Raw genomic sequence first — 267,637 nt, forward strand, 5'->3', positions numbered from 1 at the left:
AAGACAGTGGAGGGCGCGTGTGGTCAGGGCTGAGGCTCGGGCAGCGGGCAGCGGGCGGGCTGAGTGCAGTAGGTGGGACAGGTACCTACAAGCGAACAAGACGGCGGGGGAGGGCAACGGCAAGCGAGACGGGCGCGAGGCTTGCAATCAATGCATCTACTCGGAGACGCTGCGTCGTGGCCGGGTGGTTACAGATACATACAAGCGGGGAAAGCCGGCGATTGAAATGCGATTTGGCGTGGGTGTACCCAGGCGAAGGCAAGGTACGGGGGTGAATGGATTTGTTGGGTTTTTTTGGTGGTGACAGAAGGCTAGGGAGAAGCTGCGTACTGGTAGGTAGCGTGCTTGCAGATCCCAACTTGCGACCTCCTTGATAACAAACAGACAGAGCCACGGCATGCATGCATCCATCTACCAAGTACACATAGACCAAGTACATACGCAGCATGCATGTGGATTACTTGCAGCCCACACGAGGCCCTGGTCATGACGCAACTGCAGATTTGTCCATTACCATCCGTTACGCTAGTAGCCTCCATGCTCAAAGCCTTTGCTCTAGTACGCCATGTAGCCCACAAGAGAAACAACCACTTTGCCTGCGTACGATGTGAACGCGCCCTTCTCTACCACCTTGAGAAGTTGCCTAGTAGAACACGCGCCGGTCCTCCCTTGGGCTGAGAAGTAAAACACTTAGGCATCAAAATCTGCGCCATCACCTGCCAACCCAAATCCCGTCGCCATGACCGGCACTCGTGATGCCGCTCTCGGTAGCAGTCCACGTGACCTGCGATGACGTTTGCGGGAACGGCCGGCGCTTAGAGACGACTTTGGACTCGACTCCCAAGAGCGCCTCATGCCCATGTCGCCGTGTCCTAATTCACTTACTGATTGATGGAAATAACCTAGCGCCTGTGTGCAAAGCCTCTCCCTGGATACATATGCATCTCAATCGCATCGGACGAAGCAGTCATATGTATGCACAGGGTCCAGTCACGTGATACAGCATCACTCTGATCCAGAACTACGAGAAACAAACTCCGCCCCTGAGCCCTGAAAATAGTCATATTCTAACCATATAACAGTACTGTGATAGAGTTAAGGCATCTATAACATCACGTAAGCCCGCTCAAACAATAAAGCCTAGCGCGCACCACACGCATTTCTCATCATGCACAGAGACGAGTACAAAGACATTAACATTCCATGTTTCTCAAATCTTCGAATCATCGTCCTTGTGAAATTCAACCCTCACTGGAAAAACAAGGACTTTACTGTTGAGTACTTACAAGACCCACAGCTATTCTCAAGTATCGTGACAAGCCAAGAACACTCAATGAGATTCCTGCCTTGAGGTGATCCAGATAGCGTTTGAGGCACCGGCTTACTGGGCCAACACACCCAAGTATACATCTTCCGAAGAACTCTAGCGCTTACCTCATATGGGATATCGAGTCGCTGTGTGCGTGGATTCGCGGCCTTGCACCCGATAGCATGCCGAACAACAAGGGCCGTGTGCCTCCGTAAAAGCTAAGTGAAGAGAAGGTCAAATCCGATGCATGAAGAGTAAGCGTATCGCTACACAAGGAAGCCACCATCATGGGAGGACTATATATAACAAGAATCAATCCTATTCGGGTTAGGGTAGTAAATAAGACATTGCAGTGGAATGATTTCAGATCATTGAGGAGAAAATGATATCTTTGTTAATTATGTTTTCAGATCAATTCATAAGGTGGTTGAATGGATAGCCTGTCCTATTTTGGCTAGGCCTATATAGTTCTTGGCGCTCTGTTGGTTGGCTGGCGTGCCCGGATCCCTACAACCATCATTCGCCGTCTGCCTGCGCTCCTCCCCACTTGCCAGTGCCTCTCATATGCATGTGCCTTTGTCTTCGCAATTACATGCACAATAACCCAAGACTCTAGCTTCTCTGCCCCAATCACCTCAGGGATCACATCACCATGAACCGGTTGTTCGGAGCAAAGAGCAACGCGCCCAAACCAACGCTTAGCAGCGCCATATCCAATGTACGACAGGCGCATTTCCATGCATTCGCCACGTACTAACAATGTCAGGTCGACACACGGATAGAAAGCATCGATGTCAAGCTCGCCAAACTGAATGCCGAACTAAGCACCTATCAGCAGAAGCTCGCCAAAATGCGAGACGGACCCGGCAAGACGGCCATCAAGCAGAAAGCCCTCAAAGTCCTGCAGCAGCGGAAACAGTATGAAGCGCAACGCGACCAACTGCAAGCGCAGTCATGGAACATGGAACAAGCCGGCATGATGCAAGATAATCTAAAGAATAACATGACCACCATCGACGCCATGAAGACGACGACCAAGGAACTGAGGAAGCAGTACGGCAAGATCAACATTGATCAGATTGACAAACTTCAAGACGAAATGGCAGACCTCATGGACATGGGAAACGATATACAAGACGCTATAAGCCGCAGCTACGATGTACCAGAGGATGTGGACGAGTCGGAACTGGATGCCGAGTTGGAAGCCTTGGGCGACGAAGTCGACTTTGAGGGTATTGGAGAATCCTCCGGTGTACCCAACTTTATGCTGGACGAGACCGCACCACCACAATTTATCGATGAAGCGCCTACAACTGGTGGAAAAGTCAAGGAAGCTGCGGGCTGATGAGACGGCCATGTCGAGACGCCTGTCTTGCTGCCACCGGTTCAGGGCCGTCGCAGAGACTTTTTTGGTTTCATACTATGCATACAACTCCCCTGGCCTTTCTTCTTCGCGTCGCCAGTACGATCAGTCACACTTGAGATCCAATCGGCGGTTACAGCCTGTCGCTGCTGTGTTTTGTTTTACCCGGAAGATACCCCCACAACGTCGATTCGGAGAGTAGATTACCTCATACCCTTTTGAGCTTTTGTCATGTTGGCGAGCAACCAAGCATACTTACATCTTGCCATGTCATGGACAGACTGCCAAACATTTCAAGTCGAATACGAGAGCGAAACAGAGTGCTGTGGTTACTTATCGATATTCTCACATTTGGCAGTTGTATGCATTGCATCAATGAGACTGTTGAATTCTAGTCTATCCTACGCGCCATGTATGCTGTGAATAGATGATCTAGTATATGTATGAACTGCTATCAGCAGTGGGGTATTGCGTCATTTACTTTACGAAGGAACTCCCAGAGAACCCCAAACATATGGCTTAACAGCCAACTACCAGCTAGCCAGCTGTTTGCATCTGTCGAAGCCACCCCGTAGCTGCCTCTCCGGCTTCACAACCTTACCCTGCAACACCGTATACTTGATGATATTCTCACAATCCTCTGGCTTCACACGCGCAAGCCATATACACTGCGCAGCCTCCCCCCTCCCCTCTGCCTCCTGCTCCTTATTCGCATCCAACACAACCTCCCTGCCCTCTTCATCCTCCAGTTTCAAATCCGCAAGTTGCTTCTCCGTGCCATTCGCATGACTTGCCCGCGACACAACCGACGAATGCCGATAAATCATCACATTCGCCGAGAACTTGTGGCCACCAACGTGACTGATAAAATATATCCCTACACCCCCCGGTCGCTCATCGTGTAAATCACGGTACAACCCCATGGGCCTAAGTAACCGCTCAAACTCCTTACGCAGCAATGGCGCAGACTGTCCGCAGCGCGCATCTCTTGTTTTCTGGCTGCACATCAGAATAAGGTATTTGTGCGGACATGGCCGCGCTTTGAGTTGTGGCGTTGTGTCTGGGAGCGACGGTGGTATCGCGGCGGGTTCGGGTGTGGATGGGGATCCGGAAGAAGACTCATCCGGGGATGTGGAGGAAGGTAGCGCAGCGGTGTGCGGGCGCAACGGCGTGCTGTTTGTTGGGCCTGGGTTGACGAAGCGCGTGATGAGGTCGGGGACGTTTGCGGGTGTTACGTTGTCTATGAATTGCCAGGAGGGGAGGAGTAGGACCATGGAGCTGTGGTCTGAGTGGTCTGGGATGGGGATGTTGGAGGCGGATAGCATGAGTTTCTGAGGGGGGAAGTTAGGGGACTTGCATGCGCGGGTTTTCTTTTCATGGTTTCTGGGATATCTCTCTTTGGGCATTGGGAAAACTTACGCCGTTGCTGGGCTTTACGGTTCCTCTGTCGACGGCCTCCATGATACTGCCTTTTTCGTCGGCGACATCGCGCACCCAGTCTGTCTTCCCCGTTGCAACAAGCAAATGCGTGTTGAACCCCTTCACATGACCGAACAACTCCTCAGTCTCATCGATTTCGAATTTGCGAGGATACTTGACGCTGCAACTGGCACAGTCATGCAAACAGTCGTCGCCATCAATCGCCGGGTTGGTAGTCGGGAACAAATCCTCCGTCTTCTTGACTTTGGTAAACTCGTCGCTGTCCTTGCTGACGGAGACTTCGGACGACGACGACAGCGCTGAGCCCAGCTTGTAGGAGAGATTTCGTAGCATGGCAGGGACCCTGTATGCGTTGATCGGGCGGTGGGGGGGTTTTGAGGGTGCCATTTGAGACATTTATATCAGATTTGTAGATTAGATCGCCAAGAACCCCGGGATGTGGGCACACTCACCCCGGCTTCGAGTAAACCCCGGCGTTATGAGTGACGAGTGGGGGTGGATGAAGGCCGGAGTAAGTCTTATGCCTTGTTTTACAAACCACGGAATCAAGGCAATTGCTTACGGATCCTCTTGTTTTCTATTCCGTTCTTATGGCGGCCAGCCTTTTTATGTTTCGCTGCCTGGCTCGGTCAATCGGACTTTGGGCACGGTACTAGGTTGTTGGGCGAGTCAGCAGACGAAGCAGAGACCACCACACCTCGGAGCAAGACAGCTCGCTCACTCGGACATCGCCTCTTCTCCGAGTCTTTTGAGCCACCCCTTCTCTCTCGGCTCCACATTACCCCAACAATTTGAGAAAAGCCTATGTCTAGTTGCCGGTGTCACACCAATGATACAAGTCCCGCCTTACCGCTTTATTGCTTTATCGCGTGTGTCGGGGTGTAGAAGCTCCCGATTCGCGAGATGAAACTGAAGATGCTCAACGGCGCGCCTAGGCGTGAACATCTGGATTTCAGCGACGGCTGTCTGTTACCTGCTGATAAGTGCAATGGTTTCAGTGTTCCTGCAAGATGCGAGACGCCGCCTGTAGATTCTACGCCTGCGATGAAGTGGCGCTGCCTTGCGAAGAAGGATGCGCGACTCCAATCAGAATGGCAGCACCCTTACCTCCCTGGGTCTATGTTGGGAAGCCATATGGCAGATGTATCGCTTCCTGAAGTAGTTCGGTTTCAATCATTTGCACAAGAAGACACAACGGCGCTTGATGCCACTGTCAGTTTTAACGACCCAACATTCCATACTGATGGCTTGATTGAGCATTCGCTCGTCTTCCACGACACACTATTGTCATCTCAGGTGGCTCCGGGGGAGGGGCCTGACTCTACTATCAACTCCTCCTCATTCCTTTCCACATCTTTCGAAACCACCACGTCGGATTATAGTAGTCCCAACAAGGCTGATCAATACACCACAATTCATGTCCCACTCAAGCTGAGTATAACGCCACTTGCCTCGCTCCCTAGCGCACAGCAACTACGAGCAATATACCCTCAGACACCAACCCCAAACTTCATCTGCGTCGTAACTTCAAACCCAGAGAAGCGCGAAGTCTTTGTCCGCAAAGGCGGTTACAAGATGGATCTCTGGGAAATCATAGTAGCAGACGACTCTTTCTCCGGTTTCAAAATCGCCTTCTGGATGCGTCCGAACCTAGACTCAAAAAACGAGCGTACACGTTTTCAGAAGTTGCTTCTTGACGCCCTACAAGCTACCAAGGTTGGCGATATCATTCTGTTGACAAACGTTGCTCTCACATCATTCCGCGACACAGTCTTTGGCCAGTCTTTGAACCCGGCAATTGCACGCGCTCGGACAGATATTCATGTCTTGATGAAAAGTAATGGTATTTCAGCGACACAGCCTGGTAAACTCCCAGCGCCAATTCAGGAAGCGTTTACAAGAGTCAGGAAATGGGCAAGAATGCATATCGCTTCTGATAGCGGAGGCTCGCGGAAGAGGAAGGGTAGTGCACCGAAACAGGACGATTTCGCTAAACGAGCTTTTGGGACGAGAGACCTGGATGACTCGATGCCTCCAGATACCATGGACAGTTTCTAGGAAGATATTTCTTTTTTGATCTTTTGCGAGTCGAGTGCTGTACTTGAGAGCCCTACTATATATACATAATTTTGAAAGTTACGGCACCTGATTACATAGAGCGGTTTGTTTTGAATTAATGGCTATCCTCCTGCACTTATTCGTTCTTGAAAGACCTGTTTATTTACTGCTTTATTCTATGTATACTCAAATGTGATTATAACTACTGAACATTTTTCACCTCAGATAATACTCAGGTCTGCAACTAGCGTGCCATCAAATACCTCTTTTTTCAACCAGCGCACTAAACCAACACGTCGGTATATCTCACCTGACGCTGCTCGCAGCAAAGCGAGCCCCATTCTTAGGTTGAGATCTTTCCAGCTTTCCTGGCTATATGGAGAAACATGTTTTTCATATGGATGGTAAGGCATTGGAACAGAAGAATAATATGGCTCAGAGCGAATGCTCAAGACATATACAGATCGCACAAATCGAAAGTCATCAACTATATCTGGATAAAATGCTCCAATTGTGATGCCATCTGCCGAAATAAGTCGTCGAATTTCTCCAGAGATATCCTCGATCAGCTGCGTGCCAACTTGGAGTTCAGTAATGTTGCCGCGCATTCGTAGTGCGGCATCCGAAGGGGTACCAAAACTATTAAGCGCTGTTGCTAATTGGTCGTAAGAATCCGTAATCTCGAAGTTCCCGTAACCGCTGTCGAAGGAACCGCGTACGTCATAGCAGGGGTCGATTCTTTGACACTCATAGCTGATCTCTCCATCGATGGAAGCCCATGACCAACCTGGTGCTCTGTACATCTGTGGACGATGAGGCAAAAAAGCGGTGAATTGGCTAACACGCTGGTTTCGGTCACGGCTGTAGGCTGGCACGGTTCTCCAAAGAAGTGCTGATGGTAGGTGATTTGACCAGATGCCGGTGAGATACTTTCCAGGATTTTGTTCCTCGGAGAATCTTGAGGCCAGGCCTGCTAAAGCAGGTAGTTTATCGGTTTCCTTCGTTAGATTCCTTAAAGAGTAATCTTCAACTAATTTGAACCAGTGATGACGTTGAAAGGCTGGACCATCAGAGGTGAAGTCTTCTTCTTGATGGAGCATTAGCGGTAAGCGGACGAAATCATCGTGTTGCCGTGTCATCTCGTGCCACGGAAGCTCCGATGAACCCTTCATAGTACGGCATTGCCAAAGCAGTTGGCCCTGACCAAAGTTGATACACCTCAATGAGAGGTCTCTTTCTTGTAGTGTCCACGCTCTAGTGCGTAACGGATTGGATCCACAACCCTCGTGTTCCTCATCCCAGTAAACTGGCGAGTCTTCTAGAATTCTGATGCGTTGAGAACCGAAATTAAAGTCTTGGTATCGCGATAGCTTTGGCATTTCTGGACCCCTTGTTCTGGTCCTGCAGCCCTGAGTACTGTCTGCAGAGCTGAGTGCAGCCAGAGTGACATATGATCCACCATAAATAGAAGCCATAGCGGCTGCTTCCTGTGACCAATCATCTTTATCGTCTTGAATAATGCATAAAGAATCTATCCAAAGGTATCTCTGGTCCAGATCCCGACAGATCTTAACAGCATCCTGAAACGTCACCGAGAGATCTTTGAACTGGATACGCAGCATTCTGTCACTTAAGGTGGCTTTGCTTGTGCAGATTGGGCGGTGGTTGACTGGGCCCCAACAATGGCTAAGGGTGACGTATCTCGCTGTGGTCGGAACACTTTGCCAGTCTACTAGTCTAATGTCGTTCGAATTCGAAAAGGCTCTAACATCGAGGAGACGTTTCGGAGATCCTTTACTAGCAATCTGCTTGCACTTGGGGTGTTTGGTCACGCAATTAGACAGCCAAGTTCGCATGAGCGTCAATTCATCCCAAGGCCTATCCAACTCAGCAAGTGGAAGTTCTATCTCTATTAGCGGGTCGTAACTAGTTGTGCTCTCGTAAATCTGAGACTCACTCCATTCAGGCGGTACGCGATAGAAGAATGTATGTGAAACATCGTCGTTGCCGATAAAGAGCTTAAAAGCCTGTTCGGGGTCAACCATTGCTCTTCTCAAGTTCATGTCTTGGGTGTACAAGAACTCTTCTGGATAGTACGACAGGTCAGCGTTGGCCATAAGAATGGTGCAGAAGGGACATCCCCACGATGCACAATGTCTTGCTTGAGCGACGGAAGTCAGAGTGATAAGATGGCTATAATCATTGTCGTATCTGGTTGAGAAAAAGTCCCCTGAAATCTTTTGGAATGTCTTGCACGATGGCTGCGGCATATTGAAGGAATGCGCAATAAGAGCTGTACTTGGTATCTTCGAGACACTCTCTCCGCGATACACAGTTCGTCCGCTACTAGTAAGCGCCCGTCTCTTAGAACCACGGCGACGTATGTGCAGAATATATGAACACCAGAGCGCTTTAAAAAGCGTCGCATAGGCTATGGTCGACGATATCGAGGTCACAACGAAAGGGTATAACGGCCGCGAGGTATAGTGGAGCTTCTTGTCGTTCGTGAGTAGGACTACTACTATAGTTAGCGTCTGCCTAGGCCTTGATTGTGCTGCTTAGAAACTTACTAGTAGTAGGCGAATAGTAGAATGTAGTGCTCACAGAGCCAATAACATTGCCCGCTTATAAGTCCGTGTTCGTGGTGCAGAAGGATATTATGGAGGTCATAATGGTGGCAGCATCCAAGGCTGTAACAGTAGTGGTTCTTGCTAAAGTTGCAGGCCTATCTAGTATACCAACAACATCCTAGCAGCGCCAAGTCCATAGACGTGGCGCTAGACATGTTAGCATGCAACTTTAAAATCATCAGTCTAGTTCCTGCATTCATGGTATAACCAAGCGTAGCTAGAAACCGCTATACCCGTCCGGCGAATGGTTATTGTATTTGAGGATCATTTGGAGTTCTCACCCAGTCGCCCACGACATGATTCCAAGTATTGCTCGCATCTACTCATCGATTTCGAGAGGAAGCCCAGTCAACTACACAACATGGACACTAGCGAATCTTACCTGCATATCGCGGCAATTCACTTTAACATAAACCTTATGGCTTAAGTTAACTATCTGTTTGGCGTAAAGCTTATCAAAATATTTTTCTCGGAAAAGAATGGCAGGCCACACTCTAACCTGCCGTGATCGGGTATCAAGAATAAAGACTTTAACAGAAACCTTATATTTAAGAGAGGTTTACTATCTATATCTATAAGTGGCTTCACCGGTCGCTAAATTGTTCGATCAAGGTGCCCCTTGCATGTACAGCTTTCACATGCCTTCTCTCTTAGTCTCCAGAACAGTCTCGTACTCGCTAGGTACTGACTGACTGAATTCTTGCAGAATGGCAGCGAATTGCGGATTCATCTTCCAACCAGCTCCACCCATATCCACATAAGAGTTCAAGACATCTTCGTACCTCTTGGCTGTCAGAATAGCCCAAGCACGGATATTCTGTCCATGGGAAAGGATAAAGCCAATTCGATGATTGGTGAGTGTACTGAATTCGCCCTTTGGACAGTTGATGTATTTGCTCTCATCCGGCCCCTTCACCTCAATAACATCAATGTCGTTAATACCATCAACGTCGTCAACATCGTCAAGCGGGTTATCTTCCAAGCCAAAGAGCTTCGCAATACCATAAACGTAGTCGACATAGTCGACCTCTTTAACACGGCCAAGCGGGTCTTTTCCCAACATAGGTCCAAAGTACTGCGATGTCTCCAACCAGTCAACAGCTTTCGCAATATTGTTTGTGCCACAGCGTGCGATAAGTGTGGTAAGCCAATGCGTTGGGTGTTCGAAATAACCTCGCAGAGAACCTTTAGGAATGCGTTCGCTCCTGCCCCTAGGACCGTTAATCAAGTCCTGCATGTACTCGAAACGTTGGATTACGCTATTAAGAGCGCGGAGTATATCTGAGCTCATGGCGCTGCGAAGATTGATCCTCATGATGCACTCCATCGATAAAAACCTATGTTTAACCATCTCATGCCACACCAGTATAAAGCGCTCCTGCATCTGAAACCGCCATCTTATACCATCTAAAATAAGCTTAACGGATTCCAATTGCTCCTGTTTAGTAGAATCTCTAGACAAAGTATTACCTGGGACTGAAAGGAATCCGTTGTCTCTCGGGCTAGAATAAGACAGCACAGTGCAAGCTCTGTGGAAGTAGAAGATAACACTGTGCACCGGCACACTACAAGCATCATTTCGATTCATATATTCAACATTACAATGGTATTCCTACTACTCATATCAAATATTTGTCCACTTCCATGGACAACGCCAACCAAACATCAGAGTCTTTTTTTATCCCAATTCTCTTCGATACACTTGTCAAATCACTGAACTTTTCTCAAATCCTGGTCGTCACTTTTTTCTTCTTTAAGTATTTGTCATCACTGTTCTAACTGCCGCTCAGATGATTCATACTCCAACTCCCCACCTGCCTTCAACCCCGCGGTGAACACGCCCCTCTGGATGTGAAACACCGCATCGCTAACTTCCCTCTCTTCCTCCCTGCTAAAGACAAGCTGCGGGGTGCTAAAGATGTAGTCTTTGAGGCTCTTGAGCTGGTTGATGATGCTGCGTGGGGTGAGGATGACACGTTCGGCAAAAGAGCGCGAAGGGGTCTTAAGTTGGGCAGCTTGCTGCGAAGAGGAGCGTGTGAGATGGCGTGATGTTTCGGGTTCAAGTGGGAATGAGGGCTGTGGCTGGATTGTAGCTACGGTAGTGTCGGCGGCGGAGTGGTCCATGGATGCCTCGATAGAGTGATCGGCCGTCGGTGAGGTCTGATTGGAAGAGCGTGACTGCGGGCGTGGCGAGACTTGGATGTGGCTCAAACGTTTCGTCTGGCTGGATGGTATCTCCTCCTTGGCTTCACTGACATCTTGATGGTCATTCCGCCTTGCTCGCTTGGGTGCTGGTGTCTCGACTACCGCCATGTCCTGTGAGTTTTCGACCTGGTTCAGAGTCGAGTGCGATCGGCGCAGGTTCATTTTGCGATTGCTTTGAGGAGATGCTAAGTCGGCATCAGACATGGCGTTGCTGCTCATCGACTTGCGTTTCCTTCCGCGCGTCTTCTTGGGTGTTGGAGAAGCGGCCACAACAATGTTGTCGAGCATACTTGTACCGTTGGGCTCCACTGAATCCTGCTTTTGCAACTTTTCGTCTTGAGCTTCTGCTGGGGCCTTCTGTGCTTTGCTCTCTTTCCTTCCAGGGGGATGTCGGGGTTTCTTTGTGCTTGGAGGGAGAGGAGGAATACCAGAAGAGTGCCTGGTAGAGCGGCGGAGCGAGTTGGGTGTGTCTTGTGAAGAAGGTGCAGCAAAAGAGTCGTCCACTTTATTTGTGCTGGTTGTTTCGGCTTGGGAACTTTTACGTGAAGTACGCCGGGTGGAAGCGCGAGTAGGCGTTTGTGTGTTTTCCACCTCAGCATAACTGCCGACTCGGTCACCATCTCTGATAGACAGCTGCTGATGGGAGGCAGCGTCTACAAAGTCATTCTGGGACTCGGACGCTGGTACCTCTGTTCCATCTGTCGCAGGCTCATCGTGTGCTTGCATGTCAGCGTCGATTTGAGCAGTCAGTTCAAGGTCTATGGTTGAGCTAGGATACTCAGACATTATACTGTCCGAAGCGAGACCTGCGTTTGCTTGCGGATTTTCGTGATGGGCCACGGCTTCAAGTAAAGCTTCCTCGTCAATGGTGGTTCCTTCGTCGAAAGAGGTAGAAAAGGTACTCTCTGGCTGTCGGTATTCGAAACTGGATCCAACGAGAACAGCACTATTGTTTGTGTCGACCTCCAACTGTGTTGTTTTACGGAAGTCAGGCGGTGAAGACCTTGGTTCGTCATCCGCAGCGTACCGAATGCTCCTTACGGCAGTGGGTGTCGCTACATCTGTATCCTCACTGACGACATTTTGAATGCTCTTGCGGGTATGTGGGGTAGGCGAGTATCCGAGATAGGCGTCCATCGGTCCCATCGCTGCAAGAGTCTTCAGTGGAGTGGCTTGAACACTGTGGTCTGGCAAATCATCTGCAGTCAAGGCATCTGAGTCAATCTCCATAGGCAAGGGCACTTCGTCCGGTCGAGGTGAGAGAGCACTGATGTTCGCGAATAAGCCAGTCGAGTGTCTCTGACGATCAATCATCTCCTTTTGGTGCTCGGTCAATAGTTGAGACTCTTGGTCAAATGGATTTGACGGCGATGAAACGATGGGTTCGAACTGGATCTGCGAGTTATCATGTCGCAGACGAGCTTTGGGTGTGCCCCTTGCAGGCGTCCTTCTCGACGCTGACTTTGGAACTGCTGGAGATCTTGACGCTGACCTTCGTGTTGATTTTGAGATTTTGAAAGGTGAGTCCTTCACCCGGGGACTCTTGAACAGTCGTTTGATATCGTCAGTGCTGGTGTCAGACTCATAGAATGAAGGCTGATGTGTCTGTTCCGAGGTTAGCTGGAGTACGTTGAACATCAGATGGGCACCTACGGCATCCTCCTTTCGAACTTCCAATGAGGGCAACGAAAGATCCACACTGCCACGCAGACGACGCAAAGCTTGTTCAAGATTAGCAGGATATTGTAGACTATCCTCTTTTCCAAAAGTGCTGTTCCAGGTCTCGATGGAGATGTTGACGATACTTCGTCGCCTACTAACAAAGCCTGCAGTGATCAAGGTTTCCAGGTGGAGCAAAGTCTGGCTATCCTTCCTTGGTAACCTCTCAATAGCCTTGCTCACTTCTTGCCACATTCTGACAACCTCACGGTGAAGATTCTTCAGCGGTTCGTCTCTGCTCTGCATCTTTTCTTCAGGGTCTTCAATCCAAACTGTAATCCAGACTTGCGTCTTGCGGAGATACACGGCAAGTTGAGAGGTTGGGCAGTGCTGGATTGACATGGCTAGAGCAGATAGGAAGTCCTTCCTTGACTCAACATCGTCTCTGTCGAGATCCCGGTATGCAGCCGTGCTGACGGCGGCAACGGCTCCATATAGATGAACGTAGGGATCGAAATCTGCATTACGTCCAGTGAATTGATTTGAAGGCCACAGGTTTTGTCGGCCCTGATCTAGTAGTTTGCGACTCATCTGCTTAGGAAGATTGCGGAGCAATATGCTCGCATATGGGAGGCAAGAAGACTGTTCTTCTTCGGGTACGCGCTTCACCACAAATTCGGATACTTTTTCGATGACGCCTAGGATGAGTGCGCCCTCTCCAGCTTCTCGTCGGGCCGTGTCGATAAGGGTTGACAACACCTCATACCCACAAGGTTTGTTCATCAATGAGTCGGCTCCCAAGCCCAGGACTTCAACAACAGTGTCGTACTCCTTCCCAAGCGGACCAAGGACACGTTCGTTGGATGCGACTACGGACTCTTTCAGTGTTGCATTCAACAAGCTGGTGATTTGAGCCCAAAAACTTGACGACACGGCACCCTTGAGTGAACCACCAACAGTTGCAGCGCAGTCCCGCAAAAGCTCCAACTTCCCTAGTCGAGTATTCTGAGCTGCAAAACAAGGCTTAATGATGACTTCCATGACACGGAGTCGAACAGGATCAGCAAGTTTGCCTTCTGATTGAGTAACCAACAGGTCAATCAGATAGAGAAGTGGCGATGTACGCGTACTGTGACTTCGTGACCTGTGGGATGGTGTTGATGCGACCTCGAATTCGTTCTTGTCGTTGCGACTAAGGCTCTTGTCCGCAAACTGGAAAGGTCCCATCTTCTGGATAACAGTCTCTATCAGGAAGCAGAACTTATCTGCCCATATATCCTCCTTTTTCTGCGGTACCGCCAACTTTGCAGTGTGTCGATCCCAGATTCGGCGCAACAAATTGATAATCTGCGCCATAGCATCTTTCGTCTCCGTAGAAGCCATAATCTCCTTGCTACTTGCTTCGACCAGTGAGCTGATGAGTGAGAGCCACATTGCCTTGACGGGCTCGTCCTCGGGGTCTTTGGTTTCGGTCAAGAGAGTGGCATCCAACAAAGTTTCAACAAATCGAAGTACCCGGGCGATTGATTTCCGAACCCATCTTGGATCAACTAGAGGCAGCTCACCACGTTGGATCATATACTGTGGCCTGAGATCCAGTGCTCGACATTCATTCCATGGTTTCCGGGAGCCACCTAACAGAGCAGACACTAACCGACATGCAGGGAGGGCATGTTGGCCTGGGGCTGAATGAATCAATGGATTCCACACAGAAGCCACGAATTCATTCCAATATCGGTCAAGCTGTGCAAAAGAAACTGTGGGGCGAAGCCCGTAGTATAACAGTGTGAAGTAGCCAGACGAGATTGGAGCTCGTTCAGGCTTCTTGGCGGATGTGCTCCGTTGCAGCGCATGTAGTGCAATGCTCAGGAACATCTTTGACCACGCCTCGGTTGTATTTGGTCCTAGATTGACAGAATAGAGGAGGAAGCAGAAAGCCACGTTTGAGTGAATCCTGACCTGTTCCTTTTCAGAAGAGACGCAAGATTGAAAAACTTCGAGCCATTCCTTCATTGCGGTAAACATGTCGCCGTTCAATGAGTCCTTCAGTAGACCTGTGACTGCAGCCCAGATTTGAGGCACCGATACAGCGTGATCTCCATCCAGCATCCGACCCAACTCTTTTGTAAAGACGCCCGCGATAGTCCCGCCATCGCTTTTGGTACGGTTAAGCACAGCCAGTACGGATCTGGCGACGTTCCGGTCGTGGCCAATGGATTTTGCGGCCGTCACAGTAGTATCGAGAGCACTCTGGCTGATATCTTTTGAAGTTGACACCAGAGCTTTGAGTGTGAATGTAAACCATCTCTCAGTATATTTGATCATAACATCTGGTCGTTGCTGGATAAACTTTCGATATATGCGTATTCTGTAGGCTTGTACAGCATTTCCGGAAACACGTTCATGGATGGTGTCGAGCGCGTCCAAAGCTTTCTCAACACGGGTTACAGTCACAATCTTGGGCCGGAAGTTTTGCTGCATGAGAACAGCAAGGTGGACGTTGACGACAGTCTTGGGTATACTGTTATCACTAGCCATGCGAATGATGCGCTCAATGATAAAGGTGCAAAAGTCGTCGTCCATGGTGGATAGGAGGTCCGGGATGCGGAACAGAGCCATGAGCAGCTTCATTGCTTGTCCAACTAGTTGCGAGTCCAGTCCTGTGCCAGTCATACTAGGAGCCTGAGAGTCGCGGCGAATGAATTGGGTCAGCAGGGACATCTTTTGCTTGAGAGCCTGTTCATCTGGAATCTTGTCGTAAGCCTGCATAGTCCTCTCCAGCGACTTGTATGCATCCAGGCGCGACGACCGCTCTGATGAAGCAAGCAGCTTCACAATAGACTCGAGCATCTCGGCGAAGGACTTGAACTTGTGTGCGGCAACCGCGTCGTCTGCGGGTGGAGGCGTAGGGGTGCCGTCGGAGGGCTTGAGGATTGACTTGAGCGGCTTGGTGAGGCGGGTTTGGGGCAGTGGGCGGAGCGGCGAGCTACGTGTGGGGGTCCAGGAGTGTGCGAGGGCTTTGTTGGTGATGTTGCCGCATGTCTGCAATTCAAAGTTGACTCTCTTCCTCGCGCTGGCCGCGCTCGAGGGGACGTCGATGTCGGATGAAGGCGACTTTTCTGGCGTGTTTGGCGCCTTTACGACTTTGACCCTGGGCGCGACAGGCTGCTCTCCAAAGGGATCCTCGAGAAACTGCAGCGTCTCGTCGACGCCAGTGTCTTCCTGGTCTTTGGGTGGTGTTGGCGGGCGAACAGAAAGGGCATCGAATTTGGACAAGACCATGGCTATGCTGGAAACAACTGGCAACGAGAGAGACAGAGAGAGAGAAAGCAAAAAAGAAACCGAGACCGCATTCACATGGCCGTCCCCGTGCGCGCGATGAAAAGTATAGAGCAAGTGGTCGTGTCGGGAGGGATCGACTGGCCCCGGTTCGAGATGCAAAGGCTGGTGTTGGCGACGCGTCTAGGCGGGACGCGCCCGCGTAAAGTGGCAGAAGTGCCCCATTCACCGGGAGACGGACCCTCGAGCCAACGACCGCCCCCTGCTAAACACCAGACGCACGTGAGGACGCTGGTTGTGCCTCGCGTGCACTTGTCTGTCCCTGGTTTGGATCGTCTAATTAGTTATTCTTAGTTAGTTGGTTACGGTCCCTCAGTAGCCATGATTATTAGTCGGTCGCATTGATGTCCCTGGCGGGGCTTCCCGCCCTGGACCTTTTATGCTACCCGCCGGTTCATCTTCGAGCATTCACCCCGCGCCTCAATCGCCATGTTGTCGCAAAGGACAGGAAAAGGTGTGTAGCGCTCCAACAGGAAGCCGAGTGCTGTTGCGCCTGGCCCTTGCTAATCAATTGTTTTGCTAGCGAAACTTGACGACGTCACTCGCATTCTCGCCGAGCTCAAGACCGACCTCGATGCAAACAAACTCTCCATCGAGCGTACGATTCTCCACAGCGAATGGGAAACAACACCACTTACCGAGTAGACAGAAAGAAGAAATCTGCTCGAGCAGCTCAAGGTGCATGGACGCTCAGTCGACAATTCTGACCCCATATTTACCCAAGATGTACACTGTCCAACCCCGTCCGTTATCAACAGTATAATGACCGCGACAGGGCCTCCGAACATTAGGACAATATGCATTCCAAGGAAGCACTACTCCGGCATCGCAAGAGGCCCTTCGATGCATAGCCAACGCATTGCTACTCCAGCCCAAAACGCGCCAGGTCCTAGTCGACCTGGGCCATGGCCCGCACGCAGCAGAAAAGCTAAAGGCAAGATATAGGCCGCGTATTCACTGTACAACACCTTACTGACTCCCGTGAAGAGCGACAGTGTTGACGATGAATTCCTTGCCGCGCGCGTGCTTTTCCTCATGACCTACGATGCGCAACTCGACTACACACAGCTTGTGCGCGAGAACCAACTTGCAGAGAGTATCAATGCCGCCATAGAACGGCACGCAAAACGATACTCGGCTACATCACGCCAGCCCATGGAGCTCATGGCACTATCCGAGACACTCAAACTCGTCTTCAACATCATCCACTTCCACAAAGACCTGAGCCCCGAGTTCTCGAAGTCGATACCCAATGTTTTTAAAATCCTCGTCTTGAGTGGCACCGTCCAGCCACCCCTCGCAGCTCCTGCAAGAGAACTCGTCAATGCGCTCTTACACTTGGACTTGGAAGACGAAGAGGGTAAAAAAGCAGTCTTTCCAGCAGACGACCCCAAACGCAATGCCGAGCACCTAATCAAAACCCTTGACAAGGCCATCATCGCCTACCCGCCCAAAGACCTAGACGACACCATAACCCCTCTCCTGACCCTCATCCGCCGCGTCTACGAACTCGCCCCAGAAGAAGTTGAGAAGACAATGGAAAAATTGATCCTACCTACAACCGAAGAACGCGACCGCCCCCTCGGAAAATCAGACACTCTCCCCTCGCGCCTCCTCAATCTATCTACTTCCGCCCACACCTCTACCCTTCGCGGCTCCATCTCCTCCATGCTCTTCGAACTTTCGCACAAGGACCCCGCTACTTTCGTTCACAACGTCGGATACGGCTTCGCATCCGGATACCTCATGTCAAACAACATCCAGATGCCCGAGGAAGTCATCAAATCCAATGCACCCCAGGATATTGCGAACGCGATCCCGATCAATCCTATTACGGGTCAGAGATTGGACAAGGAAGAGCAGGTGCCGCAGGAGCCGATGACGCAAGAGGAGAAAGAGAGAGAGGCAGAGCGGCTGTTTGTGCTGTTTGAAAGGTATGTTGATATTTTCTCTTGTTCTTGCTTGTATAGAACATTTGCTAATGATGAGTTACAGACTCAAGGCTACGGGCGTTATGAATGTACAGAATCCAGTTGAGGAGGCGTATCGCTCAGGGCGTATAGAGGAGTTACCCGATGATGAGGATTAAGTCAACCATGCACTCGTGAATTGAGGGTGTGAAGAAATATATTATGATTATCATGAGACGATATATCCCTATTTGGCCTGTGCTTCCTGCTCATGAGAGGCTACACTGAGAATGAGAATGTGACGGTTTCCGCATAACGATGTAGTCTTTGAAAATACTTTTTGGAAAAAAAAGATGCCTCCTGCCTAACCTAGGCTTTTTGTTCCCCGTCATAAATTGGTAGTGAATATGTGTCCTCCCTTCGTCTTTGATTGCCCTAGATATGTCCGTCAAAATGGCAGAAAGCTGCTGATGTGCTGTGTCCCTCGTATAAATTCTGAACAGCAAAAATAAGTCAATCGAACCCCTTGCAATTCTAATCCTGCCAGTTCAGCTGCCGTATGCCTGGAAAGTCGTCCTTGCGCCGAACATCTGCTACTGGCGCAGGGATCTCGATACTGGGCAGATACCCAGTTCCGCCATCATTGCTATACTCGTCCAACCAGATTAGTCCTGCAAGCCGTCGGAGCGCCATGGTAACAAAGCCGCCAAGGTAAATATTGAGCCGGCAAATGGGATATGCGCTGAGCCACAATAGAAGTAGCATACCCGTAACCTTTTGCCACGGTGACATGTTGTTGAGGATAGCGAGCGGATTGAAGGCTTCGGTATCGTGCGTATGTGACGATGGTGATGCAAGCCAATGCAAGGTGCCGCTTGTGTAGAAGAGGAAAGCCCAACTGCATGCGCCGACAGTGTATATAGCGAGTCTTACATTAAGCTTGAAGAGGACAAAGAAAGTGAAGATGATGCCAGTTGTAGCTACTAATCTGTGTATAAGCGATTTGACAAGCGTTGGCATGGCGCTGAGGAATGCAAAGCCCTCAGCAATGTGTTTAGTTTGCGACTCAAAGATATCAAGTCGCTGGGCAATGTTGTCGACTTTGGAGAGAGAGCGGTCGGCGGCTTGATTTGTCTTGTTGATGGTGTCTTGGGTGACACCCATGTGGTTTGATAGGACCTCGTAGCTGCGCACCTGTGCCTCATGATTGAATTGTAGACTAGACAGAGCACCTTCGTGGTATTGCTGCAGTTGATCGGTGAAATGCTTAGCAAGCTGTGAGCTCTCCAATATCAAGTTTTGCGAAAACTCTTGCATTCTCTCATGTATCTGATCAATCTCTTTGCTCTGACTGGTGGCCAGCGCTGTTATGAGGGTTGAGATCGAAGACTCCATGAAGGCATTGAATTTCTCGTCTATCGCCTCTACTGTTGCAACTGCTGTCGTCCGAACCGCTTGGATGTCTTCTCTGAGCTCTTGATGCGAGTTTCGTGCTTCCTCGGCGTACTGTGTCTGTTCGCGGATCAGAGACTCGTATTTTGCTGTTGTTTTGTGCATATGTTCAGTCACACCACCGACAACCTTGGTCAGGTTTTTGAAAACTTCCAAGTGGTTTTCTCGCTCAATGGCGTCTCTGCTTGCCTGACACATGACAATTGCATTCTGACGGGCATTGCTAAAAGACGTCCAGTACTGAGGCATCGATTGAAGGCTCTTGAGGCATTGCATATACTGGTATTCCTTGAAATCAGGGTAGCACAGTTTGCCTTCAGATACCACTGCTGGTTGAGCATGCCACCAGCTGCCGCCTTTATCACAATACTTAGCAGCTGGAACAAGTATGTCGCAATGTGGCGGCGCAACTGGATTGATTGGTTGAGCACTTTGTAGTTCGCAAACAGCTAGCTTGGCTGCGTATTCTATTTTGACTTTATCAAGATATGCCTCCGGTCGACTTTTCGTAAACTCTGGCGCATGCTCCAGTAGTTTGCATTCGTTCATCAGGTGCGAAGCGGCCATCTGGGTGCATGTGGGTGCATTCTGCATGGACGATACGATTCCAAGAGCTTGCGTGATTACCTTTTGGTTCCTGGATGTTGTGTGTCGGAACAGTGAATCGACATCGATAGTAGGTACTGCGTCTGCTAGCGGAGAGTGATAGTGGGCAAGTGACCATGGAAGAAAGAAAATGCCCAAGATCAACAACTTTGCGATAGTGACCCTGATCCAAAGATTAAGAAACTGCTTTTGTTGTCGGGTAGTCATAGTAGTGGAAATGATGGCAAAACCGTGAGCGAAACAATGCACGACCGAAGTAGAAGGAACGGGAGAAAGGAAGAGGGCGAAGCACAGATTATACCACGAACGACTCTAGTGGCGTACTCAGTTGCCCTCTATATAGTGATAGAAGATCAGCGGTCGGTGTACCAAAGTATCGAGATTTTCTGTGATGTCTGGGTGAGAGCAAATCTGTAGCGGGAGGCCTTTGGTCAGTGAGAGAGCGAGCAGCTTTGGTCAGTATATGGAACCACGTGGTTCAAGCAACTGTCAGCATCGACTGTTGTAATGCGCAGCATTTTTTGCAGAAGACAAATGCGAGTTTTCTGGTGTTCCCAGATGGGATGAGAAGAGGAAGGTGCTGGCGAGCGAGCCAATCAGACCCGCCGATGACGCGCTATCACGAGACATGAGGATTAGATGAGTCAGCAATAAGTTGCGGTTTCCCGAAATTCTCGCGGGAGTTATTACCAGCAGTAATACAAGATGTTCGCCCCAGTCCGACAACGGTGTGCCCGAAGCCTTGCAAAGGCACCAATTCAACCCGCCGACGCGATCCCGACTTTTCTATTACCCACATTCTCGAGACCATCACGGCAAAGGACCTTTACCAGCACCGCACCATGTCAGTCCAAGATCGGCTCTGCGCCGCTCTCGATACCCCAGGGCGTCACCTTCAAGGTGAACGCACCTTCAGCAAAAGATAAGGGATCACGTATACAGGCTATGTCTACAGTACATATCAAAGGACCGCTTGGTGAACTTTCTATGGACATCCCTCCATACATCAATATCAACCAGGATGCGAGCCCGAATGGCCCTACACTCTCCATTGAGGATGCGACAGATGCGAAACAAAGAGCCATGTGGGGTACGAGTGCGGAATGTTTCCAAACTCCCTCAATTGCTAATGTGTGAACAGGTACCACTCGCGCATACCTCCAAAATCACATTCTTGGTGTGAGTGAAGGCCATAGCGCTATTCTCCGCTTCGTCGGTGTTGGATTCCGTGCCTCGGTCGAAGATAGCGCAACAACTGTCAATTCAGAATACCCCGGTCAAAAGTTTATCAATCTGAAGGTCGGATACTCTCACCCAGTCGAGCTGGGCATACCCAAGGGCGTTACCGCAAGCACACCGCAGCCGACTCGCTTACTACTAGAGGGTCCTGAGAAAGAGGTGGTTATGCAGTTTGCAGCAGAGATAAGGAATTGGAGAAAACCTGAACCTTACAAGGGCAAGGGCATCTTTGTCAACGGAGAGACGATTAAGCTCAAGAACAAAAGAGTTGGAGGCAAATAAGTGGGACCTTCGACTGTATATGTATATTATATGTACTGTGGCTGCACTGGATTATGGCTGTCCGGCACTAATGGAGCCTCGCCGCTGCTTATACAATATGTGGGAGAATACATGCAACCTCTTCGCCAGTCGCGAATCGACTTCGCCAAATCTTCTAGCCATTTTTTGTCATGGGCTCTGCTATCATCTGCTTTGGGCGAGGCAACCTAGGACGATCCAGAAATTTCGTTGTATGGCCTCAAGATCAAGTTCAGGTGATACCGAGAAATCCAGAAGCATTGCTAACACGCTGTTCATCTTGACGTTGAGGTAAACATACAAAGAGTTAATATCACAGATTGAAGGATCATTCCTGAAGCTAAATGCGATTCATGTTACCCCAGTCGTGTTGAGGGTAATCTCCGAGAATGAACAAGCATCTTTCGGCCGAATTTCACGAGATCGATTTGTTTCAGCTATTGTGGGATTGGTGGGCCAGGGGATGGTGTGGAATGCCTGATCAATAAGGAGACACTAGTACTAGATTGGTGTTCGCCAACAGTAACCTTGGCGACTTATTTTGTGAGTAACCGTCTCTTTCACAACTGGCAGAATTGTACAGTGGTTGCCCATCATCGTGATGGACAATATCCTTCAAGGTCAGCAGGGTCACCGCCCGCGAGGATAGCTGAAAGTTCTGAACCAATCCGGTATATCCAGCTTCGAAATTGGTATGTTTACCAGTATTTCTGTTCATCAAGAATAACTCGTTGTGTCATACCCGAATTCTGAATGACTATAGCTAGTTGCTCTAGGGTTACAAGTCCTATCAGCTGTGGAGATGCACGCGCTTATTGCTTTCATTCAATCAACTGTTACCGATTTTCTTACCGTGATCTTGCCGGCCCCATTATTCTCTATCAGATCCTCCTTACTTCCTTCACTAGAACGGCCAGAGATTTCCGTCTTTGTTGGTAATCCGTACAGCTCCTCTGAGTGTTTCTCAGCGTTTGCCCTTCTGCTGTCCGATGTTTTGATATAACCGCGACTGTTGTATGCGTATGATGGAGTGTTGCTGGAGACGGACTTCGCTTTTCGATATAGCCCTGGACCACAGCCGACGATAATAGCAACAGACGATTCGACTATGCTCCACAACGCGAGCCATGTCCCGACCGGCGTTGTTCTTTTTGGGCCGATAGTTGTGCCGACCTGAATCACACGCACGATACTGGCAATGACGACCAGGAGACCCAGCCCAAACAGCATGCATATTTGCAACTTGCGCATCATGGGTATACTGAGATTTTTTATAACACCAATTGGAAGGATCATGACTAAAAAAGACGATTAGCACTACCTAAGACTATTGAGAGCAGAGTGAGCTTACTCATGAGATCTGTTGTGAGGTCGGCTGTGAAGCCTGCCCAAAAACTGATCAAGGGCCGGCGAGCATCATCAGCGCCACACCCATCTTGATCAAACCAGGATGAAGGGCTTGGTCCGCAAGCTGTGATATGCAAGACAATCACTACAACCAGAGACTAGTTTCCCGTGTCAATTTATGACCGACAAGGTGCACATCAAGGAGGATTGAAACTTACAATCATACAGTAACTTAGGACTGCCCACCAACAGTTTTCATACGACTTGATACCAGCCATGATTCTCTTGTAGAAGGCCAATAGAGAGAATTTGATGCTCCATAGCGTGAACCATAGTCCGGGGTTGGTGAAGAAGAATGTCTTTTGCGCGTGGAGCTCGTCTTCGGCGAGGCTGGGATAAGGGGCAAGTCTTCCTTCTTGCACGTCCAGGATCCTAAATAGAACACCCACTTTGCTGATGTATACGGACGTTACTGTCATGAACAATAGGTAGCCGAAGAATAACCATACTTCGTCCCACTGCACGATGGTATTCCTGTCGACGCGCAGCACAACTCGTGAGCAGATCGTAATGGTCGTGACGACCATGAGGCCAATGGCGGCGCCTCGAAGGGTATCTTCTGTGCATCCAGATCCAGGCATTATCGAGACTTGTCATGTACCATGGAACAGAAAAAATAAATCAACGAGAAACCCGCTGATGAGAAAGAGGCCGAAAAGCTTGCACACGAGGCGCGATCAAGAGGGGGAGCACCATCATGTAGCACCTGGGTTAGACCTTGGGAACTTCCAGGGGCATGTAAGTAAAGGCCGCTGGAATCCAAGCTTTTCAGCCTCTTGCTGGGGGGCATTGCGTTATCCCCCGCACGTATATGGCCAAGCACTATTGTCATTGGAATAGGCGGTACAAGCGTTGCTCATAAGGCAAGGTGCGCGACCACTATTCGTGCGGAAGACAACTAGTCCGAATGCCCAGGTTACATGCCAAGAAATCAGATAATGTAACGCCATTCTATCGCGGTATCCCAGTTACCAAGTACTAAACAAGCCCAAGATCTTACATATTTTACATGTAGCGAGATTAAGTGGCGGATTAGTCCGGGAAGATACGAAGACGTATATAAGACACGGATCTCACGAGGGAACATTGTCGCGCGACCGTTGAACACAGAGCTGGGAGACTGGGCACTCTCGAGAGAGGCCTTGTTCATGGTCCAAGGATCATGATAGGCGATACAGCCCCGAAGCATGGAGTTAGATACCTGTATATATCCGACACGGTCTAACATCCTAGCCAAGATATCCCATTTCCCCCGAGCTGAATCCTTCTTGCTGCACAGCCATGAGTCGATGCACCTTTGTCAGTAAGTAAGTGTGTAGCAGTCTGGGCCCCCTTCTCCACCCCTTCATGCTAGAGAGTTTGTAATACAAATACAGTTATCGCACTAGCGGATGCGGGCCAATGGCGGGGCGAGAAACCCCCACATGCGGCTAGTAGCCCCCTTGTGCCTGTCTCATCATCAACCCAGAACAGAGTCCTTTGAACCACAGCGCCGCGTATCACCTTCGTATCGAAAGCACCTACAAATTTCGTGCGTATGCAAGAAAGGATTCTTCTCTCGTCCCATTGTGGGGGGGAGGCAAGTGGACTTTCTGATATGCCCCCCTAATATATGCGAGTGTGCATGGCACTGCTTGCTCGATTTTCTATCGTCAAACGGACTACTTACAAGCTCCACTCGCAACGAGAACGCTTCGTTGAGGATGCTTACCCCATAATTAAGGCAGCCTTTCTTTCTACTAACAAAGGTACGATTATGCAATGTTAAAACGGATAACAGACCACGATCTAGCCGTGCCGTGCCGCGTTCATGGTCATCGCGTTACTCCATTAAGCTTCCGAACCTAATCGGCTCTACATAAGCACCCGGCTCGAGGCGAGTAAGATCTTTGAGTCTTCATACTCCGTCAATCTTCGGCGTTCCTAGCCGACGCAGTAGGATACCTCGGCATCACCTGCTTATCTCCAGTCGGCCGCGCGGTCTTTCGTCTTGGCAGTCTTCACATCTCTTGTGGCATCGCAGACGTTTGACCCTCCCAAGTTCGATGTCACGCATTCAATTCGGATCGCAGACATCAGTTCCACCCGCTCGACCCGCTCGAACGCATGCACGAGGATCAAACCACTGGATTTCCATATAAGGCAGGTTACCTTGCGTTCGCGTCTCGGTTCTGATCCCGGATTTCTGCCGAAGTGGTGCCATATCGCATCTACCGATACAAGCCTTTCGGTTCTTCTGCAGTTCTAGTACTGGCGCCTTGATCATGACTCTCGCATTATCCATTTATTATCAAGCGTGGTAGACACGGTGCTCTATTAGGCGCCGCCAAGATCAAAGGGGCATCACTATGTCATTCGAGAATCGGAAGGGTATCAAGGGGGTGGATGAAAAGAATACGACCACTGTATAGCCGGACGACAACCGGGCAGCGGTCTTATAGCGTGATCTAGAACTGTAGAAATTATGACGACTAGACCAATTCAATGTTGCTACTTTCGAAGTGGGGCATCTAGTTTGTCCGCAAAGAGGATTCTACGCAGTAAGCTGACCTCTTCGCAGATCGTTATAACAAGCGGTACCAGCGTCACAGCAAGCCCCACGTAACCCCCACATTCACATTGGCCACTACGCAGCGGCTACAGCAACAACTTTGGTATCGTGACTAGTTTCACCCTCGAGACGAATCGTCTTCCCTTAAACTGGACATAGTATGAGATATACATGCACACAACGAAGATGTCTTACCCAGCATAATCAAATCCTGACCCGATCTCACATCGAACTCATCACAAGATTGCAAGACAGGGACCCAAATCATCTTTCTAACCGCTAATACAATCTCACATTTAGACAGCTTTGATACGGCGCCTCATCTGGAATGAATCCCCTACCATTCTCGACAATCTCTGCTATCCCGAAAATCCTCACAGCTGCGCCGTAACAAACGTCTTTAGCTTCCGCAAAATCTTCTTTATTATCATCGTTAAATCCTCGTACAAGATTTTCCAACGCAAAATTACCATCTATTTCAACGTAATCTGACACTACCTTTCCATAGGCTTAAGGTATTTACAATGGGGCATCAGACTTTGTCTTTAGAATTTCTCGCCATGCACTAGATGTCACGGCCGTGACGGCCACCAAAAGGGGACAGGGTATCAAAAAAGTATAGTACGAGTGTTGCTATCTCGGAACTGTGGGAGGTGAGGCTAAGTACAGAATCCCTGTCACGGTGCAGGTTCACGGGCAGAGAAGGCGGGCACGTGTACAGGTTCTATTGCTACAGCTAATCAACAGGCTCTCACTACAGGTAGTATAGAGTAGAAGATAGAACGTAGCTTAAAGAGCTCTCTAGACTATAGTACTATAGTTTTATAGAATCTAAGTACTTAGGCCTATACCTAGATTCTTCTAGTAGCCAATTAGGAGGCTGCGTGCTAGCTGCCTCGCTAGCGCTGTAGCCCTAATAGCTACCCGGGGGATTCCAGCCTCGCTGGCACCTGGAAGCTGTCGGTCCGCTATTATGTCAGCTAGCGCCGTGACGTTCAGACGATAGCTGCACAACCTAGAAGCTATCGTTTAAACGTCGTTTGGGCGTGCGCGGAGGATTTGGGTGCTTAAGGTAGCACTCGGATTTTCGCGAGTAGACTGAGATTCTATTAAGGAGCTAACTATCTAAAGGGCGTTTAGCCTATTACACTGCGCTCTAGAGAGCAATCGCGAGGTAAATAAGAGGTTGTATTTAATAGAGAGCTAAGCTCCTTACTACGCGGTTATCTATATATAAGCTATTACGGCGATAGCTAATATAATAGTAGACTAGTGTTATGGCGCTAGCTGACATAATAGCGGACCGGCAGCTTCCAGGTGCCAGCGAGGCTGGAATCCCCCGGGTAGCCGTTAGGGCTATAGCACCAGCGAGGTAGCTAGCGTGCGGCCTCCTAATTAGGCCGGCAGAATCTAGGCGTAGGCTTAAGCGTCTAGATTCTATAAAACTATAGCACCGTAGTCTAGAGAGCTCTTCGAGCTATATCCTATCTTCTACTCTATACTACCTATAGTGTCACATGTATATGCTATTCAGCTCCAGATACTGCCAATGCAGTATACTGTACCTTTTTGGGCACGTGATGGCCTAGGTGGAGCTGAGCCAGGTATCGTCACATATAGTGAGAGCCTATTAATTAGCTGTAGCAATAGAACCTGTGCCCGTGCCCGCCTTCTCTGCCCGTAACCCGCACCGTGACAACTAGCAGCTTCTAGGTATAAGAGGCTGGAATTCCCCGGGTGGCTGTTAGGGCTATAGCGGTGAGGGCTAGGTGCACGAGGCAGTTTGGATGTGTCCTAGATTTGGAAGAATTTAAATTCTTTGAACTATTGCAACTCAACCACCGCGTTGACGCCGCATTCGGATGAGAATGTTTCCACACTTGCAGCTCATGACTGTTGAAGTGATGTGGCGCAGTGGGTTTGCTGGCTTGTGCATCGTGAATGGCTACTGTTATCTTGCACTCACCCATGGTTCTAGTCCCTCGCCCACAGTTCTTGTCACCCTCACCCACCCAAAAAAGCGTTTGCTGCCTTGTGTATCACAAATGAGCACCGTTATCTTGCACTCACCCATGGTTCTAGTCCCTCGCCCACAGTTCTTGTCATCCTCACCGATAGTTCTCACTGCAGTTGCAAAAACCTTTTGCCGCCTCAGACCCAAAAAGCGTTTGCTGGCTAGTATATCACTAAGTGCCACCGTTACCTTGCATTCAGTCCTTACTTCTCATACCTTCCATCCCCGTACACCTTCCATCCCCGTACACCTTCCATCCCCGTACACCTTCCATCCCCTCGCACTCTCTTCTCCCACCTTTTCTACCCGCACCCTCTCTTCTCACACTTCTCCGAGCTCCAACACGCACAATGGCCCACCTATTTGGCGAGCCAGTCCCATACGACGCTGAGCAGAGTCAGCGCATAAAGAAAAGAAGGTATCTCTCACGCTCAGATGAAGAAATTCAAGACGAGATGGACAAGGGAGGGTTAAGCTACCGTGCTGGATGGCCAAATCTACCGCCTTTACCCGTCGATACTATCTTCACAGATGCATTCAAGTTAGTTCCAGATGCCAGCAAGAGAATCCAAGACGCGGTTGATATCCTAGAGACTCAAGGTGTCTCCAATGGAGTACGGGGCTTCGCCTTTAGGGTTCCTCGCGATGCACCAGACGATGACGATCTTTCTCCGTACCTGACCCTCCTCTGTCCCATCGACATGCGCAAAAGCTCGAATATCGTTGTGCACGCTATCACCAGAATCCGATCGGAATTCAAGAAGCACGAAGCTGCGCAGGTTATTCAGATCGAGTTTATTGATTATCGTGCCCTCGACTCTCTCCGCAACTTCCCTATCCATCACAATGACTCAGACATTGCCAAGAAATGGGAAGGAGTGGTATTGCCGGTCATCCTTGAGCTGTTGAAAGAACATGAGTGGCTCTCCCTAGAAATGTTACGCCGCGGTCTAGACGATACTCCCAAAGAATGCCCTCCAACCGTCGTGATCACAACTCCAACTGCGCGCGACTCAAAATGGGCTACGACCATCAAGCCAGCAATCACAAAAGCCATTAAAAAGATCGACCGTGACTTCGAAGTCGAAATCCTCTGTGGCGTGTCACTTCTGGCTGGCAAAAGGAAATACGAGCCCTCAGACTTGGTTGATGGGAGGGCATACGAAAAGGTCGTTCGTATGGGCTCTTCTATTGGCATTTCCGGCGACCCAGATGGCTGCAGCACTCTGGGAGGAGCTGTGACCCTTGAGGGTGGCATCAAGTGCGGTATTACCAACTGGCACTGTGTCAGGGACGACAGGCTTGACCAAGGTATGACTTCATCCAGCCTCATCGATATTCAAACTAACTTCAATGCAGTTGTTTCACGGACAAAAGACAAAACTCTGAGTTGCGGCAACAAGACATTGAGCAACGTCCCTCAACGCATCCTGTCTCCTTCGACGTTTGACCATCACAGTCGCCAAGCTCAGCTGAACGCAGCGATCAAGATCTTTGCAACCAGTGTTGCTCCGGGACATGCCGTTTACGAAGATTTGAAGAAAAAGGATGAATGGAGACTAAATGAGGAGGCACAAGCGGATCGCTACCTTGGTCAAGTCTATGCAGGTTCAGGCCGCAGGACCATTGCAGCCCCCAAGTATGCGACAGACTTCAAGACAGGTAAATCCAAGGGCAAGCAATGCCAAGAGCCTCAATACAACTGGATTTCAGACTGGGCTTTGATACACATCGACAACATCAAGCAACGCGATGTCGTCAACCAGTTACCTGAAACCGTGACCGGAAAAGTATTGCCGCTGGTGCATGATATGATCTGCAATCAATGGTCGACTTTCAATGTCAACCGAGAGCGAATTACCGTTGCCAAGTTTGGACGCAGTACACATCAGACCCGGGCAGTTATCAACTCTACTATTGTCCTCATCGACCCTAGCGTAGATGCGCAGATCTCTAAAGTCTATGGTTTCACTGACAAGTATCGTGGAGCATGCTATGAGGTAGTCAAAGCCAAGGTGAAAGATCCAGAATTCCTCGACTTGGGCGACTCTGGCAGCATATTGTTGCATTCAGAGTCTGGCACACAGCTTGGGTTGCTGTTTGGCATGGGCAGCACTGGAAACGCCTACTTCATTCCCATGGGTCTTGTGATTCAGGACATTGAAAATGTCACGGGAAAAAAGGTCGTGGAACCTGCTTTTGTTAGTAAGTGGTACTCTATATAGATGACACAGTATAGAGCTAACGCGTTATATAGGGCCGGAAATAGTAGGGTTAGCTCCGTACCAACAGGCAGAATAGTTTGGCCAGCATTCTTGTCTCTGCCAATCATCACTATGTGAGGTTGTACTGAAGGGTGAGAAGGAGGTCGAGCAGGACAAGGAGCAGAACAAAGAAACTAGGGATGCATTCATGCCAGCATCACATTGATGGCTTTTGATTTCTATTTTGTGATTGCATTGATTCAACCTGCATCAAATAGGTGTACAGTAATGAATGATTAACTGCTTGCTACTCAAACAAATGTTTCGCGCAGAGTAAGGAGAGTGCAGACAAAGGTGGAGGTTGCCTGTATTTTCTATAGTGAAACTCATTGCTCGATACAAGCTAGACCGGTTTAATTGTCAAAAGATATGTGAACCGCAGTTCAGTTTCCTTATTCTTTTTCGTCTTCTATTGCAAGATAGTCACTGTTGGGGCAGATGACAGTAAGATGGCAGCATCCAATGTCACATGCATATATAGAAGATGATGAAGTTCCCAAAAGAAAATAATTCTCACGATTCTAATGCCGGAACCTCATAAATGGGGGAGCAAAAATGCTTTGATAGCACTAGCAACAGAAGCTAACATACCCCACCCAGTTCCTTCTGCCCAACCGGCCAGCTAGCTAGTCCGTACTTCTCCATCCTCTCTCACCTCTCTGCCCCCACTTTTACACTGGAAAAAATAAAACAAGAAACCGTCACAAACGCCAATCATGCTCATAACTCGTGACCAAATCGCATAAGAAAAGAACGCAGACCCCACAAAGGAAACCAACGCAAACTACTGCAGCAGCGGATCGCGGAAATGCTTCTGGTGGTTATTCCTCCGCTCGTTGCCAGCTTGATATCTGTTCCTCGCACGCTGCTCCTTCTGGCGGTCTCGCTTCTCTACAGATTCGACTTCCTTCTTCTTCGCGTCCGTCACGCCCGTCATGCCGTGCAGCCCGTTGTTGCGGGATGAGATAAGTTGGCGCTTGACGTCATGGCCACGACCGCGGAGTTGGACTTGCTGGTCGGCACCGTCCATGTTGGTGTCGCCGTCTTGGTCTTCGGGTGCGGGGAGGGCGCCGGGAATAGCGCGGCGCTGGGCTTCCTCCATACGCTCGGCTACGCCAGGGTAGTTGCGGAGATTCTGGCGGTAGTACTTGTTGAGAGATCGGTGGCCGGCGGTGCGGCCGGAAGGCAGATGCAGCTCGTAGTCGTCGTAGTAGACGGCCTGGGGTGTGTGGTGAGCATGCGAATGGAAGCCATCTGCTGCGCGATGCGGACGCGGGTCGGTATGGCTATGGTGCTTGGACTTGCTGAGGGACTTGTGGCGGTGGCTGCGGTCGATGGGGACAGCTGTGATCTCATCGGTGGGCACGCTCGAAACGGTGCTGTCGGTTTCCCAGCCCTCGTCTTCTTCAGCATTGCTAGACATGGCAGCATCGTCTTCGGTGGTCGTCTTGGTCTCACGTCTCGCTCCAAGCTTGATTCCACCTCCTGTGGTTGACGAAGAATCGTCTGAATCCTCAGCCTCCTGTTCCCTCTCGTTGAAGTCGGCGGCGTCTGGGTATGAACTTCGGAAGTCGTAGAACTCGCCGATCTCAACAAGCTCTAGCTCAGTTTCGAAGGCAATCATGCAGTGACCGCGGTCGCGCATGTGTGTTTGGATGCCAGAGGCAGTGTGGAGGACCTTGTGGCACTTCAAGCATTCGTGGTAGACATGCACCTTCTCATGCAGGTACTTAATCAGCTCTTCCGGTTGGACAAGGAATTCCTTCTCAGGTATGAACATGCCGTGGAATCGACTCATGTGCGTGACGTTAAGTTGAAAACTGGGAGACTTGTAGTTGCAGAACAGGCAGTCAAGTAGAGGATCAGCAGCAGGCTTGGTAGAGGCGGCGACTGAGCTCTTGTCGTCTTGGGCTCCAGCGGACTCTTCTGACGCGGGAGCTTCACCGTTGAGAGTAGTCTTCTTTACAACATGAGCGAGATCAGATATTTCAGTATCCGCATCGCCATTGATAGTAGCCTCGGACTCGGCCATGGACTCTCCGAGAGAAAAGGCAGAGCTAACCATAGAACCGGTCACGGAGGCGGCATCATCCAAGTGCGCACCCTTTGCCGATTTTGCCACATTCATACGGTGCTTTTGGCTGTTGAGATGATTGTTATAGGCATTCTCGCTAAAGTATGTTTTCTGGCATGCGGAGCACGACTTTTCAAATGAAGCCTTGGCGGCAGTGGCGGCAGCGCTGGCTTTGTTGGCAAGGACCTTCTCGGTGAAGATTTCGGAGGACAGAGGCGGGAGGGAGGCAACGCGGCGCTTCAGGTTGTAGCGATGCCAGTCGGTTTGCATATGCGCCCGCTGCAACTCGCTGGACCGGAAGGCGACCTGACATGTGTTGCAGGTAAAAGGGTGCGTGGACTGGATATTCGCCTGGGTAGGCACTTGCGACGCCATATCTGCTGCTGTTTTCGAGGATTTGGGCGTGGTTGCAGTCAGAGGGGTGGAGGGAGGCGAGATGAGAGGGGAGAAATAAAAGGCGATTAATAGGTGGGGGTAAGTGTGGGAAACGGTAGCGCGGTTGGGTCAGGCCTTTATGACTGGCCGGGGGGCAAAATTCTCTAACCGGATGATACGGCGCTGATTAATGGGTACCAGAGGCAGTGTTTGAGATGCAGACACTGCAGGCAATGCTGGTCACGGCGGAGCTGGTGGAAAGGGCGCAGCGACGGGGGATGCGGCGAATATTGAAGTGGACGGCCATGACATCAGCTGTGGCGCCAAGCCGCGGGCACATGGCATCCCTGCAGCGGGTGAGAGCCGCATGGCAAGAGCGACCAACCCACTGGCCGCTACTCAGCCCTATGGCCTGTCGAGAACTGCTTGTCTGAGATGAGACGCTCAGTACGTGACCGCTCCAGCGCGCCATGACATTCACCAAAGCACTGCTGGCCACCGTCTTCACTCCCCTTTCGCGCTTAGATGGTTGCAGCTGCCGATGACATGGCCATGTCACAAGCAACCGAGCACCCACGCGTCTCTCCGCGCACCCTCTCCCCTCCAACCTTATCCTCCACGGCGATGCTGGGAGAACCGCCAAGGCGTCCGTCACGTGCCCTAGACAGCACCCGATTGATCAATGTTGTAGAGGTGCAAGACCCTCGTCGGGTGTTGGAATGCTCCCAGACGGAGCGCCAGCGCCAGTTCCAGCACCTTGTGCGGCAGTAAGTCCCCCTCGGCTCGTGCACCTTGGGACAATGCGCTGACCACGACAGCTACCTATCCCAGATCCTCTACGGCTGTAAGAGCCCCTACTGCACTACCCCCACTTGCCTCTCGTCCCACAAGCGCAATGCCTCCAAGCCCCACCGTCCTCCTACACACCTTACTGCCACCGCCCTTGCCCACTATCTTGCCAGTCAAGACGACCCCCAGAGAGGGCTGTGTCCTCATGACCTCAACATAGCGCCGTCTTCATTTGAACTGGGCGATAGCTCAGTACAGTTGACACATGGTTTGGACAAGGAATCTATCGCGCATGCTTCATCAGAGCAGCAAGTACGTCAGTATGGAGATAAACGTATTGGGACTGGCCAAGGGGACACGCATGTCCGTCACCAACCTCAACAAGAGCAGGTTAGCACTGTGAGCGAGCTCATGCGCAGGCAACAGGTTAGGAAGGACCCAAAGGCGCTTGGTCAGAATTTGTACGACAGTCTCGCCATGATATATTCCTATACCAAACAAATACCCACTTCCGCCTCCATACTTGCTTCTCTACATCCCTCCCATGACGCCTCTCCCCAAAATGAACACAGCTCCAGGACAAACGGGCATGATAGGAACACCAGTCTGGAGTTGACGCCTTCCATCGAACATATCAGTTTAGCACATGTGAATGCCAAGCCCCACACGCAATGTGAACATTCACAAATGGCTTCTGACAAGGCAGGAACGGGCGCGCCAGCTGCTCAAGTTGTTCACAATGGCCGGTATATTCACAGGATACCTTACCACCCTCTTAATAACAAAGCACGAAGCCAATCCCACACAAATACAGAAAGCACTCCATCCGACGCAGCGACAACTGCAACCATGCTATCCATCTCAAAGTCCGGTAGAAAAAGTTTCACGATTGGAGGAGCGAACCCATTCATTACGAATGATATAAGAAAAACTCCAAAGGCACTAGAGAATCCTAAAGGAGATTCTGCAAGCTCGGACCGAACGGATAACAGTATACCTGTCTTGTCTAGCCTGAGCTGCAGCATTCTAGATGAACTCAAAGAAGACATACGCCCTCGTGGAGACAAAAGATCTGCGGACTTCAATCATCTCGTAGACTTCGATGGCCATCGTCCGAACCGACGAACAAAGCCCATTATTAATCGATCATTGTTTTACACACTAAGCGACCCTGAAACGTTGCTCTCATCTTTCCGTGAGAGCAGCGCAGCCTTCAAGGACTCGCCGCTTCCACATCTTGACTCGCATCGATTGGTCATCTCTTTCCGAGACTGGAGCCGCCGAAATGGTGCCCTCATTTTCGATAGCTTGTACTTGTCACTAGAAGCCCTGTTTGCGCCGCCTCCCGAACTCACCCTTCACAAAAGCCCTCGTCTGAGACCATCAATCAAGAGTGCCCCTGCGAACAGTCTGTCGGGGCAAGCAAAAAGCAACGGTAAATCAGACACTCCGCCACGCTACCTCAGTACTGAAGAAGCTGCTCATGTTGTCATGATATGCATACATGCTTTGACCTCATCGGTGCGGAGAGGTCGGCCGCAGACGTGGGCACAAATCCGAAAGTTGCGATCATGGGGTATCATTGTACCCCATGCGTTCCCTGATACCGGTACTTTCACAGACCCGCACATGGACATTATTGATGAGCTCGAATATGAGCCCGCATTACGCCTTGCAAGTCGCTTGTGTCGCGCAATTGGAACGCGGTGTTGCTTTGAACACATCCTCCACAGTCTGAGCGATGACGATGGAGAATCTCAAACTACTGATCAGTCACTTCTGGATGTTGTCATAGATCACCTGGAAATAGTCGAGCGTGTTGCATTGGTAAACAAGCGCAGACTCAATCGTGATCAGGACAGTGAGAGTGATCCGGGTTGGACTGTGACAGCCACATTTGTAGAGTGGCTGCGAACCGTCATAATCAAAGAATGGGATAGCAAGGCTGAGATCAACAAATGGACCAGTGTTGGCACTGCCGTGATCATGCTGGATAAACTTCGTAAGCCACCGATATCCAGTCCATAGGACAAGCTAACATTCCCAGATTCGAAACACCCGTCTCTTAACTTGCGCCCCAAAATGTTCGAAATGCCTATCCTGAACGAGCGCCTTAATGCGGTGAGTGAGCCTGCTGCATTCGTGGCATGGAAGGAAAAGCCAAACACCCTTCACGTTTTACAGTATACTTGTCTATTCTCCGCTCAACATCTGGTCGCATACTTTCGCACAATCAACTTCTCAGAGATGATGAAGCACTATGACCACACCATGCGCACTCAACAGATGCAAGCATCACTCAAGATGTTTCTTCGAGAACCTTATTGGTGGGTCATTAAGAGTCGCCTGAAAGTTACCCTTAGTGAATACCTCGTCTTGGATGTCAGTCGAGAAGATCCACTAAAAGACACGCTTGATCAATTGTGGGGCCAGGACAAAAGAATGCTTCTCAAGCCGCTCAAAGTAAAGATGGGCCACGGTGAAGGAGAAATTGGTGTCGATCATGGCGGAGTAACATATGAGTTCTTCCGCGTAATCCTGAGTGAGGCATTTAAGCCTCAGCATGGTAAGTAGCTGCGGGCCTTTGTGCATTGAGGCATAACCTAACTTTACAAGGCATGTTCACAATCGACCCGCAAACGAGAATGACCTGGTTTCAGCCCAAGAGTCTCGAACCGCTGTGGAAATTTGAGATGTTGGGTATCTTGTTTAGCCTTGCTGTATACAACGGCATTACGCTTCCAGTTACATTCCCGTTGGCCTTTTACGAATATCTCCAAACTAACGGCAGTCCACCTTATATCCATGCTGTCGAGCAAGACGCCTTGGAATACATCAGAGACGGCTGGCCAGGCTTAGCAGACAGCTTCGAAGAACTACTATCTTGGAGCGACGGCGATGTCGAAGACATCTTCACGCGCGAATACGTCTTCAGCTACGAAGTCTACGGCCAGCGCATCGACCACAACCTTCATCACCCATTCAACAACTCAAGTCCCACTGAAGAACCGGACATGGTAACCAATGAAAACCGCACCCAATACGTCCGCGACTATATCCGCGCCCTAACCCACGATTCAGTCGCCTCTCAACTTCATTCCTTCCTCAAAGGCTTCCTCTCCTGCATCAAACCCAAAAGCCTCCACCTCTTCACCCCCACAACCCTCCGCGCCCTCGTCGAAGGAACCCAGCACATCTCCATCGCCGACCTCAAACGCTGCGCAAAATACGAAGAAGGATACAGCGCTACAAGCCCCACCATCCAAACTTTCTGGGACATTGTCGAGAAATACAGCCAAGAGGATTGTAGACACCTACTCGAGTTCGTCACTGCGTCGGACCGTGTGCCGGTCACTGGGTACGAGAGTATTACGTTCCATATTGCAAGGATAGGCGGGGCGCCGCATGCGCTGCCCAGTAGCTCGACGTGCTTTGGCAAGTTGTATTTGCCTGAGTATAGGGATAGGGGGGTTATGGAGGGGAAGATGTTGTTGGCTATTCGGAGTTCGAAGGGGTTTGGGCTTGTGTAAGGTGTGCATGGAAGTTTATGCGGTATTGGGTTTTGTTGTTTGGGGATTGGGGATAGAATGGATGGGGGTGGTATCAATATTTCATGCGTATGTATAGATTGTTTTGAAAATAAAAAGAGGGGGGTTAGGGCGGGTAGGGAGTTTCAATGGTATTTTTTTGTACATGCTGGTAGTTGGAATGGGTTTTGTAATGGAGAAGTTGGTGGTACTTGCGGCTTCTCGTTATAATCATGATGATGCATTGTGGTCTACATTTGTAGGCAGAGTCCGAAGTTCGATTATGTTACTGTCCACTTCTATAGTTGCATGAATACCCGCACTGCTGAGGTAGCATAGCGACATTGATCACGTCATGTGTCACGGGCGGCTCCGGCGTGCATTATATGGGGGAAAGTTATATTTCAGCTATTAAATACGACCAGATCTAAAAGTCCCAGCAGAAACGTCTATGTGAAAGCCATGTAACATCACGTGTCATGTCGAAAGGGCCCACTGTGTGCATCTGGTTTTGACCAGTGCCATATCAAAGGATCTCCAGATTGTTCTAGATCATATAATACATATCTTCTATACACAATCTAACTGTTGAATATTCTCACTTTGCTCTTGCAATCCGAACCCTTCGCGTCGATGGAATGACTCCTACCGCAGAATTCACTAGAGAACGAGCCCTGGACCGCCGCGCAGCTTGTGCAAGACGATATCGCGCTCAGCGCCTATAAATTGTGTTTATGGCCAGTCTCAATGCCAAATCAATAATTGCCTTCACTTATGTACCACTATTGACCGCTGATATGATAAATATCACATTATCATGTTCATTGAATAGCAGATGTTGGGTAGGGGCTTGGAAACTACACCCTTGCAGCTTACGCTAGCTATCAAAGAGGCCAAGTTTGCGTGTAGCGAATCGAAGTGCCGCCTAGATTTCCTCAGCAGAGATGTAGCTATACTGCTAATTGTGACGCACTCAGATATAGTTGGAATGTATGAAGAGGTGAACTTTGATCTCACTGCTATGAGAAACAATCACAAGAGTAAGCTGGAAGAGCTGAAATTGACGGGGCCAGCTGAGATATCAGAATTGGATACATTTTTAGCCTCAGATCACTTACTCCATCTCCGTGTTCTTCGAATGAACAGTTGCTGGGGCACACGCCGTGCTAACTCTTCAAACAAGGTACAGTAGTTAACCAAGAAAGCTTCAGGGAAGCCTCTTGACATGAATCTGTACCAACTGTCATAGGCAATATTAGGGGGACGCACGGGAGCGATTTTGGTGTTATGGATATCATGAGCTAGCTAACCTGTGATTTGAAAAGTCCCCGGGTATGTCTATCTAGCTTATGTCACGTGATGACTATCCATCCCTTCGGTCACTGAGAACTTCGCAAAGGAATCAATTTCAACACTGAGCTTTTCTTTATCCATCCTTAATACATTTGAGATCTAGAGGTAGAGACTTTGATTTAAACGATGCAATATGTTGTGCAAGGCAGTGGCTGAGAAGGCTGAGCTGAGCTGCTGCCGTGGGGCAGTGCTATGTCGGTGCCTAGACCACCCTTCAACCACCGAATTCAGCCTGCTCATAGAAACACCATCGCCCTTATACCAAAGTCCATACACCCTAAAGCGTCTTTTATCGTTTATTGGTATTTTCTAGAAGGCCTCGCCCAGGGAATGTTCGATGGCTCAAAATCAGTCCCAATTCGACGACCTTGAAGAATTGGAAAGGCATATAGCTGAGATTGTTCGCACCGGACGCACAAAATACCAGGAAAGACTATTCAAAGGTATCTCTGGTTCTTCTAATATGAGAAGTTTCTAATGTCACCACCCGACAGATGTAATAGAGCGAACAGTCATTTGGTGTCGCCGTGCACTCATCCTCACTGATCCCCTTATCACCCGTCGGGACATAATCGCTACAAAAGGTCGAATATCGCCTAGCCCATTCGAATGGGTAATAAAAGACGATCGCTACCGTAAATGGCTGGATAGTGGTAAGAAACGCGATAGGGACAGAGGCTCACAGCTGCTATGGATCTCAGGCACTCTGAGCACGGACACGACAACGCTATCTGTCTTTCTAACAGAGGAGCTAGAGAAACATACTGCGGTAGCAGAAAACGCGGAATTGGTATTCTTCTTCTGCAACAGAAGCAACACATATACGCTTATGCTCTACGGACTTATAAGCCAAATTGTCACTAAACGCCCAGAGCTATGTCAGCACCTATATGGCGACTTGGAACGATTGAATAAAATTCAGGAAAACCTCGAAGCAGCCCAAAGATCTGAAGGAACTTTTGAAGAAACCCCGGAAATGTCTGCATTTATGTTGGAAATATTTTGTACGCTTATCAGAGCACCAGGACTAGGTACAATGTTCTGCGTGATTGAAGGATTTGGCGATTATGACAGGTCTGGCAGCGTGTACAGGGCGATTATGGACTATTTCAACGACAGATATCTTCCGCGGCGGCTTGCGGGTAATTTCATGCTGCTAATTGTCAGCCGCACTCTTTCCCATCTGCCGCACCACTGTACAGAAATACGATTGTACTCTAAGCAAGCAGTCGAGGACACCGAAAAGCTGCTTCCAGAGCATGAGACGGAATACACCAGCAGTTGTGATGGCAGCGACGAAGAAGTAGAACATCCTTATTCGCTATCTCAAAGGATAGATTCTCATCACAAACAGCGCGGTGCCAGATTTGCTCAAAAAAGCTTTTTTCAGAGCCATATGCGGAGTCGCCATGCAGAGAGTAGTAGCAGGCTAGCACCCTATATTTGTTCAATTTGCAGCAATAGCTTTGCGAGGAGAACAGATCATCTTAGACACATGCTAAATGCACACAACCACACAAAGTCGATTATATATGGAACCAAGCGGCAGGAGCTATCTTCCCAACCCCGAGATGATACGAACAACAATCTGAAGGTGTCAGACGATGATTTCGATCTAGCATCTCCTACATCTCGAATAGAATCGATTTTGTCATTAGCGTCCATGAGCTCCACAGCGACCGGCAAGCAACAAGAGGACGAGGGCAGGGACGAGGAAGAGAACGAAGCGGAGGAGAGCAAGGATGATGAAAGGCAAAAGGTACACTCATTGAATCGGATGCCTGATCTTGTGCCTGAAGTGTATTTACCCATGGAATCCGGAGAAGCATTCATCGAGAAGCGATATCATCGGACGCTTTTTAGTCGAATTCAAGTGGCACTCGACAACTTGTTCATTGCAGCAGGTTTTTTGGAGCCGCCTCTAGAGCCTGGGATGGTTCGTGTGAGATGGAGATGCGTAAGTTCATACCGCAGGTGGGTGCAGATTTACAAGCGATTACTGATCAAATATCAGAGGTGCGGAGAAAGCTTCTTCGGTGACGTAATCGAGTACCGTCACAATGGTATACATGAACTCACAGACAGGATGAGCCGTTCCACAGGTGCTAGTATCACTGTAGCTTCGTATAGCAAGACATCTAAAAACCAAAATTGGAACTTCAAATTCCCTGCTTGGGCAAGGCGGGGTACTGGTACTTCTTCGGCTAAAGCAACGACCCCTAACTCTGGAGGGGGCTTACCGCAGTACAACGCTCCCCATCGTTCTGCTCCTTTAACCTCCTCAGCGCCGGCTACAAATACATCAACAAATTCAACCCCTAGGCTACATCTTCTAGCCTGCGCGCACCGGACTGAACGGCGAAAGTGCCTTTTACAAGATCCCATCGATTCTGTATCCACAGATCGAGCACTGTTCTGCTTCATGAAGCAGCAAATACGGTGCAATAATAGTCGTTTCCGAAGTATCCTAGCAATGAGAAGTATACAAGGAATGTTCTTTGTCAAGGTAAGTCTTGAATGAGCAGCTTGACGAGAAAGACAAATTTTGAGAAATACAAGTTTCGCCTTCGTATGGGCAACAACGTCGAGGTACGAGACCATAATCCTTGCTGCACCTCAATGAATCCAGCCATTTGTGAGTGCATACCTCCAGCACCAAAGGTCGAACCATCTCAGGACGCTGAATATCGCTGTTCACCACCGGGACCTCTCGCAATATGGCCCCCAGTTTTGTCACAAGACTTAATGCATATGCTTTCCTCGCCACAATGCATCCATGAAGATGAGACATGGGTTCTTGACCAGCTACCGAAAAGAACGGCTGGGGAACTCCAAGCATGCGTAGGAAAACCCGCAGAAGGCTGGGGCATATACTATAAAGAAGGGATTGACTTCGACATGATTATTGGCGTAGTGTTCGCTGTTTTTCTATTGGGCAGCCTTCTTTTCGGTATTCTATGGACTGTGCTAAAGAGGGATATTCAGGGTGCCTTTGGGGTTAGCGCCTATGTGGTAACTGCGATCAGCGTCTTTGTAACATGGGTTGCGACTCGTGCGAAGAATCTTGGGTAGCTTTTACACGCAACGTTGCATCTTTTTGAGTGTGAAAATTGAGGATGTATCGGGCAAGCATAGGGAACAGGTATGGAAAGATTATGCAACTTCGCTTTTTCCGAAGGTAGAGAATCAATCCTTGGGCTGTGTTATATCCAATCATATTTGATACGCATTCTGAACTTCAATCCCCTAGCCAGCCCTTCACTATATTTGATGATACATGCTCAAATTTTATTGAGAAATGTGACTATGCTACTAATCTATGATCTTTGGTATCACAATACACGAGATCCACCGCTTGCTATTATGTCTAGTTTCTTTTCCTTCTTTTTTCTTAACTCCTAGAATATCTTCGTATAGATAGCTCTAATAGATTGGAATTAATTTAAAATGAGTAGATTTGATTTTTTGTCTGGTCTTCGAGCTCGTTCTTCGGTTAGTTTTCGGCTGGTTTTAGACCTCGTTTTTCGGCTGGTTAGGCTGGCGGAGATCTTGGTATTTGTCACCTAACCAAATGCTTTCTGAAAATAGAGATCTTTAAATGCTTTGTACAATGCATTTCGCGTTGCTTATGCCGCATTGTTGCTCGTACAAAACACAAAACTGGAACTCTACCGAGCCATCACCAGAAATCTAATTTCACTCACTCAGTATCATGGCCACTCTTAACTATACCGAATATGTCACCTTCTCGGCCTCTCGAGCCGATTGCAATCGTCGGAATGGGTACGTCCTCGTAACGACGTTTTTTCTTATCAGTGACTAATTTTCTATGTAGCATGCAGGTTACCAGGAGATGTTAACAGCCCCGAAGATTTCTGGGGTCTCTTGATTGACGGTCGAGATGGCTATTCTGACTTTCCTTACACGAGACTAAACATTTATGCATGGTTTGATCAAGACGCCGCCCGTTCAGGATCTTTTGTCAGCAAAGGAGGATTTTTCCTAGAGGATGATCTCGACAGCTTCGACAATGATTTCTTCAAGATCTCAGCTGTTGAGGCTTCTACCATGGATCCTGCTCAAAAGCAAATGCTCGAGGTCGCCTATGAAGCTTGTGAAAGAGCTGGAGTGTCATTGGCCCATTGACGACAATCGCTATCGAATTCATTCACTGAACGATCCGGAAAGGAGTACGCCGGCTGGTATTTCTAAGATCCAGGCGGCCATTGAGCACTGACGATGTGTTCATTGATGGCCTTACGGCTGCGGGTATTTCTGTAACTTGCGTTCATGGATCTGCAGCAAACATCAATGACGTTCATCACGCCATGTCTTCTCGTATTTGTGGAATTATCGAGCTCACTGGGCTCCACAGTCCAGAAGGTCCTGACGAGAAAACAGCCTACAGCGAGGATGATAGAAAAGTGACAGAAAGGGCCAATGTTCTCGCTAATCTCCATTTTGTCAGTCTAGAGAAAGGCTACGAGCTCGATTTCTTTTCCATTATAACTTCAACGCCACCAACCTCTCAAATCATAGATATGTCTTACAGCCTTGCTGAAAATAAGTTCTATTGGTCGAGGGTCCAACAAGGCATGCCCTGCACGCGGATTCACATTGGCACCCATTTTACTGCCGAACAAACACTCGAACTTCTTTGTACCGCATTCATAACCCCCTCACCACCAGGCAAATATTTCCAGGGGCCAATTTATGCTCTATCAGAGGGAGAGGAGTCACAAGAGAGTGAAGAAAGCTCATGCGATGGCTTAGGAGATGCTCGTCAGTACGTCTTCCTCAACCATCACAAAGCCACAAAGCGAAGGTTAGCCTCGGCAAAAGAGAACCAGACAACCGTACGTGCCCGGGTAGAGGGCCAAAACGTCGAGGAAATTGTTGCCGCGCGCTTAAGCAAGTTGTTGTGGATTCCCTTGGAGAAAGTACGAACGGACGTGAGCCTGAGCTCCATGGGAATTGATAGCATGATAGCAAGCGAATTCCGCATGTGGCTACAGCAGGCTCTCAATATCTCAGTCATTATGTTGGAGCTATTGTCCCAGTAGATGACAGTTCAAAAGCTGGTAACTCAATGAAGCTCTTGAGGACTGGAGAGGGCGCGATTGTCGACTACATGCTAGACATTAGCTCGTGAAATCTTTTGCTGCGCCTTTCGACTCTTGAAGATATTGTTAATTCTTTGTTGGCTGCTGGTAGTCACGAACCTTTTGGTCAAAATTAGGCCGAATTTTAATAAATATAATATGATTTCCATCCCTGTGTCACACCAAGCCCTCTTCGAAGTTCCTGAGTTGGTGCGAGGCTGCTTCCACGTTTTGTACAATGCCAAAGCCAATAATAGTCTTTCAGAGGACAATACCTTAAACTTTGATGATACTAGCTCTATGGTGGGTATCCATACCTCATCAATAGCAGTCATAGCTTCTGATAGCCAATCAAAGCTGAAATCCGGGCCGCCCTGCTGTCCGGAGTGGGCCATCAGCATGCCTTGTGTCAGGGCAGTTGGCTAGACCCTCCTGTCCTTTAAGATCTTTGGTGAAAATCATAACCTTCTTGCCTGGTATAAGAAGGGCAACTTACCTCCGGATCATGTTATTGAAGTCTTTGAGAATAGCTGGACAGCAGATGAGCTTAACCCAAAAGTGGTTAGGGGCGCTTTAACAAGAATACAAGAGTACGCAATGTTAAAGTCCATCGGTTGCTTATTCTTGACGGTTATGAGAGCTACAATTCGCTTAAATTTCACTGATACTGAGAAGACTTAAAGATTGTCGTTCCCTGCAAGCCTTTACCATTCTACTATCTAAACAAGTCTACTAAAGCCATATATAAGCGCGATATACTGCTTGCCATTAACTGTTTTGAGTTTTCTTTCTGTCTTTTTTTTTCCATAATTTCCTCACTGTTTCCGTAAAAGATGGCTCCAAAATATAGAGATAGAGTAAAGTTGAGCGGACTTCACTCCTTCCCAACCTATGCATCCAAAATCCAGATCCCATAAATTCTCAACCACCTGTGGCAATTCAACAATCGCTAGAGTCTCGCTATAATCAGATCCGATGTATACCAAGCGTTCTATCATCCCCAAACCTTGTTAGTATCCAGAATTTGCCAGCAGTCTCCATATGTGGTCAACATCCCGCAGATTCTCAGCCCAAAAAACCAAACTCATTAGTCAAATCACAACGCCTTGAAGTCAAACTCTTGCCTCTCTCTATCCCCCACCTCCTCAAACCGTCGGACAAGGCACCTCAATAAAATCCCACACAATCCCTTCGGAATTCCAATCCCTAATCTTAACCCTCTGCCTCACCACACCCCCCGTCTCCTGCGAACAAACTCCCATCGGCAAAAGCTTGTTCTCGACAAGCACCAACAACACATAGCCGCCCTCGGGCCGCTTCCTCACACATATATACTCCCAGTCATTATGCTTGTCGACAGCGCACCGGATCCAGCCGCGACTATCATACCCCATGTACCGCGCGGAAACCGGGTCGCGGAAGCCCAGCCATCCCCTTCTTTCGACGCAGCGCCAGCGGAAGGTGCCGAAGCCGCCGGGTTTGTCGAGGATAATTTCGCCGTCGAGGAAGGTGATTACTTGGCCTGTGTCGTGGGAGCGGATGATGAATGTGCGGCCGGGCCAGGGGATTGAGGATTGGAAACTTTCCCATTTTTGCTGATCCTTGGAGGTGATGGGGTTTGAGTTTGTTGTTGGAGGGGTGCAGATGGGGGATGTTGTGCAGATGGTGGGGGAGGTGCAAACTGTTGATGTTTCCGAGTCGACGTTGTCGAAGATGATAGGGTAGGCTTGGGCCATTTTGTAGTCTACTACGTACTATCCGGTGGTTCTGGGTTGATGTTGTGTTGACTTGATGAAAGGACTGTGGTACTACTGGTAACTTTTCACGCGCAAAGGTTTACCTTTTCGCGTGCGTAGTCACACGACAGCGTGAGAAGTTACTGCTTTTGTTGAATCTGTTTACCTGAACATGCGACACGCATTTATTGGCTATTGCAAGAAGAACGATCAAAGTGTTCGTCCTAAGCGCCAAGCCTACCCATGTTAACGTGGCGCACCCACATTGGTTCGTAGGCTGCAGACTACCGTCCACGTTGTGTTTGTGGCGAAGAAAAGAGGGGCCTCTAGCAGAAACGAATTCAAAGGTGGAATGATGAGAACTCCTCAAGTGGTTAATCCTGGGGTCATAAGCTGAAGGGATACCCTATCAGAAGCGCGAAATCGGGTTCGGTTTCCAAAGGGCGGGACCACTACTGTACGGGGACGCACATCAAGTACACGTACAGCTCTCATTAGTGTCATTACTTTCTATTTTAGGATTCAAAAGGCTTCCTCGCATTCAAAGACAGCGCCTTACATTTGCTCATAAACCATCGTACATAACTAACTCTAAATACTCGAAACAACAACGACTATCCGGAACACACAATCATTCAATTGCCCTTGCCTTCATCGTACAAATTTCGCATTACAAACAACCAAATTAAACATGTCTTGAACTCAGATTACTACACTCACGTCCCCCCAATCTCTGGATCCGGTGTCAACCACGCACGTTCGATATTAACCCTATACGTTGGATGTCTCCGTGCTGCCGTCGGCCCCTTTGTCCTCTTAAACCCGCTATTCCTAAGACTCTGCCGTCTCTGATACCTAGCCATAACAGGTCCTTGTCGCAAGTCTCGCGGCAAAAAATTAGGATTGATTCGGACGCCCGAGCAAGCCATGCAATATGTAATATACTCCTGTACACTTGGTCGTTTTGGTTTATTACCGCAAGGACACATGCGGCCAATACCTTGAGCCCGACGTTTGAGGATGGTAGCAGCGGAGACGCGCGTGGAGCGTCCGATGTCCTGGTTAACATAAAGCCGGGTTCCTTTTATGACGGGCTGGGTGCAGCTGTGGAGGACGTCTTCGGTCATCTGGAAGGGTCTGAAACAAAACTCAGAGAAGAGCACGTCGCGACAGGCATGGCAACAGTCGTTTGCAGGAGTATCAACTGTCCATATTTCGCACATGCAAAGGTTTTGAAGGCCATTTGGTAAAGGCCATTGTCGTATAAACGGACTCGACCGGGCATTCGTGGGGCCTGCTGTTCCTTGACGTAACCAGTATAATTCTACTTCGTCATAGATGCAACTGCGACAAAGCTGGCTACGGATGCCGCTTGCAAGATTAACATTGGAATAACTATTGATGAGTGCACGCTTGTCTGGAAACAAAGGATGCCCTTCATGCTGTCGGCAATTACCGCAAGTCCGAGTTCGATCTTCACCGGCGTGAACACCATCATTGACGTAAGAATTTGGTGTTGGTATATTCACGGCCGCCAATCCCGGGCAGACTTGCTGAGTATCGGCATCGCACTGAACAAGTCCTTCTGGAGCGGGAGCTCCAAGACAATGTAAGAAATCAGAGCAATGCCAATCGTCCGTGTCACCAGGTACAATATCCTGTTGCACAGCTCCAGGCGGCGTAGAGCTAGGCTCCTGGGATGTTGTTGTACCTGCACTCGATGTCTCCTCAATAATAGTTGGCAATGGCGAATTGTTCATTTTGGGGTTAGTGATTGGATATTCCTTTGGGGTTCAGCTTGAAAATCACTATATTCTAAATGGAGATGCTTTCTGTGTTCAGCATGCGTAATATGTATTGAGAAGTGACAAAAGGTAATTTAAATTCAGAGAAAGATGTCCCTTTGTGAAAGAGCTGTCAAAGGGATTTCTGACAATGCCTTTGTGCAGGATGGATGGCAACACTAATCGAGGTTCTAATGATCGAGTAACAAACACGGATTTATCGAGGAAGCTGGAACAAAGACTCCTCCGTACAATGACAGGCCTATATTTATCTCTTACAGTGAATCTAGCATCAGCACCGGACTAAACGTTCATTCATCAACAACTTCTACTATGTCGCCGAATTCTTCAAGAAGCCATGGCTCTAGATCTTTGAAAGCATCGGGAACTATCTTCTCCTCTGGTGAGACTGGGCAGGCAGTCTCGTCAACAGCTTTTTCCAAGTGCTCCGAGAGTTCTTTGGTAGTTGATGATTGCTGGTATTTCTTCAACTGTGCAAGGGTAAGGCCACTCTTTCCGGGGGCTTGCTTGCCGGTCTTGTTATCGTCGATAAAGTTCACCGCCGCATCTGGAAATGTGCGTTTGATTCTCGTAGTACTTATGAGTCTGTCGGGGTGAGAGCCTTGTCTCTCCGCTGGCGACTCATGGGATTGATAGTGGCCTTCAGCATAAGCAGTCCTTGGCAAAACATTGTTTGTGAATCCCTTGGCGTCTGCGATTTTATCGCCTTTCAAATGCCGCGCCTCTTCCGAGCTTTCTTTGTTTGCGCAGTGGAGAAAACCCTTCACACCTTTCATTGAATCAAACTCGCCTTCATTGTTGCCTTGCAGGCTATGCGAATCAGCTAGGCCAACCAGTACGTCTCCGAGTAGTGAGTCATCATCATAGAACGTTTCCGACTCTGGAGAGATACCTAAGGCAATCGCCTCGCAATCTACAAGATCATGGTACTCTGTTTGGGTATTGCAGTCGGATAGCACACTGGGTTGTTGTGGAGGATCAAGAAAATCAAGAGCATCGTCAAACTGGATGTTGCCGTAGTCGCTTGAATCAAGGAGTGGTTCTGTGACTAAAGGTTCCGAGGATGAGACTTTGCCTGCATCACCCTGGTGATAGTAGTGCCTTGGCTTCATATGCGAAATCGATTGAGTTGCAGAAGATAGATTGCTACCCTTCGTACTCTTCTGAATCTCGCTTTGTGCCCCCAGGTCATCTAGAGCTCGGTCCATTTTGTTCCTCCTTTCTTGCTGAGTAAGATCCAACTCTTCAATTTCGATCGAAGCTTTTCTTTTAGGTGCTGCAAGCTGGAGCATAGTTTGAGTTGTTTTGACTTTTGGAGTCGGGAGTTTCTGTTGCGACTGCATTTGGGGCTCGCCTAGCTGAGAGAGCTTGGCCATAAGCTTCTTCTTTGGCGGCTTGTCCATTCCGTTTTTACAACACAAGTGCTTGCACGCTTCGCGGTCTTTGCAGGGGTGGTTACAAGCCCATCTACCATTTGCAAGCTGCACTGGATCCTGAGCAGTGCCCTTAACGACAGCTTCGGGCAGCGCTTTAAGGCTTAGGATCTTTCCAACATCCTGTTTATTGTTCGAACTAGCGTTGGAGTGGTTGCGCTCAACTTTCTCTGCGAGCGGATCGGGATATGCATCGATATTGTCGAATGTGAGGTCTCCACAAGCAGCTTGCACGAGTGTATCATCGTCGAGTCCGTCATCACCGAAATCATCACCGGTATTAGACGCTTTCCAACTTTCTTTCGCATTCTCCGTGCGTCGCTTTGACATATTGGACTGATTTGGGGCCGATGAATCTAAGCCAGAAGATTTCAAGATTGGATGCATGGATGAGGGTATCTGAGGTCTCAAAGTGACGCTGCGCATACTGCCAGCTTCAAAAGATCAGATAACAGCACTGTGGAAACGAACACGTACACACCTATACCATCACACATGACATGACAGTTGATGAATTGGTCGTAACTGGTTAGGAGAACCGGAACGGAAAGACTTTGGCCAGTACCAAGTTTAGAACCACTAGAATAGGGTAAGTATCATATAGGCTGAGCGGAGCCTCATACAAACCTGATGCGGGCAAAGTGTATCTTGCGTCCATCTGATGCTTCCACCAAAAGGCAAACGTAGATGAGCTTGTTGTTGAAGCGCAGTGGTGGGCGCTCATTCATGAAGCCAATGTCTGCCTTGATCTGCATTTTGACTCCTTCCAAAGTTTTAACAATCTTTGCAACCGTTAGCAGGTCCATCAACAACTACAAGGACTTGTCTTACCGTGGAAGGCTGTTCTTGAAGCGAAACACGAAGCTTTGGAAAGCACTTGATCTTCTCAAGAATCTGCAGGCCATAAGGTGGGTTTCTTCCAACCACAGCTTCGATCCTATGTGGTTCGCAACCCTCGAGATCTTCTATGGATTTGATACCCGCATTGACAAGCTTTCTTACAGCAACCACGCCTAGAGTCTCAATCTGCTTCATTTGGAGCGGGCTGTCGTCCCAAGCCTTTGCGCCAAAACTTCGCTCGAGCATCAAAGCACTGTGAATACTAACAGCGTCGCCCAGCACGATTTGGCAGTCAATAATGCATCGAATGAGACTGCCTATGTTTCTGAACACCATCATCATTTCTGTTGCGTACTGTGATCTGTGTTTGGCCATGTCGCCGTCCCATGAGATATCAGCAGACCCCAGGACAGATTGGATCATGAGCGAAATCTTCTGCGCTGGGAGATCCAAATTCACGGGAATAGTCCAGCGGATTGATGGTGATTTGTTCAACATTTTGTAGAATGTCTTCTCGCCCTGGCGGAAACGTATGTTAGAGTATTCCTTAGCTTGTGCAATAGCCGAGAGCTGAGTTTCTGTTAGTTGGTCACATAAGACGGGTCAGGGCTATGAGTGACTCACAATCTCAGAGGGTGAGGACTTTGCCTCGAGTCCCGTGAACAACTTCATTGTCTCAAAATGAATGTAGTACCGTGACATAGCATGTCCAAACTCGGTGCATGTGAAACGCTCTTCGCTAGAGACTAGATTGCTCTGTTGCAGGAGGTTGACATCGTGAAAACAGATATCATCCACTTGCTCTTCAATACTCTGCCCGGTTCTGGACCCCTCAAGTTTGTAATACGCGGGGTTCTGCTGGAGTCGAACAAAGAGAAAGGTACCTTTGAGCCATCTTCTTGCCGAGGGCAAATCATAAATTGTTCCAAGGCCTATTTCAGCATTCATGTGATCGATCAAGTTAAGGTGAAGCTTGCTTTCTATAAGTTCTTCACCAGTAACCATCTTTTCGTATCTTCGGACCTTTGTTTGGCGCGTCATGATGACAGCTACAGCAGTGTCGTCAAACTGCGGGCGGCCCGCGCGACCAAGCATCTGCATCATCTCTAAATCGGAGTATTCCTGATGTCCTGCTGGCCCCCAAGCCATTGTGTTCTTGACGATTACAAGATGGCAAGGCAGATTGACTCCAACAGCGAGTGTAGAGGTACAACAAATGACACTGATCTCGCCGGCGATGAAGGATCTCTCAATTTGCATCCGATCTTCTATGTCGAGACCAGCATGATGGAAGGCGACACCTGAAGCGACTGTATCCCTAAGGTCTTTATTCAAAAGGCGGATGTGTTTTGATGGTGCTGTCCAGAAGCGATCACTGTCCATCCTTGAAGACCACCAGCTTGCGATCAGCTTCGCCGTTTGAAGCGTGGAGTTTCTGGTAGCGCAAAACACCATTATCGGTTTACCTTCAGAGTAAGTAGCTATGACATCGGTTATCTTGCTATCAAGCACTTTCTCAAATCCAAATTCGTTGTTGGCATTGGACATGTAGCCGCAAACATGCTTTCGCAGTTTCACTGGTCGGAATTCTTCGCCAAAACTCTCGTTCGCAGCCGGGGTGTTTGGGTCTATTGGGCTTTTGCCAAGCCAAGTTGCGATGTCATTGAAGTTAGGTACTGTGGCTGACAGTGCCACAAAGCGAACATTTGTTCCAATAGACTTCATGCGAGACACGACTGCCTCAAGGGTAGCGCCACGGTCCTCTTTGAGTATGTGGACTTCATCAATGAGAAAAACTCTGATGAGTCTCATCAGCTTTTCGTGATCTCTCCACTTTCTAGTCACACTATCCCATTTCTCAGGCGTCGTAATGATTATGTTGGCGGATTGGACATGTCGGAGGTCCGATATATCGCTATCGCCAGTGAGCTCGGCACACTTTAGGCCAATCTTGTTGAACTTTGTTTCCCAGTCACGTTGTCTTTCTGAGCACAAAGCCTTGGTAGGAGCCTGATAGACAATCTTGTATTGACCAGTTGAATTGGTAGCAAATGCTCGGCATATGCCAAGCTCGAGGATCACTGTTTTACCACTTCCTGTTGGAGATGCAAGAACAAAGTTGTTATCAGAACGGAAGACCGTATCGAAACACTTGGACTGTACTGCATTGAACGTTGGGTAAGGGAATATTGTCCGAAGCCGATCTGGCAAAGTTGCGACCGGGACGAGACGGATGCCCTGGCACACGGGAGGAGCATGCGGTGCAGTCACGAGAGCTTCTGGTAATTCGCTGATATCTTGTCCCCGATGACAAGGAGATTCTTGGGCTCCATCCGGATTCAGGGACGGCAGTTCTCCAAGGACATGTTCTTGACATTTGGGAGACACAATTTGTTCATGATATTGCTGATATCCGTGTGCTTCAAGCCCTATGGTGTGCCGTCGGGTATCCCTGGACGTCTGGGTCCCTGAGCCGCATTTCGCAGTGGAGGCGCTGGCATGCTCTATGCGGCGCTGGCTTACTTTGAATGCTGGGCTGGAGGACTGGCCAATTTGAGGGTCGGAACTCGAATCTTGGAATTGTGCAGAATTGTAGGCAAATCGACCTCGCATACAATTAGCACGGTCAATATGTGTAGGCAATGTATGCTTACCCTGATCTCGATTTATATAGTTACCACGGCCACCATACGAGGGTTGTGATGGAGCGGGCGCAAACGACAATCTTCCATTACCGTGCGTGACTTGCGGCAGCCGATCTGGATACGACTGCTGAAGCAGTCTCTCATCTAAAAAATATTAGTCCTCTAGTTCTAGACATCCACAATAATACGAGTACCGAAAGAATCGAGCTGAGATCCTTGGCCGTTGGCATGGTCGTCTTCAACGGTGTCGTACATGGGGTCATCATATCGGGTCATACGATAGCGATCTCGGGGAGCAGTCAGACGGGCCGGCTGCTTGATTTGGGGTTGAAGGATGTTGTAATGCGATACACGTCGCGGGCTACCCGGCTGTTCTTGGTGATAGAAGCGCTCACCCATTCTGACTGCAGAGATCACTGATAGATCCGTTTGGAACGAAGCAATAGAGGTGAAGGTATGCGTTGAAGTTGCCGGGAGTTGTTGGAATAGTGTGTCAGGTGAGAAAAGTGGTTGTGAAAGTAGAAGGCACCATGGAGGAAGCTGCGACTACCGGAACTAGACAGCATACATAAAACATCTCGACTCCCGCGAGCTGACCAAAGTCACTTGTTGTATACTGTGCTGCTGCGATGAAACCATGTTCTCGCAATGCTGCCTATATGTTGTTGTACAGATTGGCCGTGTCGCATTTGGTCAGGCGTGAGTAAAATATGAGGCCGTACTAAACAGGCAGCGGTCTGTGTAAGTCATCTCGCCAATTGAAGTCACTAAACATCACGAATACTCCTATCTTTGTGTCATACAGAGCCTTTTTGTTCCGTCTCATACATGTCTATAAAATCTATGTTACTCAGTCTTCAAGCTTCTCGTTTGTGGGAGTGTCGTTCTATCGTCGGCGATCCAGGTGACGGCTTGTGAGGCCTGTCAAAACTTGGCGGACTGGGTGGTACATTGTCGTACCCACGGTCTTCGTAAGGCCGCTCAACCGTAGTCTTCTGGAAATCGGCAATCTTCACTGACGATTGCTGCATCCCCCGCTCTGGTTTTGTGTAAAGATAGGTCGCAAATAAGACGATACATGTTCCTAGGAAAAACTGCAATTCGTCAGTATCGATCAACCAGCATTCCGCGACCAACTTACTGATTGCGTCACCTTGAAGTCGAAAAAGTAAACGCTAGCAATGCAGCTGAGAAGGATGGAGATGGAGGTCGCAAAATTCTTGGCAATGTTGTCGGCATAGTTTATGACCAGTGCGACAATTACACCACCAGCTGCCTGGAACCCGATGGCAGTCCACACCACCCAGTTGTAGCCAACGAAGAACCCAGTCTTTGCTATGATCTCTCCATCCTTCCAAATCACACCTAAGAATAGTGACGGAAACAGCGACCAGAAGGAAAGTTGGCAGTTGCGCACCCACAATGTTGTAGTTTTGCCACTTGTCGAGTCCTTCAGAATCTTTTCAAACAACACTCCTGCTAGGCCGGACAGTGCGCAGGAGATCAGAACAGCGAAGAGCCCCACCCGTCTATCCATATGCGGTACTTGCGACGCGCGATCTTCGTGAATGCCCTCGTAAGATCCAGATCGCTTCGCCATTCGTGCTGCGACGTTGTTGCCAAGACCGTGAAGCTGTTCAAGGGTCTTTGTCCAGGGTGTGGATCCTGTTGCTGGTGCGTCTGGTTGCGATAATGCTTGGGGTACTTGTATAATGGATACACCGACAATGAGCAGCAGCAGAGAGAGCCACTTTCGTGCCGAAAGTGTTCTTCCTAATAACAGGACGCTGAAGATGGCTGTCGTCAGAATCTTGAGCTGATAAGTGACCTGGAACGTAGCTGCATCCAAGTTGCTGACAGCCAAGTATTGAAGATTATTTTGTATAGTGTATATGACGGCGGGCACGGCAAGCTTCCAGCTTTCATTGGTGAATATAGCGGTCGTCAAGGTGCGCGAGAGCGTTGCGATAGTGGTATTCGACGGAAGCAATTTTGACATCTCGTACATTGCCTATTGAATTGTCAGCGCATGACCCAACGCCTGATTTCTCTAGAGGCATTCGTACCATGGTCAAGCTAATGGCCAGCTTGATCACTTCATTCAAGAAGACGCTTGTGCTTGTGTGGTATCTTTGTCCTCCCGCCAAAGGCATGATTCTCGAGTAATGCATGATCTGGTTCGCGTCAGTCATGGCATGGGCATAATTCCATACAACACCAATTTCCATGCCTCTGTTCAGTCCGGCTAAGGTTGTTGTTCGGATTGTGGGATGGTCATACCAGAATGAGGGCCGAGTTCTGGACTGTCAACTGCGCAGCCGTTAGCTTACCTTTGACATGTACAGTTAAGCCGCATGTCTAGTTACCGTGACCAGAGAGAGGTGCTTCATCGACACCCCGCCCAGCGTTCCGGATGCAGTTCTCACCACCATGGTGTCTTCCCAGGTGCGCGGTCTCTTCCTGAAATTCTGAGGGCAGCACAGTACATGAGTAGTGAGCGTGGGTTATAGTAGTATGCGAAAGAGCGACAAAAGGAAAGTAAGTTCCTAGGACCTGGAACTGGCGCTGGTCGAAAGCATCTGGACTGCCTCCAGCCGCATATTTCCGCGCCGAGTCTCCTAACTCCACGCGCTATTGCAGGCGATACGACAGGGGCTGCCCTAGCGCCGATCGTTGCTTGGCGGTCTTGCATCTGAGTGGAGGCTGCATCCATACCGTTAGCTTGCCCTTCTCTGTTGACATGGCGAACGACGCGAATTTGTTAGGAAGAACATCACGGCTGCTATCATCGGGTAATAGCCTCTCTTTCTTGTTGTGCAGCGCTCCTCTCCGCATCCTCGGACCGACATACATCCCAATACGAAGAACACGATATGCTGACGTTTCTTTTTCTGGACTACAATACCAAAATGATTGGATCATTACGACATGTGCAAGAAGAATATTCATGATTAGGGACTCCGTGATATGATATGCTTTGCTATTCTAGTCATGTAATTAATGTGTGCCGCTTGACTCAATTGTCCTTTAGACGTAATTGCGATATATAGTATACCCTGAACAGTATGTGAGTTGAGGCTTCCCCTAGATACCTGCCACTTGTAGAATGCAGACCCAAAAACAACACGTTTACTTAATCCCCCAAAGCCAAAGAAAGTACAAAGCGCTCTACTGTATGTGCCGGCGAAAGGTCCGGTGCCTAGTTCTTAAAGAGGAAGGTCAACGGCCAGGTAACGCTAAAAATACAACCAAGTGATGAGATTAGACCTCTTCATACATGGGTGTAGACTGGAAAATACTGCTTGAAAGACGCATTTGAGAGGATAAAACATTATTGGAGTAAGCTGCAAGGTGAAGTTCTGATCGCAGCCTACTCCCTAACTTCGGTGGGTGCCTAGAATTCTTATGGAACTCCAACATGTCGATAAACCCGTTAGAATTCCAATATAGAACTTTATCATTAAAGGGTCAGAGGATGAAACGTGTTTTGTCATCAATCTCGTAAGCGAGTGTCAATTACCCTCATAAATGCCAAGGACGGCATGGTTGCAGTTGGGTAGCACACACACTTCACTCTCCACGAATGTATTCACCACTCAACACCTCCCGCAAAGAGATACGATTACTGCATATCCACCCCGCTGCTTGGAACGATGGCATCGAATGTTATATGGAAACCGTATCCTTGAAAGACGACCCCAAGTTTCAAGCCATCTCATACGTATGGGGCGACACAACGAATAAACTATCCATCACGGTCAACGGACAAGAGTTGGCGGTAACTCAGAACGTAGTCACTGGCCTCCAAAGACTCCGCGCTACAGGAGAGACCCTGGCCCTCTGGCTCGATGCAGTGTGCATCAATCAGTCGGATATTCAGGAGCGGTCCGAGCAAGTACAGTGCATGAGGGAGATATACAGTTCCGCCGACGAAGTTTTCATCTGGCTAGGTTACGGTCGCGACTCGCATTCCCCCTCGGAGCAGCCAGACATTGTCCGATGGACTGGTGACAACAGAGATTTGGAAATCGTCGACTCGTATTTCAAGCAAGGAACATTACAGAATGGCTCAAATGACGAGGGCAACGAAACCGAAGATGTAGTCGGCCTCTTCGTCTACATGAAACTTCGAGCTATGGACAAACACGTGCATGAAATACCCTTTTTTGATGTTCAAGGAGGTAAACTACAAGCCGGACACACATGGCTAGCCATCATTCAGGCTATGCACACTCTGAGCAGTCATCCTTGGTGGACACGGATTTGGGTCGTCCAAGAAACAATACTCGCTCGGAAAGGCACCGTCTTGTACGGCAAAATTACTGTACCCTGGACTCTGGTTGCGGAATCCACCCGCGCTGCTGCACGCCACATTCATTGTTGTGGTGATCTGCACCAGGCACGAGGGGGTCGCGAACTGCGCGCCATTGTCGAATTGAGAAAGGCCAGGTATGACGATTTGGAGTGGCTAAGGGCTGCAAGAGCACAAAACAAAAAATTAAGCCTATACCAGGTCATGAGTCGGACATACTCGCGCAACGCAACAGATGTCCGCGACGAAGTGTTTGGGGTACTGGGATTGGTCACTGACTGGCTTGGTCAGCCGCCTTTGATTCCTGACTACGATTTGTCTCCGAGCGAAGTCTTTATGCGCGTAGTCACCAAGCATATCGAGAGCACTCTTTCCTTGCATATACTGATGGGCACAACTCGGACTGGTATACCTGATGTACCATCGTGGGTCACGCAAAGGGGTCGTGCTTCGCAGAGTTCTAGCTCAGCAACTGGCTATAGAATCAACCGCGCAGTGCTATTTTCCGCAGCGGGTGGCCGCCCAGCCAGCGTCAGACGAGCGGATAATGTCTTGATTGCAGACGCTTTTGAGCCACCCCTCATCATTTCACAAGTGGGCTCAACTTTGCCAGGAAACCATGATTGGCACAAACTAATATTTTGCATCACATCGTGGCGCCACATGGCGCGACCGGAAACTCCAACGGACCACACTCTTGGCTCAAAAAACCCGCAATACGAGGCATTCTGGCGTACAATTACCAACGATTCATGGCAACCACAACGCATGAATTCAGTTGACATACTTTCTGCCCAACTCGACTTCAGTGGGGAGGTGTTCACTGCATACCGGCGATTTGGCGACACCGATGTCAGCCGTATAGCAGAGGGCTTCTGGGACTGGGCTCAATCCCAAGCAAAAGGCGACTTGAAGAAAAGCGAAGAACATACTAGCAGTATGGGCGAGATCAAAGCGTTTTACCATTCTCTTTTGGGCGCAACACTGGACCGGCGATTTTTCCTTGCTAGTAATGGCTGCATGGGAATGGGTCCGCCTGAGATGCAGCCCGGCGATAGTATTATTATCTTTCTGGGAAGCACAGTACCATTTTGTATTCGGGCAATTCAAGATGCGCCGGATGGTCACTACACGATTGTTGGTGACGCATATGTGCATGGCTTAATGGACGGGGAAGGTATTCCGAACGGCTCTGAAGAGAAAATTGTTCAAATACATATCCACTGAACGGACCTGCTACGAATCAAGTATTTAGAAGCTTTGTAATTTATAAAAAGATGGTACGCACGGTTCGACACAAAAGGGCGCCAAGGGCCTTGAGGACCAAATGCGATGTCCTGCTGTGTTGTCCAGACTTAGTACATGGATGTTTCAGACCAAATGTTCCATACATAATACATCAATATTATTGAGTTGCAGCATGAGGACTCAGTAAAGTATTTCTAGACTGATCTAGGGTCTAGGCGGGTGCGAGGCCAAGATGTCAAGCACTTCTTAGCGTTGGCTTGCTGAACTATGACGCAATTGGAAACTTCCCACCTCACGTCACTCAAGAAATTCATTCTAACTTTTTTTTGCGTCTCCGCCTATATCCATCTACATATGAAAAATTTAAAAAATATTACGATCAAATTTTAGTAAAAAATGAAAAATAGACAGACAACATATGTTCCTCCAAACGTGGTGAAGAAGGAAAGCACAAAGGCGTCAACCGAACCCTGCAGACGCGTTCATATGCCATCCGCGCCCCGCGGACACCTAGCGTTTTCCCAAACTGCGAGAGATTGGTCTTTTCATCAGCCTAGCAATTTCGATCATCTTTCGATCCCGTAGCGTCGGCAACTGGCAAGCGCCGACGCGAATGCGACGTTGGAGCGCCTCTACCACTCACACGTTAACATGACATCACCACTTTCGCTCTCGACTATTGCGCGACCGACGCGTTGCCAAAATACGAGTGCCAACACGGACTTGGACAAGCAACTTGGCGCTGTAATTGATGTTCTGTCTGTGTTGTTCTTATACCTTCTCTCCGGATCCCCCTGAAATCGGTCAAACTTTTGCGGATTGTTTCCCGAATTCTATGTTAGCCATCGAGGTTGACATTTGACACTTGACATTTGACCATTGTGTAGTGGGGATCCATTCCTGCTGTCCTTATGCTACGAGCGTTTAATTAATTATCCGTTTCTGGGCTACGAGAACCGTCGTAATGGCTTCAAACGATGGCCTCCCAACTCCATCACATATTCCCGGTGGTTGGGTAGAGACGCCTGCAGGTACTATTCGACATGAATCATACATTGGGTCACGACAGCAAAACGAGAGTGACTCGGCCACTCCAGGCGCCACCGAATCAAGGAATACCCAGAGTACCTTCATTTCCAACGCCTTGCACACCACCAGCCAGAGCTTCTACGGGAAAGACAATCCAGAACCATCATCAGAATCCAGTGACTCAACTGTAGTGCCATCGCCTGGTCTGGCAGCGCAGAATGCAACACATGCGAATTCAAGTCAAGGAGGGCTCAATGGGAACACAGATTCGCAGCATCCTAGCTCCACCAATGGCTATTTACAGACAGCAGCCTCAGGACCACCCATGGAAGAGCAAGTCGTACTCGAAGACGACTCATCCGACTCCGAACACGAAGGTTCATCCGAAAAGCATTCACAAAAAGACAAGCGACCAGGTCTACAATCAAGAAACTCCAAACCAATGACCGAAGATGACCTTTTCCGCGTATTATCTCGGCGAAAAACAAGCCAGAGCAACGGGCTCAGCAAAACGAATACGGGCGCGACTGGCCACAGCGCCGAAGAAGAAGACGAAATCAACAAACTAATGTCAAAGATGTTCGGGCGTACACGACAAGAAGCATCGGAAGAAGAGAAGACGAGGCACCAGGGCGTTATTTTCAAACACTTGACAGTAAAGGGTATGGGCATCGGCGCTGCACTCCAACCAAGCGTCGGCTCCCTGTTCCTCGACCCCGTACGCTTCGTCAAGAACCTCTTCACCAAAGGCCCAAGGAAAGCTGCAGGCAAGCCTCCCGTACGAACGCTTCTCGACGACTTTTCCGGCTGCATACGACCTGGTGAAATGATACTTGTTCTGGGGTACGTTTCTCCCCTTATCATAAGACCAGCATGCATGTGCTAATAGATACAGACGCCCCGGCGCCGGCTGCTCAACCTTCCTCAAGATAATCGGCAACCAACGCTACGGCTTCGAAGAGATCACGGGAGATGTAACGTACGGCGGCACAGACGCGGACGAGATGAGCAAGAAGTACCGCAGCGAGGTGCTGTACAACCCCGAAGACGATCTGCATTATGCGACGCTGAAGGTCAAGGATACGCTGAAGTTTGCGTTGAAGACTCGGACACCGGGGAAGGAATCGAGGAAAGAGGGGGAAAGTAGGAAGGATTATGTGAATGAGTTTTTGAGGGTGGTGACGAAGTTGTTTTGGATTGAGCATACGCTTGGGACGAAGGTGGGCAATGAGGTACGTATTCATCGCACGAAAGCTGATGAGACTTTTGACTGACTTTCTATGTTTGTTGCTGTAGCTCATACGCGGTGTATCCGGCGGCGAAAAAAAACGCGTCTCCATTGCCGAAGCCATGGTGACAAAAGCATCCGTTCAATGCTGGGACAACAGCACCCGCGGCCTCGACGCCAGCACCGCCCTCGAGTACGTTCAGAGTCTGCGTTCTCTGACAAACATGGCGCAAGTCTCTACTGCTGTCGCCCTCTATCAAGCGGGCGAGTCCCTCTACCAACTTTTCGATAAAGTACTGCTCATCCACGAAGGCCGATGCTGCTACTTTGGCCCAACGGAAAAAGCAGAATCCTACTTCAAGAATCTTGGTTTCGAAAAGCCAGAACGATGGACCACGAGCGATTTCCTGACCTCCGTCACTGACGACCACGAGCGCCAGATCAAGCAGGGCTGGGAAGACCGCATCCCGCGTACAGGCGCGGCCTTTGGGGAAGCCTTCGCTGCCAGCGAGCAAGCCTCCGACAATCTCGCTGAGATCCAAGAATTTGAAAGAGAAACCACGCGCCAGGCGGAAGAAAGGCGCAAAGCGCAGACCAAAGCGACCAAGAAGAAGAACTTTACCATTTCATTTCCTGCGCAGGTCATGGCGTGTACGAAGCGCCAGTTCCTCGTCATGATTGGGGATCCGCAGTCTCTGGTTGGTAAATGGGGTGGTATCCTCTTCCAAGCCTTGATCGTCGGGTCGCTGTTTTATAACCTGCCCAACACAGCTGCGGGTGTTTTCCCACGCGGTGGTGTCATTTTCTTCATGCTACTCTTCAATGCGCTGCTCGCTCTGGCGGAACTCACGGCAGCGTTTGAATCTCGTCCGATTCTGCTGAAGCACAAGAGTTTTTCGTTTTACCGACCTGCGGCGTATGCAATTGCGCAGACGGTCATTGATGTGCCGCTCGTACTCATCCAAGTGGTGATTTTCGATATCGTCGTGTATTTCATGGCCAATCTTTCGCGGACGGCTTCGCAGTTTTTTATCTCACTGCTTTTCCTCTGGATCATCACCATGACGATGTATGCGTTCTTCCGTGCTATCGGCGCGTTGGTGGGGTCTCTGGATGTCGCGACGCGGATTACGGGTGTTGCGATCCAGGCACTGGTCGTGTATACGGGATACTTGATTCCGCCTGCGAAGATGCATCCGTGGTTCTCATGGCTGCGCTGGATCAATCCTATTCAGTATGGGTTTGAAGGGTTGCTGGCAAACGAGTTCTACAACTTGGACATCCAGTGTGTGCCTCCGTTTATCGCGCCACAGGTTCCGGGTGCTGAGGAGCAGTATCAAGCCTGTGCTATTCAGGGCAATAGACCCGGGTCTCTCACTGTGGCTGGCTCGGATTACATTGAGGCGGCGTTTGGGTACTCTCGATCTCATCTGTGGCGCAACTTTGGATTCATCTGCGCGTTCTTCATTTTCTTTGTGGCGCTCACGGCTTTGGGTATGGAGATGCAGAAGCCGAACAAAGGCGGCGGTGCAGTCACCATCTACAAGCGTGGCCAGGTTCCAAAGACGATTGAAAAGGAGATGGAGACTAAGACATTGCCCAAGGATGAGGAAGCTGGAAATGGCGAGCCGGTCACGGAAAAACACTCTACTAACGACAATGGCGAATCTGATGCGACAGCTGGAGGCGTCGCAAAGAACGAGACTATCTTCACATTCCAGGACATCACTTACACGATTCCGTATGAGAAGGGTGAACGGACACTGTTAAAGGGAGTCCAAGGCTATGTCAAGCCCGGCAAGCTTACAGCGCTGATGGGAGCCTCTGGCGCGGGAAAAACGACCTTGCTGAACACGCTTGCCCAACGAATCAACTTTGGCGTTGTACGCGGAGATTTCCTGGTGGATGGTAAACCGCTTCCCGCCTCTTTCCAACGCTCAACTGGCTTCGCAGAGCAGATGGATGTGCACGAGTCAACGGCGACAGTACGCGAGGCACTGCGCTTCTCTGCCAAACTGCGGCAACCAAAGGAGGTGCCGATTGAGGAGAAGTACGAGTATGTGGAGAAGATTATTGATCTGCTTGAGATGCGCGACATTGCTGGTGCGGCTATTGGTGTTACTGGATCGGGATTGAATCAAGAGCAGAGGAAACGGTTGACGATTGGTGTGGAACTTGCGAGCAAACCCGAGCTACTCATGTTTCTTGATGAACCCACGTCCGGCCTTGACTCTGGCGCTGCATTCAACATTGTTCGATTCTTGCGCAAGCTCGCTGATGCAGGACAAGCCATTCTCTGCACGATCCACCAGCCCAGCGCTGTGCTCTTTGAGCACTTTGATCAGCTTCTGCTTCTCAAGTCTGGCGGTCGCACAGTTTACTTTGGTGAGCTGGGCCACGACTCGCAGAATCTCATCAAGTACCTTGAAAGCAACGGCGCGGACAAGTGTCCACCTCATACAAACCCAGCTGAGTACATGCTCGAAGCCATTGGTGCAGGAAATCCCGACTACAAGGGACAAGACTGGGGCGATGTGTGGGAGCGGTCCCGCGAGAATGAGAGTCTGACCAAGGAAATCCAAGACATCACTGCTAACAGGCGAAATGCATCGAAGAATGAAGAAGCACGCGACGACCGGGAGTACGCGATGCCATACACACAGCAATGGCTTACCGTTGTCAAGCGCAACTTTGTGGCCATCTGGCGAGATCCGCCCTATGTGCAAGGAATGGTGATGCTACACATCATCACCGGACTCTTCAACGGCTTCACATTCTGGGACCTCGGTCAGAGCCAAATCGACATGCAGTCACGGCTATTTTCGGTGTTCATGACGCTGACGATTGCACCGCCGCTAATTCAGCAGTTGCAGCCTCGGTTCATCAACATTCGGGGCATCTACAATGCACGAGAGGGCAGCGCTAAGATTTACTCTTGGACGGCCATGGTGTGGGGTACGATACTGAGCGAGTTGCCGTATCGTATTGTTTCGGGAACGATTTACTGGTGCTGTTGGTACTTTCCGCCTGGGTTCCCGCGGGACACGTACACGGCTGCGAGCGTGTGGCTATTTGTGATGCTGTTTGAGGTATTTTACCTGGGATTCGGACAAGCGATTGCGTCGTTTTCGCCAAACGAACTGCTGGCATCGCTGCTTGTGCCGCTGTTCTTCACCTTTATTGTCTCTTTCTGCGGCGTTGTTGTTCCGTATGCGGGACTGCCGACGTTCTGGCAGAGCTGGATGTACTGGTTGACACCGTTCAAGTACCTCTTGGAAGGATTCCTGGCGCTGCTGGTACAGGGTCAGGAGATTCGATGCGCCACCAACGAGCTTGCTATTTTCCCGCCGCCGCCTGGGCAGGATTGCCAGAGCTATGCTGGGCAGTTTGCGCAGCAATCGGGCGGCTACGTGGAGGTGCAGCCTAACGGGGATTGTGGCTTCTGTCAGTATGCAACGGGAGAAGCGTTTGCTGCGTCATTTAATGTGTTTCCGCGGTATATTTGGAGAGATTTTGGTAAGTGAGGATTGGCTTTTTTTGATTGTGATGCATGCTAACATTGGGCACACAGGCATTATGTGGGCATACATCTTCTTCAACTTTGCAGTCGTGTTTGTGTGTACTTGGCTGTATCTTGGGGGACTGCGGCAGATAAAGGATAAATTTAGCGCATCGGCACGCAAGCAGAAGAAGGAAGCACGACGGGAGAAGGCGAGGACGGAAAAGGGAGATGCGGCATGAGGGTGAAGGGGTAGCAGCGGCGTATGGTTGAGAGAGTCGTGTGTCGTGTGTCGTGTGTGGTTGTTGTTTGAGTGGGACCTCGGGAAAAGTCGTAGCGCACCCGCGGCCGGAACGTGCAAGGCTGGGCCTGCTAGGCGTTGCTGGGCATGAGCGCTGGGTATGCATTTTCCCCGCAAAACACTTTGTGGGCTTCTAGAGCAGCCCACGGCTCACTGTCCTCCATCACGCGCCGTACCTGTTAGTCATGATAACCAGGCCAATACTGCAAAATCCATGATCCCTACTGCGCACGTCATGCATGCTGGCCGCTGTCAGTTGTCTGCCAGCTGGCTTTGGGCTTGCCGAGGGCTATTTTTTTCTTCGCATCCAAAGTCAAAAAAAGAAAAGTAAAATGAGATTTGCGGGATTATCAGCAGCCTGTGAAAGGGCTACTCGGCACTTGACACGACACGAGCAAGTGGAAAGGCGGATGGGCCTTGTCCAAATGCCTCAGCTTTTCCGAAGGGGGCGACCAGCGCCCCCATCCGTCCGAGAGCGGTGATTTGTTGCAATGGGGACAATCGTTGCTGGCAGCCCAAACGGCCTTCCATCATCGTGCAGGGGGTTGGTGCATCCAGCGTCGCCCGCAAACCGCACACGAGCTGATATCGGAACAGACATGAGACGAAGGGGTTTTGGTTTGGGCCTGCTTGCACCGCCTCGCATGTGCAAACCATGTCCAGGCACTGTACTGTACACCGCCACTACTACCGACCGCGGTGCCATGTGCTATTTCACTCTACTCGACTCGACTCTATACTATACATACTAGTAGTAGTAGTAGTAGTAGTAGTAGTAGTAATAGTAGTACTAGTAGTACTATGGTACTTGTAATGCATCCATCACTAGCACTGGCACGACGACAACTGCCGGATAGCCTCCGACGGCTGTGAGCAGAGAGGCAGCAGCTGTGGCTGTATCCATGGCGAACCGTGGTTCTCCCCGATTTGAAGACGCCAGACGCCAAAAAAGTCCATGTAATCATCGCAAGAATGCGGGAGCCATGACGACAGGCAGTGCCGCCTTTCCGCTTTGGGGCGGGGTGTGAATGTGGGGTAAATGCATCTCAGCCCGGCCAGGGCCAATGCCAGCCGCTGTATTTGCTCTACTGCGTCTGCCTGCTCGTCTGCCCGCCCCGTTGCCGTCACGAGGGGCTTGCTGGTACGGCGACGGTGTCGTCTGCCACAGCCATGACACAACCGTGACCGCACACGACTGTTTGTTCCGTCCCATCCAGCTCGACCAGAGTAGCAAGCAGCGCAACACGAGCATCCCCCATGCCGCTGCTCAGCCCCAGCCGCTTCAGCCATCCAGCTGGAGCCCGTCGTTCCACTTGCCGAGTGCCTTTTCCGAGCATTTCCACCTCGCCAGCCCTGCTCCGCGTTATTTTCGTCCCTCGTGAGCCGACGGGCGCTGCCAGCATCCAAGCACCAGCCCCCAGCCAATCACCGTCCCTTGCGCTAGCCCGTCCCCGGCCCTCGACTGCCAGACGCAGCACCAGCAGCGTCGTCGTCAGAACATCTTCGTCAACTATTAAAAGGACTCAATTCCCCATTATCCAGACTGCAATCCAACCCACTTTGACACAAGACTTTGCCCGTCATCAGGTGTCCAAACAACAGCTTTCCCATTTCCATTCCTCCCCCGTCTCCCCGATTCTCCCCATTCTAAACTTCAACATGGTTTCCCAATCCGTAAACAAGACCAACCTCCACCCTTCTGGTGTTCTGTGAGTTTGGCCCCTTTGTTTTTTACATCAATTGGTTTTCGACCAAGAATTATCATGGCTGACTGTTTTTTTCTTCTTTCAGCCCAAGCAAAGGACACACCGAGATTGAAGAGTCGCTCCACGACAAGGCACACATTGACTATGACCGCGTAGCCATTGTAAGTTTTTTTTTCCACCACCAAATATATTTCCACAGCATTCCAGTACTAATCGCATCCCATCAGATTGCCAACCCTTCAGTCGCTGCTCTCTACGAAGATGCCCTCGTATACGAGACCGGTTCCGCAATCACAGCATCAGGCGCTCTCTCGGCATACTCAGGAGCCAAGACTGGCCGCTCACCCTCGGATAAGCGCATCGTCGAGGAAGACTCGTCGAAAAACGATGTCTGGTGGGGCCCTGTCAACAAGCCAATGAAGACTGACGTAAGTCCTTTTCTCCGCACCCCATGTCTGGTCATTACCTTTGCCCAAAAATCGCGCGAATACGTAAAAATGCAAGCATTGGCTTGTGAAGATCAACGTCAAAACGTCATGCACGCTAGGCGCATATCCGAGGAACTTCGCATCCTTGCACGTGGCGCATGTCTGGGGTTCTCGGCTTGCCCCACATTCTCCCGATCGATGCACTCTCCTTTGGGAATACCATCACGTGCTCTTCTCCATACATGATCATGCATTGCATACTGACTCGGCTACCAGGTCTGGCGAATCAACCGTGAGCGTGCTATCGACTACCTCAACACCCGCAACCGCATCTACGTCGTCGACGGTTTTGCCGGCTGGGATGAGCGCTACAGGATACGCGTCCGCGTCGTCTGCGCTCGTGCCTACCATGCTCTCTTCATGCGCAACATGTTGATCCGCCCTTCACGGGAAGAGCTTGAGCACTTCAAGCCCGACTACACCATCTACAATGCCGGTGCTTTCCCTGCCAACAGGTATACCAGCGGCATGACCTCCTCGACCTCTGTTGCCCTCAACTTTGCGGACAAGGAGATGGTTATCCTCGGTACCGAGTACGCCGGAGAAATGAAGAAGGGCATCTTCACTGTCCTCTACTACGAGATGCCCGTCAAGCACAATGTTCTCACTCTCCATTCCTCTGCCAACGAGGGTCAGGATGGTGACGTTACTGTTTTCTTCGGTCTGTCCGGAACTGGAAAGACCACTCTCTCTGCCGACCCTAAGCGTGCCTTGATCGGTGATGACGAGCACTGCTGGTCTGACACTGGTATCTTCAACATTGAGGGTGGCTGCTACGCCAAGTGCATTGGTCTCTCTGCCGAGAAGGAGCCCGATATTTTCGGTGCCATCCGCTTCGGCTCCATTCTCGAGAACGTTGTCTTTGACCCCGTCACCCGTGTTGTAGACTACGACGACGACACCCTGACCGAGAACACCCGCTGCGCCTACCCCATCGAGTACATTGAGAACACCAAGATTCCCTGCATCTCCAACCAGCACCCCAAGAACATTGTCCTCCTTACCTGCGACGCCCGCGGTGTCCTTCCTCCCATCTCCAAGCTGAACCCCGAGCAAACAATGTACCACTTCATCTCCGGTTACACCTCCAAGATGGCCGGTACCGAACAAGGTATCACCGAGCCCCAGGCCACCTTCTCCACCTGCTTCGCCCAACCCTTCCTTGCCCTACATCCCATGCGCTACGCCAAGATGCTCGCCGAGAAGATCCAACAACACAACGCCAACGCCTGGCTCCTCAACACCGGCTGGGTCGGTGCCGGTGCCACCACCGGCGGCAAGCGCTGCAGTCTCCGCTTCACCCGCGCCATCCTCGACGCCATCCACAACGGCGAACTTGCCAACGCCGAATACGAAAACTACGAGGTCTTCAACCTCCAGGTCCCCAAGAAGTGCACTGGTGTCCCCGACGACCTACTCAACCCCCGCAACAGCTGGAACGGCACTGCCAGTCTCCAAGATGAGGTTGAGAAGCTCGGAAGGCTCTTCATGGAGAACTTTAAGAAGTATGAGGATGAAGCTACCAAGGAGGTTATTGAGAGTGGTCCACATGTATGCTGCTGCCCCAAGCACTAAGCTAAGTTCGGGCTTTCTGCTTTTTTGATTCTTTCTTGATTTTCTTACGACTTTTTTTACAGATTGTCTAGCGAATCCCCCTTTTTTTGGTTGTTGTTGTTTTCCTTTAGGACGATAGATGTCCCTTTTTTTTTCTTCTGTTTTCTCATTTGGTTTTTGGATATAGGGATGATTTGATGGAAGGGGGGGGGGAAAAATACCACCATAGAGGCGGATGTGCGAGAGATGAAAGATGAACGATGGATTTGCTATGAGCATTTTCTTTTTTTTAAATCTTTTTAGTGGGGGTAATTGGATGGGGGGATGTGGAGAAATGGAAAATTCATTATGATTATGGTTCATTCGTATGACTTTTTTTTTTGCGTGATTTGGAAGTGACGAATGGCGTGACTATAAAAGTTTTTCGCATTTGTATCAAAACATAAGGAATACAAATTGTTAAGTGTGTAAAATCGAACATGGTATCTTTTTTTTTATTTAAGAAAACAACAGTCTACTTTCTCCTATCGCTCCTCAATCACGCATTGTAATCTTCACTAGTATGTTTATTTCCAGTAAACTGATTTGTCCCCTATAATCCCATACTGATCTATCCCCATACATGTCCGCATCTGTCCCCCGCTCATCTCAAAACAACCCACACCCCCTCAATCACAATTCATTCGGCGCCCCCTTGACCAATTTAAACCCACCAGGCTGCAAATACTGAAATACCTGCTTGGGATCATACTTGCGCGATATCCGTACCAATCTCTCTTTATTCTCTTTTCCATAACTTGCAATCGGGTCCTGGAATTCTGACGCGTAGTTCAAATACACAAAGTCGTTGTCTAGATTTCTTCTCTGAGCCTCGGCCTTGATGAGCTGGATTGTATTCGCAATGACGGCGTGGAATTTTGGTTCGTCGCCGGGTTTGGTCCAGGCGGCGTTGAAGTTTAGGATGAAGTAGGGACCGTGGAAGGGATCGATGCCGAGGGCGTTTCCGCCGTTCTTTTGCATGGCTTTGATTGCTCTTTCGGTGATGGGCTGGATGGCCATGATGAGTAGGATCTTTTCAACATCGGCGATGGTGGCTTCTTGGGTGTAGAATGTTTCAATTATGAATTCGAGGAGTTGTCTATCCATTTTCAGACTGATTCCCCACCATGTTTGGTAGGCGCCTGGTCCGGGAGCTCCTTCGTTGAGAAGATTAGCCATGCCTGACATTTGGCGAAGACCAGTGGTGTCTTGGATGGCGGGGATGTTGTTCCAGCTAGAAAAGACTGAGGCATTGGCAATTGGTTTGGCGTAGTGCAGGTTTGCGAAGGCGACTTTGCCGATGCCCGGGGCGCTGGCGAACGTCTGGTGACATTAGCACCATACGTCAAGGCAGTGGTAAGCATGTACACTTACAACAATCTGTGCAGCATCTTCATCCTTTACTGATCCCGTTACGGTGAATTCGTGAATCGCGTCGAGAACAGCAGGAAAAGAGTTTTCCAAGTAGACGCGCTGACCTCCCCACATGTCGCTCAGCGGGAAAGTATCTAGTTTGAAATTTGTCACAATTCCAAAGTTGTTACCTCCACCTCTTAACGCCCAATATAGATCAGGGTAGGACGACGCGCTGACATCAATGGGAATGCCCGAGGCAGTAACCAGCTCGAAACTTGCTACATTGTCACATGCCCACCCACGCTTGCTGGCGAAATGGGAAATACCGCCTCCGAGAAGGAGACCAGGTACACCTACAGGTGCCATCTTAACTAACCGTTAGCAAGAAAACAACGCAGAAAATAACTGTATAAACTTACTCGACCTCCTGCAACACTAAGCCCATCTTTCTCAATCGCAGTATACACATCTATCCAGCGAAGCCCGGGCCCAATATCCGCACTCTGCTTATCCGCCGCTACTGCTACTTTCCTAAAATTTTCCATGGAAATCGTAATACCATCTTCAATACTAGAAGCTCCAGCCCACGCTGCATGGCCACCGCCCTTCACCGCAAAGGGACACTGGTACAATCTTGAGATGAGAACTACAGTAGACACATCTAGCGTCGACTTGGGCTTAAACACGCATGAGGGACGAAGTGCGCCTTGTTGAGCAGACCAATATGAGCTTGTGAAGTTGTTGTATGCAGTTGCGTTTTCAGGTAAAACTTGGTCGGGGCTGAGAAGTATGGATAAGGCTGTACACTTGGAGGTTTCTTAGCGTTTGGTAAATTTCTTTCAAAGTATGAGGATAACTTACCGCATGTGAACATTGCGCGGCTGAAGATCGCGAGGTGAGTATAGAATCAGACTCTGGGATTTCCGAAACATCAACGCCAAGTTTTTCGAGAGCTGCAGTGACGTTGAAATCTTGGGGCTCGAAGATGGTGTTACTGTCTTGTGCGGTTGCCCTTGCGGCAAAGGCTCCCAAGGGGAGGAGGCTCCTGACTCTCATGTTGGACGTGAGTTGAGAAGATTACAAAGGGATTAGCAAATCCTCTTGTTCATTCCAAAGGCAGGCGGTGAATTGGAGGACAAAAGGTTTCAACGCTGGGTGCTCCTGGCATAAAGTGTTGACCTGCGAGGCGAATACACTCCATATGCAGGTCCCTCAGGACAAATGAGATTCGGCTGCATGTGCGATTGATTGGTGGATCGACGCTGCTGTATGAGGAAGGTGGATAGATGCTGCATGTGGCGTGGTCGCAGGATGGGTCTAGAAGAAGTCAAGTGCACAACCCCGGTGCGTGCCGTTCCTGGCCTGTTCTAGCGGGGTTGAGTGACGCCTCGGAGGACTGAACACAATCGCTGGTTGTAATACAACGTTAGCTGACATGTTAGGCAAGGGATGGAACTAGGTCTATTGGTTAGAAGAATACAACCTACGAAATGGGAATACGAAAGGGATGACAGTGATGAACGATATTAACTTGTGGCAAAATCCCAGGTGTGTGTGTGTGTGCAAAGAACAAAATCCATTCATCTTCGAGGCATATCACGAGATCTCAAATACTAGTAAAATTCTGCCTATGCAGCTAGGGAAGTCTGGAGGACCACTGTGATAGATTGGAAAATGCATTCGCAGCTAGTTTCAGCAGTCATTTACTACAACATATTAGTTAATCACCCACAACTAACAATACAACGCGCAAATCAATCCCACACCATAGCGCGAGCCACAATTATACCGTGCCACAAAGCAGCATTTACCACCGCGTTAATCGCCTCCTCCAGCGCTTCCGCGGATATTACTCCAATGAAAGTTAGCACCCGAACCACACCCCCAGTCCAACCTGATACCAACAGCTTCCCCATATCCCCATATCCCTAGACTCAAGATACAAAACTACATCCTATACCGAACCCTTCTTGCCATTCCACCAACACTGGCCCCATCAAACAAGGTCAGCCCATCGCCATGGCATCCAGCGAACTGCACGACGTCGTCTGGACCAAGACGAAGCCACCAGATGCGCCCAGTAGATCCCGCCTCGACGGCGTTAACATCGCCATGCTCACCCTTGCTTCCTTCATCTTCGCCACTCGCACTGTTCTTCGGATCGGTGGGAAAAAGGCAACGGAGGCGCAGGATATCCTTAGTTATATGGCGTACGTGTGCTACGTGCTCATGGTAGTCATGTATCTGCAGGAAAACGATCCTTTGTATCGTGCTGAGAGTATGCTGAGAGGGGAGAGACCGGCGTATCAGGGAATTTGTGAGTGTTTTGTTATGTCTCTTTTCACTTAGTTGGATGGGGTGCGACTGACGTGTGGGCTTGGCTGTAGTACATGATGCGGGGATGGTGTATAGGTGGATGACGGCTGGGCAACTCTTGTTTTATGCAAGTCTTACCTTGGCGAAACTCTCGCTGTTAGCGTTTTACCAGCATCTAGTGAGTAAGGCGGGTCCCAGGTATGTTATCATCTGGTGGGCTGTTTTAGGATTTTGCGTCTTGGTGAGTATTATGACCGGATCACTCTCACTAGAAGTTCATTCATAACGACGCAGTCTTTTATCGGGAGCTCGTTGACTACGATCCTCTTGTGCGACGATCAAAGGGCAAAGTATAACCAAGGCATGTGTGCCAAGCCGCACGAACAGAGGCGCGCCCAGTTCAGCTTGTGGTTTGCGTATGCGGTGGATGTAGCAACTGATCTTGCAGGTACCGACCTCTCCTTTCTCTGGCATTCTTTGCTAAACTGATGCTCCAAAGTCATGTTTCTTCCATTCCGAATAACTTGGAACCTTCGTCTTCCAGGAATTCAGAAGGCTGGTATTTTTGTACTTTTTGGCAGCGGCTGGATATGCATTGTAAGTGAGCAAAAGTCGAGTTTGTGGAGCACAGTCCAACTAACTTTGTAATCCAATATTAGCTGTTCGCAACTCTCCGTGTTGTCCAAGTCAGTACAAACAACGGCATCCCAAAAATACCCGATCCGAAGTGGCTACAAATGTGGACCATTATTGAGACGTCAATGGGTGAGCACTGATATCCACTTGGTTCAATGGGATCGGTGATCTGACAGAACACGTATAGCTGTGATAATTGGATGTGGTCCCGCTTTCAATGCGCTTTGCCCCCGATATCGTGCCCAGAACGCACGAAGACGCTCAATTAATTTAGAAGATATCAAAGAGCCTGATTTAGCAACTAGGTCCAATGGAGAAACTAGTCAAATATAATGGTCCAGCACTGTTACTGCAGCTGTAGCTCGATATTTTGAGTAGCCTCAAGAGGGGTTTTCGTGCCCGAAGAAATGCATTCCAATTAGCTGTAAGAACCTCTACTCTTATTAACTGCAGCCGTACTAAGATATTAGGAATCTCTGACTTCGACTAGCATCAAACTACGTGACGAATACCGGAATCTCGACTAGATCGCCTCCTTCTGCTATGGCTAATGAGGACTGCATGTGGAGCCTGTAGCACTACAGGCGAACCAACCCCAAACTTATCACATCATGAGAAATACCAGGATCGTAAGAAAACTCATCGTCAAGGATATTCATAAAATGCTCAAAGGAGGCTTGGGGCTTGACCATCGCGTTACTTTCTTAACCCAACCATGCCTCAAATCAAGGCACCAGCGTTCATCACAACCTCTTCCTTCCGGCGCCGAGCCTCGAGCTTCTTTTCCCTTTGTTCATAATAGGCCTCTCTCGCCAGTCTATGTTCTTCTTTCTTAACTTCGTATTCTGCCTTTCGTCGCTCGTATTCCCGCTGTTGCTTCTTCTCAGTCTTGATATCGTGTTTGATCTTCTTATGCTCAGTCGAGGAAATGTGCCATGGCTTGGCCAGTACGTTTTGCTTGAAAGCAGCGGTTTCTGCCCATGCGCGTGCCTCTTCGTCTGTTGTTGTGACGAGTGAAACTCGTTTCAATTCCAGCTGCTTTATGCCTCTAAACTCTGATATGGTGCATTTCGCTTTAAGGACGGATCCAATGTCCAAGGGTTGCTTGTCTACCGTGACGTCAAAGACGCCAAGCCGACTGACGACTTCAACATTTTCAATTTCCGTGGGTGAGGAAGTGTCGACGGGATTCTTCTCTGCTGGGATCTCCCGCACAATCTTCAGCTCGATAATGGCTCCGCTTCCGTCATCAATGGTGAGGACTGTATATTTGAGGTTGATATCATCGATGGCTACAACAACGCCGACTATGCGAACATATCGAATAGGATGATTATGGTAGAAGTAGATGCGCTGTCCTGCGGATATTTCAGCGACAGTTGGGTGTTATAAGATAGTGGCGGCTATCACCTTCAAAGTCCTTCTCAGACCGGAGAGCATGCACATCGGCAACAGTGAGCTTCACCCATGTATTGAAGGTGGGAGATGCACCAAAGCAATAAGCGGGATACAGTCGATAGAGGCGCGTCGGCCGGAGCGTTGACATGTCATGTTGTGGTGACGATGCCCAAGGTGGGATGGAAGCGAGGCTCACGCGACGCGCACAGAGGCACGCCCCGTTTACGCTATCATGTGATTCTCTCGAGTCGAGGGGCTAAACTTGTTTAGTAACCCCACCTTACCGGATGATCCGCGCACATGGGCTTCACCATACCTAGCCATGCATGCGCCTCACTATGCCACACCATCCGACACTGCCGCTCCCAAGGCCGAGGCTTGCGCAGACTTGCAGGGAGCAATCCAGGCTTTTTCGTATCGCAAAAGAGTCAGCTTTGGGCCCTGGGTACCCTCTTCCTGCCACGCAGTTTACTCCTTGTAGATGTTGGGCGGCAAGCATGATTCAGGATCCACCCGACCACGACAGAACCAGCGCACCTCAACACCGCCGTTTCGTCGTCCACCGCAAAAAAAGCAATGAACTCGGCCCACTGAATATTGTGCTAGACCCGCGATGCAGTCAGGGCTGCCGATGATGCGCGTCCCCACCAGGCGCCGGCATGATGCTGTCTTCCGCGACCAGTTAGCTCCATATGCAGCAAGCTTCGGAGCTATCCCAGCTCTTTGTAGAGCTTCCAAGGCCATAGTCCGCCCAGTTCATAAGCAAGGTAGCAGCCCTGGGTTGCGCGCCCGACTGACTGTTGGCTCCCAATCCTCTTCTCTTCTCGAGTCCCGGCTTTTTCGAGTCGCAATACTAACCCGACCATTTTACAGCAAATCGCATAGTCGCTTCGTTGTTGTGAGGACTCGTTAATTCCGTCTCATCCTCTTGTCAGCCTCTGCCCTCACTAGTTAGCACAATGCGATTCCTTACGCCATGGAGCCTGTTCTTGTCGTCGCTGACGGTCTGTACTGCGGAGCCGATCGCAAAACCAGAAGCTGTACCGCAGCAGTACACGAATAATGCGCCTTTCTCTGGCGCGGTGTATATTGTGAATCCAGAGGGACAGCAAGTTGTCGCACAAGATCAGAATTGGTGTCCGTCGTCCGCCTCAGTAAGCTGTAGTAATGTCAACCACCCTAGTTGGTAAGTAGTAGAAGAAGCATGTGCAAAAGTGGTCCCTTTTGCTGATCAGGACCAGGTGTTGCCCGTCAAATTACCAATGCGCCGTTCCCGCCAACTCCAACGGATTGATTGGCTGCTGTCCAAACGGAAACCAGTGTGGAGGAGCCGTCAACGTCGCGCAAATCACTACTGTGACGGTATACCCTCAGCAGCAAACAGTCTACGCTGTGCCACCACAGACCACGGCGTACCACCAACCAAACCCTGCGCAAGGCGGCTTCTGTGCCACCATCACTATGAACGGGCCGGATCTACCACGAGCTGAACAGGGCTCATGTGGCACAATCTTGATCGTTGCCGGAGCACCAAGCTTGAAGGTGCTGAGCGCGGGTGCGGGCATCGTTGCATTCTTCATGCACTTTGCGCTAGGGAGAATGTTCAACGGAGCATAATCAAATAGACAGTAACCGCGATTACGATTTTACGAATTACGAATACATGTACTTCGATCATAGGTTACCCATCTTTGCATCTTCCTCATCATCCTTTGGTACCTTGATCAAAAGAGGTACCGAAACAGCATTCAGATGCCGGAAAGCCTATCAAAAAGTTGTCAGCAAGTCTAATTCATGTTAATAAACTTCTTCAATCAAAAAAACTCACATTCGCAATCGCATTCTCCGGCAACTTCCCATTCCACTTATCCTCAAGCTTCTCAATCTTGCCCTCGCTATCCAAATAAATCACAACCTCACTCTGAATAATCTGCTCCTTGCCAATCCCCTTGACCACATATCTCGTCTTGAGATCCATCAGAATAGGGTTCCCCGCATCTTTGACCTGGTGCTCCAACCGCTCGATCTCCGAAAACGCGGCTTTGAGTCCGTACCACTGTGCGGCGTACTTGCCGCGGCCCTGGGCAATGGTAAGAGGATCCACAAAGGTGGCGTCGTCGCGCCACAGCGACAGTTTGCGTAACGAAGGGCGGCCCGCGAAGAGGTCTAGCACCGAGCGTACGACTGTTTGCTGCGAGTCGCTAAGGGTGACGCCAGGTGCGGTTTGCACGTCCTTGGTCTCAATGTTGATGTTTGAAGCTGAAGTCGCCATAGTTACTCTGCTGGGTCTGAGAATGCGAGTGCACGCGGGTGTAGTAAATGTTCTGAGTGTTTGGCTAGGAGCTGGGCGGATGTAGCTTAGCATTGTGAGAAGGCAAGTGAGATTTGCCGGGGTAGGAGATAAGAATTAAATACTATATGTCCCGTACCCAAGAGACTTTTTTTCGGGATTGCTCCGACCACGTGTGTTTGTGAAACGCGTCATATCGGAGCATTGAGCACGATGGGTTGCTTGGTAGGTGTGCGTTCTTTGGTTGCGCAGTGCGTCTTCATCGGTGCTGGTGGTGGGATGCATTCGTGTGGAAATAGTCATGACGCCATCGGTCTTCCCAGGTGAGATTGAGCCAGACGATCTCGAGAACGCGGGGGATTTTGTGAGCGGGAGCCTACTGCCGATGCGGGATTATACATTTAGATTTTACTGCTATTGGGGCTTTGAAACTACAACTGGCGCTTTGACATTGTGTATATGTTGGAGCTACTACGATCGTATTGATCGATTTCCTTCGGCGCTTTCCTGTTGCAATTTGCTCACGTCATGGGAAGATCCGATTGCATGCATTACACTGGTAAATTTGAACATTCTAACATACAACAATCACTTATTGCACATGGCCTGCAGTAGCGACTTCCAATATCCGATCCTCCAGGCCAGGTACATGAATACATTCGACACCATTTTCCTCCAGCTTCTTCCTTCCCTGATTCTCACCAACGAACTTTTCTGGCTCCTTGACGCCTAGGTAGACCCTCTTGATTTTTTGCTCCCCATTTGCTCCCTTGGTTCGAATGATCCGGTCTGCGCACGGCAAATTGCCACTTAGTCGAAGGTTGCAAGGCTCCATAGTAGTGTATATGGAGGTATTTGGAGGAAGGGCTTCGCCAACCCGTTCTTCTGGCAAATTATGTTCTTTGGCAAACTTCAAAAGACAGCATTGCTCTGCATGCGTATTGCCCTCGCATTCTAGAGTGTAGCCCCTTGATAATATCGTGCCAGTATCTGCATCGACCAATAAGGCGCCCACTCGAAAGTTTGAAGGCTTTGGCGGTGATTCCTGCGCTTGATCAAGGGCAAGGCGCATGTACTGGAGATGGTCGTTTGGATCTGGAGCAGGCAAAGGAGGCGTCGGGCCATCCCAGTCGAGTAACGTTGACATTTCTGGCGAGGGAAGGTGAGTGAAATAATGCATGTTCTGGTCAACAGGTGATAGAGAGAACAGTGGGGCTAGCTAACTCCGCTAAGTCCGGGCTCACTGTCGCGTCGCGTCCCTCGATTTACCAACCTAGCACTGCTTCACTTCCCATACCAACACAACAACAATCAAACAAGATGGCGAGGAAACAACGCAAAAATACAGAGGCCGAAGATCCCATGGAAGAAGACTTTACCAACGACCATGACAGCGAAGGCGAAGAGCATGATCTTGGTGACGAAGGCCCACCTACTATTGACCCATATGAGGTTCTGGGCCTTGAGTCTCAAGCAACAGCGGATGATGTGAAAAAGGCATATCGTAAAATGGCACTCAAGTGTCATCCAGGTGCGCTTCCTCATTAGATATCTGCTTCCTCCCCTACTGACAATTGCAGACAAGGCTGCGCCCGATGAGAAAGAAGCCGCCAACAAGGCCTTTCAAGAGATCGCATTCGCATACGCAGTACTTTCCGACGACCGAAGGCGTAAACGTTATGATCTCACCGGCAGTACAGCAGAGAGCCTGGAAGACGACGACGACTTTAACTGGCTTGACTTCTTCCGCGAGCAGTTTAGGAATATCATCAACGAAGAATCTATCAATAAGATTTCTGATGAATACAAAGGTAGCGAAGAGGAGCGCAAGGACTTGATCAACGCATTCAAGAAGACCAAGGGCAACCTGAACAAAGTATACGACATTGTCATGCTATCAGATATCTTGGTGGACGACGAGCGGTTCAGGAAGATCATAGACGAAGAGATTGCCAATGGCACGGTCAGCTCATATCCTGCATATGAGAAAGAGACGGACGAGACGCGCGAAAAAGCCAAGGATGCAGAGAGGAAGAGGCGCGAAGCCTTTGACAAGCAGCAGGCTCAGGAACAAGAAGAGAAGGCGGAGCCTACCAAGGGAAAAGCAAAGGCAACGGCAAAGCCAAAACCCAAGAGCAAGAAGAGTGGCACAGATGACATGGCAGGACTGGCGGCGCTGATCCAACAACGACAAAAGGCACGAGCAGGCAACTTCTTTGATTCTCTTGAGGCCAAGTATGCACCCAAATCACGAGGCTCCAAGCGATCCACACCCATGGAGGAACCGCCTGAGGAACTATTCGAAGCCAACCGAAAGAAGCAGAAAACGAACAGCCGGCCGAAAAAGAAGGCCAAACAAGAGAGTGAAGATGAGGTGATGGAGTCTGGGGAAGAGGATATTGGCGATTCTGAGGAAGAGAAAACACCGCCTCCAAAGAAGACGAGAGCGAAGCGGAAGGTGAATGCGCGTGGGCGGGCTTAGCTTTTGTGTCTCGGCTCAAACTCTACTTTGCGAGAACCTATCACAGTGATGGGTGCAAGGCATTTAGAATGAGATACATCATCCATACTCTATTGCAAGGAAGGAACTTTGGAAACTCCCCTTCTTCACGACTTTTATAGCAGTGACTCTGCCCCATACAGAGTTTAACAAGGCAACTAGAAAAGACTTCGCACATCGCAATTGCCTGTGCCATGCTTAGCTGAACTTGACTTTCTACTTTAGCATCACAGTTCCTACCTTGCCTCTCTCATCCCATGGGTACAGGATATCTGTTAACTGGCTTTCTAATTCCGCCCGCGCTTCACGTTCACAGTTTACCATCACATCTTCTTCCCTCTCATTCACATTACCTTAGCGTACCCCGATAGTCACTACAGTAATAAAGGCTGCGCCACTACTAATGAAACAAACGAAAGTCACAAAAAGCGAGCAGTGAAAGGACCCTTTCCAGGTCTTGTGGGGACTTGTGAATCCAACTCCAAGCTCATTCACCTTACAACAGCCTATCAGTAATTAACAAGCTCACTTTCTCTGTCACTCCGCACGAATACTCTCTTCACCATGGTGAATAAAAGAAATATCAAAGCCGAGGTGAGTTTGCTCTCAGTATCACTGAGACACAGATTGACAGAACCTTACTAGATGAGCTTTTCTGATCAACAACCAAACACCAACCGCTATAGATTCATAGCACCAATGGCCCATATGACTCCATCGCCAGACACTTCTACGAATGAAACAAACGACACCAACAGCAGCGTAAGTACACCACATCCGAACAACTAGTCGCAATCACAAGGCAACTCTGAAGCCCTGCCTTGCAAACGACAAGCTAGAAACAAACTAACAGTAACATAGCCCACCCAGCAGCCCACCAACCGGCACTTCAACGGCTCCATCAGCCTGGTTATGAACGAGTCTCTCAACCAGACCACCAACTCACCAACTCGCCAGCCCTCACTCGATTTCTCTTCTCCTTTCTTCCCACCAGACCCACCAGTCGCACCAGTCGCACCAACTCACCAGTCCTCGCCCGACTTCTCTTCTCCTTTCATCCCACCACTCGCATCAACACCAACACCCACACCCGCACCTGCACCAACACCAATACCGACACCCGCACCGCCACCTCCACCGCCCACAACCACCAACACCCTAAACACGAACCTCCAATCCAACATCCTCACCTACGTCCTGCAATCAAACCCCCTCCTCATCCCCACCACCCTATCCCGCAACGCCCGTCTCACCAGCACACGCATCAACGACATCGCGCACGCCATGTGGAACGTAGCCTTCACGCACAACGACCCACTTCAGCGCGCATGCCAGTACGCCGCCATGTTTTCGCCGCTGAAGCTGGCCGCGCTGGCGAAGCTGAATTTCCTGCCGAGTTGGTGGTTTTTTCGCGATTTGGCGCTAAAAGGGCTGCAGGAGAGGGGCTGGGAGGTGGATGATGCGGAGATGGAGGAGACGTGGGAGGAGGCTGTTAGGTGGTGTGTTGAGGTTAATGGGAGGAAGGGGGGCAAGTAGGGGTGGGAGAAGTTTGTTGAAAGTGTTGGGGTTGAACGCGTGGATCTGGGGATTAGGATTGGTGTAGAAAGCGTGAGTTTCGGTGGCTTTGTAGAGACGGGCTTTGTAGGAGTTATGGGTTTTTGAGTCGATTACAAAGAGTGTGATACGTGAGCATTAAGCCCGATCAGAACACCAGTAAGATGCAAGTCCCATGGTGACGAAATCTTGTTCATAAACACCGTATCCATACAAAAGCATTAAAACTAGGAATAGTCGTAAGTAGAATCAAAAGTGTTTATTTCATTCAGGTATTCGAAATCTTCCAAGACTAAACATACTGCCTCTAGCAAGATTATTATGGAAGCTGGCCCGCAGCTCGAGTTTTGGGGGTCCTTCGGTTTGCTGGTGAACCGATACCGTCTGCAAGATCTGGCCGTCTGGCGTAGTATTATGCGGCGATATGTCGTCTTGAATGACAATTTTTGGAGTCCGGGGGGCGCCGCCCCAGCCCGCTGGAGCGGGGCCTGTGACGTGTGAGGTCATGATTCCCATTTCCGTAGGCACGAGATCCGATACGCTCAGGCTGCGGCGGTAATCGCGGCCTTTTCTGGGGTACTCGAAGGATGTACTTTGCTCATATGGTGCGTCTGCGAAGCCGAGAAGTTGCAGTATGTGGTATACTAGTGGTCGGTAGGTTGCGATGCTGCTTGCGACGATTCCTATACCAGGTTCCACTGTGCTCCATATGGCGACATCAGTTGTAGCATCTAGAAAGCGCAGTTAGCAAATGAAAGGCCACTGTTGTATATGACGAAAAGCGGTAATGCATACAGAGAAAATCAGTGCCGTCATAGAGTGTGTGTATGTATCCCATGCGGACGACGGTGCCTGTACTCCCACTATTGGCTCGTTAGCACGTGGTAAGCTGTCAATACGGACAACATACATAGCAGCAAACGCGAGGATACATGCAACCACGATCTTCGTCTTCGTTTTCATGTTCAGGCCCCAGACCATCCAGAAAGGAAGTAATCCCAATATCCAATCGGCCGTGGCGTTGATAGCAGCGAGAGCGTAACTGATACCTAGAGTTGGGCCTTTTGGTATACATTTTTCTGAAGCAGGATGTATCTCCCAAAATGCCGAGACTGAACATCATCAACACAAATGACATACAAGTCTTGAGTCAAGACTTACCAGGAGAACACTGGAGCATGACCAAAAACAAGTAAATCAAGCAACAGAGGACAGTGCCTCCCATCAGTATCCTTATACACCAGATGTGGTTTCGCTTGACAGCGACTCGGAGATAGAAGTATCCAATGGAGAACTTGAGAAGGCCATTGGTCACTACATACATGACTTCACACAAGTACCAAAACTATCTTGAGTCAGTAGGTGGGGTTGAGACAGAAGGCAAAGGACTGACTAGTAGTGCGGTCTTTGCATTGTGATCGCTTAGACGCCATCGATGCTGACCAGTCCCATGTACCGCTGCAACGATCTGGAAGCAGAGGTAAATAGTGAATACTAGCTGTAGAGTTCGGTTAATGTCGCAGCATTGTCAGGCGGGCAGTGTACGTACCTGTGTTGCAACCATGTACGAGTCATCTTTTCCCCATATTGTTCTCAGACATAGGCGTACATAGACTCGCAAGCAGACAGTGACCCATGTCAAGACGAAGAAAAGGATTGCTACGGCGAGGACCTCTTGCTTCCGGTTATCGGATGTCATGGTGGTGTAGCTCTTCGTTCGATTATCGTCAGTTGTCGAGCTTTGTGGATCACGCGTCGTGTCATGATTCGCTAGAAAAGGTCCATGTTAGGAGGAAGAGGTATTTTCCAAGAGGGTCCTGAGGGTACAAGACGGGGACGTGAGGAAGAGTAGCAGGGTTATTAGACAGACACTAAAGCCTCGGTTTCTTTACCGCGTGACCCAGCCAAGCGGTACATTGCTTGGACTAGGATGGCAAAGGCGCTGTGGACCTCGGAGGCCTAGTAACGGAGATCTCGTTCATCACTGACTCGTGGGTGGCATGGACTGAGCAATACTTGTTTCCCGAGTCATTATAGTGACCTTGATCAGCGCCTCATTAGCCGTATACACAGGCAGATGGGCAATGATGAACAGCTCATATGAAAGAAGCGCATTGGTATACAGACGTGGGGTACAGGGATTAGGCGTTGACGCAAGGTGCCAGAAAACGACTGCCGAAAGGTGATTGTTTCATAAGAGGGAACTTTGTATAGTAACCTTTTCCTATCCACACTGTCGGAATGCTGACTGTGGGTGTTGTGAAACAGGCTAGGAAGAGGTACCACAGCAGCAAGGCGGGCTTGGTACAATTGAGAGGCTCCGAGGCGAGTATGGAAAATCTCAAATGTTGGGCTTCCTAGGTGATAGCGCAGTTAGAACAAGCTTGGTGTTGGGGTACATAAGGTTAGTCTGTTTCGGCAGACTTGAGCAAGGCGCCAATCAATCTACACAGGGATGACAGCGTGGAGACGTGGGTTGCTCATCACCGCCCTGAACAGGGCGACATGCCGTCGCGGCCACAAAGCATGAGCTACGTTGGGAGGCTCCGTGCCGCGTGAGTGGTGTTGTCAAGCAATTTAGCGTTCCGGTAGTCATGAATGCCGGAGCCAATGCAGCAGGCCGGGTTCTTGCGGATGATTACTAGTCAGCTGCAAAGCAAACCTTACGTACCCTACTCTCAGCTGGCTGGGGTAATCTCCGAACTCTCCTCCTGACTTTATGAACCCAGCAGAATAACTAGCAGCCTCTCCCAAGCTTCATGTCAAACGTCTTGCTAGCAGGTCTCGGAGCTTGTCGCACCTCGCATCATGTGAATACAATTGACGTCACCAACCCTGACGAGAGCCACGGGCAAATGTCGGCCTCGCACAGTTACGCTCTGCTTGCTCTGCACTACTATCTTTGCTTGCTGTTACCGGATACTCATCTCCAAGCAGATATGAATCACAATCAAGATGGCAGCAGGCAGCGATGCGGATATTGGCCATCAGCAACAGCTTGTCGGGTGCCTGCACCTTGATGGCAAGCCGTTTGCTGGCTTGTCTATTGTTTCTGCTTGCTGTCTCAAGCACAGTCGTCCAATGGCGAATAAATCGGACCTCTGATTTCTGCATTTTAACTTTCGTTTCCTATCCAGTCATCATATTCGCAATCTTTACTTACCAGTATAGCACATATCGTTTCCACCATGGCCACCCAACACCAGAACATCTGTCCGTTACCAGGAGATCTCCGTTTCTATCTTCTCCGCGGAAATACCATGGTGCCACTCATACCAGCCGATCAGCTACCATTCCAGCTCAAGGGGATTCCGCGGCAACTTACGCATCGTCAAATGTCAGACCAGGGCTGGAAGCTATTCAAGGAGACAAAAGACGCGCTCTCTATGCTTTCAGTCCAAGCACCCATTTCCAATGATGGGCCCTCGCACTGCTCTCCGGATGGGAAACCTCAATATCTCGCGCCCGACCACAATGTCCGGACTGAATCGCAGAACACAAACACAGCTCTCAGTCACCCAGGCCGGTTGTCGCCGCAATCACCAGCACTTGATACATATGAGAACCTCGGCACACCGTCCACCACCGGGGTCGAACGCCAGTCGTCGCTAGCCGACGCCGTGGCGTCTGTGTACCATAGGGAAGCCCAGCGATCTGGGTACAACAACGCTAACCCCGGCCCAGAACCCTCGAAAAAAGTATATTGTACACACTGGATTGCAACCGGCGAATGCAGATGGATGCACACAGGGTGCAAATACAAGCACGAAATGCCTGGGACCGAAAAGCTTCGCGAACTAGGTTTCACCCGTGGCACCCCCAGGTGGTGGAGGGAACGAAATGCAGTGTCTCCTGCCAAGCCACTAACTTGGATGCAGCGCAAAGTAGGCGGAGGAGCAAGCAGCGACGGTCTAGAGCCGCCTGCTGAAAACATGCCTCCTCCCGCTCGTTCATTCCCAGAACCGCTACCATTCCGCACTCGCAGACTCCAAGACCGATATGCATCCAGTGGCGAGATACACAAGATCGGTGGCGTTTCCAAGCGACCGGAGCACTCAACTGCCAAATCGACTATAGTAGTACTGCCCCCAACCCCCAACCTCATAGACCTAGACGACACGCCCGTCATCTCCCCACCTAGCCCCTCGCAATCCCAAACCTCGACCGCTGAATCAAGCGAGACTCGCTCCCCTCTTTCCTGCGCCTCCTACTTCACTCCTCCCACTTCTCCCGGACTACCCCGCAAATCCCCGCTTACCAAGCCTCTACGTCGAAAAATAGGGCTTGTGTCGTCGTCATCGTCGTCGTCGTCTTCTTCCCCCAGTTCTTCTTCGCCGTCGTCATCGTCTCAGGAAGATGGTTCGGATACTGAGACTGAAACTGATACTGATGACGTTCCTGCTGCCCCTGTTACTGCTACTACGCATCGACAGCGCCGTTCTAAGCGCGATGCTAGTGCTCTGAATGCTATGTCAGCTGCCAGACGTGTGACGGGGAATGAACCAAAGCTTGGTCTTGCTAGTTCAAAGTATGCGGTTAAGATGTCTGGGGTTCAGCGACAGGTGCGTGGGGAGGTTGGTGGGCGGAAGGGATGAGAGAGGTGTGCGAGGAGAGTTGAAATGTTTATTAGAAGTGGATTGGCTGGAGGAGTTGTAGTGTGAGTAAGTAGATGGGGTAAAAGAAAAAAGGGAGTATAGATTTTGCATTTACAAGGTTCGACTAGGTTCTTTTTCTCTCGTTAGATAGATTGGGGGGGGGGGTATATATGAAATTGTATTCAATGCATGATACAATTATTTCTTATTCTCTGCTCACATATATCTTTTTGCTTTTGAACAAAATTGATTTCCACTTCAACTCCATATGTACCTTTGCTAAACAGCCTTCAAAGAAGATTGACCTAATAAAATTTGCTTCATACAAACATACATGCATGCATACATACGCCTTTGTCCTCTCCGCCCTCCTTCCAAACTGAGAAAATCACAACGACGACGACGATGATGATGAGGAGGAGGAGGACGAAATGCCGCTTGCTTCATATATACCAAGAATAGAATAATAATATAAAATAAAAGGCCCACAAAGATAGATTGGAAAATAAATAAGGAAAAATAGGGGACCACGGGAGTACCATATATAACCCCATTGGTGGACGAAAAGGGAAAAGGAAAAAAAAGCGCCATCGGGGGATTGCCCGGTGGAATATACGGGCGGGGAAGATCGTAGCGCGGATATCGCGTCTAAACTGACCAGACCAGGACCAAGATGGAGAGACCAGGAAAGAAACCCTAGCAAGAACGATGGGCTCAGCGAAAAAAAAAAGAAAAACAAAGATTATGCCCATACATTTTTGAACGTATCCAAGTCATAAATTCTTTCTTTCTTTCTTCTTTCTTTACGCGCCCCATTTCTGAACTGCTTCGCTCAACTCTTTTGTTAATCCCCGGCGTACAGCCAATAGCTCTTCTTTCGCGTTTTCGGCTTCCTTTTCGCTTCGCTCAATGCGTCCTCTTAACCCGTCTACTTCGCCTCTTAGCTCTTTTCGAAACTCTTTACTCGCGTTCTCTACCGCTACTAATCTTTGCACTTCCAGGCGCATCTTTTCGCCAGAAGACTCGACGCCTTCTAAGCGCTCTTTCATGGCGTTCATTTCGCGCTTCATGCCCTCTACTTCGCGTTTTAGGGCGTCGGATTCGATTTGCATGCTACGATATGCGTGGGATTCCCTAGCCATGCGCTGCTGAAGGTCGGATTTTTCTGATTCCAGGCCATTTAATGAAGCTTTGAGGCCGGCGTTTTCGTCTTTGAGGTGATTAATTCGGTCGGTTAAGGCGCGGTTGACGCGCTCCGGAGCGGGACTGCGTGGGCTGAGAATAGATCCTGAGGATGCTATTGAGGTAGATTCCTGGAGTTTTGAGGGGACAACGATTTGCTCGCTGAGAGTGCGCCGGGGGTGCTTTTTCGGTCGGATGGCAGATGGAGGGATATTTGGGTAGTCTTCGTCGCGTTCGCGTTTAATCTTAATGTTTAGGCTGTCTGTTGCTGCGCGTTTCATTGGAGGATGTTGATATTCATCAGATACGGGACGAGTGGTTGAAACAGTAGAGGACCGCTTCGGCCGGACAGTAATTGGATCCTTTTCGAATGGTGTTGAAGGTTCTGATTTTCTCGATGGTGGTAGTAATGGACGCTCGCCTTCATTCTGAACCCACAGACAGGCGTCGCGAAAATTCCTGGTAAACATTGTAGGATCTGATCGTGTGCGGGATAGCTCTTTCACGTGGCCTGCTGCCAAAAAATAGTAAAGAATGAGGGCAGATACGCGGTGGATTGCTTTTGAACCACCGGTATCGTCACCGACGTCACAAAATGGGGCATGAAAGGCAACGGTGCTGGTGCTATTTACCGACAACAGCTCACTGCTGCCATCTTCGAGTTCGGTAATGCGATAGAAGCTGACCTCTGCTTCGTCCTCGTGGACGTGGGCTGTGACACGGTCAATGGGTTCATCGTCGTCGCCGGCGGGACCTGGGGCGTAGCCGCCAATGACGAGTAGCTGCTTGTGAGTAGAGCGGCCGAGAGAGCGCCAGATAGCTCTGCTGATAGTAAAGCTTTCGTCAAACTCGATCCATTGCAACCTGGCAGCACGCGGCAAAGCGCGAAAGGGCGCGGCAAAGTGATGACGGGCCCAGGCCTGGACATTGTCGTTTGTAAGGGGAGATCTTGTCTCATTGAAGTCGGCCATGGTGGCGGATGATTGGCGAGGTGTCACCCGGTGTTGTGCTGGAGGTCAATGGGCCGCTGTGTAGTAATTGGCAGAGGTGGAAAGTGCACGCGCGGAGATTGCGGAGGGGTGACAAGGAACTGACAAGCGATCTGTTGTTGATCGCGACTGGAGATTGTACAACGAGCACCTGTTGCCGCCATGGAGGCCCGGGAGACAGCGGGATCACGGCGACATGAGTGCGCAGGCAATATGGGTGCGTTTGTGTGTGTGCGTGTGTGCGAGAAGAGTGTAGTAGTAGAAGGGTTGTTGACGCTGCGGCGACAAGTCAGGCGGGATTCCTTCCGGCGCCCGTTATTTGCGGGGCTGGTACGTATTAGTGGCTGGCCGACTGAAAGGGGAAGGTGCGCCAGACCAGTGCTGCACCATGTCGCTACGGCCGGCCCACTGCAGCCATGTTCATATGGATGCACATGTTGGAACACTCTCGCCATGGCTACCTGGATGTGCCCTGTGAAGCCTCGCTGTATCTTAATTATAAGCGGCCAATAGCGCTACCGCGTATGCGAAGACGTAATACACGTGTGGTCAGCAACAGGCGTCTTGTCTTGGGAACTTCCCATACCCATACCCATACCCACCACCACCTGTTCCCCATATCAGCCGAGGCCTAGTTCCCTCAACCACAAACAGAGTTTACTAGATACTACACTTAGATATAGCCATGTGCTCGCCCTCGCCCCCGTCACCGCCAATCCTCTGCTGGAAACCACCTGTTGGAAATTACCTGTCGTTCCAGCCCTCGCTGTCTTTGTTTTTTTGTCGCGGCTATTCCTTATCTAATCGGCATCCGCCATACTTGCACCCGAAGGCCCATGTACTGCGCCGGCAATATATGGCTGGTCGCCATGTAGCGACTATTCGGACCAGGGTTGGTATCTCTGACTCTTCTTCTTGCGGGGAAAATGCGAAATATGTACCGGCACAGCGTATGTTTGGCGCTGTGGTCCTTTTATCTATTTACGATATCACTACTTTACCTGATACCTAGGTACGCCGATTCAACGCGTCTACGTCATCGGCCTATATTTTTTTTTGCGATCAACGCGCCACACGCGGCTGTTTCCCTAGACTAAAACACCCAATCTGGCCGAATCTCACTTCCTGTCTCTAACAACCCTTGCGTCCCCTTCAGCTGTCATTCCACTAACAAGACCCTCACTACCACTGCTGCGTGCGCCTGCCAACACCAACCATGCCCCGCCGCGCTCCCTCAACCAACACCCCCACTTCCGACACCACTACCACCACAGCGTCCCCAGCAAAGGTCCGGTGGCCAGCTACATTCACAGATGGCTTGCCACTTCCAAAAATAGTCGTCTTCGACCTCGATTACACTCTCTGGCCCTTTTGGGTAGACACGCATGTTACCGCCCCGCTTAAGCCTACCGAAGGCGGCTTAAAGGCAAAGGACCGATATGGCGAGGGCTTCGGCTTCTACACTGACGTTGGGGGTATCCTAGAAGCAGTACGACTGCTCCATATCCCCTATCTGACCACAACAACAACTAACCAAGTTGCCATAGCTCAAAGCTAAGAATATCCTCATCGGCGCTGCTTCTCGCACCTGCGCCCCGGATCTCGGTCGCGAGATGCTTAAGCTGCTCAAGATACCCAGCCCTTCCGGCTCTTCATCCCGCGCAATCGACTACTTTGACCACCTGCAAATATACCCAGGCAACAAGACTACGCATTTTGAGCGCATACACCGGGACAGCGGTCTCGAGTATGAAGACATGCTCTTCTTTGACGACGAGGCTAGGAACAAAAATGTAGAGGTCCTAGGCGTCACGATGCAGCTTATTAGGGATGGTGTGACAATAGAGGAGATCGACAACGGAGTTCGGAGTTGGAGGAAGAGGAATGGCAAGACAAAGCCATTGGGGCAATGATTGGCTGCTAAAGACACGTGCGCTGACTCGACGCAGGGACAGCATAGAGTGAATACGATACCCGTTTATTCAACTTTCCGGGACCATAGTTTCCGGTTGTTCGTAACTGACATTAAATTCATGACTAGACGTTACCCAACTCCACGAGCCACCTGTCAACGCACACACAAACTTACAACGGCACTGCCGCGCCGTCTCCCCGCATATCGCTACCTCCGCTCCAAACCTGCACGCCATCATCCTCGTGCCGCCTGATTATCTGGCCTCGGCCAAACATGCCCCGCTTGTAACCACTCAGCTGCTCCACATTGTGTCCCAGTGCCTTGAGCTCCTTGACCACCTTTGCATCAATGCCCTCTTCCAGGTAAATGGTCGCGTCCGTCATAGTTCCGTCTGCGCTCGGCATGCCGGCTCCAATGCAGAAACGCGGTGAGTCGAGCGCAGCCTGTGGGTTGAGCTTGAACACCTCCTGATTCAGCAGCACCTGCACGTGACCCTGCGGTTGCATGAAGCCGCCCATGACACCGTACACAGAGTGCAAGCCCCCGTCGTTAATATACGTGGTCAGACCGGGGATAATGGTATGATACGGTCGCTTCCTCGGCGCCAGAACATTGGGATGATCCTTGTCCAGGCTAAAGTTTGCGCCGCGGTTCTGGAGCGTGAAGCCACAGCCCTTGGGGATGATGCCGGTGCCGAAGCCGCCATAATTGCTGTTGATGAAGGAAATGGCGTTGCCGTCTTGATCCGAGCAGCAAAAGTACACCGTGTCGCTTTGCAGATGTGCCGGCGATCCGTGGACTGGCGCTGAAATGGCCTTCTTCGGGTTAAACAGCTTTGCGCGCTCTGCCAGGTACTTTTCTGAAATGAGCTCTGCTGAAGGTACCTTGACCACGTTGGGGTCAGTAACAAACCAGTGCGCGTCGCAAAAGGCGATTCGGAGCGCTTCAATTAGAGCATGCAGGTGGCTTGTGCTGTTGTGGTCTTTGACGCTCCATTTAGGAATCTTGCCTTGCTTCTCCAGCTCTTGGATGATGCCTAGCGCCATCAGAGCTACGATGCCCTGGCCGTTTGGTGGATGCTCCCACAGCTCGATACCGCCGTTAGTATTCTCTCCTACTCCTTGACCCGTGTACTTCAGCGAAATGGGGTCGACAGGCTCAGACCCGGTTTCGGCGTGATGTTTGAGGTCGTCCAGAGTGAGGTAACCACCAAGATCTTGCACTACCTTTACAAGCTGTTCCGCGACTTCTCCTTCATAGAAGCCCTTCTTTCCGTGCTTGGCGAGGAGCTTGAATGTATTCGCTATGGTTGTGTTCTTCATGATTTCACCTGCTCTCGGTGCCCTGCAGCCATCTTTGGCAGATGGGTCTTTTTTCAGCATTTCATGGCCGTTGGGTGAAGCACGTCGAATGTCAGCTTCGCTAGCTGCCCACTATCACAGTCTCAGTAGGCATCTCTTGAAAGCATTTGGGTTTACTCACAAAGGTTGCAGAGAGCTCAGACACTGGGAAGCCCTTCTCTGCAAGCTCAATAGCAGGCGCAAGGACATCCTCCATGCTGACCTTTCCACTACCAAAGCGCTCAACGCAGTCAACCCATCCTGCTGCTGCACCGGGAACTGTGGCCGCAAGCACGTGATCCATTGGTATCTGACCATGCTGGCCATCCGCGAGATTGAGGTCTTTCCTGACCTTCTCAAGTGTGACGTTCTCGCCCGAGCGGCCAGATCCATTCAGCGCCGATACCTTCTTCGTCTTTGCATCGTAGTACAAGCAAAACATGTCACCACCAATACCGGTGGAGCCTGGCTCCGTGACATTGATAGCTGCCGCCACAGCTACAGCTGCATCCTGGTACAGTTGTGAGTTATTTGCACATGGTAATGGGTAATAGATTACGTCATACAGCTGCGTTTCCGCCTTTCCTCAGAATCTCAATGCCAGCTGCCGAGGCGAGTGGCTGGGTGCTGGATACGATGCCTTTTGTGCTGTGTAGCACGGAGCGCCGGCTGGGGAAGTGGACAAACTGGGGTTCAGGATGAGGATACACATTTGGATTGCCTGCAACAGTAGCTTCTTCTGCGAGCCGCTGCTTCTTAGCTTGAGGTTCAGGCTCCGGGTCATGGTTGGCCTTGGTCCTCTTGCTTCGTCGTGGAGTAGGAGGCATTATGTCTGGAGGTATCCGGAGCTCTGAGGGCAGCTTCTGAAGCTTTTTTTGCTATGAATACTAGGAAAGTTTATGAATGTAGTACTTGACATAGCTCTTTTATGTACGACGGTTATCCCCGGAGATGGTCGATGCCGCTTGCAGTGCCGATCTCGCTCGATAAGTACCTCGGGACAGGGTGCAGCGGCCTCCGATAAGTGTCCATGACGTTTCTAGCCAGGCGCGAACGATATGCATGCGGAAGGTGGTTAAAGCGGTGTGACCCTTGCGAGCGTGAGAGACTGCGTCACGTGCAAAGCGTTCCGAACCGATCGGAATGCGCGCGTTGGAGACTTTGAGAATTCCGTCACAATTGAAATTCTGCGCATGTCTACGACTATGCTTGCAGCGCCCTGGATATGTCGGAACTGCCTTTCACGAATAGGCAGGCCACTTCTTAGGCGCAATGTTCGTCTGCAAAGCTCGGGTGAGTAGTATGAATATACGTTCTATGGTATGTTGCTAATACTACTACAAAAGCTGCATCACCTGAATCCATACCACCAGCCCTCCTTGCTCGAGCCCAGGCAATTACTTCCGAGCACAAAGTGCTCACAGAAAAGCTGTCCAATGGCTTCGATACGCGTGCGGCGAAGAAGTTGGGCGAGTACAGTCCCATTGTGAATGCGCTGGGAGAATGGAACAAGGCCAATGAGGTAGGCATAGAGCAGGCACATGTTACGAGTAGTATGGATACTGATCTGGACTAAGTCTGTAGCAGAGCTTACCTCGATGATACAAGATTCATCCACCGATCCAGAATTACGATCACTTGCTTCAGATGACCTTGCGGAAACACGAACCCAACTCGCCAATGCTTCACAAAACCTCATTACTTCACTAGTACCTGTACATCCTTTTGCGCATCTACCATGTTTGTTGGAAATAAGACCTGGTGCAGGCGGATCAGAAGCTGCCATTTTCGCCGGCGACCTATTTCGCATGTACCAGGCCTATTGTAATCGCAACGGCTTCAGGACCAACATCCTAAAATACGAAAACGTAAACGGCACGACAGAAGCCGGGATACCACTTTCAGAAGCTATCATCGAAGTAGAAGATGAAAACGCATACGGTGTTTTCAGATGCGAAGCTGGTGTCCACCGTGTGCAACGCGTGCCCGCTACCGAAACCAAAGGCCGGACACACACGAGCGCCGCATCCGTCCACGTGCTCCCCAGTCTACAAGAAAACTCGGCCGAAGAACAAGATTTCGACGACCCAGAAAGCGACTACTACATCGACCCAAAGGAAGTCAAAGTCGAAGTCATGCGCGCCAGTGGTGCAGGAGGCCAACACGTCAACAAGACCGAATCTGCAGTCCGTCTAACCCACACACCCACAAACACCGTAGTCGCAATGCAAGACTCGCGGTCGCAGCATAAGAACAAAGAAAAAGCCTGGACTCTGCTGCGCTCCCGCATCGCCCAATCCCGCCGCGAAAAACGCGAGGAGGAAATGGCGATTATGCGTCGTAGCGTCATTGGCGTGGCGAAAATGGGCCGCGGTGATAAAGTACGCACGTATAATTGGGGACAACAGCGTGTCACGGATCATAGGAGCGGGACGACGGTGCATGATTTGGATGATGTGATGCAGGGGGGTCAGACGCTGAGTGCGGTTATGGAGAGTGTAAGGGCGTGGCTTATGGAGAGGGATGTTGAGGCTTTGATTGCGGATGAGGCGGCGGGGAAGTGAGTTTATTGGTGACTGTCGGTATGAGCAGTGTGTGAGAGTGTGGATTAGAGAGTGCTGCTGGCTGTGAGGGAGAGTGAATGGAAACTAAGTTAGATATACTTGTATCTAAACTTGCAGCGTAAAATTCCATCGCTCTCAAAAAGAAAGAGCCTAAGTGCTCGAATAGCGTTAGACACAATTATTGCATACTTTTTGGGGGCGTTCTTGTGATTATAACACACCGGCAACAAGCAACCTCCTCATCTTACCAGTACTGCGGGTTAGCACATACGACGGAACATACAGTGGACACCTTACGAAGTAACAAACACTAGATTACTCAGTTTTCTATACTAAAAACTATCCTTCCTACACTATACCATTTAATAGCTATACCTAGCCTCTCTTTATATCAGTCTCTTATATATATCTTTATGCCCTTTCTACTATAGAGCTATAAGCTATTGAATATTCTTGAAGATTCTTTTTTTAAGAAAAAACTACTTTATAAATACTTCTTAAAAGGGTAAAAGTACAAGCGAAAATAAAGTAAGAAAAGATGACTCTCTTTTAGTAGTGAATGGAAAATATCAAATCAATTTAGATTAGTATGTTCTGAGTTTGATTGTAAAATTATCTATAATATACTTTAGTTGTGATTCTTGTATATTTCGTTGTATATGTGCCAATTCCGTAGTATATCCTCGAATTTTACCCGATTTGTAGTACTAGTATGCTACTACTGTTGTGTCCTCGCAACTGTTAATCTCATACAACCTAAACCCTCAGTTATACCCCAAACCCCGCCCCCCACATTCACTCATATCAGTCACGCGATGAAAATCACAGCACCATAACATGTAATCCCTCGATTAATTCACCCTACCCCTTTCACCTAATTACATGATCGAGGCTAATCGCCCTTTTCTTTTTCTTCCCTTGATTCATTAAATCCCCGCAGTCCTACTTTCACTGTTATCCAACCCTCTGTCTCCATCTTTGGGTCATAACCTCCCCCCACCCATGAAAGCACTTTTTTAAGAGCACTCTTCCTCGCAATCTTCCTCGCACTTTCTAGGAGGACTCTTTAAGAGCGCTCTAGCGAGCGAGTACTCTAACGAACCCTACTTATACTCCCTCCTCATCCCCATCTTCAACACCATCTTCTCTGCACTCGCCTTCTTGCGCTGCGTCGGCCACGGTTTATCCGCCATGATGGCACGTAGATTGTGGTTTGTGAAGGCGCGCTTGACGGGGTCGATGCAGCGGCGGCGTTTGGCTAGGAGAGGGGGTCTGGGGACGGGGATGATGTTGCGGTTGGTGATGATGCTGGTGCTGGGGGGTTTGGTGGTGAGAGGACGGGGAGTAGCGGTGGTGGTGGTGGTTGGAGAGCTGGGGCCAGTGTTGTTGGGAAGATGAAGATGAGTGTTGTAGTGCTGGGTATGAAGTTTGCCAGTGACATTGCTGTCGTCGTGGATCTTGGGATGCTCTACGGCACGTACATCGGGAGACGAGACATGAGTATGGCGGTGGCTTGTTTGGTAAGCAGAACTGGCGCGGTTGTTTCCTCTACCGCTGACAGGGCGATGTTTATTGACACCAGCACCAGTGTGTGCGTTGAGATATTGACGATCTCTAGCACCAGGGTTGATGCGGTGATGCTTTTCGGGCTCATGCTCAGTGCGAGGCGCCATTTGAGTGTTTGCTTAGGCAGGGGTTGAACCAATACCACGTGGAAGGAATGCACTGAAAGTTGATATTTGTTGGGGGGATGAAAGGGGTTAGACTGGCAACAGGAGGGTTTATATACATGCCAGCAACGGCGTGTTAAGTGAAAGTGAAAGGGACGATATGGCATCTTGTGACGTCAGTTCAGTTCACGCTCACCGTGACAGGATATCCTTTTGGTAGTAGCATCCAGCGGTGACTATGAGCATCCAATGAGCAGTCGCAAATCATAATATTAGCGGTATATTATCTGTTTGTCAGATGTTGGTGGTGGCTAAGACTAATACACTGGTAACAAACATACCTGAGAAGGCAAGGCCGATTAGGGGTAAACAGGAATGAACCTAGGTGAACAGAAAGTGGTGGAATGCATAAAGGAAGTTTGTGGAGACTTGATAGCATGTTAAAATGACATGTTCATTGAACGCTTAATAGGAACACTGCTTTGGTATTTCATATACGAAAAGGAGCATAACAGAGAATGCTGTTGCCTAAAACTAGGTCGCTGACCCAACCCGCGTAGTACAAGAGAACAAAAGATGAAGAAATCCAGCCTATGTGTGCGCCACACTAGCGCCTTGAACGTCCAGCCATGAGAAAGCAAACAAACGGGCTATATGGGAAGACAGGTCAAACCCAGCATGATCATCTAAATATCATCCATGTTGCCTGCAGCTCCATCTTCATCACCAGACTCGTAGCTGCCGACTGAGCTCATCTCGTCTTCGTCGCCATCATCCTTGTCAGAGTCTTCGGCAGTATCTTTGCTGGCGTACTTTTGGACGTACTCTATTTTTTTTAGTTACTGGTCTGCATTCACTAGTACTTTACTGCTGTACATACCTTTGACCTTGGCGTCGTAGCTCTTGGGTTCTCTCATAAGAAGAGCAGCAGCTTCTCCATTCAGAGGATCGGTTGGGTTAGGATAGCGGAGGAGTTGGGGAAGAAAGACTTCAAAGATGTTAATCATGTCGTACATTGGCGACCAGGTTTGATTGATGACGTCCAGACAGACAGAGCCGGAGCTATTTATGTCAGAAGATGATTCGAGGCGATAATACAAGGAAAAGACATACAGCTCATCGATATTGGGGTGGAATATCCTGTTGACGAAGCCGATACTGGGGCTCTTGTAGGGATATTGGTCTGGCAGTTCGACGTGTATCTTCCAGAGACCACCCTCAAATGGAGCTATTGGTGATTAGTACGCGGTAGGCAAAACAGGAAAACTCCGACGTACTTTCTGACGGACCCTTGAATCTGACATAGAACTCTTGCCTAGGACATGTCAGCAGTTGGGCGCATTTGGGATGCGACGGTAAGATGAACTGACACTAGGAAATGTTAGCGGAGAGTGTTCATGGGGTGAAAGGACGATGGCTCACTGTTATCATTGACTAGAGTTACTTCATAATCACTCATGAGCCTGGGCGCTGTCAGCTGGCATTCTTGTGTCACCATCACTGTGGCGCGAATTGCTGCAATGGATGCTAGGTTGTTAGACATACATCCTATTTACTTGTTAGTATCATATTGCACAAAGGGAGTCTATGCGACTTACTTCATGACCTGTGTTTACGGGCAGGGTGCTCAATTAGCTCTTGTCCGTCCAACAGTCATTGACAGGGGGTTTAGGTCCCACATACATCCGTCTCGATACGTCTCTTTGGCGAACTCATTTTGGCGCAGGACGTGTATAAGCGAGTATATCGGGTCTTGTTCTCGCAGTGATTGTATTCAGAGCCGAGTCGTAGGAAGGTCGCAGCGTGGTCGCGCAGGGCGGAGTGGCGGCGGAGCTGTTGTGGAATGGGCGGCGGGGCTATCGATAGCGGAAGAGGGGCGCCGTGGCTGGGAGAGGGCAGGTGGTGTGTTGGTCAAATGGAGGTTTCGATTTGGTCGTCTGCGGTATGAATTGCGTGTATGGGTTTTGGAACCGTGGTTATCGAGCGCAACGTGCTGGGAGTCAGGGACAAACAGGCGCGAGGCACGAAGATGAGGGAGTCGTCACGAGATCACGAGCGATGATGATAGTGCGGCGGCGTGTCACGCTTGCGCACGTCTCACCTGGGCCAGCCATCGGCCAGACATCGCACGCCGCCGAGTAATCGATCGAATACTTTCAAACACACCTATTGTGCAGTCTTCTTTATGACTGAGATGCGCGACGATTCGCTATCTGACGACATTCATCTGACGTCTGCGTAGTGTACACTAACCAGGTACCCGAACATGTCGACCCAACCCTTACCTTATGACGAGCGACTGGACACTTCTCACAGCCAAAGTCATTATGCGCATAAGGAGCTGCATCACAGAGTGCATGCTCTTTCTACTCATGATACATACTCGAATTCATCAGAGCCATGCATGTACTCAGACACGGTCCATTGATCCAGCTATGCATCATTCAGCCAGTCCAGGGACCCCTTGGATAACCGGCCATTACTCGATTGCATGACTCGATGTGCAAAGCATTACCGACCTTGTAGGCAGAGAGAGAACAAAGGCTGCAAGGCCTCAGCCACAAGTCTGCTCGACTCGTCCATCTTCTCTTGTTCGGACACCGTTTCTGGCAGTCCAAGGCGGGCATGGCCCAATCAGTGTGGAGCAATGCCGCAGCTTCCCCGAGGTTGCGCCCACCAATTCACCGCTTGTCCGACGATGACAACGACGACCCCACCAAAGACATGTGCTGCAAAACAGAAGAGGAGGGAAAATATCAAGAAACCAATTGCTGGAGATGGCTGAGAGCCTATATATTTGGCATTCAATTCGGGGAATTACAGTGATTACATACCTATCTGGCCACAAAGGAACCAACCACACCCCTGTCTGTCTCGGCCAACGATGATCCTCGGTTCATTCTAAACAACGTCTGCTCAGAACTTCGCTGAAGATATCATCACAATGTCCCAAAGCATAAGAGAACGCTCGCCGCACTAAATCATGGCTGACCACCCTGCCTCCTTATTCTCTCCGCTGCTGCGACACATTTTTTTCCCTCTAGAAAACACCACCCGCCCATCTGCAGCCTTGCCGGTGCCTCCATAATGTCGCGTGCGCTATCCAAGACACTACGAGTGTCTTCACGACTTACACCACGACCTTCCTCACCCTTAACAATACCGCGCATCATACTGTCCGCCACACAAGCACGATGGAGTTCGCATTCCCCGCTGGGCACACCACCCACAAACGCACGCAAACCCGTCACTCTCAACACCCTGCAGGCACTCTACCGCAAGGGCGAGCCCATCACCATGGTCACAGCTCATGACTTCCCCAGCGCACATGTCGCCGACCACGCCGGCATGGACATGATACTCGTTGGCGACAGCCTCGCCATGGTCGCCCTCGGTATGGAAGACACAAGTGAAGTCCTAATGGAAGAAATGCTTCTGCATTGTAAATCTGTCGCGCGCGCCACAAAAGCCGCTTTTACTGTACGTTCTTGTCCCTCTTTATCCCCCAAACCAAAAAACATATATCCTCCTCCCATATACAACTAACTAACATGCGATTGCTCAGGTCGGCGACCTTCCAATGGGCACCTACGAGATCTCCCCCACCCAAGCCCTCCAATCCGCAATCACCATGATCAAAACCGGCCGCGTCAAATCCGTAAAACTAGAAGGCGGCGCCGAAATGGCCCCTACCATCGCTAAAATAACCTCCGCTGGCATCCCCGTCCTCGCCCACATCGGCCTAACCCCCCAACGCCAAAACGCCCTCGGTGGCTTCCGCGTCCAGGGCAAAACCACTGCCTCAGCACTCAACCTACTCGCAGATGCACTCGCCGTCCAAGACGCTGGCGCCTTCGCAGTCGTGCTCGAAGCCGTACCCGCGCAAGTTGCAGACCTCGTCACGCGACAGCTGCGCATCCCGACCATTGGAATTGGAGCCGGTAACAAGTGTTCAGGCCAAGTCCTTGTGCAAGTTGACATGCTAGGTAACTTTCCCCCAGGCCGCTTCCTGCCCAAGTTCGTGAAGCAGTATGGCAATGTGTGGGGCGAGGCGCTGGGGGCCCTAGAGAGGTACAAGGACGAGGTCAAGACTAGGGTGTATCCAGAGGAGAAACATACGTATCCCATGTCGCAGGAAGCATTTGAAGAGTTTGAAAAGGTGGTGGAGGATGAGAGGGAGAAGGTGGATTTGTTGTGATTAAGGGTTTGCAATTATGCCCTTTCTTTTCGCTTTTTTTTTGCAGTATACAGGGGGAGGAAACGACAAGGAACAATGGTGATATACAAGTCCACTTTTTTTTTCTTCAAATTTCGTTACATAAACCGATACAGGATATTTTACTCTTTTCTTGTATCCTTCACTCAAGATCATGTCTCTGTGTGTTTTTGCGAAGTGATCGTAAAATACATGATGAGAAAAGAAAGAAAAAAAGACTTTTTGGGTAAAGGAGGGGGTATACAGATTATAATACAATGGTGATGACAGAAAGAAACCCCCCGAAAGAAAGAAGAGAGGCGTGACCGTTACTTCATGAGGAAGAGACCAAGCTCAGAGAAGCTTCCCTTTTCTCTTCCCTTCCCCTTCTTAAAAGTCAAGTCGAGGTTCCCTTCTGGGGCGGTCACCGAATCCACCGCCGCCTCCCCTCCTGTCACCTCCAAAGCCACCTCCGCCTCGCCTGTCGCCTCCGAATCCTCCACGGTCTCCTCCACGGTCTCCTCCACCTCTTCGGTCACCGCCAAAGCCGCCGCTTCTCCTGTCACCTCCAAAGCTACCTCCGCCTCGCCTGTCACCTCCGAATCCTCCACGGTCTCCTCCACGGTCTCCTCCAAAACCTCCACTCCTTCGGTCACCACCAAAACCTCCTCCGCTTCGTCGGTCGCCAAAGCCACCTCCAGGCCTGCCTCCAAATCCGCCGCTACGGCCACCGCCACTGCCGCCGCCGGATCGCCTCTGGCTAGCCATGACAAAAGCCGGTGGTGGAGGCGGAGTCTCCATTCCCCATCCAAACTCTGCCAAACGTTGGGCACCCTCAATCAGGCTTCGCTTATCACCGAACCACTGGAAGCTTCCGAACAGACCACGGAATGCTGCATCAAGATGGTCAGGGTAGACCTTCTTGTGCGCCTCAACACAGTCAGATAGAATCTTGCCAACGTTCTCCGGGACCTCAGCAGGCTGGCTCATGTCAATGGTGGCAGTCTCGAGTTCGTGCGTTGCGTCGACAAGAGGCAGGTCACGGAGACGGCGTCGGGCTTCTTGCTTCTCAAAAGGAGTCAGGATGAGCCATCCCTCGCCCTCCTTTCCAGCACGGCCGGTACGACCCAGACGATGAATGTACGACTCGCGTTCGCGAGGGAGACCCACTTGAATAACGTGCGTGACTTCTGGGAAATCCATACCACGTGCGGTTACGTCAGAAGAGAAGAGAATGCCAGATTTAGCGAAGCGGAAGTCGTCAGCGGCCCTTGTTCGCTGCCCTTGAGAGAGCTTGGAGTGGATTTCAAACCCACGGAGGCCAGACAGAGGGCTGTTGCGCTTGAAGCCGCCGCTGAGCTTGTAGAATACTGATGACGCGAGCGTGACTTCGGCGGTACTGTTGAAGTAGATAATGGCCTTGAATGGGCGACCACCACTGGCCTGAGCCTTCTGGTGCTGCTGGAGAACCAGTTCGTAGAGAGCGGGAATGTTGTTCTCAAAGCCAGTCACCATGACCATCTTTTGAGGAATGCGCGCGTGTGTGGGCTCCTCATCTTCACTGACACACTTGGCAAAATGGAAGCCGGGACGCATCGTCTGGCGAACCAGGTTAACGACATCGCGGGGAATCGTAGCAGAGAACATGAGATTTTGGCGCTCGACCTCTGCGGGGTCGGGAAGAAGCGTCTTGATGTCATCAATCTCCTTTTGGAAACCATCGTCCATCAGGCGATCTGCCTCATCCAAGACCAGCGCATTCAGATTTGGTGCAGCAATACGAGAGTACTCGTCAGACAGGATGTCGTATAGTCGTCCTGGCGTCGCAATCATGAGGTGACATCCTTCACGCTGCGTCTTCAGAAGCATGGACCTTTTCTGTGTACCTCCGACCGCAACCTGGACAACAATGCCAGTGCCAGAGACTACCTTTCTAGCCTCTACTGCAATTTGTTCGGCAAGCTCGCGGGTAGGGGAAATGACAATAGCCCTGATATCGTCGGGTTTGGCGCGCTTGTAGCCTCTGGGTTTCTCGCCGAGCTTGGGGTCGTTTTGGATGATTCGCTGGATCACGGGAATGAGAAAACCGAGTGTTTTACCGGTACCAGTCTTTGCCTGCGCAATGCTGTGGTGTGTTAGTATAAAATTCCCAATGAACAAAGCAAAGAGTCTTACATGTCCACCCCGCTCAACGCCTCGTTGATCGTCCTGGTCTGTACGTCCGTCATGGTTGTGAGTTTCATCTGTTTCGTAATGGTGTTGACGACATTGGGATGGACAAGCCCTCGAGTGGCGAGATCCTCAAACTGTGTGACGGGTTCATTCTGTTGTTCACTCTGTTCCACCTCTTGTGCCGCAATCTGTTGCCACTTTGCGCTGTGATGGAAGCCGGCAATGGCACCGTTCGTGAGGCGCGACGACTGCAGCGGTATCCTCAGAAGACCAGAAGTCTGAGTAAGAGGGGTGCGAAGTGTCCTGGTTGAAATTGCCGCCAAACTCCTCGAGAGGGTCGCTGGGCATCTTTTTACTGCGCCGAACATGATGTGGGAGAGGGGACGGCACGCAGTCCGAAGGAATGAAAGGGGTATCTAGAAAGTATGCGACAAAAAAGAATGCGAGTATTTTTTTTTGTGCACCTCAATGAAGAAAGTAGGTTGGCACAAGAGAGAAGTGTGCGGCGGTCGAGTTGCCAGAAACTTTGCCATTCACTTTTTCGATGGGGTACGTGCACAATCCACATACTAGTAGAAAGCCCGCCGCCCACGCCGATAAGATAAGGCCCTTCCTCTCCACCAAAATCCCCTCCTTCAGGGTCCAACGCAGCAAAACAACGTTGCAGAATAATCCAAAAGTAAACATGAGTATTACCATTCATAAAGCCATGTGTCTATGCAACCGTGAAAATGCTCAAACGCCGCCCCCAATGCCAATAAGAAAAAAATCACTTCTACTTCTCCTCCTCTACCTCCCCACGTCGCTGACCTTCCGCTGCTTTCATAGTTCGGAGACCCTCGGCGAGGCCTTGTTGCACCCCTCCCGTCACACCAGTTATCCACCACATGGTCAAATCGTTAAAGGTCTGGATAACCATACCGTCGTTCATCTGACATACAACCTGCGAGAACCTGAGTGCCTTTTGGCCAAATTCATCGGCAGTCGCGACACTCGTGTTGACGATTCGCTGCGTGATTCGGTGCTTCCTCTCAAATTGATACGCATGCGAAAGGAACAGCCGAATGTATGGCAGCAGAAACTGCAGGAAGAGAAAGGTCTGCAGGACAAACGCTGCCGTGATACGGTGTATGATAGTAGGATTCTGCGGTGGCCTTTGTGCAGCGTCGGAGCTCTGTGGCGTGGCACGTACGAGCGCGCCTGTGTTTGAATCACTGACTGATTCTACAAGATCCTGGGGAAGAGCGGCCTGTAGACTCAGCTTTTCCTCTGGCGTGAGGTTCTCTGGGAGTCCTCGAAGCAGATAGGTGATGCCATGTACGTATAGTTGTCGAATGAGTGTTGCAGACGCCTCGTCCAAGGCATTAGAAGATGCGTTTGACTCTCGAGATGCCTGTTGCAGTAGACTTATGCCTGGATATAGTGTAAGCAAGACCATTTCTCCAAGACACCGTCTACCACGAACCTAGGCTAGCATATCTCCATCTGACACCAGAATGCGTTTCTTGAGCACCAGGGACTACCAGGGGCATGGCCCTTGAAGAAGCCTGGCCCTCAGACACATCGTCTGCAAAATCGGCTTCTGCCTCCCCCAAAGCAGCAGAAAGTTTGTGTGGTGAAACAGTTTCGCTTGGAGGCATGGTCGAGTACCCCGGTGGCGGCGTCACAGGCTGTGGTAATTCTGTCACGGTATCGGATTTATTGTAGTAGGTTCGACTCCGTACATCGCCAAGAGACTGGCGGAGCGAAGGTATCGTGGGTAGGCGACTCGACACCACGGTGGGAAGTACGTTGTAAAGCATACTAGGCCGAAAGCTGCTGTCTTTGATCTGGGCAGGAGAGACCGAGTCGAAAGTAGTCGCAGATGGTTCTGTTGATTCGGTCAGGAGCATTTTGTCGTACCACCGCCCCGCTAGCAGACGCTCCCTACACTATCAGAACGCGATGCTTCACCCACGATTGACGGCGGATGAGCGAGAACAACAGACAAGCAAAAGGATGCGCGAGGACGATTGTGAGGAATTGCAGAGGTCATTCTGAGTTTTCGCGGCTGCACAGCGGCCGTCCTTGTTTCGCTGAGACTGCATTATGCCAAATCTGTCAAAATCTAAATCCCAAGGCTGGCGACACGGCTTGCATGTGAAAGTGTTGAGCGCGCGCCGCCGTCGAAGCAGCGCCACCTTCCAGGGGTCTTCCACGTCTGATAGCCGAGCCCTCCGACCACCAATGAGCTGGATCGGGCGAGAACGTGTGTGCAACGTTCGATCATCCTTCTCTTTTGCACTCTCGTCACATGTCTGGGCCTTCGATCTCGTAAAGTTTAGCTGAACCTTTTGGTTCTTCTTGTTGTTTTGTCTTCCCCCCTATTTCCCATGTACCACTTGACAGCATCCGTCATCAACTGTAGAAGCGCGGCATCACATGTGCATTTTCACCCGATCTTTTCCGCTTCCTTATCTTCGGACCCCTTCACGTGCTGAGATCTTTGCATTCTCGTACAGGATGGTCTTGGCATATGTCATATCCAGGGTCTAATTGTAGCATCAAGTAGTATGTAGCGGTGTCTATGCACGCGACCAAAGTTATGTATCTGGCTTCTCAAATAGCCCTCTCCGTATGCGCAACTAAGCAGAGTGCACGGAGACATATTCTGGGGCTTCCACGAAGTTAATCGTGGTGAAGACGTTGCATATTCCCACTTTGTGTCACGCGTATGTCGATCACGCGCCCGGTGATGTGGTAGCCGTGTGCAGCTTTCCATCACAACCTCAGAAGCGAATATGTGAGCGTGTCTCTCTTCAAGTCGTCGTTGGTGTGGGATCAATATCATAGCTGCCTTCTTTATCTATGTAGGTTAGGTGTGATAAGAGTGTCATGTCGTTGTTTCCCATGTTATTGTCGGTGGGCTCGGCCGCGTTGGAGCTGGAAGGATGAAAGTGGACAGATCTTGGATGTGTTTATGTTCTTGATGATCGTTCGAGACAAATCGCCTCAATGCAACCGCAACTCTGTTAGTACTGTATAAGCTATGGTCATGTTCCTTTTTCGTATTGTTCTGGTCACGCACTGACATAGTGCGATTGACCTCGCGGATGAGTTCCTGGACATGTCCGCAATACTTGCATACAACGTCTGCAAAGCCATAAGGAATATGTCCATGACTGGTATATAATTTCACGTCTCCGCTTGACCGGCGGGTCCTACTCAAGAGTCGCATTTATCGGAGATGATGACATGGTCAGCACGGACTGTGCAGTGCATGAGGAAATTTCGACCATTGCGAATCAAGTAGAAAGGAAAGTTGACACCGAAATCGAGGAGACGACAAGAATTAAAGAGTACTCGATCAATGCTTGTGGCATGGGGCCTGGCGGACACCTGAGGCTGAGTGATGACATCAGTGTATTCAGTCTTAAAAAGAAATGCCTTCAAAGGGGTAATTTGCTGGGTGCATGCGTTAGAGGCATATGTTTTATGAGCTGTAATTGGGGACATATCCATGGATACGCATCAATTAGCCGTTCATTTCCAATGGCGAGGGCAGAATAAGTAACATTGAAACCTCCATAGGCTGGGCTAACGCCTGGGGTTATATAACAGTAGCGTTTCCTTTTTCCGCGTGGTTTGTCGGATAGATCAGATCACCAGCTGAGCCATGGGACGACGGTGACCACGACGGCAACCGGGTAGTGGAGATCCAGTTCACAGCCTCGGAAGCCACGAACGATGAGGGCGAGCAGCCGTTAGTGTATCGAACACGGGAGGAGATACTGGCCATGAAGGCAGATGCTGGCTAAACAAAGGGCCGACGCCAAGAGGGGTTGTCAAAAAGGCCCCTAACACATGTTTGATGAAGACTCGGGCTACGGGAAAGGGGTGTCGTGGTTTGATTAGCAGGAAGAAGCCCTGTAGAGACGCGTGCCAATAGCATCGTCGAGAGCAGGTGTTTGAAGGGACAGACAGGATGGGGGTGGCGGAAGGCTAGTGTGTTCGCAGCAGCATGTCGTGCATGGACGATGTTGACAACAAGGGTTCGGTTGTTTGGTTGCCAGGCAGATTATTTGCGTGGTTCGCGCGACATCTGGGGGCTAGTGCCGGATGCGGCCTAGCGCCCAGCGAGCATCCATCATCATACCAGCCTCCACAACAAACTCTCTCTTTCCTTGGTCAAAGAACGCAGACCCTGGCCTGCAGACGCGCTTCTCCCTCGCTCAATCTGCTCCTGTACAGCTCCCTCCTGGTCTCTCGCTCACTCTACCATACCGACATGGCCGCTACGCGCTGCTGAAAACCCTACTAACGTGCCTGTTTCGTCGCGTCGTGAGCTGCCACCACCATCACACGCTCACCTGCCCCTCCCGTCAGCCTATCCTGTACCACTACTCACCCACACTAACCCACTGCTGTTAATAGCGAGCTACGCATGGCAGCAGTGGCTGTTCCTCCCTCGCCGCAGGTTCTTACAGTCATGTCGAGCCGTCGCGTCCCTCTCGCCAATATTCAAAATGCAACAAACTCCCCAATGCGCGCCCCAGCTATCGGAGGAAAGCGCCAACGCTCCTACGCCAGCGAGCAGCGTGATGGAACCTATGGCCAGCCACCGCCCAAGAAGCAGATGGTAGAGGTCGACGATGCCGAGGCTCGTCGTCACGGCCTTGTGCGTCGTAGTGGGGCCCAACCAACTGCCTTGACCCGGAAGCTCGAAGCTGCACGAGAGACAAAGGCCCCTACCAAGCAGGCCGCACAGCGAGCCGCCCAGGACTTAGAGACCATTCGGCAATGGCAGCGCCATTACCGCAAGCTCTTTCCGCAGTTTGCCTTTTACTTTGACAGCGTCTCGGATCCGCAAAAAGACAAGCTTATGAGCAGAGCCCGCATTCTCGGCTCGGTACGCGTACCCCCCCTACTGTCACGTTCCCACTGTTAATACTATACAGCGCGAGGTTAAATTCTTCTCTCGAGAAGTCACTCATGTCATCACTACACGCCCTGTTCCTGTCGACATTGACGGCAGCTCCTCCGCCCACAAAGGGACCGTCAACCCCGCCCAACTTGAAAACAAGAAGTCTGTGTTCGATGCTGCCCTTGAAAAGTCGGACCGGGGTGATATCCTGTACAAGGCTAAGAGCCTGGGGATGAAGATATGGTCGGTTGACAAGGTGCAGCGAATGATTGACACCATGTTCAACAAGGAGACGGGTGAAGATGTATCCAGCCACCCCACGCGTCAGAGCACAACCACACAGCACAAAGGCCGTCCTGCAGATCTACAAAGGTTACTGCAAAATGAAAAGTTGGATCGCGACTACGTCATGGCTTCGCAAGACATGATCCCACTTCGTGGATACTATGTCTACGTCCATGACATGGATGAGGTCACGCGACCAGTTATGATTCGAGAATACCAAAAGGTCGAGAAAGAGAAAGGCAAGTGGCCGCAGTTCCGCGCCTCCGGTAACGGCAAGTGCCCGTTTGTGGAGGATCCTCATTTTGGCCGCAGACAACAGGAAGAGCAGGAAGCGCGTCGTAGACAATCAGCAGCAGCCCCACGCACGCGTGCAGTCTCTGCTATGGAAGAGAAGAATGCCCTTGTTGAGAACAACAACCTCGCCCGCCGTCCTAGTGCCCCCGCTGTCATCACCAAAGAAGAGACTGATGATGCAAAACCACTTGACCCACCAAAGGCCCTCCCCCCCAAGCGCTGTAACACAGCCGATGGCCAACCACCCATGTTTGGCAGCGCCCAGGCTAGCATCCGAGCAATGCCCCGTTGCATTGCTGGTGAGCCTGTCGCATCTGGATTGCAACAGTCGAATGTCACGTCTGCCATCCGTTCCCAAATGATTTCCTCCACCGCTGCTGCTCCTCGTGCCGGCAACAGCAAGGAAGTCAACCAGCTGAAACGAAAGGTCCTTGAGAAGAACAGCATGCCCTCGGCGAATACGAATAGTGGTCATTCGTCTGTAACCAATGATGTCAGGACCGCGCTTAGCCAGGAACACTCTCAACCCATGCGAGCAGCCAAGCGCAAAGCCCAAGAAACCTTGGGCCGAATGCATGACGATGGAGACGAAGAGAGACAAGCTCGTAAAGCCGCGGCTCTCCGCAGACGCAAGAATGTCGAGAAGGAGTTGAAGCCAGGTTACTGTGAGAACTGCAGGGAGAAGTTCAATGACTTCGATGAGGTACGACTAATGATCACAACCCTTTGAGCAAGTTACTAACAGCATACAGCACATCGTGTCCCGCAAGCACCGCAAATTCGCGGCAAACATTGACAACTGGGTTGAGCTCGACCAGCTACTCGCCCAACTTGACCGTCGGTGAGCCTTGTGGCTCATGCAGAATACGCGGTCACCCCTTGCATCTATCACGGCGTAATGGATGATTCCACTAATACCCACGAAAAGGACTCTTTTCCCCCTTTCCAATTCTCGCCTTGAGGCTCGCAGTTTTCGCCTGCGAGCAAATACCCCTTCTTCATAGCATTTCTGGCGTAGCTTTTACCCTCCCATTTTGGCGACCTAGCACAACCTGCTCATTTCCTTGCTCAGTATAGACCACGATCTCCGATCCCTGGTCGCTAACGATACACGCGTTCCTTTGTATATACCTATTGCATCATGGCCCTGTAGTCCTTTTTGCTGGTCATTGCGATTGCAAACCGGTTGGTTGGCGGTGTGCGCACGTGCGCGTGTGCTTGAAAATAGGCGTTGGTACCCATGGTGGTTTGAAGGACATTGTCATACTAAGAGAGGATTTGATGACGGATGAACGGGCTGATTATCACAATACCGGAGCTTATGTTTTTGTCACTATTGTTTCAGATATGTAGAGTACTAGATATCAATATGAAAGTGATACCGTATGTTGTTGCCTCTGCTGGTTCATTGTAAGGGATGCAGTCTGGGTGGTGGAGCGCTGATTGGCTAGGTTGACGTGCATGCCTTCCACCTGACCATCACTCTTGCCTTCACCTACGCTCTCTTAGCCGTGTGTCAATCAGCGCATCACTCGGGTTCCCTCGCTACAACTTTGCTTTTCCTCATCGACAACCTTCATTTCTTGGTTTCTGGAGGCCTTGTCGCCCTCTCACCGAGGCAAACCTTCACCCGATTTACATCATGTCCGAGTCACCCAAAGAAAAGATACCAGAAGAAGATGACACAACAGAAGCGCCACTAAGCATGGCAGCTTCTGTCGTCCTAAGCAGCCTTCCGAAAGACGCATCCAAAGCGCTCGAAACGGCCGGGAACCTCAATGTTCAGAAAGGTACAGCCTAGCTCATTACAGTCCCCCACTTGTTTGACATGTGCTACTGTCCGAATCTATCCTACCACATAACGTTTTTTTTTCAGCAATTTGATACGCCTTGGGCTAAATCATTCATCTACAGTAACTATCCGCCTCCAACCCATAGGCTCAGCCCCGCATCTCACTCAACGTATCTTCAAACTCAGCACCAATCAGAATTTTGCAACCATAGTCCGTTTTCTGCGCAAGAGACTGGGCGTGAAAGAGCATGAGAGCGTATTTTGTTATGTGGGAAATGTGTTTAGTCCTGGGTTGGATGAGGGCGTAGGCAACCTATGGAGCTGTTTCAAGCAAGGAGAGGAGTTAGTTGTGGGGTACGCTCTTTCACCGGCTTTTGGGTAGCTGGAGAACAAGAAGGAACGATGGACAGGAAAGATGAGAGGTTGGTGTTTTGGAGAGACATGCAATGTCTTGACAATATGTTGATGACTGCTGTTTATCAGACTGGATCAGTGGCGAAAGTCATTGACTCGAAGACTAGTAGAGCCCGAGTGAAGTATCTAAAACTTTTTTGTCTCTGGAAACAACACTCAAATAAAATCAGGAACATGGCTTGAATTAGTTAATATTCACAATAGACGACGAAAAGGCTTGAAACTTCGCCGGCCCGACTAGCGTATGTTGACGGCAGAGTGATAGGCCATTGGCGTGGCTGAACGGAGTTCCCCACCTCAACACCACTGCTAAGCCACTGCCAATAGACCACGGAATCTAGACGGCTGAGACGGCCGAGAAAGCATGGGTTGAACTGCCGTTTTTCTTTTTAATACCGCGATGGCGCCGCGCTAGCTGAGGCTTGACATTGTTCATTCCTTACCCCACTGGAAGGTCTGGTCGTAGATGTACACAAGTCGCTACGCAGGACGAGCATTGCCACCCACATAGTCTCAATCAACGGCAGGACCTTGGATATATGATACTACAACATGCCATCTAAAGGAGTCAAATGCTTTGCATACATTGCGGTCGATGGAGTCGAGATTGAATACACCGTTCCAAAACGAAGCGCCAGGCGAAGTGAACAACGCGAGTTTCTCTTTGACCACCTAGAAATCGAGTCATCCAACCTCCCCCGTTTTAAATTCACTGGAAACTTTGAATTCATTGTCCGCCGCGACGGTCGGGAACTGACGAAGCAATGGGTCGCAGTAAACAGCATGACAGGCAAAGTCGAAGACGGCACAATGGTCAACATGGAGCAAACACCGGCCCTATTCCCAGAAGACGTCGTGATAACCTACGGCTTCTACGACGCCGGACCGGGACTCGCAGAACTACCAAAACAACACCAATGCTATGTAACTGTAACACCCAACTATGAAAACTGGATGCGCGACAAGATCCCCCAGGACTCTGATCTTGCCAACCGCCCCTTCCACAAGATGGTCCTACCCTCAGCCCACGATATTGGCATGAACAACATGTCATCCAGCTTGTCTCTGATCAAAAACGCTGGCACAGGCCTCATTCGCGAAGTCCTCGGCCGCTCCCTCCCGCGCGCCTTATCTATCCTCAACAAAGTCAGCGACGGAGCCATCAACCACATCGCGCCCAACATCATCCGCGCGCTCGCCATAACCCAGAAGGACACCCTCGACTCTATCCTGAAAATCGGCGCCCGATACTTTGAATTCCGCCCCGCAAAATGCCACCGCCAGCTCCACTCTCTCAGCTCCCTAGACGACACTTTATACTTCCAGCACGGCGCTATACCAGGGATGCCCTACCGCGTCCTCCTCGACCACATCACCCGCTTCCTCGCCTCGCACCCCGACGAAATAATAATCATCCACAACCGCTGGGACGGCGTCCCAGACGCCTGCCCGCGACCCAACCCTCAGGAACTCCACGCAATCCTATCCCCCCTTTTATCCGACAAAAACCTCCAAATAGGCTCTCAAGACGATATGCAAAACTCCTCCATTCACGACCTGCGCGAACAGCACAAACGCCTAATCATTCTCTCCGACTTGCCCCAATACTCAAACTACGACGACGACGCAAATGCAACACTAACTGGCGATTCCATGCTCGATCGCTTACATAACATGTGCGAAAACCCGGATACAGAGAATAGAGCGCCCGTCACGCTGCTGCAATGTCAGGCTACAGCTACCAACATCAGAGATGTAATCGTCGCGACGGTCCTGGATAGCGATGTTAGTACCAGTCCCATTCTCGCTACGAAACCCGTGTGCGATGCCAAGATTCTGCCCTTGTTGAAGGGGGATGTGGGGAGGAAATTGGTGCGCGAGAGGGAAGGGGTTGTTGTTTTTTTGAATGATTTTTTTGATGGGGCCACGGCGGATGTGGCGGTTGGGGCTTGTGTGGAGAGGTTGGGGTGAAAAAAAGGGGAGGAAAGGGGGGTGTGAAGAAGTTTAGTTTTGTAGGGGAAGATGGGAAGGCTGTGTGGTGTGTATTTATATAAGACGTGGAAGAGGGGTAGTGATGTGATTTGGTATAAGAATCTATGTGTAAGTATGCCGAGAGGAGATGGGAGACGAAAAGACGGATAAGATGAGAAAACGATAATTCAGAAACATGACACTTCCCTCCCCTTACTATGTAATCTAGGCGTATGACGCGTTCAACGTCGTACGTATAACATTTCCCATTTCCCTTTGCATAGTTCCCGTATGAAAATGCAGCGACAAAAACGTTCCCAGAGGAGAGAGACACATACATCGGAGCCACTTTCCTCCTAGCATCCCCACCCTCTTCATCTACCTGCACCTCATCCATCTCATCCCCATCATCATGCCAAATAATGAAAAGTAGCAACACCAAAAACACCTCCCGGCCGAACCACGAAAAAGTCTCATGTCTTGAAGTCCTTGGGCAGTCAATAATCATCCATCAATTGAGGCGGTACGCAGAAGTCTATCGCTGGTTGAAGAACCAACTTGTCCTCTTGCCCTTGCTTGAATCGCTGCCGTTATCGCCGTCCTGCTTCTGGAGATTGCCAATGACTGGGAGCACAGGGCCGTCCGCAACGGCACCACCGCCGCCACGAAGGGGCTTGGCGATGCGAGAGCCGACGCCGCCAAAGCCAGCGTAGGAAGCGCCGTTGGCGGGCGAGCCGAGACCGCGTGTTGAACCTGCCTTTGCGGCTTCGAGACGCTCCTTGACAGCCGTGAGTTGGGCTTCGAAGCTGTAACAGGTTAGCACGTGCTTTCGGCAAAAAGCCTTTGCCCAACATACCGATGGTTCGCTGCAGTAAGCTTCTCTTGTGAATCTTGGAGAAGGTTCTCGAGCGACTGTATCCGCTCGTTGCGGGCAATGAGTTTACGCTCTGCAATGGCAACTTCCTTCTTCAAGGAGCTGTTCTGCTCAACGAGCTGGCGCTGAACAACGGTGAGCTGTTCAAGGTTGCGCTCGAGGAACATCATCTTCTTCTGCTGTGCGCGGTTGTTCGATGTACGGAGCACATTGTTATATTGCTCGCGTGTCTCGTCCAACGAAATCTCGAGCTCAACAACCTAACTAGGTATTAGCATCCTGTCTCCTACCAAGATATCAATAAACTTACCCGTTCGCAGCGGTTCTGCAGATCACGCATGAGACTCTTCTTCATGTTATCAAATTCGGCAATTTGCTGCTGCACAGTCTTGCCGTTGATGCCGTTGGCAACGCCGTTGGCAATAGCGCCGCTCTTGATGCGCGACTGGAGACTCTCGTTCTCAGCCCGGAGCTTCTTGGCCTCTTCAACGAGACGCGCAGTGTCCTGCTTGAGGGTTTCAACAAGCTCGAGATTACCCTCTTGGCGAGCCGAGTAAGCATCAGCAAGTCGCGCCTTGACCTCCTCCTTGTCTTGCTCAGAGAGATTACCCTCGAGGAGCTCCTCGTACTGAGCTTGCAGAGTGTCGCAGCGTGCCTCGAGTGCTTCGCGGCGCTTAGCGTGTGCAGTGTCCTCCTCACTTCGTGCAGTTAGGGAAAGCTCTGCTTGTCGCACAATGCCTTGAGTCTCGACAATCTTTTCGCGCAACTCTTGGATGGCATCCGGTGCGATTGCCTCGCCTGCTGAGCTCATCTCGTGAAGCTGGTCGAGCTGCTCGATGATCTTGCGTATGGTACGCTCGTTGTCGCTAAAGACCTCACCACCAAGATCGAAGCCAGCCATCATCTGCGCCATGGCTTCGGCCTTCTTCCTCTTCTTCTCATCCATGGCAGCAGATGTCTCCTTGGCGTTCATCTTTGCGTCTAGGAGCTGTTGCTTGACATCGTCAAGCTCAGCAGTGAGCTCAGCATTGGCCTCCTTGAGTCCATCCATGGTGATCTGCGCCTCCTTGCCCTCGAATTGGATCTTCTCAACTTGCATCTTCATCTCGTTGAGTTCGAGGGTGATTCGCTCATTGTCCTTGTTGGTCTTGGCGTCGCGGTCCTTGTAGTACTGCAGCTCATCTTTGACAGTCTTGAGCTGATCCTCAACCTTTGCGAGCTGCGACTCCCTCTCGGCGACCTGGTCTTGCAACTCATTCTCTCTTCGCAGGAAGTCGTCCTTTTCGTCCTTGTCCAGCGGTATGCTCGGTGTTCCTGCGCGGTCCAGATCTAATCTAGAGTCCGGACGTGGTGTTTCCGCATTTCTTGTCGATTCCACTCTTGATGGCGTCGCCGGCCGTGCCAACGAGGACGACTTCTTGTGAGAAACTGTGCTAGTCTCGAGCGGTGGTATCCACTTGTCTTTTGGTACCGTCTCTCCTCCACGCCATTGTGTTACTTCGCTCTCTAGTTGGCCAATGTAGTTTTCAAAGGTAGTGACCTGGCCTTGGACCTTCTTGAGCATCGCCTTGAGCTCAGCCGGACTCAGCTCGGCATTGACCTTTGCCTTGTTCTTGATTGTCTTTGCTCGCATACCGAATCGGAGCGTGCCCAATGTTTCGACGTCATTGTAACTACTTGGAGAGCAGTTGATGATCAACGTGGTTCGCGAGTTACCACCTAGCGATTCCTGAAGAATACGGGTGAGTTTAGAGTCTCGATAGGGAATGTGCTGCGTCTTGCTGTCGGTCAAGCAGTTGATGACCATACCAAGGGCACTCAAACTCTTGTTGATCTTCTTGGCTTCTTCCAACGTTTGTCCACTTGCGCCCGTCTTGCCAACCTTTTCGGAACCTGCCAAATCGACCAGGAAGAGCTGACCGCTCTTCAGCGAGCCCGTCTCGACATTCTTTTGGTTGACTGTGATGACGAAAATAGAGTGCGATCGCGACGACTCCTGGTTCATGTTCGTTGCTGAGACGGCTCGTGCGGAGCCACCCCTCCTCAGAACCTCGTAGACCTCCTCTTCGCTCGAGACATATACTTCAAGCAGACCCTTGACGTACACACCTCTACTCTTTTCCTCGTGTACTGGCAGATTGTCGTTTTGGGGAACGAGCAAATCTCGGATGCGCTCCATGTAGATTTCCATGTAGCTGACGCGGACGGTATATTCAATATTGCTCGGCGAGGCGAGGATATTGGCAAAAATCTGCTGGACGATACGCGGGATAACTCCCTTGCCTACTTCATCGTCCATGTCGCTTCCCATCATGGTGTAGGACTTTCCTGCTCCCGTCTGTCCATAGGCAAAGACAGTACCGTTGTATCCGTTGAGAATATCGTCGACAGTGGGGCGAATGGAGTAGTTGAAGACATCCTCCTGCCGCGACTTCATGTCGAAGACGCGGTCGAAGGTGAAGGCCCCGGCGGCCTCTTTCGACTGTGCACATGGCAGTCAGCAAGGTGCGGTTGAGAGGGCCAGTATGGGGCCAGAAAGTTATTTGGAGGGAGGGGGAGGCGCACTTGGATTGTACATGTGTCTTCGGAGTTGAACTCAACAATGGGCTCTCCACCGCTCGCTATCTCGACCTTGTTCTGGGGGCGGAAGCGGGCCACAACTGCAGCGTGCCACTGTCAGTAAATGCACACACTCGATACATGGACCACGGGGCAGTATGTTGTGTTGTTTGGCGGGAGCGTGGCGCACCTTTGATGCTGTTGGAGCCCCTGCGGTAGATTTGTTAGCCATGCGTGACCCCTCCTCGCCCGAGTCGGTGAAGGTGCTACTCACGACATGATTGCTGTTGGACTATGGCACAGCGGCCCAGCGGCCTCGGTCGATCAACTCCTCTCGGGCTCTGTGGCAGGCGAGAGTGTGTGTGCAAAGCCGACGTGCACTTTTCGGGTGGCACCGTCACGTCTCGCAGTGACTCGGCGCGTAGAGGTGGGTAATTACAGCCCCCGCTATGGTTAAGGGGAGCCGATGAAACGGCAACAAGCTGATCCTGTTGGGCGGAGCAAGGGATCCCGACTAGCGGCGCTCGAGGCACGGGTGCGAGAGAGCGTGTGTGAGTGGGTGGCGGGATATGGCGGTGTTGATGTTTATTGTTGCTTTGGGCGCTGTTGAGCTTGCAGGCCAGGCGTGGGTGGGCGTGGGCGTGTGGGCGTGTGGTGCTGCTGCGGCCAAGGGCCTGCAATTCCCGTAGCGGGACTGCCTTTCCTCCCCGCAGCCAACGGCTCTGACGCAGGTCCCGCTGTCTCTCGACTGGTCATAGCACACGTCTCGGGCCACACAGCCTGGGCCGAGTGTAGTACCCAAGTAGCACATACATATGTAAGAAGCGTATCCAAGTCCCTGCTGACAGGCTTCCAATTCCCTCTCGCTTCCAGCCTTGCTGCACCCTTGGGCCGCCTGGCTGTGCCCAGGACGCTTATGTCACCAGGCCCTGCATTAGCAACCCACCAAAAGACCCGCCATAGCTGCAACACACAGTCGTCATCGAGAACGAAACAAAAGGGAGTGCTCGTATATTCGACTACCTAGCCAAACTTGCCCAAATCACCCAGAAAATCAGACCAGACGCCGTGCTCGAACACCTGTCCGGCAAAAGCCCACAGACTGCCAGGCTAACACAAGTGATATCGTCCTTGCACCTCATAACTCCATACGATGCCATATCATGTTCGTGAACTTCATGTCCCCCATTGCTACCCCTAGTCTTCCCAGCTCTTCTCTACAGTTTCGCGTACGCGCTTGGTGTACTCCTTGCGGTTCTCCTTGTACAGATTGGATGCTTCGACGTTGGCCGGCGACGACGTATTGGGGTCATTGAGCAGACTGTGTGTCTCTTGTCAGTACTCATACTCCAATGTCTCGAGGGTGCTGTAGTGTAGACTTGCCTCTGGATGCTCGTCAGGATAGCTGCAACATCGTACGTGGGTGACCATCGATTCTGCAGAATGTCAAGACACAGCTCTCCGGTTCCGTATACGTTGGGATGGAACATCTGGCTGATGAACTTGACGCCCGGCGGCTTGTTGGGGTACGCTTCTTCAAAGTGCATGACCAGGCGGAACGTTCCATCTTCAAAGGGCGTGTCGGCGGGACCTATTATGACTGCGTTCCTGTACACTTGTCAGTCCAAGGAGTCCCACGGGCATGGCATCGTCGTCATCATCATGTCGTGTGCTCCATGCTTGCGGAGAGCCCTACCAGGTCATTACATTATCAGCAACCGGGGATGCAGATACACCGGCCGGAGGATCAGTCTGCATGCGCTATCCCACTTTGTCAGCTCAAGTTACCATGCATGGTCGGCAGTCGTGTAAGTTGCCTGCGCCTCTCCCGAGGGGGGGCAATCACTACGCACCTTGAAGTCGCGCATCAAACGGCGGCGGGCTGCAGTCGACATGATGGCGCAGATGAGCAAGCCGAGTTTGGTCGCAGAAAGAGGGTATGTCTAGCAGAAACAAAAAGGGCGGGGATTAAGAAGGAGTCTGGGGGGTTGGTGTGCGCCGTGTACCTTTGCTATTGGCGTTGCTGTGTTGCACCGATGGTTGCGAGCGGCGGGCAGTTGTCGCTGGCACCTTCCGCTGCTGATCCACCACCTTGTCTTGCCCCCAACCCTACGCCACCTCACGTGTGACGGCCAATCGCCAGACCCACTTAACCTTCATCTTGACGCCGCTGCTCCCCTCGGTCTCCTCGCCGTCCTTTTTGCATGAAAACCAAATTTAATCCTCACCGACACTCAACATTTCTCCAGCAAGGTTTGCGCTGTTTTCGGTTGCTTTATAATTTGCCTTTAACCTTACTCTACCCGTCTGTGCACACCGCTCCTGCATACCTGCATCCTCATACATACACATTACAGTAATACATCATATATTGCCAAACTCCGTCATGAATGCCCTCATAACCCTGAATCTCATCATGCTGAATGCCCAATGCCACGCCATACCTACATTCTCGTCAAAGTCCGTAAAACCATAACGCCCTTATCGCTAATTTGCAAGACCAACGGGAAGCTGTGACCCCAACCAAATAAGAAGAAAAAAGCGGGAAAAATCCCCTTCCGAAATGAGTTATCAAAACAAGTTGTGGACAGAAGAAAAACTGCCCATCCCTGGACACCCATCTCCTCACTCGCCGGCCGCACCTGCAAGGCCATGGTGGGTTGCTGCAGCAGACTTCTCGCGACCCAGGTAATCCACCACAGGGAACCGAGCCCGTCGCTCCAGCTCATCTAGCGGAATGTGCGATCGGATGAAGCGGTCTCGGTCGTTGTATGGCGGCTGGTAGTCCCATGACTCCTTGCGCCCAATCTTCAGCGCACCACAAGCAAGCTGACGCATGCGCTGGCTGAGCAGAACGTCGTTGTGAATCTTGGTAAAGTCCCACTTCTCACGCGCCTCAGCCTCGAACTTGGCTAGCACCTTCCGGTTGTGAGGCTCCGTGGATCTTGCAAGGTCGTGAAGCTCTTGCGGATCTTCGACAAGATTGTAGAGCTGTGGCCCGTCCGCGAGAGAAAAGGTGAACTTCCACTCATGACGGCGGATCATGTACGTGGGAGTAACAGTTCCCTCGCCCATGTACTCGCCAAACACTTCATCTTTACCTGGCTTATCAGACACTAGGTACTCGTATAGACTGGTGCCGTCGAGGGGCAGGCGCTCATCAACCTTGGCTCCAGCCATGTCGACAAATGTTGGCAGCAGATCCATTGTAGACACTGACTCCTTGACTTGCTTGGGTGCAATGTTGGGGCCATTGATGATCATGGGTACTCTGGAACTGTTCTCATACCAGCTCATCTTGTACCACAAACTCCTCTCACCAAGCATGTCGCCATGATCTCCAGAAAAGACAACGATTGTGTCCTTGTCTAGCTTGCAGTTTTTCAGAAGCTTGACGAGTTTGCCAACCTGGTCATCAACGAAGCTGCAGGCGGCAAAATATGCACGCCGGGCGCGGATCTTGGCCTCGTCTGGTACTGGGTTGTCCCACAGGTCAATGGTCTTGAGGAGTCGCTGCGAGTGCGAGTCTTGGTCGGCTTGAGCAATCTCGACCTTGGGCAGAGGAATGTCTACACCCTCGTACCTATCCCAATATTCCTGAATCATGGTATAGGGATCATGTGGATGGGTCAGAGAGATGGTCAAAGCAAATGGCCGACGAGTCTCGGGATCTGATCGGACATAGTCGTAGAGGTATTGTTGGGCCTGAGCGACTGTGTTAGCAAGGATATCTGGCGTTGCTACGTCTTGCAATTTCGTTGCCAATCTAGAATAATCTTACCTTGTGCATGACATCCTCGTCGTAGTCAAGTTGGTTGGAGCGCACACATGGGCCGGCCTGCATGACTGACGACATGTTGTGGTACCACTCTTGACGCTCTTCTGGTTTATCCCAGTTTACGGACCAGCCCAGGTCTCCAGGGTAGATGTCGGAGGTGAGTCGGTGTTCAAATCCATGGAGTTGGTCAGGACCAATAAAGTGCATCTTCCCAGCCAGCGCAGTCTCGTAGCCCTCTCGGCGGAGATAGTGAGCATAGGTGGGGACCTCTGGGCCGAGAATGGAAGCATTGTCGTATCCACCAATCTTTGAGGGGAGCTGACCGCTGCACATGGTAAACCTAGATGGTGCACACAGAGGTGAGTTGCAATAAGCGCTTGCAAAGTTGACCCCGGTCCGAGCGAGTTCGTCTAGGTGTGGTGTCTTGATCACTGACTCTGGGTCATTGAACTTGAGCATTGGAGCAGCCATCTGATCAGCCATGATATACAGAATGTTTGGGCGTTTCCCGTCACCAAGGATGCGACTCTGAGATGCATAGTTTTCGGACTGTTGACGAAGGGTTTGAGCCGAAATGAAGTCGTGGCCGTCTTGTTGACCACCTGATACCCCATTGCCCGTTAGGAAGCCATTGGCGCCGTTCCCCAGATGGACACCATTACCATTGCTGGCAGGTTGAGAAGTGAAGGAAAAGTCGCCGCCAACAGGGGCGTGAGCCTCTTTGAGTGTTTGCTTGGCAGGATGAACAGAGGCAGGTGGGGGTGACTCTTGATCGAGCAAGAGACTGGGGGCCATCTTGTTGTCTCAATTGTATATATAGAAGTGTTGGCCTCTTTCCCCGAGTTGTGTAAGCCAGCGAGCAAGAGGATTTTGTATAATAGAGTGAGGTCAAGTTTGGGTGAGAGAGAGGACCGAAGGTGCTTTATAGAAGGTGAGAGCGACGCGAGGCCCCAGACTAAGCATCAGGAGCACGGATTGTGTGGGGAAGGCGCGGCCCTGACGCAGTCTACAAAGAAAAAAAGCGGGTGGTGACTTGCTCTGGTCACGCAATCCGACGCAATCCACGCGGCCCAATCGGGCTAGCCACCTTCCAGCCATGGCAACCTCACCGTTCGAGCCGTGAGCTATTGCAACCACACCGCTGTATCCTGGCGCCCGAGAGAACCAAACCGCCCTCCTCCCTCTCTCTTCCATGCGGGGCAATGCTTTTCCAGCCAACACGATGCTTTTCTCTGCGTTGAGGATGCAGTTGTCTATGCCACAATGTCCAAAGAGCGCTTAGTCGTCAGGCCCGGTGAGTTCGGCGTCGCCTCTCCATATTACTACATGTCAGGACGTACCGGGATCCCCGCTGTCAAATCAGATCAAAGTGGCATAGTGGTTGCATTTGTGCCCATTGCCCGCGACTATACTCTCCCGCCGGGACTGGCTCACATGGAGCAGCCTCGTGGACTGACGTCGAGGTTGACACGGTGAGCATGCAACACTTCGTATGCAGGGTAACATCATACTAGTCGATCTCGTCCGGTACCATTTCAAGGCCAAGAGTAGTAGGTCGAAGGCTGGACTGTGGGCACACATCTGAGCATCCCCATGAAGATCTGGAAGCGAGTGAGGTAGGTAGAGCTGGGCACGCTAACCTTCATCCTCAGCCTCCCATTCGTTCGTCACCAACCACCCCAGTTTTCCCCCCTGGACGTCTGCTCTATTCCTCCAAGCCCATCCGTTCCAAACGTCTTTCCCATACTTCGGTCGAGTCTTCGGGACGTCGCACTGAGCTGGCTCCACACGAGTGGCACGCGAGCACTGAGGGCTCCTGCAAGCATACGGTCATTCCCGCGCCAGCTAACGGCCGAAGCGCCATGCATACACTGCCAGCCTGCTGTTTCCATTGCTATCGTTGTCTCCTTCCGCCCGCCTAGCCGGAACAAGCACCTTCTATTGCGTTGGCAAATCAAGACTATTTGCTCACGCTTAGCTGCCGATAGCACCCTGCTGCACCAATGATAGCTATGTGCGGCTCTTTGACGACTAGAGATCCAAGAGACAACCCCCGCCAATACGACATGGACACACGATGTGTTGATTGTTGTACAGCGACCCGTAAACTCTCACCTAACTTGAATTATGCTTTTCAGCTTGCACCAGCGAAGTCTTGGCGCCAATTCTTTCTAGTCGCACTGCTACTCAGCATGTACTGCATTGGATGCGATCAACCGTGGATCTTTTCTTTTGTCACCAAATATGCTTGGCATGAGATATGCAGGGATATTTCGGACCGCATATGTCGTATCTAGACGTGGTTGTCTTTCTCACCATAAGTCGGATGCATCAACACAACGTGTGACCTCTCCGGCTAATCGGTGTGGATCGATAAGTCGACTGAACTTTCCAAATCAGTCGGAAACATCGTGGACGTGGCTTTATTGATCTCGTCTATCCGTTATGCCATAAATCTTATTCAATTGCACTAAACCCTAGAGCCTCAGAGTGTCAAGGTCCACAAATTGCAGCATGCGCGTACTACAATCCTACATACAACACCATTCAGTACAAACATCAAGACTTGGAACCTGCATTGCATATACAGTTACAAATCNCCTGCCACAAGCTCTGGGTATGTTTACTGTAAGTAGGCACAAAATCATGCCTCCTTCAACAACACAGCCAACCCCACATACGCTAGTTAACCTTGTTAGTAAACATTATCATCAATAAGTCATACCTGCATCTGCATCAACTCCCGTTTCCGCATACGCTAGACAACTCAAGCCGCCCATGTTTGCCTCTGAGCATCACTTGGCTATGTCAAAGCAACATCAAGCCACGCTCACGACGCCCTCCACCTGGGCGCTCACGCACGAATCGCCGCACACTCCGAAGCGTACTGACCTGCGCGTGATCTGAGTGTCCTACATTCAAGCCAAGAAACCTGGATATCACCAGCAGCTCTTTTGATAACTATCCGTCGGGTCGTCGCGTATGCGCCGACGATCCGTCGATACTGCGATGACCCGGAAGCAGCCCTATCTTGCACACCCCGGAACGCGGATAATCGCCACTTCGCCGTCTCGCTCCACCTACCTCGAAGCGAACAGGCTCGACTTCGCCGTCCCCCATGTCTTCTTGTGCTGCTGCCGCCCGATTGGCTGCCCTTCGCTCTCCTGAGTCACGCACGACACAATCATTTGGGCTGCGTTGCTCCGCATCTTTCAATGTCTTTTTTGACCCAGGCCCCGGCTTTGACCGGTATTGCTGATAAGCAGGGGAAGGAAAGTCGTGTCAGCAGGACAATACACTGGGATCTGAGAAATATTTGTTCATCGATGTGATCGGATATGCTCATGGCCTTGTTATTCGGCCTTTCTACAGAACAACACCGTATCTCACATGGTAAGTAGGAACATGCAACGCTTCTTATCTGGTATGTATTCTCCGATACACAAGGCCATTCATGCATCGCGGGCATCGTGGATTTCAGTCTGATATCGAGTCTTTTCTCCAACTGCCTCAGCTGGTATCTGGATCCACACTAAGCTCCGAATCATCACGTACAAGAAACGCTACTTGTAGTATACCATGCAAGCCATAGTCATGGGAACCTGCAAAAAACCAAAAAAACACTATAGGCACGGCTTGTAATGTAAGCCAAATATTGCACCGGCTCTGCATGCCAGCGTGGCACTACATTGCATAACCATCCTCATACGATCAAATAACAAGACATGGGGCATATCCACGATACCGATGGCTAGGTTTGCGATCATCAAGTATTCTGCCCACCTGTTTCTTTCACTCTACAGAAAAATTACTCAGGTAGTAGTCAACAACAAATCACATTTACATTCCCTCTTTTTCTCCGTCGAGATTTTCAGTTTACAGATCGAGATGTGAATGAAGTGCTCACGACGGACAAAGACATAAAGAACAAGTGATTGACGCCGAGAGGTGGTATCGAAAGAAGGTTCAAGTTTCAAAACAAACATTTCCAATCACAGATAGTAGAGATCAGACTTGCACAATCTCATCATTCAAGCAAAGAACATATTCATACATCTTCCTTCGATTCTTCCTTTCCAATACTAGCAAAGCCCTACTTATACCTCCCTTCCTCTCACCCTTCCCCTCTCTTCCAAGTCTCAGGATTCTCCCCATCCTCTCTTCAAACTCTCAAAGCGCCGAGGCCACCAACTCAAACTTTTTCCGATCCCCGCCACTGAAACAACCGCAAAAAAAGCAGGAGCAGCAGAAGATGGAAAAAAGTGAGTCGAGGCACCTACAAAGGCCACTCCATGAGTACGAAGAAGAAGACAGAAAAGCTAGAAAATATGTCAAAGAGAGGGAAAGGTCAGAAGGGGAATGAGAAGCAAGCCGAGCAAGCCAACAACAAGAGAAGGATCCTCTCGAAAGGACAAAAAAGACGAACAAATCCTAACTCAACAAGAAATGGAGAAAAGGATACAAAAAACGCACGAAAGAACGCCGATATTCCATCCCATACCCATTTGAAAAGCAAAAACCCAAGTCCGAGTTAATGCGGGTCCCTTGTGGAAACCCCCACATCCAAATAACGCCTTGTTAAGTCCCATAATCCTATTCAAACAATATCCGATTTCCCCTTCCTTTGAAGGGGATAAGGAAAGAAAGAAAAAGAGTCGAGGCAGGCTAGTCGATATAATCAACCAACCTAGGTAAATGCCATGGCCGAGAAACTAGCGTCACCCTCGGGACCAGAGTCATCTCCGAATCCTTCCCAAGGGAGTTCGTGCGTCTCATCGTCGTCGTCTTCCTCATCGTGAGCACCGCCGTTCTTGCTTGAGCGACCTCGACCAATCTCTACGCTCTCGTCTTCGTCGACAAAGCTACGGATAGTGACCTTCTTGGCCTTCTTCTCGCTTTGACCAGTCTTCTCTTCCTCGACGCGGATTTGGCCAGTGAGCTCTTCGACATCTTGCTCAGTCAGATCATCGGCCCGTTGGCCTTCGAGCACATCGTGGAGGCGGTAGATTTGCTTGTCTAGATGGTCAATCCGGCGGAGAAGATCCTGGATCGCTTCATTAATTGCAATACGCTTGCGCTGTCCGAGACTGGGATCGTGTTGCTCGAGCAAGGCGCGTTGGACGGCCAACTCAGCGTGCAAGTGAATACGCTCATCGTTCATTCCCTTTACTACAAGTGCAAGGGCCTCTTTTGGCGATTGTGCGGGACGAAGAGTAGCGTCTACATCATCCGCAGTGCGTACAGATGCTGGAACAAGCTTAGGCACGTGGAGAGCATCGGTGGCGGTGGTGTATCCTTCGCGACGGCAGTAGGTGCAGTTGGAGTTGTCGTGCTCCTTGGGGAGTGATCTGTGCACGTTGATAGTTGTCGTGGCCTGCTTTGATGTGCTGAGCTTGATATCTGGAACAATGAAAGCAGATGTCATCTCAGTAGGAGCACTACGGCGCCTTCGACTCGTGTTGCTAACCATTGAAGCGTCAAAAGCAGACTGCTTCGTCTGTGTAGCATCGCCATCCGTATCGAAGTTGGAAAAGTTGCCGGTGTCTTCCTCAAACTGCGTATTGCTGGTGCGTTGTGTAGTATCCTTAAGCGAAGACTTGCGGACGAGAGAAGGGCGACGTTCGCTCTTAGCTGAGGCGACTGACCGCACGGTGTCTTCACGAGTCTGACGCTGAGAGCGGACAGTGTCCTCGCGAGTCACCTCATCTGCCGAAGCAGATTCACGCTTAGCAATTCGATCTTCCTCTAGGCGACGTCGAAGCTGAGCAATTTGATCCTTATCAATGTAGCTCAACTCGGTGAGATCCAAATCTGCAGGAGGCTGGATGGTTGAGGTCTGCCTGGCAGAGTGGGCGTTGCGTGAGATACGAAGGGCTGAACGAGGTGCAAGAGACAAGTCGGTAGTTGACTCGACCTCGCTTTCTACACGTGCATGCTTATCGGTAACAACAGGTGCAGAGAAACTTCGAGTTGAGAACCTGGAATGAGCAGTGAACGACTTTCGTGGGCTTTCTTGCTGAGATTCGCTTGCAAGCCTGCTGTTGCGAACTTCTTGCTGGACACGGTTCTTAATGCGCGTGCGCGTGTCTTCTCGGCGATAGCTGGGTCTCCGTTGCAATTGCTCTTGGGGACCATCGTTTGGCTCTTGAGTCCTTCGAATAGCCCTTTCACGCGACTGAATCTTTCGTTGCAGCTCTGCTTCTCTCCTTGCCCATTGCTCGTATTCCTCATCTTGCTGTGCCTGGAGCTCCTGAAGTTCGATACGGAGATTCTCGTTGTCCAAGCGCATAGCCTCAGTTGTCTGCTCCTGAGTAGTATCTTGGAACTGTCGGATGGTCTCATCACGTCGATCAACCTTGCTACGCAGAGAAGACTCCAAGCGAGCCCAGCGCTGAGCGTCCTCTTCCCGCCTAGCCTTGATCTCTGCGAGTTGAGACCTGAGAGAATCGTGTTCTGACTTCAGACGAGCAAACTCAGCCTGCTCCTGGCGTACTCGTCGCAACTCTGTATCTCTGCGGCTAAGTTGCTGAGTATTCTCATCTTGCTGTGCGCGTACACGAGCCAATTCAGCATGTAGGTTGGCGTCTTCCCTTTCAGTTGCATTCGCGGCCTGGTCAAACTGTCGTCGAAGCTGGGTAGTTTCTTCCCGGTGCTGAGATTGGTCATGATCGAGCTGATCACGCAGTGCCTCGTTCTCTGAGCGGAGTGTCTCAACTTCCTGGCGAAGCTCCTCGTTCTCATTGCTCAGTACACTCTTTTCGTTCTTGAGCTCTTCACATGTCTGGAAAGCAACACCAAGCTGGTTTGCCATGCTCTCCTTCTCGGTGTTCAAACGCTTCTTCTCGATTTCCAGAACAGCAACTTTTCGGTCGGCACGATCGATCCTAGTTCGTAGTGTTTGCACTGCAGCGTCGAGTCCTAAAAACAGTCAATATCACTATGAATCTCCAGACTTCTTGTCACTTACGCGTCTTTTCGATCTTCCAGCTATTCTTTCCAGCATCGGAATCCTGGGCACTGTCACTTCGACGTAGCTTCTCCTGGGCCTGTGCTGTGGCTCGCAGCTCGATCAACTCGAGATCCTGCTCTTCAATCTTCTTCTCTTGTTCCGCACGCTCGTGCTCCATCTCTGCAAGCTTCTCCTGCAGCTGTTGAAGTGCGGAAAAGATGGCCTTTTCCTCATCGGGAATTGGAACTCCCTCGACAGGAAAGTATGAGGGCCGGCGACCACCGTTTGGTGGGGCAGAAAAGCGTGATCGTGAAGTCGTTGTCTTTGAGAAGACTGGGGTACCATCGTCAAAAACACCAGAGACCAGCTCGGTGAGGTTAGGAAGATCTGGAAGGATAAATGACTGGCCAGTCGCGTTTTGTGTGGTATTTTGCCTTGAACGAGGCGTTCCTTTACTCTGCAGGGTATCGGCATTGCCGTCAATCTGAAGCGATGCCTGGCGGCTGCGGTTGCCCCAACGCGAATTCTTGGTAGAGTCAATGGTGACTGTGGGGGGTCGCTGGTCCATAAACGACGACTCATCTTCAGACAACTTGGCGTGCAGCTGTGAAAGAGAGTTGCGCTTGCGGTCCTCTTTAGCCAGAGCTGGTGAGTTGCGCTTGCTCGAAGGGCGAGGTGATATCGTGTCGAGGTCGTTGCGGGAGGCGCGTCGGATTGCCGCGTCGCGTCGAAGGCTGCTTGTGTCTGCCATGTGCGATTTACGCGACCTGTTGGTGAGGGGTGTCATGTCGTAGAGGCTGTTGAACGGCGAACTAATCTTGCTAGGTGTACCGCGGTTGCTGCGGTTACCACCACGTGCTTGCTCGACAGCCATGCTTTCCTCGTCGGAAATGGAGTGGTCGAAGTCGAGGAACTCCTTATTTACCATGGATGTGTCAGGCTGGATCTGCTCGGAGCGGAAGGGCGCCCAAGCACTCTGCTTTTTCGCGGTGGAACGAATGCGGGGGAATTTGGGAAGCGTGTTTGTGTCGTCTACAATGTTGTGCTGTGTCGAGTGGACAATGTCTGGGTTGTCCCAAAATTGGGATGTGTCAGTGCCGCCGAATCCCGATCGCTGGGTGGGATTCGAGTCTGTTGGCAATGGTGATGGTGACTCGATGTTTCTTGGGCTGTGACTTAGGCTGCGAGAAAGTTCGCGGATTGCGCGTGCTTTCCCGTCGCTGGTGGGAGGAGAAGACTGCATGTCCAATGTGTGAAGCTGCGATGGCAGCGTTGGTGTTGCGGATGATCAAGGCGCGTCGTAGAACACGTATATAGGGACAAGAAGAGATGCTTCGTAAAGATTAGTGAAGCTACACGCTGTCGTGTCCAAAAATGCCAGCCCAAGGGAACAAGATGGCTTGGGAGCGCGTGTTGGTGTTGGAAGGTGCAATGCAGTGTCGCAGATGAATGAAGCGGGAGGGCGTGTTTACCAAAACAACGCTAACGCATCCGAGCCCCACCCACGCCCAGTCGGCCTTGATTGGCCCTCCAGCCCCTCTCCCAAAGAAGGCGTGCAACATCGTCATCAGCGTCGCGCGGGCACGTGACAGCGCTGCGAGAAGACAGAATATGGAAAGTGAAGTGGCTTGATTGTTTTTTTCTCATCGCTATGATACGGTCATGCATAATTGTATTGGAATCAATCCCACCGCTAATATCTTGCACAAGTCCGCACTCCCCATGCATAGCCTCAGAGGGCGTCCCAGACCATCCCTCTCTTCTCACAAAGTTTATCCCACCTCAATGTCGTCCCCAGCACAATCACGTGCAACAGTAAAAGCAACAGTGACGCGCCTAATCCACCCAGACTAAACTCTCTGCCCATGAGCCGTCCAACCCAGCTCACGTGCAAGAAATCAATCGATGCTAGACAGAGCAGCGGGTACAGAACGCGAGCATCGGCCGCAAACGGCTGACAGGGTGAAAGAAGACTAAACGCCTTTGCGCAAAACAAAGTCACTTTTGTGAGTCCAAGCGCCACAGGGTGCCCGGATGCTCGATACAATCTTGACACCATGTCAGTTGGTGTTGGAGGGGGCAACATGAGCCGCTGCGGCGACGGAGTTCTTTCGGCTGACGACGATGGGGGCCGAAGATCTATCTTCCTTCTGAGAATGACTGCCCCATCCCCAGACGATTCTCTCCGCATTGCCGGTGTATCTGGTGGACTGGGCGACCGGTCCATGACCGTGGCACTGAGGTTCGATCGCCCAGGACGGGCATAGTTGACCGAAGTGCGCTTTTTGCTCGCTTGCGTCGGAGCCGGACTGGGTGTATCCGCACGGGATATGCGAGGGTTGAACTCGTCGACTGCGGGTGAGTTGGTATATGTAGCGTACTCGTCGAACACCAGCGGTGACTTGAGTACTTGCAAAATCTCTTCGGCGCCAGGACGGTTGTCGGGGTCGAGGGCAAGAAGCCGTTTGAGTGATCTGTACAACTTCTCGGGCAAGTCGGAGCGCACGCGCTGCTCGTCGTCTATGCCGGTCCATGTCGAGATCTCGGCTCTCAGCTCATCAAGATCTTCGCTGTCCTCGTCGATACCATCGGCGTTCCGATACGGCAGTCTTCCAAAGCACATGAAATAAACAATCATGCCAAGAGAGAAGATGTCTGATTTGGTGGTAAAGTTGCCGAATGCACCCCCTGGTTGCTCTTGACGGAGCACTTCAGGCGCACAGTATGAAATGGTTCCAGTAGCACCCGTCGAGTTTCTCGTTGTGTTCATCGACTGTACTTCGCCAAAATCACTGACCAGGACCCGTACTTTACGCCCCGTCTGGTGGAGTAGGCAGTTACTTGGTTTCAGGTCTCGATGAATATAGCCATTTGCATGAAGGTGGCTTAGGCCGGATGTAATGTCCTTGAAAAAAGAAATAATCTCTTCAAAAGGCATCTTACGCGGCCCATGCAGGTTCTCTGGTTCTTCCAGCTGGCCTTTTGATCTCCTCCGGAGCCTTTCCTTCATCTGTTCCTTTGTGACTGATTTTTTTGCCGAGTCGAGAATGTAGCTGTGGAGGTCTCCGCCATTACAGTACTGCTGCAGGATGAAGGCGCATGGCACGCTCGGTCCAAAGCTCGAAATCTGATAGTCTTCGAGCCACACATGACGGTATGATACCAAGTTTTGGTGCGATAGGGTTTGCAGGAGCTGAACTTCGACTAACACCTTCTCTAGCCACTCGTGGTCGTCACCCACTGGCACGCGCTTGCACGCAAACTTGCCAAGTTTGACCCCGTCGAGCTGGTGCTGCACCAACAGGACGACGCCTTTTCCCCCTCGACCCAACTCGCGCTCCTCTATGAAGAAATCCTTGAAATAATTCGGACTAAAAGCCCGCGCTGATATACCCTGGCTCCTTTGCGGCTGAGCCGGTGTGCTTGCTATAAACTCGGACCTTGGAGGTGCACCAAAGCCAGTCATGCGCGAAGGCGCAGGAGCTAGTTGTTTATGCGGTGACGGGGGTCGCGACGTCTCAGCAGATGTGGGCTGACTGCGGCGGAGCATCTGGAAGTATGCCGGGTTGACGAAGCCATTGTCCGTGGAAGTGCCTGGCGCATTGTGCTCATGCTCGTCGCTGTCGTCGCTGCCGTGTGGCGAGGGTGGGCGGTAGGCTCGGTGACAAAAAGGACATGCTGTGGAGTCAATGTTGGTTGCGTGCGAAGCGTCACGCAGAGAGAGCTGCCTCGAGTTTTGGTCGTATACGACGACTGCAGATCCGTGACGCCTGAAGACAGTGTCAGTGTCGGCTTATTGATTGTGGTGATATACGATGCGTCGATTGATGTAGGGGGATGGCAATGACCTACAGGACAATTTCCCGCGACTCGGCCGGACCATAGGGTATGAGGGACATGATTTGCTTGACCAGACAGCGCAGCCAGGCGCGCAGTGGTGTAGACAGGCAGTGAAGGCACGTCTGACTGAGGCTACGTCAACAGAAGGCCGACGTAATCGCCCTGACCGGAAAAACGCTGATATGTGTCGTCGCACCACTTTATTGCGACTATGCGGGGAAGCTACTACTGCTATCTATACGACAGCTATGGAAGCTCCAGAGCGTCAGTCAAGGCAGTACCAGTGCGGGATGCGAACGACTTCGCGAGCGGCTTCTAGGCTGAACATGACCGGTTGATACCAATAGCGCTGATTGTTGTCATGACATGGTGTGTTGTTGTTTGGACAGCTTCCGTGTTTTGGTGGGGGTCAAAAGTGTGGAACGGGTGGGCAAGGGACCTCCCAGCCAGATACCCAGAGCCTCCAGGGTTATCTCAGCCTAGGGTCCGCTGTCTCTACACCGCTTACCAACATCACAACCCTGGCGCCGCCCGGCAATGGCTTGTTGTTCTTTGTTATTCTTGAATATTCTGTGGTTCATTGGTACAGCTAGCTGGACAAGCATCTGTCATCCCTCGGTCGACTTTCTACCTAGCGCTCCAGACATTACTTAACCCGCTTACAGGTGGCTCTTGAGCAGCATGCCGCCCTCCCACACCTCGCCCTTCTCCAGCTTTTGCCAGCCATCCACCGCACCAACCTCCACACACACCATGTTCTTGTAGCCGTCATCGGGCGAGAAGTCGCCCATGGCCTTTGCCTTCTCAATCCACGGGTTCCATGTGACCGTATCCTTGACGTTGTCGCGAATGACGTCGAAGCGGGGCTTGCCGTCTTCGACAATCGACGTCGTGTCCTGCTTGATGTCCTTGTAGACGCGGTCGACCTCGCCGGTAATCTTGAGCTGGTTATCGCTCTGCGTGTGTATCGACGCGTTGAGGACCTTGTCAATGTACTCTGTGCCGGCAAGGCCAGTAATCACAACCTTGGAAATGTCTTGAATCTTGAAGTAGGTGTGCAGCAGGAATTGGAACTCGAAGCTCTCCTCGCCCTCGTTGCGCACAGTGAGCACAGCTTGTAGGCTGTCCTTGCTCAATGTGACGCTGTATACAAGGCCAAAGTCGAGGGGCCATGCCTTGCGCGACTCTTCGCTGAGTGCCTGGCGATCAAGGCCAAAGTCGAGCTTGACAGAGTTGGAGTCGAGAGCATCTTCGGCTGTGGACTTGCCCATGAACTCCCATCGCGATCCACGAGCGAAGCCGTGCTGGGGAAGCGTGGACGTGGGGTGGCCTTCCTTGGGTGGTGGGCCGAAGACCTGACGACAGTTGTTAGCCACTCTCACCCGTCACCACCAAACTCAGCTCTGCATATGCCTACCGGGAACACGACGGGGATTCCACCCCTAACTGGCTTCTTGCCCGTCAAGTCGGCAGCTTCGCTCAGCCACAGATTCTCAGTTTGGCCGCCATTGCTCTTCCAGCTGGTGACTGTGGCTCCATAGAGCAGCACCTCAACACTCTCTCCAGACGGCAGTCTTGCAACCACCTTTTGGCTGCCGGCTTCTCCCACAATGTCGACCTGGGGACTAGGACCAGTAGCAGCGGGCGCATTCAGCGCAGAAGGGCGGTTCGCACGTTCAACCATGGCGACGATGAGACGGTTTTGTTGTTGACGTAGCTCGAGGAGATGCTAGTAGGAGGGCTAACTATGATTATGCTCGACACAGCTTATTTGTCGCGGTGGGGAGTTGATGGATTGCTGGATGAGAACGGCTGATTAGACGGGCTCGAGGCCAAATAAATAAACCAGGGCAACGTTAACTTACATGCACTAGACAAGAGCGGTTCCGACTTCGTAGAAAGAGAGTTGGTCTGCGGTGAGGGTGAGGGGCAATGAGCGGTGCCCCACCATGCTCTCTGTGCCAGCAACACCAAGCTTCGACTGAAACGCAGCCCACGTTTCAGCCCAACTCGCCTGCACTCGCTTGCCTTGCTTCCCCAGACTCGTCCGCCCACCTTACTGGTCGGCCTGCTGATCCAGCAATGGCGACCAGTCTTGCCTGCATATCTGGTGAACCGGTGGCTGCGGGGCGGGCCTGCAGAGGGCCGGTCTAGTAAAGGCCCGCCGAGGTATCCATATCATCGGCCCTAGTCCTGGTGATCAGTGGATAGGATACTAACTACTCCTTGAGTGAGCTGGTCGAGTTGTACACCCAATGTCTTCAGCTCTGGTCAAAGAATAATAATACCGAAAATGGCCTCATCCTCTGCCGATGGACAGCCCCGAGCTTTAGGCATCAGACTCTACTGGCGCATCACGAGTTACAAACATATTTTCCTTCCACCCCTTGGCTTATGCTATGCTCAGGTAATCGCGATCTCATCCCTCTATCTCTGATCTGGACATGGGTGTTTTCTTACTGCACAGATAGTGTTTTTATGGGTACATGAAATTCTCCCATGAACTAGACAAAACCAACAAGCGCCGCAGCAGTCAAGAATGGCATGGTTAAGTCGGAATCATCGGAACGATAGAGCTGGCATTGTTTAGTTGCTTGCTCACATATTCGTAAGCCTGGCTTTCTCTAATATCTTTTTATCAAGATGGCTACAGCAGTACTGTAACTGCAACATCATCCCACACCAAGCTCGACAATGACAAGGTTGGCTGAGAAAATGCACCCTATGAGCAATATGAGAGAACGAAAATCACCATGTTGGACACTGAAACTTTGGAAGCGCTTTGTCAACTTTGGGCATGTGTAATCATCGTGTCAGTTGTCATGCGAATACAACAAACGTTTGCTTGAAAGCATACAGGGCAATGTTAAATTATGATTCTGTCAATCTGACCTACTGCAAGAACAACAGCCTAAGCAGAATGACTGTAGGCCTTTTATCGGCAGCGTTGCAAAAGACCACCCATGTCCACCTTGAACAAAAACATTACCCCAAACCATACAAAGCCAAAGCCGACACCAAAAATCCATAGTAACCTACCATACCTTATCCTTTCGACTTTTGGAAATCTACAATCACTGCACCACTCTACTCCCACTATACCCATTCCAACACAACCCCCACACTCCATGACAATAATAACAACAATATCAAATCAGCCCCCCCCCCTCCCGCATATACCCACATGACACACCACACCCCAGCACCCCCAACAAACACGCCCATCCAACCATCGTTAGGGAAACACACACACCAACCGACCCAATCACCACAGCAACTAAAGATCGCCAGCAAGGAAGACGTCGCAGAGATCCAGCGAATCAGTGTTGGTACACCTTGCGATATGTCACTAGAGTTATTAGTTTTCCTTTGTTCCATCTTACAAATCACAAACTCATCACATTGACCCTTATATATTTATAGATTAGTCGTAGTATAACTATATATCTTACATTCATCCATAATAATAATCTTGGTTCGAGACTATTTTTTTTTAAACTGAGATCTCCTAAGAGTAAAGAAAAAAAATCTATCAAATAAGTACACACACACACGTGTTCTATTCACTCTACACGCTTTTTCTTTCTTCCAAATTACACCGCAGGACCCTCAAGTTCCTACATGAATATTCTCCGCACCCGCCCCTCCGCCCAATCCAGTAATCCCTTCTCGAACACCGGGTATTTCTCCCGTGTTAATTTTTTCCGAACCAATGGCAAAGAAAAATTCTGAACGATTTGGTTGGAGATTGTACTACGCATGTACCGGGTTTTTTTTGGTAATACTTAATTGGTAGATAAGTCTTGGTGTGGGAGATGCGATATGGGGTTTGAAAGGAAGAGGGTACATCGCACGTGAGTAGTTATTACTCTTCGGGGGATAAGTAGTGCAGAGTGGTGATTTGGTTCTGGGTTTAGCAGGTAGAAGATGGATGTTGAATGTCTTTGTTCGTTCGTATTGTTGATCCGGTGGGAGCTGGGGTGGAAGAGGAGAAGGTGAGTTTGGCAGGTGCGCTTGATTAGGATTGGAGATGGCGATGGTAATAGTAGTGTTTGGAGTGGCTATTGGAATGCAAGAAGGAATGGGATGAGGAGGGAGGAAGATGAGTTGGATGTCTGGACTGGATGTGATCATTACTCGCTGATCACATCCAGTCCAGACAAATCACGGTCTTGCGTGTCTATCATTTTCATCATCCAAACAATCCAAAGTAAACTTTCTATCCACCCCCTTATTGTTTCCATATCTAGGACGTATGCAATGCTCTTTCGGCACTACTGAATTGCAGACATCTTTACTCGCCGCGGGACTTGCGCTTTTCACAAGACGTCTCGTACCGTTTGAAGTCAGCTGGACATTCTGATAAATCATGAACAAAAGAGGAAGTGGATATAACTAGTCTCTAGCTCTTGTCGCCCACTTCGCCTTAGAACTGTTCGCGCTCACGGCAATTCAATGGACTCAGGGGATACTACCAGCAAACCTCCACTTTCAGATTGAGCTAGCAAGAGGGGGCTGGTATCATTGACTATTCTGACAGCGACCAACGACTTGACGCTTCGTCAATCGTATCCACAGATTCAGAGTCATTCCTCAAGCACGACCGATTCAAGAGACGCCTCATTGTGGAGTTGGCGCGTTTGCATTTCCAAAATACCTTTACTCGAAGAAAAACAAACCATTGATGTTACATCCATGCCCCGCGGGGATCGTCGTGTCCAGTAGATGAGATCAGATCAGATGAGATCCGATACGATGCCACGTGCTCCACTCACCAATACTCTGGGTATTTAATCACCCTGACGATCGCTGCAGTCTCCCCAAATCAATAGTTTTGCTTGCGCAAAGAACTCGTTCTTGTAGCAATACCACATCTTACAAAGCACCCGAGTCATCTCCATAGATACTCCGTCGCGGGTCGCGGCTCAGCAGCCCTGCCGGCGATCCTCCCAGGCCCACACCTCGGCCAGATCCTTCCAAATGAAGTAGATCCTTTAAGAGCAAAATGTCAAATGTCAGTCCTAATGCTAAAGACGATCCCGCAAGCGATCCACACATGACGAGGTGTCCCTCCGGGAGCGATCCGAGTTTCTCAGGGTGCCGCGGAGTGGCGCTGTGGAAGTGGCGCCGCCGTGGGAAGACGGTGTTGTGGACGAGGCGTCCGATTACGTACATACTGTATACTCGCTACGCAACGCGACCCACGTACCAGGACATCTGGCCACACGCAACGATGCGACAGCTGTTGGATGTAGCGCCATTACCTTACATAAGTACGTAGGGTCTTGATCCGCGGAAACGGGACTGTCATGTCAGTGCTGTAGGTTACTGGTGGGGTTCGTTGGGTAGCATTCGCGATATGTAAGTAAGGCGGGCCAAGAGGTGTCGAGTGGAGAAGAGAAGGATTGCGGCTGAGGCATTTCCGGGTTTATGCAAAGAAAAAGGCTCCACAGTGGATTCGAATGCGTTTGGTGAGTCGAGTTTCTATGGTGTTTCTAGACAGACTTATGCATAGACACGCATGTTTTTCCTTTCATGTGAAAGAATTACATGTATGCTTCCCGCTTGAACTTTATTCTGTCCCTCTCCCGCGTGGAATGTATATTTTAAGACAGATTAAGGGTCATCTAGTATGAAATTCTTTCGTGTTCCGACGTTGGAGGAGAGGCCGGGTGGCGTTCTGACTCTTGGTGTATCCCAAACACACTTCATGTTGCGCTAGCCAAAACTATGCATCGCGATGCGAAACTCGGTGCGTTAGCATGACGTTGCACGTCGCGTTTGCATGCAATGGCATCCTTGCAAGTGGGTGGCCTAATTATATGTCTGCGAGATCTAGCCGGCGGCTGGATGTTAATATAGAGTCTTGTCATTCGCTGTCGCACGCTTGGACGTCATCTTGCAACCTGGACAGGCGGCTCTCCAGATTAAGGGGATGATGATGCGGTTGGGGTAGCAGACGCCATAGAAAGTAGGCTGGATAAATCTTCGGGCCGGTTGGTGGGGAAGAAAGTCTAGTTCGCTTCTAGCTTGGCACGATGAGCCGAAGGATCGTCGAGAAATTGCGTGCCAGCCGAGACGAGAAACTCGTACGAAACCAGGTGCTAGTAACCCGAGCGACATCCATTCCACAGGTCGAATGATGGATTGGCTACGCCGGTAATTGCTACCAATGCAGGCTGCCGGCAGGGATCCCGGGTGCGCATTTCTATCCCGAACGGGTTATTATTACCACAGAGTTTTGCACGTCGGAAACAACCCCAAAAGCGTGCAAACCCCAGGCACCGCTAGGTAATGCAAACACGATCGACATGTAGACTGACAACAAGCGGCTATTTCCAGCCAGGATGAATGGGCAATGTAATCGCTCTATTAATGATAAGCCGTGAGGTCTCGTTAAAATACTATATGGTATCACTGTTTTCGAAAAAGAAAATAAAATGAAAAAAATATTCAGAATCATCGCGTAGATAGAGGCGCTGCTTCGACAAGCATCTCACTAGTGCTCGCTGTTTCTGCGTCCTTTGCTGATGAAGAATCGTCCCAGTGGGGATTGGCGGTTTGTGTCTTCCATCCGCTCAGCTGTACACCCTCGGAACCTTCTACTCGTACGTGTATATCGGTGACAACCTGAATGTCGCGTGTTTCATCGTTGGATTCCCGCGACCGCTTCGTGCCATCCAGAACGTATTCATTCTTTGAGCGTAGTATTTTGCTGCCTCCCTTGCTTCCATAGGCTGCCGGGTAGTTGGGTCGCGAGTATTGGCTGCGGTGTCGGGAGGGGAACGCTCTGGGAAAGTACTTCGCAAGTAGGGGCCTCAGCAGTGGCAGGCAGGCGCAAATAATTCCAACATTGGTTTCTACCGAACTCCAGGTCGCCGCGGGTGGATTGTCGTAGGTTTGATCTGAAGAGTTCGAAATCGCAACAAGAGACTGCAAGCGTAGAATCGATACAATGCACACACTACAAAATCTTGCGTTAGTATAAAAAACAAACGTGACACTAGGTTCAAGGGCATGTGACATGCACGGGTACCAGCAGGCACACGCGAGTACGAAAAAAGGCAAAAGAAAACCACTTACAATCCACCAACTGCAAAGATGGAAATGAGACCAATCTTTTGTCTCTTTCCCAGGTTGAGACCGCGAATGACGGGAATTGGCAAAAGAATGATTGCGAAGTCGGTCAGGATATTGATAGCGGCATTGGTGAACCACATGGCGAATTGGTTGATACACGAAGCCTTTTCCTTAGTCCAGAATGCCCTAACAGGTATGCAGGCAAAGATACTAGAGAAGACTGTCCAGATGGTGTAGCAGATGACGACGGCCATGGTGATCCAGTTTGCTATTTGAAAGGCCTTTGTTGGGAAAATTCGCCGGTATTGAAGCAACATGGATCCTTTGGTCAATCCAAGAGAGAGGTAGTAAACCATTAAACTGCACCAAAAGGCCTGTGATGGCTGATTAGCAAGTGCTGAGGAGACGGGAAATCAAAAGTCCTACCCTCAAAAAGATTCCCATATCATGTTGTGGAACATCGCGAAAGTGCTTTCCCATTCCATACTCTGCTTCTGTTGAGGGTCAGTCTTGATACACGATAAAAGTCACGATGCCTACGTACGGATACCGATGCAGATGGTAAGCCCTATTGAGCAGAGCTAGCAATGGGTCAGCAGATGTACCTAGCGGTTGAGATATCAATCCATCAACTTACCATGGCCAGGGCAATGCCCAGGTCTTCGACTCCTGCACATCGAAGAATGTAGAGCCGGGTATATAGTCGGAGGATGACGATGATGAGAGCGAGACCAGTGAAGACGGAGGAGATGATTACGGCCTCACGACCTCGTGAGTTTTCAGATAATGATCCAGCCATGGTGTGATGGTACAAGCCACGAGGCGTCCGGAGAATCGAGTTGTTAATAAGCCCTGTGGGGAAGGCATGAGTATTTTACCCTCGAGTCCCTGAGGCAAGGGTAGCGTGAGAGCATGGTTAAAGGACGTTCCATGAGCGTCCTTAAGCACGTTCCCCGCTTTCCAGGTACCCGCTTGACGGGAACCTTTGCCAATAGTTCCGTGATCCCAACGGATCGCAGGCCTGCCTGAAAAGTTTCCGCGGATCCATGACTCGAAACATGGCAACAACGAGATACTGTGAGACAGTCACAGAAGTTGATCCTAGCACGCCTTGTGTTACATGCCGGGAGCTGCCGGGATCTACAGCAGAATGAAACACCGTGAGCGTCGTGCCTTGGGGGTGGGAATGCTTGTGCACAGTAACTGCACACACACAGTCTCATCCCACCTCACTGCTGTTGCAGTTGCGAGTAAATTGCTTTTTTTCCAACGGGCTACGAGTATGGTATGCCCTTGAACAAGATGGTGTCACCATCCATGTAGGCAGACGGATAAATTGTTTCAGGTGAACAAGTACGAGGTACTTTGTGGTTGGCAAGCCTCTGTGTGCTGCTTGTGCCGTGCTATGACCGGGGGGGTCGGCGTGTCTGCACCGTTGGACATATTACCACTTCTGGGTCGGCTTGAGAGCAAATCGGCACCCGCAGGGATCTGCAGGCAAGTTGGTCGGCGCGAACATACGTATGCAGGAACGTGGCGGGATCTGGAGGATCACAGGAGAGGCCGTATCGAATATGGATGATTCGATTCGTGGATCATGTAAGCGAGCTGCAGGGTACCGTCAGCAGGATACCCATCGCACCGATCAGAAGCGCAGGCCCAAATGAAATTTTCGGAGACGCAGCCTGATTGTCGTAAAGTGCATTTTCGGTCATCCAAATCTCCTGCAAGTCTGGGTAGCCATGCAACCAACTGTGCCATGGTGATGGGCGCTGGGCATACGGGTATACTTTGTGTAGAATAAGTCCTCTGCTACTCTCGAGCAATGGCTGGCTGAGGCTAGTAGGACCGGCGCATGTAGTAAGTAGAGAAATGGGCTGTTCACCGGTCCACCTTGGTACCCTCTGCCGCTAGGCGTCCAAAGCACCTATTAGAATCATGCGATATACTTAAGGCGCATGGCCCTTCAGCATTGACGGCGCGCGCTCCACTCACGCGCTTCTCCAGCCAAGCACCTAGTCGCCATGCATTAGGACTCGAAGAGGTGAACGATCGATTTGGGGCGACACAAAACGAACAGAAGCGTGATTACGATCCCAGAGGCCTGGTTGCATTTTGCCTATTTCTTCTACCTGCAGCCGACATGAAGACGGCACAGGAGCGGCACGCGAGTCGGACTGGCTTTCCGCGTGTGGGAATGGGCCGTTGGCTGTGGAACAGCTGCTGTCATTGGTCTGACCAAGGCCGGCGGCCGTCGTTTGAGTGTGTAAGTATGTACCAGTTGTACATTGTATTCCCAGCTGCGTCGTGGTTGGGGTCGGTCGTATTCGTCCAGCTGCAGCCGCCATCTACCTGGATTCCCCAGGTTGGACAAGGTTTTCCCACAGGTCTCTGCTCCACCACGTGGAATCTGAGTGAGAGCATAAGCCTGGTGAAGTCGTCATCTGTCAGAGTCTGATATTGAGATCGTCTATGTTGCCATGTCGCCCAACGTACGACGACGACGAAGAGCGACAGTGGACGATAGGGGTCGCAGGGGTCTCCCAGACGCTAGTCCGCTTCTGCCGCGCACTATGCCCCTCACGTGAATGATCCTCACTTCTCCACACCAAAAGAGTCTCACAGATCCCTAAAACGTGGCAGCGACGATGACCTGGCTGCCGTGGACCGAAGTGTCAATCAAAAGTGGGCTGCAAGCCATGTCCAGCAATCGTTCTCACGGGCCAACGGCCTCACAACCACACGGCCTCGGGTGAAGATCTCTCCTTGCCACGCTCGCCAACGCTGACATGAAGTACCGCAAATCCGAATATATCCGTCTTGCCTGGGTCTAGCACACTGCCAACACTACTGCGCCTCGCTGAAACCCTTCTTCATACCAGCACAGCTTCAGTCGCTTGGACTTTTTCGTGGCGTTTCACCGGGGAATGTCTTCGCTTGGCATTCCGCCTTACCCCCGGCCCTCAACACCATCAACCATGCGAAATGCCACTTGATGTCGGGCTTCAGTGCAGGTGTGTGCGACTTTGGAGAAGCAAGAAGGCCCGGATATGTCTCATACCATCGAGTCAGAAAGGGCGCAGTACAAGACTTCTTGTCATGCTACAAACACGTCTCAGACAGGAAGACATGCAGTCTATTACAATTAGGTTCACTAACGGGCCAACGTCTTCGCGTATAAACCAATGTCACTCCTACCATACACTGCGCTATATTATTGAGTTCTCGTATTCTGATGGTGTGGTTCAACGCTATGCTATTGCTGCCCTACGAATGGTTCTATTTTGCGGATTATGTTTCACATCAAAATAGACCCTTGCTACATGATGATCACCACCATTCATGATGGACGTACTTCAGCACCACACATACAGATTTCTGGCCCAATCAAAACCGCAGAAATCATTGTATTTGCCGACAACCAGAACCATAAACTATGGAGAATTGTCAGACCGTTGAAGTGCTTTCCAAAACCCCTAGTAGATTACGACACTCGAATGCTCTTCATTCTCAACAAACGGCTGTTTTGCTGAAAGTGCACAGAGAATATTCCAACGATGACAAATGTAAGCCCTGAGTTCTAAGAAAATGCACAGGCGCTACTGCACTGAGCATCATGCTGTTCAATACCACCGTTCCCGCCACACCATCCACACTAAATGTAACACTGTCAGGTGAACGACGCACTTGCGTGGATCTACCAGAGCTCACAGAGTGTTCCCCTTTCCAGCCCAGTGTACTTTCGTAGCGCGACTAGTTCATGGCTCTGTTGAAGTAGTCAGGGTACCATGTCATGTTAGTTTGTAGCCAAATAGCTGATCGCATACCATGCTTGGAGAATAGAGTTTGAGCCTGCATGACCTTTACTAAGCCTCTAGCCTACGATAAGACCCAGACATTTGCTTGGCTGAGCTGACTTTGGCGATAACTTGGAGAAATGGGGCTTGACAAGAATTGCCTAGCGGTCGCTGAGAATCGGCCTACAGCTGTATACAATGTATGGAGATTTCGATCTGTACGAAGTCAGCTCGTATCAGACGAGGGATGCGTAGTAGCGTCTTGGCCCGTAATCTAGCACTTGGATCGGCTGTCGCTGCCTCTCCACCACAATCATCGATTACACAATACGTGCGTGACTGCTTGCTTTGACTGGGTTTGCAATCGAGACACAATGATGCAGGTGCTTAGATTCGAGACTGCATACACGTTGCACATAACTGTGCTCGAAATCACGCCACAATGTGTTAATCCTAAAAGAAAGATGTAAGTCTGATACTCAAGTGAAGACTGCAGTTAAGCGCATGGGGACTCTTCTGAAAGGGGCTGATATACAATAGCTTGAATGTAAATCGGTAAGTGACACCAATGAGTCCTTCCTCACATTTGTACTCCCATCTATCGAATACATATGGCTCCTCACACAAGCAATACCACAGCTTACATGGCCAATCAATTCAGCATACCCATTGCTTAAAGATGTATCTACTCAAAGAACTAGAGTGCTCCTTGCGCCTGCTTCTCACAGCCGAAGAGACAGTGATAGTGTCCTGTTACAGTATGCTGTATCCAAAACCAAAACACCAACAACTATTCAACCCTTGAGAAGATACTTTACAGTTAACACTCTATTAAGCAATGTTCTATCACAACTAAAACGGGTCATAAGATACTACACAGTATGTATGTCATGCACCCCCGGGGATCTGCTCAACCAATCACCATACCTACAGCGCACTTTCGCCCGAGTTTGCTCCATCCACTCAATGAGATGCATGAAATCAGTCAGTAAGCTTTCAACGCCTCACGTTTGACGGTCACTTTAAGCTCTTAGTAATACCTGGAACAATTAAGCCAGCATGCTTTCTATATCCAGACAATCATTGTTGTATGAGATACTGGATTTCAAAGTATAAGAGAGACCGAGTATACGATTCTTTACCGTGCTGTTCTCCAAATTTTCCGGAACAAAGAGGAACATGAGATCACTGAACAAACCAGACTTAATTCTTGAAATCACGCATCGCATAATGCCACTCTCAGGTATTGTGAAAGAATGTAACCTCCGTATCTCTACAGTTACATTTACCATGCGTGTGTTCCTTGCAATTACTTTCCACTCTATACATGTAAGCTGATGAGGCATATTTCCTACTACAAATCCAAATATCGTATTTTGAGTTTGCTATTCGAAAAGACCCTGAAGACTTGGAGAAGTGATGTCACATACTATAGTCCCTCCCCCATCCAAAACGGGTATAGTTGTCTTCCTGCTCACCCGGTATTCGTTCGTAGCTGCCACTCCCGGATTTCCAACCAGTAAATCAACCTTGCAAGGCCACACTATAATACTCCCGTCTTATTAAACTGCAGGCTGACCCTTTTTTGTTTTCGAGCTATAGCGACGTGTACTTACATTATGCGTCTGCACTTGCCCCTCACTTTCATCACCCTTTACAACCTGTTTTCCTATGATTCAACACATTTTTTTTTGCCCCTCCCAAGCTTGCAGAAGTCGATATGCCAACCAAACAGTTTTATGCAATCCCCAGCTCCCTTGGCTCTCATGTTTTATTTTGTTGAGATGTATCGGGTGATCCAAAAACAGCAGGTACTTTTGTCACAGACCATAAAACAAGTGTACCTACGCTATATTTGCTGGTCTTATAGTTTCATAGTTGGACGGTCCAGCCCAGCAAATCGGTCGATCATTCTGGGTAGTATAATGACACATGCATTTGGAGGACTCGGCCGTTATTGGTGTCGCATGCCTCAATTCTGAGGGACGTTTGATCCTACATGCGATGTCTTCAGATGCGCTAACTTTGTCCAGGATCAGGACCGACCTTGGCGTATGTACATATTAAAGTAGTATATGCAAGCCTGTGTGGGTGTGGCTGAAGGGCCCAGCCTGCTGACAGCTGACAGCTGTCATGTGCCCTACGAAAGCACGTGGCAAACATTGCTTAGGTGCATAATCTCCAGTGCAAAGAGATATCAAGCAATGCAAGTGAGTATTGAAACATCGGGGCAGAGTCTCAGAAGTACGTCTTGGTAGTTTCGTCACCTTGTGTTGGTGTTGATCTTGTTAGGCGCCCAGCTCAATGCCCAATAAATTAGGCTTGTTGAGCACACCCATGCAGTGCATTTAACGGCAAATGAAACTTATAGAGCATGAGGATTTCCCCAGGATTTCTTGCTTGCACATCATTTCCCCACAGAATAACACGGACGTCTTTTTTCTTCTTGTTGTTGTTGTTGTTGTCGTTTACCGCCCAACGGCCCTGGACATATCAGGGGCCGCACAACCCCAATCTTACTTACAACCGCCACTTTAGGCCACTAGTTAAACTGGCGCACATGCTGGCACGGCAGGTTGTTGTGCCGTCTATTACATGTCATTTTGTCAGCAATATTACTACCGAGGAAAGACTCCGACATTGAGGCTGCAAAGCACGTGTTTATGTACTTTTTCTATGGGAGAGTGAGTGTGGCGGCTGATTTAGGTCGCCGCTTGGTGGGGCATCCCCCAGCTTTCCCCGCATCGGCTGCTTAGCACGGGTATGCCAGTCCACTCAACTCCAACTCGGCAATTGGACACTCACGGCACGATAATCGCGAAGTCGTCTTATTTCCCAAGTACCGTACCCTCTAGAATGTATTTGGGGGCGCTCGCGTCGACTTTGTAGCCAGTGGCATGTGTCCATGCATCTGCCGTGTCATGGCTCGTCATCCGCTCGGTCCTCCATTCGGTCTAACTCGATATTGACCAATCACCAAAACTAACTAAGCATTCGAAGCTCTCGGTGAATCCAGACCTTATGAAAACATGACCGAATGTCAAATATATGTATACTGTTCGCAGTTGTCTGATACATGCATCCTGTTCGCAGTTTCACAGGTGCGTTGAACTGGCTTACTGCATCTTTCATTTCATCACATATTCCATCACATATCGCAGAAGACGGCACGACCTGACCACTGGGTGCTCCCCCCAACACCAACCTCCCGAAAGGCCGCGTTGGCTCTGCAAGGCACCGTCTTTGGGCTTTCAACGAGTTTCAACTTATTTCCATTCGCCAATATCGACATTTCATCCGGAGTTGATTGCGGCGTAATTCTTTCCCGTATCTGTCAGCTGCGGCCCGTCTAGTGGTACCGGGGCAGTAGTAGTGCTTAATTGGACCATAACCTTTTGAAACAACTGGCCTGCAAACAAAGTCCTCACCTCCCCAATCAACCGTCAAGAACAAGGTGCCTCGAACAGCGCTCACGCAACCCTATTGCCACCTCGATTGTGTGAAGGTTCAGACCGGACTCCGCCATCATGGCGTCTCGCGACTATAATGAAGATGTAAGATTTCTATTCTTAGTTTGTTATTGTTGAGCGCATTACTGACAGTGTTCAGGAGCGGCATCAACTCGAGGAAGAGTTGCATACCGAGATTCTCCCCGGTACGGAGGTCATGGCTGATGTCGGCTCACACCACTTCGTCAAAGGCGACCATGCTGTAGTCTTGGTTCCGCAGCCCAGTGATGATCCAAACGATCCACTCAACTGGAGCCCCGCGTGGAAGGCGGCTACAATCGCATCGGTAGCCGTAGCTACATTCTCTCAAGGATTCGGTCCATTGGCTCTTTCGCCTATGTTCCCTGCCCTTATGAAAGCTTTTGATACAGACTTGGCTGGAGCTGTTCAATTCACGGGCGTGTGTATTCTTGTCCTGGGTTTCAGTAATTTTATCTGGTGAGCGTCCCGATTCCCCGTCAACTTTGTGTGGTGGCTAACGGGTGTTACGTCAGGGTCCCCATAAGCTCCTCTTTCGGTCGTCGTCCCGTACTCCTTTTGTCGCAGCTCATCAACTTTGGCACATCGATATGGCGCGCAAAGGCAAACTCTTATGGCGCATTCATGGGCGCGTGTATCGTCAACGGTATCGGTGCAGGCCCTGCAGAGACCACCATGCCTGAGGTCATTGCCGACATATTCTTTTTGCACGACCGTGGCAAGTGGAACACCCTATACTGGGTAGTGTATATGGGCTCACTCATGGTCGGCCCGATCGTGTCTGGCTCCATGGCAGAGACAGTCGGGTGGCGCGACTTTTGGTGGCTAAACGCCGCCCTCTTGGGTTTCTCGTTCCTCATGTGCGTCTTCGCGTTTCCGGAAACAAGATACAGGCGTGCTGCACCCGTGCAAGAGGGCCAAGAGAAGACACCTTCTCTGGAGGAGAAAATCAAAACATCCACTCAAAAGGAGATTGGCAATTCGGACACAGAGCAGGATGCCAACGATATCCAGAGAGCTGAGACTGCCATCTCGACTGCCAATAAGGACCTCACCATGTCCGAAACCGAACGGCGCGATCCGCATCTCGGCAAGGGTAAACCTGCTAAGTGGCAATGGAGGATATTCCAACCAAATGCGAACCCTTTCCGCACCATCTTTCTTGAGATCTGGGTTCCGTGGAAACTTTTTACTTTTCCCATTGTAGAGTTTGCTGCTTTCGTTGCCAGCTGGTCATGTTCCAGTTTTCTCACCCTCAATCTCACGCAAAGCCAAGTGTTTGCCGCACCGCCGTACAACTTCAAGCCTGTATCTGTTGGTTTCACCAACTTTGCTGTTATGGTCGGTGCTATCATTGGCCTCTTCACTGCTGGACCACTAAGTGATTGGGTGTCGCTACGAAGCACAAGGAGGAACAATGGCATCCGTGAGCCCGAGATGCGATTGCCAGCTATGATTCCCTACGTCATCATCATGCTTATCGGAAACATTGTCGTCTCAATTGGGTATGAGCGCAAGTGGGCGTGGGAAGTCATTGTCATTGTTGGATATACATGCGCTGGTATCCAGGTCGCTGCTTTGCCAGGTATCGCCACCACTTATGCCGTTGACTCGTACAAGCCTGTAGCAGGATCAATTTTCGTTGCAGTAACAGTCAACAAGAATCTTTGGGGTTACGGAATGGGAAAATTCATTACTCCCTGGTCTATTAACGATGGGTAAGTTCAGCAACTTCTACTGTATTGATAGCATTTACTAACGGCCCCAGCTTCATCCCGCCTATCATGACTAACGCAGCTTTGATTACACTTTGGTGTTCATTTGGTATACTCTTCTGGTGGAAGGGCAAGACTTTCCGTCGCTGGACAAGGAACAGCAGCGTCCACCAGCATGAAGCTTTGTAATGCGCACTAGACTTCTACTACCCTCGCAACCATGTCTTCCCTAGCCGACTGTTGCACAAACCCATAGCCTTCTACAAATAATAGACCTCTCCTGAACTATTCAAGCAAAGAAGTCAACCTCTCCTATCCAAGCGACTTCAACTCCTTCTTCACACTGCTCCCTGTAGGCACCCTCGTCGTATCATCCCCAATCCACCCGCACTCCTCCGCCTTCCCCTCCAACCCCTCCCAATCCATCATTTCCAAATCATCCAACGTATCGTTATTCCCCCTCAACCACTGCCAATGCATCAACACAAAGCACACTGTACTCTTCACCCTCCCATCACTCCACCCCTCCACCTCCTCATCCCCAAGCATAAGATACCCATCCAACACCGTAACATGATGCCTCATGCGATCCCTTACACTCTGCGACGCATACCCCCCCACCGGTCCCGCAAGTAAGGTCGGAATCACATTCAACAGCAACGGCCTCCGATACGGATACCGCGGCGACGCAACACCGACGACAGGCTCCGGCGCCACGAACCCAGGCACCGGAACCACCGACGCCACCGTAACCGGCTGCTCGCGATACGACGCGGGATTCGGTTCCATCTTCCACTCACGCAGCATATCGTACCTTAGCAAAAGCCGCATCGCAAGCTGCTTCTTGCGGTCGTACAGTCGCTCCAGCATCGCTCTGTTCTCGGCGATTTGCTCGGGCAACAGTGTGCGTGTGAGAAGGAATAGGAGCTCCGTCATCAAGTATCGGGAGTGAAGCGATGTTGCTGTTTCCAGGGCCGAGAGGATACCGATCCAGTCTGTGTGAGGGGAGACGGGCTCGAGAAGTGCGGTTACGAGAGGTGTCACGCCGGGGATTGCGGCGTAGAGTTGGCCAAAGGCGAGGATTGCATCGAGGCTTGTTTCTAGGGACCCGGTGAAGGGGGAGGGGACGCTGGGGGCGAGCGAGTAGTATGCTGGGAGCTTTGTGGTGGTGGTGGTGGTGGTGGTGACTTTTTGGGGCGTCTGAGGTGGTTGAGAGGGTTGCGAGGGTGGGTTGCTGGCTGGGGGGGATAGGTCTCGTGGTGGGATTACGCGGCGGCCGAAGCGGGTTGTGACTGGTGATGGTGCGGAGGCGTCGATGGCGGGTGAGGGGCGAGGCGGTTTTGGGAGTAAGGGTCGTGGCATTTTGAGTTGGTGGTAAATGATGTAATGGGGGGAGAGAAATAAAAGATCTGTTACCTTTGTAGTAAAAGTGTGTGTGTGTGAGTGGTAGTGTAGCGGGTGAAGGGTTGAAGTGACGATTGAGGTGAAGGCGGGAAGTGAATGTGGGTGTTTGATGTAGCTACTTCCTTTTCAATTCACTTGCACTGTCCTAATCGCTGAGAACCAACAATGAGATTGTAGGAGCTACTATGGAACTCATTTCCCTATTATGTGTTACTACGTCCGCATACAACATATTCACCAAGGCATTTACATCAGTTCTGTAGCCGCAACTCTGGTCAATGAAAGTCAGTATGTGCAGATTCAGTAAAGGACGTCACGCAAGATCTCAGTAATTCATAAATACCATGTTGCAGCGGGCGATATGGGTTCACTATGCAAAATTTCACTGAACGAAATGGCCAAGTCGATTGGCGTACTATATCAGACGATCAAGTTGTATGTAATAGTTCTTGACTTCAGTTTCATGGCCTATAAAATGGGAAACAAATTGATAATACAATGCATCATTCTCAAATAGCGAAAGGAACTTTACGTAGTCTACCATATGCGATTACATATCAATGCACCAGTTGTTCTCTACAGCTAGCCCTTCATCGAATCAGAGGCGCGAAGCGAGAAAATGAATCAAGGCTTTTTGTCTTCGTCATTTTCAAACATCAAATACCGATATGACCTGCTACACATAGATACGAGCTTTGAATATTGAATGCGAACATCACTGTTTGCACAGCTATGTTCTAGGGAACATGTTTGGAATACGAAACTCTTCGAACAGTAACTGGATATTTCTCGTCATGTAAGGCGAAGCGATTGATTGAAGACAAATTCAGTTGACAATTGAGAAGTGTAAATAACGGTGTGTACGCTTTTGCCGCTGAAGAGACACATTTGTTAACCAAGTGTGTCGTTACTGAATCTTCCACGAGCTGTGCTGACAACCTTTCGTGTATGCAATCAAACCAAACATTCTGGAATAATTGCTCACAGCGGCATACAAAACAAACAATAAGGATCTTGACAAAGTAGAATACCACATTACAACTTAGAATGATATTCTTAAGCCACTAATCCGAGTTTATTTCTAATTTTAACCTAAAACGCATCGCTATATGTACAAAAAACACAATCTACCTCTCCTTCAGCAAATTCTCCGCAACATCTCTGAGTACAAACTTCCTAATCTTGCCACTACCCGTCAGCGGAACCTCAGCATCGCAATCCTCTCCCAACCAAAAGATATGCACGGGGGCCTTATGCCTACCCAGCACTTTCCTGACCCAGCCCTGTACGTCAGCAAGATCAGGTTTCGGCGTATCTGTCTCGTGAAGCAAAAACGCCACAGGAACTTCCACCAAGCGGGGATGCGAAACACCAACGACAATCGCACGTGCGATAGACGGGTGTTCAACAAGCCGCTCTTCAATCTCAAGAGGATATATATTCTCGCCTCCTATTTCACACACATCAGCACTTCTCAGTACATAGAAAGGACAAAAGACAAAAACGTACCTCTAATGATAATATCCTTGAACCGCCCCGTAATCGTACAATACCCATCGACATCCAACACCGCCTCATCCCCGGTATGCAACCACGGCTCGCCATACTCATCGTTGACAATAAGCTCAGCCGTCTTTTCCGGGTTCTCCCAATAACCTCTACAAACCTGGTATCCAGCGACGCAAAGCTCGCCTCTCACGCCAATGGGCACAACGCGGTCGTTGCGGTCTACAATCTTGACTTTGGCATGCGGCAGCACGGTACCGACGGTAGTCAAGCGGGCATGCAGCGAATCCGTAGTATGAGCATTGAAAACGGTTGGACTTGCCTCTGTGAGTCCGTACGAGGATGTAAAGTCCGTCATGCCGAGTTCGGAGACCATGCGCTCCATGAGCCATTTGGGAACGGGACTGCCGGCTACGATGCCAGTGCGTAGTTTGCTTTGCCAGCCCGCGGGGCGCGGGACGTCCATTATGGATTCCATCATTGCGGGGACGCCGTGGAGCGCGGTGCAGTTCTCGGTGGAGATGGCGTGCATGCAGGCGATGGGGTCGAAGGCTTCGGCTGGGAAGACGATGGTGGAGCCGTGGGTTAGGACGGCGAGGACACCGAGGGTGAGGCCGAAGCAGTGGAAGAGGGGAGGTGGACAGCAGAGGGTGTCCGAGGGGCTGAGTTGCATGCGGTCGCCGATGAAGCGGGAGTTGTTGATGAGGTTGCTGTGGGGTGAGTTTGTTAGTTTGGCTGGGCATACATCGAAGCGTGTGGAGGAAAGAAGAAGGGAAGGGAGAAGACTAACTAGTGTGTTAACATGGCTGCTTTTGGCTTGCCTGTGCTTCCACTGGTGAACTGTAGGTTTGCTACGTCATGAGGACTTATTATGCCGTCAAAGATGTCGAGGATGTGCTCGGGAATGTATTGAGCGTTGTCGATGAACGAAGAGTAAGTGGTAAAGGAGTCATTTTGACCTCGTATTAAACATACGGTCTTGAGATCTGGGAGAACTGATGCTATGTCTTTTTGACTCAGTCTTTTCAGTAATGGGATGTTGTCGAATCGGGCAATGTTAGGGGTAGTGAATAGAATTCTGCACTCTGCTTTCGTTAGCCTTCCCAAAAGATTTCTGGGATTGATGTTTGGAAAAAAGACGTACTTGTATGCTTCAAAGCAAACTCCATCTCCGTTGCAGTATAGGTATTGTTGAGAGTGACGCATATCGCACCGACTCTTGCACAGGCAAAGAATAATGCAATGTACCTTTCACAGTTCCCGCTCATGATACCTATCCTATCTCTTGGTCGAACTCCTTCTTTCAACAACGCTCTGGCCAACAAGCTTGATTCTGCCCATAGTTTCTGGTACGTCCAACGCGCACCAGTCCATGGTATGACGACAGCTTCGTTGCTGGGGTAATGTGCGGCTTGTTGTTGGAGTAGTTGAGAGAGTGTTAATTGAACCAGTGGCGGGTCGAGGGGCCCTGTGACGATGGAAAGGTTGGGATATGGTGGAAGATCGTAAGGGTCGATCTGGAGAAGTGTTTGGTTGAGACGATGCAAAGCGTCGTTTCGAGATTGGTCGTAGATTTCCGCCATTATGGCTAGGGGTTCTTACTGGTTCTTGCTATAGCAAAATATTGGTAGCATAACAAGCAATAATGGCCAAGGAATCAAGAAGAAGTGAATTGTTCGATAGCAGTTGTGATGAATGGGATCAATCAACTGGGCACATAGGCAATGGAACACAAACGACGTGAGATACCGAAAAGAAGCCGTGTCGTATGGCACTTGGAAGCAATCGAAAGACTGATGCCAACCCCTCAAGGCACTTTCTGGTTCAATTTGCCCCCGGTAGCAACGAGGGTGATGATGAGTATTTCGCCGATTGCTCGGATCTAAGGACAAGAGCGGAATGAGCCATCCTGTGTGCCACATTTCCTGCGTCTTGGACACACACGCACAAGGGCGTTAGGCATTGCCCGGGTCGGATGATGCTTGATCCGGAGTAGTGTAGAGAGTACGAGAAGTATCGACATTACAGAGTCAAATGATCCACCAGCTTATCTCCTGCTCTTTCCGACACAATGCAACTAGCAGCGCCACGGCATGGCCCAGCATGGGTCTCCACACGATGGCGAGGATCCTATTTCGAAGGAAGGGCGATCGTCCAAAGCCGTCGTCAAGCCGCGAAGTTCTAGCCGCGTCTGGTGACAGCAAGGGGCGTGCTCATCCCTGTCGTCACAGCAGCCAGCGAAGGACCGCCTTTCATCTCATCTGATAAGATCAATTACCGCTCATGGCTGGTGCGATGTCGGTGAGGGTCGAATGGAATGCTTCAATAGTGGGCGCATTGACGTTGCAAAATTTTATCAGATCAAACGTAACTTTTATCAGATCAAAAGTTAGCGTCGCCACATGGGGTATTGCGTGGAGACAGGGTCGGCTGGGAAGACCGACTAGTGGCTGGGCGAACATCATGGAGCGTTATCAGATCCGCTGGCCTGCCTCATCAGGCATTGTCACGTCATGCTGGCGCTTCGAGTAAATTTTTTTTTCTCGCGGAGCTTTGCACAAGTTGGAAACATCAAGTGGAGTGGCTATGCCCATTGGGACTTGCCGGCTGCAATGCCGTTACGTCTTGCAATCCACCACCGCACTCCCATACACCCCATCGTCGGATTAGTGCGCCAATATCCGAGCAATAAGGCCGCTCGGTTCTGCTCGCACGGCCAGTTCACACCCTCTTGTGGCGCTACGCACAGGACGGATCAGATAAAAATTTGCGGCTAAATGTCTGATCCGCATTTTGCATGTGGGATGCAGCGCGGGGGGGGGGGGGGCATGGCTGTCATCACATGTTTTGTGACGGACATGCAAATACTCTCTAATGTCGGGTATGAGTCGTCCCCTGGTACAGACGAAGCTACACATACTCTAGAATATGAGCATTCCGGAATTCAGGAGAAGCAGCATGCACGGATGGTGAGTGTTCCAACGATTGCATATTGTCGTGTATAGTATTGATTGATGATGTGTTATTATGAGATATCAAAGGGAAAAAGCGCTACGTGATCAATTACAATTTGGCACCTGCGTCGAGACTCGGCCTGACCTTCTTCTCTCCATCCCATGTGAATGGGCTCAGAGTGAAGAACTTCTCCCTGTTAACCATCATGAGTGCACTCCTTTTGTGCGGGAGGTCCATAAGCTTTTCAACGTGGAAACCATGGGCAAAGTCATAAGCCAGAACAGTACTGCTTGTGGCTGCCGGCTCTCCCACTAGGTTCCATGTGCGCGGCTCGTCCAGGAACATGTAGTGCATTAGGCCCGACCACCATGCAGAGACACGGTATGGGCCTCTGAATCTTACATCCCCTACCAAGGAGTGTCTTCCCCGATCGTACGGCGACGATTGGTAGTGGGCGCCCATGTGATCCTCCTATATGTTTGTTAGTACGTAATTACATGACGGCAAGCAGAAATAAACACCTACCATTGCCCAATATACTTCAAAATAAGCAAAGAGAATATCGTCAAACGCGGCAAACATGGTGAGCACGTGGGGGTCCTCGTGCAGTTTGCGGAGATATTCGCGGTGCTGATCAAGGGTACCGGTCTCATTCCAGCCAGCAGCTACACGTGGGTCATTCTGCCACTTGTTGAATAAGCGGAGATGCTCATCGTTGGTGTAGTCAAGAGCCACCATGGTAAAGTGTTCCTTCAAATGTGGTATCCATCGGCTATAGATGATGGACCCTGGCTCTGGCTTGGGCTCCCGAACAGGATGCATAGTATGTCGGGGCAAAGCTGGAAATTGAGTACTTGGTGCATTCTGAAATGGAAAGGGGGGGTACTGTCTGCTGGCTGGCTTGCCGGAGGCATCGAGGTGTGGCGCCCACACCGGGCGGGCTCCGAACGGAGATGCGGCACCCTGCCAAAAGGTGCCTCGGAAGAGAAGATGACCGTCTTGAGGTGCTTCTGCTCTAGACGGTTTAGGATGTGGGTGGAAGAGACCAGTGACATACAGTTCATGAGCTAGTGACTTGGAATCCTTGCCGGAGAGAATAACGCGGAAATTCTCTACTAGAGGATGCAGTGAGACCAACGCATAAGCGATGAGCCAGACCTGCGGAACTGTAGGTCTATCCTGGTTCCAGGTAACAGTTACATGGGGTGATCGTCGAGCGCGTGCCCAAGAACTGTTGTCTCCCTTTGATGGCACACTGTCTTGGCTCGGTGAACCGATGCCACTGAACGAGATATCTTCATTGTGCAATACAACTGGAGGAGTGACCTCCTTGCCAGTTGTGTTCGCCGAGGAAATCCGGATCTTGTTGTTGGTAGGTTTTCCTTTGGGAGCGTCATTGACGACTGCGTATGCCGTAAGATATGGGTGAGGAAGTTTGAGAATGAATGGCTCTTCTGCCGCAGTTGGCTTCGTTTGTTGGCTCATTTTCGAGTATTGGATTTTGCGCTGGTAGAAGGGGAGACCCAAGAAGATTGTATAAAGAGCCTTTTCATAGCCGGGATGTGTTGCTTGAAGGCATTCAACTTGGATACAGCTGCCCCGGGCAGTTTAACCGAGGTTGTCCCTAGTAACCGGAACGAAATATGTGGGTATGCTAGCCATTGACGGGCAGCAATTGCCAGCGCTTGCGTGGGTGGCCGTGGTACGATGAACGTCCCGGGTGGGTGGCTGATCGCACTATGTGGGTCTTATGCTGCCACCCTCAAACCCATGCAAGTTGTCGTACATGTGTGGCGTGCATTTACAGCCCATCCATGCGGCCCACACTAGCTGTCGGTGACATCGTTGTTTTGAGCCTGGATATCGGGGTGTCTGGCCGTTGCTGGATAAAGCTCGGATCTTTTTGTTCTACGTACGAGTTGTGCATGATCGCTGCTGTGGTATGAAATTAAACTGCTAGTGTCGTATCACGTTTTAGAACTTGCAGCTTTCAAACATAACAGCGCGTGGTGTCTGTCCTTGTTCTATCATCTTCCACACACAATAACTTCCGCCGAAGAAACAAGCAGCACTATGAACACAGCACCAGTTTCATCGATGGCGCAACCTACCCCTTTGTATGACCTCGTTTGCATTGGCTTCGGGGCAGCGCAGCTGGCTACGGCTATTGCGAATAGTGAGTCTCGAGCACCGTTGAAAGTGCTTTTCATCGAAAAGAAGCCGTCATTCTCATGGGGCTCGACTTCAAATTTATCAAGGACACGAATGGAAAGCCCATTCATGTACGACCTGGCAACACTTCGGAATCCGAGAACAGCCTTTAGCTACGTCAACTACCTTCTAAATCGCAAGCGGCTTATCGAGTTTGCAAACTCCGACCGTCTCAATCCTTTGAGAGAGGAATTTGCCGACTACATGAAGTGGAGTGCTGAGCATTTCAAGAACGACGTACGATATGGTAGCGAAGTTGTCGGGGTAGCCCCAGAAGTCGAAAGAGATGTTGTACAAGGCTGGAAGGTAGCCGTCAAAGATAATACTGGAAAAACATGGGTGGTGCGAGCGAGGAGCGTTGTTGCACCGTCTCCGTCCCGGACCAGTGGACCAACCGCACAATCACTACCGACAACAAACTTCTTAGCGGGCCAGCGTATCATTTCCATGGACGATTATCCTTCACGAAGAAACGAGCTGCGAGGTGCCAATGAGCCACGACTCAACGTATCCGTAGTCGGCTCTGGCGAGAATATGGTAGAAATCGTAGATGATCTACTATCTTGTCCTCGCCTGGGCAACATTACAGTGGTTACGGAAAGCGATTCGCTTGCTCCGTTGAGGATCCTGGACGATGCAAAGCCCCCACAACCCCAGCTGTGCTCGATCTGGGCGAAGCCGACAAGCTGTCAGACGCCGTCTGTCACGGAAGCACCAGAGCACATTCAGAGAGTTTACATGCGTGCCTACGAGAAGCAAGTCCAATCCAAGGGCGAGTTCAGACTCCGCGTCATTATCGGAAAAGACTCCTCTGCTGCATGCTCGGGCTCCGATGTCATCATCAGAGACACGGCGACAAGCCCCTTTTCAAACTCTACCCTGTTCCAGAGCGTGGATTCGATCATCCTAGGCTGTCGGCCCAAGGGAGAAAGCCTGGAAGAGGTGCAGTTCAAGCGCGGCGCTATTGCAGAGGGTTGTCGGCTGTGGTTGGTGTCCTCAAAGTCCGATGGAGGGCGGACACTGGCCAAGGACGTAGCGTTGATGGCTGGAGAAATTGTGCGCCAGGCATCCAAAGGGTCCAAGGAGGTAGGGGATGGTGCTGCATCGGTCCAAGTGCAAGCAAGGATATAGAGTGAACGACGTGGGTGGCGGTTGTCCAAAACGGTGTAGAGCTAGCGAAATTTTTATCTGATCTTCTGAGTAATCCGTGCGGCCCGTGCGTCAGTTACACTTGTTGCACTGACCATGTCCGAATATCGCCTGCTGCCAAGTCACACACACAGACGTCCATTCTCCACTACCCAAGCTCAGCCCACATTGGCACCATGCAACGTGCCTACTCTACGAATCCTCTAGTACTATTGCATCTACCACGCATTGATTTCACGTGATGCCATTCCCAATGGACACGCCGCGAGCAATTTCCACCGCCCGCCCCGTGTCGATCCTGGCCGTCGCCTCTCAGTGGAGCCATGGCGCCCAGCTGCCCATATGCAGGTGTCCTCGCACAGCTTCATGAAATCGTACGGCAAGAGACACCTCCTCATCAGCAGTTGAACACTCTTTGTATGTTCCATGCCCATCAGCATGCCCTCACGGGCCTCTATTAAGCCCTTCTTCGGCTTCCTCCATCTTCTCTTTTACGCGGATCCGACATGGCTCGACAGGATACTTGTTCTCGTTGGCAGCATAGCTGCCATCGCAGCAGGCGTGCCATTCCCACTCATAGGAATTGTCTTCGGCCAACTCGTCGATGAAATCAATACGGTGACCTGTAACAACCAGGCTGGCGGCTCCACACCATCTGAGGAATCTAATATCACACCCAAAATTCTCCTCCTGGTCTATATCGCCATTGCCAGTTTTGCCTGCATCTACACGCATCTGGTATGCTGGAATCTAGCTTCCCAGAGGTTGGCTCAACGTGTTCGGGATCGCTACCTCCGCAATCTCCTACGACAAGATATGACCTTTTTCGATAAACTCCAAGCCGGTGAAGTATCTTCTCGTCTGAATGGGGACATTCAGGCAATCGAAAGTGGTACCGGTGAAAAGGTTGGCGTTGCTCTGACTTGCATATCCTTCTGTGTCACAGCATACATAGTCGGCTTCATCAAAAATGCTGAGCTAGCGGGTATGCTCGTGTCTCTGATCCCTGCGTTCTTGCTCATGGCAGTAATTGGAGGCCACTTCGTCGGAAAGTATAGTACCAAGTTGGCGGAATGCTTTGGATCCGCTAGCGCCATCGCGTCTGAAGCTCTTAGCCATGTCGGTCTTGTCCATGCTCTTGGGGCCAATACCAGACTGGAAGAGAAGTTCAAGGGACATTTGGAAAGTGCACGAGATCAGGGAATCAAGAAAGCAACTGCTGCTGCTATTCAGGCTGGGCTGCTCTATTTCATTGCTTTCTCAGCTAGTGCACTTGGTTATTGGCAGGGTAGTCGCAGAGTTGCAGATTCTCTTGGGGGCAAGGGTAGTGCGACTATTGGAGAGATCTACACAGTCACATTTATTCTCTTAGATGGTAAGCTCGATACCTAGATTTGCGAATTTCATATATTAACGTTGGAAATCTAGGTGCTATTGTTCTGAGTCAGATTGCGCCCATGCTACCACTGTTCGGAGGGGCCATAGCTGCATTCGAGCGATTGCGAAAAGACATTGAAACCGAACCCACCATCGACAACACCTCCACCACTGCGGAGAAGCTTTCCAAAGCAGACGGAGAGATTGAGTTTCGCGATGTGGCTTTTACATACCCATCCCGGCCTGATCATCCTGTGCTGAACAGCATCTCCTTGAAATGTGAAGCCGGTGCGTATACTTCGCTCATGATGAAATTTCTCATCTCGCCTCCCAAATTTCGAAATGCCTAGAGTGCTAACTAAATGGTTCCCTAGGCCAACTGACCGCCATTGTTGGACTGTCTGGAAGCGGAAAATCGACAGTGGCGAGTTTGATTAGTCGATTCTATGACCCACAGTCAGGAGATGTGCTCCTTGATGGCCGTAATATCAAAGACATCAACATAAAAAATCTCCGAGGCTTCATCAGTCTAGTCCAACAAGAACCATCGCTCTTGGATCGCTCCATTCTTGAGAATATCGCCCTCGGCTTAGTCAACTCTCCACCTCATGCTCATCTAGAGAAGACCTTGTTGAGTGGAGTTCTTGCTGGGGTCGCTGAAGATATCAGGAAAGGAAATCAACTCAATGAAGCAGCCGAGAAAGCTGGTAAAGAGGTGAGTTATGTTTTGAAAGAATCAAAATTCAAAAGTCGCTGTGCTAAGACAAATATACCCAGGTTGTGGAGATTGTGCAACTAGTGCAACACGCCGCCGATCTCGCCGACGTGGCAATATTCATCGACAGGCTAGAATTCGGATTTGGTACCTCTGTCGGCTCAAGCGGAAGTCTTGTTAGTGGCGGGCAAAAGCAACGAATCGCCCTTGCTCGAGCGCTCGTTCGGGACCCTAGGATTCTCATTCTAGATGAGGCCACTGCAGCTCTGGATTCCGCAAGCGAGCAGCGCATCCAGGCCGCTATTGAACGCGCCTCTGCGGGAAGAACTGTGATTTCAATCGCGCATCGACTTTCAACGATCAGAGCTGCTTCTAAGATCATTGTCATGAAAAAGGGCAATATTTTGGAGCAAGGTACTCATGAAGAACTTTTGGAATTGGACGGATCATATGCGGACATGGTCCGATTACAGACTGTCAAGACAGAGGATGGTCCTTCCAGCTCCAGAGCCAGTCTGGAATCGCGTGATGTCGATACTCTGTCGGACGAAAAACAGACAATGAAAGCGCAAGAAGCTGACCCTACGCCCGTAAACGACTTGAGCAACTCAGACTCTGTCGAACCAATCAAAGGCGCCGTTATTGCGGGATCTATCAGGAAAACGATGCTCCCCTTGACCCGGCCATATACGCTTCTTATCCTGTTAGCGTTCTTCGCAGCGTTGATAGTCGGCGGCCAATATTGTGGCTCTGGTCTTCTCTTCGGTAACATTATGGGCCTTATGGCTCCCTGTAATGATCCAGACTACATTCGCTCCCGAGGCGAGCTGCTCTCCGGGCTTTGGTTCATGTTAGCCTGCATCGCTTTCCTTGCCAATTTCACCAGCTGGGCGGCGTTTGGTCTTCTCTCGGAACGGTTGATCTACAAGGTTCGTAACCTAACTCTGCAGACACTCCTTCACCAACCTCTGCAATGGCATGAGTCTGAGGCGAGAAATCCTTCAATGTTACTTGAGTACATCACCAAAGATGGAAACTCACTAGCAGGATTCAGCGGTTCCATCGTCGGGACTTTGTTTTCCGTTGTGGTCAACTTTGTAGCCGCCATCGTCCTGTCGCACATCATCGCATGGCGGATTGCAATCGTATGCCTCGTGGTAGTGCCTCTGCTTCTTGGCGCCGGGTATATGCAGTTACGCGCAATTGGTCGCTTCGCTGTCAAGCACGCTGGCGCATTTTCGTCGTCGATTGGTGTTACAACTGAAGCGATCTCGAACATCAAAACAGTGCATGCTCTTTCAATCGAGGATGAAATCCTACAGACGTACCGAAGATCTCTCAAGGCTCCCAGAAAGGAAATGGTCCAACAAAGTTTCAAGACGAATGTCTGGTTAGCTGTCGCCAACTCCTGTGGTAGCTTCATCTACGCCTTTGCCTATTGGTGGGGATCAAAGAACATCATCGAGGGAAGGTACACCCAGACTCAGTTTTTCATCATACTTATTGCAATGCTCATCTCCGCCCAGCTCTGGGGTCAGCTATTTACGCTCGCCCCAGAAATCGCAAAGGCAAAGAGTGCCATCTCACGCATATGCGGGCTCATTGAACTGGGAACAGACGCATCCGGCGTAAGAAATGGAAAAGCTACACCCAATAACGACTTCCAGGAGAAAGGAGACGATGTTGAGGCGCTGGCTGAGTCAACTTCACCAACATCAGCACAAGGCGGCGCTAGGGTTGTATTCCGAGATGTTGGATTTTCCTACCCAGCTCGTCCTGGTGTTCCAGTTCTTACATCACTGTCTTTCTCAACACAACCAGGCCAGTTTTGTGCTCTGGTTGGGCCTTCTGGCGCAGGAAAAAGCACTGTACTAGCACTCCTGGAACGATTCTATCTTCCTTCAACGGGCAGCATCTTCATCAATGGTGTTGACATATCGCGTCATCACGGTGCCTCATTCCGGGACGACATTGCTTACGTGCCACAAGAGAATGTACTCTTCCAAGGGAGCATCAAATTCAATATTTCATTGGGAGCGAGACCTGGTCATGTGCCATCAGATGAAGAGATACATGAAGCTTGCAAGTTGGCAAACATTCACGAAACCATCATGGAACTCCCACAGGGATACGACACGGAGTGTGGATCCAGTGGCAACCAACTTTCTGGTGGACAGCGTCAGCGCCTTTCCATTGCGCGAGCTCTGGTACGGAAGCCTAAACTACTTCTCCTCGATGAGAGCACAAGTGCGCTGGATGCGGAAAGTGAAAAGGCCCTGGAACTTGGCCTTGAGCGCGCGGTGAAGGGTCACGGGGTCACAGTAATTGCAATTGCACACCGATTGCGGACGATTGCAAGGGCTGATGTTATATTTTTGGTTGAAGCTGGGAGGGTGGTGGACCAGGGACGGCACGAAGAGCTTGTACAGCGGAGCGAAAGCTACCGTGTCAATGCCCTTCACCAAATGTTGGGATAGATACTATGGTATACTATTTCTAGGTCGTAATAGCACTTATGCCAACTGCACAGCATCTGGCAGCCTCTTCTCTGCGCCTTCTGGTAACCATACGAATAAAGGAAGATTATCATCTACTTTCAAGTCTTTACCTTCTACCGATTTGATACTCTGCAGCGAAGGTTTCAGGTTTTCTTTCAATCTCCTGCAACCCATCTTCTCGTAAAAGCGCACACCGTCTTTTGAGCTTTCAATGTAAACCGGCAGTCCGGTGTTTTGAGAAATAGTAATGCCGTATTGAAAGATTTTTTCCCCGACACCCTTTCGCTGATATTCTGGATGAACGGCTATTACGTGGCCATACATGTACTTTTCGTTGAGCCAGAGCTTCTCTCTAGTCTCCCAAAGCGGGCTGATCAATGCTTCGGCTTGCTTTCGTTCTTTTCCTTCGAGCCAAGACATCTCGCCGCGCTTCCAGTCACTGGGTGTAATGTATATGTCGAAAATTGCCATGCCGACTATCCTATTAGATTCGGTGTCGACACACTTCAAAGTATATTGCGTTTGGCTGGTCTTCCACCACTCTTGAACATGATTCGTGTGCCCCTGTCTTGGCGACATCAGCCCACATTGCAATATTACACGACAGCAAAAGACGGTGGAGAAGACAAGAATGCAGCACACGTACCGAAACTCGGATTTTGGATTGAGCAAATCGGCTTCTGTGGCCGAGGGAAACAAGGCACGTGTAACCGGGTTGTTTTTGAAGGTCTCAAAATACACATCATACACGTCGCTGATGTCGGGTGTAAGAGCGGGTAATACCACAAAACCCATTGTTTTTGGCTGATCGAAGATCGAACTGTTTGGTAGTGTAGACAAGCAGTAAAGGTGGGTCCTAGACCAAATGATCTTCAAGCAGGAGAATAATGGATGAATGATACGACAAGGCTTGACAGCTGTGTGAACAAATCTGTGCAGATTACGATGAAGTATTCACGATCTCGGAGAATGACTACAAAGCTAAGTTTCACACTACAGGTGCCGAGGCTCACGACGCATTCAACATCGGTTAGAAATGTTGAGAGAACGAGCCGGACGAGAATGGCGCGCCTTGTCCGCAAGCATGTCCTGCCGATCACTGAATTGATCACCTGCTCCGCTGCACTAGAAATCGCGCGGAAACTAGCGTTCAATGGCCGTCGGGCTGAGGGAAAAAAATATTGTGCCGTGGACGGACAAATAATCCCTACCGGAGAGACCCTGGACGTGTTGCTATAGTCCATTGCAGTGTCAATCAAAGTTATCAGATCCGCCCTAAGCGAAACTTTACACCTCCCGGGCTAGAGTGTATGACCGAGCCTGAAACCTTGTCAGCTGCGTGGGATGACGAGACCAGCAACAGAGTAAGTATGAATGACCATTACGACATAGGAAGGTCAAGAATATACGCCGCTGATTTCAGATGCAGGTGTGGCAGAGTAATTGACGCTGGGCGTCGGGCGGGCCCCAATCCCAATATTCCCGTGACATTCGGCAGATAATTTTTTCTCAAAGCCATGCAGCACACCCCCCTGGCAGCCAAACGCCATGGATCAGCAAAGTAGGCGGGCCTAAAGCGCATCATTGGCAGCCCTGGAAGGATGCGGAGCCCTTGCCGTTATCAGATGGAACCCATGGGCGTATTTGGCGACGTAACCCTGCATGCGCTTTTCCCAGGCTGGCCGTTCCGTGCTTGCATTGGCCGCCCACCAAATTTATCAGATGAATGCTCATGACGCCACCCATGGGCGCTAAGATTATCTGATCCGCTAAATGTGGGGTGGTTATCCATTGTCAGGAGAGTTTTCATTACAACTAAACCCCGGTACTGTCCTGAGTGTGCTTCTTCCCTGCCCACTTACGTTACAGAATGAGCAATGCAGCCGACTCGAGCTGTCTGCCGGGGCAAATGAGCAGAATTTGCCTTCGTCTGATGTACGAAAGCAGTGGTGCCGACAGCAGTCCGATCAAGAGGCCGCAGCGGACTGATGGACGAAAGCCGGTGTGTCACCCGAACCTGGTGTATGGAGTGCTAGGCCTAACTGCGGGATGAAGACTGAATAGAGAGTGCTGATGCACGGGTGGTCTCGTTATGCATCTTCTTGGAATCATCTACTACTAAAGAGTGGGCTTTTGAGTCGTGCTCCACCAAGATTGACATTATATTCAAACCGCCGACGTCGGGGAACACGTTTATTTCTTAGGTATGAAGAGACCACACTCTAGTCTGGATAACAAGATGCATCTTCCAAACGGCAGAGAAAACACGGTGCGCTTTAGTGGCGTTTCCGAGGAGCCTGCTGCGAAGAAGGTACAGAGCAGCAATGGTCTCGACGCTCAGGAACACGCCTTGCAATCAGAGAACCTCACTGGAGCTAAGCACACAAATGGAAATCCTTCCAAAGCAAATGATATTCAGGTACATCTGCCTAATGGCACAGATCGAGACTCAGTGCTGGACACTGTCCTGACAGCCTGGGCAATACTCATACAACGCTACCAACGAGACATCTTCCACCAGTTCACCTGGGGACAGAAGGACCAAGAAAATGCTGCGATACAGTGCATTTCTGTCGCTGACATCGACTGGGCAAACCAACAAACCGCTGCTAGCCTGAGAACGAAGATCGGCAGCGTCAAGTCGAATCAGTTCACGCTCAATGAGACTACCCTTTTCTTCAATGATGGCACTAATGAAGAGGTACGTCCTACAGTACATTTGAATCAAATCCATAGCTAACAATGCATAGTGGACGTTTGAAGTCTTACTTAATGTTCGACAAGACACATTACACGCCACCTCAACATGGCAAACAACAACCATGTCTCGACATCAAGCTGTTTCACAGCTACACTTTTTTGCTTCGATTCTTGAAACACTTTTCAAAGATGTCGATCATCCGCTCTCCCATTTTCACAATGTCTCAGGAGATGAGCTCGACGAGCTGTGGAGCTGGAATACGCCTCTACAGCCGGAGCTTCGCTTCTGCATGCACGAAAAGGTGTCTGAGAGAGCTGCGTTGCATCCAGAAAAGATTGCTATAGATGCCTGGGATGGCACCTTGACGTATGGCCAAATCGAAGACTACTCTGATAAATTGGCAAAGTTACTGCGATTGCTGGATGACTCGTCCAACCGGATTATCCCAGTGTTGTTCGAAAAGTCGAGATGGACGTCAGTAGCAGTGCTCGCTATCATGAAATCAGGCGCATGCTTTGCACTGCTCGATCCAGCCCAGCCGGAAGGTCGGTTACGAGCGGTGGTCCAGCAAGTCAATGCCAAACTTTTTCTCTCTTCCAAAGCACAATCGGCCCTTGCCGCGCGAGTGGCACCTTCTGCTACCATCATCCCGATATCCAAATCCAAGTTCAACAAAATATTTTCTCCTTATACGGCAGAGCAGCCGAACACTACACTTCCGCCTGTCTCGCCGGATCAGCCATTGTACATTCAATTCACCAGCGGAAGTACAGGTGTTCCCAAGGGATGTATCCTCACCCACAGCCAGTATACGTCTGGTGCGATACCGCGTGCTGCAGCTGTGGGATACTATCCTCATTCTCGCGTACTGGATTTTGCAAGTTATGCTTTCGATGTGTGCATCGACTCCATGCTCTGCACACTGGCGCATGGCGCCACACTCTGCACACCCTCGGATGAGCGACGCATGAACGACATGAGTGGCGCCATGCGTGATATGCGAGTCACCTTTGCCGGTATGACCCCGTCGGTCGCTCGAACCTTGGACGTGGATATTCTGAATAATCTCGAATCTATCGCGCTGGGAGGTGAGGGTGTCTCGATAAGTGACGCCATGTCATGGGGTCAAAGGACCAGAGTCGTAAATGCTTACGGTCCATCCGAGGCGACAGTGGGAGCCACTATCAACGATAATGTAGCTGCCAAACCTTACATCACAATGGGCAAACGCAAGGGCTGCGCCCTCTGGCTTACCGACCCTGAGGATCACAACAAGCTAGTACCTGTTGGTGCAGTTGGCGAGTTGCTGATTGAAGGCCCCATTGTCGGTAATGGTTATCTGAACAACCCGTCCAAGACAAAGGAGGTCTTTATCGAAGACCCTGAGTTCTTGCTCAAAGGAAGTAAGAGCTATCCCGGCCGACATGGACGCATCTACAAGACTGGTGATCTGGTGCGTTTTGACCCAGATGGCAATGGCGAGCCCATCTTCGTCGGACGCCAGGACCAGCAGGTCAAGCTACGCGGACAGCGTATCGAACTGGCTGAAATCGAATTCAACATGCAGAAGCATCTGCCTCCTGATACGCAGCTGGCGGCTGAAGTCATCAAACCAAGTGGTGGCGAGCAGACATTGGTTGCCTTTCTTGTCGAGCAGAAGAAGAACGGAATGCGTCACCTCGACGGCAACGTCTTCGGAAGCTTTACAAATAAGTTCCAGAGCGCACTCAGGGATATGACGAAGCAGCTCTTTGTTGACCTGCCCAGTTACATGATACCCAGTGCCTACATTCCGCTCTGGAAGATGCCTCTGCTCGTCTCATGTAAGACGGATCGGAAGCGGCTGCGTGAGATTGGTGCTTCCGTCACTCGTCAGGATCTCCGCCGCTTCAACTCGGCTGTATCCGAGAAGAAGGAGGCTACAACAGAAATGGAGCTGAAGCTTCAGTCGCTTTGGGCGAAGCTGCTTGGCGGAGACGCTGATTTCAGCGCCAATGACAATTTCTTCAGCATGGGCGGCGACTCTCTGAGAGCAATGAGATTGGTAGCTGCTGCAAGAGATGAAGGAATCGTGTTGAGCGTACCAGATATTATGCTTAACCCGACGCTATCGGCTATGGCTAAAAAGGCCAAGCCAGTCTCTGCAGAAGAGACAAATGAAGTCCTTCCATTCTCGATGATTGGGAAGGATTGGGATGCCGATGCAGCACGGCAAGAGAGCGCGAGGCTTTGCGGCGTTGATGCTGCGAATGTAGAGGATGTTTATCCTTGTACGCCTCTTCAGGAAGGTCTTATTGCCCTGTCCGCCAAGTTCCAGGATGCATACGTTGCTCAGCGTGTTGCGACACTCCCATCAGAAATGGCATTGCGCTTGAAACAAGCGTTCGACACCGCTACGGAAGGCTCACCAATCTTGCGAACGAGGATCGTCAACGTCACTGGTCGTGGCTTGTTCCAAGTTGTACTCAAGGATGGGCAGTTAGTACGCGAGCATGGCACTGATGTCTCTGAGTACCTCAGACTTGATCGGAATGAGCCTATGGATCTGGGGACTGCCTTGTTCCGTTATGGCCTCGTCAAAGAGCCTGGAAGTGACCAGATAAATTTTGTCATCACGATGCATCACGCCGTCTATGATGGATGGTCGATGCCTCTTGTATTCGATCGCATCAATCGTGCTTTCAATGGCCTTGATACCGAGCGACCAACGTCTTTCAAACACTTTATCAAGCATCTCATCAGTCTCGATCCAGCAGATGCTCAAAAATACTGGAAGGAGCGCCTAGAAGGCACAAGCCCCCACCAGTTCCCTCCTTTGCCGCAAAAGGGATACACTACTCAGGCCGACTCCCTGCTTGAACACTACGTTACCGTCCCTACCTCAGCGCATTCCAAGCTTACCCTAGCAACCATCATCCGCGGTGCATGGGCTCTTGTATCATCGCTGTACATGGGCCACCCAGATATTGTCTTTGGCGAAACACTTACCGGTCGCTCCGCACCTGTCCCCGGTATCGAGCAGATTGAAGGGCCAATGATCACAACCATTCCTATCCGCGTCCGCCTTGGTCTCGATCGTCCCATTTCCGAGTACCTCCAAAAGATCCATTCTGCGACCGTAAAACAGATTCCTCATGAGCACTTGGGCCTCCAGAATATCCGCCGTCTGAGCAAGGACGCACGTGTTGCCTGTGACCTTCGTACCGGTCTTGTACTACACCCCAAAGAAGAGGAGAACTGGGGCACAGTCGGTATCGAGACTCCTGCAAACACATTCCTTCCCGCCAATGATGAGGAGGGAGCACGCGAGGCGCTCAAGTTCAACACTTATGCTCTCATGCTGGTCTGCACGCTTGAAGAGAACGGCTTCCTGATCATGGCTAGTTTCGACTCCAACTGCATCAGCAAAGAGGCAATGGAGAGGGCGCTTATTGTACTCGACCGCATTGTTCATGCTTTCTTGGGTAATCCCGAGAGCAAGCTGGGTGATGTAGCAGTCCTAGATCCAGTGGAAGCTCGAGATGCGGAGGCTTTGAGACCAAGGGATGTCATGAGTGACAGTGCACTGGGCATGTCGCCGATTGATGGGCCCGAATCTATGGATGCTAGCTTGAAGGAACTGTCGCCCAGCGAAGAGAAGCTGCGAAGTATACTGAGTCGTATTTTGGGCATGAAGGAAACAGATATCAGGCCAAGTGATAGCTTCTTTGACTTGGGCGGAGATTCTATCGGTGCTATGCGTCTCGTTTCCGATGCCCGCGCTCAAGGCCTCAACCTGACGGTTGCCCAGGTCTTCCAAAGCAGCTCCTTGTCTGACCTGGCCGCTTCAGCAAGCAATGAACGGGAAGAAAAGCTGGCGGAAGTTCTTAGCCGTATCCTAGGTATGGCCAAGACCGATATCAAGAGCAGCGACAGCTTCTTTGAATTGGGGGGTGATTCTATTGGCGCAATGAGGCTGGTCTCGGATGCTCGCGCGCAAGGGCTCAACATCACAGTTGCACAGGTTTTCCAGAGCAAATCTCTTGCCGAGCTTGCTTCATCAGCTGAGGGAGAGGCTCCATCGCAACCCAAGGTTGATGTTGATGCACCTTTCATCGCGCTGGGCAAGGATGCCAACCTCCACAGCCCAGATCGTGTTGGCCTGTACCTTGAGAATCAGGAATGGGAGATCACAAATATCTACCCAACAAGACCACTGCAGCAACTCGCAGTTGAGGGAACTGTGGACCTACCACGATACTCACTGCGTTACGAGCTGATCAAATTTGCAACTCCGATTGACCGTCAGAAGCTGGAGCAAGCATGCCAGGAGCTTGTGGCACGCAATGAGGTTCTGCGCACTGTTTTCGTCAAAGACGACGAGTTGACGCTTGGTGTGGTTCTATCCTCACTGAGAGTGCCCTACACCGAGACTGCAGTCCCAGAAGGTGAAGACGCCGACGCCTTCATCCAGGCAGGCATCAAACAGGACATCGAGGCACCCAAGCCATATGGATCATCTTTTGTCGCCTTCAACCTCTTCACACATACCAACGGCGCCTCCACCCTCGTCTTCCGAATCTCACACGCCCAGTACGACGAAATCTGCCTGCCCATACTCTTTGAGCAGCTCTCCGCTCTCTACTCAGGGATCACAGTCCCCGAAACCGTGCCCTTTAGCAAACACGTCAACCACGTCGTCCTGGACAACATCCCCAAAGCAATCCCATACTGGACGAACCTCCTCTCCGGCTCCGAAATGACCGTCTTGAAACCCAGCATCCCACTCACCCACCGCGGCCCCGCAGACATCTACAGAGAATTCGACATTTCCCGCCGCCCCGCCAACATCACCATCGGCTCTCTCCCCACCGCCGCCTGGGCCCTCGTCCTCTCCCGCCGCCTCAACCTCACCGATGTCGTCTTCGGCGAAGTCGTCTCAGGCCGCAACGTCGGCGCCCCCAACGCCGACCGCATCTTCGGCCCCACATGGCAATACATTCCCTTCCGCGTACCCTTTTCCAAATCCTGGTCCTACCTCGATCTCCTACGCTACGTGCAGCACCAACACATGACCTCCGCCGCGTACGAATCCATGGGCTTCGGCGAGATTGTCAAGAATTGCACAACTTGGAAAGAGGACGAGGTGCAGTGGTTCGATACCGTCGTGCATCAGGCGCCGGCGTGGGTCGAGGAGTTGCCGTTTGGAAATGGCGTCGAGGCGAAGTTTCAGACGCTGTATCCGCATGGTGAGCCGTTGAGAGAGTGGAAGTGTCAGGCGTTTGTGAAGGAGGGGGGGAAGAAGTTGGGGATTGAGATTGTGACGTTTGAGGAGTGGATTGGGGAGGCGGAGGGGGTGTTGGAGGAGGTTGGGAGGGCGTTGGAGTGTTTGATGGAGGGGAGGGCTGGGGAGAATATTTTTTGAGTGTGAGGGGGGGAGAGTGTGAGGTGATTTTTGCTTGATTCTGGGGGCAGCTGATGATAGATTTCGTATGTAAGGTATTTGTAGTTTCTTGTACTTTTTAATGCAATGTTCTTAGTGTTGTGGTTACATACATGTTATATGATTCCATCTGCGTAACCGCTTGTGATGTTTCCTAGAATATTGAAGTTCTCCGGAAATATTGTGTACTTTGTTAAATGAAATCCTACAAGTCCAATATGGTTCACTCACCATAGCCATATCACAGAGCTGTCATGAACGCGGTACCTAAGCACGCAGCGTAACCCCGAATTAAGCTTGAAGCAATTGTGTTTTCCCAGTTACTTTGACAGGAATGCTGTACAAAACCCCGGCATATGTCGCAAAGTCCACCAGCATGCTCTAGCTTAATAGATCGTGGAACACAGTGTGCTTGTTGATGGGTGCGTGTATCATTTATGAAGCGTCGCGCAATATGCGATCGTCAGGTCTTGGTAGAATTAACGGTACCTGTTTGGGTCCTCTATACGTTGCATGACAGCGGGGAGGTGCATATATGTTTAAATTATTATACTCCTGTCCCTCTTGACAAGTCTCCTTAAAGTTATGACGATGAGCAGCATCTGGTATATCAATGTCTTCATCGGGAAACTTGGCATGCATGTCAATAGTAAAGTTTATTACCCTTGTGTTGTTGCAAGGGATCCATCCGATCTATCATTCCCCTGAGCTTCAGTCGTCGTCATGAAATTCGTATGGTACATACGTTTTCTCATTCCCGCAGCGACAGCTATGGCTGGGGGAGTCGAGCACGACGCAGAGGCCATTGCGGGCTCCACCCCAGAACCCCAAGCGAGCGCTTTCAAGTGCGACACCCGTCGAAAATTTTGCCTGGATGAGGTGGTATGGGCAAAAGGTACGTGGCTGTGCATCTCGATTCCACGCAAGCTATCCCTGCTCTCAGGACATGGATGCAAATATAAACTTTTCGGCCCGGCTGGCTTCTTACCAAATGGGTCAAACAGCCGTTCTGATTAGAGCCAGGCGTCGATTTTTAAAGACTATTGCACATATACTGCCGCGAACAATACGAACACGATGCACTTTCCTGCCACGGGTGTATGAGAACGCCATACCCCACACTCCACTGCGCAGCCTCTCCTGGCGCATGGAACTCGGCCTTCGCATGTATCAATGGGCAATATCATTTCGCATACCGGTGCAAGTACTGGTGCCGCGAAGGCACATTTTTGAACGAGTAGCAGAATGCTTTGGGATTTTGTCGAGGATATTCAAGAGTGCATACGTCAGCAAGGGGAACGGTAGCTACCGTACCGTTGCTTGAGGGTGACGATGCCGAAATTGCATGTTGCCGTAAGGTTTTGCTTACAGCCGATCAAAACAGGGGGACCGGTAATGAACGAAAATGTGTCATCATCCTGGTTGTTTTCACTCCGATTCTCGAGGTGTATTGGCTGAGCCTCATCGGTTTGGTTTTCTGGGATGCTCGAGGTCACCCTTATTCACGTGATGCGGCGTTCCACGTGGAAAGGTTGTAGAGTAGCGGTCGCTTATTCATCTTTTTGTCTCCTGAATTAGGCGTACCATTTTCTGTACATTTAGCCGCTTCTTCAGCGTATCCTTACTCCCTGATTGTCATAGGAACTATGGATTTGCTGGTCCGATCGCCTCTCATTGCAATACTTCTGGCTTTGGGTACTTTAGTCCTAGTGGCGACAGCGAACATCTTTGCATATTGTTCAAGACAATCTCATGGATATCAAATCCGGTGCATTCCCGATATCCCTAACTTGGATAAGTGGCGGAGGTATCTTTGTCAGCATTCGGCGTGGCTATGTTGATGGCACGATTTTGCAACGTTAAAAACACACGCACCAAATTTCCGACTTGTCGCCCCGAACCGATATGAATAGTTTGCATACTCTGAAGCGGTAGAGGATGAAATAGGGTTTATGGAAAATTCCATTCCCGCTCACTGGGTAGTCAACAAGGTGGACGACCAAGTGCAATTGATGTTGGCATAGCCACCTTTACGTCGAGAGAAAGGCATGACCGATGCTAGGAGGGCAAACTAGAGATGAGCCTTTCCACTCTATTCACAAAGTCACCATTTCATGGTTAGGAAAAGACCAGGCGGGATAAGATACACTACGCTTAGTGCACCTTTTTGACCTTTAGCTTTTCTATCAACCTGAAAAAGTCAAGATATCAAAACTACTACTCGTGTCGATGACTGGCAAATACCAATTTCTGGGGCGCCTCCAGATACTTTCTGTACTCCGAGACATTTTCACGAAGGCGAGTTACTGCTTCCGCAAGTGGATCAGTAGGGATGTCTCGATATCGACATTGACATAGCCATGAAAAAAAAGGTAAATTCATTCTGATCAACACTCATACAGTGAGGACACGTTTGGTACAGAATTCACATAGCCCTGACTACGCAACAGGCCATTCTGCCCTGTCTTCGCTATACGAGAAATGAATGCAGCAATGCTCAAAAGGCGCAGCCCGACATTGAGGCATCTTCAAACACACATCGTGAACAGTGCCAATGTCCAACTCTCGAAACGATAGCCCAGAAAGTAACTTCGTATGGTCGGTCAAGACTCTGGAAGAGCATGGCTGGTCCCAGGTATTACAGCACCCCGCCGACTCTAGACATCGACTCGGCTACCTTCCCTGCGCAATTCGGTACACATGTTCTTAGGGGCAAGGCTCTGGACTTGGATGAGAATCTCGCATTCGTTGGTGCCGTCTCAATATCAAGATTTCCAGCTCCGCTCTCATTTCAAAAAAGCACCAAAAAAACGTTGAGCAAATACATTCTTACACAGTCCCACATCATTTTAGCATTAACCTCCCATAATAAGACCTTTTTGCTGCCTGGGCGCAGCAACCAGTTCACATCAATTCATCATGGCGTATTCGGCGCGATTTGTATCATTTTAAAAGTCAAAAAGAGGATGAGCGCATAGAAGAAGAGTAAGTGTATACACAGGGTGTAAAATTATAGTATCTGAAAAAAAAAAACCAAAAACAGGCTTCTTGCGGAATGGAGTCCGAAAAGACACCCAAAGACGCGTCGCAAGGCATGAGACAATACAAAGGGAATATTTAGTAGTCATATTTGTAGCAGAGCGGCACGCTGAGAGTGTCGACAAGGTCCCTGATGGTGAGATCTGGCATCATTCCGTAGGTGTTGACCGTGGTGTCGAGAGTGAGAGGGTTGCCGGCGGCGTCGACTCCGTTCATTTGAGAGAGCCATTGTGGGTTCTTGTTGGTGTAGAGGCGTGCATTGCGGTCGATGAAGGCGTGGTGCCAAAAGAAGAAGGGTTCACAAGGAGAGGCCTGTACATCCATCATGGGGCCTCCGATTCCGTTGTGGCCGAAGGAGTGGTAGCCTACGAAGGTACATCTGGTGAATCCAGCATAGTCTGGGTAGTTGCTGCAAATGTCGACGTATTCTTGGTTGCAATTCTTGGTGAGGGAGCCATCACCGTTGCGCGACAGACAATGAGGCTGGTTGGATGAACCGGGGCCGACATTGCAGATAAGGTTGGCGAATTGCTGCAGACTTGAGTCAGTCGTTGGTCTGGGAATGCAGTATTGGTCTCAACTTACACCATCCCTTACACACTGGTTGTTGATTGCGAGGCCTCCAAGCCATCTGGAACTGAACAGAGAGGATGACGCGAAGCGGCCAGCATAGCGAGTTTCGTCGAACCAAAGCATGGGTCCATCGAACCCACATTCATTACGCATCATGCGCTCCATAAGAAGAAGCATAGCCCTGTGCCAGAAAATAAACTTGCCATTGGTGTGGATGTTGGGTGTGAGAACCTGGTGGAGCGCTGTCAAGTCTTCATATCGGCTTTTGGATTGGGAAAATTGACCCGAGGGAGAGCGGCCCATCAAGCACTTGATGCCATCGAAGTATTTTTGCCTGTCGGTATCGCTCGCTCGGTCCCATTCTACGCGGACACGAGGATTCGAGCATCTCTGGGCGCTCTGACGCTTTTCGTGTTTCCCAAAGTCAATCACCTCGCTGATGTTGAAAGTGTAATGCTCCAATTGAGCTCTCGCCTCCTCGATGGGCACCGCCGTGTGCGAATATTCCGTCTTGAAGGCCTCAGCGGGCAGCGCCTTAGCGACACCATTGAGCAAATCCGTCAGCAGGTTGGTAGCCTCATCGGATAACTTTGCCGTCAGTGCCGTGAGCGATCCTGCCATTACTTGGGGCGACGGGAGGGCGTTAACGCCAACGGTCATGGCCAAAGTGGCCGTAAGAAGTCCGGTCCGCATGATGAAGGCGAGGTGTTGTATTAGATGTAATTGTAGGTACGCGAATGGCAAAGTTGGTGAGAAATAAAACGAATGACTGTAGCCCAAAAGCGAACGGGAGCTGCGTATGGACAAGAAGACGAGCAAGCTGCCCAAAAGGTAAGAGATTGAACCCGGGCGGACCTGTCATCCTTATAGCTGGACCTGCATGAACCGGCCGCCTCTGCCTGTAGCGTGGGTGGGCGCTTTGTCCTGCAGATCATTACGGCCCACTGGCCCCAGCGGGTTCCCACTTTCGACACCTGGTCATGGGTTCTGGAAATACGGACAAAACGCTTCTTCCCTAGGTGGCCTAGGTCTGCAACGTTGTATTGGCAAATAAGTCAGCTTACACGAGCTATTGCACCGGAGGCGAATGAGAAAGGAGGCGCCTAAGCCGCTTCTGGCCTGTGGCTAATTCGACGTTGCCGAGCTTCCTTGTCAGGCTTACTTTGTGCTGCCCGGGAGTCTCCTAGTAAATCATAGCCTAGCTTCCTAACTCTTCTGCCGCGTACGAAACCAAGGAAAAATCGAGTAAGGACGTCGCCGGCGCCCGAATGCTGATGATGACGACGGATGACAAACGAACTGCTATCCTTAAGGGCGGTCTGCACATCTCCCTACAAGCCCTGTCTTGAGCTAACGATTCGATTCTGACCAAAGTTAGAACCCAAAAGCCGTATAGGTGGGCCGAGACATCGTGTTCTTCAACTTTGCTTTGGCGATTTGGTACTGTCCGGGACCCAGATATAGAACCATAGTAGACGGAACGGCCCTGTGCTATGCTCGGAACTGGCAGCACGTACTCCACGTGCGCCGCCATTGCCATGACCATGGCCATGTACCACGACTTGGCGCCTAGTCGTCATCGTTGGCAATTGACATATGCACATGAACTTTAACTGCCTCTCGGTGAGGGGAACATGATGCTCTTGGTGCCAACAAATCAACTGAATGGGCCAGACTACCGTGGACTCCCGGTAGCGGGGAAAAGGGCTGCATGCTATGACTTTTAGGAACCTTTGTGAAGAGCCAAAAGGGGCTATCGACGCCAGCTAATAGTGTCGTACGGGGCCAGAAGCCGGTACTTCGAATCGTCTCGGTCTGCGCATGTGTACACGTACACGTGTGGATGTATGTTTGCGCCCATTTGGCAACATTGTAGACAATCCCTTGGTGTGGAAGTACTTGCTCTACTTAGAACCGAAGCCCCGCAGATAGCGCCATAGTATTATGACCAACAGTGGGGCTGCAATTTCCGCTCGGACGATCTAGATAGTACTACTATTTTGAGCTCATGAGGATCCAAAAATTCAAATTGACCCTCGATACACCATCGTATTCTTAATCAAAGACCAACGAAAGATTTTGAGGGTTCGATATTCGCTGCGCGCCTGGTTCCATTGCAGTAGGACGAGCAGGAAGTGTGGCGTGAAGGATCCATCCAAACACCAATTCGTCGTATATGCTTACTACCCCACCTTGGCGCAATTGGACACGAGGAGGCAATAACGCTATACCTGTTTCTTTATCCTCATGGCTGCCAAAAGCCTGAGCCTAGTACTCACCAGACCATAGTGTACTTGTTTACGGCATCCACGGCATACGGTGCTATTTCCGTCACCGACTCTGTTTTTTGTCGAATGACTACGGCGAGAGTGTCAGGCAGCCAACACGCGACGTCTTCTGGAATCAAAAAAAAACGCATGTCTGTGCCGCAATAGGGCTTGCCTTATTCTCTCAATAAACGTGTGTCGCATAAGTGTTAAGGGATTCTGGTGGGGATGGAACAATTGGCATGGAACTGACCATCGGAGTGCGACACCAAACGAAAAATCACATTGGCAAAAACAACGCAGAGGTCCAAAAAGCCACCGATGACGTCTATGCGATACAAACTAGCATTCACCTGGCCTGACTTTGAAGGCGCTAACAGTCGCGGGTGCGTGACATATGTACTAAACATCATCAGCAAAGTTTACCAGTGCCATTGACGTGGTGCGCCACGGACGCCGCAATGAAATCTAGCACCAAGGAAAGCAAATGACCAGACGAACAGTACGAGGGTGTCTTTGCTCCTTCGCGGAATTCTTCCGCCATGGACTTTTGGCAATCGGGGCCCGCTGCACTTGCGCATGCTCGCCACAATTCCCGCAAAACGCTTTTGATGGACCTGTTCCGTTACGAGGAGCGCAATCTCAGCCGAGGACGTACCAGCCGTGGCCCTGCTAATGCAACCGTTACAAGAGCGTGGGTGTAGTAACCCACTGATTGGACTATGCGTTTCAACGGATTCCTGTGCAATTTCGTTGCTTGTTGGATTGTTTCCCAGATGCGTCGCTGTGGCGTTCCTCTGCCATTATCCCTGCATTCTGTGCGCAACAACAAAAACAAGCAATGGCGCTTTGTGTTAAATGTGGGTGGGCTGAAACCCACTCTGGCGTTTTCAGCCCTGCCAAGTCTCACTCCCTCCTCTATCCCCACCACATGAGATCGCCCAGAGACAGCAAAAAGAAAAGAAAAACAGCCAAAATCAAACCGCTTTGGTGTGTGTGGCTTCGAAACACGTTTCTTCGCGCTGATCGACTTTCAAGCAAGTCTCTTGAGCATCCTTATATCCTGCGCTGCTGATCCCTGACCCCTTCGCTTGGTCAGGAGACGCAACCTCTACGTCCATCACGATTAATCTGCACAACCGTTTTGTGTAACTTCAGCACAGCCACTTTCCTATCACAGCAGACATGCGAATCCCGGTCTGTAGGGGGCATTCTGCACAAAGGAAACACAGGGTCCGCTGTGTTACCCGACCATCTCGGTGTCCACATCGCGCGTGCAATCATCCGCCCGACAAGAACGCCGAGATTTCGGATCTGGTGCCGAGACTTTTTTACGCTCTTAGTGACCTATCACTACTCGAGCGATGGCAATCTTTCTCCTTTTATGGGCTTCACAGTACTCCTTTCGTATTGAACGTGTCTTGGATGCTGACTGTATCGTCGTCATGATCGTGGCTGTCAACCGCTAGAAACCTTGCATCACCAACAGTCACCAAGCACGGATTTAGGTTTGATGATTTGCTGCACATGCAAATCTGGGTTCGGGTAGTGTTCCTTTGCAGATATCAAAACTACCAATGGAGCAAGACTGGCCTTTCTTCTATTCAATGTTCGCACTCCAAGTAAGTAGGGGATGCCCATGGTCATACCATCCCTCTTCTTCCACCTTTTTACCGGCACAAACGTTGGGCCGATTACAAGAGTAAACCGTCTAGTCTGACACGAAGCAAATTTTTCTTTTCCGGTGGCTTTATCCTTTTTTTCGAATATAAAAAACAGAGTTTGTGGAAACTCTGTACGTCTCGCTAGCACCTCGCCCAGATAGGTTGCCTGCAAAATATAGTTCATTTTAGCCTTTTTGGTCTTGATTATACATGTAGATACAATTTTCACTCTCCTGCTTTTGCGAACGAATCTTCGTACTTTTCGGTGACTCTTGGTACCGCGTGTGTCAACTGACCGGTGGCGCGCGGCACGGTTGCCGGACACGAGTGCTGATGATAAGCTAGAACTTTCAGCCGGACCAGAATAATGTCGTATGATTTGGTCTATTTAGAGTGTTATTTTGTGGATAGAAATATACATGGTATGACCGAGGGCAGAAATAGCAGGTTGCTTTTGATGTTACTCAAATGTCAAGACGAAATCGCATAATAAAACTAGCAAGCTCACTAGATATAGTGCCAATATATTGTTTATAATCTACTGCCTCAATAATCCTCTAGAATTCACGGTATTTTATAAAGTACTACTCTTATCATGTCTAGTATTTTATCAACTCCAATTATCAGAACATTAAACTACTTCGTCATCCTCTTCGTACATGTTCAGTATCTAGGTATATTGTTTATATTTCTGATCTTGAGCCAACAGGGCGACTTCATAGCCAAGATCATTGAATTTAAAGTCTTTGTTGGATATCTCGCTATGCAACGAGCCCCTCCAAGTAACGGCTCCCTTCTGTTTCCATGCGTGCTTTAAGATCAATGTTCGCCCTGTCACAAAACGCTCACACAGTTTACAAACACTATTACGACCACTATCTAGCGTGGCCACCAATTTCTTCAAAAAACTTGAATAGCCACTTAATGGAGATTTAGTTTAACGAAGCTGATCATGCATGAATGGGTTATGGAAAGACCAAGTATATGGCATATCTGAATGGTTCACTCACCAGGCTGCTAATGATTAGTCTACACTTGGTTCAAGTCTTGTCTCCAGACATCGCTCACAAGCGCGAGTATAGTATTCCTAGAACCATGACCCGTTATTTCCAGCCGCCAAATTGTAAGTAATAAATCAAGAAAGATGCTTGTATTATAGGAATCTTAAAAAGTATTATGTCCATTAAAGGTAGCTAGTAGAGCGTGTCTACACTCCTCTTGCACTTACTTTGCGTCACCACAGGAGCTCAAAATCTAAAGGCCGCATTGTAACTGCTCTATGAACAAGCTACCAAATGGATCCTCTTCAAATGTTCGCATTATATTCGCCCACTATTCAGCATCAATGATGGATCCGCTGGGACACGACCCGGAAACTGACTAGCCACATGCGACCCAAGTACCTCGGCATCTCCCCATCACAAGCTCCCTCAGCCGAACCACGTCCATACGAACCGACAACAACACATAGCTTTGCCACCCACGCGACACTTGACCCAGCCATTTGCAGGAGTTTAGATAAAGTCTGTTCGCCTTCGCAAGTAGAAAATAACAGATATACTATACGAATAGAAAGAGCAAGGAACAACAAAGAAGCTAAACGATACAACGACAACATGGCAGAGGCATACCAGAAAGAGTTCTTCAACGTTTCATTCCCAGCGGAATATGTGGCGCACGTTGAGATTAATCGCCCGGAGAAGATGAATGCGTTCAAGGAGGTGTAAGTATACAATTTCATTCTTTTGTCGAATTGCCGAGCGTATGCAGGTCGAAGAGCAAGTACATACAAGAACATCTTCAACCGTGATAATGTCCAATAAAAAAGATGAACAAGTACATACTGCGCATACAAGACAACCCATACCTCGCAAAAAAATCTCACACTCTCAGCAATCCCACCCTAACACAACCTCCAGCATGTGGCTCAATCTCTCCGCCATCTTCCGCCAACTCTCCCACGACCCCAACGTCCGCGCCGTCATCCTAACCGGCGCTGGCGACCGCGCCTTTACAGCCGGTCTAGACGTCCAAGCCGCATCCAACGACGGCGCCCTCGCGCAGAAAGAAGGCGAGACACCACTAGACGTAGCCCGCAAAGCCACCGTGAACCGGCGCCACATTCTCGAATTCCAAGATTGCATCACCGACATTGAAAGATGCGAGAAGCGTACGTTCCAACATCACTTCCCTCATAACTCAATTTCTCATTCATTCAATCAATTGAACGAGAGAAGAAGAAAAAAAAATTGAGGGTTCATTTTTACTAACGTAAAGCCAAAGCCGTCATAGCAGTCCTCCACGGAATATCCTTCGGCCTCGCCCTCGACCTCTGCCTCGCCTGCGACGTCCGCATCTCCACCACCACTACCAGATTCTCCGTCAAAGAAGTCGACATCGGCATCGCCGCAGACATTGGCACTCTGTCTCGGCTCCCCCACTCCGTCGGCAACCTCTCCTGGGTCAAAGACATCAGTCTCTCCGCCCGTATTTTCCCCTCGAGCGAAGCTCTGCAGCACGGACTCGTGTCGGCCGTGTATAAAGACAAGGCCGAGGCCGTGGCTGAAGCGACCAAGTTGGCGGCCACGATTGCGACCAAGAGTCCTGTAGCGACGTTGGGGACTAAGCATATTATTAATTATTCGAGGGATAGGACTGTGGCCGAGGGCTTGACTTATACGGCCATTTGGAATGCGGCGATGGTGCAGACGGATGATGTCAAGGATGCGCTGTTGAGTGGCATGCAGAAGAGGACGCCCAAGTTTAGTAAGTTGTAAGATTTGATCAACAGTCAAAGAGAGAGAGAGAGAGAGAGATTTAGCTGGTAACAGAAACTTGTGTAAACAACAAAAGCAGAAAATGTGTAGCTCACATGCAACTTGACACATGAAGTGATATACCTCTTTTTGATATTGATGTGCACATCATAACAACTCACTTCACTCAAGAGAGAATATTACATCACACACACACACACACACAATACACACAGCGATACAAGAATGCTTTTACTGTCAAAAGAATTTCCCTAACATCGTGCCTTGAAAAGAAAACAGCCGTCCGAGCATCGCTCTGAGATGAGCTGCAACTGAGTACCGAATCTCAGAAAAGCAGTCATCGAGCGTCGCTCTGAGCCAGCGCTACAAAGACGCGACGACCATCACACGGTGATGATGTTCCATTGTTGGACTTTGAGATTTTTCATTGACTCTAAGCGCCTAGACGTGTTAATGCCGGAAGAGTCCCAAACCCATCCCGCATGAGCATCAATCATAACCCATGGCATGCTACAGAAGATGTGGAATCGTGATTTTCCCGTTACGCCCCATTGCACTACCCAACATGCACTACCTTATCCCCGTGCCATGACACCCCAGCAGCGGATACGGTTGTCAGTGTATCCAGCGAACAGGGTCTGGCCGTCGGCGCTCCAGGCCAAGGAGACACACTCAGGCTCACGGCTCTTCTTGCCAACCTCCATGTACTCGGGCTTCAGCTCATCAACCTTGCTCTTCTTCTCGAGGTCGAAGATGATGATGCTGGAGGCGGTGGCAGCGCACAGCCAGTAGCGGTTGGGCGAGAAGACAAGGGCGTGGATCTCGTCACCGGCGGACAGGGAGTAGAGGTGCTTGGACTCGTTCAGGTCCCAGAGCATGGTTGTTCCGTCCTTACCACCGGAGGCGCACAGGGAGCCATCGGGCGAGATGGTGACGGTGTTGATGTAACCGGTGTGACCGATGTGGTCGGTCTGGATGCGGCAGGAAGCAAGTTCCCAGACCTGTTTAATGTTAGCTTCTTGCGGTCGAATAGCTTGGCAGTGAATCGAGGAGAGAAGCATCAAATCAGCACTAGGTGATAATTGTCTCATAGCCGAGGCTCTGAAGTAGCAAATACATAGAAAATCATCATAAAACGAGGGTGGGGGTTGGGTGTGAAAAGGGCCATGTTCACGTACCTTGACGAGCTTGTCCCAACCAGCTGAGACAATGACAGGGTTCTGAGGGTTGGGGGAGAAGCGAACGCACGAGACCCACTCGGTGTGGCCCTTGTCGGTGATGGTGTACTTGCAGTCACCGAGGGTGTTCCAGAGCTTGATGGTTCGGTCGCGCGATCCGGAAACGATCTGGCGGTTGTCGGCGGAGAAGGAGACGGAGAGGACGTCGTTGGTGTGGCCGACGAAGCGGCGGGTGGTGACACCAGTGGAGAGCTCCCAGAGGCGGAGGGTCTTGTCCCAGGACGAGGAGAGGGCGTAGGCGCCGTCAGAAGAGATGACCTGTGCAGCAATTGTCAGCTCAGCTTTTCTCGCTTCCTAGCTAGCCAATTGCCTTGTGTGTGCGGGTGAACATACGCAGTCGGACACGATGTGGGAGTGGCCGTGGAGACTCCTCTTGGGGTAACCGTACGAGGTCTCGTCGCGGGTCAGGTTCCAGATGATGAGCGTCTTGTCACGCGAACCGGACAGGAGCATGTTAGGGCTGGTCGCATGTCAGTAATTGCGCGTCTTGGACGGTACAGGATGTTTTCGGGGATACGCACTTCTCCAGAGAGGTAGCAAGGGAGGTAACCCAGCCAGAGTGGCCCTCGAGGGTACCACGGAGTACGAGTTGCTCGGCCATGATTGTGATGAGTGGCTTCTGCTGAGGATGGACGTGGGCGCACTCGGATGTTGATGGACAGTCCTGAAGTTGTTCGACGAGGAGCGCACAACGGGACGTCGAAATTGCGAAATAGACGAAGGCGCTAGGGCCGGATGTGGACTAGCGCCAAAGCACCAGCCTTGCAAGCCCATCGACTGTGAGTGGGTAAGCGAAGCCCTCTGTACTTTTCTTCCGAACGCAGCATTGATGCTGAGTTTCTAAATGAGATGATTGTGTATGTGAAGGCGGGTGATTCTGACGTACCTCGACTTATATCAGAGCCGTTGCGACCACAAAATCTCGATCAATCTCGGGTCAAAACTAGAGAAACTTGCTCAAGTCTTCGGGTTGAACTAACTGTGCGACGACTTCTGGCAGCCCATGCCTTTGGCACTGGTTTGTTTCTCCTGCACTGAATCCAAGTCGTCTGCGATGATTCGTCCCTGACCTCCTCTTTCTGTAGCTGATGATCAGCTCCATGTGCGACCAAGTCCACTAACTCCGAGACAACTGGGTTATCTCCGTGCTCCTTGCCCATAGCAAAGAAGCCACGCGCAGCGCCGAGCGGAAGCTTGGTATGGCACTTACTAATACATAGTCAGTATGTCTTCCACTGGCAATCCATGCATATAAGCATGAGCGGGATCAATCTGTTGCGTTCTTGATTAGCCACAGCGATTTCAGCTCCCAAGTATCTGGCACATACCACAAAATGGCATTGGAAACCCCTATCACAACAACCAAACTGCTACTCTTGGGCGCCGGGGAATTAGGAAATGCAATACTCACTCATATTTCTGCACTACCATCCATACACATCACTCTCGGCATCCGCTCTCCATCCAAACACACCCACTTGACCACTTCCTACCCTTCCCTTACTTTACTTCCAATCGACCTCTCCGGCCCATCTGCAAGCCTCTCAGAAACCTTTGCGAATTTTGACATTATTGTCAGCGCGACTGGGTTCGGTGCAGATCCGACCACCGTTGTAAAACTCGCACGAGAAGTTCTGGGAGCCGGATCTATAAGGAAGGCAAAGGGTGAGAGCGATTTATGGTATTTTCCCTGGCAGTGGGGCGTCGACTACGATATCACTGGTGATGGGCAGGGGCTGATGCCCTTGTTTGGCGCGCAGCGTGACGTTCGCAACCTTTTGCGGGAGCAGGGCGAGGAGAGCAATGTCATGTGGACCGTTGTTTCTACTGGCATTTTCATGTCTTTTCTCTTTGAGCCATTCTGGGGTATCGTAGACAGGACGCACGAAAAGCAGGGCAAGCTGGTGGTAAGGTGCTTGAGAGATTGGGACCATAGGGTCACCATAACAGACGTGGACGATATTGGAAGAGTGTTGGCGAGGATTGTCAACGAGGACGTCGAGGCAAAACGGCGTGTGTTGTATATTGCTGGAGACACACTGAGTTACGGACAGCTGGCTGAGCTCGTTGAAAGAGTTAGCGGGAAAAAGGTTGAGAGAGAAGAATGGACAATCTCACATCTCGTGGACGAGCTCAAGGCAGACTCGGACAACGACATCAAGAAGTACAGGCTAGTCTTTGCGAGAGAGGGAGTGTGGTGGAGCAAAGAAGAGACAGTAAATCACAAGTTGGGTATGTGTATGATGGATGTCGAGACTTACGCGAATAAGATGTTTGGAAATAGAAACACTGGCCAGGAATAAAGCTAATTGGACGAGTTTGACACCTGTTTTGACAACGCCTTTTGTATATTGCACCAATACTGCTGAGTAAGTATGACCACATCAACCGTGAGATTGCTGAAGGAGTGCAGTGGGCTATGAATGAGACGCACACATGCCTCGGCTCCCATAGCGCTTTGTGCCCACCGCAAGCCTGGCGTGTTTATAGTTGTGTCCGCTTGAATCTTGTTGGTAGCATGGTATTTGCGCCTGTAGCAGCTGAACGAGGCTCTGTTCCTCCCCAACCCCATGTAGACACATTGGATATATCATCTTCATCCTCTCTCTTTCTCTTTGGCCCTCCACTGTCAAATGTAAGCACATGTTGATCATGGCTAAAGTCGGTTGGTACTCCTGTCTGCGCATCGGACTGCTCCTAACGTCCCGGTGGTCCAGGGGGATATCTGCCAGGTGGTCCTCCGGGAGGTCCTCCGGGCGGCATGCCCATACCACCTGGTGGTGGAAATGGCATACCTCCAGGTGGCGAGCCAGCATTACCCGGTGGCGGGAAGGGGAATGGCGGCATCCCTTGAGGAGGTGGGCCACCTCCCATGTGGGGTGTTGGGAACGGGGGCATGTTTGGGGGCACACCACCAGGGCCTGGAGGCATACCGTTGGGCGGAGGGAAAGGCGGCATTCCGTTGGGGGGCATAGGTGCTACCATAGTTAGTCACAGGGCTCTGTATGTTCGGAGTGCGCTGACTTACGACCACCACGGCCCATGAACGGTGGGGGCATTCCAGCCATGGGTGGCATTCCTGGGTCATGTGAGCATCTTGATCCTCTACTTCAGGGTTGTGTAAAACGTACCTGGCGGTGGGAAGCCGGGCATACCCATCGGAGGCATACCAGGCATACCGCCCATTGGGCCCCCAGGAAATCCTCCGTTTAGGTTTTGTTGGAACAGAGGATTTGCCTGGCCTTCTGTGTTGTATGCATCGGTGATACTGTTGATGACTTGCTGTGTCTGGTCGCTCGAGATCTGCTCGTAGTATGCCTGAACGTTACGGAGGTGGTTGCGGCCGTTATTGTGCGCCTTGCGCACGCTCATACTATCGTGAGTGAGGTAGACATCGCAGTAATCGCAGAAGAACTTGGGCATCGTGACTTCGCAATCGATTTGGTCGTTATGTGTGGAGCGCCGGGATTCGCGGATTGAGTTGTCGAGTTGCGCGCCGGGTGGTGAGCGCGTCGCAAGAGCTGGACTGGAAGAATCTCAAGCTAGTCGGCAACACTTTCGCCGACAGTCTTGGCGCTGCCTTCACACTACCGTATGGAACCAGTCGGTAAAGCACTTGACTGCAATAAGAATTATCCATTGGAATTAAAGCTTTGTACTATCATTTCTGATATTTCTTTTTGTCGCAGTATCAATGGACGGATCGATCAGTGATCAATCCATCCCGAGTCACATGATCCATCCGATCAGTGATCAATCCATACCGGGTCACATGACCCGTCCGATCTTTTTGACCATCTGATCTTTATCAGATAGTATGAATGATGGATCAGGTGATCAAGAGGATAGATCACCAGAAGAAGTTAGACGTAGATTAGCAGTATATAGTCTCACTGATCTACTGATCTAGATCAGCAGATTAATCGGTCCATCATCTCAATACATTCCATTTGTTCAGAGTTCTCAGCTCCCACACTTTTGTATTGCTATCAACATCTTGCTGACTGCCTCCGTCTTTGTGTACTGTCTCACGTGACTTGTCAGGACGAAATGGACTTGTACCTGTAGCGAGGCGGCTCTTGTCAAGTAGACATGGCTTGTTGAGAAAGAGGCGTATATATATACGCGTATTTGTGCCAGGGTTGAGTCAATGGAGGCTACTAGTCACGCCGTTGACTAGCATACTATTGTGATAGTATTGCACTACACTCGACGAAAAAGGATGAATGAGCTTTTTTTATTCCTCCAAATTCTTTAGAATTTCTTCATTCTAGATCACGGTGCTAGCTGTGTACGCTTAATGTACTAAGCACGTCCCTTTTCGATAAGTGGCTGTTTGGATGACGAATTATACTAAATTAACCTATGGCTTGTGGTCAGCTTGAATGTAGGTTTTAATTTTTCCTCTACAGCCCTCCTACCTTGTACTAGATTTTCGCTTTGTCTCTTAAATTCCTTGTCTATTCCATCATCTCAGAAGTGCCAGTAGCGAAGTCTTGAATACTTGAAGTCTATAGCGCATACATAAAACCTGTACCAGAATCTACGAGACATATTGTTTTTCCAAGCATCATCGTCAAGACTTCATTCGGGCCTACCTTGGCGTCTATAATAACTTGTCTTACATGCAGTATAGAGTGGGTCAATACTTATTTAAAATGAAATATTTTCATTAGAAGATATGGTAGCGATCGGCGGTGAGCAATAACATTAGTTAAATGAGTAGTTAGTACGAATGTAAGTTTTGGTTATTCTGCATCATCATTTCACCTTTCCGTTTATAGGGTGAGGATGATCCAATAATGTGTATCTTGAATTCTATTTCTTTCTAAACGAAGCGATGCATGTACACTTATACGTGTAGGGGCTTACACAATATTGCCTTTGCATCATGATTTATAACGGACATTTGGCTCTGTTCTTGAAGTCGAATTTGTAGAGTAATAGTAACGTTAAAGTCGGCCCGTGTGGTCTTAGACGCCCATGTCCTTGTTATACGAATTCAAGTGCAGCGGGATTATTCTTGATACTCGAATTCCAAATATTCGACTTTCAGATCAAATATAAGAAGAGAGAACTCTTGCGAGGAAGGATTCATGGCTTGGTTGGTATGCTGTCTCAAAATCAGCGGGAATTGCCAGTCCTCATTTATTGTTGCAAACTAGCTGGTACGTAACACGGGAAATAGCAGCCCATCACTGCCAAGCGGTGCTTTACGAGTTGATCCACAATAAGTAAGCACAATGAGTCGCGGCTATGTTGGAATTCAGTTCATCTCATGAGGTATTTAAGGGAATGGGGGTTCTGTTGATTCCGCCTAAAAAGCATCGGAGAAATCGCCATTCATACCACGACAAACAAAGACATTGAATTTGAACCAGCCCTCACTACAATCACGCTTCAATATGAAATACATATTGGTGCTCGCGGCAATGCTACCAGCCGCCTTTGCAAACTGCAAACCAAATAATACCTCCTTACTGGGTGATTGCGTGGGGTGGTGTTCGGACAGAAACTCGACCCCGAGCACGATCCAATCATGCCTCTTGGCGAATTGCAACACTTGCAAATTAGGTGGTAAATAATTTTGGTAAGTGCATGGAACACTGGCGATGACGTGTGCTAACCATTGATGCACGTGTAGAAGTTGCAATGCCAATGGCTGACGTTGATGAACGATATATTTGGAGAGGAGACGTTTGCGGGGATGGGAGGGTTGTTTGAATAAGGGGGATGAGGCAATATGTTGGAGGGCTATATGCCAACTGATGGAACGGAGATTGTGGAGGTAGGAAGTAGGAACATCAATGCATTCAAATGTATACATACCCCCAAAACAGCACCGGGCATTGTGTGAAGACCAGAAAAGTCTCAGTACGTACAACAATGCGAGTTTCCAACTCATTGAAGCACATTGGGACGTCGTACTGGCGTTGGAGAGTAGTGTTTGAATGACAACGCCATGCGGAGGTTGATCAAGGTATGATGTTCTTTCCTTTTCTATAAAACCGGAGTCGTAGTACAAGCATGATAGCGTGAAGGTCACAAGTGGAAGATTTTTGGTATCGTGTCACAGGTATTGTACAGTTGGTTGGAAAGGAGCCGTCATGATGGCCGCTTGGCCGGGGCAGGAGTCCAGCCTTGTGGTTGCCAATCCTGGCTCTGTGCAGCTTGTCTCCACGGCGAGTCGGCTGGCTCTTTGGCCTTTGCCTTTTTAGGTCTTGGTGCCGCTGTGTCTTGTATGTCTTGTTTGCCATTTACGGGGGAGGGGGCGGTGGTAGGATGCTGCGACTGCAACGGCAGCACGGGCTGTTGTTTATCCGGGGCATCGAGGGCCGAGGGTTTGGCAGCCCATTTGGCATCGGCTTGGGCTGCTAGAAGTTTGATGCGCTCCTGTCGCGCCACGTCTTGCTGCTGTTCGGCAATCGTTGGCGGGTCGAAGCGCGTGTGTCGTAGCCATTGCATCCATGAGGCTGATGAGGCGGTCAGTCAGCCAGTCAGTCAGAGCAGGTTGGGCAGAGGCAGGTGAAGGGCAACCAACGCGATATTTGCACGTCGCCATAGTGCGTGCTGCGGCTATACTTTGCAATTCTCCTATTGCGCAGCGAGTGCAGGGCGTCCTTGAACTCCCAAAACGTGTTTCCGTGGAGATCAAAACCTGTATTGATGTCGTGTCAAAGCAAAGCAAAGATAGAAGCAGGGATAGGCTTGGGCGAGGCACACTCACCAACCAGCCACTTTTTGCGCCATGGAAACCGCTGCATCTTCCACTGATACCATGCTCGCCTTATGGGGCCTGGGGCGCCCGCCATTGTGGTATTTGTGTACTTGCTTGACTAAGGGGGGGAATTGGTTGGCGGCGGATGGATGGATGAATGAATGGTGTATAGGATATGTGGATGTGTGACATGCACAACATAAAATGCAATACCAAAAACCGGTGACGTTGACACGGGTGGCGGGTGGCTGGTGCGCCCGCCCGCGCCTTCCTTGTGTCCCCACCCATACCACCAACACAACACACACATCTTCTCCACCCATGCACTTATGCCAACGCTCAAGTGCTGACTGGCTGACTGGCTGATATATGCAATTCTTCATATCAATCCTCTCTCTCCCTCCTATTCCCCAAACACCATATATACGGCAGACCTGCTGTCGCCTAGATAGATAGCTACATAGTGCATCTATTCCATCCTGCCTGACGAGTTACTTCTTCCCCTCTACCGCCCGCTGCCTTGCGTGCCCAACCACCACCGCCAAACCCCCCTACACCCAACCCTTGATTTGCGCCCGACTCGCCCTTCATGGCGTCTGTAACCTCGCTGGACCAGGACATGCGCAAACTGCGCATGGACAGGTACACCCCCAAAGCAGCAAACGAAGTGCGCATATGGATTGAAGACACATTGGGCGAGCGACTGCCGCCCGGCGATCTGCTCGACGCCCTCAAGGACGGGACCGTTTTATGCAGGTGAGCCGACCTTAGAGGAAAGCAACCAAACGGCCGGATCCCGAAAGCTGACTGCAGCAGACTCGTCAACTTGGCTACACCCGGCGCTGTCAGGTTCAAGAAGAGCCAGATGCCTTTCATTCAGATGGAGAACATCTCCCATTTCCTCCGCGCATGCGAACAGCCCCCACTAAGCATGCCCGCCCACGACCGCTTCCTCACCGTCGACCTCTATGAAGCAAAAGACCCGGCCCAGGTCTTGCAGTGCCTCAGCGCCTTTAGCCGCGTAGCTAACGCCCACAACCCCTCCCAGTTTCCCACCGTCATAGGCCCCAAGCGTGCCGCCCCTGGCCCTCTTAGCCCCTCTTCTACTGGAGGCGCTGGTCCCAAAAGTCCCGCCCTCACATCGCCTGGCTATGGCCGAAGCAGAGGACCAAGCACAGCCAGCAACACCAGCGGCTCCAGCACTTTCAATCCCCTCGCCCGTCCCACCACAGAAAGGGCCCTTAGTGCCGCCCGTACCGGAGGCTCTGATACCTCACATGCCTCGAATGGCCTCCCCAAGTCGCCGCCTGGCGGGGTGAGCAGCTGGAGCAAAAAGGTCGATGAGGGCAGCACAGCACCCGCATGGAATATTCATCAGTATGGCTACATGGGCGGAGCCAGTCAAGGAAATCAGGGCATCGCGTTCGGTGCTCGCCGCCAAATCACCAGCGCCGGCCCCCATGTGCCCAACATGGCAGAGAAGGAGCGCCTGCGACGAGAAAAGGCTGCCGAAGAAGAGCGATTGCGCCAACAGGCCGAGGAAGCTGAACACAAACGTCGCATCGAACGTGAAGCAGAAGAGGAGCGTATCCGCATTGAAGAGGAGCAAAAGTGGGAAGAAGAATCGCGCAAGCAACAAGAGGCTAAGCAGGCGCGCCTCGACCAGCAAAAGCGTGAGTGGGAAGAGCAGGAGCGGCAATGGCAGCTTGAGGAGGAGCAGCGCCAGCGCGAGGAGCGTGAGGCCATGGAGAAGATTGAGGCCGAGACTCGACGGAAGCGTGCAGGCAGCGATGCTAGGCTCCGGGGACAGTTTCTCAGCCAGTACCAGGCCGAACAAGCCAGCAAACCGCGCAGTCGCCGGGGAAGCAGCGAGGAGCCGAATGCCGAACGCGAGCGCATACGAGAACTTGAGCGCCAGCTTGAGGAAGCCAAGGAGAGGGAACGACAGTATCAAGCTGAGCGTGAGGGTCGTCTGCAGGACAAGAAAGCGCGCGCTCGTTCAAAGAGTCGTGCACGCGACCGATCCCGGAGTCGCCCCAGGCCACAGCCCCCGCCACGCGCCCCCTCACCTCAAGACAGCAATGCTTCCTGGGCACATGCAGATGACCGCGAGTACCTGCGCAAGCAATGGGACCAAACACAAACCCAGTCACCACGACCTTTACCAGAACCTACCCCTGCTGCCCCTTCTCTCCCAACCCGCCCACTGCCAGAACCATCCGCTCGACCCCTTCCCGACCCTTCAACATATACCAAACAAAACCGAACTGAACGTTACCTAGCCTCCAACCCACCACCAGCACCTCCAAAGCCCCAGACCCACATTCCACCGGAGCTCACTTCTACCTCAGAGCAACGAGCCGAAGACGCCCGCCGGGCTGCGGCTCAAACCAAAACAAAGGCTCTTGGATGGGCTTCCAAGTCACTCCTCGAGCGTGAGATGGAGCGTGAGCGCGAACGCCAAAAAGAATGGGAAGAGTCTCAGCGCGCGCTGCAAGAAGCTTCCAAAGATCCCAACGCGGGAAGTGGTTCCGGGCAGAGTTGGGACGTTAACCAATACGGATATATGGGCGGTGATAATCAGAATAAGCTTGGTGGTATTGGCGCGGGGAAGAGACAGATTATTGGACCTAGGCCATTTGGGCCTCGTTAGGGAGTTGAGTAATCGTAGATAGAAAATAATATTCAGACTCAAGGAGCAGATTACTCGATTGCGTATCATGGTGATGACAAGGGACTTGGGGTAGTGTGACTAGCCATGAGGATAAAGAGCAAAGTGAAGGTGAAGGTGATTCATCTAAGTTTGTGCGCGCAAACTTTGGACAACAAACGCATGTCTTGCCTTACTTTGGGATTGTCTAACTCCACGAACAATAGTCATCAGTAACCACACCATGTCGGATAACAGCGAGCCAGCGACAGCCGGAGAAACCAACAAGCAGATGACCACTGCTACGCTCTCCTCCAACATCACCGAATCTCTTCCTCAACCCGCCCGGTACCGAAAATCATGTGCTGCTACTCCACGGTCGGTTCCTGGAACGACGCAATCGCTTGCGCAATTCGAAGTTAGACTCTCCGTTATCACATCGGCCAGTGTCGCTAAAGATCTCATCAACACGATGCGCATCCTCATGCAACAAGGAAGCCGCCGAAGACAATTGGTCGAGCCACGCCGACAAAAGATCCGGGACTTGGTTAATGGAATGGAACATGTGGAGATACAGAAGCTGTACGAGGAATTTGCGAGAGTACATAACGAAAGAGAGAACAGGTCGACATTCAGACTACCGCTCTTGGATCGTGCCCAAGAGAACGGAGACGATCCGGTGAACCAGGACACTACCGATACAACATACAGGCTTGAGATGGAAGTAGCTAACAACCTGAACAACGAGATAAGCAACAACGGTTTGGGACGTACCGAGATAGTAGAAGTAGCGGAGCATACCTCGAGGACCATTGCACAAGTGTTGAGTTCTCCTGACACCATGACATCTCGCGGTGCAACAAAAGGATCCTCGCCGCTCCCAGCGCCTTCACCACCATTGGATTCATCATCCACTCTCGAGCCAAGCGACACTACTTACGACGAGGAAGTCCATGGTGCTTGCACAGTAGTCCCAATTCAGAACCCCAGAGACTTCCCTTTGAGACGTATACAAAAGGTCCAAGCCGACTACTACCCCTCAACACTCATGACTGCCATGTGGGTGCACCGTAACCAGTCCAACGAAATCACCCAGGTAACCGGCGATCTCGACAAAGGACCTGTTAACCATATCATCATTCATGATCAGCGCATCATTGAATCTCTCGGTCTTGGTGAGCCACCATTCGACATCATAACTCTACAACCCCCAAGCCGTGTAGACGAGACATACGACATACGTATCCTTCCAGGCCAAAACCCTGAAGATCTTGATTCCTGGGTTGTTGGCGAGCTCGTATCCGCTCGACACGCGTACCTGTATTGGCTTGATGGCAGACAATGCTCGGATCCAAAGACACCGCCTACTGTTGCTGAAGCGAGGGCTATAGCTACAAAGACGGGCAGAAGGGCATTGGACGTCAAGATGGAGATTGATGCGTATTGGAGGATGGAGTGCGGGACTGGAGGAAACAAAGTTAGAGAGAAGCGAGTAGTGTATCTGGGCGAGGATCCAGAATATCTTGACGGTGCCGAGGTGAGACACTTCGGAAATCAGTGGTGGTAGGAAGTAATGGTATTGTTAAGAAAGGGGGTCTGGCTGCACAATGTCTCACTGGCTTCTCATTCAACAGTGTTGCTTACATGAGTCTACTTCATCAATAATTCAGATTACTGGGAATGAATTAAATCGACTAGATTACATTGCTGATGTCCGTGACAAGAAACAAAATTGTATAAGTATCAACCCTGTAAAACAAACTCAATGTCAAAACATGGCTACTAAGACTCCGCCACTCGCTCCACCTGACTCGGCTACGATCCCGGTGCCTGAGTCGAACTGCCAATGTGCCCTGAAATATACATACTACGAAATATATCGCCATCGTAGTCCGACCCATCGCTCTCATACCCAGCACTACCACCAGTATCCACTTCACCAGCAACACCAACAAGCTCCTCCTCATCCCTCTCGACCAACGGAATGACCGGCGCCGCCATAGCACGATACTCACGCACCACCTTCCCCTCCTCCTCCCCATCCTCGCTCCCACCCACCCCAACACCATCCAACCCCATCGGTTCATACGGCACCCTAACCCCCACCCTCGGCCACTCCCTGCCCATAACCCCATACTGATCCACCACACGCCCCTCATACACCTTCCTCGCCCCCTCCGGCACCAAAAACTCGCCCTCGGGCCCCTCAATCTCGAGAATTGGGTGCAAAACCGGGCTCCGCGGGCGCACCACGGCCGCGGATTCCACAATCCAGCAGTCGTCGGGTGCGTGGCTCCACCACGCTCTGCATCGCTCTGGCTCGTGCGTGCAGCGCCGCTGCGCTGCTTGGTCGATTGGACTCACTTCGTCGTTGGGGAAGGGCGCGGGGATGCTGGTGGGGGCTGGGCGGGAGATCGGGGTGTGGGGTGGTGAGTCGACGGGGGAGGAGGGGGAGAGTAGGTGGGCGACGTGGTATTCGCGGCGTCCGGGGGTTTCTTCGGTCCAGGGAGTTGAGAGGAGGGGCGTGGAGAGGGTGAGGGGACGGTTGCAAGGGGCGTGTTTGGTGCGTTTGGGGGGTGGGGGGTTGAAGAATTCGGAGCGTGGGTAGGGGTAGTCTAGGTGTACGGTTCGTTTGCGCTTCTTGGGGACTGAGCGGTTGGGTTCTGGGGCGGTGGATGCGCATTGTTCTTGTTCTTTGCTGGGTTCTTCGAGGGTCTGAGATGCTTCGGGTTGATCCTCGGGTTGCTCCTCGTCATTGGTGTCGAGGTCGTCTTCGGGCGGCTCTGGTTCGATTGTCTCCCGTTCGTCGCTGACGGTGAAGTTTGCGTAGATGCCACTTTTCACCGGTCCAAGTAGATCGTATGATGTACGCCAGTCGTACGAGGACTCTAATGCGGAAATGAAGACACCGTCTAGTACTTGGATGTCCCAGAATCTATCCTGGAGTTTCACGCCATCTGGCGTTTTCTTGAGGTGCAAGCTTGCAGTCGTAGGCCTCGAGTCCCCCAGCTCACTCCTGTAGAGCGCTTGCTCCTGCTGCCTTCTTTCTATGTGTGTTCGGTACGGAAAGCCTTCCTTGCCTCTCTCTGGAATTTCCACCTCTTCGATACGCTGCCACTTCTGACGAATATTGTCTATATCCAGCACGAGATCGGTAGCTTCAACTGACATGTTTTTTGTGGCGTTGAATCCGACCGGCATCCGTCGACATGCTGGAGTCCATAGATGCAACTCGTTAAACCGAATTGGCCTGGGCTCTTGATCTGATCCCCTTTCACTAACCTCATTACCATCCCAATCCAAAAATCCATTGCGATGACGCGGCCCGCCTATTTTGGCTTTGTCAAATGCATCTAGTATGTCCTGGCGACCCTCCGGTTTCATCTGCCCACTGTTGGAATTCACACTGTCAAGGTACCAACCACGTGTCTCCCTCATTTTGATTTTAGAGTATCTGTTTTGTCGATGCAAATGGTTTTGAAAGTAGAGAAAGTCTTCGAGAAGCGATTGAGTGCGGGTGAAATCATCATGCTCTTTTGTGCGGTATTTGCGCGTGACCCTTTTGTTTTCCTTATTCTCTTGCCAAACACCTAATGCCTTCGTGTCGCCTTTTTTCAACAACTCGGTTTTCTGTCTTATCAAATCTGGAAGTGCACGGCGGGTTTTTACTTGATCGTCCCGGTGTTTTTTTAACTTTTCCTTTAGCGATTCGAGAGTAGTTTCTTTACTGAGAATTGTTGCTCGTGGATAGCCTTCCCCTCTTATCTTCTTTCGCGCTTCTTCAAGCTCTCTGTCTTTTTTTGTTTGCCGTCTTGATGACATGGTGTGAATATCAGCTCCTTTTCTGAGTTCGTCACAGAATGTGATGGTTTTGGAAAGATGATGAAACGGAAATGGACAAAATTATCGATTGTACGTATCAGGACGCAATGTCCACAACCCAAGCTGGAATATCTGCACATCCACAACATTGCTCAGATGAGGGGTCTGTATATGTGTCACGTACAAAGAATGGTTTATTCGACAATTGGGAAAACAAAGAACACCCACAATGAGAAGAGCACGCGCCAACAACACCAATAACAAAGCCGTTGTACAATCGCCGGATTAGTACTACTACTATCGAAAAACCCCACTAAGCACAAAAAACAAAGCCCTCGAAACAACCTATCATTCTTGGCGAGATAGCCCAATCCATGCAACACCCATACCAGATCCAGCACGCACCGCCTATCCTCTTCTACGCAACTGTTTCTTCCAATCCCACTCCTTCTTCGGCTCCTCTTCCAGCTCCTCTCCTTCGTTGTGTGGCAATCCCTTTTCCCCAGCCTCCTTGCGTGCCTTTTCTTGTTGCGCGCGAAAGCGCTGCTCTTGTTCGTACCACGTAAGTCGACTGTTTGGGATACTCTCGTCGAGAGGGTCCCAGTCCGAGCTAGTAAACCTACCGATTTTGCGAATTCCGTGGTGCAATCCAAGGGGCTTAGGCTTGACCTCGGCTTGACCCTTGCCCTTAGGTATGCTCTTGCCCTTGCTTGTGGATGTAGCTATGCTCATGGATATAGCTACGCTCTTAGGTGGTGCTTTGCTTATTTCCTCGACCTCGGGATCTTCGACGCTCTCCTCAATGTCTTCGCCGTCAACTGCATCGTTTCCATTATCATCTCCAGAGTCGGACCCGTCGCTGTCAGAGCTGTCGTCGTCGTCTCCTGGATTTGCGCCTGGCGCCACAAAGGGTGGATGGGCGGCTGAAGCCGAAGGGTCTTGTGATTGTGTATCTTGGGGGTTTCCAACGTCCATGTTCTTTTTATTTTGTGGAGGCTTGCGAGTGGATGCTTGACGGGATCTTGGCTTGGTTGCAGCTGGCTTGGTTATAGCTGGCTTCTTTACCTGCTTGGACTTCTCTTGTACTCTAATCGCTTTGGAACCTGTCTTAGAAACTCCTTTAGTGCCTGCGACACCTCCAGGTGCGCGTTTGTCATTGGATTTTCCACTGTCTGAGGATGAGACATGGTCGTCATCCCCGGACGAAACCTTTGCACGCTTGAGTTTTCTTGTCTCCGTGTCAACCTCGTTTTTTCGCTTAGGAACAGGAGGGTTGAGTTTGTTCCCTTTGATCAAGCGATCTACTAGAGCATGCTGCGCATCAATATCGGCGGAACTCGCGATGTATCCTTCTGGAAGATCACGGATCCTTGTTTGGTTTACCCGATCGTACTCCAGAAAGATGTCCACCAATTGATCCTGATTCCACCTGTTAAAGTTCTTGAACCCAGCTCTCTTTGCCATAGGCCTCAGGATGCCGTTCATGCTCAGTTTCTTGTAAGCGTTTTTCTCTGGGTCTTCGTCTTGTTGTTTGGGCGCCATGGTGATGGAGTATTCCAATGTAGATTTGAGTGAATGCTCGATGATACGAATGCCTGGATAGTCGAGAGTTCGGGAAAACGATCATGAGCTCAATATCAGTTGGAATATGATGCTATGAAGCTTACAGGCAACTAAGATATGGTTATAATATAGCACAGAGAAAGCACAATTTCCGTGGTACATGATTCATTTCATCACTGGGAGCTCAGAGTGAAAGGCGTTGATTGTAAACAATGCACCTTTTAGGCAGAAGCACTCATACCAAAAAGCTAGATGAGTGAAAGACAATGATCTGTGCACAACGGCTTAGTTGAGTCTAACAGGCCAAAGATACGCCATTGTGGAGAACAGAACGATGCCTTTCAATTCAAACACATGTAAGAGATATTTTCAGAAGACTCGATGTGACTGCCTTTCCATGATTGTGTAGTCAAATAGCTAGAAATGCAAGAAAGCAAAAGCATATCGCTTCCTGTATGTTGCTTTAACGTGGAAACAATAGACGGGGGGTGTAAAGTCCGTCAACGCACCGTATTGACTGTGGAAATGAACCTTGAGATCCACAGTTTACACTATGATGAGTTTGAAAGTTGTCTTTGCGTAGTTGCCTGGACACGAGCGTGAATTCTACTTGCTAATCACCAATTATCACTCAGTTCACCTGCTTGGTGAGGATGAAGTAACCCCTTTCGGCAATACACCGCAGATGTATTCACTCTACCGGTGGTTTCGTCTATAACGCCTGGGTAAAATTTGAAGGACTTTGCTTCTATCTGCATATATTGAATAACGTACTCAACAGTAGCTGTTACATCTGCGTATCATTCAGTATGGCGCCGCTCAGCCAAAATCTCTTCGAAATGGATAACAACAACGACAAAAGCGAACCTTTTGACGATGCATGCAAAACCAAGATCATTCGTCACACAGCTGGTGCTTTTCACATCTCAGGTTGGAATCCCATCAATGGGACCTCTGGGAAATCGGTCAAGGATTGGGCCCATTGGAAGTCCGATCTGAAGTACAGTCCGCACAACGCCCTTGATGACGAACCAATCGATCCAGACTTTGACGAAAAGTACTTTGACCACTACGGCTACTTCAACTACATCAACAGTGCACACGAGGTACCTATCTTCTCAAACAACAAAAAGAAGACTTAGCTAACACCGAAAAAAGGAAAACTCTACTACTGCTGATGGACAGGAAGTCACATCGTCTTCCGTCAGTGTTCTACAACGTACTCCCAAACGACCCAAAACCTCACACGAATACCTCGCTCGTGAGACAGACGAAGCGGGCGACCTTCAGGAGCCCGATACAGTCTTCACACAACAAGCGACAGCTTCCAACAACGTATGGAGGCCATACACTGCCGAAGAAGTCGCATGGCTCGACCTCTTCCACGCCAAGCTACGCGGCGCCATCGAAGCCGGAGCGGTAATCAAGCTCCCAGGACGCGTACCCATCTTGGAAACCTTTAACACATTCTTCAAGCGCAAAGCCTTCGAAGAAAGAGAAGATGGGGCGGCCGCCGCAGGAGCGAGTGAGTGGACGCCGCGTACCATGGGATCGATGCATCGAAAGTTGCGCTATGATGGTAGCAAAGTAGGCGAGGAACGAGAGAAGCTAAGTAAATTGCTGGAGGATAGGAAGAACGGGAGGGTGTATGTACCGAAGTTGAGTGTGGAGGAGCTTGCGGCGTATCAGAGGGATGGGACTGTTGTTTTGGATGATTTGCGTGCGGAGGGGTTTGAGTATTGCTTTGTGGGGACTCTACGGGGAATTGGTAGGGAGATTCTTAAGAGGAGGGTTGAGGAGTGAGGGATGGTGGGATTGAAGAGAGGTTTGGGATGAGGTGCTAGGAGATGGAGTTGGTGTTGGAATAAGCAAGGCTATGAGATGGCGATTGGGAAAGGATATGATGGTTTTGGAGAACTGGTGGAGATATCTTGTCGATGGGTTGTAGTGGAAATGATAGTAAAAAAAATACAATATGGGAGTAGAAAGGCAGATATAAGCAGTGTAAAGCAACGATGTGATGACGGATGCAAAGCTCTCTCTATAAGATATTTAAATCTAAAATGTGTCTATGTCGTCGCCTACTATGCTGATGGTGCTAGGGACCTGAGTGATGCTACTATAAGAACTCGAAGGCATACCTACCAAGCGCACAAATACGTCTATGCACCGTAAGATATCCGGAGCTCCACCTTACATACATATGTACATGTTTCTGCCCCAAGATTGAGGTTGCAATGACAGATGTCAAGGCTCTACTGGAGAGTGACGGGGACGAGGTCCAGCGACTTCGTTTCACGCATAACGATATATCCATCCCAGCCACTCACCCTCTAATCCTTCTATTCCTCCACACTTCTAACCCGTCCTCTCTTCCCAAATCTTCAAAAACAGTTTCCACAAAATCGAAAACAAAATCCCCTGCAACCCATTCGCAATAATCCTCGTCTTCAAACCCCTGCCAAAAAGGCCCAGTCGCCCATCTTGTCTAATCACCTTCCTCGCAGCCTCCGTATACGAAATCCGCGTGTCATTGACCTGCCGATACGTCTTGACGACCCTCAGAGAATTAGAAATAGTGTCAGACGTAACAGACGCACAGAAGCCAATAAACGCCGCGCGCAGCAGCCACCACCCGATCTGCTCTTTAGGCGGCTCGGTGATAGTCTCGGAAAGCAAGTTGTAGACTGCAAACCAGGGGTAATGTCCGACAAAGGTGGCGGCTGCGGTGGCAAAGGCACCCCACCAGAGACTCCCGATGCCATCCGTCTTGATGCGGTTGCGGAGGATGCGCCAGCCGCTAGGGCCTTGGGCCTGTAAGGTGGTTTTGAGGGTGTCGATGGGGGTTAAGAGCATTCTGAAGGCTGCGGCGCAGGCAGAGGCGAAGATTGTCTGGATGGGGGATGGCAGTTGCTTGAGGAACCCGTTGGATTGCAGCAGGGCGAGGATACCGGCGTTAGCGGCTGTGTCGCCAAAGCGTGCAATGGGTCCCTGGAAGAGTGCTGCGCCCATGCCTTGGTAGTAGCGGCCGATGCCGCCGTCGCGGTAGAGGGTTTTGGTGGCGGTGGTGGTCGAAGTCCCGTGGCGGTATTGGTAGTTCATAATTGTGCGGATGGGCATGAGGAGCAGCACCTGGAGAATCATGGCTGCGGCGCCGCTGAGTCCGCCGCCCAGGGCCCGCTTTAGGGCGCCTTTGAGGTCGAACTGTGGTATATGTGGTGAGCCTTTTGGGGGTGTGGACATGGGCTGGCTGGTACTACTACTAGGGGTTACGTACATCGACGTCGTCGGCGTCTATCCATGCCTTGACAAACACAACGATTATGAGCGTTGCGGCCAAGGCTAGCAACCCTCTCCATACGTACTGCCAGGTACGCGATACCTCTTCGTCGGGTACTTGGGGTTCATCGTCACCTTCTCGAGGTACAGACGTGTAATCGGGCGCGTCAGCATGCGCGAGCAAGGGCGCACGCTCGTCTGCTGCGCCAGCGCTTTCCAAGTTGCGCTGGGAAGACATTATATTTGTATCAAAGAATGAAGTTCAGAGCTGTTCATGTTCAGGTAACACAGACATTTGTATCCGATCCTCTGTCGTTGTCGGCTCAGTCGTCGAGTCAGATTACCAATCATATCAACCAATGACGCGTGCACGGCAGTCTTGTGGAGACTGGCGTGACGGGCTTCTATTAATCATCTCGTCGCATTTCTACTACTACATCTCATTATCTACATACATACTATACTCGAGTACCCACACCACAAACTCGCCCTGTCTGTCCAAACCCCCCCGCCTCTACAACTCCCGGTGCGGGGGGCCGGGAAGATCCGGCCGTGGAGGCCCCAGATTATCAAGCGCCTTCGCCATCTTCCAAGTAGCCCAATACGCCTGATCAAACCTGTCATCCTTCAGATCCATATGGGCCGAACCCCAGTTATTCCCTAGCATCTTATCCTTGAGCCCCCCGTTCATCCTCTCTAAACTGACCAAGGGCGACCTCACCCACTTCCCCGTCGCGTTCTCCGGTGGTTCCGACTCAGTCGCCTTGCGGAAACAATGCGTAGTGCCTCTATCGCGCTCAACGACGAATTTGGGATGACTGCCCTCCCATCTTATTGCGTGTGCCCAGTCGACTGAGTAGTCCCCGTGGTGCGACCATCCGAGGTATTTGGCCTCGCCGTGCAGAGTCCACACAACCAGGTGCTCCCAGTCGTGCTTGTGTCCACTGGCTAGACTGCCTCCCTCGTCCTTCTCAGCGTAGTATCCGTATATGTAGAAGCACCAGCCATCATCAGTGCACTTCTCGCGTACGTAAACGTTACTGTTGGATAGCCGGTCCAGTGTGCGGCAGTTGCCCTGCCCGAGTTCCAGGCCGCTGTTCAACTGGCCGCTGCGCGTGATGGCCATGGTGTTGTAGCAGGCTGACTTGTCAAAGTCGATGACGGGTTGGTATTTGAGTGCGCCAGGCGTTGCGTTCTCATCCAGTCGCGGCGGAGACGACGGTGGAGCGGGTGCTGGTGCTGGTGCTGGCATGGGAGGTTTTGGGCCTGCTGGCGCATGATTACAGATGTACGCCATGCTACATTTTTTCCCATCGGCCAGAGTAAAGAGTCCATCCAAGTGTCGACTGAAGCACGTCAGGGTATTGGGATCGTATGTGTGCCAAGCGAACCCCGCGACATTTGGATCTCCAACGTTGTTGTCGATTACTACTGTCCATTTATCTCCGTTAGGGAGTGTCTGCGACACGCCGCTTGGTCGCCAAGGGTACGAGCCGTCCCACGGGACATTGGCCATGTATGTCGGGGCGCCCCAGGCTATGTTGGAGTAGTACATCATCTCGCGTGATGTAGAGCCGCCATTTACTCCCAGGCCAATACCGCAGTCGGCGAGAACGAGGTTTTCGCTCCATGTTGTCGTGGCGGAGACTAGAGTAGTTGCGAGGGCAAGTAAGGTTAGGGAAGTTGCGGCCATTATAAATATACTCGGGCTGCCTCGACGATCGAGACGGCAAAATCCAAGGCTTGGTCTTGACTAAAGATCGTATGGAGATGATGAAAAGGATTCTAGCGACAAGCGCTGAGCTTCCGAGGATGCAGCTTGGGATGGTGATGAGAGAAACCTAGGTATCGTGCGAGCATGTATCCTTTATGCTGCTTCTGATCCCCTGCGAAACGTCCTCACAAGGAGGTACAAAAAACGTACATCGTATACTCCGGGTTGAATCTGCCCATGTCCAGTTGGTCAAGCCAGTCATCCTGAAGGATTTCAGCTGTAGCCACATCTTTCATATATCCGCCGAGCTGAGTGTGGTTGCTACACTGTATTGGTTGTGCACATTGTAAAAGACGGTGTACATGACGACGTCTGAAGTGGTGCCATCTCTATCGTCGTTCAGGAAGTAATACAGCTGAAGGCATGGAGCTGAAGCTAAACGGAATGTTTGTATACTAGTACTAACGGGTGTTAAAGATTCAGCTGTGGACCGACAATGTTCAGCTGCCAAGCCTACTGTCGGTACTACCGAGCCCCGCCGTTGTCGTAGGCGCATAACCATTCAAAACTGTAGAAAAAAAATCTTGGCTATTGACAAGAATAAATGGTTTTCTAAGCGAGGGAATGAGCAATTTTGTCAGTCATATGTTGGTAGTAGTTTCTACAAACCGTTTTCTAGATTACACAGTATCCAACGTATTGCGACGTGATTATCCGCCAAAGCATGTGCGACTGATTGTATTCGAGAATCTAGTAATTTTTTTGACTGCCGTGGTGACTAGTATTGTACAGTAGTAGTATTCTTGGATTGACGCGTCAGGTGGCTGGAGCTATTGTTGGAGACGGCGTCTGCTCCCATCCTCATGCGGCCTTGCCATCAAACAGCCTTTGCACCAGCCAGATGGGTGTGGACTGTGGGTTTTGTCCAATTATATTGGTTAGAAGGAAAAATTCACTTTTCCATCAGGTACATGAAGAAAACAGCCACACGCAAATGAATTACTCTTTTTTGTATTGGAACTCGACAACCCAGGATTCGTTTGCACAAGAGTTTTTCGGCTGTATCTTCGATAAGTAATACTCGCACTTGCCAAGTACGAACAGGCTGACAATAGCAAGTATAGGAAGTGAGAGAAACATGGTTGTACCTAGCACAAAGCTTGCGCAATGACATAACAGTATTACTCTATTCCACATATCTCTGTCAGTGCATGAAAAAATATTTAGCATCTAGCCCCAGCATAAATATTACATAGCATAAGAAGCCCTCCATTCCCCCGTCCTTGGTAAGATTGCAGCAAGGTCTCCATAGATATTTTGCTCACTATAGTAACTCATTACGTAGCCATTTCCCAAGGAGTTGAGCCAATAGTGATTGGTGCCCGCTTTTCCATGGAAGTTATACCTGCTCCACGGAACATGGGTAGTCGAACTCTTAATGGTAACAGGACTGCGGGGGCCTTCTTAGAAAGTACATCCTAGCAAAATATGCAATCCTCCGGACCATCTTTGACAGGAAAGACTGAAAGACGCGGAAAGTGGGAACTACGTACTCCCTGAATAGGCTAGACATGTATGGGTAAATCAACCGTGCGAATCAAGTCCTTTCTATAGACATTTACTAACCCACCATAGGGTGGATTTGTACGTAGTACAGGGCTATGCGTGTATCGTGCATTGCTACAGCTAACCATGCAAATCGCGTATGCAATCCTTGCGTCCACCTGAAAGAACCACAACGAGATCCGAATTGGCTGATCTTGGCCAAAGTGCTAAAAAACCAAATAAACGGAGAGATCTATAAAGACAAAGCTGTAGGACACTTTGTTGCACTACACTACTCTTCAACGCCTTGATAGTCTTTTACAACATTTCAATCACATTATTCCAACCAACTATTCACGATGAGGGCTTCTTCAAACTCTTTCATGTTCACACTGTTCGCTACGGCTTATTGCTACGGCACGGAATAAGGCGATGGCGCTCCGCTACCAGATATGGGGTATATGCAGCCAGACATGCAGCCAGACATGGGTTCTATGCCGCCTGACATGGGTTCTATGCAATGAAATCTGGGTTCCATGGACATGTTAAACGACTCTTACAAATGTGCCAATGGTGAGTATGTAAAGAAACAATCAAAATTTCCGGTCCGACCAATTCATAAATCTAGATGCCAAGCCCTCCCTCGCATGCACTGATCTGTCATTGAAGCCGACCTGCTTTTGTACCTGTAGCAACGGCGTCATGTTCGACGAGACGCTCCCTCATTCTTCTCACGGAACTTCCTCTTGCAATGATTGTGAGGCAGAGAAGAATTAGTGTCTGGATCGCGAGCACGCATCGGCTGCACAACTCAACGATGCATTGCTGCGCGAGCAGCAGTTGAAAACCGAGATGCTCGAAGCGAAGGATTCGCATGAAAAGGAGAAGGCAAGCCTCTCGGACAAACTTAACAAGATTGACAAAATGTGGCATTGGTATGGTTGCTACCAAGATGAGGATGTTTTACCAGATAGGGTTTCTTCCCTCAACCTAGGTTTTAACGACAACTACTACTGTGTACAAAAGTGCCATTCATACACACACTTCGCGCTTCAAGGACCAAACTGCTATTGTTCTGATTCCATGAAACCAGCTACTATCCTCGACAGGAAATTGTGCAACACCCTGTGTCCAACAAGCAAAGAAAGTAGGTGTGGTGGAAAATCATAGGTCCTTATCTACAAGAGTTATTAGTAGTTTATTTGGTGCCTTTCAGGTAGGCAGACATAGTTGGTATTGTAACTAGATTCTTTTATCCCAATCGATTAAAATATGCTGCTTTTCCGTAGTACAATCGACCATCCATCTTTTATTACAGCTACTGTCACACAAAACTATTCAACTTTATTTGTTATTAATTATCGACTGCATCTGATCGAATCAACAGTGTTACTCCAGTTGTAGGTATGATCCATGTCTTCATTGTTGTCGACCAAAACTTGTAAAGTGGAGAAAAGCTCACATGACAGTATAGAGGCAACCCGTACTGACGAAAGATAGTAATGTGCCATTGGTAATGCTGACATGGATGGATCTTAAGGAACGCAAACGAACTCATTCCCGGGAAGTGATAGAGTAGTGACGTGCTCTATTCTGATGATCGGTAAAGTTAAGCTATTTATGCATGATCATTGTAGCCTTCAATGCACTTCTTTTGATTACCTTGGATATAGAAAAAATATTACAACGTTCGTTTGTAGAACCATGCCTGTAGCTAACACAATTTCCAGGAAGTATAATTAGCATTAGCTGAATATATCTACCCTGGGATATCATTCGATACTGCAACTCTACACATTGATGAACTGGAAAACAGATGAAATGAAATAAGTCCTGTGGCTGCGAGATCGGGAGTACGGCACAGTAGGTCATGTATTGTGGGAGTCTTATCCTTCCCATGCAACCTTGGCATATGTGTAGAGGGGCTTTTCTCTAGCAAATCATCCAACCTTACGTCAGTGCTGCAGTTACTGGGGACTCGCCAAGCATTGGCACTGTTAAATCTCCCCTCGAACTTTCGGTATGACTAAGCACAAAGCTACCGTTATATTTACCAGAATGCGAAATCAACAGGCCGTTTGCGGAATTTCCCATGAGTCATGATATAGGCAAAGAATCGAATTACAGTCAGCACATCGAAAAGCCAGACATGAGTCACGCCGATACCAAAGTCAAAAGGGATAACGTCAATCTTGACGCCACATTACCCACCTACTACGACTCTGAGCCATCAGCACAGCCACCAAAATACCCCGACGGCCAATTCATTTCAACTGGGTTACGGAGTAAAGATATAGATCAATGTAGCGCCGGTGCGCCCGCAAGTACCATCGCGGCAATCCTCGGTTCTGGCTATGTCGATTTGGATGCTCAGCGACGGGCAGACCGCAAGAAGAAGACTATTCGTGAGCGGTGGAATGATTTCAAAGAAAGAAATCTTGGCACCTACAATGTATCAGAGGATAGAGCTGGGGCGGCGAGTGCAGCGGAATGGAATATGCAGGGCGCAAGAGTAGGTGGAGGACTCGCGACGCCGTATCGGAGAAAAAAGTGAAGGTGACATTGTAGAATATCGAGGCGATCTTCTAACGGACTGTTTCGGAACTAAAGAAATAAGTCTTGCAGTATGGGAAAGCGCGCGTTTCTGCAAGTAATAACAGAACAAAAATCATGTATGACAGAAGCCGCGTTACACCTATGCCTAGTCAAACTTTGTTATTGTGCTGCTTTACAGTATCCATACAGAGAGAAGTTTGCATATATATCACCATGACCGATTACTGCTTTGTGCTTGTCCCTGAGCTGAGACAGGCTTGCTGTGTTGTATTCCTAGTCTGGCAACGGTATCGCACCCGGCCTCAGACAGGGCGAATGTCGCTCCATGCGCATCCAGAATGTTAGCCGCATTGCTGTAGAGCAACTGCAGCCATGTTAAGCGCAAATCTTCTACTGCAAGTTGGGCCGGGTAATTAAGACCCAATGCGCGTCGATGTGGCCAGGCCTGTAGTGATGCAGGACGGAATAAATGTCTCTAAACGTGACGCATCTACCGCCTTACCAACGCCCTAGCGACTAATTCGAGAGAAATATACAAAAGCATTACGTCTAGGATACATAATGTGCATTTTTTCTTGTTTTTTTGTCACAGTATACACTCTATCTTCTCATGATACAACCATTCTAAGTACCTGTCCTGACATTGCTGTGACAAAATATAAGATATAGAGAAAATATAGAACAAACTTCGATATAATGTGAACTGTAATTTTCGTTATATTTAATATATATATTATCTTTCTGCAAAAGAATTCTCTTCTGCTTCTAACACCCCCATGACATCAACTGTCCACTCCCTCATCTTCTCCCCTGGAGGCAAATACGGACGTCTTGGCCAGAACGCTTCGCTCTTGATTCCTAGTTTTGAACCCAGAAAATGCCCTGCAGCAAACTTTGTCAGCGCCAAACTCTTCTTGCAGGCCCATTCTGCATTGGCCACCACATTCTGCAATGCCTTCGCCTCCTCTTTCTTGCCTTCCGTCCACAGATCATACACTCTCGCTGTAGATTTGGGAAACACGTTCCCCATCCCTGTCACACACCCCACACCGCCTCCCTCAAGCGTAGGGAACAGAAAATCGGATGAGCCGCCATACACTGAGAATTGAGCAGGTGAAAAACGTGAAGTCAGGCGGATCGCTTTGCCAACATTTCCACATGTCAATTTTACAGCGACAATGTTTGGGTGTTGTGCCAAAGCAGCGAGATCATCAGAATTCAGGTCCACGCCAGAGGTTACAGCGGGGAAGTTGTAGATGACAATGGGCAGTGGGCTCGCATCAGCGACATCTCTGTAAAACCCCAATAATGCCTCCTCGGTAACGGATTTGGCCCAGAAACTAGGTGGGAGTAGTAGACCAAAGGATGCGCCGGCATCTTTGGCGTCTTGCGCCAACTCAATGCTTTCATTCGTGCTTTGTCCGCTTATACCTGCGACCAAGGGATAGTTGGGAAAGCCAAGATCGGTGACAGCGCGACGGGCAGTTTGAAGAATGGAGATCTTTTCAGAACGTGAGAGGAGGACTGCTTCGCCGTTTGTGCCTTGGTATACAAGGCCGTGTTGGCCGGCACGGACGAGATATTGGCAGTGTTTGTACATTGCTTCGAGGTCGATTTCCTGGGTTTTTGTAGGCTTGTAAAGGGAAATGACGGGCGTGTAAACGCCGGGTGGAAGCATAACCTTCTTCTTGTCTATGGTGGACTTGGAGATAGGCATTGTGGTTATGTTTGCCGAACGTGTGTTCTGCAGCAATATGAAGATGAGATGACAAGAAAAGAAAATTGTGATTTTGAGGAGAGAATAGTAAATGACACAAGAAGAAGGCACAGTAACTTCAACCTTGGAAAGAAAACCATGCAGAGTTTCGCTCGAAATGTCCTGCTCGGAAGGTTCTCCAGTCCCCGCGTTCCCCCACAAAGTATGGAGTATCGGAGAGAAGACCGGGCGCTAATCAAGACCCCTACTGCACTATGCGTGGCTCCCCCCACTGGCCAGATGTGACTCGACTAGCGGGGTAATTCCCTCATAATTCTTCTGTACATGAATCGCTCCTTGTTCCGCGATGGAAACAATTGGACATACATCTCGCTAGTCAGAAGATTCCAATACGGACCGGATATTTTGCAATGAGCCACGGAAGGGACATTTATATTTAGGTTGGAATGAGGAAAGATGAACGAAACAAGTGTTTCTACGGACCACCCATGTAGCAAACCCCGCCGTGTCTGGTCATTGTCCGCATTTCAGGGAGACCGGATACAGTAAACGGGGATAGTAGTACATACTGGACTTCCTATCGCATCTTCAAAGCAGCAACTCTACAGCAGCATGCTCTAAAATCATCGCTCGCTCGATATCTAGTCCCTTGGTAGTTGTGTCGCTTCTTGTTATCTCTGCCTTAGCAATGATATAGCGCGGTTTAGTCTGCAGGCTTTGAAGAAATGTGACAAGCGTCGCCGCAACGGTGCATTCGATATCCAGCGAAGAGCGCTCATCTGTACCTAAAACAAGCTCTCCGGACGTCATATTCCACAGAAATTCGTGAAACGGTGAGGGCACAGTGAATTGATAGCTAATGATCATTCCGAGGCCGTTGCACGACCATTGTGCTACATTTCTTCAGAGTTCCGCTATCCAGACACGATTTGTCATGGAGGGGTTTCCTTGCGATCTCCAACATGCTAGTACCGCTATGAATGACAAAGCTTTTCTTTGTTAAAGTACGTGGACATAGATTCTCTGCACCTCACAAAACAACGTGAAGGGCATTACGAAATCGAGTCCTAACTAGTCCACGATATAGTTCTTCATATAGCTTGCACTGACCTCGGCCTATAAAGCTCTTCCAAGTATTCACATTCGTCGTCTGATAACTCCACTACCAAACTCTCCATGATCTGATCTACCCTTTCCACGCTGGTGAGTCCTACAATAGGCGAACAGCCCTTCTTGATTACCCAAGCGGTTGCGACGCTTGCCATGCTGCACCCTTTCTTCCTACTCAGCTCCTCTACCCGTTGAATGATATCAGGCTCTGCATCACCGAACCATTTTTTCGTCTTCGCATCAGCTTCATTCCTGCTACTCGTCGCACCGGCTGGCCTTCCCAAGAGCCCCCTCGCCAGCGGACTCCAGGGAATTATTCCTATCCCCTCAGATCTACAAAAGGGGAGCATATCGCGCTCCTCTTCGCGGTAGAGTAGGTTATAGAAAGGCTGCATAGAAGTAAAAGTTGTCCAATTGTTGAGCTTCGCTGTATATTGCAGGCGCGCGAACTCCCAGGTGTACATGCTACTCCCACCAAGATACCGCACTTTTCCCATGCAGACGAGGTCGTGGAGGGCGCGCATGGTTTCTTCAGGCGGGGTGTCACGGTCGAGGCGGTGAATTTGGAGGACGTCAATGTATGAGGTTTCCAAACGCTCCAACGATGCCTCAACGGCGTCGAAGATGTGTTTCCTGCTCAGACCCATCTGATTCACGAGCTGTTGCGAATAGCTGTCTGGCGGCTGCGGCCGCGACTCATCGTCCATGACTGGGTAATAGAGTTTTGTCATAATGACGACTTTGGAGCGTGGAATGTTGAATTTCTTCATGGCGTGCCCGAGAATGCGCTCGCTTTCCCCATTGGAGTAGGTGTTTGCCGTGTCCCAGGTGTTAATTCCTAGGTCCCAGGCTCGCTTGATGACTTTCATGCTTTCATCTTCTGGTAGAGTCCAAGATGAGCCTTCCCAAGCTGGGGAGCCAAAGGCCATGCAGCCGAGAATAATGCGCGAGGTTTTGACGCCTGATGTACCGAGGCGAGCGTATTGCATTTTGGGCGTAGTGGTGGTGGGCGAAGGCGCCGGCATGGCTTGTTTTGTTTCTTATTGTAAATGTGTTTGGAGAGAACTCTATCAATTACGAACCGATCCAGAGTTACCCAGTCATTGCCTTGTCCTGGTTGTGGAGCATTGCCATGTTAAACAGTTGTGTCCCACTTCAAGATCGGAATTCTATTCCGATGGAAGGCATGCCGGGAACCCGGTCAGCTGCAGCTTTTCTTCGGCCTTCTCGCCGGCTTAGACACAGCCGTCCAAACAACAGTGTTAAATCAAATGATTGTGAGATTGTGTTCATATGAATGACTCGATTGGGTGCTTGTATTCCACAGTCGTTCTGGTATTTCTTCCGGTCCATCTACATATTCTTCCACCACAACTGCTTTTGCAAGTTACCCAGCCAACCATGAGCTCCCAAACGGAAAACAAGCAATACATACTTATAACTGGAGCTGGCGGTTTTATAGGTCAAGAGCTTGCCATATCCCTTCTTGCATCTTCTCCAGCAATCAATCTCGTCCTAGCCGATGTTTTTGAGCCACCGTGCCCAGAAGCGTCCCGGGTTGTCTCCTTCAAAGCCGACCTTACACAATCTTCTGCTGTGGATTCGTTACTCTGCTCTCAAACATGGTCAGCATGTTATTTACTGCACGGAATCATGTCTGGAGGCGCCGAAGCGAACCTTGACCTTGGCCTCATCGTCAACGTCGACTCGCACCGCTCAATTCTTGACCACCTCCGACGAAATCAACCAGGTGTTATCGTAGTTTTTCCATCGTCCCTCGCCGTCTACGGACCCCCCGAACCTTCAAGCCCTCTTACATCAGAGAGGACGATTCCGATTCCGCAATCTTCGTATGGTGCAGAAAAGTTGATTGTAGAGACGTTGATCAACGATTACTCGCGTCGCGGGTTGATTGACGGGCGAATATGTCGGCTCCCAACTGTCATTGTCAGGCCTGGTGCCCCATCCGCGGCCGCGTCGAGTTTCGCGTCTGGCATTGTTCGTGAACCGCTGAAAGGGGAGCCGTCGGTGGTGCCTGTAAGTAAGGACCTCGAGATGTGGGTGTGTTCGCCGAAGACCGTCGTGCAAAATCTTGTTGCTATCAAGGATGTGTCTGCAGAGAAGTTCGGCTCAAACTGTGGAAGGACCGTCAATATGCCTGGTCAGACAGTTAAGGTGGGCCAGATCCTCGATGCCCTAATGGCAGTAGGTGGCCGGGAGGCATTAGCGTTGGTGGAGGAAAAACGGGATCTCAAGGTGGAGGCTATCGTTGCTAGCTGGCCGGCGCGGTTTGATATTACATTGGCGGAGTCGTTGGGAATGAGCCGTGATATCAGTTTAACTGAGGAGGTGGAGAGGTTCGCGAAGAGTTTGAAAGTTTGAAAGTGATGGTCATGAATCTATCCCATCCCACCGAAATTGAAGTCGAAGTTTCCAAAGTCGGACAAGAGAAATTGTGAAGTTCCCAAACTAAACTCTGCTTCAAAGCCGGTGCCGGTAATATTATTTGCATACATGCTAGCCGTATCGTTAGTATTGAGTGGTGTCACCGTATTGCCAATACCATGTGATAGCCCAACCCGCGAGTCACCGTTGGCAGAGGGGTTGTGCATTTGCAATACGGAAGGACTTTGAATCTTGGATGCTGCCATCCTTTCAAGGCCATCAGCCATCAAGTGGACTAAGTGGTATTTGCCGGTAGATGTCGACCGGAGCTGCTGGACTACTCTGCCAATCAAGTCGAGAACAAAGCCGTCGTCAATGTATTGACCCGAATGCTGTGCGGCTACCTTGAGTAAGAGTACACAAGCAAAAGCAATCATGGAGTGTATGTAATGGGGAATTCCAACAAGACTTTCCCTTACGTCTGGATCGCCAAGTATGAGCTCAATGATAGCTGTGGACGCGGACACGGCAGCCATTGCACTTTCTCGAAAGTGTGTTGGGACAGCAGCGCCTTTGAGACCGCGAAATACATGAGAATGTAGATAAAGCTTTGCGAAATGATGGTGCAATATAACCCCTTTGGCAGGAAATTCCCCAATGCGCTCATGAAGTTCTTTACGTATTAGCCAAAGCCGATGACATGATGTGACTTGAACCTACTCATCAACTCTGTCGTCCAAAACCCCATCCACTGATCGATGCGCTTACCGAAACTCGCCAACTGCGACACAAACGCCTTAGGAACTGGTTCCCCGGTATCAGGTCCGAAGAGGTCTCGGATATTGCTCATAATGATCAACAAAGCAATCTGGCTAATCATGCGTCTATCAGAATCAGTGACCACAGGTGACTTTAAGAGCTCTTCCCATTCCAGGATCGATGCATCTTCATGAATAATGCTCTGGCGGCCATACAGCACAGACAGATGGTGATCACAGATGTACAGTATATACCATATCCGCATACAGTCCATGGCGTCTTCGTCGTTCTTGTCAATAACCAGCTGGTAGTTTCGATTTAAGTTAATCTCTGTGGCTCTGCGGATAGCACATCCAGAAAGGGTCCAAGAGATGTCGTGCAGCCAGTACGCGCCAACACACATGGCACGCATACAGTCTCGATTGATGCGGCGCTCGAACATGGATGCCGCCACGAGACGACGGAACTCCCTATTGCAAGGCCCATACAGGTGATTATCGGCAGGGTCATGAAGCGCGGCAACAGTGCATATGGCGGCAGTCAAGATAGGAGAGCCGCGTCGCATGCGTTCAAGACCCTGATAATTCCCACCGCCGAGCAGATATATGAACTTGTCAATACGTTGGAGATAAACCTTTACAAGACGGTCGGCATCCTCAGCGCTTACGATGCCCTTTGAGATAAAGTCGTTGATGGGCTGGTTCGGGGGGTGTGCGGGGGACGGGACCGATGCGTCAGGTATATCATCAGAACGTAGAGCCCTCAGCCGAGTGATTTGGTATAGTGATTCTATGGGAACGTGAAGTGCATCGTCTCCTGGGGATAGCCGAGGTGAGTTATCACATGAGGGCCCGGGGTCGTCACGTTCAGTCATGTTCTGGGATGATTCATCCTGCTGAGCAGTGACTTCCGATTGAAGAGGAGGGAGAGGAGGAAGAGACAATCGAGATAGAACTTGCTGCAATGCAACATGTACGTGCTCAAGATCTGCAGCCAGCGTATGTCTCCATCTGTGTGCAATTGTCAGTCTCGACTACAAATAAGTTGTCGTGTCAAGTCGCACGCAACTACTATACGTACTGACCGCGCTCCTCAATCAGTGTCTGCAGGCTTTTGTTTAGCACACATGCTAGATTCCGCTCCGTGCACCGTTTGCATGGCGGTCCACGGTCGCCAATTATGCACTTGATCTAAATCGTTGAGGGTTGACTAGTCAGCTGATGCCATCCGGACTTCTCTGCGAACTGAGTGGAATGTCACGAGGTAGCCAAACCTTTTGTTTTCGACAAGCAGCGCACGCCTTTACCTTGCGAGAGATGGATGGTGCATGGATGTCAAGCGACGAGTCGGATGGTCTCGATTGTGGAGAAGACTGTCCATCATTTGTCTGAGACCATAGCCTTTTTGGTGGCATGTTTATTCATTTGCTTGGGATGAATGAACTGGCAGGGAAATGCGAGGTGATCCATTTTGTCGAGTGTCCCCCCTACTTACCCCCTCCGGACATCGGGCCGATGGTAATTCTCGAAGAGCGGGGAACCCAATAGATTACCGAGCTCATTGAATTGGGCAACAATCGGACGATCCCTTATCAGCCACATGACTACTGAGAAACTTCGTTGCCGTACATCAAATAATCAATCTGGTGTGTACATGACGACCCAGGTGATGTCGTCGCACGCCTAGTAGATATCATCACAACTTCTTCCGTACACAGATCAATCGACATGATCTACTCGAATAACTAATCAATTGCCTACGCAACGCTGTCATCGTCATCGTGAAAAACCGTAGTACCCCAATTCGGCCTATTAAATCTCCTCCCTTCTGTCTTCGCCAGCCTATCCAGCCTATCGACTTCATCGGGGCCTAGTTCGAATACTCCCAAATTTCCCTTAATTCTTTCCGCATTCACGCTTTTGGGGATGACACTCCATCCGTGGCTTAAACCCCAAGAAAGAAGTACTTGGGCAGGAGTTGCCTTCCGTTGCTCTGCAATCTCTATCACGTCTTTGTGCGTATGTAGCGTTGAGCCTTTGCCACCAAGGGGGCCGAACGCGGTTTGGTGTATGCCATGCTTCGTGCAAAATTCGTGAAGCTTGTTTTGAGGTAGCAGGGGATGCAGCTCTGTTTGATTAACTGCAGGAATCACCTTTGCTATTTTGAGTAGTTTCTCAAGGTTGACCGTGGAAAAGTTTGCCACGCCGATAGCTTTGACAAGGCCCGTGGATAATAGATCCTCCATCGCAGTCCAAGTTTTCGAAAAGTCCCAGTCTGAGGCGTGTACCGTACGGTCTTCTTTGCCGAAGTTCGGTTGTGAAGGATCGTTTGGCGGAAGGGAAACTGGCCAGTGCATAAGGTATAGATCAACATAATCGAGTTGGAGGTCTTTCAAAGATAGACGAAGCGCGGATTCAACATTTGAATGTTGAGAGGACCATAATTTTGTAGTTATGAAGATTTCGGATCGAGATATTGAGGTTTCCTTAAACACTTCTGAGAGCGCTTGCCCAATCTCTGCTTCGTTCCAATCTATATAGCGTTAGATAATACTATGATATCAGGCCACTGTCATACATACATAGGGGAGCAAAGTCCAAGTGTCTATATCCCGACTTTATAGCAATTTTAACTGCACTGCCAGCCTCACCTGGGGCTGCTTGCCATGTTCCAAATCCCTACATCAATTAGTACATGCTACAAGTGGGAGTTGATGTACAGTATCGTACCACGCCGGGGATATCAGCGCCTGTGTTGAGTTTGAAAGTCTTAGTGTAGTCATTCATTGTGCCAGATGTGATTTCGAAGGTTTGAAGATTCTTGTTTGTCCTGTCTTAGAGTGACGAAAGCTTCATTTCTATAGTCAAACATGGTCAGTCGTTACCAGGTTTCGAAGGGTTACTCTACGGCGAGAATGCCGGCTCCCGAGTACCTAGTCTTCGAATCATTCGCTTGGCATCGCTCCATCGGACTTATATGCGCTTCGTCGCATGACCCCACTCATTGAAGCCCATGGCATGCCATCTCGGCAGATTGAAAGTGGCACTGGAGCAAAGCATTAGAAGGAATATGTTTGTACATTATATTTATGATTTTACTTTCTTTTCTACTAGGTTCACCCTATCTATAGGTTTCATATTTACTACAAATCTAAACCTTCTCAATCCGTACGAATTGTTCATCTTTCTCGTCATGAGCTATATCGCCAATGTCTTGATGAGCCATGACATTTTCCTTTGGATATGCCCTCTTCCACATAGACCAGATCGAAAATTGGAACAACTCATCCATAGACTCAATAGACCGACCTTTCATCTCCGGCATACAGAAGTAGACGAAGATAGCGCCAATGTATGTTAGTACCGCGTACAAAAGGAACGTTCCCCATCCCAAGTGCGTCATCATCGACGGTGTGGCTTTAGTAATGCCAAAATCAACGATCCAGTTCGTGAAGAAGCACCAGCTCATGCAAAAAGAGCGAATACGAGAAGGGAAGATCTCTGCAGCCACCACATAGCAAGCCACGCTATGACCGAATGACCATCCGAAAGCGTAGATGTAAATCCAGACGATACCAAAAACACCACCGATTTCGGTGCCACCCCCCACCTCTGGTTTTGCAAATCGAACGTAGAGCGCAATGTACAACATGGCAGTAGCCTGAAGGCACGCGCCTATGATAAGAGGCAATCTTCGCCCGACGCGGTCAACAATGAAGACGACGTAAATGAGCACAGTGACAAGCTTGACAACACCATAGATGCCAGTGGTGAACAAGGCTTGAGATCCCCCCCGTACGCCAATCATAGTAAATATTTCCGGGGCAAAGTAGTTGAGTGAGTCGGTTCCCGTGAGTTTGTGGAAGAGGAACAACATGATGGCGAGGAAAAAGCGCCGCCTGTTGGATGGTACAAGCGCAACATCCTTGAGCACTAGCCAATAGTTACGTCCAGCCGCGATTTCTTGCTCTAAATCCACTTGTGTGCATGTTTCCATGTATTCTTGCTGAACATAGGGATGAGATTCGGGGAGCTTCCGAAGCTTGACGAGATTGATAAGACCTTGCTCACGCTTTCCACGCGCAATCAAGGCACGAGGCGTCTCTTCCACGAAGGGGAGCATTGCCACCATCTTCTATAAGTCAGTGATCATACCACCGGTCGAGACTGGAGAGATACGTACGAATCCTCCTGGGATAAGTTGAATGCCCAATGCTAACATCCATTGTGTGTTGTCTGTGACATTGACATTTTTCCATTTGCTAACTCCAAAGTTCGTCCAGAATGCCAATGAAAGAGCAGTGGTGATCATTAGGTTGTAGAGGCAAGTCATTGATCCACGAATCGCTTTGGGCGAGTTTTCCGCTAGAAATTGGGGTGCGCCAGCGGACATGCATCCAATTGCTACACCAGCAAGAAATCTGCCTGCATAGAAAAGCCCTAGATGGGGAACCTCTTGGAAGGCACAGCCCAGCAGATACAATAAGCCGTAGAGCATCATCGACCACTTGCGACCTAAGAAGTCGGCACACGGAGCAGATAGCAGAGCACCTGCAGCACCACCAGCAGCCACTGTTGATAGTTAGCGTCAGAATTCGCGGCGTATTGGACGAAGGGGAACTTACTCAAAGACGCAATATTACCTTTGCGCGCATCCGCAGCATCTTCGCTTAGGCTGTCCAGTCCAAAGGCATGCTTGAATGTCGGTAAAGTCAATACTCCGCCAATGTTCCCTTGATCAAAACCATAGGCACAGCCAGCCATGGCGATAGTAATTCCTAGAAACGCCAAACGGCCATTGTAAATCTCTCGTGGGTCACTCCGAGCCTGGGGCGAAACCCAAATGCTTGTACCCCCACCCATGTTGCATATAGAATCGAGTTAAAAATTTGGAGGAGAGAAAATATATCTCGAATTGTAATATATGTACAGCTGTGAGGAGCAGAACTCTGTCTACTACAAGCTGGGTCTTATAACATACCAAGATGGTACGAAAACATGGCCACATCTAGCTAGTTTGGTTGACATGCTGGTCGGTTTCTCCCCGCATTCGCGTTTCCCCGCAATCCTTCGTGTGACCTTCTTTAAATCTCTCGGTGAGAAATCCGGGGACGATCTTGGTACTAGAAAGACTAGGAAAGGATGTCCGGAACTTTTTCCGGGTCGGCTTAACCCACAAAAGTAATACCGACGTGACCTGGCGAAGCCTGTGAGAGCGCACGCTCACTGGCTCTTAGAGTGAGGAAGCTTACTTGGCAAGCTTATATCAAGTTCGCTTTTCTTTTAGGAGCTATATACCTGGCTTGCTCTCAACAGTTCATCGATTGAAGTAGTAACCAGGATTTTCACAATGCTAGACTTCAACGCCGAGCTGGACGTCCAATCGGACAAACCTTTCTTCGCTTCAAACTACATTCCGGCATCCACAGTACAAGTTCATGCCTCCAATCTATTGCAGCTACCGAATGGCGACCTACTGTGCGCATGGTTCGGAGGCTCTCAGGAAGGACTCTCCGATATTTGCATCCATTTTTCGCGGCTGAAGAAGGGCTCAAGGGTATGGTCAACGCCGCAAAGAATCTCGGACGATTCAGAGCGTAGTGAACAAAATCCAGTATTGTTTCTCGTTCCTGGAACATCGACTCTGTGGGTAATGTATACGGCACAGCCGGCTGGAAACCAAGACAAAGCCGTTGTGCGATACCGTGTGTCATCGGATGACGGCCAAACATGGAGTTTGGCGCAGAATCTTTTCAATGATGAAGGGCTCTTTATTAGACAGCCAGTCACTGTTCTGGACGATGGTACCTGGGTGCTCCCAGCGTGGTACTGTCGCAATCCTCCTGGCTTTCGCTGGGTCGGCTCAGATGATATCTCCGTTGTCAAGTACACGAGAGATGGCGGAAAGACTTGGCAAGAGAAAGAAGTTCCCAAATCAACAGGGGCTGTACATATGAACATCAAAAAGCTCCTTGATGGCTCGTACATTGCTTTCTATCGCTCGCGGTGGGCAGACAACATCTACATGTCGACATCCACCAACTGCATCGATTGGACGGAACCTAAGCCCACAACCCTTCCGAACCCAAACTCTGGTATCTGTTTCGAGGTTTTATCCGATGGTCGTCTAATCATAATTTATAACGACTCTCAGTTCGAGGAAGGCCAGGCAAAGCGCGAGGGCCTTTATGACGATATCACTCCCGAAGACGATAAACGTATCAACCAGCGTGGTTCGACCAAGGATGCTATATGGGGAGTACCTCGTAAGATGATGGCCGTAGGTGTGAGCAGTGATGGAGGTAGGACGTGGAAGAATAAGACATTGCAAGAAGGCGATGGATTTTGCATGACAAACAACTCGCGAACAAAGGAGAATAGAGAACTCAGTTATCCCAGCATCTGGGTGGATAGGGATGGAAAAGATGTCGTGAACATTGCATTTACTTTCTGGAGACAGCGGATCAAGTTCATTCGTTTCGATGCTGACTGGGTAGATAGCTAGAACGTTACATTTTTGTACATGGATACAATGTCGGAACTAGTAACCAAAACTCGCATCACTCATTAGCAGAATCACGAATAATAAAGCAAGGTATATCATAATTGTTTGATAAACTTCATCAGAGAAACAGAAGTCCCGTCAAACGACATCGACATCGTATAACTGGCCGACGGTCTCTGATATTGTTTTTTGTCCTCTAATTTTGGGATGTCACATATGCTTTGATACTTCTGATGGACACAGCTTCCTAGGCATGTTCATTTTCATCCATTCATTTCATTAGCCAGGAGCTGCGGTTGCACTTTGCTTGGGGGGTTACTTTCACGCATGTCAAGCTTTCACCGGAAAGTATTAACAACACTATCGATAACTATCATAACGACTACGGGAGCTGAGTTAAAGATACAAATATACAGTTTCCCGCTTGTATCGGGTTTTTAATGGTTTTGAATGCCATTTGTAGTGTTTTGGTGGTGTTGCATCGCGCACTGTGTGCATTGTCTTGGTGGGGCAGCAATGTCCAGATATTTAGCTCCGCCGAGAGGCACGTAATGCATCGTATGCACAGTGTGCGGCGGGTAATAAGAGGTGCTCCTGTTTTTAGGCGTTGAGATCGTCATTCGGGGAGAAGTCCGGTGTGGAGCTAGTTACACCACGGGGAGGTTGCCCGACGCTGAGAACACCGAAAAACGCACCCTTCGGACCAGCGCGGAGAATCCATCTTCTCCCCGCATGTGGGGTTTATCGAGAAAGTGTGCCAAAAGAGTGACAGATTGGCGCAGACAGGCTCAAAGAGCGAGGGTCTCGTTTCCGATGAGGACACACTGAGCAAAGTTCCAACCACCAAACCCTTTTCACTCTTGACATTTCTGTCCTAAAGATTTTATATACAAGTTTCTTTGATCTAAGGAAATACTTCAAACAGTATGAGGAATCCCTGTCTGTCATTTGAGGACGTGAGAGCGCACAATAGCCGCGAAAGTTGTTGGGTTGTCATTAAGAATCAAGTTTGGAATGTGACCGATTTCCTCACTTCGCATCCTGGAGGAGCAGATAGTAAGCTGTCAACTTCAATTTCTGTAAATGTTTTGTAAGATCTCTTTAACAATTTGTAGCTATTCTCAGGTATGCAGGTCAAGATGCGACTGAAATCTACAACGAAATCCACGCCCCAGGGATGCTCGAGGAAACACTAGCGCGAGAGAAATTAATTGGCGATATCCTCCCATCAAGCGAAAACCCGCGTGAAAGCACATTAGAAGAAACAGCGGATGCCAAATCTAAACCTAAGCCCCCAATATCTACTCGACTTGAATCTGTCGATGCACTTGCGAAGATACCTTTCGTTTACGAGAAACCAAATCTCCGTTCGGTCATTTCTGCCGCTGATTTCCAAGAAGTCGCCCGCCATACATTGACGCCCAAGGCCTGGGCATTTTATTCCAGCGCTGCAACCGATCTCGTAACACATAAAATGAACAAAGAGATGATAAGACGAATCATGTTCCGACCGCGTATCCTCCGCGACGTCAAGACTGTTTCCATCAAGCGTAACGTCTTAGGGTGCGAGTCGTCAGCACCATTCTTCATATCACCCGCAGCTATGGCGAGACTGGCACATCCGGACGGTGAGCTTGCTTTGGCCAGAGGTGCCGCAAATGAGGAAATTGTGCAATGCATAAGTAGTAACGCGAGTTATCCTCTCGCCTCCATTGTCAAGGCCGGAAAAGAAGGGCAAACATTCTGGTTACAGCTATACGTCAACTCTGAGCGAGTCAAAACTGAGGAGTTGTTGCGAAAAGCGGCATCTCTTGGCATTAAGGGCATATTTGTTACCGTTGATGCTCCAGTCCCAGGTAAGCGCGAAGCAGATGAGCGCATCGCCGCTGAAAGTGTCGCGAGCGCTATATCCGGTGCGGTTGCAAGTAATGACAAAAAGGGCGGTGGTATGGGCCGGTTGATGGCGGCCTATGTAGAGAAGAGTCTAGTTTGGGAAGATATCGCGTGGATTAAGAGAGTTTCCGGCTTGCCTGTAGTCCTCAAAGGCGTGCAGAGCGCTGCAGATACGATCATGGCCGTGCAATTTGGAGCAGAGGGTGTCTTCCTCAGCAATCATGGCGGTCGATCGCTGGACGGGTAAGCCGCTGGTCTGACAAATTTTCTAATTTCAAGCTAAGACATTATCAGAGCTCAACCGAGTATTCTAGTATTATTGGAACTTCATCGCATCTGTCCAGATGTGTTTGATAAACTCCATATTTATATCGATGGCGGGTTTGAACGCGGCTCAGATATCCTCAAGGCGATTGCTCTAGGTGCCACCGCTGTCGGAGTGGGTCGCCCGTATCTGTATTCATTGACGTATGGTACGGAAGGTGTTGAACATCTTACGCAAAGTAAGTTCATGTATCCTGTCATTTCCCAGGAACTTATTCTCAAAACGTGAAACAGTCCTCAAAGATGAACTCGAGACATCCATGCGCTTATGTGGTCTCACGGATGTTAATCAAGCACATCCTGGCCTAGTGAATACACGGGATATCGATCACTTGGTTGCATCATATTTGGATGAGCATCCATACATTCGATGGAAACCTAAAGCCGCACTGTAGTCTCTTTGTCCAGATTACTGCCAAAGGTAGCTGTGCGTCTCGGCCAATAAATCTGCAAGGACTGGAGCTCATGTGATTGTATTTTTGTATGCATAGAGTAGTTTGAATACTCTCAGCCAAAATATGTCAAAACCGTTTCTGAGGTGCTTTTCTCAAGCCGAAATGCTTAAAAGCATGAACGAAGTGACATTTCTCACTCTCATTGTTGTTCATTTTGCATTCCATAGAAATATACCTCTCTTGATACAATGCACAGTCTGCAATTGAGATGTGTGAGCATAAAGAAAGGCTTGAAAATAACATGCTACCTGTAGGAAACTACATCGTTGCATTTCCTCATGTATTGGGAAAATCACCGAACACACCGACGCAATGTTCCGCTATCGCTGGTACCTTCTGCTCCGTCGTACATGTTGCTTTGTAACACACGCAAGTAGAAGATATTCCTATAGCCTGGCTTACTTCCTGGCAAAGCCGCAGTAGGTAATCAGTTTGCGCGTAGTTTCCTGCCAGAGTCCTTGTAGCAGCGTTATGAGATGGGGTAAATTATTACTATTATTGAACTATCAACAATGAAAGGAGAGAAAAGTTCAGCCATCTTTTACTTAGTTGTTCCAAAGCTCAGGAGCACTAAAAGTGATAGTAGCGTTCGCCAACTTGGTCGCAATGTTCAGACGTGGAACACCTGGCCAGAAATTCGGAAAATACTCATCGCCCACCGCATTCGTGTCCTGGCCCTCCTCCACGTCACCATTCCCCTGGTCCAAGTCAATCGTCCCCAACGTAGCGCTTTTAGTCACTTGATTTGGCATTGTGGCTGCCCATTGTTTAGTCCCCGGAAGCTCGTCGTAAGTACCGTTGCCAGAAGGCAAGGGTGGCTGGGCTAGTAATGTATCAACACCCAGAAGACCGTATAGATCAGTGCTGAATGGTATGCCAGGTATTATGCTAGGCCTGAATGTGGCCTGGAACCAGGGTTTTTCTGCTGGCTTGGATTCGAATGGGTCACCAGTGGTATCGTGTGGGTAAATTTTCACTGATGTTTTACCGTCGTCTCCTTCGACCCAGTCAAACCTAGCAAGATGCTTGGGAATGTTCCAATCTGTTAGTATGTTAGTGGAAATTACTGTTGACTGGGATGTGTGTCCACGGTCAAGTGACTAGGATATGAAATAAACGTACTCGTTCTCCCGTTCCAACACGTATACTTTTGGCTAACGTAGATCCTACTAACTCTGACATTCTTCCTCTCCTCCACCTTTCCACTAGGGTCTGTATGGTTGTATTTGAAGAAACCCGGAACGATTAGAAGTTCGTCATACGGACCAACAGGACTATCCGTGTATCGAATAATCTGGATCTGACCAAGTATGCCAATGTACTCGCCCTCTACGGCTGACGCATACTGCCGTTCGAGCGGTGCGAATGCCTTAGTCGGTAGCTTGTTTGAAAGGGGAACATAGGTGATAGAATAGACGGTACCCTTCAAAGTCCAGGGTGCGGGCGCAAGCTCGATTGGGGCTGTTGAGTTGTTATCCCACTGCGCTGTGGACAGCACAGCGAGATTCAAGAGCAGACATGCAATGCTGAATCTCATGTTCGTGACTGATACGGGAAGCGCAAAAGAACTGCCAACCACCGAACAATAGAACGAGCTACGGGGCGGTGTAGGGTTGGATCATGAATTTGGTGAATATTTTCAAAGTATTTACATACAAATCGCAGGGAGTGCCCAGAATATTAAGCGCTATTGATATCTGCCCTGGAAGTATCCACTATGACAGAACGCCTAATCCATCCCCTGCGGCCTTGTTGTATCTCAGATCCGCGTTGCGTAAACTAACAACTGGTTTTAATGGATGTACCCCATACATTGCGACAGTACCAAGTGCAACCAGGCTCCATTCGGTAAGCAAAAGCGTTTTGGTACTCACTGCACTTGTCCTGAACACCAATAAAATTCTGAGCTTTAGGTAAATACAGAGGTTCTGGTTGACCCGAAGTCATTCCAGATAAAAGCTGTATAGTTAACCCAGATCAGATTCCTTTCTCAAAAGCGGTATGCTTCCGACGATCGCTATTTAAAAATGCGGGGTACAGGAATCCACTGGAACCCCATTGGAGGCCTTTCGACCGAGGATCGAAGCTATACGTACTTACGTACGTATCTTTCTTCTTTCTTATGACACCTCGGCTCTCATCCGGCTGATGCGAAATGGAAAATAACGGCCTCTCCTAGTCCTGCGAACTGTCCGGAAATACAGCTAGATCGCTACATATCTGCCTATTAGGTATCTGTAGCTCTAACACGTAGGTGTGGATTAATATGAAAATATTTTAATGTAGAAAAAATAAGTTTATTTATGAAAAAAAATTTACTTCATTGAATGACTATAATATCATGAATAGCTTGTTTTAGTAGGTAAAAGCTTCGGATCTTGATCTTCTAGGTCTGGTGGCTGCATAGGAGCTCCATACTAATGCCTTGTTTTTATCGGAATAGTCCTTGATTCACAGGCATGCGGTCTGGTACGTCTCTAAAGGTTGGGCTCATTCCGCGATTCAGAATGCGATTAAGATTAGCTCTTCTGCTTGCAGAATCACATTTCCATTCTAGAACAATCATAGACTACGACAACATGATTTAGTAACTTTGAGCGGGACGATGATGTCAGATCTACGCTGAGTATTTCACGATTGGTTATGATTACCTTTTGAAGTTGGTAGTAGAGTAACTTATTATCAGTCATTTATGCGAAAGCTAAAATCGCGTCGAGCTATACCTATCTAGCCGCATCTAAAACTATGTAAATCTGTCCCCGCTACTCCCCCTTTTTATTTAATTGTGATTCACTCTAAAGATACCAGAATAGGTATAGCGCTCGGATAGATCTGCGATTACGATCCGAGCTACGATTCGAACCCAACAGGCCCTGACAAGTCACGAATCATCACAATTCTTGCACGAGACCCATTCAGATTCGTGCATGTAGAAAATAGAAAATCTGGTAAGCGTGTTACCTAGGCAGAATTAGGGAAAATTTGATCAATCGGTCTTTTGAGATTCATGGGTCACTTGATTTAAGCTATAGAATCTTACTCAATAAGGATTGTACTGCGAGTGGACATGTAAGAAATAAAAGGCTGAGTCTGGCCTCTGTCCAGGTGAGATCTACCTCCTCTATTCCGAAGAACTTCTTCCTCTTTTTCCCCGCACAACTGCTTGAAGCCAACCAGTGCAAGGGGCCCTGCCTGGTTTTGTTGTAAAAGATGCTTCTTCCCAAGTTGATCCTGCTTCCTTCAGTCCTCGCACTTCCACTACTGGATTCAATAGTAGACCCGATCATTGACAGCATCTGGACCGCGCCAGAGGGTGTCACGAAGACACTTCTAGGGAGTCTCGCAGGCACACTCGGTGCCAAGCAGTCTTATGATTATGTCGTAGTGGGTGGCGGAACGGGCGGCAACACAATCGCATATCGTCTAGCTGAAGCTGGCTTCACCGTCGCAATCGTCGAGGCTGGAGGATTGTACGAGTTTGGCAAGCCTATTGTTGGTCCTGCACCCCTCGGCGATGTAATCGGAGTAGGCTCGAATCCAGCTGACAGCATCCCAACTGTGGACTACGGCTTGGTAACAGTCCCACAAGCTGGCGCGGGAGGCCGTAGAATGCACTACGCGCAAGGCAAGTGTCTCGGCGGCTCTTCGGGCCTGAATTTCATGATCCATCACCGCCCCAACCGAGGGGCTCTGGATGCGTGGGCAGAGGCTGTTGGGGATGAGAGCTACACGTTCGACAAATTTCTCCCATACTTCAAGAAGAGCTTCACCTTCACTCCACCGAATCAAAAGACACGTCTGGCTAATGCAACGACGGCCTATGTGGAGGCGGACTTCGAGCCATCGTCAAGCTCACCAATTCAGGTGACATATCCCAACTGGACACCCGTATGGTCGACATGGGCAGCCAAGGGACTTGAGGCCCTCGGCATGAAACTGACGGATAAGTTTAACCAAGGCGTCCTTAACGGGTACCATTACGCGCAAACGACAATTCAACCGCGCGCCCAGATCCGGTCCAGCTCGGCTGATTTCGTATACGCGGCAAAAGACACCAACATAGGTAGAAAACTCGCTGTATATCTAGGATCGCGAGTCAACAAGGTACTTTTCGATGACAACAAAAAGGCCACTGGCGTTGAAGTTGCCGGACTAGGATTGCTGAAATACACCATTTCTGCCAACAAGGAGGTGATACTCTCAGCTGGTGCTATTCACACGCCGCAGCTACTGATGTTGTCTGGCATCGGCCCTGCGAAACATCTTGCCGAAAATGGAATCGCCGTACTGGCCGACCGTCCTGGTGTAGGGCAAAACCTGACTGATCATGCTCTTTTTGGACCCACGTACGAAGTGACATTCGATACCCTAAACAGGGTACTTGGGGACCCTGTCGCACTTGCAGAGGCTGTGGCTGAATATGCATTGACGCAAACCGGGCCGTTGACGACAAACGTGGCTGAGTTCCTGGCGTGGGAGCGGATGCCCAGCAGCGCCAATCTGAGCCAGTCAACATGGGACGAACTGCTTCGTTTCCCAAAAGACTGGCCTCATATTGAGTATTTCCCAGCGGCAGCCCATATTGGAAAATTCAACATCCCATGGCTCGATCAGCCAAAAGACGGGAAGATGTACGCCTCTATTATCGCCGCGTTGGCCGCTCCACTATCTCGCGGCAATGTTTCACTTGCCAGTGCTTCTCCTGCGCAGAGTCCGTTAGTCAATCCGAATTGGCTAACTCACCCGGGCGACGTCGAAGTCGCAATCGCGATGTACAAGCGTATACGCGACGTCTTCAATACAGAGGCGGTTCGAAGCATCCGTGCGAGTGATTTCGAGTACTTTCCTGGCGATAACGTGAAAACGGACGAACAGATTTTGGCCAATATCCGAACGAGCGTGATGGCAGTTATGCACGCCTCATGCACTGCGCGGATGGGACGCGTTGATGACCCAACCGCTGTGACGGACAATCTGGCGAGAGTAATTGGAGTTCAGGGCCTGAGGGTTGTAGATGCTAGCTCCCTCGCGTTACTGCCCCCAGGTCATCCTCAGGCGTTAATCTATGCTCTTGCTGAGAAAATTGCAGATGAGATGATTAAGGGACAATAATGCATCTCTATGGATAAATACTGCAAAACAAGATCTACTTCTATTCTAATCAATGTTCCCCGGTCACATAACATACTATTGAAAACTGCGTAGCTTTCGAAAATATGAACTTTAATATTGAGACCACCTATTGATTGACCGTAGATTACCTTACGCACTAAGTGCGATCTGGGCTGGGTTGGCTGCAACTGCCCAGGGGATATCCACTCCAACGCCTGCTTCGTTTATGAAGGGAGAAGCATTAAGATGAGTAGGCTATAGCATCGATTTCGCAGGATCAGCACTTCTGGAAGTCTTCTACCAAGATCTGCTTTACTAGTGCTTTTATATTAGGCCGATCATGTACTGCATCCGCAACTGCTTGGGTTTCGACCGTACTCGAAAGTAAACGATGTACGCCCAAGGTCAAAAAGCAACAAACTCCTCCCCCTTATCTGAGGCCAGTTGGATGACATATCATTTAATATAGGAAACCTATACCGCACTTTATTGGGGATCCTGTGGATATCAGAATTGGTTTGACTTTAGCCTCCATCTCCGAAGCCAATGGTCATATCACAGTCCTAAATGATCTTTCTCTTTCAAAGAGTGGAAACCCTTTCTTTAAAAATCTCGCGTTTTCTAATGAAAAAGCCTAATCTGTGCTAACAACAAGTCCGCCTAGATACTGCACACGCCGTCTGTCAGAGCTGTGCTTAAGTTCTAGAAAACAGTTACTAGTGTTGATAATAACCTTGAAACCTTAGTCGATGTCTCGTAATATAAATCCCAGAATCAAGGTGGTTCATATTGATCTTTGCCTAAACGCCATGTCTCAGATTTGAGAGGTTTCTCGATCATTCATCTCTATTCTAAGTGCTACGCAAGAGTGGATGTCCAATAAACTCCCGTTAACGAACTTAGAATGCACTTAATCGGACCTTTCGGACCCAACCTAACTTATTTATGCAGTCACGAGAAGTAACAAAATATACCTAGACGCAATGGTAGACAAACTGTTTTCTTCCGCTTCGTGCACAGCCTAGAGGACTACGTCCGGCCGTGGCCATAGCGCCAGCTGATGTCTTACTATCGACTACACACTTACCTTTCATCTTCTATTGAAAGCGCAATCTGCTGCCGGGGCTACGACCTCGCCAACGCGCCACTAATTGTTTCATGGGGCAGATTGCTCGCTGAGAAGCCTTTCATTCCCCCAAACCTTTCCCTATTCTATTACAACGGTGTAATGGCAGCAGAAGCCTCATCATGATGGAACGGATCGAAAGAAAATGTGCAAGCTGCACATACAAAACGTCATGTATCGCCTCATTTGAGGAGAAAGAGTTATTTCCAGCAGGTAATCGTGTGTGATAGTCGAACGGTGCAACTTACTGGTCTAGTCACAAGGCTATCATGGACTGGTCGGGAGCACAGTGGCTTGATCGTGCAACCATACATTAACGGTTGGCTATAAGTCGGTGTCACACGTTTCCTCTGTGTAAGAGAAATCCCACCTATGCTGGCTGATCGGCTAAGTGTTGTATTACTAACAAGCAATGTTCCTTGAAGGAACCTAGCTTTGTCGGTGCCTCCCACCAGCCATTATCGAGACTTGAGCTCAACAGATTTTAACAAATGATAAGCGGACTTAACTGCGAAAAGTATAGGTAACAGTTGTAGGAAAGAGTCAAAGCTTTAAAGCGTTTGGGGAGCAGCTAGCTATTACTCCAATTACAATGTCAGCAATCTTATGATAGTGATATGTACCCCGGCTTGGGTCCCTTGTCATTGGCTGAAGCGTACCTTTGCAGCAAGTCACTGTGCAGAGTTCACGTGGCATGATGCCTGCACTACGTTTCCTTAACACCATAATCCGGACACGAGCAGATGCAAATAGTCGTAGCCAAGGAGGCGGGGAAGTCATTTTTGAGGTAGCCAAGCTCATTGGGGACCGGTAATCTGGGAAACCACGAGTTTGAACCAGTGGACCGTCGGAACAAACTCAAGCCAATGACGCATGGCTCGAGTGAACATGAGGTATACCTAGATTTGGCAATAAAACGGGCATTTTGCCCCCAAATTCGTATTTGGGCTGTGCCGCCTCTATCTGGATCGCAAAGCACGCTGGAGCTGATTGCGCATGGACTTTCTTCTCTTAGTTTAGTGCCGGATCCAGTGGGCTTTCTGGACCGAAATAGCCGGATAACAACTACGCCCATCAACAACACAAATGACAGCTTCAATCACTATAGAGGAAGTTTAGAAACTGCATCAAATATTAGGCACTGTCGCGCACGAGAGTACTATCTATCTATGGAGTTTGAACAGATAGAAAGTAGGTAGCGTTAGCATCATTGCGTAGTCGCATTGTTGTGGGAGGGGCAGTTTTGATTCTGATTCGGCTATCCCAGTCCTTCAAAGAACTGGGGTGCATGCTGCAGATTTTTACCCTAGTCCCATGATATCTCATCCCGTCCTGATAGCGCTAATCTTGCCATCTCCGCAGAGGGGCAGGGTGGAGAGCTAGTGTATATATCTATCTTCGTTATTTGCTTGCAAGGCCCCGTATGGGTGACAGGAGAACTGCACGATAGAGAGTTGGCTCTCTTCTCTTCAACCTACACTTCAATCCATGTTCTCGCTTCGGTTGCTTCCCTTATAGCACACGCTTCCTGCTAAAATAAAAACTCCCGGCGGACTGGATCGACTTGCTATCCACGCGAAAGGCCTCACATTTCGTTAAGCGAGGCCTTTATAGGAATACTCGGCCCCCCGGAATTTGTAAACATCTAAGCCGTAAACGAAGGAGTACAGCAGCTATGGGTACAGCAGCCATGGATTCCGCGAAAACCATCAAAGGGCCTGCCCGCCAGGCTTCCATAGCCTCCACCAATGCTATCGAGGTCGGCACCTCGTCATCCTACCACCAAGCGGCCCTTACACTCAAATTCGACTTCATCTCCATGCTCGCCATGTCCTTCTGTATCCTCGGAACCTATGCAACTTTTGCCCAAGGCCTCAGCTCAGGCTTAACTAACGGCGGACCCGTGGCAATTCTCTGGGGTCTGGTCCTAGTTTTCGTCTGCAATATCTGCGTAGGCTTCTCACTCGGAGAACTGTGCTCTTCCATGCCCACGGCCCTGGGACAAGCGTATTGGGTCCATCGCCTACTCGAGAAAAACAAGGCTGGGCGGTTTTTGTCATACATGACGGCGTGGATAAATACGTTTGGATGGTGGACGTTGACTGCGAGTCAAGTAGCGTTCATGACCGAGTTTTTGTTGGGGATGAAGGTCATGTTTGATCCAGAGTGGGATGGCGCGGGGAAAGCGTGGGTAAATTTCATGGTTTACCTAGGTGTCACGTTGCTTTTCACCGTGGTAAATGTTGCAGCATGCCGGAGTAATAGATTCTTGGCGATTTTTAACGATGGTGTTGGCGTTTGGTTTGTAGGGCTTTTCTTCGCAATTATGTTGGCACTGTTGATTTCGGTGGGTGTAAAAGACGGGATGGAGTATCAGTCTCCGAAGTTTGTGTTCGGAGATTGGGAGAACAAGACGGGATGGGGAGACGGGGTTGTATGGTTTTTGGGGCTATTGCAGGCCGCTTATGGATTGACAGCCTTTGATTCGACGATCCACAGTAAGTATTTCAGCCGCTCTCAAGTTGATATGGTGGGCTAACCGACATTTATAGTGATCGAAGAACTTCCATCTCCGAGGTCAAACGGACCGAAAGTCATCTGGCTAGCCATTGTATGTGGCGCAGCTAGCGGGTTCGTCTTCATGGTGGTTTGTCTATTTTGCGTCCAAGACCTAGATCTTGTTATCGATGGGCCAACTGGGCTGCCGTTTATCGAACTTGTTCATCAGACGGTCGGACTAAAGGGCGGAGCCACTCTGATGGTGTTGTTCATCGTTAACGGACTAGGTCAAGGTGTAAGCCTCGCAACCACCGGCGGTCGCTTAACTTGGGGGTTTGCTCGAGATGGCGGGCTTCCATTCAGCAGCTACTTTTCCCAAATCGACTCATACTGGATGGGTCCTGTGCGAGCGCAATGGCTGCAGGGCGTTATCATTGGCCTTGTGGGCGTACTTTACTTCTTTGCCTCGACAGTTCTGACGGCAATCTTGAGTGTAAGCACGATCGCTTTGACCATATCTTACGGCATACCAATCGCCTGTCTCTTGGTCGCTGGACGGGACAAGCTTCCCGTCGGAGGAACATTCAACCTTGGTAGACTCGGCGCGCTTCTCAACTGGATCAGCGTTATCTACTGTGCGATAACTACAGTATTCTTCTTCTTTCCAGGGATGCCCGACCCTAGTATATCCGACATGAACTGGGCCATTGCGGTTTTTGGTGTGATGCTCGTCATATCAGTGGTCTTTTGGCTAGTTACAGGAAAAGGCGAATATCTTCAAACGCATGAGGCGGAATTAAGGCTTGAGCTCGCAGGGAGATTATTAGCAGTAGAGCACACGGATCTTGAAACATAGTACACAAGCCTCAAGTTTGGAGGTATTTTTTTTTAACGATTATAGAAAATTGTTACTCCAAATCCTATTGCGTAATTCTATACTGACACCATTGCATAATAGAATTGAGTTGATCTCTGTGTTGACGCCTAACTGAAAAGGCTGCAAGCAACGATCGAGTCGATTTAACTGCTCTCAACGTACGCAATGGCCAACTCAAAGAAAAATAGATCATTAGCAGTAGAAGTAGTGGCATTAGTGACGATGGGAGGAAGGGGGGCAATGGAAAGTATCCCGAGACGGATGATATCCGCAGCTAGTCACGTAGCCGTTACAACGTGTCGGCAAACGTTCTTTGCCCAGCCAGTTAGGGTTGTTTGGATCCATAAATCCCCAAGACAAGAAGGACTGATCCAACTACAGCTTCCGAGTCTATCTCTATTTCTCAAGATTGCCATCAAGATCTCAGGCACCAAAGATGACTTTAGTAACGCTAAGAGCGCTTTTAGTTAGCGCAGAGCTTCTTCGCCACCTAATCATCATTGGTAGCGAGAATTGCGTTTGCGGCCACAATGCAGGTCATTTCAATTGGCCTAACTAACGAACATGATCAGCAAAGCCTTGTAACGAGTTTCATCACTGCGAAGCCAACCAACGGCTACATCAGAAGATGATGATCATCGCGTGGCAACTATCATGTGACTGATGTTGAGATGTAGAGAAATCGATCTCAAATGCAACGACTGAATACCCTCTGTTGGGAGGGGTATGCCTAACTCTTATTAGATAGTCATACGACAAACCACGTGAATATAACAGCCACATAACTTCGCGTACATACATACTACCCTCGAATGAGCAGGAAAGAGCTGAACAAATAGGTGTGGTAGAATAGCTTCACTTCCTACTATCATTCTATACAATATCTCAACACACACTCATTCAACAGGCCTTTGCGCCAATAATGACAAATGGATTACCGAGTAATAGATATAATCAATATCGAAGCAACTTGAGTTCGAAGAGAAAAAAAACAAGAACTAATGAAGACCTATCACCTCTCTCCAGCACATATCTGCTAGGCAGATGCGCGACGCGCACTAAATAATGGCGTTCCCGGAGGTCCGTCCGTAGCGTTAGTTCTGTTTGGGTGCGCGGCTCCAAGTGAAACACGTTGAACTTGGGTGTTGACAGGCGGTCACAGCAGATCAATAACCACATACCAATCCACATGTTCCTTACTCACATGCAACCCTGTGTCCCTCCAAACTCTAATGTCATGTCCGAAGCCACATTTACCCATTCTTTCCCCCCTCAAGCCCGCCTCCGTTCACCTCCGTGCCCCCTCGAGGATCCACTAAGAAACATGCCGTGCGCCACCGCCACGTTCTCCGCACCCTCCCCGCTATTGCTATATATTACTGGATCTGGGCACATCCGTTAGTGTCCGCGTCCTTGGAAGATCCTCCAGCGGACCAATGGCGAGTGATCGGAAAAGGGAGTCGGAGCTACCAACTACAAGCTAATGGAAATCGCCACGCAAAAGGGGTGATCTGCAAACAGGGAGAGGGTGATCCGATGTGACCCCATTTTCCTACTATACTACAGTCTGCCATTGTTCTAAATTACCATGGTGCAGCCTCAAACTTTGTGCGTTGTTTGCTAATGCGCATTCGCTATGCTATCTTTTGCAACCCTGCAGCTAGGACTTTTATTCTTCCTTGGTGGCTGGGCGAACTTCATATGACGAATTTGCATTTAGACCTTTTGGATATCTTCACTCTTCAGATGCGCTGCTCACCTTCAACATGAGTGTCGCCGTTTCGCTCACTGGGACCCAAATGTTCGATGCTGCCAAGGAACCGAGAGCGAGCGGGGGTGAAGGGTCGCCGACGTATGCAGGGGAGAGGCCATTGGATCGTACGCTGTTTATCCTACTGTCTCTAGCTATCGTGACGATATCTTCGCTTCTACTTGGTTTGTATTTGGAACTCGCTGTCGCAGCTACTCTACTAATGCAGTTGTAGGTTCGCGCTTCAATCGATTAAGACGCAATGCCGGTATGAAACGAAACATGACGTTCACGCTTGTGCTTCTCTTGTATGTCCTGCTTATGATGTTCGTCACCGCCCTATTGGTGTTGCACAGTGGGCAAGGGTTGTATACCTACAACCTTTGCCTTGCAACTACCTGGGTTTGTCTCGTCCTCTATGCGTTGACAAAAAGCGTAATGTTAGCTTGATACCACCAACCTTGATGAAAACAATTACTAAACATGTCTCCAGCTACATCTTTCTTGTCGAGCGCATTCATGTCGTTCGCGCACCGTATGTCACTCGCCGTCGTGATTGGGTTTACATTGGGAGCATGCTGTTCATGATGACCGCCTCATCCGGTATCGTCATCAACGCCTGGCTTCATCCTTACACCGCCATGGATCCCACAACGGGGCGATGCCACACGGGAATTCAAAGGAAGGTCACGGTGCCTTTCCTGATCATCGACATCGTTATGGACATTGTCCTCACTTTGGTTTTCTTCTATCTTCTTCAGCCAGTGCTCAAAGAAAACGGAAACTGGAGCTTTTCAATTATTTTCAGCAGTAGTAAAACACGGGCGGGAATGGTTGAGATAGAAGGGAGCAGAGATACCGCGGTGCAAAGGAGCATTCGAGCACTGCTGCAGAAGAGCATCATAGGAGCGCTTGGCATTACGATTGTCACTCTGGTCCTTTTCATCGTACAATACTTCTTTGTGGAAGGGAAAGGCGTCGCCTTGGTTTGCAGTAGCATCTGCCTTGTGGATGGTAAGACATCTATCCTCCCCCTTTAAACACATGTCTAACAAAGACACAGTATTCTGGGGCTACGTCGTCATCCATTGGCTCACCGATGGAGCATCCACCGAGGCAGAAAAGGACATCAGCTGCTCTTCTAGGCTGACAATTTCGGGGCAGAGAGTTGATCACATCCCGGCATGAACTTCATCAAGTGGATCCGGCCCTCGTCACAACATCGGAGTTTGAGCCGCCATCCAGCATTTCCACGCTTCAGGAGTTCCCACTCCAAGTCTTCCAAAAACCCAACTTTTGGTCCTGCCTTTTTTGCAAAGTTTGCTTGACACTGCAGGTTATGGTCACATGGTAAAGAATTCATTTTCGGCTTGGCGTCTTGAGAAATAGTCTTTGGGAAGATAGTCACTCGTGTAAATCATGTGTTTCGGAGTTTACTACATGCTCACTTCCAAGCATGGTAGTGAGGGCTCACGTGTATTATTACCGCATATATATACCCTGCTAATTGCACGCAACTTTGTTTAGCTCATTTACGAGCGCTGAATATATAGTCCACATCAAGATTCTACCTTGAAAATCCATCGCGTATCTGGACAAATGTTGCATACCGATCCCTCGACCATCTCCGTGTGCGCTTACCGAACATGGCCATGGGTAGGCTCAACCCCATGATGAGTAAACCTAGCACCCCAAGCACGATGAAGCAGTTCTCCAGGCCTGAGTCGATCCAGAAGCTGGCGACGAAGGTAAATACCATCGCAAGCGTGTTATTGATGACTGCGACACCAACCATGCCTTCAAGAACCATATCACTAGGAGTGTTAGCAGCACCTCGATATCACAATAACAGTGGACCTACGGGAACGAGTCTGCAAGGTATGACAAGCTCAAATCACCAGCGCAGCCATATCCAAAACCGATGAAGCCCAACCCAACATACGGCACTGGCCAATTCCAACCTCGGGCCGTGCCGATACCAAACAGCCAAAGGCCGGTAGGAAAAATCAAGGTGCAAAGTGCCATAAGATACAGCCGGTATTCAGCCTCCATAACACCTTTGTTGCGCTTGATCATCCACTGCATGAATGCATCACTCCCGTATCCTCCATAAGCGCAACCAATAAGACTGCCAATCAGCGTGGGGATGTTCATATTGCCCACCGCAACGGACCCGTAATTCCACGGTTCGCCAGACCATGTATCCTCTTGTAGGGTGAGATAAAAGGTTAAGCAGGACTGCTGGAAGCCCCATTGCAGTCCAGCGTACCACACAGCAGGGAAAGTGAAGACGCGGAGGGTGTGCCATAGACGACTGATATACTGCTTGAAACCCGTTCCGCGTAGGTTCGGTGCTGGGGTGACAATGCGGATACGCTCCCAATATGTCTTTTTCCGCTCTATGGAAGAAAGCGCCGTATCCGGGGTGGACTTCTCGCCGTTGGCGTCATCTGGAAAGCTTTTACCGACAAGCTGCTCAGCGTCGAGGAGGACAGGTTCGTTATTACCGGCGAGGTAACGATCGCGCGAGAATTCCGTCTCTTCTAAGCCAAAGTAAAAGACGACAAGGCTGCCACCGCATATAATGGCACCAACGTACCCGATCCAACGCCAACCGAGTCCGGCAGATACGTAGGCACCGATTAGAGGGCCAAGATATGTGCCAATAGCCGTCGCAAACGTGTACATGCCAAGTACACTACCAGTCTGATGCTCAAACCAGATATCGAGAAGCGACAGTTGCGCAGTAGCTTCGCCGACCGACTCGGCAGCTCCGACGAACAACTGACTCCAAACTACACCGGAGACACTGTCGATGCGTGCATACCAGATAAGGCCGCCGATATTGAGCACGAGCGAGGCAAGATAGCCCAATCTCCGCCCGTACAAATGCACAAGAGGAGAGCTCAAGAGAGCCCAGTAGCCGATTCCAATAAAGAGCACGCCAGCACCGGTATTGAAGACATCGTAGCTAATGCCATACTCTTCATTCACACCGTCAGAACCGGATCCCGCGTTATTCGAGGTTGCCGCGGTGAAGCCAACCATGTACAGGACGAGGAGCGAATGCCAGACTTTACGCAACAGGGACCAGCGCAGCGGATCATTAGGCGAGTTCGTGGGCTGAGGTACGAGGAGGATATTGCCCGACGTCTTCAGCGACGAGTCTTCTGGTAGGGTTTGGCCGCTCTCGTAGAGTCGTCGCGTGCCGGGAATAACTTCTTCTTCGCTGGGCACATTGCTGCGGCGCCGCATCCTGTTGGCCGACATGACAGGTTAGAAATGATGTCCGTACGACGCTTTCAGCGTCGCTGTTGTTAGCAGGGCAGCATGTCGCAGCGGGCAATTGTATCGAGGAGCATTCAAGCAGTAAGACTTTTTTTCGTTATCGGTTTTACTTATCTCGGAGATGACGTGATTGAACCCCCCGGGCCGACCAGAAACGGCAGGAGGATGCGTGATCGCCATGAACCACCACCAATAATCATGCCATCTATACTATGATTTGAGATGGTAACATTATAGAGTCTCGAGACTCCTTAGCCATTCAACCAGGATGTGCGATGCGACTAATATGACGTCTTCAATGGCAACTGTGAATTCCGCTGCGCTACTAATTACTTGTTTCAGGCCTGGACAAAGCTTAATGTGCCATCGCGACGCTCGTTCCGAGGAGCGGATGATCTACGCAGCTACCGCTTTATCGATACATTCCATGTGAATACTGAATTCTGGTATCTCACGTCCGCGAGTGAGCGTGACGTGATGATGGTGGTATCGTTCTTGAAGCCTCACTCAAGACACCTATAATTTCACTCTTCTGAGAGTTCCAGAGTGACTGAGGGAAAGAGAACGTATATGATATTAAGAAAGTAGATATACAACATTGACATGGCTTCTAAAGAGAGAAGTGACGATAATGGTGAATACGTTTACCGAGCTAATTTGCGGTAGTAGGGTGATAGTCGTGTTCACCATGACATTTCCAGAGCTCGACTCCAGAGTAAAATATCATTCAATGTCGGCCTTTTTCCTTATATACAAGCATGGTAAGCGGGGCATTCACTTGACTAACTTTTGCCTGCTGATGTATAGACGACTATAGTGCAGCGTGCATGTGTTCCAGGTATTCTGCTTATCTCCGAAGCAACATACAGAACTCTCAAGTAGGGACAAGCCTATCAAGGTCGTAGGCTCGATCGCCGTACCTACTGAAGATGCTTGTAGAAAGTCTCATGCCCTCAAGATAAATGAAATCAAGAGCTTCCTGTTCCAATTGGCTAAGATGATGCTGGCCAAGTCAGATTGCTCAACCACTTCCCAGACCATCCTCTACTTTCCATTTCATGATTGCCAGCCGTAGGTTAATACATTTCTTCCTATCTCGTTGCTGGTCTTCTATCACGTGAGTACCTGTGCATTTGGGCCAATCATAGAGTCCTGCTGACGCCTCGGTAAAGGACGAGTTAGCTTGGTCTTAGCTCGCCAGCTGATAACGCCGTGGAAGAGCAACTTCTCGTTCTTCTTCATGAGCGGCAACATGCGAAAATACATGAGCAAGGCGCAGCGAGCATGTGATAGTTGCAGGGCGCGCAAAAGTGCATGCCGCATCGACTCTGCGCCTCCATGCCGGCTATGTCATCTCTCGGGGCGCGACTGCACATTTGAGGCCGCACCCAAGAATACGCGCGCGCTTGCAGCAACCGCAACACATGTATCCCTAAACAACTCTACACAAGAGCCAGCTGGCCTAGAAGTCACAAACCAGCAAAGCAACGTTCTGAATTCGGACGGTGTCTTCTTCGACCAACAAGGCTACCTTATGCTTGGCGAATCACCAGATCCATCAGCCAACCTTTGGGTTGACCAAGCCATGATTGACATGAATATACAGAACTTCAACCACATCGATCCTCCGCCGAACGATGTGTCAATGGAATATCCTGGACTCCCTTCGCCGTCAGCGCAAGGACTTGAGACGACAAGCATAGTCTGTGGCTTAACAGGGGACATGGACCCATGCCTTATGCAAAGATATAATTTTGGCCCGGATAATAACTTTGTTTTCAAACGACTGGCTGTTCGTTCAGTGACGCAGGATATCCATCCAGTTCAACTCCTAGTCTCAAATGTTCCAGATATGGCGGAGGAGTGTGACCCACACAATCATTCTTTTCGCAAACAGCTAGAGACGCTTGTGACTCCTGATGTGGGTGTCAGGTTGATTTCTTTGTACGAAAGACCAAGACCGATCATACTTCTTTTTCTGTTCAGCTAACATTTTCAGATTCTTTCAATTTGTGTACCCTCATTTCCCAATACTTCCTCCAGCGCAATCAGCAGAGCCTGACCGATCAAATCCCTCTACTCTTGCCGCAATATATTTGGTTACACTACCATTCGCCGGCTTCGACGACTATCTCTCCGTTCAGATAGCATACGATCTTCCCGATGCAGAAAAGCTATGGAACCTTGCCTTGAATGTACTGTATCAGGAGCTGCATAGGCCGGACATTTCCACACTACAAACGTTGGTCTTACTGCTAATTTCGCCTCCGCATAAGCCTCTCATGCCAGATTATGCGACAAAGTGGTCGCTTGTTGGCGCAATGGTGACTGTTTCACAAACACTGGGCTTGCACTTTAACCCCACCTTTTGGAGCATATCATCTGCCGAGATAGAGCTGAGAAAGCGGTTGTCGTGGACTGTCAAGATGATTGATGTCTGGCATGCTGCTGTCTTGGGTCGGAGCTGCCTCATACATGATGAGGATTGGCTCATCCCGCCACCATCTTTGGACGATTTTTTGGAAGAAGAAAGAAAAACGCTATTTCCTGCGCACTTCATTCGTATGTATGAACTTACAATCATTCTGCATACAACTCTAAAAACACTTTTGTAATTCTCCTCACACAGCCCCCACCAACAGATGTAGAACTAACATCTGTAGCACTCTCAAAGCGGTCCAAAATCTTGCAGGAGACTACGAAGACACATTAAGGAAAGCGCAAGGCCTGATGGAGGAACTCAATTGCTGGAATAGCGCTACTGCCGACAGCCAGTCTGAGTCACAAGACGAGGGCTTCAATTCATCAGGTCCGTTACTTCTCGGAGGCCATTTTGTCAAAGTACTACTCTTTCGAGCTATACTCAGGCCCTTCAATGCTTTGAGGCACAGAAGAGTGCCAAACAGTTCTCCTGACGAGCATCGGGAGCTTGAAGCGTGCCGACTGGCACGAGCTGGCGCGAAAGGTTGCGTCACCAGCTTCGTAGCATTTACGTCCAATCTAAAGATCAGCTGGATTCACGGATTCTGGCCTTTTTGTATGTAGCAGATGGTGATTGGAAAGCATTTCGTTTTTGCTAATTGTGCGATCTAGGGTGCACGCTGGGCTGGTCAACATTGTGCAATCTCGCTCTTTTGCTTCACGTGACAGCAGATAGTCCCGAAGAGGCACGAGAGTGCAGGGCCCTTCTCGACCAGGCCCGAAGATCTGTCCGATTACAATCGAAATCACTGGATATTCTGAAATTCTCATTACTGCGCATTGATTCAATCTTCTGGAAAGGTTTAGAAAATGTTTTTATAAGAAACGAAACCGCAGGAAGCAAGGGTTTTGGACAAGAACAATATGAAGGGCAGCTGTAGGTAGCTTAAAGAAACATGGATGGAATTCGAGCTTCCAGGATTTAACATGAGCAAAAATTGCAATCCAACTACTTGACGCACTTGTTTCCTTCCTCGATAGCAAGTTTCCCTGCATCCGCAGTGACCTTGCTCACACCGATCTGATTCGCCGCTTCAGTGCCTACAATAACTGGCACCTCTTGGAAAGAGTTTCGGAAGCAAACATACAAGGCACACCCTGCAACAAAGCCGACGATAGCGAGAGAGCCGTACATCCATACCAGATACGGGTCCTGCGACACTGGTGCAAGGGCAATGCAGATTGCGGCAGCGATGCCAATTGTCAACCAGAACAAGGAGGAAACCAGAGAGCGAAGACTGCAGTACGTCAGTATAGATGACCTATTGCATCCTGGTATCTTTAACATACCTTGTAGGTGCCTTTGTATACGCCAACTCCAAACCAGTGATGATAACAAAGGCTTCAGAAAACGCGACAAGAACGTAGGCCGGAGCTTGGATCCAAACATGGATACTGTTCTTTGGCGACTTGTAGATGTAATGTTGGAGCACGCTTGCGTACGCCATAGCAATGGCCGCTAGTAGAAAGCCAGCTGTCATTCTTAGGACTGGGCTGAAGTTGATCTTGTGCTTGCGAAGCAGAGGGTAAATGACAACTTTGGCTTTGCTTAGTACACTTTCATTCCAAACCATGGGTATCTTGGTTTCCTGTACTCACAGTCTAGTAGTGGAATGAAGATAATCAAGGCGATGGGGTCAAGATTCTGCAAGAGATCGTTTGGTGTACCGTGCAATGCCATATCTCCAGCTTGTGAGATGAGATTGTTCCAAATCTGGATCCAGCAGACAAAGTACAAAGGAAGGAAGAGGAAGAACTGCAAATTTGTTAGTTCAATGCGGTAATCAGCGGAAGCAGGACTTACCTTGCATGCAGTAATACCCATTTGTACTTCCTTTACAGATCTGTCGGTATAGTTAGGGGACTGCGCAAAACGATGGCGCGAAAGAGTTCCCTGGGCCTCCAAAGCGCTTGGCTTGGCCTTTTCAAATCCGCCTTCCTTAATGGCAATAGCAACAATACGGGCAGCATCAATGACCGCAGAGCCATGAGGCGGTGTTTGAACAAAGAGCCGGCTGCTGAGGATGAAGACCATTGCAGCAATGATAATGACCCTATGGTCGTCAGCAACTTTACCAAAAGACACATAAGCAAACCAATCAACTCACACTAGAGGGATCAAGTATGCGACCCAAAATCCCACATGAGCCTCGACGTTGACCGTAATCAGCGGCGAAAGCGCACCCACATTGACCGCCCAATAAAACCAATTGAACATGCGCTCAACGGTCAATTCGGGGTCCACTATCACCCACTCGCCAGTGGCCAACTGCTTCGTATACGCCGCATCAGGCTTATACTGCTCTGCACACATAGGTGTAACATTCGCTTTGATACTACCTGTACCCAATCCAATCACTACCATGGCGGCAACCAGCCCGCCAAAGCCGGCGCCAGATTGGATCCCAGCAGGTGTTGATGTAGCAACGAGAACCACAAGACCGACAATGTAAACACCGCATCCGAGGGTAATTGTCTTGAAGCGGCCCAGATACTGATCTGCGACAATAGCGCCGATGACAGTAGAAGCATAAGCCCAGAATTTGAAAAAGTTGCCCAAGGCTGTGGCGACAGCCTGACCGCGGCCCAGAGCGCCAGGAAGATCAGACTGTGGGTCGTGTGGGTTTCTGGAAGAAAAGCACTTAGTTTTTTTTTGTCTTCGTTTTCATATCGTTACGTTCGAGGATGGACATACTTGATGTAATTCTGAATCGGCGCACTCAAGCCAAAGTACGTGAAGCGCTCTCCCAGCTCAACGATCAAGATGAGCAGCACAACCCATGGAATGCGATCGGGCACGCGTCGTAGCGTGCTACTCTCCACACCGGGAGCAAGCCCGTTGACTTCGACTTCACTACCATGCTTCAAGTCGTCCACATGCATCTTTCCAGTAGAAGTACGATCCGTCATCGTGTTATAACTCACACACACACACACACACACACACACACACACACACACTCAACCAGACATATACGCAAAAAGAGCTGAGCGAAGAGGGCGTGAGAAAAAAGCACAAGTAGATGATGCAACGATACTGCAGACTACATACGCCCCTGCGCGTCCATTATCTCTTTTGTATATCTTTCCATCTTCCGCAAATGATGATAGCTAGCAGCTGCCGCTATCGCGCACCCCGCAATGTCCCGCAATCCTTTGGTTCCAAAAGGACCCCGGCCATTTGTGCTGAGCGGAGTGGGTCCGATCGGTGCCGATAGCGCTACCCGCGAATACCGCCAATCGGAGCTTCGCATCAGGGGCCTGGCGAGGCTGCGGTATGGAAATTGCGCGAGATGGAGAGTTCGTAGCAGAGAAGGGAGATGGGAGTTGTAAGAGCTTTCCATAATACTATTACCTGAAGTGCTTTTCTTTCGAGCTGTAGGGTTTGATGGGAGATTGATGGGGAATGGTGTGGGGAAAAGAACATCTCGTGTAACTTGGTGTATTTGATATGACATCTCAGTGAATACTCGGTCTATGTCGCATTGATTTTTGAATAATTCGTGTAATCGGTACGACAATCATGATGGGAATAGAAGCGTGAGGATGGTGTGGAATTACTAAATTGATGTAGTCCTCACATACCTCCACCCAAAGAATTCTTCCAACCTTATTTACAGTGTATGAAAAAAACTAGACTAACCCTACAACTTCGCCTTTTCAAACCCATTCAGACTACCTACTGAATCCCCTAGGGACGGAAGAGCTAACTCCACTGCTTCCATCGCCATACCAAGGCCGGCCTGGTAGCCCGTTCCGCCCGCCCCGTAATTATGAACAACGATACGGCCATCAGACCGCGCTTCTTTCTCGATGCGCGCGCCTCCCAGTCTCCCCGGTCTGAGACCTGCAAAGGATGCTAGGATTTCTGTCTCCGGTACATCCAATGATGGCTCCAGTGTTGTTGTTCGTTTCCAGATAGAATCCGCCTCATGGGCAAAAGTATCGCCGGTGCTATGCAATATAAGTGAGCACTCTGCTTGCACGAAATGTATTGCGTGTACTTACCCGTTTCCCTTTTGCATAAAACCCCCAAGAATCACGTTGCCTTTCGAATTAGGTCTCGGAATAATATACGTCTCGTAATCCTTGCCATGACGCATGATGTTTTGCTTAATTTGCGGTGCTCGGGCGAGCAGAATTTGCCCTCGGACAGGGAAGCATTTCTCGTCCCCGACACCAGGAAGGTGGCGCGCACCGTTTCCGGTGCAGTTGAAGACAACCTTTGTATGCTTGCTCAAGAAAGCAGAATCCAGATGCTCTAGCTTACGCCGGAGGAACTTGACGCCTTGCTCTTCGAGCTGGTGCTTGAGATATTGGATATGTTTGGGCGCATTGATTGTGACTGTAGTAAAGGAGACGCCGTACTTCACCCCTGGTAAAAGCTTGTGTGAGGGTAGCACTGTGAACTTTTGGATGCGTTAGTAGTGAGATGATGATATTTGAGAATATGCTTACATCTTCCAAGTAGCCCGCAAGAGACTGCAGCTTCTGCTCAGCTGGCTTTTCATCCCAAAACTCTAGTGATTGCGTCTTACTGATAGCAGCGATGGATCCATGAGTATCTGCAAGTTTCATGAGACGTTTATACCCGGCCTTATCCCAGGTAAGAGCATTCGCATCGCTACCAGATATTGCTGAAAAGTTCGCGCCGGCCCTGCTTGGGTAAGATTTGGGTCATGAGCAGAGCTGCTAGCTAATTGTTATCATACCACGGTGATGTATAGTTGACGGAGGTATCTCCCGGCAGATGTTGTGCCACGATTGTTGTATGATGTCCATATCCTTTTTCTGCCAGGATGAGAGCAACATCCAATCCTATCACCCCAGACCTACATATAATTCAGCATGCAAAACGTACAAGGTTTATGAAAGTAACATACCCAACAATGACTATTGAGTCTTGCATATTTGCTGTTCTTTGCTCTAACCGTCGAAGCTTTTCAGGGCTGATGTGTTTACTTCTGAGAGTCGCTGCTTGTTTAGCGCTTTTTATACCAATGATGCCTATTGATCTCTATTCTCCAAAAGTGTGAGACGAGATTTTGCGCTGGCTGAGCTGTGCACATTGGTCACGCCACAACATAGCCACTACATGGTGGAGCACGGGCTCATTCGTTTTCCCGTCAAGTTTCCCGTCCATTTTTCCGCATTTGCATATGCTTGGCACTTCAAGTTTCGTAATATCCAAGATTCACTATGTATGACTTCGGCTTCCAGATCATTTGGGCAGGGTCCCATTCAGAACGATTTGTGGACGCTTATCGTTGGTCCAGTGTGCTGATAGGAGCGCAGTCTCCCGGCTTGGCATTCCTATCAGATCCGATGCGTGAGTAATGGTCAGATCGGGGGTGACAAACATGTCCACCTACCTGTCAAAATGGCATAGTAGAAATGTTGTTTTGACAATCTCTCCGACATTTATTGTTAAAAGACAAGTGATATCCCTTGAATTGATAGTACAGTTGATCAAGTACTGAGGAATACCATATCAAGAAGTATGACCGTAAAAATACCATCAGTAGCAGACGAGGAGTCTAGCAAAGCGTATCGCACTCCAGAAGAGTGGCTTGCGAGACTCGACCCGGAATGGGTTCGCGTCTGGAACGCACATGGAGGGCACCATCGTCAAGCTGAGGAAGTACCAATCGAAAAAGTCCGTCGAAAGCCACTCGCATACAGCTTCACATATCCAACATGGTCAGGCAAGCATGGCACTGCGCCCCCAATGATTCGTTTGCTGACAATGAAAAGGTCCTTGTGTGTTCAAGGAGACAGAGTTTGAAATTTCCGTAAGCCAACCTGCTGGTTATATCAAAGTCCGCGTGTACACGCCAGAGGGACAGGGACCTTTTCCGGTACATCTTAACTATCATGGAGGTAGGACCAGTTGCCATTTACGATTTACCTTTCTGATATCAAGCCAGGCGGATGGGTTCTGGGTAGTCTCAATAGCGAAGCAGCCTGGTGCAGAAGTGTTTGTAATAACACTAGCATTGTCATTGTCGACGTAGATTACCGCCTCGCCCCAGAATTCGTTTTTCCCACAGCCATATATGACTCTTGGGATGCACTTCAATGGGTCCTAGCTCATGCCGATCATTTGAACATCGATGCCACTAGTGTGTCGATTGGCGGTCTCTCGGCAGGTGGTCACATGTCAGCAGTTCTTTCGCACATGGCGCGCGATGCGGGACTAGAACTCAAACTGGCATTGTTAGTTGTGCCTTCGACTGACTTTAGGTGGCTCATTGCTGAAGAGCCCTTACGATCAGCGATTGCCAAGCGTTATCCCAGTACGGCGCAATACAAGGATGCACCTTGGGGAGGCCTGAAAAGAGAGCAGTGGTTCTTAGATTATTGGATCCCCAACGGTATGTGCCATCGTGATCTCGACATTAACACGGCCCACTGATACAAGACAGATATCAGAAGAGCAGCATGTGATGATTGGATGGCTTCACCGATGCTGGCCAGGTCTTTTGAAAGACTACCGCCAACACATATTGTAACCGCTGAGTTTGATATATGTAGAGACGAAGCGCATCAATATGGCAAGCTACTGGAAAGCAGTGGAAATCTTGTAACTCAGAAATGTTATCTAGGAATGCCGCACGCGTTCGGGCATTATATTCATCCTGAAAAAGGTCTGAGCAAAGGGCATGAGTACATTCGAGACACATCGACGCTGTTACAACAAGCTCATGGGATTCACAACATCAATTAAATTCAAGACAAAGATATTCGACGTTTGTTTTACTTGTGAGAAATTGGATCAGATTCTATACTACGAAAAGGCGGAATTCACACATAGAGTAATAGATAGATAGAGGTAAGATTAAGTTATGAGGGTATTAACGCTAGTGCTGACTCAAAGCGGGTACGTTGGGTCTAATGCAAGGTCATTATTGGCACATCTTAATGATACACTGACAGCTTACACCATTGGCCACAACTACGTACAATAACTTCTCGCTGCCAGCGTATCACGAGGCTATTGGAAAGCTAACCAAAGACGCCACACAAGACGCAATCACACCAAGATATGCCAAGACGAGAACGTCTGCCGCTGCCACTCAGCAAACAGGTAGTGGTGGTGCACAGAGTTTGCAGAAGGTGGGGCTCGCTTCGAGGACGGTGCTCGCTTAGAGAGCAATGTTCGCTTATTCACCAAGTCACGAGGAGGCGTCTTGAAGGCTGGCGGCGTAACATGTACCGGCCCGTCCCGATCACCAGCTTACTATCGGAAGCCGTTTTCAACCGTTCCGAGCATTGGTTTGTCTAGAACGGCCCCTTTTAAATACAAACTGAGCTGCAACCATTGGTTGCCAAGTCGTGTGTCGTATATGATCGATGGCCGGTGGAGAACGGAAGTCAACAATGCCGGCTTCCAGATGAACTGATGGGCAATTCCGCCACTAACAGCGTATGTACGACGCTAAAAACTGGAGCTATAACGTAGATCACAAAGTAGTCCACTCATAGTCCACACTATTGTCCATTATGACACGTCCGAGCTGATTGAATACTGCTATAATTGAAAGAAAGTATGACGCATATCAGTTGTGGGTCCATGCAACGCATGTAACGATAGTAGTGCAAGGCCAGGCTCATGCACAGCCGCACCCGCCACTCACATGAGCAAGGAAGCGGATATCAGTGTATCCGGGGCAGGGACATCTATGTTACCTAGGACAGAGGTGAATGTGCCTGAAAAAACGGTATAAATCGAGGCAGAACATGAGTCCCTTCAGCCCTCAACAATCCAGTCTCCTCGCACACCCTTGTTTCAGTCATAATCATGACAGTCCTATCAAAGTTTGATTTTAATCTTGGCGCAATCCGACAAGAGCATCTCCTCCTGTATCTTCCTGCGATAGGTGCCATAGTAAGATAGGGGCAAACTTAATTACATCCCAACATGACTGAAAATCATAGATTGCTCTTCGATTGGTCCTAGGTGTCGCTTACAATCTTTTCCTTCACCCTTTGAAAAAATGCAAGTAACCGTATATTGCACCGTGGCAATTTTCGCGTGCTGACTGGAAACTTAGTTCCTGGTCCGAAAATTGCGGCTGCGACGAACCTCTATTTCATTTATCGCCTGACCCGTGGCGAGGAAACTTCTTGGATCACTGAATGCCATGAAAAATATGGTGAAGTTGTCCGATATGCTCCTGGAAAATTGAGCTATATATCTCCCCAAGCATGGAAAGATATTGCTGGTCACCGTGCAGGTGGACGCGCAGAATTCCTAAAAGATATGAAGGCCTACAGTCCTGACGTAAACGGCGATTATAATGTTGTAACGGAACCAACATCAGAATCGCACGGTCGGGTCCGCAGGGTATTCACCAACGCATTTAGCGACAAGGCCTTGAAACTTCAAGAGCCTCTCATCGCTCACTATGTCAACAAACTGAAGAAGATCATTGACAAAAATGTGGCTACAGACCCAGAGACTCACATTGATCTTGTGAAATTGTACAATTGTACAACTTTTGACATTATGGGAGATCTCACCTTTGGGGAGCCGTTAGGTATGTTAGATACCGGCAAGTATACGAAATGGGTCAGAGCAGTGTTTGAGAGTATCAAAGTCCTTTCCCTCTCTCGCCTGGTAAAAGAGTACCCTGCATTGGGGCTCGTCATGAAAGCATTGATGCCTCCATCTCTACGCGGTAAAGACATCGAACATTTCCGGCACGCCGCCGACCGCGTGGATAAACGACTTGCGAAAGGGACCGACATCGGTAAATCTGATATCTGGAAGCTTGTTCTAGAAAATCAGAAAGTTCAATTGCCTCTCTCAAAGATGCATGCAAACGCGTCAGCCTTCATGGTCGCTGGCACCGAAACAACAGCGACATTGCTAAGCGGACTGACCTATTTACTGCTTATGCATCCAGACAAGATGAAGAAAGTCGTTGAAGAAGTGCGTGCCCTGCCACAGGAAGACCTGACGCTTGAGGTGTTGCCACGTCTGCAATATTTGAGTGCATGCTTTCAGGAGGCCTTTCGATGCTATCCACCAGTACCAATCGGCCTACCTCGAGTAGTGCCACCGGGAGGCGGTTCCATATGCGGCGAATGGGTGCCAGAGAAGGTAAAGACCAATCACATACGTACGCATTCATTTCTCCGGCTAGGCTAACGATATAATGCGATACAGACAAGCGTTGCTGTGTCCCAAAAAGCTGCCTATTCCTCTCCTTTGAACTTCAAAGATCCAAAAGACTTTATCCCTGAGCGATGGCTACCTGGTTCCGGATACGACACAGATAGGAAAGACGTGTTACAGCCCTTTTCCTATGGGCCACGTAACTGTATTGGAAAGAAGTACGTATCCTATTGACCCAAGAAGTAATCGATATTAACGGATTGTCACAGCCTAGCATATCATGAGATGCGTATCATTGCTGCTATGATGCTGTGGCATTACGATCTTGAAATATGCCCTGAGAGTAAAAACTGGATAGATCAGAAAGCGTTTACTCTGTGGGACAAACCAGAGCTTAAGGTGAAGATTACACCTGTTCAGAGATGATGATCAAACAGTACCTTCATCTTGCAAACCTAGAGACTGGGGTTAAGCATTTTTGAGAGTCATAGATCTCGTACGCTTAGTTTTAGGAGTAACAGAATGCATTGTTCTCTTAGTTTACTGCTCTATCCAATGTCTCAAATAAGTCAGTGTCCAGGTCAATTTTGAAATTTCGGAGCAGCCACCTAGAAGCAAGAGTCATCCACATCACTCAAAGCCCACTCAGCCTCCTCCTCTAGCATCACCCTCACAATTTCTGTCCCCCTCCGGCATGCCTTGGAAATTTTATCGTCTATGGACTCCACCAACAGGATCAACGAGCTTCACCTTCCTATATCTGTCGTAAAGTGGAGTCTGGCCGTTGTATGCCCGAACGGGACCCGGCAACCCCAAAGATCGACAGCCAAGATCGTCTGAGGGGGGTCACACAGAACGCATTCATTCGCTCTCGTTAAGCGCATGCAAGGCCTACTGTCGTTTTAAGGCATGATTGCCGGGTGCTTTGCATCAACCACAACAACCCATGATTCAAGTTTAGGGTTAAGAATAGCCAAGCCAGAGCAGCGTCATCGATGACGAAACAGACGTCGCAGCGGACATCAGACGAGCACTCGTCACCTCGATTGTCATTGCCGTACACACTGGGAACCTAAGGTTTTAGTATGTGGCGGTGCCAGATAGGTGAAATAATTCTCTCCTTATGGAGCGTGATTAATCTGCCAGCCAATCACAGATCGACATCCGGTAACATACAGCCTCTTTCAGCCAGAATAGAGCTTATTTGCTGATACCGAAGCCCGACCCAGTAAAGACTGGATAGCTCTCGTATATCAACAACTTTGTTTTCTAACCCGTACAGGTAATTCATTTTGCGGCCAGAAAAATCTTACGGCAATCTTATTGAAGGCTTTGCGCACGGTCCACGCAGTCCGGGTCGCGGAACTTGGGCTTGCCGACTATGAGAGGCTACGCCAGGGTAGTAATATAAGGGGCTATTACCGTATTGTGACTGGACGCGGATTCGTAAACCCATAGCTTTCGCGAGGCGACAATCTAGTGAGCTTCATCGTCTTTGTCGAAATAACCGATGCGTACGATGACGATACCCCATTCATGTGTCAGGGGTCTTGTCTTATCAGAGAACTTTACTAATATATTCAAGCTGGGAAACACTTACCATTGTGTAAGTGCAGCTGTGGTTTGAGACGTGGCATCAGAGCAAGCCGTGATCGGTGAGAGAGTGAGCAATAGACGAGCTCAGTTATCAAAGTGATGCATCGGCGTCAAGCATACTTTTACTCTGGTACCGGTAGAGTAGCTCTGTTCCGTTAGATCTAGCGTGCGTTGACACCCACATCCAATCCTTTCGGCATAAGTTCCAGTTTCACGTAGTGTGACCGCCAGTGTTACCCAGGTGGGCCAACTCCATTGGAAAATTTGTAATGAATGTGCAAATGCTTTATCTGCCTGCGAGAAACGCCAAACCTCGGAGAACAAAGTTAGAAAAGACCAGATATTGCATCCTGAAATCTTTGCAGCAAACTTCTAAGCGTAGTAATAGCTTTGAAGGAATATTTCGCAGAGGTCTAAGAGGTATAAGTTGTGAATGCTACAAGCATCGTAGTCCCAGATTAAGATCATGAGCATGGAGCAATAATGAGGGCCATTTCTCGTCACATCGAATGGATTTCCCTCTTTTAGGTGATGTTGGATAGCAATTTTTACTATTCCGAATGTGCAGCGCCGGGATACTGGAGGTTTTTCTCAAGGTCCTAGCTTACGCGTATGGGGACGGTGAAGATAAAGACTATTTATCCATGACTATAGATCCAATCCTCATAAACGACAGTCTCAACCCATAATTATATATTATGCACACGGGAGGTGAATTCCTGACGTGCTAGTCGTTGTATTGAGCGTCTCCACTAATCGCAACTGTAGTGATAGCAAGCAATGATTGCAAGTTAGACCGATGCGATAACTTGACAGAGGGATGGATTGATTCATAAGCGGATCAGTAGGCACCTTCCAACACATGCGGGAATTCCTTGTTGCTCGATCGACAAAAAACTGGGGGCCTCATTTCTAGAACATATTACTGAACTGGAGAGATCCTAAGTATTCTACATTTACGGAACGCATACATAAAACCACTGCCAGATTCTCCAGCAATTATGATATCGTAAAAGCAGCCACGATGAGAGTCGGATTGTTTCTCTATACGTCAAAAGACCCCTGTGGCTCTGTGGGACCATGTGGCAATGCATAAGCGATGTGTATAATTAGTGTGGATAGTTGCATGCTATTACTAAGAGGTTGGATACAAGATGACCGTTAGCACCGATGACTAAAATCTGGTAATTATATCTTTAGCACGATTACAGCCACGGGATTGCTGTTCATACCTTGATGCGGTAGAAAGGCGCAAATCACATATATCTAGGCTTACTATAGCTATACATTCGTTTCCATAGGATAAATATAGAATTACTCAAATTTGAGCCCGCTTATTGTTACCATAGTTTCTAGTGATGCCACATTCTCACTCATAATCGAAACAGAATTTCGTAACTTATTTGACCTGCTAAACTCTTGTATTGCTTAAACTAATTGAGTTGAAGCAGAGTCGCTTTGGTTCAAAAGTTATGCTGATAAAATCTTGACCGTGTTCCGCGGAGAGCTTCTACACCACTTAAATTCTTCTCGACCAATGAAATGACATAATAGGCCTACTTTCATGATTGGGGCCGATAGATAGAGAGTATTAATGTATTTGAAAACTTCAACTGTTGTCGGAAAAGAAACGATCTCGACTCCTAACTTCTCCTCGGATGTCATTTGTATTCATGATGGCAGCGATTAGGCATGCTATTAGGCTACATTTTACATGTCCCATCATTTGTAAACCATAAACAACTCAAAGGAATGCTTTCTGTAGCAGACTGTGTCTTCAACCAAGTCCCATCCTCCCCACCTTAGCCAAGACAAAGATTTCTTATCCCTGTTTTAATCGACTGCCTCTACCAAAATCAGATATCAACAGTAAACCTCGTGACTTTTCGGATGTTCTCTCCCGTCATAAAAAACTATATTTGCTAGCCATTCTTCTTTACCTTGATGATTACATCGATCAATGCCGACTGTTACTGTTGCACTATTGTGGGGACCGATGGAGCTAAATGCACCAACAATGCTGGTGATTGCGGGGGAAAAGCGACCCGAGGGCCAAATTTCTGCTTCTTCGGCATCGAAATATACTGCAATGAATCGAACTTGCCGAATATCACCTGCGGTCCCTGGTAGGCTAACCACAGTAAGCATCCCCTATGTTATTTTTCCAGCACCACTACTGAGTTGATATAGATGGATGGACGAACTTCGTAATGTCTGATGAGCTAAAGCAGGATGTTTTCCATAGATAGACCTCATGAAAGGCATTTCATTACCTAATGGCAATATTCTACATAAGTCAGGAGAACAATAGCCTCAGAAAGGGTATAGGCTGACCTTCTTGAGCACTGAACACGCGTTTGCATCTACAAATCTTCAATAGATTATATACCCATGTTCTGTATCATTTATTTCATTCTTCGCTGCTAAAAACGTTGCTGTGATATGCATGGATTTGCATGACATCTCTTCACGCGTGATAATATGCGATGCGTCGCAATTTCTGGGAACGAATGATCAAGCTTTTGGGAACACTCTAGCGTGCGAGGCTGAAGATTTAGTTGTATTCTCGTATAATATAACACCTTACCGGCAACACAATGTGACGATGACACAACCAGAAGATACGCAACCTCCAAAATGATCAAAAACTTTCTCTTGTCAAAACCCTTGGCTAAGATCGATAACATTGAGGTCACAATGTAGTGTTTTGGCCGAGATGTGGCGTGTAAACTAGACATTACCCATTATGCATCAACTCATGAAGGAAAGATGCCAAACCCAACCGAGAATACGAATGGAACAGCTCGGAATCTTGGTTTCAGGTATTTTGACGGCAGTGGTCCTGCAGTGACCAGGCAAGAATGAAAGAAAAAGGCACGAAACATCCTCGTAAGAGGACTGTTGAGCTAATCAAGGAAATGAATTGAATGCCTTAGCTTCTTGATTGTAGCCTCATTGGCAGTAGCGATGAGTATCAATGAGCAGCGATGAGGCGACACCGATTATGGGGTATGAATATATCCAACTTTACTTCTTAGATCTTGCAATACCTTTCCTCTCAACTTGCCAGTATAAAAGCTGTCAAGAGTACCAATCACTTAGCACGTCCAATCGGTCTCTATCTTCCCAAGATCGATCACTACGCACTCGCATTTGCTTTCTGAAATACTTCTACTAAGTGCCCAAACGAAATGAAGGTCTTCGTTGCTGCTATCCTTCTCAGTGTCTACTGACTTGCAACTGCGCATTCCGTCCAGAGTAATGCCAAGATGGAATAGGGAGCAGGAGAATGCAGTGGGAGTCTGAGCATGCACAAAATCTCTCCGACCCATCACACGGATCCGCTGGAAGCGAGAGGAAATGATGTTGATTTGAATAATCGTCGTCTCTCCTTGGTCGAGAAGTTCCGAGAGAGAGAGAGAGCGCTAATTAGTACTGGTGAGCTTTCGATGCACCGTTATGAGACTGAACCGTAACATTAATCAATCATAGCGAAGCAATACCTTCAAGCGCGCGATCTGAATATCGTGCTTCCCACACACCATATATTCAGTTTTTCTGCCATCAATTACAATGCAGATCCGTCAGTTGTATCCTCGAGCAATGAAAACTGGTCACTTTTGTCAGAGATGACTCAGGGTCCCTACTGAATTTCAAGCAAACTGATCCACCGGAACATAACTGACGGCGAGCTAGATGTACCCTTCACTGTTGATATCCAAATCGTCGACGTTGACACTTGCGAACCAATCGCTCGTATATATTTTGAGGCATGGCATTGCTACTCTACTGATGTACGTTCTAGGGTTGTCGCAAACGGCAACGGCGATTCCTCCGATGAATCGAACCTCAACGCCAGCTCTTTCCGCGGTATCAACATTTCCGACGATAATGGTGTTGGCACCCGTGGCACCATATTTTTAGGACATTGTACTGGTCGGATGGTAAGATCGAGTCTATTTTTCCTTCTCCTATCAAACGCTTACATATATATGCAGAACCACATGCGTGTTATCAGTCATCTCGGTGCTGTTTTGAACGCCAAAAACACATTAAAATGTGGCAACAGCGCCAGCATTAGCCGAGTATACTTTGACCAGGGCCTTGTGTCACTCGTTGAGACGCAAGAGTCTTATAGCAAGAATACACGTAACTTCACGACTTATACTGATGATGACATCCTTGCTGAAGAAGATGTTGAGGTTGATCCTATTTTTAATCTCGTGTTAGTAGGCAATAGTGTATCCTGTGGCATGTTCGCTTCGATTGCTTTCGAAATAGATATCGCATCGTCGTACTGTCTCAGTCCGGCGGTTTCCTATACTTTTGTGGGTGACATTACAAATGAGGATTGTGATTGTATAGTTGGCGTTCTCCTCCAAACGGCATTGCTCTCACCAGTGGTAATAACACACGCACTGGCTACTTGTAGTAGGTATTACGCATCTTGCCGGGCGCTCTTGTCTCATCAACGGTTACAATTGACAAATGAAATCGTAAAACGTGTACAGGTAATTTGGTGCGCTATTAAATCACTTGCATGATAAAGCTCAATTCTCACATGTGTCTAGCGGCTCTCACGGGAAAGTAGGATGAATTTAGCTATGCAGTCCGTTATTGTGCGCCAAGTCCTGACACCAGCTCTTGAGAGCTGATTTATGGCCCTGCGGTGGACCCACTACTACCCGCTTTAACCCAACCTCTACTCCGCTTTCCCTTTATCCATCACTTTCTCGGTTCCATTCCCTGTAGCTCAATCCACAATGTGTCGAAACCGACTGTCTAGAGTGCTATTGGGATAACTATCGCTTGCCCGACAGGGATCGCATTGCTTGCAATAAGTGGGTTTGCAGCAAGAATGGAAGCCAGCGGAATACCCTGAGCAACAGCTAGTTTCCACAAGGTATCCCCAGCAACAGCTACGTGGACTGATGCAAGCTTGGGCATGAGCGTGCATGCAGGTCCATTATTAACAGCCTCGCATCCAGAAGGTCTTACGGTGAGGGTTTGCGATTCGTAGATGGTGTTAATGTTTTCGATATGGTTCGATGCAGCGATATTGCAAACGCCAACCCCGAGCCCAACGGCAATTCTTGAGAGTGTTTCTCCCTTTGCGACAACGTGGGTAGCCACGCCACCACATTGACGTACGACCTAAATTGACGGAACGATATATTAGCATATCATGGAACTAAATTTCGAAGAACTTTCATTACCAATTCAGGTGCAGGAGTAATGGTAGGCGTCGGTGGCTGGTTGTAAGGGCTGCCCAATACCGCAGCAGCGAAAGTGGTCGTGAGAACGAGGATAGAAAGCATCTTTGATAAATGTTTGTGTGTTTTGTGAAGGTAACTTGGGCTTGAGATGGGATGAAGAGTGATGCATCCAGATCTCACTGATGTATGCATACTTATAACTTTCGGTCTTTGTTCTATTTGGTCCAGCTACTACCGTCACTCCAGCCTTCCATTACTACAGTCTCACATCTCATTAAATTGCGGACCGAAGCAATCCTGGTACACTATACCATTACGAACTGGATGCTTGAAGGGCATCCTCGAACCGGTAAGACATGCCCACAATCACGCGGCCAACACATCGAAGTCTGGGTATATGGTGATCTAGCCTTCAACGTTACAACAGTAGGTGACATGACGAGAATCAATTGATTGGAAATCTTAGGATCATGAGCACATTAACTATTATTAGAGCGCAAGCTGCTGGTGATCCATGTTACAGTCAATCCAACAAGTGTCTGAGAAATCTTGGGAGCTTTCGGTCACTCTAAGTATCGATATTCTTGTTTATGAAATGTATATCATAGCTTGAAAAATTCTCAATTACTAGCAAACTCAAGCTTAGATTTGGTAGTTTATAATTTTTCTCCAATAACTTCTATCTATCGACAGAAATACAAACATCAAGGACTGAACTATAGCCCAAAATAGGCGAAATCGATATTCTCAATTCCTGGTCGCAAAGAACCGCGTTTGGTCGTAGTGTTGTGCATCGGTCCTTAACTACAGGATCTAGAACTTGTCAAGGTTTGATTGAATGGAGGGTACTCGTATTGTTCCCTGTCGCAAAGTAGGCTATGCAGCTTAGACGCTAGTCATAGTTCCATCCTTCCTATTGATCCACAGCGGGCAAGTATACGAAAACATCTTGTGGCGTATAGAATATCGGTTGATTTAATTTACTCTAGACCTGGTCAATCAATCGGCATATTGAGGATGTTTCTAGACACGAATATAGAAAGATTATGATGGAGTATTATCATGTAACTAGGCCATAGGGCCGATTCTTGTCCACATGACATGAACTCAGTGTAACATTTCGCCAGACAATGTGTTTCCTGCTTCTTTGTTCCTGATGATAACCCAACTTCTCTACTACTTTCATCCTTCAGTCTATCCCCTCTTCTCTGATATTCTCAATCTTCCAGTATGCGTTCCCGACATGCGTACGGTCTCTTGAGTGCACTTGGCTCATTGTTGACATGGCTCTGCATGCACATATTCACCAACTACGGAAATCCATGGGACATCTTCCCAGACCCGATTCGACGAGTATGCATCGCTGTGTTTGCTATAACTGTCGTCGACTACATCTGGACAATCTTGTGGTGGGTTGCATACGAGCCTGTCCCCGCACCGACCGATGAGAGTACGTTCCCAAACGTCACTGTCGTGATACCTGTATACAACGAGTCGTATTTCATTCGTCACTCATTGCATTCCGTTCTCCAGTCATCTTATCCCAAAGATCGATTGGAGGTTGTTGTAGTAGATGATGGCTCTACAGACGACACATGGAACCACATTACCGCTGCCGCAAATGCATATGCCAGCACTACAGTTTCCTATCGAACCATTCGACATGAGAAAAATCTTGGCAAGCGATTCGCCATACACTCCGGCTTTTCTCTAGCATCTGGTGATATCATCATCTCCCTGGATTCAGACAGTGTATTGGAACGCAACTCAATATCTCGATTGATAGCACCGTTAGTGCTTGATAGTCGAGTTGGAGGTGTGGCAGGCCATCTGAGTGTCCTAAACGTGGGCCAAAAGACCATTCCCCGATTGCTCGATATGCTGTTCGAGACGAGTGGAAACATTCCTCGAGCAGCACAATCAAAAGCATGCGGCGCTGTCACAATCCTTCCTGGTGCGCTTTCAGCATATCGCACAGTCGCAATCAAACCATTCCTCGCAAGCCTTCGCGAAACCAAGTTCATGGGCACACCAATCAAGCATGGAGAGGATATTGAGATAACGCTCGGATTACTATATGCTGGCTGGAGAACAGTGTACCAGAGTAATGCTGTTGTCCACACCATTGCGCCAGAAGACGCTACTCGAGCGTTCCTGATGTACACGCGTTGGGAACGAAGTTCGTACGTGTACTTGTTGTCAAGCTTCTCTAAGATAACCTGGCCGGCCGTCCTCAGACAGCTGGGTACTCAACTTCTCAACGATATTAAAGTCAACACTAAAAGTCACTTTTATGTTGACATATATGAGGAGGCAGAGCGTCCTCGACATAATCCAATGTCAGACGCTCCGTCAAGGACGAGCATAGGGTGCCTATTTTTGCTCACTAATCTCATCTCAACTGCTGTGGGCAACTGTTTGTTCCCTTTAGTCTTGTACGCTCAGATGTACATGGCCGTCTCTCGCCCTGATGCAATTGTGATAGGGTATCTCATCACACTATTACTGTCATGCTTTCGTTCTCTTCTCTTTTTCGCTGATTGTAGCGACGATCGAAAAAACCAAGAGAAAGCTGCCGAAGAAGAAGAGGAGAAAGGAATAGGGAGCTTGAACAGGGCGAACACAGCAAAACAGTACCAAACTCTGCTCCAGAAAGATGACATCAACATGGCCCTTCAGTTCATCGAAAGAGATAGGCTTTCGATATTTAGTCGAAAAGCACGGCTTTCTTGGCGGTTACAGTATGGATGGCTCGCTATTCTTTTTCACGCGAGTTTCATTAGCTGGTCATCTATAATCGCATTGCTAACTATCAGAAGTCAAAAATGGCTTACAAGATAAAGCAAGGAATCGAGTGTAGCGTTCTGTAGAGTAGTGATGATAGCAATTAGATCCTTTGGGCAGCCTATAACATGTCTAACTAATCGGAGCCATACCTACGGATTTCTTGCATCTTGAGATATCATGGCTGCGCACAGTGTTACTCCATTCCATTTCAATGTAAGTTTCAACTATTTCGACATGAGATATTCGTCGTCTTTCTTTTCTCCTATTGAAACTTTTTTACATGTACGGGAAGTTTGTAATCAGTATAGATGAGACTACTGCCAGCGTCGCGCTCCCAGATGAATCCGTCCCGATCTAGCAGCTCGAAGTCATATCTCCATAGCAATGTTGTCATGATGAGCCGTATGCTCTGTTGAGCCATATGTCTACCAATGCACGCTCGGCTTCCAATCAAGAATGGACGGCTGGCAGACTTGTTATCTCCATTGAACCCGTTCTTGTCCGCGTCTTCTAACCATCTTTCTGGGTGGAAGCGAGCTGGGTTAACGAAATACTTTGGCGATCTTTGGATCGTGTACAAGTCAGCCGAAACAATGGTGCCTGCTGGTATGTATGTGTCTGCTATAGTACACGAAGGGGCGGTGCGTTGCGCTGTTTTACCGTTTGCGGGCGGGAGCAAGCGCAAGGTCTCGCGGATGCAGGCATTAAGAAATGGCAGACGTGCAAGTCTTTCACCTGTGATATCGGCTTCATTGCTGAATGCAGAACGTATCTCAGTGCAAAGAGTTTTGTAAGCGTCTGGGTAGCGCAGGACGTGATAGAATGTGGAAGCCAATGTAGTAGCGGTAGTTTGGTACCCTGCGAGTCTTGGGGCTATCAGTAAAGGATCTGTTATGAGTGGGCAAGATGCGACAGACGTCAAACCCATTGCGTTGCTAAAGAATGCATCCGCGTCTAGCGTCAAGCCTTGCTTTTCGCTACCCATGATGGCCGAAAGGAAGTCCTCCCTACCATCTTTCCTCTCAATGCAACTAGAAAGATGTCAACATGTTAGCATATAGATTCCCATTGAGTTCACTTACTCGCGTAGTTTTTTGGATGGCACAAGCTTTGAAAGCTGGGAGGACATTGGCATCGCTGAAAGGAGACTTCTAGCCATCTCCAGTGCCGGGGCTACGCCGGGCATGACGAGCATGAAGCTTAAGGCTTCCACCATAGGCATCGATCCTTTACCTAACTGCTTCAGTGTTTCGTATGTTGCTTTGGAAAAGGTCAGTCTACGATTGCTCCATTAGACTCCTTTGCGTACTACTTACGGCGTTTTCCAGCCATCAACGGCTCCCCAAAAGCAAGGTCGCCAATTATCTCCCAGAACATTGTTTCTAATTTATCTGCAAGATCTATACTGTAACCTTTCTCAGCAGTTTCGTCGAAATCAGGGATAGCCTTCTCGATGTGCAGCTTCTGGATTGGCTCCTGGCTTGCCAGTGCTTGAGGTGTGAAAGCCTGCTGAATGACTCTGTGAAGTCTCTTATGAAGCGCTGGATCCGGAATCGTGATTAGAGTAGGAGCGTTCAAGACGAGGTCAGAGAAAAGAGTCAAGAACGTTCCTGCTTTGGAAAAACGTCCATCTTCTTGATTTGCATATATCGCTGTTTCTGCTTCGAGGGTCGCAAAAGATACTTCGTTTGGTGCCACTCGTACAACAGGTCCTACTTGAGATTAGCCTAGCGATCTGAGCAATGACCGCCTCAAGGGATCTTGCCATATTTCTCATGAAGAGCCTGAAGTTCCGAATTGAATTTCATACGATACAAAGCTCTCATACCCCATATCTTTCTTACTCAGGATTTTTGCAAACTATGTGATCATAAGAAACCCACCGGAGAGAACTTGGCCAGGAAGGGACCTGGAACGTGGGAAAGTGGGTGTAGGTAGCACCCATAGACTACAGTTGATGTCAAAACGAAGATAGACTACAAGAGTCAGATTATTAGCAATACGTCTCGAGCGATCTGAATGATGGGAGTGCAAGAACCTACAATGGCTGCTGCTGCACCAATCTGCTGGCCTACGCTCAATTCCTGTAAGAGAGAAATTACTGCCATAGTGACTATCGTAATACTCAAAATGGAGCTCGGCTCTGGTGTTGAGGAATCGTTTGTGGTTCCATGGGATAAATGATTAATTGGATTGCATCCTGCATAGCTGACCGAGTGCCCTACTTACATGCCAAGGCGGGCCCTGGCCAAGGTTTGCTCGGTTCGCTGTCTTCTAGTTTCGGATCATGGAGCCTCACTAAGTTAAAGTGCGCGTTATCATTCGAGACGCGAGTTGCTGGCGCAGACGCATGCATGATCCTCCTGCCGGAGGGTCAATAATCACCGTTGCCTATCATCCGGACAGCGACGCTAAAGCAGCTCGCTCCTTCCAGAAAAACGGCTGCTCGACAGTAGCGTAGGATTCATGGGCGCCAACGCGTGGGGGAGCGGATGGGAAATCGGACCCTTGCTCCGCCGCTCTGCATGCGCGCCCTTGTACACTAACGTAGCTAATGCCCTACCTCTGTGCATCCGCAATAACAATACCGCCCATATACGGATGTATTGCTCTAGTGATAAGAAACCTCAGATGAGAAATTAAAGTCATATACTGGCTGCCTCAAACTGCTTGGTATCGTATTCAGGATACGTCCACTCCACTAAACAGCACGCGTTAGATAGCTGCCATGTAAGCGACAAGTGAAGGATTCTACCAGTTGCTCCACTAAAAAAGATCCTCCCAAAGGATTTCGGACAGCGGGTTATATTGTTGGCGGAAAAACACGGCCCACTCACATACATAACATACAGTAAGCGCTTCTTGAAGTAAGACTAGTAAGATTTCGTGCTAAAGCAGTCCAACATGCACCCGCGATGCACCAGACTATGGGGCTGAATCAGTAGATACAGACACATGCACTGCGGATAGGAACGCTCGTTGGTTGGCACCAAGAGCGCACGAATAAGCCGTTCACAAAGTCCCAACAATTAACGTTACAAAAAACACTTCTCCCAATGTGATGGGTGCTGTGCCCAGGCTGAGTGCAGCGCTAGACAGAGGATGTGTTGACAAATTAGAGAAAATTGAATAGATGATCACATGTTTTCATCCCAAGCGGACTACGTACAAATGCTTTCGTTCGATGCTTCGTACAGCCAACCACTATCTCCACGTCTACTCTTTTAGCCATCTTTTTTGAAAGATAATCGCAAAATGGAGCAGCTTTCATATCAGTCCAAACTGATTTGCTCCGAGGAGTCTCGAAAGACTGGATGCTTCACAACACTCCCTATCCGTATCCATCCTCGAGATGACTTAGCGGATGCAGCAAGTCGCCGTTTTGTACAAGACTGGGCCAGAGAGATGAGAGATGGCCGCGAACAGTCTACTCATTTCTCATTCTCACCGGTGGGAAACTGGTCGTCCTTGATCTATCCCGAAGCGATCCCAGAACGGTTGGGGGTCTTAGCCTATCTGTCCGACTTGGGTTTGATTCATGATGGTATTTGGATGTACTCCAGGTTATCTCGGCAATTCTAACGTGTATCTAGACGGTGGTGAAGGCTTGAGCATTGAAGACGCGCAAACCGAGCATGGTGAACTCTGCGCTGCTCTAGATCCTAGTGATATCAGCAGCGCTGCGCCAGGTTCAAGGGCGATGAAAACCAAGAAGCTTGTTTCCCAGTGTATGCTTGAGTGTATTAACCTTGACCGAGAATTGGGCTTGAAGATGCTCGCGGCGTTCCGCGACGTGTGGCTCGCTATTAGCGAGAGGAACAGCGACAAGGAAGCGCGAACTATGGAAGAATATTTGAAATATCGAAGCGATAATGGCGGAATGCTGTAAGTGACTCAGTCGTGCTGTTGTAAAACCTTGGCTAATATTTGACAGAGTCTTCTGGCCAATGCTCCAGTTCAGCCTCGGAGTGTCCATATCGGAAGCAGAAGAAGCGCTCGTACAGCCAATTATTGACGCAGCGACTGAAGGACTTCTCCTAGCAAATGATTACTTCAGCTGGGAACGTGAGTATAGAGAACTCCAATCCGGTCAATCGAAGAGAATAGTCAGTGCTGTTGACCTGTTTATCAGGACGAAGGGACTCTCAATCGACCATGCAAAAGAGGAGGTCAAACGCATGATCATCGCCGCTGAGCGCAATTTCTGTCAGCGTCGTGATGATCTTTGCAGGAAGCATCCTGACATATCATTGAAGTTGAGACGTTGGATTGACTGCGCTGGGCTAGCTGTCTCGGGAAATCATTACTGGTGCTCGGCTTGCCCCAGACAGAATGCGTGGAAGGATATGACTCCCCAAAGTCATAACGGTGCCAAAAGAAAAACTTCGCATGGCGCAGCGATCAGTATGCAGGAAGCACCCTTCAAGAAGAGAAAAGACTCGAGCTTCTTTGGCTCTCAGCCTAGTGATGATGAGTCTTCACTCTCAGAGGTATCAAGCTACCCGTTTTACAAGCCGTCGGCACTTGCACTGGAGGCACCTTCAAAGTACGTTTCCAATATGCCTTCAAAAGGCGTCCGGAGTGCGCTCATCGAAGCTCTCAACGCATGGCTTCACGTGCCGTCTGAACGGCTAGAATCGATCATGTCTGTCATCAACACGTTGCACAATGCTTCACTCATCCTTGACGACCTAGAGGATAACTCACCACTACGAAGAGGCTATCCAGCGACACATATCTTGTTTGGGCAGTCCCAATCAATCAACACCGCAAACTTTATGTTCGTACGCGCTGTGCAGGAAGTCGCGCAGAAGCTAAGCCCAAATGCCTTGGTCGCAGTCCTTGAAGAACTCGAGGGCCTGTATTTAGGCCAGAGCTGGGATCTGTACTGGAAACACAACCTCGCATGTCCAAGTGAAGCCGAGTACGTCAATATGATCGACCACAAGACTGGTGGTATGTTTCGCATGTTGCTTCGGATCATGCAGGTAGAGAGCGAGGTGACACCGCAGGTGGATTTCCACAGACTGACACTATTGTTCGGCCGATTTTTCCAGATTCGCGACGACTACATGAACTTCCAAGATTACACGGCGCAGAAAGGGTATTGCGAAGATCTCGACGAAGGCAAATTCTCGTACCCAGTCGTCTACTGTTTGGAAAATTATCCGGAATACCGTGGCCATTTTCTTGGCATATTCCGACAACGGCCTACGGTTGCGACCGCCAACGCATGTCCCTTGTCGGGGGAGAGTAAGCAGCATCTGACTGCCTGCCTGAAAAAGAGTGGAGCGTTCGATAAGACGATTGCTTGCTTGACGGATATGGAACGCGACTTGGAATTCGAGATTAACCGGCTGGAGCAACAAACGGGTGAGACGAACCCAATGCTGCGCTTGTGCCTCGCAAAGCTCAGTGTCAAAGGAATTGGGAGGATTGGCGAGGTAAGCCCTAGCAAATGATCGTCCGGGGGGCTTGCAATACGGCTAGCCACACCCGTCTGACCCCCTGCGGGCCGTTTCGCCCAAGCGCGCTAATAATGGGTCATACGAATTGGGAACGAATCCTACGTTATCATCTCTCTTTTCAATCATGATTAGAAACCTAGACCAATGAAACATCTTCTTGATGATGGATACCATATACATCGGTGATAAATCCTTACTATCGTATGCATGTATAAGCACAGTGCGTGCATCTTCCAACGCCTAGCCCGTCGAAGTGGGTATCTTGGGAACCGGTGCAGGGAGTCCTTCGCAACTTATGTCATCTCGCAACAACAGTCCCGCTGTAGTCTAGGGACGTCTCTTAGCTCTGCATAGTTCTACAATCGTTTTATTCTAACCAGCAGTTGGGTGGCCTTACATGTTTGGTATCCAGGATATCTTATTCCCAGCACTGGTGCCCGACTTGGTGACTCAAATTCCTTGTTCTTCATTATTGGTTATACGGAAATGCGGCGACTATCAACCCTATCTTGGCTACACGCCATACATGCTTCCATTGGCATCAGCGAAGCCATGACAGTAGATTACGGGTCTTGCCACGATGCAGTGTGTTTAAGATAAGTGTTCGGCCTAATAGAGCCAGTTTCTAACACAAGTAGTGTATTCTTCTTTCCGGAACACTTTCTGTTGAGTTGGGTGGTGGTCATGTGTCCGATCACGCGCATTATCCTGCAGTTGCAAATGGATCCTCTGTGGCATCGCTCTTTTGGGCACAGCAACAGCAATCTGCCCAACCAGTCTGTCTTGTTCATGTCTACTCTCCTCAAGACGTTGCCACCGTCATATCTGTCTCCCGCAGCACGAATTGCCCATTTGCTGTTCGTGGTGGCGGGCACTCAGACATTCCTGGTGCAAGCAACATCAATGGCGGCATCACTGTCAATATGGCAGGGCTAAGGAATGTCGAATTGCACGAGAGTGACGGCATGGTCAGAGTCGGTGCAGGAGCTAAATGGGGCGACGTTTACAAACAACTTGAGAAATCAAACAAAACAGTCGTGGGTGGCCGACTCACTGGAGTTGGTGTTGGCGGACTGTCGTTGGGTGGAGGACTTAGCCACTTTTCCGGTCTGCATGGCTGGGCTTGTGACAATGTCCGTAATTACGAGGTAATAACATTGATGCCGCAAATGAAGCGCAAACTGATGTCAATCCAGGTGGTTCTTGCAAATGGTAGTCTTGTCATTGCTTCCAACTCGTCAAACTCAGACCTCTACCGCGCTCTGCGCGGCGGCGGAAACAGCTTTGGCGTTGTCACTCATTTCGACCTTGACATGTTCCAGCAGGGTCCTATGTGGGGAGGACTACATGTGTGGCCATTCCAGCCATCGGTAACATCCGCTCTTACTCATGGTTTTGTCAAGTTTGCACAGAACGCTCCCTCCGATCCACATGTATCACTGTTCGCTGGCTTGGGTTATAAGCAAGGAAGCTTTGCCTGGGCTTTAGGGCAGTATGATGCTCTAGGAAGGTCTGAGCCTCCTATCTTTACCCAGTTCAAGGATGATGTGGAGGTGTATGGTACGGCGAAGATTGTTAGCACAGCCAGAGTGACTTCGTTGTCGGACCTCGCGGATGAGCTAAATCAGTCAGAGCCTGCTGGCATACGAAGCCGTTTCACAACAGCAACTTTTACCGCCGATGCAAGACTCTTAATCCTAATGGTAAAGATCTTCGAAGAGCAAGTTCAAAAGGCGTTAGATAATGGTCTGCATAAGGACCAGCGATTTGCGCCAATGCTCGGAATCCAACCATTGACGCAAAACCTTTTGAGAGCTCAAGCGAAACGGGGAGGGAATATCATGGGCCTCCATGATTCTGAAGCACCTTTGGTTGGTAAGTATCGCCAAACATTCGTCTTCCGGCGGCGCTGACAGTTGTCACTCAACAGTCTGTTCTTTCGGATGGGAATGGTCTTATGGATCTGATGACAGAGTGGTCATCGACGGTATCAAAGCGGTATTGGAGCATTCTATTTCAGCTGCTAAGGAAAGAGGCCTGTATCACCCTTTCAAGTACATGAACTACGCTGCATTAGACCAAAATCCTATCGAAAGCTACGGAAAGGATAACATCGAGTTTTTGAAGAGGGTACGGGCGATGTATGACCCTGAAGGAGTGTTCACTTATCTGTTACCTGGGGGGCACAAGATCAGTTGATTTACTATCAGTGTCCAAAAAGCATCCTCCGCGAAAAATGGGAAAGGTGAAGAAGCATACAAAAATTTATCTTTCGAAGTATTGTGTCATAGCCTGGAAAATGCTATCGTTCGCCTAGGACTCTGAAATTCAAGATAGCATACGTAGGAGAGAATGGAACCACCGGAAAAGAGGTCACAAGACCATTTTTAACGCAGTCATCCACGAACCCTGCGCCTAGTGAAGTCAGAACGAAAAATGTCCACATGTAGCCCAAGAGACGCCATTTTTTGTCCCGCCATCCAAACTGTTTTTGAGCAAAGGAGATAGTCAGGTCCTCTAGCAACATGAAAGTCGGCATCAATGAGAAGAAGACCAGGGTTTTCGCAAAACTCTGTGACGGAAGGACCATCTTTGCAGCTACCCAATGATATAGGCCAGAAATAGCAAATGCCATGTAGGACTGGACTTGACGACTCAGCAATGTGCCTTTCGGAGTACACACGATGTGCCTGGCGACAAAGCGACTTGGGATTTGGAGTGCTCTGCGGAAGTTTTGGTGCCATGTGCGATTCCAGAAACTGTTCAAAGTGTAGCATGTAACCCATGGACCTTTCAGAGGATGAGCCTCTTCGATAACATTCCAGAAAAGGCCAGACATAACACCGACCAAACACACAATGTGGTAGACAATGTCCATGGGCGCAATTGTTGATGCCCACCAGCAACCGGTCGCCAAACTTCGCAGAGCGAAATCCATGTCGAGTATACTCTTTCGTCCTCCTTCGGTTAACCAAAGAAGAAGGGCTGCTGCAATATCGTGAATGGCATACTGCTCCAAAATTGTTTTCACCGCTAATTTCAAAAAGGACATCTTGGATAAGCCCGCTGGAGGGGCTGACGGAAGACGTGCAGTGCCCCAATTCCAACCGATTCCCCGGGTTGAATAGGCATTACTAAGACACCACCGAATCCTCTCGGGTGAAGAAAGCAGGCTGAAATTCGGGAAAGTTCTCTCTCCATTGCTATTCATCCTAGTTCGTATATGCTCCACGTATGGATCTTCTAAAACAAGCAGATTGAAGTTCGTCAAGCCGACGTAAAAGACTGCACAATGGCATTGTCAGCAGCTATGACCAACTAAGATTATAGTGTGATCTAACCTGTACCAAACGTATAGTTCTTGGCTGTATCAGACCCGTAGGGAATGAACAAAACAAGAAGGAGGCATAAAGCCAAAAAGGGAAGTAAAAGCATCCAGCGGAGGCCTCGCTGCATGCTAGAGCCTAAAAAGAGTAGAAAGGGTGTCGAGAGCCACATAAAGCCCACAAAATCAGCTCGCTCCATAGCCATCGGGGTTTGGATAAATTCGAGCACGAATTGCCGTGAGAGTGACGAAGCTAGATGGATACCTGACGCAAGCAAATGCTACTTGGGTCGATTGCATACATATGTACCGGACATGGAATTTCCCATCAGCGTTAGCCTAGCGAGCTTACTACAACGTACTTCACCTGCCGGGGTGGCGCATGCAACCGCCGCATTAGCGGCCCATTCGTTCCCCGATCCCTGCAACTGGCCTTACAGTATACTACTGCATGTAATGCGTTTAATTAGTAAATCCTTCTTGGGCGCAAACAATGCGGCAGGATACGCGCCACCAACTCTCGCGGTGCTGCCATTTTATCCAAGCGCCTATATTTCGATTGCAGACACATTCACTTCCATCTCGCTTGTTGTCATCATTCAATATCATAGAAACTTTTCGAAATGGCGATATTGAGCTCTGCGCTTGTAACGATAGACCTACCGGTGACCTTGCTGTCTCTGCTTATAGGCTCTATCCTTTACGTCTGCTATGTTACAGTGTATCGCCTTTTTCTAAGTCCGATTGCGCACTTCCCGGGACCTAAGCTTGCGGCATGGACCTATTGGTACGAGTTCTGGTACGATGTCATCGCTGAACCGGAATATACCTTCAAGATCGGCCGGCTTCACAAGATATATGGTATGTATCTACGCTGGTCCAATTCCTAGCGAGCTGCACTAACTGCCGTGGAGGACCCGTCGTCCGGATCAACCCAGACGAAATACACATCGCAGATCCAGAGTTCTATGATACGATTTATGCTGGCAGTGGACGCAAGCGCGACAAGTGGGATTGGATCACCAGATCTTTTGGTGTCGATGAGAGCTTGATCGGCACACTCAATCACGATGAGCATCGTGTCCGCAGGGCGTCTCTTTCGCCGTATTTCTCCAAGCAGAGCGTACGAGCACTGCAGCCGCTGATAGATCGAAACATGACAATTCTGCTGGAGCGTCTTCGCGAGTTTGCCAAATCTGGTTCACCACTAAAGCTGGATGATGCTTACGCTGCACTGACTAATGGTGAGACACCCTTCTTGAATCTATAGATAGGACATTGATTTTAATATTGCTTTCTAGACATTGTTGAGGACTATGCCTTCGGGAGAAGCGACCACCGACTAGAGGCTCCAGACTTTGACCCGTCATTCAGGGATGCTATGCTGCAGGGCGGCAAAGCCGGGCATGTACTGAAGCATTTCACATGGTTGATGGATTTGCTGAAGAAGCTGCCTGAATCACTGCTGCTAAAATTGAGCCCTGCAATGGGCGCGTACTCGCAGCTTCAGAACAGCGTGAAGCGTCAAGTCGCCGAGATACAGCACGCACATCAGATGCACACCTACGACAAGACACGCCGTACCATCTTTCACGAGATTCTCAATAGCAAGCTCTCGGATTATGATAAATCTACAGATCGTCTCTGGCAAGAAGGGGAAGTGGTTGTTGCTGCTGGAACTATCACTACTGCCTGGGCGCTGGGCGTGTCGACGTACTTTGTGCTCGCCACCCCAGAGATTCTGCGTCAGCTCAAGACTGAGTTGGAAGCTGCAATCCCCGATCCCTCACAACCACTCAATCTTATCGCACTCGAGGCTCTTCCATTCCTTACTGGCGTGGTCCAAGAAGGCGTGCGCCTAAGCCACGCCATCTCACACCGCTTGCACCGCATCTGCCCTGATGAGACACTCGTCTACCAGGACAATGACAACCAACGCGAATGGCGAATCCCGCCTGGAACACCTCTGAGCATGACTAGCAACCTGGTTCATCATGATGAACGTGTCTTCCCAGACTCGCACGCGTTCAAGCCCGAGCGCTGGATCGATAACGCCCGCCTCGAACGTTATCTGGTGTCGTTTGGAAAGGGTGGAAGAGCGTGTCTAGGCATCAATCTTGCTTATGCAGAGCTCTATCTTACATTGGCAGCGCTCTTCAGGGTGTACGGCACTGATCAGATCAAGGGGAAGGATGACGTTGGGACGTTGCAGTTGTTTGAGACGAGCGCTGCTGACTTGGTGATTACAAGTGATACTGTTGTCCCTGTCATGCCCGAGGACTCCAAGGGATTAAGAGTAAAGGTCTCTTAGACTGTCCATTATTACTGAAATAGCTGTTATACATGAAAGAGGGTCGTGGTCCTAACGATCTAAACGCCAGAATCGTCTTGAATAATACTTGCGCTCCTTTGGAAGCCCCCCCAGTTACTGCAACCTTGCTGCACTTGATCTGCGTGAGTTATATTCACGATTTTGTCATATTGTTCCACAAACTGCAAAGCAAATCCCTCCGAGGTGTGCCAACCTATGTGGCAATGCATCAGCCAGGCCCCGGGATTATCGATCTCGAACGCCAGCACAAGGTACCCAGAGGCAGGGAGCATTGCTGTATCTCTTCTTGGAGGATTTTCCAGTTGCAGAGCTACTTCAGACGAATAGGCACCAGATCCTTGTGCTAAGACAAAGAAATCGTGCCCGTGAAGGTGTATAGGATGCGGAACAGGTAGGGCAGTCTCAATTATGACATATACCCATTCCCCAGCGTTGGGTAGCTCAATCACAGCATTTGATTCTGTAAAAGAGGTCTCTCCGTCCAGTATCTGTAGTAACGTCGGATCTGCCCAACTTGCCACCATGGACGTAGAGTTCAGGTACCAGCGGAAGAGACCTTCGGAGTTAGAGCCAACAGTTGCAATCTCAGCCTTTTTACTGTTTGGTTCTGAAACTGTTTTCGCAACATAAGGTATAAGGTTGTCTGTTTCATCGCCACAGCTGTCCGTATAGTTGTAGGCTGATGAAGAGGGTATAGAGGGCGAAGAACCGTAATAAACGATACCGCGGATGTCATTCGCATTTTCGACATCTAAAAATTATTAGCGGATCACTAGTACAGTCGATTTACTGAAAATACTCACCAGAGCAGGCGGACTGAGGAATGGCACGCATCCAAAAGTTTTCCGCAGTAGATGCCTGATTGGCTGTGACAATAATCTGTAGACACTCAGTTTCTTGCTGCACACCTTGGTAGACTGGGCTTTGACTCACATCGTAACGTTGACCCATGCCAATATCCAAGACTGTCGTGTTGTACGGCTGGATAGGTACCAAGTCAGATGCAATCACAGTCATTGTGTGGTTATCTATCATGAACTTGAAATGGGTATCAACAGCACCATTCACCAGGCGTATCCTGTACGATGAACCTTCAGTGAAAGATACGTTGTAACGATGACCACCATCTTCGTAGGTATTTGTGCCGTTGATTAAAGCATTGTCGAGAGTCGGCGGCCCACTGCTCTGAGCAGACATGTAAAGCTCATCGACTGTCTATATCATCATCAGTATACACTACATTGGCCCAAGCAATACTGAAAAGCTGAGAATGCTCACCTGATGATCCCAGTCGTTGAGAAATAGCATCCCCAAATCCTCATCATAATTGGCCGTCGCTGGTCCGTTGATAATGAGCCCGCCGAAGATACCTTGCCAAGCTTGAAGTGCAAAATGCGAGTGATACCAAGTGCTCCCGTACTGCATCGCTCGCCATGTGTAAGTCATCGAGCTTCCCGGGGCAGTGGGGCATTGTGTTATAGATGAGACTCCATCCTGATCGTTTGTACCGTTTTGCCGGATGCCGTGCCAATGGATACTCGTTCCATTCTGGGAGTTTTCGAGTCTGTTGTTAACGTGTACAACTACCGTATCGCCCCAGTCGGCAAACAATGTTGGACCAGGGATGGTTCCGTTCACAGCCATGGCTGTTCGGGAAACTCCATCGGGTGCAACCGTTACTTCCGTCAAATCGAGCCAATATTCTCGGGTTACTCCTGTATCAGGGACAACTAGATATCGTTGCGATTAGAGTTATGTCATTCTTCGTTGTCGATGAGAGGCCTACTTATTGCATAGTCCGTATCTACGGAATAGTCGCACCATGTTGAACGAAACGTAGCAGAATTGCCAGAGCAAGCTGCTCGTTCAGTTAAAAAGTGACTATGCGAACGACGGTGATGCGCTTGCAGGTCATTGCGGACACTGAGGGCTGAAACGTGGGCGATTAGCCAGCCGGTACTGAAGCCACTTAGGAAGCGCATTTCGTAGATGATGCGACGAGAAACTCAAGTCAAAACCTTTATAATCTGAAGGATTCAGAGACTCATGGAAAAAGTATGGACATGAGAAGTGGTAATGAAGATGGTCTTTAAGCTTGATGTCCAAGCTATGGCCAAGACAAACTCAGCATCTAGCTCATATTTCGTGTTGAGCTTCGTTGCTATCATCCGATGCTATTTCAGGTGGAAGATAAGATTCGTCATCACCAAATCTACTACACCTGGTTGAGTCTTTGCCAGCAACGCGACGCATAAGCAAACACTACGATGTCGAGTCAGAGCGAGGTACCTATGCCAAGCACTTGTCGAAGCTTTCGATAGTTTCAGTCATTGCCCCTAATACTGTTGCTTGTATTGTTGATTCCTGTTTCGCGTCTAGTGCATCAGATAACTGTTTCCCAGAAAAAAATGTTGGGCCACACCCTTACCTCGCGGAATCGGGCATCGATAATGACCCCTAGTATGTATACCACGAAGATCTATGTAACTGTAGCGGGAGCAACCGGTATTTTTCCACTATGAGTATAGGCCTGATCATGTATGTGGGTCACTAACCTGGCTTCGTTTCAGCAAGCAAGATCCAAGTTAGCGGGTCCACTAAGGGGAAAATACAGGGTAGTCAGGCAAGGAATTATTGTTTATGGAAGGGATACCACACTAAGAACTAAATGCGGTATAGATTTTCTCGAAGTAGTTCCAACCGCTGATACCTTAGTGTTTCCACATATAAAACTTTTGCCTTGCACGATAATCAATCTATCTTCAGATCTCCCTGACTCGGTGCACAGGCCGTCTAGATAGTGATCCATGTCTAAATGAGAATGACTGCGCCCAGTTGATGACGACGACGCATGCTTGCGTAGGAAACAAGCATGATATTAATTTTTCAAGTTATAGAATCAAATCTCATCCAACACACAAGATCGTTAAAGAGGACACCCATCGTGTGGCAACTCCTTGAAAACAGTTCGTGTCACTAGACTACCAATTCAGGAGAAAAATTGTTCACTATGTTGACTTTCAAGTCCCTCGCACTTCTTTCTACACTGCCATGTGTTGTGTTGGGTGGAAAAAACCGCCAGGGATCGCAGAACTTCACTCTGTATGGATACAGTCGTCAATTTGGTGGAAATCCTTTGGTCTTTATGGACGGTAAACAACCTACACAAATTATATCGATTACAGGAAACGATCTGACTAATCGAAGGGTATGCATATCTTGTAGATGTAGATGAGCTTAACGTTACCAATCCTACAATTGTGCGATGTAAGTACACATTGCCGAGGCTCATTGGCAATCTACACAATGTTGACATATCTCTAGTTACATCTGATTCCAAAAACGAATGGTTCGCTTCACCGAACACAACTACATCAGTGGAGTCACCATGGCTGAACACAACATTTTCTGTTCCAACACCCCAAACCTCCGATCGTCGTGTAGGCTTCATCAATGGCAACTCAACATCTGGGAACAGAATTACCTCTGGCTTTCGGCTCTTTGGCTCATTGGCGACACTTGTTACATCTGATGGCGAGTTAGAGTCTTTGTGGACTGGGCTTGATGTTGGACGGCATTTGTATGCGTTATATTGGAACGATACGAGCTTGGGTCAAATTCCGATTACTTTGACCGCTGTTGCCCCTTCTAATTTGTCGGACTAGGCAGGACGACTGGAGTTTAGATGATAGACTGCTCCCCCAAAACTGCAGCGCTACTGGAAGAAAGATATTTATTCACTTTGGTACTGTACTAAATATAACAAAGGCTTTAACTTTGACCTATGTCCCAATCCTATAACATATGAGAAAGTTAATTAACAAATAGCTCTTGAGCCCGACTGGCAGCTACTCAGCATCAAGAATGACACTGTGCATGACTGATCGACCACATGTTCTCTGCCGTTGGGTTTTAGTGTTGAGTCATTACATGTGGCTCCTCCAATGCGACAATCAGATTGACTGGCTATGCATTGCATGACCGCCAAACCATTCAGAGCTTTCGCGTTCACGTCGCATCCACATTAAACTAGTTGTAAAATTCGGTTGTATCCTTGCGTTTCCAAGCGCCATAGGAACTCAGGATAGCTGTGTTGTAGTGTGTGGTTATGAAAGAAAATCCAGAGTGCGTGTAAACCTCAAGGGGTGAATGAGACTGAGTCAGCCAACGTACGTATGTAGGGGGCTAGGTATGGTGGCTGACTCGTTAGCGCGTGCCAAGAAATAATCGCATTGTGCAGCGGCTCCACCAGGCATCCTCCAGCCACCCACCACTACCACCACCACGTCCACTCATCACTACCGACATCGCCTCCATCGCCGCACACTCTCCACTCCACCTACATGTCACCTGCGATCCAAACCTCAACCTCAACCCTCTCGCAATTCCCACTCAGACGCCGGTGATCACGGCGCGCTTCGACCTTAGCTTCACGCGCTGGCTCGTCCAGCCCTGCTTCCTATCCTCTCTTGATTATTCTTTCACTTGTCGCTCGTCCTCGCCGTTCACCAACACAACCTAGACTGATACTCCGGCCACCATCCTTGCGAATCTCACAAGGCCTCGGGACGTTGACAATCACAGCACGTTTCGGTCTCGACCCACGTGTTGGCTTGTCAACAACCTGAGGGGTGGTTCGCAGCCAGACAGGTGTATTATGCATGGTGTATCGTCAGACACGTCAGGAAATCATCGGCTGAGTCAGGGCTGCTCTGTACAAAAGCTCGGGTGGGAGGGCATCTTGCTTCAACGCGTTTTGTTGCAAGGGCGTAACGTTGTAAGTGCATAGTTTTTTTTAGTGTTGGAGAGCTATCTGGGCAGATAGACCAGATACGATAAATACAGTATGACATATAATCTACTGCGCAAGGGCGGCATTCCTGCACTGGCGTGCAACGCTTCTCCATCCGGAGATGCCTCATTCCTGCA

General features: G+C 49.6%; 110 protein-coding genes across 110 annotated transcripts in view; 53 read left to right on the plus strand and 57 right to left on the minus strand.

Annotated features, from left to right (window-relative positions):
• Positions 1–1,961: 1,961 nt before the first annotated feature.
• On the plus strand, positions 1,962–2,654 carry COCVIDRAFT_37263 (hypothetical protein; the record flags this gene model as incomplete). The annotated part of the gene is made up of 2 exons (XM_014701667.1): positions 1,962–2,027; positions 2,076–2,654. The coding sequence occupies 2 exons, from the start codon at positions 1,962–1,964 to the stop codon at positions 2,652–2,654; spliced, it is 645 nt and encodes a 214-aa protein (XP_014557153.1).
• Positions 2,655–3,202: 548 nt separating this feature from the next.
• On the minus strand, positions 3,203–4,499 carry COCVIDRAFT_97971 (hypothetical protein; the record flags this gene model as incomplete). Its single annotated transcript, XM_014701668.1, has 2 exons — positions 3,203–4,003; positions 4,092–4,499. The coding sequence occupies 2 exons, from the start codon at positions 4,497–4,499 to the stop codon at positions 3,203–3,205; spliced, it is 1,209 nt and encodes a 402-aa protein (XP_014557154.1).
• Positions 4,500–5,015: 516 nt separating this feature from the next.
• Positions 5,016–6,170, plus strand: COCVIDRAFT_97816 (hypothetical protein; the record flags this gene model as incomplete). Its single annotated transcript, XM_014701669.1, has 1 exon — positions 5,016–6,170. The coding sequence occupies one exon, from the start codon at positions 5,016–5,018 to the stop codon at positions 6,168–6,170; it is 1,155 nt and encodes a 384-aa protein (XP_014557155.1).
• Positions 6,171–6,391: 221 nt separating this feature from the next.
• On the minus strand, positions 6,392–8,440 carry COCVIDRAFT_37266 (hypothetical protein; the record flags this gene model as incomplete). The annotated part of the gene is made up of 2 exons (XM_014701670.1): positions 6,392–8,079; positions 8,128–8,440. 2 exons carry the CDS (start codon positions 8,438–8,440, stop codon positions 6,392–6,394), a joined length of 2,001 nt encoding a protein of 666 aa, XP_014557156.1.
• A 994-nt stretch (positions 8,441–9,434) lies between these two features.
• On the minus strand, positions 9,435–10,388 carry COCVIDRAFT_97836 (hypothetical protein; the record flags this gene model as incomplete). The annotated part of the gene is made up of 1 exon (XM_014701671.1): positions 9,435–10,388. One exon carries the CDS (start codon positions 10,386–10,388, stop codon positions 9,435–9,437), a length of 954 nt encoding a protein of 317 aa, XP_014557157.1.
• Positions 10,389–10,567: 179 nt separating this feature from the next.
• On the minus strand, positions 10,568–15,946 carry COCVIDRAFT_37267 (hypothetical protein; the record flags this gene model as incomplete). The annotated part of the gene is made up of 2 exons (XM_014701672.1): positions 10,568–12,610; positions 12,659–15,946. The coding sequence occupies 2 exons, from the start codon at positions 15,944–15,946 to the stop codon at positions 10,568–10,570; spliced, it is 5,331 nt and encodes a 1,776-aa protein (XP_014557158.1).
• Positions 15,947–16,432: 486 nt separating this feature from the next.
• Positions 16,433–18,092, plus strand: COCVIDRAFT_37268 (hypothetical protein; the record flags this gene model as incomplete). The annotated part of the gene is made up of 6 exons (XM_014701673.1): positions 16,433–16,457; positions 16,527–16,601; positions 16,653–16,729; positions 16,779–16,937; positions 16,991–17,937; positions 17,999–18,092. The coding sequence occupies 6 exons, from the start codon at positions 16,433–16,435 to the stop codon at positions 18,090–18,092; spliced, it is 1,377 nt and encodes a 458-aa protein (XP_014557159.1).
• A 355-nt stretch (positions 18,093–18,447) lies between these two features.
• On the minus strand, positions 18,448–20,178 carry COCVIDRAFT_97736 (hypothetical protein; the record flags this gene model as incomplete). The annotated part of the gene is made up of 1 exon (XM_014701674.1): positions 18,448–20,178. One exon carries the CDS (start codon positions 20,176–20,178, stop codon positions 18,448–18,450), a length of 1,731 nt encoding a protein of 576 aa, XP_014557160.1.
• A 498-nt stretch (positions 20,179–20,676) lies between these two features.
• COCVIDRAFT_97694 (hypothetical protein) lies at positions 20,677–21,492 on the plus strand (the record flags this gene model as incomplete). Its single annotated transcript, XM_014701675.1, has 2 exons — positions 20,677–21,061; positions 21,113–21,492. The coding sequence occupies 2 exons, from the start codon at positions 20,677–20,679 to the stop codon at positions 21,490–21,492; spliced, it is 765 nt and encodes a 254-aa protein (XP_014557161.1).
• An 843-nt stretch (positions 21,493–22,335) lies between these two features.
• On the minus strand, positions 22,336–23,498 carry COCVIDRAFT_97949 (hypothetical protein; the record flags this gene model as incomplete). Its single annotated transcript, XM_014701676.1, has 3 exons — positions 22,336–22,808; positions 22,862–23,015; positions 23,076–23,498. The coding sequence occupies 3 exons, from the start codon at positions 23,496–23,498 to the stop codon at positions 22,336–22,338; spliced, it is 1,050 nt and encodes a 349-aa protein (XP_014557162.1).
• A 4,334-nt stretch (positions 23,499–27,832) lies between these two features.
• On the plus strand, positions 27,833–29,707 carry COCVIDRAFT_97721 (hypothetical protein; the record flags this gene model as incomplete). The annotated part of the gene is made up of 1 exon (XM_014701677.1): positions 27,833–29,707. The coding sequence occupies one exon, from the start codon at positions 27,833–27,835 to the stop codon at positions 29,705–29,707; it is 1,875 nt and encodes a 624-aa protein (XP_014557163.1).
• Positions 29,708–30,530: 823 nt separating this feature from the next.
• Positions 30,531–32,195, minus strand: COCVIDRAFT_15508 (hypothetical protein; the record flags this gene model as incomplete). The annotated part of the gene is made up of 1 exon (XM_014701637.1): positions 30,531–32,195. The coding sequence occupies one exon, from the start codon at positions 32,193–32,195 to the stop codon at positions 30,531–30,533; it is 1,665 nt and encodes a 554-aa protein (XP_014557123.1).
• A 624-nt stretch (positions 32,196–32,819) lies between these two features.
• Positions 32,820–36,514, plus strand: COCVIDRAFT_97873 (hypothetical protein; the record flags this gene model as incomplete). Its single annotated transcript, XM_014701678.1, has 4 exons — positions 32,820–32,962; positions 33,014–34,986; positions 35,032–35,550; positions 35,601–36,514. The coding sequence occupies 4 exons, from the start codon at positions 32,820–32,822 to the stop codon at positions 36,512–36,514; spliced, it is 3,549 nt and encodes a 1,182-aa protein (XP_014557164.1).
• Positions 36,515–38,351: 1,837 nt separating this feature from the next.
• On the plus strand, positions 38,352–38,942 carry COCVIDRAFT_65043 (hypothetical protein; the record flags this gene model as incomplete). Its single annotated transcript, XM_014701679.1, has 1 exon — positions 38,352–38,942. A coding segment is annotated over one exon (591 nt), but the record flags the coding sequence as incomplete, so codon positions are not given.
• Positions 38,943–39,584: 642 nt separating this feature from the next.
• On the plus strand, positions 39,585–40,933 carry COCVIDRAFT_69160 (hypothetical protein; the record flags this gene model as incomplete). Its single annotated transcript, XM_014701680.1, has 3 exons — positions 39,585–39,821; positions 39,879–40,370; positions 40,424–40,933. Coding segments are annotated over 3 exons (1,239 nt in total), but the record flags the coding sequence as incomplete, so codon positions are not given.
• A 668-nt stretch (positions 40,934–41,601) lies between these two features.
• Positions 41,602–42,010, plus strand: COCVIDRAFT_26141 (hypothetical protein; the record flags this gene model as incomplete). Its single annotated transcript, XM_014701649.1, has 2 exons — positions 41,602–41,647; positions 41,700–42,010. The coding sequence occupies 2 exons, from the start codon at positions 41,602–41,604 to the stop codon at positions 42,008–42,010; spliced, it is 357 nt and encodes a 118-aa protein (XP_014557135.1).
• Positions 42,011–42,192: 182 nt separating this feature from the next.
• Positions 42,193–42,927, plus strand: COCVIDRAFT_26142 (hypothetical protein; the record flags this gene model as incomplete). The annotated part of the gene is made up of 1 exon (XM_014701650.1): positions 42,193–42,927. One exon carries the CDS (start codon positions 42,193–42,195, stop codon positions 42,925–42,927), a length of 735 nt encoding a protein of 244 aa, XP_014557136.1.
• A 1,184-nt stretch (positions 42,928–44,111) lies between these two features.
• Positions 44,112–44,702, minus strand: COCVIDRAFT_97711 (hypothetical protein; the record flags this gene model as incomplete). Its single annotated transcript, XM_014701681.1, has 1 exon — positions 44,112–44,702. One exon carries the CDS (start codon positions 44,700–44,702, stop codon positions 44,112–44,114), a length of 591 nt encoding a protein of 196 aa, XP_014557167.1.
• Positions 44,703–45,418: 716 nt separating this feature from the next.
• Positions 45,419–46,462, minus strand: COCVIDRAFT_15513 (hypothetical protein; the record flags this gene model as incomplete). The annotated part of the gene is made up of 1 exon (XM_014701638.1): positions 45,419–46,462. One exon carries the CDS (start codon positions 46,460–46,462, stop codon positions 45,419–45,421), a length of 1,044 nt encoding a protein of 347 aa, XP_014557124.1.
• A 335-nt stretch (positions 46,463–46,797) lies between these two features.
• COCVIDRAFT_26144 (hypothetical protein) lies at positions 46,798–51,824 on the minus strand (the record flags this gene model as incomplete). The annotated part of the gene is made up of 7 exons (XM_014701651.1): positions 46,798–48,374; positions 48,428–48,519; positions 48,568–48,722; positions 48,772–49,350; positions 49,405–51,386; positions 51,435–51,569; positions 51,620–51,824. 7 exons carry the CDS (start codon positions 51,822–51,824, stop codon positions 46,798–46,800), a joined length of 4,725 nt encoding a protein of 1,574 aa, XP_014557137.1.
• Positions 51,825–52,282: 458 nt separating this feature from the next.
• COCVIDRAFT_26145 (hypothetical protein) lies at positions 52,283–53,857 on the minus strand (the record flags this gene model as incomplete). Its single annotated transcript, XM_014701652.1, has 5 exons — positions 52,283–52,519; positions 52,567–53,436; positions 53,492–53,599; positions 53,706–53,735; positions 53,792–53,857. The coding sequence occupies 5 exons, from the start codon at positions 53,855–53,857 to the stop codon at positions 52,283–52,285; spliced, it is 1,311 nt and encodes a 436-aa protein (XP_014557138.1).
• A 1,151-nt stretch (positions 53,858–55,008) lies between these two features.
• Positions 55,009–56,964, plus strand: COCVIDRAFT_15516 (hypothetical protein; the record flags this gene model as incomplete). The annotated part of the gene is made up of 1 exon (XM_014701639.1): positions 55,009–56,964. The coding sequence occupies one exon, from the start codon at positions 55,009–55,011 to the stop codon at positions 56,962–56,964; it is 1,956 nt and encodes a 651-aa protein (XP_014557125.1).
• Positions 56,965–57,949: 985 nt separating this feature from the next.
• Positions 57,950–62,983, plus strand: COCVIDRAFT_97703 (hypothetical protein; the record flags this gene model as incomplete). Its single annotated transcript, XM_014701682.1, has 4 exons — positions 57,950–58,857; positions 58,910–59,246; positions 59,311–62,758; positions 62,814–62,983. 4 exons carry the CDS (start codon positions 57,950–57,952, stop codon positions 62,981–62,983), a joined length of 4,863 nt encoding a protein of 1,620 aa, XP_014557168.1.
• Positions 62,984–63,472: 489 nt separating this feature from the next.
• On the minus strand, positions 63,473–63,643 carry COCVIDRAFT_97883 (hypothetical protein; the record flags this gene model as incomplete). Its single annotated transcript, XM_014701683.1, has 1 exon — positions 63,473–63,643. One exon carries the CDS (start codon positions 63,641–63,643, stop codon positions 63,473–63,475), a length of 171 nt encoding a protein of 56 aa, XP_014557169.1.
• A 1,058-nt stretch (positions 63,644–64,701) lies between these two features.
• Positions 64,702–66,811, plus strand: COCVIDRAFT_37281 (hypothetical protein; the record flags this gene model as incomplete). The annotated part of the gene is made up of 4 exons (XM_014701684.1): positions 64,702–64,751; positions 64,834–64,909; positions 64,976–65,176; positions 65,453–66,811. 4 exons carry the CDS (start codon positions 64,702–64,704, stop codon positions 66,809–66,811), a joined length of 1,686 nt encoding a protein of 561 aa, XP_014557170.1.
• Positions 66,812–67,462: 651 nt separating this feature from the next.
• On the minus strand, positions 67,463–69,241 carry COCVIDRAFT_15519 (hypothetical protein; the record flags this gene model as incomplete). The annotated part of the gene is made up of 4 exons (XM_014701640.1): positions 67,463–68,152; positions 68,204–68,551; positions 68,605–68,991; positions 69,047–69,241. 4 exons carry the CDS (start codon positions 69,239–69,241, stop codon positions 67,463–67,465), a joined length of 1,620 nt encoding a protein of 539 aa, XP_014557126.1.
• Positions 69,242–70,204: 963 nt separating this feature from the next.
• COCVIDRAFT_26150 (hypothetical protein) lies at positions 70,205–71,470 on the plus strand (the record flags this gene model as incomplete). Its single annotated transcript, XM_014701653.1, has 4 exons — positions 70,205–70,463; positions 71,001–71,098; positions 71,161–71,266; positions 71,325–71,470. The coding sequence occupies 4 exons, from the start codon at positions 70,205–70,207 to the stop codon at positions 71,468–71,470; spliced, it is 609 nt and encodes a 202-aa protein (XP_014557139.1).
• Positions 71,471–71,857: 387 nt separating this feature from the next.
• COCVIDRAFT_37283 (hypothetical protein) lies at positions 71,858–72,683 on the minus strand (the record flags this gene model as incomplete). Its single annotated transcript, XM_014701685.1, has 2 exons — positions 71,858–72,495; positions 72,548–72,683. The coding sequence occupies 2 exons, from the start codon at positions 72,681–72,683 to the stop codon at positions 71,858–71,860; spliced, it is 774 nt and encodes a 257-aa protein (XP_014557171.1).
• Positions 72,684–73,494: 811 nt separating this feature from the next.
• COCVIDRAFT_37284 (hypothetical protein) lies at positions 73,495–74,152 on the plus strand (the record flags this gene model as incomplete). Its single annotated transcript, XM_014701686.1, has 2 exons — positions 73,495–73,721; positions 73,777–74,152. The coding sequence occupies 2 exons, from the start codon at positions 73,495–73,497 to the stop codon at positions 74,150–74,152; spliced, it is 603 nt and encodes a 200-aa protein (XP_014557172.1).
• Positions 74,153–74,209: 57 nt separating this feature from the next.
• COCVIDRAFT_97722 (hypothetical protein) lies at positions 74,210–74,807 on the minus strand (the record flags this gene model as incomplete). Its single annotated transcript, XM_014701687.1, has 2 exons — positions 74,210–74,299; positions 74,364–74,807. 2 exons carry the CDS (start codon positions 74,805–74,807, stop codon positions 74,210–74,212), a joined length of 534 nt encoding a protein of 177 aa, XP_014557173.1.
• Positions 74,808–75,417: 610 nt separating this feature from the next.
• Positions 75,418–75,972, minus strand: COCVIDRAFT_37286 (hypothetical protein; the record flags this gene model as incomplete). Its single annotated transcript, XM_014701688.1, has 1 exon — positions 75,418–75,972. One exon carries the CDS (start codon positions 75,970–75,972, stop codon positions 75,418–75,420), a length of 555 nt encoding a protein of 184 aa, XP_014557174.1.
• A 215-nt stretch (positions 75,973–76,187) lies between these two features.
• Positions 76,188–77,307, plus strand: COCVIDRAFT_97867 (hypothetical protein; the record flags this gene model as incomplete). The annotated part of the gene is made up of 2 exons (XM_014701689.1): positions 76,188–76,356; positions 76,406–77,307. 2 exons carry the CDS (start codon positions 76,188–76,190, stop codon positions 77,305–77,307), a joined length of 1,071 nt encoding a protein of 356 aa, XP_014557175.1.
• A 930-nt stretch (positions 77,308–78,237) lies between these two features.
• COCVIDRAFT_37288 (hypothetical protein) lies at positions 78,238–78,861 on the plus strand (the record flags this gene model as incomplete). The annotated part of the gene is made up of 1 exon (XM_014701690.1): positions 78,238–78,861. The coding sequence occupies one exon, from the start codon at positions 78,238–78,240 to the stop codon at positions 78,859–78,861; it is 624 nt and encodes a 207-aa protein (XP_014557176.1).
• A 282-nt stretch (positions 78,862–79,143) lies between these two features.
• On the minus strand, positions 79,144–80,578 carry COCVIDRAFT_97831 (hypothetical protein; the record flags this gene model as incomplete). The annotated part of the gene is made up of 6 exons (XM_014701691.1): positions 79,144–79,610; positions 79,675–79,742; positions 79,790–79,991; positions 80,041–80,224; positions 80,273–80,377; positions 80,429–80,578. The coding sequence occupies 6 exons, from the start codon at positions 80,576–80,578 to the stop codon at positions 79,144–79,146; spliced, it is 1,176 nt and encodes a 391-aa protein (XP_014557177.1).
• Positions 80,579–82,067: 1,489 nt separating this feature from the next.
• COCVIDRAFT_15527 (hypothetical protein) lies at positions 82,068–83,544 on the plus strand (the record flags this gene model as incomplete). Its single annotated transcript, XM_014701641.1, has 2 exons — positions 82,068–83,441; positions 83,536–83,544. The coding sequence occupies 2 exons, from the start codon at positions 82,068–82,070 to the stop codon at positions 83,542–83,544; spliced, it is 1,383 nt and encodes a 460-aa protein (XP_014557127.1).
• A 733-nt stretch (positions 83,545–84,277) lies between these two features.
• Positions 84,278–85,627, minus strand: COCVIDRAFT_97731 (hypothetical protein; the record flags this gene model as incomplete). Its single annotated transcript, XM_014701692.1, has 1 exon — positions 84,278–85,627. The coding sequence occupies one exon, from the start codon at positions 85,625–85,627 to the stop codon at positions 84,278–84,280; it is 1,350 nt and encodes a 449-aa protein (XP_014557178.1).
• A 1,234-nt stretch (positions 85,628–86,861) lies between these two features.
• Positions 86,862–87,558, plus strand: COCVIDRAFT_26160 (hypothetical protein; the record flags this gene model as incomplete). The annotated part of the gene is made up of 2 exons (XM_014701654.1): positions 86,862–87,134; positions 87,193–87,558. 2 exons carry the CDS (start codon positions 86,862–86,864, stop codon positions 87,556–87,558), a joined length of 639 nt encoding a protein of 212 aa, XP_014557140.1.
• A 172-nt stretch (positions 87,559–87,730) lies between these two features.
• COCVIDRAFT_97734 (hypothetical protein) lies at positions 87,731–89,727 on the minus strand (the record flags this gene model as incomplete). The annotated part of the gene is made up of 3 exons (XM_014701693.1): positions 87,731–88,993; positions 89,043–89,411; positions 89,467–89,727. The coding sequence occupies 3 exons, from the start codon at positions 89,725–89,727 to the stop codon at positions 87,731–87,733; spliced, it is 1,893 nt and encodes a 630-aa protein (XP_014557179.1).
• Positions 89,728–90,105: 378 nt separating this feature from the next.
• On the plus strand, positions 90,106–91,464 carry COCVIDRAFT_97919 (hypothetical protein; the record flags this gene model as incomplete). The annotated part of the gene is made up of 3 exons (XM_014701694.1): positions 90,106–90,193; positions 90,247–90,422; positions 90,478–91,464. 3 exons carry the CDS (start codon positions 90,106–90,108, stop codon positions 91,462–91,464), a joined length of 1,251 nt encoding a protein of 416 aa, XP_014557180.1.
• A 1,103-nt stretch (positions 91,465–92,567) lies between these two features.
• Positions 92,568–93,137, minus strand: COCVIDRAFT_26163 (hypothetical protein; the record flags this gene model as incomplete). The annotated part of the gene is made up of 1 exon (XM_014701655.1): positions 92,568–93,137. The coding sequence occupies one exon, from the start codon at positions 93,135–93,137 to the stop codon at positions 92,568–92,570; it is 570 nt and encodes a 189-aa protein (XP_014557141.1).
• Positions 93,138–93,820: 683 nt separating this feature from the next.
• Positions 93,821–94,850, minus strand: COCVIDRAFT_37296 (hypothetical protein; the record flags this gene model as incomplete). Its single annotated transcript, XM_014701695.1, has 6 exons — positions 93,821–93,960; positions 94,015–94,196; positions 94,248–94,362; positions 94,412–94,444; positions 94,557–94,604; positions 94,814–94,850. 6 exons carry the CDS (start codon positions 94,848–94,850, stop codon positions 93,821–93,823), a joined length of 555 nt encoding a protein of 184 aa, XP_014557181.1.
• Positions 94,851–96,221: 1,371 nt separating this feature from the next.
• On the plus strand, positions 96,222–97,332 carry COCVIDRAFT_15534 (hypothetical protein; the record flags this gene model as incomplete). Its single annotated transcript, XM_014701642.1, has 2 exons — positions 96,222–96,614; positions 96,700–97,332. 2 exons carry the CDS (start codon positions 96,222–96,224, stop codon positions 97,330–97,332), a joined length of 1,026 nt encoding a protein of 341 aa, XP_014557128.1.
• A 387-nt stretch (positions 97,333–97,719) lies between these two features.
• On the minus strand, positions 97,720–99,869 carry COCVIDRAFT_97702 (hypothetical protein; the record flags this gene model as incomplete). The annotated part of the gene is made up of 2 exons (XM_014701696.1): positions 97,720–99,454; positions 99,505–99,869. 2 exons carry the CDS (start codon positions 99,867–99,869, stop codon positions 97,720–97,722), a joined length of 2,100 nt encoding a protein of 699 aa, XP_014557182.1.
• A 407-nt stretch (positions 99,870–100,276) lies between these two features.
• On the minus strand, positions 100,277–101,393 carry COCVIDRAFT_26167 (hypothetical protein; the record flags this gene model as incomplete). The annotated part of the gene is made up of 2 exons (XM_014701656.1): positions 100,277–100,914; positions 100,967–101,393. The coding sequence occupies 2 exons, from the start codon at positions 101,391–101,393 to the stop codon at positions 100,277–100,279; spliced, it is 1,065 nt and encodes a 354-aa protein (XP_014557142.1).
• A 2,576-nt stretch (positions 101,394–103,969) lies between these two features.
• On the plus strand, positions 103,970–105,828 carry COCVIDRAFT_97907 (hypothetical protein; the record flags this gene model as incomplete). Its single annotated transcript, XM_014701697.1, has 3 exons — positions 103,970–104,389; positions 104,439–105,686; positions 105,736–105,828. 3 exons carry the CDS (start codon positions 103,970–103,972, stop codon positions 105,826–105,828), a joined length of 1,761 nt encoding a protein of 586 aa, XP_014557183.1.
• A 797-nt stretch (positions 105,829–106,625) lies between these two features.
• COCVIDRAFT_37301 (hypothetical protein) lies at positions 106,626–107,157 on the plus strand (the record flags this gene model as incomplete). The annotated part of the gene is made up of 2 exons (XM_014701698.1): positions 106,626–106,773; positions 106,898–107,157. 2 exons carry the CDS (start codon positions 106,626–106,628, stop codon positions 107,155–107,157), a joined length of 408 nt encoding a protein of 135 aa, XP_014557184.1.
• A 584-nt stretch (positions 107,158–107,741) lies between these two features.
• On the plus strand, positions 107,742–109,160 carry COCVIDRAFT_97717 (hypothetical protein; the record flags this gene model as incomplete). The annotated part of the gene is made up of 1 exon (XM_014701699.1): positions 107,742–109,160. One exon carries the CDS (start codon positions 107,742–107,744, stop codon positions 109,158–109,160), a length of 1,419 nt encoding a protein of 472 aa, XP_014557185.1.
• Positions 109,161–109,695: 535 nt separating this feature from the next.
• Positions 109,696–112,471, minus strand: COCVIDRAFT_37303 (hypothetical protein; the record flags this gene model as incomplete). Its single annotated transcript, XM_014701747.1, has 3 exons — positions 109,696–109,966; positions 110,017–110,294; positions 110,345–112,471. The coding sequence occupies 3 exons, from the start codon at positions 112,469–112,471 to the stop codon at positions 109,696–109,698; spliced, it is 2,676 nt and encodes an 891-aa protein (XP_014557233.1).
• Positions 112,472–112,859: 388 nt separating this feature from the next.
• COCVIDRAFT_97939 (hypothetical protein) lies at positions 112,860–113,273 on the minus strand (the record flags this gene model as incomplete). The annotated part of the gene is made up of 1 exon (XM_014701700.1): positions 112,860–113,273. A coding segment is annotated over one exon (414 nt), but the record flags the coding sequence as incomplete, so codon positions are not given.
• Positions 113,274–113,790: 517 nt separating this feature from the next.
• COCVIDRAFT_37304 (hypothetical protein) lies at positions 113,791–114,488 on the minus strand (the record flags this gene model as incomplete). The annotated part of the gene is made up of 4 exons (XM_014701701.1): positions 113,791–113,914; positions 113,977–114,201; positions 114,290–114,354; positions 114,447–114,488. The coding sequence occupies 4 exons, from the start codon at positions 114,486–114,488 to the stop codon at positions 113,791–113,793; spliced, it is 456 nt and encodes a 151-aa protein (XP_014557187.1).
• Positions 114,489–115,218: 730 nt separating this feature from the next.
• COCVIDRAFT_97818 (hypothetical protein) lies at positions 115,219–117,166 on the minus strand (the record flags this gene model as incomplete). The annotated part of the gene is made up of 2 exons (XM_014701702.1): positions 115,219–116,298; positions 116,375–117,166. 2 exons carry the CDS (start codon positions 117,164–117,166, stop codon positions 115,219–115,221), a joined length of 1,872 nt encoding a protein of 623 aa, XP_014557188.1.
• Positions 117,167–119,555: 2,389 nt separating this feature from the next.
• COCVIDRAFT_97738 (hypothetical protein) lies at positions 119,556–120,043 on the minus strand (the record flags this gene model as incomplete). Its single annotated transcript, XM_014701703.1, has 2 exons — positions 119,556–119,870; positions 119,903–120,043. The coding sequence occupies 2 exons, from the start codon at positions 120,041–120,043 to the stop codon at positions 119,556–119,558; spliced, it is 456 nt and encodes a 151-aa protein (XP_014557189.1).
• Positions 120,044–125,052: 5,009 nt separating this feature from the next.
• COCVIDRAFT_97944 (hypothetical protein) lies at positions 125,053–127,219 on the minus strand (the record flags this gene model as incomplete). The annotated part of the gene is made up of 2 exons (XM_014701704.1): positions 125,053–127,090; positions 127,173–127,219. The coding sequence occupies 2 exons, from the start codon at positions 127,217–127,219 to the stop codon at positions 125,053–125,055; spliced, it is 2,085 nt and encodes a 694-aa protein (XP_014557190.1).
• A 600-nt stretch (positions 127,220–127,819) lies between these two features.
• On the minus strand, positions 127,820–128,844 carry COCVIDRAFT_97855 (hypothetical protein; the record flags this gene model as incomplete). The annotated part of the gene is made up of 2 exons (XM_014701705.1): positions 127,820–128,515; positions 128,578–128,844. 2 exons carry the CDS (start codon positions 128,842–128,844, stop codon positions 127,820–127,822), a joined length of 963 nt encoding a protein of 320 aa, XP_014557191.1.
• Positions 128,845–130,256: 1,412 nt separating this feature from the next.
• On the minus strand, positions 130,257–130,538 carry COCVIDRAFT_97868 (hypothetical protein; the record flags this gene model as incomplete). The annotated part of the gene is made up of 1 exon (XM_014701706.1): positions 130,257–130,538. The coding sequence occupies one exon, from the start codon at positions 130,536–130,538 to the stop codon at positions 130,257–130,259; it is 282 nt and encodes a 93-aa protein (XP_014557192.1).
• Positions 130,539–133,619: 3,081 nt separating this feature from the next.
• Positions 133,620–135,039, minus strand: COCVIDRAFT_97901 (hypothetical protein; the record flags this gene model as incomplete). The annotated part of the gene is made up of 5 exons (XM_014701707.1): positions 133,620–134,124; positions 134,244–134,614; positions 134,667–134,734; positions 134,785–134,821; positions 134,878–135,039. The coding sequence occupies 5 exons, from the start codon at positions 135,037–135,039 to the stop codon at positions 133,620–133,622; spliced, it is 1,143 nt and encodes a 380-aa protein (XP_014557193.1).
• A 6,525-nt stretch (positions 135,040–141,564) lies between these two features.
• On the plus strand, positions 141,565–143,429 carry COCVIDRAFT_37312 (hypothetical protein; the record flags this gene model as incomplete). Its single annotated transcript, XM_014701708.1, has 4 exons — positions 141,565–141,591; positions 141,647–141,984; positions 142,041–143,243; positions 143,294–143,429. The coding sequence occupies 4 exons, from the start codon at positions 141,565–141,567 to the stop codon at positions 143,427–143,429; spliced, it is 1,704 nt and encodes a 567-aa protein (XP_014557194.1).
• A 123-nt stretch (positions 143,430–143,552) lies between these two features.
• Positions 143,553–144,602, minus strand: COCVIDRAFT_26178 (hypothetical protein; the record flags this gene model as incomplete). Its single annotated transcript, XM_014701657.1, has 1 exon — positions 143,553–144,602. One exon carries the CDS (start codon positions 144,600–144,602, stop codon positions 143,553–143,555), a length of 1,050 nt encoding a protein of 349 aa, XP_014557143.1.
• A 1,169-nt stretch (positions 144,603–145,771) lies between these two features.
• On the minus strand, positions 145,772–147,733 carry COCVIDRAFT_97826 (hypothetical protein; the record flags this gene model as incomplete). Its single annotated transcript, XM_014701709.1, has 4 exons — positions 145,772–146,094; positions 146,154–146,860; positions 146,941–147,235; positions 147,295–147,733. 4 exons carry the CDS (start codon positions 147,731–147,733, stop codon positions 145,772–145,774), a joined length of 1,764 nt encoding a protein of 587 aa, XP_014557195.1.
• Positions 147,734–149,213: 1,480 nt separating this feature from the next.
• COCVIDRAFT_97701 (hypothetical protein) lies at positions 149,214–150,590 on the minus strand (the record flags this gene model as incomplete). The annotated part of the gene is made up of 2 exons (XM_014701710.1): positions 149,214–149,576; positions 149,631–150,590. 2 exons carry the CDS (start codon positions 150,588–150,590, stop codon positions 149,214–149,216), a joined length of 1,323 nt encoding a protein of 440 aa, XP_014557196.1.
• Positions 150,591–151,178: 588 nt separating this feature from the next.
• Positions 151,179–152,447, plus strand: COCVIDRAFT_26181 (hypothetical protein; the record flags this gene model as incomplete). Its single annotated transcript, XM_014701658.1, has 1 exon — positions 151,179–152,447. The coding sequence occupies one exon, from the start codon at positions 151,179–151,181 to the stop codon at positions 152,445–152,447; it is 1,269 nt and encodes a 422-aa protein (XP_014557144.1).
• Positions 152,448–152,891: 444 nt separating this feature from the next.
• On the plus strand, positions 152,892–157,034 carry COCVIDRAFT_97885 (hypothetical protein; the record flags this gene model as incomplete). The annotated part of the gene is made up of 4 exons (XM_014701711.1): positions 152,892–153,840; positions 153,894–154,130; positions 154,217–154,557; positions 154,620–157,034. The coding sequence occupies 4 exons, from the start codon at positions 152,892–152,894 to the stop codon at positions 157,032–157,034; spliced, it is 3,942 nt and encodes a 1,313-aa protein (XP_014557197.1).
• Positions 157,035–157,070: 36 nt separating this feature from the next.
• On the minus strand, positions 157,071–157,850 carry COCVIDRAFT_97748 (hypothetical protein; the record flags this gene model as incomplete). The annotated part of the gene is made up of 2 exons (XM_014701712.1): positions 157,071–157,623; positions 157,702–157,850. 2 exons carry the CDS (start codon positions 157,848–157,850, stop codon positions 157,071–157,073), a joined length of 702 nt encoding a protein of 233 aa, XP_014557198.1.
• A 1,444-nt stretch (positions 157,851–159,294) lies between these two features.
• COCVIDRAFT_26184 (hypothetical protein) lies at positions 159,295–165,160 on the plus strand (the record flags this gene model as incomplete). The annotated part of the gene is made up of 2 exons (XM_014701659.1): positions 159,295–159,756; positions 159,806–165,160. 2 exons carry the CDS (start codon positions 159,295–159,297, stop codon positions 165,158–165,160), a joined length of 5,817 nt encoding a protein of 1,938 aa, XP_014557145.1.
• Positions 165,161–168,295: 3,135 nt separating this feature from the next.
• On the minus strand, positions 168,296–169,483 carry COCVIDRAFT_26185 (hypothetical protein; the record flags this gene model as incomplete). Its single annotated transcript, XM_014701660.1, has 2 exons — positions 168,296–168,748; positions 168,803–169,483. 2 exons carry the CDS (start codon positions 169,481–169,483, stop codon positions 168,296–168,298), a joined length of 1,134 nt encoding a protein of 377 aa, XP_014557146.1.
• Positions 169,484–172,536: 3,053 nt separating this feature from the next.
• Positions 172,537–172,905, minus strand: COCVIDRAFT_97782 (hypothetical protein; the record flags this gene model as incomplete). The annotated part of the gene is made up of 1 exon (XM_014701713.1): positions 172,537–172,905. The coding sequence occupies one exon, from the start codon at positions 172,903–172,905 to the stop codon at positions 172,537–172,539; it is 369 nt and encodes a 122-aa protein (XP_014557199.1).
• A 1,432-nt stretch (positions 172,906–174,337) lies between these two features.
• On the plus strand, positions 174,338–175,498 carry COCVIDRAFT_26186 (hypothetical protein; the record flags this gene model as incomplete). The annotated part of the gene is made up of 3 exons (XM_014701661.1): positions 174,338–174,444; positions 174,641–174,891; positions 175,005–175,498. 3 exons carry the CDS (start codon positions 174,338–174,340, stop codon positions 175,496–175,498), a joined length of 852 nt encoding a protein of 283 aa, XP_014557147.1.
• Positions 175,499–176,073: 575 nt separating this feature from the next.
• COCVIDRAFT_37322 (hypothetical protein) lies at positions 176,074–177,337 on the minus strand (the record flags this gene model as incomplete). The annotated part of the gene is made up of 4 exons (XM_014701714.1): positions 176,074–176,499; positions 176,677–176,994; positions 177,070–177,196; positions 177,258–177,337. 4 exons carry the CDS (start codon positions 177,335–177,337, stop codon positions 176,074–176,076), a joined length of 951 nt encoding a protein of 316 aa, XP_014557200.1.
• A 733-nt stretch (positions 177,338–178,070) lies between these two features.
• Positions 178,071–179,039, plus strand: COCVIDRAFT_26188 (hypothetical protein; the record flags this gene model as incomplete). Its single annotated transcript, XM_014701662.1, has 1 exon — positions 178,071–179,039. The coding sequence occupies one exon, from the start codon at positions 178,071–178,073 to the stop codon at positions 179,037–179,039; it is 969 nt and encodes a 322-aa protein (XP_014557148.1).
• A 949-nt stretch (positions 179,040–179,988) lies between these two features.
• Positions 179,989–180,159, minus strand: COCVIDRAFT_57145 (hypothetical protein; the record flags this gene model as incomplete). Its single annotated transcript, XM_014701715.1, has 1 exon — positions 179,989–180,159. A coding segment is annotated over one exon (171 nt), but the record flags the coding sequence as incomplete, so codon positions are not given.
• A 1,982-nt stretch (positions 180,160–182,141) lies between these two features.
• Positions 182,142–182,321, plus strand: COCVIDRAFT_97727 (hypothetical protein; the record flags this gene model as incomplete). The annotated part of the gene is made up of 1 exon (XM_014701716.1): positions 182,142–182,321. One exon carries the CDS (start codon positions 182,142–182,144, stop codon positions 182,319–182,321), a length of 180 nt encoding a protein of 59 aa, XP_014557202.1.
• A 520-nt stretch (positions 182,322–182,841) lies between these two features.
• Positions 182,842–183,548, minus strand: COCVIDRAFT_15555 (hypothetical protein; the record flags this gene model as incomplete). Its single annotated transcript, XM_014701643.1, has 3 exons — positions 182,842–183,209; positions 183,278–183,394; positions 183,464–183,548. The coding sequence occupies 3 exons, from the start codon at positions 183,546–183,548 to the stop codon at positions 182,842–182,844; spliced, it is 570 nt and encodes a 189-aa protein (XP_014557129.1).
• A 495-nt stretch (positions 183,549–184,043) lies between these two features.
• On the plus strand, positions 184,044–186,107 carry COCVIDRAFT_97793 (hypothetical protein; the record flags this gene model as incomplete). The annotated part of the gene is made up of 2 exons (XM_014701717.1): positions 184,044–184,210; positions 184,268–186,107. 2 exons carry the CDS (start codon positions 184,044–184,046, stop codon positions 186,105–186,107), a joined length of 2,007 nt encoding a protein of 668 aa, XP_014557203.1.
• Positions 186,108–186,396: 289 nt separating this feature from the next.
• COCVIDRAFT_97706 (hypothetical protein) lies at positions 186,397–187,671 on the plus strand (the record flags this gene model as incomplete). Its single annotated transcript, XM_014701718.1, has 1 exon — positions 186,397–187,671. One exon carries the CDS (start codon positions 186,397–186,399, stop codon positions 187,669–187,671), a length of 1,275 nt encoding a protein of 424 aa, XP_014557204.1.
• A 248-nt stretch (positions 187,672–187,919) lies between these two features.
• Positions 187,920–189,926, minus strand: COCVIDRAFT_97716 (hypothetical protein; the record flags this gene model as incomplete). The annotated part of the gene is made up of 1 exon (XM_014701719.1): positions 187,920–189,926. The coding sequence occupies one exon, from the start codon at positions 189,924–189,926 to the stop codon at positions 187,920–187,922; it is 2,007 nt and encodes a 668-aa protein (XP_014557205.1).
• A 408-nt stretch (positions 189,927–190,334) lies between these two features.
• COCVIDRAFT_26194 (hypothetical protein) lies at positions 190,335–191,468 on the minus strand (the record flags this gene model as incomplete). The annotated part of the gene is made up of 1 exon (XM_014701663.1): positions 190,335–191,468. One exon carries the CDS (start codon positions 191,466–191,468, stop codon positions 190,335–190,337), a length of 1,134 nt encoding a protein of 377 aa, XP_014557149.1.
• Positions 191,469–192,298: 830 nt separating this feature from the next.
• Positions 192,299–193,292, plus strand: COCVIDRAFT_26195 (hypothetical protein; the record flags this gene model as incomplete). Its single annotated transcript, XM_014701664.1, has 2 exons — positions 192,299–192,595; positions 192,648–193,292. The coding sequence occupies 2 exons, from the start codon at positions 192,299–192,301 to the stop codon at positions 193,290–193,292; spliced, it is 942 nt and encodes a 313-aa protein (XP_014557150.1).
• Positions 193,293–193,847: 555 nt separating this feature from the next.
• Positions 193,848–195,006, minus strand: COCVIDRAFT_26196 (hypothetical protein; the record flags this gene model as incomplete). Its single annotated transcript, XM_014701665.1, has 2 exons — positions 193,848–194,693; positions 194,767–195,006. The coding sequence occupies 2 exons, from the start codon at positions 195,004–195,006 to the stop codon at positions 193,848–193,850; spliced, it is 1,086 nt and encodes a 361-aa protein (XP_014557151.1).
• A 276-nt stretch (positions 195,007–195,282) lies between these two features.
• On the minus strand, positions 195,283–196,461 carry COCVIDRAFT_97708 (hypothetical protein; the record flags this gene model as incomplete). The annotated part of the gene is made up of 1 exon (XM_014701720.1): positions 195,283–196,461. One exon carries the CDS (start codon positions 196,459–196,461, stop codon positions 195,283–195,285), a length of 1,179 nt encoding a protein of 392 aa, XP_014557206.1.
• A 2,093-nt stretch (positions 196,462–198,554) lies between these two features.
• Positions 198,555–198,804, plus strand: COCVIDRAFT_97929 (hypothetical protein; the record flags this gene model as incomplete). Its single annotated transcript, XM_014701721.1, has 2 exons — positions 198,555–198,600; positions 198,656–198,804. Coding segments are annotated over 2 exons (195 nt in total), but the record flags the coding sequence as incomplete, so codon positions are not given.
• A 1,315-nt stretch (positions 198,805–200,119) lies between these two features.
• On the plus strand, positions 200,120–200,581 carry COCVIDRAFT_37335 (hypothetical protein; the record flags this gene model as incomplete). Its single annotated transcript, XM_014701722.1, has 2 exons — positions 200,120–200,539; positions 200,579–200,581. The coding sequence occupies 2 exons, from the start codon at positions 200,120–200,122 to the stop codon at positions 200,579–200,581; spliced, it is 423 nt and encodes a 140-aa protein (XP_014557208.1).
• A 735-nt stretch (positions 200,582–201,316) lies between these two features.
• On the minus strand, positions 201,317–202,300 carry COCVIDRAFT_15564 (hypothetical protein; the record flags this gene model as incomplete). Its single annotated transcript, XM_014701644.1, has 1 exon — positions 201,317–202,300. One exon carries the CDS (start codon positions 202,298–202,300, stop codon positions 201,317–201,319), a length of 984 nt encoding a protein of 327 aa, XP_014557130.1.
• A 1,091-nt stretch (positions 202,301–203,391) lies between these two features.
• COCVIDRAFT_97866 (hypothetical protein) lies at positions 203,392–204,399 on the minus strand (the record flags this gene model as incomplete). Its single annotated transcript, XM_014701723.1, has 1 exon — positions 203,392–204,399. One exon carries the CDS (start codon positions 204,397–204,399, stop codon positions 203,392–203,394), a length of 1,008 nt encoding a protein of 335 aa, XP_014557209.1.
• A 412-nt stretch (positions 204,400–204,811) lies between these two features.
• On the plus strand, positions 204,812–205,792 carry COCVIDRAFT_15566 (hypothetical protein; the record flags this gene model as incomplete). The annotated part of the gene is made up of 1 exon (XM_014701645.1): positions 204,812–205,792. One exon carries the CDS (start codon positions 204,812–204,814, stop codon positions 205,790–205,792), a length of 981 nt encoding a protein of 326 aa, XP_014557131.1.
• Positions 205,793–205,809: 17 nt separating this feature from the next.
• COCVIDRAFT_97797 (hypothetical protein) lies at positions 205,810–207,968 on the minus strand (the record flags this gene model as incomplete). The annotated part of the gene is made up of 4 exons (XM_014701724.1): positions 205,810–206,468; positions 206,516–207,564; positions 207,635–207,744; positions 207,828–207,968. The coding sequence occupies 4 exons, from the start codon at positions 207,966–207,968 to the stop codon at positions 205,810–205,812; spliced, it is 1,959 nt and encodes a 652-aa protein (XP_014557210.1).
• Positions 207,969–208,310: 342 nt separating this feature from the next.
• On the minus strand, positions 208,311–211,416 carry COCVIDRAFT_37340 (hypothetical protein; the record flags this gene model as incomplete). The annotated part of the gene is made up of 6 exons (XM_014701725.1): positions 208,311–209,086; positions 209,136–209,232; positions 209,284–209,322; positions 209,777–210,685; positions 210,737–211,125; positions 211,179–211,416. The coding sequence occupies 6 exons, from the start codon at positions 211,414–211,416 to the stop codon at positions 208,311–208,313; spliced, it is 2,448 nt and encodes an 815-aa protein (XP_014557211.1).
• A 487-nt stretch (positions 211,417–211,903) lies between these two features.
• COCVIDRAFT_97877 (glycoside hydrolase family 33 protein) lies at positions 211,904–213,058 on the plus strand (the record flags this gene model as incomplete). The annotated part of the gene is made up of 1 exon (XM_014701726.1): positions 211,904–213,058. One exon carries the CDS (start codon positions 211,904–211,906, stop codon positions 213,056–213,058), a length of 1,155 nt encoding a protein of 384 aa, XP_014557212.1.
• A 926-nt stretch (positions 213,059–213,984) lies between these two features.
• COCVIDRAFT_97828 (hypothetical protein) lies at positions 213,985–215,670 on the plus strand (the record flags this gene model as incomplete). The annotated part of the gene is made up of 4 exons (XM_014701727.1): positions 213,985–214,114; positions 214,174–215,194; positions 215,246–215,454; positions 215,510–215,670. The coding sequence occupies 4 exons, from the start codon at positions 213,985–213,987 to the stop codon at positions 215,668–215,670; spliced, it is 1,521 nt and encodes a 506-aa protein (XP_014557213.1).
• A 605-nt stretch (positions 215,671–216,275) lies between these two features.
• COCVIDRAFT_37343 (hypothetical protein) lies at positions 216,276–217,267 on the minus strand (the record flags this gene model as incomplete). Its single annotated transcript, XM_014701728.1, has 2 exons — positions 216,276–216,772; positions 216,853–217,267. 2 exons carry the CDS (start codon positions 217,265–217,267, stop codon positions 216,276–216,278), a joined length of 912 nt encoding a protein of 303 aa, XP_014557214.1.
• Positions 217,268–218,940: 1,673 nt separating this feature from the next.
• Positions 218,941–220,842, plus strand: COCVIDRAFT_15572 (GMC oxidoreductase; the record flags this gene model as incomplete). Its single annotated transcript, XM_014701646.1, has 1 exon — positions 218,941–220,842. The coding sequence occupies one exon, from the start codon at positions 218,941–218,943 to the stop codon at positions 220,840–220,842; it is 1,902 nt and encodes a 633-aa protein (XP_014557132.1).
• A 2,945-nt stretch (positions 220,843–223,787) lies between these two features.
• COCVIDRAFT_37345 (hypothetical protein) lies at positions 223,788–225,323 on the plus strand (the record flags this gene model as incomplete). Its single annotated transcript, XM_014701729.1, has 2 exons — positions 223,788–224,466; positions 224,521–225,323. The coding sequence occupies 2 exons, from the start codon at positions 223,788–223,790 to the stop codon at positions 225,321–225,323; spliced, it is 1,482 nt and encodes a 493-aa protein (XP_014557215.1).
• Positions 225,324–227,364: 2,041 nt separating this feature from the next.
• COCVIDRAFT_97895 (hypothetical protein) lies at positions 227,365–228,282 on the plus strand (the record flags this gene model as incomplete). The annotated part of the gene is made up of 3 exons (XM_014701730.1): positions 227,365–227,534; positions 227,588–228,108; positions 228,158–228,282. 3 exons carry the CDS (start codon positions 227,365–227,367, stop codon positions 228,280–228,282), a joined length of 816 nt encoding a protein of 271 aa, XP_014557216.1.
• A 379-nt stretch (positions 228,283–228,661) lies between these two features.
• Positions 228,662–230,349, minus strand: COCVIDRAFT_97715 (hypothetical protein; the record flags this gene model as incomplete). The annotated part of the gene is made up of 2 exons (XM_014701731.1): positions 228,662–228,908; positions 228,956–230,349. The coding sequence occupies 2 exons, from the start codon at positions 230,347–230,349 to the stop codon at positions 228,662–228,664; spliced, it is 1,641 nt and encodes a 546-aa protein (XP_014557217.1).
• A 1,297-nt stretch (positions 230,350–231,646) lies between these two features.
• Positions 231,647–233,744, plus strand: COCVIDRAFT_97745 (hypothetical protein; the record flags this gene model as incomplete). The annotated part of the gene is made up of 4 exons (XM_014701732.1): positions 231,647–232,326; positions 232,382–232,993; positions 233,046–233,419; positions 233,476–233,744. The coding sequence occupies 4 exons, from the start codon at positions 231,647–231,649 to the stop codon at positions 233,742–233,744; spliced, it is 1,935 nt and encodes a 644-aa protein (XP_014557218.1).
• Positions 233,745–233,812: 68 nt separating this feature from the next.
• COCVIDRAFT_26212 (hypothetical protein) lies at positions 233,813–235,773 on the minus strand (the record flags this gene model as incomplete). Its single annotated transcript, XM_014701666.1, has 6 exons — positions 233,813–234,101; positions 234,154–234,400; positions 234,463–234,619; positions 234,668–234,917; positions 234,972–235,490; positions 235,559–235,773. The coding sequence occupies 6 exons, from the start codon at positions 235,771–235,773 to the stop codon at positions 233,813–233,815; spliced, it is 1,677 nt and encodes a 558-aa protein (XP_014557152.1).
• A 16-nt stretch (positions 235,774–235,789) lies between these two features.
• On the plus strand, positions 235,790–235,978 carry COCVIDRAFT_97795 (hypothetical protein; the record flags this gene model as incomplete). The annotated part of the gene is made up of 1 exon (XM_014701733.1): positions 235,790–235,978. A coding segment is annotated over one exon (189 nt), but the record flags the coding sequence as incomplete, so codon positions are not given.
• A 529-nt stretch (positions 235,979–236,507) lies between these two features.
• On the minus strand, positions 236,508–237,772 carry COCVIDRAFT_97687 (hypothetical protein; the record flags this gene model as incomplete). The annotated part of the gene is made up of 5 exons (XM_014701734.1): positions 236,508–236,817; positions 236,872–237,272; positions 237,322–237,520; positions 237,576–237,695; positions 237,747–237,772. The coding sequence occupies 5 exons, from the start codon at positions 237,770–237,772 to the stop codon at positions 236,508–236,510; spliced, it is 1,056 nt and encodes a 351-aa protein (XP_014557220.1).
• Positions 237,773–238,363: 591 nt separating this feature from the next.
• Positions 238,364–239,590, plus strand: COCVIDRAFT_37351 (hypothetical protein; the record flags this gene model as incomplete). The annotated part of the gene is made up of 4 exons (XM_014701735.1): positions 238,364–238,568; positions 238,618–238,743; positions 238,791–239,237; positions 239,289–239,590. 4 exons carry the CDS (start codon positions 238,364–238,366, stop codon positions 239,588–239,590), a joined length of 1,080 nt encoding a protein of 359 aa, XP_014557221.1.
• Positions 239,591–240,664: 1,074 nt separating this feature from the next.
• Positions 240,665–242,410, plus strand: COCVIDRAFT_37352 (hypothetical protein; the record flags this gene model as incomplete). The annotated part of the gene is made up of 5 exons (XM_014701736.1): positions 240,665–240,751; positions 240,802–240,862; positions 240,918–241,969; positions 242,036–242,202; positions 242,254–242,410. 5 exons carry the CDS (start codon positions 240,665–240,667, stop codon positions 242,408–242,410), a joined length of 1,524 nt encoding a protein of 507 aa, XP_014557222.1.
• Positions 242,411–246,888: 4,478 nt separating this feature from the next.
• On the plus strand, positions 246,889–248,065 carry COCVIDRAFT_37353 (hypothetical protein; the record flags this gene model as incomplete). Its single annotated transcript, XM_014701737.1, has 5 exons — positions 246,889–247,018; positions 247,073–247,202; positions 247,239–247,524; positions 247,579–247,939; positions 248,016–248,065. 5 exons carry the CDS (start codon positions 246,889–246,891, stop codon positions 248,063–248,065), a joined length of 957 nt encoding a protein of 318 aa, XP_014557223.1.
• A 297-nt stretch (positions 248,066–248,362) lies between these two features.
• On the minus strand, positions 248,363–248,898 carry COCVIDRAFT_37354 (hypothetical protein; the record flags this gene model as incomplete). The annotated part of the gene is made up of 2 exons (XM_014701738.1): positions 248,363–248,734; positions 248,797–248,898. 2 exons carry the CDS (start codon positions 248,896–248,898, stop codon positions 248,363–248,365), a joined length of 474 nt encoding a protein of 157 aa, XP_014557224.1.
• A 1,128-nt stretch (positions 248,899–250,026) lies between these two features.
• Positions 250,027–251,637, plus strand: COCVIDRAFT_97789 (glycosyltransferase family 2 protein; the record flags this gene model as incomplete). The annotated part of the gene is made up of 2 exons (XM_014701739.1): positions 250,027–251,429; positions 251,487–251,637. The coding sequence occupies 2 exons, from the start codon at positions 250,027–250,029 to the stop codon at positions 251,635–251,637; spliced, it is 1,554 nt and encodes a 517-aa protein (XP_014557225.1).
• Positions 251,638–251,845: 208 nt separating this feature from the next.
• COCVIDRAFT_37356 (hypothetical protein) lies at positions 251,846–253,691 on the minus strand (the record flags this gene model as incomplete). The annotated part of the gene is made up of 7 exons (XM_014701740.1): positions 251,846–252,449; positions 252,501–252,614; positions 252,666–252,843; positions 252,900–253,295; positions 253,349–253,418; positions 253,467–253,559; positions 253,626–253,691. 7 exons carry the CDS (start codon positions 253,689–253,691, stop codon positions 251,846–251,848), a joined length of 1,521 nt encoding a protein of 506 aa, XP_014557226.1.
• A 1,147-nt stretch (positions 253,692–254,838) lies between these two features.
• On the plus strand, positions 254,839–257,045 carry COCVIDRAFT_97754 (hypothetical protein; the record flags this gene model as incomplete). Its single annotated transcript, XM_014701741.1, has 3 exons — positions 254,839–255,127; positions 255,177–255,468; positions 255,518–257,045. 3 exons carry the CDS (start codon positions 254,839–254,841, stop codon positions 257,043–257,045), a joined length of 2,109 nt encoding a protein of 702 aa, XP_014557227.1.
• Positions 257,046–257,537: 492 nt separating this feature from the next.
• Positions 257,538–259,250, plus strand: COCVIDRAFT_37358 (hypothetical protein; the record flags this gene model as incomplete). Its single annotated transcript, XM_014701742.1, has 4 exons — positions 257,538–257,636; positions 257,690–258,199; positions 258,248–258,926; positions 258,982–259,250. 4 exons carry the CDS (start codon positions 257,538–257,540, stop codon positions 259,248–259,250), a joined length of 1,557 nt encoding a protein of 518 aa, XP_014557228.1.
• Positions 259,251–259,706: 456 nt separating this feature from the next.
• On the minus strand, positions 259,707–260,507 carry COCVIDRAFT_15586 (hypothetical protein; the record flags this gene model as incomplete). The annotated part of the gene is made up of 3 exons (XM_014701647.1): positions 259,707–259,810; positions 259,842–260,336; positions 260,393–260,507. 3 exons carry the CDS (start codon positions 260,505–260,507, stop codon positions 259,707–259,709), a joined length of 714 nt encoding a protein of 237 aa, XP_014557133.1.
• Positions 260,508–260,999: 492 nt separating this feature from the next.
• On the plus strand, positions 261,000–262,687 carry COCVIDRAFT_97878 (hypothetical protein; the record flags this gene model as incomplete). The annotated part of the gene is made up of 3 exons (XM_014701743.1): positions 261,000–261,237; positions 261,291–261,620; positions 261,678–262,687. 3 exons carry the CDS (start codon positions 261,000–261,002, stop codon positions 262,685–262,687), a joined length of 1,578 nt encoding a protein of 525 aa, XP_014557229.1.
• A 59-nt stretch (positions 262,688–262,746) lies between these two features.
• On the minus strand, positions 262,747–264,690 carry COCVIDRAFT_97886 (multicopper oxidase; the record flags this gene model as incomplete). Its single annotated transcript, XM_014701744.1, has 5 exons — positions 262,747–263,459; positions 263,512–263,587; positions 263,642–263,923; positions 263,987–264,438; positions 264,495–264,690. 5 exons carry the CDS (start codon positions 264,688–264,690, stop codon positions 262,747–262,749), a joined length of 1,719 nt encoding a protein of 572 aa, XP_014557230.1.
• Positions 264,691–265,718: 1,028 nt separating this feature from the next.
• COCVIDRAFT_97923 (hypothetical protein) lies at positions 265,719–266,373 on the plus strand (the record flags this gene model as incomplete). Its single annotated transcript, XM_014701745.1, has 3 exons — positions 265,719–265,860; positions 265,916–265,975; positions 266,033–266,373. 3 exons carry the CDS (start codon positions 265,719–265,721, stop codon positions 266,371–266,373), a joined length of 543 nt encoding a protein of 180 aa, XP_014557231.1.
• A 1,181-nt stretch (positions 266,374–267,554) lies between these two features.
• Positions 267,555–267,637, plus strand: part of COCVIDRAFT_15590 (hypothetical protein) — a gene marked incomplete at both ends in the record, with an annotated part of 1,544 nt that continues 1,461 nt past the window's right edge. The window contains one exon of the mRNA XM_014701648.1: positions 267,555–267,637. This exon is cut by the window's right edge and continues 572 nt beyond it. Within this exon, the coding sequence (XP_014557134.1) occupies positions 267,555–267,637 (83 nt within the window).

Source organism: Bipolaris victoriae (assembly GCF_000527765.1).
Source record: "Bipolaris victoriae FI3 unplaced genomic scaffold scaffold_37, whole genome shotgun sequence".
NCBI classification, from domain to species: domain Eukaryota; kingdom Fungi; phylum Ascomycota; class Dothideomycetes; order Pleosporales; family Pleosporaceae; genus Bipolaris; species Bipolaris victoriae.